The sequence below is a fragment of the Hevea brasiliensis genome, chromosome 17, assembly GCF_030052815.1.
Source record: "Hevea brasiliensis isolate MT/VB/25A 57/8 chromosome 17, ASM3005281v1, whole genome shotgun sequence".
Classification (NCBI taxonomy): Eukaryota; Viridiplantae; Streptophyta; class Magnoliopsida; order Malpighiales; family Euphorbiaceae; genus Hevea; species Hevea brasiliensis.
In genome coordinates, this window is record NC_079509.1 from 11,290,660 (window position 1) to 11,576,821 (window position 286,162).

General features: G+C 33.8%; 23 protein-coding genes, 2 long non-coding RNA genes, 2 other non-coding genes and 6 pseudogenes across 46 annotated transcripts; 12 read left to right on the plus strand and 21 right to left on the minus strand.

The window, feature by feature from the left end:
• The first annotated feature begins 5,507 nt into the window (after positions 1-5,507).
• LOC110647874 (uncharacterized) lies at positions 5,508-13,619 on the plus strand. The gene is made up of 3 exons (XM_058140156.1): positions 5,508-7,252; positions 7,418-7,848; positions 12,725-13,619. The coding sequence occupies exons 1-3, from the start codon at positions 6,436-6,438 to the stop codon at positions 13,511-13,513; spliced, it is 2,037 nt and encodes a 678-aa protein (XP_057996139.1). The 5' UTR covers positions 5,508-6,435; the 3' UTR covers positions 13,514-13,619.
• A 321-nt stretch (positions 13,620-13,940) lies between these two features.
• Positions 13,941-17,858, minus strand: LOC110647877 (glycine-rich RNA-binding protein 2, mitochondrial). Its single transcript, XM_021801902.2, has 5 exons — positions 17,701-17,858; positions 16,794-16,938; positions 16,601-16,669; positions 16,249-16,355; positions 13,941-14,865 (listed from the first exon to the last, which is right to left on the minus strand). Exons 2-5 carry the CDS (start codon positions 16,927-16,929, stop codon positions 14,293-14,295), a joined length of 885 nt encoding a protein of 294 aa, XP_021657594.2. The 5' UTR covers positions 16,930-16,938; positions 17,701-17,858; the 3' UTR covers positions 13,941-14,292.
• A 532-nt stretch (positions 17,859-18,390) lies between these two features.
• Positions 18,391-20,005, plus strand: LOC110647876 (presenilin-like protein At2g29900; annotated as a pseudogene).
• A 2,353-nt stretch (positions 20,006-22,358) lies between these two features.
• Positions 22,359-25,656, minus strand: LOC110647875 (exocyst complex component EXO70E2). Its single transcript, XM_021801901.2, has 2 exons — positions 25,427-25,656; positions 22,359-24,664 (listed from the first exon to the last, which is right to left on the minus strand). Exon 2 carries the CDS (start codon positions 24,487-24,489, stop codon positions 22,579-22,581), a length of 1,911 nt encoding a protein of 636 aa, XP_021657593.2. The 5' UTR covers positions 24,490-24,664; positions 25,427-25,656; the 3' UTR covers positions 22,359-22,578.
• Positions 25,657-27,699: 2,043 nt separating this feature from the next.
• On the plus strand, positions 27,700-31,366 carry LOC110650284 (uncharacterized). Of its 3 annotated transcripts, none has more exons than XM_021805186.2 (4): positions 27,700-28,063; positions 28,261-28,377; positions 29,496-30,367; positions 30,678-31,366. In XM_021805186.2, the coding sequence occupies exons 3-4, from the start codon at positions 29,553-29,555 to the stop codon at positions 30,871-30,873; spliced, it is 1,011 nt and encodes a 336-aa protein (XP_021660878.2). In that variant the 5' UTR covers positions 27,700-28,063; positions 28,261-28,377; positions 29,496-29,552; the 3' UTR covers positions 30,874-31,366. The 3 variants fall into 3 exon arrangements, with proteins under 3 accessions (XP_021660878.2, XP_021660875.2, XP_021660876.2); XM_021805183.2 differs by having other exon boundaries at positions 27,701-28,063; positions 28,261-29,029; XM_021805184.2 differs by having other exon boundaries at positions 27,701-28,063; positions 28,686-30,367.
• A 1,189-nt stretch (positions 31,367-32,555) lies between these two features.
• Positions 32,556-36,612, plus strand: LOC110650282 (replication protein A 70 kDa DNA-binding subunit B). Its single transcript, XM_021805179.2, has 12 exons — positions 32,556-32,818; positions 33,426-33,572; positions 33,770-33,988; positions 34,143-34,320; positions 34,424-34,694; positions 34,775-34,877; positions 34,947-35,071; positions 35,155-35,233; positions 35,324-35,468; positions 35,657-35,817; positions 35,923-36,040; positions 36,141-36,612. Exons 1-12 carry the CDS (start codon positions 32,691-32,693, stop codon positions 36,336-36,338), a joined length of 1,872 nt encoding a protein of 623 aa, XP_021660871.2. The 5' UTR covers positions 32,556-32,690; the 3' UTR covers positions 36,339-36,612.
• Positions 36,613-38,439: 1,827 nt separating this feature from the next.
• On the minus strand, positions 38,440-42,711 carry LOC110650283 (glycerophosphodiester phosphodiesterase GDPD6). The gene is made up of 8 exons (XM_021805182.2): positions 42,497-42,711; positions 41,801-41,979; positions 41,144-41,327; positions 40,919-40,993; positions 40,191-40,300; positions 39,762-39,980; positions 39,110-39,265; positions 38,440-38,845 (listed from the first exon to the last, which is right to left on the minus strand). Exons 1-8 carry the CDS (start codon positions 42,507-42,509, stop codon positions 38,612-38,614), a joined length of 1,170 nt encoding a protein of 389 aa, XP_021660874.2. The 5' UTR covers positions 42,510-42,711; the 3' UTR covers positions 38,440-38,611.
• Positions 42,712-43,753: 1,042 nt separating this feature from the next.
• LOC110650285 (ninja-family protein AFP3) lies at positions 43,754-54,941 on the minus strand. 3 transcript variants are annotated; one of them, XM_058139633.1, is made up of 3 exons: positions 54,835-54,941; positions 53,726-54,373; positions 43,754-44,542 (listed from the first exon to the last, which is right to left on the minus strand). In XM_058139633.1, the coding sequence occupies exons 2-3, from the start codon at positions 54,321-54,323 to the stop codon at positions 44,130-44,132; spliced, it is 1,011 nt and encodes a 336-aa protein (XP_057995616.1). In that variant the 5' UTR covers positions 54,324-54,373; positions 54,835-54,941; the 3' UTR covers positions 43,754-44,129. The 3 variants fall into 3 exon arrangements, with proteins under 3 accessions (XP_057995616.1, XP_021660879.2, XP_057995615.1); XM_021805187.2 differs by lacking the exon at positions 54,835-54,941 and adding an exon at positions 54,616-54,773; XM_058139632.1 differs by lacking the exon at positions 54,835-54,941 and adding an exon at positions 54,597-54,747.
• A 1,606-nt stretch (positions 54,942-56,547) lies between these two features.
• Positions 56,548-66,697, minus strand: LOC110650286 (pyruvate decarboxylase 1-like; annotated as a pseudogene).
• Positions 66,698-69,450: 2,753 nt separating this feature from the next.
• LOC131175539 (pyruvate decarboxylase 2-like) lies at positions 69,451-72,973 on the plus strand. Its single transcript, XM_058140094.1, has 6 exons — positions 69,451-70,026; positions 71,124-71,287; positions 71,366-72,016; positions 72,113-72,230; positions 72,344-72,532; positions 72,631-72,973. Exons 1-6 carry the CDS (start codon positions 69,520-69,522, stop codon positions 72,799-72,801), a joined length of 1,800 nt encoding a protein of 599 aa, XP_057996077.1. The 5' UTR covers positions 69,451-69,519; the 3' UTR covers positions 72,802-72,973.
• Positions 72,974-75,750: 2,777 nt separating this feature from the next.
• LOC131175240 (nuclear transport factor 2-like) lies at positions 75,751-89,922 on the minus strand (annotated as a pseudogene).
• LOC131175614 (small nucleolar RNA R71) lies at positions 84,548-84,654 on the plus strand. Its single transcript, XR_009145810.1, has one exon. It is a non-coding gene; the product is annotated as a small nucleolar RNA R71 (small nucleolar RNA).
• A 15,289-nt stretch (positions 89,923-105,211) lies between the features above and the next one.
• Positions 105,212-126,362, minus strand: LOC131175241 (pyruvate decarboxylase 1-like; annotated as a pseudogene).
• A 4,601-nt stretch (positions 126,363-130,963) lies between these two features.
• On the plus strand, positions 130,964-134,414 carry LOC131175598 (pyruvate decarboxylase 2-like). Its single transcript, XM_058140251.1, has 6 exons — positions 130,964-131,549; positions 132,608-132,771; positions 132,850-133,500; positions 133,596-133,713; positions 133,827-134,015; positions 134,118-134,414. The coding sequence occupies exons 1-6, from the start codon at positions 131,043-131,045 to the stop codon at positions 134,286-134,288; spliced, it is 1,800 nt and encodes a 599-aa protein (XP_057996234.1). The 5' UTR covers positions 130,964-131,042; the 3' UTR covers positions 134,289-134,414.
• Positions 134,415-134,966: 552 nt separating this feature from the next.
• Positions 134,967-136,550, minus strand: LOC131175242 (ninja-family protein AFP3-like). Its single transcript, XM_058138941.1, has 2 exons — positions 135,953-136,550; positions 134,967-135,055 (listed from the first exon to the last, which is right to left on the minus strand). Exons 1-2 carry the CDS (start codon positions 136,548-136,550, stop codon positions 134,967-134,969), a joined length of 687 nt encoding a protein of 228 aa, XP_057994924.1.
• A 118-nt stretch (positions 136,551-136,668) lies between these two features.
• On the minus strand, positions 136,669-146,808 carry LOC131175243 (pyruvate decarboxylase 1-like; annotated as a pseudogene).
• A 12,319-nt stretch (positions 146,809-159,127) lies between these two features.
• Positions 159,128-162,712, plus strand: LOC110653920 (pyruvate decarboxylase 2). Its single transcript, XM_058140248.1, has 6 exons — positions 159,128-159,713; positions 160,834-160,997; positions 161,076-161,726; positions 161,822-161,939; positions 162,053-162,241; positions 162,344-162,712. Exons 1-6 carry the CDS (start codon positions 159,207-159,209, stop codon positions 162,512-162,514), a joined length of 1,800 nt encoding a protein of 599 aa, XP_057996231.1. The 5' UTR covers positions 159,128-159,206; the 3' UTR covers positions 162,515-162,712.
• A 3,646-nt stretch (positions 162,713-166,358) lies between these two features.
• LOC131175599 (uncharacterized) lies at positions 166,359-167,405 on the minus strand. Its single transcript, XR_009145799.1, has 2 exons — positions 167,287-167,405; positions 166,359-167,189 (listed from the first exon to the last, which is right to left on the minus strand). It is a non-coding gene; the product is annotated as an uncharacterized LOC131175599 (long non-coding RNA).
• Positions 167,406-168,022: 617 nt separating this feature from the next.
• Positions 168,023-171,366, minus strand: LOC131175244 (nuclear transport factor 2-like; annotated as a pseudogene).
• A 400-nt stretch (positions 171,367-171,766) lies between these two features.
• LOC131175597 (pyruvate decarboxylase 2-like) lies at positions 171,767-172,445 on the plus strand. 2 transcript variants are annotated; one of them, XM_058140250.1, is made up of 3 exons: positions 171,767-171,776; positions 171,890-172,078; positions 172,181-172,445. In XM_058140250.1, exons 2-3 carry the CDS (start codon positions 171,890-171,892, stop codon positions 172,349-172,351), a joined length of 360 nt encoding a protein of 119 aa, XP_057996233.1. In that variant the 5' UTR covers positions 171,767-171,776; the 3' UTR covers positions 172,352-172,445. The 2 variants fall into 2 exon arrangements, with proteins under 2 accessions (XP_057996233.1, XP_057996232.1); XM_058140249.1 differs by lacking the exon at positions 171,767-171,776 and having other exon boundaries at positions 171,806-172,078.
• A 3,843-nt stretch (positions 172,446-176,288) lies between these two features.
• Positions 176,289-183,594, minus strand: LOC110653918 (nuclear transport factor 2). 4 transcript variants are annotated; one of them, XR_009145545.1, is made up of 11 exons: positions 183,365-183,593; positions 182,526-182,705; positions 180,707-181,034; positions 180,379-180,611; positions 180,105-180,279; positions 179,585-179,706; positions 179,196-179,258; positions 178,257-178,320; positions 177,885-178,115; positions 177,223-177,295; positions 176,289-177,036 (listed from the first exon to the last, which is right to left on the minus strand). XR_009145545.1 is itself a non-coding variant. In XM_058139525.1 (10 exons), exons 2-10 carry the CDS (start codon positions 182,703-182,705, stop codon positions 176,966-176,968), a joined length of 1,467 nt encoding a protein of 488 aa, XP_057995508.1. In that variant the 5' UTR covers positions 183,365-183,594; the 3' UTR covers positions 176,289-176,965. The 4 variants fall into 4 exon arrangements, 2 of the variants coding, with proteins under 2 accessions (XP_057995508.1, XP_057995509.1); XR_009145544.1 differs by having other exon boundaries at positions 177,134-177,295; XM_058139525.1 differs by lacking the exon at positions 177,223-177,295 and having other exon boundaries at positions 183,365-183,594.
• A 10,252-nt stretch (positions 183,595-193,846) lies between these two features.
• Positions 193,847-196,040, plus strand: LOC110653917 (transcription factor TCP5). The gene is made up of 2 exons (XM_021809728.2): positions 193,847-194,059; positions 194,436-196,040. Exon 2 carries the CDS (start codon positions 194,480-194,482, stop codon positions 195,650-195,652), a length of 1,173 nt encoding a protein of 390 aa, XP_021665420.1. The 5' UTR covers positions 193,847-194,059; positions 194,436-194,479; the 3' UTR covers positions 195,653-196,040.
• Positions 196,041-199,770: 3,730 nt separating this feature from the next.
• On the minus strand, positions 199,771-199,842 carry TRNAT-CGU (transfer RNA threonine (anticodon CGU)). The gene has a single exon. It is a non-coding gene; the product is annotated as a tRNA-Thr (tRNA).
• Positions 199,843-200,266: 424 nt separating this feature from the next.
• Positions 200,267-207,265, minus strand: LOC110653916 (protein LONGIFOLIA 2). Of its 4 annotated transcripts, none has more exons than XM_058139231.1 (6): positions 206,892-207,265; positions 205,889-206,688; positions 205,078-205,148; positions 202,207-204,294; positions 201,976-202,123; positions 200,267-201,322 (listed from the first exon to the last, which is right to left on the minus strand). In XM_058139231.1, exons 2-6 carry the CDS (start codon positions 206,031-206,033, stop codon positions 200,487-200,489), a joined length of 3,288 nt encoding a protein of 1,095 aa, XP_057995214.1. In that variant the 5' UTR covers positions 206,034-206,688; positions 206,892-207,265; the 3' UTR covers positions 200,267-200,486. The 4 variants fall into 4 exon arrangements, with proteins under 4 accessions (XP_057995214.1, XP_057995216.1, XP_057995215.1 ...); XM_058139233.1 differs by having other exon boundaries at positions 206,870-207,265; XM_058139232.1 differs by having other exon boundaries at positions 206,761-207,265.
• A 3,183-nt stretch (positions 207,266-210,448) lies between these two features.
• Positions 210,449-216,472, minus strand: LOC110653915 (uncharacterized). Its single transcript, XM_058139630.1, has 7 exons — positions 216,355-216,472; positions 213,302-215,640; positions 213,109-213,190; positions 212,885-212,951; positions 211,861-212,046; positions 211,694-211,754; positions 210,449-211,103 (listed from the first exon to the last, which is right to left on the minus strand). Exons 2-7 carry the CDS (start codon positions 215,385-215,387, stop codon positions 210,943-210,945), a joined length of 2,643 nt encoding a protein of 880 aa, XP_057995613.1. The 5' UTR covers positions 215,388-215,640; positions 216,355-216,472; the 3' UTR covers positions 210,449-210,942.
• A 1,185-nt stretch (positions 216,473-217,657) lies between these two features.
• On the minus strand, positions 217,658-225,821 carry LOC110653914 (uncharacterized). 2 transcript variants are annotated; one of them, XM_058140103.1, is made up of 7 exons: positions 225,606-225,821; positions 223,727-225,129; positions 222,884-223,060; positions 222,486-222,541; positions 221,713-222,455; positions 219,081-221,544; positions 217,658-218,013 (listed from the first exon to the last, which is right to left on the minus strand). In XM_058140103.1, the coding sequence occupies exons 2-7, from the start codon at positions 225,021-225,023 to the stop codon at positions 217,984-217,986; spliced, it is 4,767 nt and encodes a 1,588-aa protein (XP_057996086.1). In that variant the 5' UTR covers positions 225,024-225,129; positions 225,606-225,821; the 3' UTR covers positions 217,658-217,983. The 2 variants fall into 2 exon arrangements, with proteins under 2 accessions (XP_057996086.1, XP_057996085.1); XM_058140102.1 differs by having other exon boundaries at positions 221,713-222,541.
• Positions 225,822-228,965: 3,144 nt separating this feature from the next.
• Positions 228,966-230,779, plus strand: LOC110653913 (protein SPIRAL1-like 3). 3 transcript variants are annotated; one of them, XM_021809719.2, is made up of 3 exons: positions 228,966-229,102; positions 229,483-229,784; positions 230,424-230,779. In XM_021809719.2, exons 2-3 carry the CDS (start codon positions 229,521-229,523, stop codon positions 230,502-230,504), a joined length of 345 nt encoding a protein of 114 aa, XP_021665411.1. In that variant the 5' UTR covers positions 228,966-229,102; positions 229,483-229,520; the 3' UTR covers positions 230,505-230,779. The 3 variants fall into 3 exon arrangements, with proteins under 3 accessions (XP_021665411.1, XP_021665412.1, XP_021665410.2); XM_021809720.2 differs by having other exon boundaries at positions 229,009-229,102; positions 229,500-229,784; XM_021809718.2 differs by lacking the exon at positions 228,966-229,102 and adding an exon at positions 229,346-229,385.
• A 509-nt stretch (positions 230,780-231,288) lies between these two features.
• On the minus strand, positions 231,289-239,814 carry LOC110653912 (uncharacterized). Of its 4 annotated transcripts, none has more exons than XM_021809716.2 (11): positions 239,418-239,812; positions 238,501-238,650; positions 238,134-238,211; positions 237,707-237,859; positions 237,378-237,530; positions 236,713-236,877; positions 236,401-236,571; positions 234,847-235,033; positions 234,525-234,741; positions 233,563-233,698; positions 231,289-231,860 (listed from the first exon to the last, which is right to left on the minus strand). In XM_021809716.2, exons 1-11 carry the CDS (start codon positions 239,605-239,607, stop codon positions 231,790-231,792), a joined length of 1,671 nt encoding a protein of 556 aa, XP_021665408.1. In that variant the 5' UTR covers positions 239,608-239,812; the 3' UTR covers positions 231,289-231,789. The 4 variants fall into 4 exon arrangements, with proteins under 4 accessions (XP_021665408.1, XP_021665406.1, XP_021665409.1 ...); XM_021809714.2 differs by having other exon boundaries at positions 238,044-238,211; XM_021809715.2 differs by having other exon boundaries at positions 231,709-232,201; positions 238,044-238,211; positions 239,418-239,813.
• A 2,118-nt stretch (positions 239,815-241,932) lies between these two features.
• On the minus strand, positions 241,933-249,908 carry LOC110653878 (RHOMBOID-like protein 12, mitochondrial). The gene is made up of 8 exons (XM_058140183.1): positions 249,374-249,908; positions 247,921-248,041; positions 247,252-247,371; positions 246,920-247,033; positions 243,021-243,065; positions 242,553-242,657; positions 242,401-242,442; positions 241,933-242,249 (listed from the first exon to the last, which is right to left on the minus strand). Exons 1-8 carry the CDS (start codon positions 249,787-249,789, stop codon positions 242,160-242,162), a joined length of 1,053 nt encoding a protein of 350 aa, XP_057996166.1. The 5' UTR covers positions 249,790-249,908; the 3' UTR covers positions 241,933-242,159.
• A 1,359-nt stretch (positions 249,909-251,267) lies between these two features.
• On the minus strand, positions 251,268-252,453 carry LOC131175409 (uncharacterized). The gene is made up of 2 exons (XR_009145601.1): positions 251,789-252,453; positions 251,268-251,703 (listed from the first exon to the last, which is right to left on the minus strand). It is a non-coding gene; the product is annotated as an uncharacterized LOC131175409 (long non-coding RNA).
• A 257-nt stretch (positions 252,454-252,710) lies between these two features.
• LOC110653911 (uncharacterized) lies at positions 252,711-256,028 on the minus strand. The gene is made up of 5 exons (XM_058138942.1): positions 256,016-256,028; positions 254,854-254,981; positions 254,424-254,603; positions 253,534-253,632; positions 252,711-253,421 (listed from the first exon to the last, which is right to left on the minus strand). The coding sequence occupies exons 1-5, from the start codon at positions 256,026-256,028 to the stop codon at positions 253,191-253,193; spliced, it is 651 nt and encodes a 216-aa protein (XP_057994925.1). The 3' UTR covers positions 252,711-253,190.
• A 1,767-nt stretch (positions 256,029-257,795) lies between these two features.
• LOC110653910 (RHOMBOID-like protein 12, mitochondrial) lies at positions 257,796-262,519 on the minus strand. Of its 2 annotated transcripts, XM_021809710.2 has the most exons (8): positions 262,061-262,517; positions 261,184-261,304; positions 260,652-260,771; positions 259,412-259,522; positions 259,015-259,059; positions 258,319-258,423; positions 258,193-258,234; positions 257,796-258,046 (listed from the first exon to the last, which is right to left on the minus strand). In XM_021809710.2, exons 1-8 carry the CDS (start codon positions 262,468-262,470, stop codon positions 257,957-257,959), a joined length of 1,044 nt encoding a protein of 347 aa, XP_021665402.2. In that variant the 5' UTR covers positions 262,471-262,517; the 3' UTR covers positions 257,796-257,956. The 2 variants fall into 2 exon arrangements, with proteins under 2 accessions (XP_021665402.2, XP_021665403.2); XM_021809711.2 differs by lacking the exon at positions 259,412-259,522 and having other exon boundaries at positions 262,061-262,519.
• Positions 262,520-269,708: 7,189 nt separating this feature from the next.
• LOC110653909 (glycine cleavage system H protein 2, mitochondrial) lies at positions 269,709-272,731 on the plus strand. 2 transcript variants are annotated; one of them, XM_021809708.2, is made up of 4 exons: positions 269,709-269,858; positions 270,607-270,773; positions 271,427-271,686; positions 272,433-272,731. In XM_021809708.2, exons 2-4 carry the CDS (start codon positions 270,695-270,697, stop codon positions 272,559-272,561), a joined length of 468 nt encoding a protein of 155 aa, XP_021665400.1. In that variant the 5' UTR covers positions 269,709-269,858; positions 270,607-270,694; the 3' UTR covers positions 272,562-272,731. The 2 variants fall into 2 exon arrangements, with proteins under 2 accessions (XP_021665400.1, XP_021665401.1); XM_021809709.2 differs by having other exon boundaries at positions 269,736-269,958.
• The last annotated feature ends 13,431 nt before the right edge of the window (positions 272,732-286,162 follow it).

Sequence of the window (286,162 nt, forward strand, 5' to 3'; positions counted from 1 at the left end):
CGATAGGACTGTTTAGGCAAGAAGACCAATTGATTTGATATTTCAATAGGAAAGGTGCTTATTCAGTTAAATCCGATTATTACATAGCTAGAAACATTTTGAATGCAAGTGATAATTATGGTAGAGCTGGTCCTGGGTCAAATTCCTAAGCTCGGACTGTAGAGGTATGGAAGAGGCTATGGAAAGTATCAATGCCAAGTAAAATCTCCTTCTTCTTTTGGAGTTTATTAAAAGAAAAACTACCCTCCAGCGATATAGTTCATAGGAGATTATCTCATATCTCGCCTGATTGTATGGCGTGTGGAGCTAAGGAAACTCTCAAGCATCTTTTTTTTTTGAATGCCCTAGAGCAGCGGCAATTTGGTTTAACTCTCCCATAATGATTCGCTCTACAATGATTCAGAGCAATTCTATGATAAATTGCTGGGGAGAACTATCTCAAGCTTTGGACAATCATCCATCAAGTGAAGAATTAAACCAATTGGTCATCTTCTTATTATGGAGTATATGGAAATCCAGAAATGCTCTTCTATTCAATGGACAACAAGGTGACATTAATAGAGTGATTATGTGATACCCCTTACCCATTTACAGTGTGACCGAGCAAGACATGTCACACTCGGTGCCGGAGCACCCTATCTTATCTTACTTTATTCTTTTAATAATTTGTTCTCATTATATTTTAATATCAATTATTTTTCTAAGGAGAAACTAGTGAAGTTTTCCCTATTTCTATTACCATTTGGCGTATTTCACTATTCACCTACTTGAAATTTTCAATAATATTTTATAATAAAAATCTCATCACTTAGAATATCATCCATATATTTTAATTCCGTATTCAAATCTATACACTTTCCATTCATACTCAATTCATATGTAAAAATTCTCAAATTACATAAATTTACATGATATATAAATTAATTACATATGAATTAATCAATTTATTAATTTACATCACATAAATATTACTTACAAATTCTTAATTTATATTACAACATACGAAATATTTTAAATATATAAAATACATAAAATGACTTATATGGGCCCTATCTACATGCATTGCTGAGGAAGTGACAACCTTGAACACTCTACAGATCCGATCTCCAAAATCTCAGTTAATATCTACTGGGCTTTACCTTCAGTACCTGAGCGAAGGAAACAATCTATCGCGCTAAGCATTGCTGCTTAATGGTGCAATAATATAATAAAGAAAATAATATACAAAATATATATGGAAATAAAATATAGTTCATTGTAACATTTATTTAAATTATAATTCTATTACTAATCTTTTGTATCGTTTGATTTAATACTTTTTAGGTTATCTTTGATTATTTCATAATAACTAAGGCTCTCAGAGTCATTTCATAATAGATAAATTTTTAACATTAGTCTAGTTCATTTCAATTCTTTCTGTTAAATAACTAATCTAATTTATTTTAGGTCTTCTTACTCATTTATTTAATTTTTAATATTTTTAATTGCTAATATTCTTAACTTATTTCAATAAATTTCACTGCCCAAGTAACCTATGACAGACTGACTAAACTGGATAACGGGTCATTGGCACTGGACACCGCCGTGTTTCGGGCCGTCATACCATGGGACGTGTAAGCTCAGTACGTCAACCACCCATGCAGTCAGTATGGCTAAAAAGTCATGATAACATATCAGTATGGCTAAAAGCCATGATAACATGTAATCGGGCATAAAAGCCATGAATGCGGGCATAAAGCCATGAATACAGGCATAAAGCCTTACGCAGTACTGCTAAAATAATACCCTATTGGCATGCCAATCTATCCAATCTGACACACGTGTCTAGACAATACATGGGCACATTAGTACCATTAAGCATTAATATGTATTATTATGTCATTATTTCATTATAAGGTTCAATTACAATTGATAAAATTTTATTCTATTTCTAATGAAAACATAAATTCCTAAAGCATAATTACACATAATTCATGTATTTCTCGTAATTTATACATTCATTATTCCATTCATGATAATTGCGATTCACATCGATCAATTTTCGTGTACTATTTGTACATAAAAATATTTTCCTAAGGCCTTCCATATGGGTTATTCCTTTATGTTCTAGAGTCACTAAAGTTCAAGAATTTTTAATTCACTAATTATACTATATATATTAGTACTTATAATGGCTTATTTAATTCCTTTTAGTATTCCTTATGTTTTTAGGATTACTATTCACACATTACTATTCACTCAATTTGTTGGCTTTTTCATATATAATAGTTACATGAGATTACCACATTTTGGTTCACAAAAGTGTTGGCATTGATTGCCAATCAATACTTCAAACCAATAGAAATAAATAAAAAATTTCAGTTTTGGGTGCTAGAGTTCACTATTCCATTAGGAAATTCTACAGTGAGAATTTGGCCAAATGTTCTTAGTCAAAGTTGTTTCTTATTGTGTCTAGTTCAATTTTCCTTTTTGAATCACTCCATTTGGAGGTTTTTAACTCAAGTTATGGCCATTTTACCATAACGGGCTGGATTGACCTGTACCCAGAATTCTGGGCAAAACTGGTTCTGGCAGATTGGTTATCCTGATTTTGGCTAGCATTTCAGATGGGTTAAGTTTAGAATCTGAGTTGGTGTTCTTCAAGAAAGTTGTTCTAAATTGTCTAAGCTTTCCATTGATATAAAATTCAGGTCAATTGGACATTTCTACACTGAGTTATGGCCAAATGAACAAATACTGTTCATTTGGTCACTTTTATCAGGTCCAGAATTAGTTACTCAAATTTGTTCAATTTTTAGGTCATCCTAAGTTTGTTTTCTGGGCAATGTTTCTTCATCAAAGTTGTGGAATTATGTGTCTAGTTTTATTTCCAATTAGCCTTGCACAAATTGAACCTACACAACTCAAGTTATAGCTGCCCAAACCTGCTGGACTCACATCCAGCCTTACAGGTCCTATGAGGCAGCATACCCAACCTCAAATCCAAAGCCACAATTCACTTCAATTCCTCATCAAACATAGCCAAATGGTCTCTAATTGACCATTAGGACTTCCATTCACCAACACATGAGTAAAACCCTAATTTTGTCCCAAATCCTAACTCCAAAATTCCAATTCATGGCATACACTACCAAACTCATACCAATCACTTTATGCATCATCTATACTCATCAATAACATAAATAACCACTTAATTTAAATAAAAACCAACAATTCTCAAATTATCTCATGGCTGCCAACATTTAGAGGTTTCATTTACTCATGGTTTTCTTTTGATTTCATGCAATTTCTACTTGATTTACCATTCTTACAAAGATTAAAGAAAGAAGATAACTTGTTTTATGCATTAACTTTGTGTGATCAGAATTTTCTCTTGGTTAATCCTTAATTTTCCTTCACTTTCTTTCCACTTTCCTTGGGTTTAATGGCTGGCTATGGAGGTTTATCAAGGCTGCCAACAATTTTGGTGAAGGAAGGTAGGTGTTTAAAAGCTTCGTGATGGTGCTTTAATGGTGGAAAGAAGGAAAAATAAAGGAAATGGAGAGAAGGTGTTGGGACAGCAGATTATTGCTGGAGAAGAAGATAGCTTTTTTCCATTTTTAACTCATTTATGTCTTATAAATAAGCTTGTCTAATTTTGATTGGCCAAGCACTTTTAATTGCATCATCATTAAGTCATTATTGAATTTAAATTTTGTTTTTCTTTCTTTTCTTTTTCTTTATTTTCTACTCATTTTTAATTAAATTTTTATCACTTTTTTATTCATATTTTATGTCATATAATTTATTTACTTAATTGGATAAGTTGGTCAAAAATCATATCTGAAGGTGAAATGACTAAAATGCCCTCCGTTTGGTTTAAGGAGTCAAAACTGTCTGTATAGATCTTAAAAATTATCCTAACCTTTTCTTGGCATTCTAATGCACCTAGGGCGCCGTAACTCTTCTCTGACATCCCAGAAATTATTTCACAGGATTCCCCTCGGGTTTAGGGTTACTAGCTGTGAAGACAACAACTTCCCGTTAGGGTCACCCATCGCCAGGGCATTGGCTCATTTAACTTTGTTATATTTCATTGCTTAAATTTTTCTAAATTTTTCCTTATCATTATTTGGGTTATTTATGACTCCTCACTCTAGTTTATATATAGTTTCAGACATTTCGACTATCCAGACTGACATTAATCACTGGAACAGTCGAATACATAGACTAGCTAAAGTGAGGGTGTTACATATTAGCTCTGTTATTTCCTACTTGCAGGACTTCAATGAAGCAAGGAGACCTCAAGTCAATGGTCTGGTTTCATAGCATTCAGAGAACAACTTTCATGCATGGATGCCACCTCCGCACAATACATTCAAAGCTAACTTTGATGCTGCTATAAGTAGCAAGAAAGGAAGAGGAGCCTCAGCTGTTATCCTACGAGATTCTAGTGGTGTAGCAAGAGAGTGGAGCTGTTGAATCCAACCTCACATGGTATACCCTTTAATCTTAGAAGGCCTTGCATGTAGAGATGCTCTTCAACTAACAGTCTCCAAAGGTTTTAAGAGAGTGATATTTGAGGGGGACTGTCTCATTTTAATCACAGCTATGCAAGGAGGAGACATTTCTTTAGGCATTCAAAATCTAGTCCATGACATTCATGTGCTGACTAGACACTTGGATTTTTTCTCTTTTGTGCATGTTGGTCGATATTGTAACAAAGCTGCTCATGAGTTAGCGCAACTGAACTTACATGATGTCTCGTTTGCGTCTAATTCTTTGTATCAACAAGAAGTTGTATTGGGCAGGATGCCCCTTCCTTCCCTTCAATGAATTTTCAATCTTTGGAAAAAAAAAAAGAACAAAAACCTCTAATCCATCAACAAATTAACTAAAAATCCATTATATCCGATTAATTAAATGCTTATACTTAAACATAAGTTTTTTTAAAAAAAAATAAATAAAATTTTGCCCTTGAAAATAATTTACATAATGAATCATTTCTTAATAATTTAAATAGAAAATATTTTATTAAAAATGCAATTTCTTTTTAATTTTTTTAAAACTCTTCTGCTTTAAACCTGAGAACGTTTGTAAAAATTTATAATATAAAAAGCATATGAAAATATAAAAAATTATCCACCAAATTTTTGTGGTCATTTCTTCACTTTAATTTCAAGTGTTTCCCACATTGGACATTTCTTTGTTGTCAAATTAAATGTCTTTGGCAACAAAATTAGCCCCACAAATTTTTTTTCCTTTAATTTTTTAAATTTAGAAGATTTTTTATTTTAATATATGATTTTATAATTTTCACAATAAATAAAAGTATACGAACTTTTTTTTTTGTAAAATTTGTTATTTACATGAACAATTGATTTACATAATTTATATATAATCTTAATGAAAGTGTCAACCTTAAAATTTATTTTAAACTAATTTATTTAATATTTTATTTGAAAGTTTTGCCATATTTTTGTTTTTTTAATTATTGAATAATAATTTTTTTTTTCTTAATTTCATCATAAACTGCGGAGATAACGTTACAAGGGGTCTTATTCTTCTAAGGAATCATGCCAACCAGCCACACATGATTCAGCGCCAGCACAAGCAACATCGTCTTCGAAGTTGGGTTCTTCTAGGTTTTTCGCTTCTTAAATATTAGAGACTGTCAAAAGCGGACCTTTTCCTTTTTCCGTTCTTTTCTTCTTCTGAAGATAGAAGCAGTAAGCTACTTTTATCACAGTTTCCTTTGCCTTGGACTTCTTTTATGCTGTTTTGGCGTTTCTGGTAAAATGGGTCATTTCTATTGATGGGTTTTTGCTTCAGAGGCCGCCGTCGAATGGGTATACCTTGTCTTTTGATATCTTGCCCTCTAGTGGGCATTTTTGGGGTTCTTCCTTTTCATTTTGTGGGAAGGAGATTTTCTTGAGAAATGCAGTAGTGTTGTTTTGGAAGTTTATACGATTATTGCAATTGAATCTCTCATGCTGTATTTTTTTTTTTTTTTTTGATTCTTTGGAATGGGATTTTATTTTACTTGAATGAGTTTGGGATATGGACTGAGGAAGGCGGCATTGGGATTGGTTCTCTTCGAGAAGTTCAGTTCTTTAGTGTTTTATTTTGAATTCTTTGTAGCAATCGACTATTTGCTACAGGGAGTTTTATTATTGATGTCAGAAAAGCAAATGCTGGGAACATAGACAAGGAGAAATACTCGTTTCGTTAAATTGTTGAAGTGTTTCCATTCTGTGGAAGTAGTTCCCATTTTTTAACTTACAATTGGACTTTATAGTTTTAGGGCTTTAAATGCTTTAGTTTAGAAATGTCTTTTTGTCTTTGAATTGATGGAAATTGTTGCCCTGGGTGGTTTTTTTGGTCGAAATTGGTAAAAGAGGAAAATTATTGTTGTAGAATTTGGGTAGTATTTTTGTCTTTTCTGGGAAAGCAGAAATGGATTTGTGGGTTTTTGGAGCAGCTGCTGCTGCTGGATACATTGCTAAACATTGGCAATATGTTTCAAGGGTTAGGGATAGTTTATTGGAGCCTGGGCCCTCCAAATGTGAGAAAAATGAAACCCCCAGCTGCCCCTTCCGCAGATTGACTCGGAGAAGGAAATTGGCAGAAAATACTTCTACAGGTGAGAGATTGTCAGATATGTACAAGTTAGATGATGCTTCAGAAGCAGAAGGTTCTACTAGTGGTTATGAGGACAATGTGCTGTCCTTCTCAAGCTTGTCACTTGGATTCTCAACAGATGAAAACCTAAAAGAAAGTGAGGGTGGAAATGTGGTGGGTGGTGATATGGGTGATAATTCTGGTGGGCCTTGTATTAGTGAAGTGAATTTTTTTAATGATTCTACAAGGAAAAGAAGCTCTCTTAGAACCAAACATATATATGGTCATTTTATTAAACCTTTGAGTTCCCTAGAAAGTTGCCTAATGGCTCAGTTATACAAGGAACACACGAAAATGGAAGAGTATGTGCTTAGGGTCTTTCCTTCACCTTCTACAACTAAGAGGCCGCTGCTTGTAATTGATGGAAACCAAACAATTAACAGAGTGAATGGTCATTCTTTCAGTGCACAGATCAGTACTGACAATAATAGGCTGCATAAGGAGGAAAATGTGTGTGGGGTTCCTCCACTGCCAAAAACCAGCGCATTGGATGCTTCCAATAAGATTAAATCTAAGACAGGAAAGGGGCATGATAAAAGATACAGCAATTTCCATAAAGCAGGCAGTGAAAGGCGTTTTGATTCCCAAAATGGTATTCTTCTCACTCCCTCAATGGGTTTGTTGTTTTGTCTGTGCCAGTGTTAGTTTGAAGGAAAGTTCTAAAGCATTTATTGTTCTATTGTTCCTTATGTCTTTAATGATTTGTTATTAGCTAGACGTAGCCTAATGCATGACCTAATTCTTTTCCTCTCATCAGGGTCATTTGATCAAACAATTTTATTTTGTCTGGGCATTTGTGTTGGCATAGCCTCTTCTCTCCTAGCTAATAGAAGAGAAGTAAACAAGTTAAAAAACTTTTTGAAGCAAAAAGAGAACTTGGTTCAAGATCTGCAAGAGGAACTTGAGATGAAAGATTCATTGACAGTGAAAGAGCTAGCTGATGAGAACTATGAATCACAGGGTACATGTGAGAACGCATTTCACTACAGGGCACCAATTCCAGTTGTTTCTGTACACAATATGGATAGTTCAATAAACAATGATGGTAAAGAATCACCCTATGAGAAGGCTGAGGAGACTTCAGAAGACATGAGTAAAATTGAAGCAGAACTTGAAGCTGAACTTGAGAGATTGGGGCTAAACATGAATCTATCTAATTTGGAGAGAAGATTGTCTGATCTTGTTGAGGTAAAGCATGTTATTTTCTTTAGCATTCTTGCCAACCACAAAATTTAATTTCATGCTAATTGGCTAGAATCATGGTTGCTTAAATTTTTTTTTTTTTTTATAAAAATTGATTTAGCATCACGCCTGATCATGCTTTGTACCATTGCAAACCTCAAGAAGCAAGTAGGATTTGTTAATCATATACCTTTCTTCTTTCTTCATATTGCTTTTGTATCAGCATCCTTACAGATTGAAATATCTTTCACTAGTTTGCTGTGCCAAGAATTTTCAACATAAAGGTAGATTGTGTTTGGCATGGTGTGGTTTAGATGGACTGCTTGAGGATTTAAATTTAATGCTATAACTTTTTGCATTCATGCAAGAATGCGTGTGCACATGCATGTTCACTAATACAGGAATATTGGTTGCTTACATGTCTATCTTTTAAGAATTAGCCACCCAGGTCTTAATGATATTATGGAGGGGACTATCAGGAAATATAGAAGCAAGACAATATGTATCTTTTAGACCATTTTGGTCAGGAGAACTCCATAAGATTGGAGCTAGCCAGAATGGAATACTTTGCTAACCTGTCATGCAAAGCAATAGTTCAGATGTTCTCCTCGAAGAAGAATGGGGTGGGCTTAGAATTGTAGTTGATAGGTAATTGGAGATACATATATATATAGAATTTCTTGAATAATATTTTAATTGGATAACATCAGAGGATCTGACTTAAGAAGATCTCCTTAAGTGATAAGTTGGCACTGTTGTTTACTGCTATGAAAATCTCCTCCTTATATTAGAAAATACTAAACTTAACTTAACTAAACTCAACTAAGCCTTTATTCCAAAAATTTAGGGTCGGCTATATGGATTCGTTTTCTCCACTCTAAACGATTTTGAGTTAAATTCTCAGAAATTTGTAATGCTTCTAGGTCATATTGTACTACTCTCCTCCAAGTCAATTTAAGTCCACCCCTTTTTTTCTTTCTATCCTCTAACCTAATGTGCTCTACTTGTCTAATTGGAGTCTCTGTATGTCTACGCTTCACATGACCAAACCACCTCAATCTCCCTTCTCTACTTATCCTCGATTGGTACCACTCCTACCTTTTCTCTAATACTCTCATTACGGACTTTATCTAGTCTAGTATGGCCACTCAACCACCTTAACATTCTCATCTCTGCAACTCTTATCTTAGACGCATACGACTCCTTCAATGCCCAACACTCACTACCATATAACATAGCCGGTCGTATGGCTGCACGGTAAAATTTTTTTTTCAACTTACTGGGAATCATACGATCACATAAAACTCCCGTGGCACGTTTCCACTTCAACCATCCAGCTTTAATCCTATGACTAACATCCTCCTCACATCCCCTATCTACTTGAAGGACTGAGCCGAGATATTTAAAGTGATTACTTTTGGACAGTACCACTCCATCCAAACTAACTCCTTCCCTATCACCAGTTTGGCCTTCACTGAACTTGCAATGCATGTATTCTGTTTTCGTTCTACTTAACTTAAAGCCCTTTGACTCTAGAGTACTTCTTCAAAGCTCTAGCTTTCTATTGACTCATTCTCGCGTCTTATCTATCAGAACAATATCATCCGTAAACATCATGCACCAAGGAATATTCTCTTGTATATGTTTCGTCAATTCATCTAAAACTAATGTAAAAAGGTAAGGGCTTATAGCTGATCCTTGGTGTAATCCAATTGAGATCGGAAAATCTCTTGTGTCTCCTCCCACTGTGTGCACAATAGTAGTTGTTCCTTCATACATATCTTTCAACACTTGTATGTACCTAATAGATACCCTCTTTTGTTCTAACACACTCCATAGGACATTTCTTAGAATACTATCATAAGCCTCCTCTAAATCAATAAAAACCATGTGTAGATCTTTCTTCACATCTCTATATTTCTCCATCAGGCTTCTAACGAGAAAGATCGCGTCAATAGTTGAACGACCGGGCATGAAGCCAAATTGATTGAGAGAGATAGAAGTATCATGACGTAGTCGATGCTCCACAACTCTCTCCCACAACTTCATAGTATGGCTCATGAGTTTAATTCCCCTATAGTTCGAGCAACTTTGTATGTCTCCCTTATTTTTAAAAATAGGTACTAAAATACTCCTCCTCCATTCATCAGGCATTTTCTTTGAGTTTAGAATCTTATTAAATAATTTAGTTAACCATGCCACTCCCATATCTCCCAAACACTTTCACACTTCAATTGGTATTCCATCGGGTTCAGAGGCTTTACCCACTTTCATTCTCTTAAGTGCTTCCTTTACTTCTAAAGATCTAATCCTTCTAGTATAATTCACATTCTTTTCTATCGTTTTATAGTCTATATTCATGCTATTACCATTTTGACTATTATTAAAGAGATCATTAAAATAATTTCTCTATCTTTCTTTAATGTCCTCATCTTTCACCAATACTTTTCCTTCTTTATCCTTAATGCACTTAACTTGATTGAGATCTTGACATTTCCTTTCTCTCCTCCTTGCTAATCTATAAATATTTTTCTTCTCTTCTTTTGTTCTAAGTTTCTCATATAACTTTTCAAAGGCCTGGGCTCTTACTTGACTAACTGTCTTTTTTGCCTCTTTCTTTGCTATCTTGTACTGTTCATATGCCTCATTATTATCACATTTAGGTAATTTCTTATACTATTCTCTTTTTCTCTTCACTGCCTTTTGTACTTCCTCATTCTACCACCATCTCTCTTTTGAGGGTGGTCCATGTCCTTTAGACTCTCCAAGTACTTTTCTAGCTACATCTCTAATCTTTGATGCCATCTTTATCCACATATCATTGGCCTCCATATTCAGCTTCCATGCTTCAGATTCGAGAAGCTCATTTTTGAATTTCACTTGCTTTACTTCTTTGAACTCCCACCACTTTGTTCGAGCTACACTATTTCTTCTGACCTTACTTGAATTGTTCCTAAACTTGACATCCAAGACTACTAACCGATGTTGACTTGTTGCAACCTCTCCTGGAATGACCTTGCAATCCTTGCATAGAGCTCTATTTGTCTTCCTGGTTAAGAGAAAGTCGATTTGGCTTCTATGTTGCCAACTTTTGAAAGTTACTAAATGTGACTCTCTTTTTATAAAGTAGGTATTTACTAGTATTAGGTCGTATGCCATAGCAAAATTCAGGATGCTTTTTCCCTCCTCATTTCGACTGCCAAAACCAAAACCTCCATGAACATTCTCATAGCCTTGCCTATCACTTCGTACATGTCCATTCAAATCTCCACCAATGAAAATAATCTCTTCATTCGGTATACTTTGTATTAAATCATCCATATCTTCCCAAAACTTTTGTTTACTCTCACTATCTAGTCCTATTTGTGGGGCATAAATACTAACTACATTTATTATTTTTCCTTTTAGTACTAGCTTTACTAGTATAATTCTATCTCCTACTCTTTTCACAGCTATTATAGCGTCTTTCAATGTCCTGTCTATGATTATGTCCACTCCGTTCTTATTTCTCTCCTTTCCGGTAAATCACAGTTTATACCCTGAATTACCCACTTCCTTACTTTTCTCTCCTACCCATTTAGTCTCCTGAATGCAAGTAATATTCACCCTTCTCCTTTCCAAGGTATCTACAAGCTCTATTAATTTTTTTGTAAGTGATCCAACATTCCAAGTACCAATTCTGATCCTCCTTCTATCCTGTTCCTTCCTAGTTGGTCTCCTTTTATGATATCTTCTATTGTTTTCTATTTCTATTTTGTGTTCTATTCCACTATCTGTTCTACTATCTATCCTATGGACTAACTTCTTTACCCACACCCGTCCATGATATGGGAACCCTTGCTCACTTAACACCACATTCGGGCGCCGGCATGGCGCGTCGCTTTCGGTGAACGCCCTACACCCTTGCATATTTCTCATTACACTCAAGCTCCGATGTAGCGCGTCGTTAGTAGAGGACGTCTCAACGTTTATATCATTTGAATTTATATCATAAGGTGTGACGAAATTTTTACGCTGGTTGTAACCTACCGCAACCTTCCTCCTTTATCCGGGCTTGAGACTGGCTAAGCGCAAACTACTTAGGCAGAGTTCCTCCTTATATTAGAAAATAAGGCGACTATTTGTGGACATAGGTAGGCACACTTGCTGAACCATGTAAAACTCTGAATTTCATTTTTTTTTCTCTCTTCTCTAATACACGTGTGTGTGTTATTATGGGTTTGCGCTAACATCTTTTATGGTTATGATATTTTCTGTGGTCTTGTACTAGAAGTATTGCATTGTAACTTTCTGTGTTTTGATATTTGTACAATTATAATAAGATTTCCAATAAAAAGAATTGGAGAAAGGGGTAATAAACATATAATGGTACATTTTTTCTATAATGGCCATATTCCTTCTATGACTGGTATAAGCTATAATCACAATGTATGGCACATGTTTGCAAGTCATAAACTGGCTAGTTACATGTGGAATTTCCAGATTTTATTCAACTTCTTTGGTTCTGATGATTTTAACCAAATTGGCAATTGTTGAGCTAATAAACCTCATCTTTTAAACATTTTTCTCATCATCAGTCCTCATGCATTATCTGTTTTTAAACCAGAAGAAAGTAGTTATTTTCAATTTGTGATGTCAATTAAGTTAGAATACTCCAGTATGCAGTTTGAGCTAGCAGGTGATTTTCTTATTTAGGGCTAAGCACACTTCAAAACTTGACTGGTTCTCTACTTATTATATTTGTACATATATAATCCAGCTTGTCTGCTAGATACTTGCAACTTATGCAGCCATGAGCCATTCCTTATGTACTGTTGTTTCAATGATTGTCCATTGAGTCAATTATTTGATTGTCTAATAATAGAGGTTTAATGTTGTGCAGCTTGACTCAGATTTTGTAGCAGACTTTGCTCAAGGTGAACTACGAGAAGACATGGTCAATGGGCGAACTGTTGTCGAACTTGAATCAGATAGAGATGCAAGTGGTACCTCAACAACTCACACTGGAAATTATACAGTTTCACCCCGAGAACTGAGCCTGTGTCTGCATGAAGTTATTCAATCCAGACTCGAAAAGCGTGTGAAGAAGCTTGAAATGGCCCTTCAAAACAGTGAGAGGAAGTTGCAACTCAGAGAATCTGAGCGTAAGAATGTTTCAAGTAAGTTGTCAAACGGTGAACTGAGGTACTCCTCTGGTGAAGAAACCGAAGAAAATTTCAATTCTACGGCCCAGCCTCTAGTTATGAATTTATCGGGGGAAGCTCTTGATGCTTACAATGAAGCATATGAAGAGCTAATGAAGATAAATGAGTCGGAAGAAGACGATTCACCATCTTGGGTTTATGAAAATAACCACGAAGGAGGCATACCTCCATTTAATGAGAGCATTTTGTGGGGCCAAAATGGTGCAGCAAATGATTCCTTGACTCATCTTACTTCCAATAAAGAAAAACCATCTAGAGAATTATACTTCAATCAGTTAAAGGCATCAATGGAGCGAAACCCGGGAATTCAGGAATTGCTTTATGATGGTGCAAGTGAAGATGAAAACAGCGATTGCAGTGATGAGATGGAGAAGCAGCTCATACAGCAAATTGTGGAGAAGACTAGGAATGGTTCTCCTGTAGTACAAAATGCACAGAGGTGGCTGTTTTCCATGGATGATGAATGAACGTTAAAAACAAGAGTGGAAAAAAAAGAAAGTTTTGCAGTGTATAGACACATATAGAATGATATTATATTCGTAACTATAGCATGTTCTATCCCATTCGTTTAGTCATTCTGACCCCTACAACAGTCCTCATGAACTTAATAGTTTTTCTACCATTGCTGATTCTCACCAAATAGAGGGGCTAGGTCACATCTTCGTGCAGAACCATGGGCTGTTAGGGCTTAGGTAGCGATTGAGATTCCCGCTTCTTTTTTTTTTTTTTCTCATTATAGTCGATTATTATCACGAACATTATATTCTTGCGTGAACTTGCTGGTTATGCTCATGTGGAGCATCCCTTCTTAATCCCTATAAAATTAGCAAAATAGCCACAGGCAAAAACTTAGGTGGTTTGGCAAGGACCTCTCCATTGGAAATGGTAAGAATGTGACCAAAAAAAGGCTCCCTTTCCAGAAACAGAAATGCTTGTCACAAATAATTATAATGCTGTCCAATAAGCTAAGTTGTACATGTGATTAGGGACCAGCTGAGCTGACAAATGGACAGGTCAGAGTAACCACAGTACTTGCAACTACAATTATTTCTAGTGAAAGACTTTGTTTACTTGCAAATAAGCACCAACTGAAAGTTTTTTACTTCTTCACAGCGCCGAATTGATAAATGATGCAAACTATCCAGAAACAACTCAGAAGTACGATAACAACTAAACAAAAATGCCTGTCTATTTTAAATATGGAGAAGAAGCAAGTTCAACTGCTTCCAACATAGAAGACAAACGCTCACACCTTTTTGGCCAAGTCACCAGCATCATCATCATCATCCCTGAAATTTCCTTCCAACAGTTTATCTTGATCATATCCTCCAGCTGCATCATCCATGCTGCCACCTTCACGGCCACCAAATTGATCATCACCGCCACCAAATCCCAACCCACCATTTCCATCATACCTGCCACCCATATTGCTGCTACCAAAATTATCACTGCCACCACTGCCACGAGCAAAAGCATAATTCCCAGCACCACTTTCATCAACGTTTCCACCAGCAACGTTACCACCACCACCACTACCATAATCCCAAGCTCCAGTGCTACTACCATCAAAGGCGTTTCCACCAGCATAGCCAACATTTCGACCAGCATGGTTGCTGCCACCACCAGTGTCTTCACCTCCATAGTTCCCACCAGGACCACCATAATTACCTCCATAATTGTTTGTATAGCCTCCTCCTCCTCCACCTGTGCCATATCCTCCTCCTCCAATGCCATAGCCTCCGCCACCAAAGCCACCTCCAAAGCTACCACGGGCTCTATCATTTGCATAATTCACCCTGATACGACGACCATGAAGATCCTGAGAGATAGAAGCATCATTAAAAAAATAAAAAATTAAAAAAAAGAAAACAAATGCTGTCAAGACAGGCGTGCAAGGGGCACAACACCTAGGAGCACTCCAGACAAGTGATCTTCATGAGGCGATGTGAGGTGACGCAAGGCGCAATAAGGCACAAAGCATGCCCAGTCACGCTTCTTGCATGCAAGTACTCAACCATTATAAACCCACAGATAAAAATTGGAAAAAAATAAAAAAGGAAGAAGAAGAAGAAGAAATAAAGAAAGTCACAGGGACCCAGAGTGCCAGAAGAAGAAGAAAATAAAGTCACAGGACCTAGAGAGCTAGAAGAAGAAGAAGCCTGGGATGCTGTGCAGTACTCCATGCCTCCACCTCCACTACTCGTCATCTTCAGTCCAATTACAGGTATTTATGATTTTTTTTTTCTTTCCTTCTTTATCCTCTATCTCCCACCCACTTAGGTTTTCTTTTCTCTATTCACTATTTCAGATTTACGCTTCTATTCTTTGTTTTCCTTCATGCTCTTTCTTTTCCTTCTTTCATGCTGGCTGAGCTCATTCTTCCTTCATTCTGCTTATAAAATCAGCTATTATAGCTTCTTCTTTTTTTTGACACTGTTGCATTACCATTTTGCATAAGTTTTTTTAACCCTATTTTGCATGTTAAAAATTTATTTAAATGTTTACATTGAATTCATAGATTCATTATCAGTTTATAGAATTTAATTCAAATTATTTTAAGTTATGTTTAGTAAAGTATTATTAAATAAAATATGTAGTGAAAATTAAAATTATCATTTTAGTGTTGTGTTTCATTGAAAAATAAAATTAATATAATGTATTACAATGATAACTTTTACTCATATATATAGTCTAACTCACAATGATAGTGATGCAATAAAGAAAAATAAAGAAATGAAATGAATAACATTTTTAAAATAAATATATTTTATTTTTTTATAAATTTTTTGTATTTTTGCGCCTCACCTTGCTTAGGCACCGACAGCTCATAAAGATATCACATCATACTCTTATCTTTCATTGTAGACAAATGTGTACTTATGTATAATATTCCTTAGGTAACATATCTTCTCCTCATAAAATAAGTAATATGCATGTACGTCGAAATCAGCAATCTTTACCATGCACACAGGAATTTAAGCTATGAGATAAGAGAAGATGAATAATAAATGAAGGAAAACACAAAATTAAGATCTTATTTCTCTCAAATTATTTGAATGAGTTGTTTCCTTATTCATAAACCTCTATAGCTATATTTAGAAAATAAAAAAAGTACTACTGTCCATCTCTTTTTTTTAGTAGCAGAATTTCTCTCCAAACCTCAGATCTTAGAGAGAGAGAGAGAGAAAGAGAGCAACATTACCTGTCCATCCAATGCCTGGATGGCGCTAGAGGCCTCCTCACTGGATGTGTAAGTAACAAAGCCAAATCCTCTAGATCTACCAGTTTCTCGATCCAGAATGATTCTTGCTGCAATGAACATCAAGCCAATCAGTAATTCTTTACCCCAAAAGAAATTATGAAATGAAAGCACACATTACACAAGAAGAACCCATGTAAACAAATTAACTAACAACTGCATCCACCCCCAATCAACCCAGACCACAGCACAGGAACACACATACACAAAAAGACCCACAAGTGTTCCCGGTGGAACTTCTGAAATAATATGGCTAGCCCAATTAAATACCTTCAATATGTTGAAATAAAATTACCTTCAATCACCTCGCCATATTTACTAAAAGCTTCCTTCAGGGAAGTGTCATCTGTGGCATAAGAAACACCTGCAATAGCAAATTTGATAAAATCAACACGGACCAAGATATAAAAGGTTAGAAATAACAACACACACACATGCGCAGAGAGAGAGAGAGAGAGAGAGAGAGAGAGAGAGAGAGAGAGAAGCACCTCCAACAAAAAGTTTCGAAGAAGACATCCATCGTATTGCTTGATAGAGGGATGGCCTGGATGCAGAAAGTTCATTATTGATCTGGTTGCTGGTTGTCTGCCTCAGTATACTCCCAACTTTACTAAGAAAAGCCATTGCAATATCCTAAGAAAAACAATGCCTCAGTCAGAAAACTTTGTAAAGTAACAAGAATTAACAGAAATTTACAAGAAACCAATTCTCAATACCAGCACTTTCTGCTAATAAAATAACTTGCTTGTAATTGGCAAAACAGATCTTTCAGTCATCATAAGATACCAAACACGGGCATTACTGTTAAAATCCTTACCAAAACTAGTAAGCAACCGTCAATCGAAATAAAAGTCACTGATGATAACAAATTAATCCCCAAAGTTTTAGAAAAATAATGACAAAAAACCTCCATATATGAGAGTTTAGTTCTGTTTGTTCCAGGTAAGGGCGTAGACTAGAGAACGAAGTAAATGTAAATAGCGTCCATTCCAATTAGTTCTCATTCAGCATTCAAACACAACACATATCTTCGAAGTGAATCAAATTAAGCCTAAAACTTCATGTATCACAAACAGGGGGGGAGGGGGGGTTGGGTTTTGGTGGGGGGAGAGGGGAAGCTGATTAAACACCGCTATTTTGACTCTGGATTCTATTAACTTTTTTCCTCAAAACAACTTAAGACACAAGATCAAATAGAGCTGAAACATAAGACTGAACACTAATTGATTCCCTGAATCAAACCCTAAAAAAAAAAAAAAGAAAAACACCACCTATCAAAGCATCAGAGAGCAGAAAGCAGAAATGCAAACAAAAAGGAATTCAACAAAAATACAACAAGAAGAACCCCAAAAGAAAGATGGATAAGATTGAAGAAAGGTATGATTAGAATCGTACCTTATAATTGCTTCTCTCTCTTTCACCCTGTGCGGAGCGGAGAGACAAAAACCCTATTTTCGAAATGGGGTTTATAGGGGATGAAGTGGAGGAGGGTTATATTAAGTGCAGAAGCTGATATGGGACGTTGGATTGTATCTTGTGCGGGCATCGCCGTCGGATTAGAGTCGTGATGGTAAGGTTGGAGATTTTTGTAGAACTAAGAGTGTTCTGCACGTGTGACCTTATGACTGCATTGTATTTTGCTGTCTGTGACCGCTCTGTCAGTTTGAAGTTTTCTTTTTAATCGGAACGAAAATATCCTGACGTTATACCCTTTTGACATATATCCAAATAAATTATCCAATTTTAAAATTAGATACTTCTTTGAAAATAATTAATTTTTAACTTATATTTTAATTATGAGATTTAACTATTATTATAAATATTAAAAAAATTATTAATTAACTAATTGTAGATAGATTTGTTAATTTTCCTTCACATTTAAATGATAAAAGTGACGTCACATTTGATATGATAAATGTATTAATTTTTTAGTGAACTGAAAAATGATAGATATAATTATATAATTTTTAAAATATAAATTTTAATTAATAATTTTTAAAATATAAAATATAATTCAAAAAATTTGAAAAGTACAGAATTTTTTTTTATTAATTCCTCTAATTATGTATATATCATAATGGACCTTTCTTAGACAATTGCCAATGACCAAATTCACATTTAATAGCTCAGCTCCACCATCCTGCTGGAAGGAGGCCTCACACCCGAAGACTCAAGGCAACCAAACGTCTGCAAGTAAATTCTTCCATTCCATTGCTCGTTAAACTACCAATCAATCAGATATCGAAACACCCCATCAATCCCAAATTGATCCAAAAATTGACCACCCAAATGGCCCAAATCCAAAGACCCAAGAGCATTATTGATTCTATTGGAGAAGAAATAATCAAAATCCTAACACCAGTCTCAATCTGCATGTTCATTGTGGTGATTCTGGTCTCAATTCTCAATGCAGACTCCTCATCAGCATCAACAACAATAAACACCATAGCTACCATGCCTTACACTGGGACAACCTCGGACTCCTTCTGGGATAAGCTCAAAGGTGCCCTTTTGAACTCCTTTTTCTTTGTGGCTATAGTCCCTGTTGTTACTTTTGATCTGGTGCTTCTTTTTTACCTTAGATGCACTCAGTTCTTGAAACTCTACATGGGTCTCTTCCTTTATTCTTTTGGGATTCACTGGTGGTGAAATTGCCTTGTTCTTGATAAGAGATTTTAGTATTCCTATAGATTGTTTCACATTTTTGGTGGCTTTGTTCAAGTTTGCTGTTGTGGGTGTATTGGCGGTGTTTATGCCGAAAATGGCTATATTTGTTAAGCAGGTGTATTTGGTTGTTGTTGGGGTTTTGGTTGCTTATTGGTTTACTCTTTTACCTGAATGGACTACTTGGGTACTATTGGTTGCCATGGCATTATATGACCTTGCTGCTGTTTTATTACCTGTTGGGCCATTAAGGCTCTTATTCGAGCTTGCGATATCTAGGGATGAAGATGTCCCTGCATTAGTTTACGAGGCTCGGCCTGTGACTAATCATGATTCAGGCTCTGGGACAGTGTAGCTAAAAGGAGGTTTTCGAGAGAAAGGAGAAATTTAGGAAATGGTTCCCAAGAGAATTTGAATTTTGCATCTGTTTTGGATTCGAGCTTGACCATTGGTACGGTTGATGTTGGTCATCAGACAACAAGATTAGTCAGAGCTGAAGAGGGGCAGGTTATGGAAAGGAATGCTGAGCTTTCTGCACCATTAATAGATCATAGGGGTGGTGTTCAGTTGCATGGACAGGGAGACACTGTATTGAGTGAAAGTTTGCTGCTAGAGGACATCGGGTTGGGGTCGACTGGTGCCATCAAGCTGGGACTGGGGGACTTTGTCTTCTATAGTGTGTTAGTTGGACGAGCAGCGATGTATGACTTTATGACCGCGTATGCATGTTACCTTGCGATAATTGCTGCTTTGGGCATTACACTGATGTTATTAGCGTTTTATGAGAAAGCTTTGCCAGCTCTTCCAGTTTCAATTGTACTAGGCGTGCTGTTTTATTTCTTGACTAGGTTGTTACTTGAAGCTTTTGTTGTTAAATGTTCTTTGAGCCTTGTGATGTTTTAGGAATGATAAGTCATGCAGTTTTAACACTTTGCCAGCCATAGAAGATGTTGAGTTTGAAATTCATCATTTATTCTTGTAACTTAAATTCTTTTGCAAAGTAATTGCATAGTTCACTGTGAGAATTAGATTAAAATGTTGTAGAAACATGAAGGAGTGATCAACTTGAGTCAGTTGTTGCTTGTCTCGAGTCTTTGCGTTGATCATTTGAGGTTTCTTTTGGCATTAAGGAATGAGTTCTTCAGTCCAAGTTATCTGAAAAAACAGAAATTTCAGACTATTAATAAGCATAAGAAGACCAATTCACAACAAAAAGCAGGGGGAAAAAATGAAGGAAATCAGCTGGTTAAAGTTTGATAAATGGATCCTTGAGATGGTGTCAGAAGGAGTGTGGAGAGGATGCATGTTTGACATGATATTAAAAGTTGGAAGACTGCTGAAACCACAGAACAAACTATATGAGACGAATAGGTTCTTAATACCGTGTGATAAATCTGTGTTATTGGATTTGGGAGCTCACTTCTCAGAAGTCTCTAATGGCTTTGGAAGCCAGAAATGCTGGAAGAAAGACTCAAAAGAAATCTTTATGGTATGAAAAAATTGGTAGGGGCAACCAACTAGTATTGGGTGCAATAACAAGGCCCACTGCTAAAGGGGAGAATTAAGGTTTGATCCTTAGATAATATATTGTTGGGAGGAACAGTCACGAACCCTTAATAATAGACATAGAAGATATCCCAGTGAATCTGAAAAAAAAAATGGTAGAGGCAAGAGCCAGACGCATTGATTCCAGGGGAACCAGGAAGTTCTTATTCATCTGGAAACCAAATGTGTCTATTCATCCAGTGTGCATGAAGCAGCATCTCAAAAATTTGTATCTTCCTCATCATTACTATTGTTATATAGCAGAACCAACGTACAATTCGATGGTTTCCACTTTCCAGAGAGTGATAAGAGGCACTATGGTAAGTGGACAGAAAGTTCATTTGTCCTTTTTGCTTTTAGAGGTTGGCTTTGCCTAAGATCGACTGGCATCAGTCATCAACTTCACCATCCTATTAAGATTCCATTGTGGAGCAGCCATTTACGAGCTATATCTTAATTTACCAGTGAGAAACATATAAAATTATTATTGAAATGAAATTAATTTACAAGTTGAATGATCATTAACATTAGCTTATTCATGAGCAATATGGGGTGTGTTATGCAGATGGGTTGTATCGGTCCCATTAAGATTATATCTAAAACTCTGTTTTTTAAAATAGAAATCATTCACACCTAAAAGTCAGAAGTAGTTCATACACAAAACTTTAAAATAACTTGATCTGTTCATTCCAAATGGCTGGACTAAATCCTATTTCAGTATTTATATTACATTCCACCTATATTCGGGAGATGTGTTTAATCTGCATTATTTGCACCTGTTAAAATATAAGGAACAGCTACAACGCCACCGTGTTGAATTTCTCAAACATCTCCAAGTCTGCCGTCTTATCAGCAAAACCACAAGGCCTCTCGCTCTCAGTGCATTCTTTTAAATTTATACCACATTGAATGTACTAATCCTTTGTTTTTTTTTCAACTGAATGTACCCATCACATTAATCAGCTGTTTTGCTATTTATTATCCCTTGAGGCAGCCATCTGGCACATGAGGTCATGATCCTCCAGAACGCAACTCCCCAACCACAAAACTTCATTTCAAGAGGACAACAACGCGGGACAGCTCTTAGACTCGATCATGGACCGGTTCGTATTGTGAATCAGATTAAAATCAAATCAGATCAATGGTTTAATTTATGAATTAACTCAAAATCAGTGTGAGGGGCGATTTCAGTCCCTCTCTGTCCTTGAATTTAAATCGAAATTAGTGGCTTTGAATAATACCAACCTATTTCAATTAATTTTTTTATAATTATATTGAATTTATATTTAAATCCCTTTATTTTTTCATATTAAAAACTAAATAAATAATATCTATAAATTTCTCATAATTTAATAATACCACAGGCTGAACCAAAACCTATCCTAACCGTGAGGCAGCCCTGCGAAAACCAGTGATTCCGGCCTGGATCTGGATCTGGATCGAAGCTGGCCCTTGACCAGATAGTAACTCTCACTAGATTATTTGTGGCCTCTATCGTCGTCAATATGAGCAAGAAGCCGTTCAAAGCTGACCTTCTCACTGCCTGCAAGGCCGTATGTTGTTGGATCTTGCATACGTACATAGATTTATGTAGATAATAGTGTTCATATTAACTATGCATGTTAGCACTGGCCTGATCAATACTGTAATTTTAATGAGCATTAGGCCCTGCTATATGACAAAGCATTTGATCCTGTCTCACCATTCTATCAGAAGGGTAATATTACAATAACCCTTGTCCAGGATTTGTCACTGCAACTGAAACGGGCACAATGTGTGCATAAAAATGCGTACAAATTCATACAGATACACACGCACACATGCATTCATTTGAGAGAGAGAAGTAATTGCATCCATCCTCCCAATTTTATGTATTACAAAGAATATATGCAAGTTGTACATGATACAAGACTACAATCAAATTTGACTTCAGAAATTTTGACGACAGGCTAATTTTGACAACAGGCTAAGGATAATTCAACATATATTTTGATAATAATTACACAATTTGTGAAACAAGGCAACAAGGAAAAAAATGGGTGAAAAATCAAGACTATTGAGACTTCACCTCCTGCGTGAATTATGCAGTGATCTTGGTGATCCAACAAAAAGATCCAAGAGCAGTTCCTCCAAATCATCTGTAGTGTACTTAACATGCTTGTCACTAACATTTCTGTTGTTAATCCCAACAAAATTTCGATAAGCAGGGATTACTTTCTGTGAAGTTGAAATTTGCAGATCTTCCCGGAGCTGAAGATCTGGAATGCACCAGCGTGTCTGGTTTTTGTATACCTCCTCGAAAGCAATACTGAATCTCCTGTACCTTTCTTTAAGATTTGTATTTCCATCATCTCTAAGCATAGAAACAACTGAACTCCAAGTGGCTCTCACATAGCTTGTAGCATGTTGTTGAAACTTCCCAATATGTTTTCGGATCCACTCATCTCCAAAGAAAAGCCTGAGGTCAGAGTCTTTGACCTTTTTGACCATGTAATGGATGTTGTTCATCAAGAAAATATACTGCAGAGAATCATCCTTGTATAATTTGGATTTATCGATGAGATTGGATTCTAGAGAGGAAGCAATTGACCGAAGGTGGTACGCCATTGGGCAAGAAGTGGAAGAAGAGAAGTCCTGCCCATTATCAATCTCAACAACAGCATTTGATTCATCTATATCTTGGTCCTTAAGAAGCAAATTGAAAGTATCACAATAATCTGGGAGGAGCCTCATGTAATTCATCACATACTTCACGAGGGGATGGATTCCACCTCCAGGGAAAGGGCGTATAGATGCATCAGATGCAATGGCATTCCCAAATCTCATAAAGGTCTCCCTTGCAGAAGCACCCAATCCACTTAAAAGTTTGTGGTACTCTATTCTAATAAAAGAACCATTATCTTCTGAGAACAAACTGTCCATCTCTAGGTGAAGATCTGCCATAATCTCATACATGTCAAGCAGGCGGAATAACTTCTCAGGCTTCTGAGGTCCGGTTGTTATGGCTTGGCCAAAATTCAAAAGGCACAAAACCGAATCCTTTGAGATTTCAATGAAGCAAAACGAATTGAAAGAACCAAAATCCCCCAATATCTGGTCACAAAGTCGTTTCTCACTAGCAAGATACACGCTAATGATAACTTTCATAATCCAAATCCATTTCTTGATCTTCCTGCTCAAGCAATCCCATTCCAGCTTCAGAACGTCCTCAATACTGAGTTTCTCCATTTCAAGAACGGACAAGTATTCATATAATGCTTCTCTCTGGATATCAATGAAAGCCTCACAAAATTCTTGAATGTAGTTAGAAGCAGACATAACATTTGCAATGGACTTTATATTGGGAATTACACATGGATCAACCAAATCTAGATAACATTCAGCAGATTCTCTGTCTTCCCCATCTCTCTGGGATGTTTCATCAACTATTTCATCTTCCACAGAAGCAAATGACTCGTCATAAAACACACCTTCTGCACGTGAATGAAGCAAAACATACTGCGGCTTAAAATATTGCTTATGTTGAAAAAGAATGTGGCACAGCTCTTCCTCAAGTCTTGACATTGCTCTCTGCAGTGCATTCTGAGCTCGTAAAGCAATCTCCTTTGGCTTCCCATTCTCGCTCAAGGACAGACCACCCAGACTTTCTATCACTATTAGAATCTCGTTGACAGCTTGTAAATACTCAGTGGCTTCCATGGGGCCAGAATCCCATATCAGACATGGATCTGACTCCCAACGAATAATCTTTCTCTCAGCATGTTTGAGTTGTTCCTCTATCTCAGAAAATCTCCCTCCCTCGGTTTCAGTTATTATAGTCATTGTGGACAAATGGGAGTCAAGCTCAGTAAGTACTCTTTTAAATTCATCACTCAGATTCTTACTTGCCCCTAATGCCTTCAGAATATGCTGAGTCGCAGCAATGATATGTTGTTCTGCTTCATAGCTTGGCATGATAGTTTGACAGTTGCACATCACCAGAGAAGAAAAGCAGGACAATTGGAAAAATGAATTGATAATAACAATGTAAATCTTGAATAAGCCTCAAATAAAATCCAGCAAAACCACCAACAAATGCGTCCTTGCCAAAGTCACATGAAATATTATATGGACTGTTGCAAAGAAACCATGACTTGGGCCGAACTGAGCTCTGGTCACAAAGGAAAAACCAGAAGAAGAAAATTGGAAAAAGATAAAAAAGAGGACTCTAATCTCAGAAGCAAAATACTCTCTCTCTCTCTCTCTCTCTCTCTCTCTCTCTCTCTCAAATTAAGCACATTCCCAGATATAGAGGAAGAGAAAGAGAGTCAACTATCAATCATATTAACCTAACCCATTCAATCATTCTAGCATGGCATATAGAGATGAAGTCATGAAGATTACTGAGAGACAAAAAATAAATAAATAAATAAAGCAACAGACGCAAAGCCTTGACGATGAGACAAACAGTTAAAACATGGTAAAAGAAAATCTTCAAGTGAACAAAATCACCATTTCGACAAAAGAAATTTACCAAATTCTTGCAAAAGTTTTCCATAATACTGGAAAAAAGGTTTTCCAGTAAACTCAAATTAGACCCTTGACAAATACACAAAATCTAAAACCCAGATAATGGATTAGCTAAAGAAACAAATAAAATGTCAAAAGTACTAAAGCCCCATCACTTATAGTTCTTAAACAGTAATACAACCACTGCTTCAATTAACAATACAAAAAAACAACCCATAAAACTAAAAACCATAGAATCCTCATTCAACTCAACGTTGCAGACAAGATCATGCACAGATCATACGAACAAACAACAAAAGATTATCAAATCATCCAAAAAACGAAACCCCTCGATCTATATCACTTAGTAACAAAATTAGGGAGAAGACAGAAAAATATTTTCTGGGAAATAAGCGAAATTTACTTGGCTTTTTCTCGAGCAGATGATGTCTCCAGGCAGAAAGTAGCCGAGAAAGTTGGAAAAGGAAATCCAAGGCAAAGAAGATGAAGCAAAAGCACGAAGCTGGGGACTTTGGAAATGCGTATTGGAGAAAAACAATGAAATGTTAACAGGCGGCTTCTCTGCAATTTCTATGACAATGAACCAGCTATTCTCTCTTGTACGGAAAAGGAAAGAGTACAAATCAAATAGCCCGGTACTCCCAAAATTAAAATTAGGATAAACAAATATTTAACTTTATAATTAAGAAAAATTATTATTTAATACGTATTATTTATTTAGTTTATATATTTTAATTTTATTAAATTATTTAAATTTTTTTAATTTTTCATTAATTAATACTAATAAAATTATTATTTAATTTTTATGTATTAAAAAAATTAATTAATTAAAATATTATATTTTAAAAATATAATTATTTAAGCTATATAAATTTTAAAAAACGTAATATGTTGAAAATATATATTTTTAAATAAAAATAAAAATTTTACTATGTAGAGATTAAATTTAAATTTATATTTTTTTAATTATTTAATTATTTTTATTTAATTTTTTATATTATTTTTAAGTTTTTACTATTATAAAATAATTTTTTATTACTTAAAAATTTAAAAAAAAATTGATTAACCTTTCTATACAAATAATTTGTATAATTGTTATCAAAAGATAAAAATAAAGAGAATAAAAGATAGAATGGTGTGGATTTAAAAGAGAAAAAATATGAGAAGAGAGAGATAAAAAAAGAATGATTAAAATAATTTAGACATAAAAAATAATTAAAAGATTAAATAGTTAAAAAAAATTAAATTACAGTAATTACTATGTTTTTTAAAATATATAAATTAAGTAATTAATTTCATTAAAATAAAAATATTAAATAATAATTTAACTACTATAATTAATAAAAAAATTAATTGAGGAATGAAATAATTTAATATATATATATATATATATATTAAAATGTAACAACTAAATAATTAATTTTATTAAAATGTGTGAATTAAATATGAATTTTTCTTATAATTATAAATAAATTCAATTGTGAAAATTTTAAAATATTATTTTCTATAGTTTTTAAAAAATAAAATATTAATTTTATATTTTAAAATTTAAATTGAGCTTTTCAATTTTTTTCTTAATTTTATTAAATTAATAGTAATAAATAATTTTAACATTAAAAATAAATATTTTATTATTAAAATTAATATTTTATTACATACAAATAAAATATATTTATAGATAATTTATTTATTAAAAAATATGATATATATATATATAAATTAACTTTATAAGAATTAAATTGTATTTAAATTATAAAATATAATAATATCTATAAAATAATTTAAAGTATAATAAATTAAAAAATAAATTGAGAAATATAACTTACTAAACTCCATCTAAATATATTATTTTATATTTAAAATGTTAATTTGATAATACAGCGTTGATTTGATAATACAAATTAAATAAATATCTTTCCTGCGTTTCCCATAAAAAATTCAATTTTTTTAATCTATTTATACACAACTAAATAAAACGATGCTTATTATCCACATATATGTGACTGTCTTTTGCCAAATTTTCTTCCTTTGTGGTTCAGTTGCAACGAAGTTCGCAAAAGCATAGCCTACGAGTCAGGATTTGGAACAAGGTCTGGAAGTGCTGCTGAAGAGCTTATCTAGTTTGGATTGATGGAGAAAAACTTAACTTAGGGTTCTTAGTTTTGTTGGATTAAATTTTTAGGTTTTTTGTTTTAATTAAAATTTTAACTAATTTTATGTAAAAAAAAAAAGATTTTATTATTAATAAATTAATTGGTCAAAATTAATTGAATAAAAAAACCTAATTGAATGTTGCGAGAAACTTTGATTAGGGAGATTTGACTTTTGAGCGTTGATTCAATAATAATTTTATCTTTTTATTTTTTGAAAAACATACCTACCTTCAGCATATTCTTGGAAACTGACAGTATATGTTGGCCAATTATATTATATTTTTAATGTATTAAAATATAATATATCTCACTTTCATAAAATTTTAATTATTAAAAAAAATTAAATATATAAATTTGTTTTCAATTTTTATAAAAAGAAAAATCTAATAGCAATTTTCTTTACCTATCAGACATTCCCGCTTTAACTGTAAAAAGACCAAATTTTAGGGGCTGTTTTGTAATTTAAGAAACGACATCGTATCAAATATTCTGCGCCGTGCGCACCCATCCCTCCCCGCGCTCCTTTCTCTGTCAGCAAATTGCAACTGTACCATATTGGCCTATCGAAGTTTACTTCCTTCAATGTGCCCCGAACGGACCTTTTCCATATCTACGATTCTGTATCGAGCTCATTTGCCAATCGCCATGTCATTCCGCAAAGCGAGGCTCCTATGCAACTTCGGAAGCGAGCTTACTAATCAATTCGGTGGTCAGCTCACTTACTTTTGGGGCAAGAGCCGGCTCGTCCTCATCGGTCGCTCCGTTACTTTTCTCGAGTTCCAAACCAAGCTCAGTGAACTCAGTTGTATCCCTTCTTGCTCGATCGAGATCAAGTTCCAGCTCCCAAACGAATCCCTTGACCCGCGGCTTTGAAAGAGAAAATATCAGTAAGCATCTTGTCCCCAATGCAATTGGCATATGTTCTTTTCTTTACCATGAGGAGGTTTAATATGAAATATGATTGGCTTTTGATTTAAATTATTGTGAAGGAACTTATGATTAAGGATATCCTCAATACTTATCACATTGGTCATTGCTTCTTCTGTTCTGATTTATTGCTGGGAAAATTATTACCTCACTGCAGAATAAGGGATGATATTCCCCAGACTTCAATGGGCAGCCAAACAAGTCCAGCAACATCTGAATAAGGGACCAAGAGTTCAATTAGTCCTCTAAATCCACTCGAGCATGTACCTCAGAGGTTAGAGTCATCACGTATATCTAGAGTATCCATTCATAGGGTCTTATGCATTTATAGACTTTGACATTACATCTAATGCAAAAGTTTAGGCATGGGTCATTTTCGCCAACAAACAGGAACTGCAGAAGACACACACGTACACGTATATATGCGTACAAAGTAAAAAATTGTATGTTTCGGAGGTTAAGAATAAATCTTGGAAAATGCAGTTGCATGGGGGATTTTTTTTTATTTTTAACTTTTGATGCTATGCATTGTCGTTGTCGTTTATGGGATGTGTAAACTAGAGGACAAGTTGATTTGGATAGGAATGATGGCGCGCAAGCAATGTCCAAATCCAGAGGAGTTCGTTATTTCTATAGTGAGAGAAACAAATGCCTAAAACCATGCCGCACCATTAAATCCTTTCACACCCCTCTTTCGCCACTCAACTTCTTCTCTCTCTCTCTCTCTCTCTCTCTCTCTCTCTCTCTCTCCTTCCCCTTCTGTTTCTGTTTCTGGTTCTCTCTACCCCTTCCGTGTGCTTGTTATACCTTCTTGGTTTTTGCTATCAGTTTCTTTTCCTCTATTGATCGAAGGTGATAGAAACAAGTAGGAGAGGCTGCAGATTACCCTTCATTGGCGATTTCTGAGGGTGTTTTTGCTTTCGCTTGTAAGTAATATCTATAGTTCTTGGATTTCCTCACATTTCTATTCCATAATTGTCTTCTTGTTATATACATCTCTTTCTTTCCTATGAATTTTGTGGAATGACCAAATTTGTTGAATTTAGATTTATTTTTTAAATGAATAACATCATGATTTAGGACAAAAAATTCACTAGTTTTATCAGCTCTTTGACAATAATTGGGGTTGTTTATCATCACAATTTACAAATATCAATTCAAGCTCCTGCAATGGAAAAGTTAATTTAAGGTTGGATCTTCATTTTATGCTAGTCCCAAAGGAAAAAAATGTAAGTTTCAGATGCATGAGAACTCTATTAACATTTTTTTTTTGGAATCAAAATGCAACCCATTTATACATGGAAAACATTTCCAGCATTGTTGAGACTTGCATTGAATGATAAGAAAAGTGGATTGTTGCCATTTGATCTCTGCTTATTCTATGTATTGAAGTTTGAAGTACCTGTCCTCTCTCTTGCTGCTTTATGAGCTCCCGTGATGTGAGATGGTATGGGACCTTCAGAGCTTGAAGCAAAACAGACATCTTTAGCAATTGGATCTGAACATCGCAGTGAAACTAGTGAAGGTTTGAAGATAAATCTTGCCACAAATTCTATAGAAGAAAATCATTTTGCCCATGGAAAGAAGTTGAGCTCCTCATCCTCCTCGTCTTCTTCTTCTTCATTTGAAGATCCCCGCCTCTCCCCACGTGGGACAGCCTCACCTAACGATGAGAAAGGCACACAGTTAGCTTCAGAAGAGAATGTAGATGGAATTTCGGTCAGTTCCAGCCCCATTCCCAGGGATGAGTTACATTCTAGTAACGCATCAAGCTTAAACACAGAATTGGCAACACAATCTCCTACAACGCAGCTGATGGAGCGACCGGCCAACACAACTGCCTCCCCCTCATACAGGATTCCATCTTCTATATTTGCTAGCAAATCTTCAGCCCCAAATGACTGGAGTGTTGCTTCTAGTGAATCTTTGTTCAGTATTCACATGGGGAATATGAGCTTCACTAGAGATGAAGCAAACTGGTTGGGTAAATCTGGAGAGATTGGTTTAATAGGTGATCATGCCCTGTCTGGCTCCTTCTCTCCAATGTTTGATTTTTCAAGTAAACGACATTCGAGTAATCAGTCACCGAATAATATATCTGGCGAAATTGAACAAAGAACTGAGGCAAAAATGAGGAAAAACATAAACGATAATGAAGCTGATGCTGGGAAACAAAAGTCTCCTGTCAATAAATCACATCGTTCTGCTAGCCTTCGCGGCTCAGATGTGAGTGCATCCAGTGTCAAATCGTTTGCATTTCCAATGTAAGTTATGCCCCCATGAATTCTCTAACTAAACTTTGCCAATAAATCTGCATATCATGCATGTTGGAAATCACCATTTATATTATGGCAGCCAGAATATTAACATTCGGGAAAAGGGAGAGAAGCTAACTAAAGTTTGATAAAAATGAGCTTTGGCTCAATCGTAAGTATCCAAGAACTAGAAGGGTACAAATTCGAACTCATTCCAATCAACCAACAACCTAAAAAGAACTTCTAGTGGAGCATGCAATTTAACGTGTTATAGTAGGTAGCATCCAGAAGAAATGACTGAATTGTTCTGTATGTACAGATTGACAGGGGATCATAAAATGGATTTTCCTCAAAAGCGAAATGCATCATCACCCATGACTTCGAATTCACAACCTCCGACTCCCAAAGTAGCCCTAGAGCCAGATTCACAGCAAAAATCACAACCAGAAACCCCTAAAGCGCCTTCAAATGCTGCTCAGGGTAAATGGTACTCCTGCTTACCTTGTTGTTCATAATGTACTTGAGGAGCAATATGTGGTTGATCTAATATGTACTGTTCACATGACAATGCCCTTTCAAAATGGTAGAATAGGAATATACGCAGCTGTGACATCAAATTGCAAAGTTATGTTGAAAGTGCTGCTTCGTTTCATTTTCTTTAGCTTTGAAGTTTTCAGTATCTTCTTAAATAGTTAGGTAAAATACACTCTCTCAATACTGTTTCACATAACAGAGCTTCTCATTTTTAGCATTTACGCTTCTGCTGATATTTGATGATAGTTTGTCAATTTTCATGCTCACCTCCTTGTAATCAGGAAAGTTATAGCAGGAACGATCATAGGTTCATTCAGACACCAGAATGAGAATAGCCGCTGGCTGTTTTATCATTCTGTTTCCTTGAGACACATTCATGTAAATAAATTTAATCAATTGTGTAATAGTTGATAGCTCGTGCATTTGCTCAAAGCTCATGTTAATGCATCTTGAACATGGATTTTACGTGCAGAATGCAGACAAAATATGGTTGAGCTTCGTGTTTTGGCGTTTTTTTACCAAAATTTGTTCAGAAGATTACTTTGGAAACGCCTACAATAAAATGTAATTTTTGATCGGACACATTTTAATTATTGCATAGACTCGATATATAAATCAAAATTCTAAATAGAGCTAGCCATGAGCGGTTTCGGTTCAGAATGTAGATTCGCGGGTCATGTGATTCACCTTGATTACGATTTAATTCCAATTCCGGCTCCAGATATATTAAATTATAATAAATTTTTAGATAACATTTATTTAGTTCTTATAACTTTCAAATATAAAATAATTAAAGGTATTTAAATGTAAACTCAATATAAAAAAAAAAGAAAATAAAATAATTTTTTGAATTGAGCCGGTTTAGATTAAGAAAGAGGGACCATAACCGACTCCTCTATACGCCAATTTCAGACCACTTGATGAACTGAAATAGTTGATATGAGTTGATTTTGATTCGGTTCATAGTTCAACCTGATATATAATCACTAATTAGGTCTAATTCTAAAGATATTATACATTTCTTTGTCTCTTTTTATCTATAAAACTGATTTAGGCTTTATTTATTTTAAAAAATAATTTACATGTGAAAAATGTTATTCATTGAAAATATTTTTTAAAAAATATTTTTAATTAAAATATTTTTTATTATTTAAATAAAATATTAAATTAATAATATATTTATTTCAAATATTTTCATATTTTAATAAGATTATTAAAATTTAAAAAATAAAAAATATATTTTTTTAAAAGACTGACTTAATTTTTTTTATTAAAAAATATTTTTATTAATTTTTTTAATATCGCAAATACTACAAAATATGAAAAATTTTTCCATGTTCTTACATATATTCGGTTCAGACTGGAAAAATTATATTGTAAACAATCAATCTACATACCATATATGACAGTTTTATAATAATTAGGTTCTCACAATTTCAGCAGCTGGCGCTCTGAAAATCTTATATAAAAGTTCTTTAGAGTTGAGCTTGAGGCGGGCCACAACCCTAAATCATGTACAAATCTAGATTATGGGGCCCATCTTTACGAATTGGACCCTGGGGGTTGGGTTTGATGCGTTACTCAACCCTAAAGGAGGGCAGAACAGTAATTTAACAGAATTTAAAGAAATTGGCGCCAATAGAAGCTGAAAAAGCCTCCTAAATCCCAATTCCTATTTACTGCGAAAATTCTAAAAACAAATAAACTCAAAGTCTACTCTCCGCGCCAGACTTTCTCCATACAAATCCAACAATATCCATCTTCCCATACCAAAAAAAATCCCAAATCAAAGAGAGAGATGGGTCACCGGTTGAGCCCAGATGCTATAGCGACTTTGCTTTCAAATCCCAAGCCAGATTCACTCTCTGATATCCCTGAGATCATCGTTCAGATCACCAAGCTTGAGCCTAAAGGAAAGTCTTATGGGTATGTATCTCTTTTCCCTTGTCGTTTGCTTTATTTGTTTATTTAGGTTTGTGTTAGATCTCACTGTTGATTCATATAAATAAGTTCTTGGGGCTCCTTATAGTTTGTATGATTTTGCTAAATGTTGGAATGTTGCGTGTTTATTAATTTTTGCTTCCTTGATAACTGCGCTTGTTATTTTGAACGATTTGCTGTTAGTCTACTCTGCAATCTTTTTCATTATATTCATTTGTTTTTGTTTACAATATATATATTGCTTGTTTTCCTTCACTTTGATCATTACGTCTATTTTGGATTTGATCTAATTCTAAGCTTGTTTACTAATGACGTTGAACTTGGGCAACTATGAGTCTAATCTTTTGTGAACGAAAGATTCTGGATTCAAGTGTTTCAAACCCTTAGGCTTGTTTATCGACTCTTTCAGTATTTCTCTGATTTTGGTTCTCAATTTAATGAGATTCATTGTGCAGTAGTTCTGGATTCAACTTGCTTGGTTTAGTAGTTCTCTGATACTAATATTCATAATGCAAAAAGTAATAAATGTTCAGCCATTCATTATATGTCACAGAAACGTTTTTGAACTTATCTTTTCTACTTGTGCGTGCAGGTTTGATGCTAATGATGGAAAAATGAAGATAAAAGCAATTTTCAACTCCCGTCTGTCTTCTGAGATAACCTCTGGAAACATTCAAAACTTGGGTCTCATTCGTATTCTTGATTATACAGTCAATGAAATTCCTAGTAAATCAGAAAAGTAAGAAACATTGGCTTCCATCTTAAATTGTAGAAACATTAGCTTCCATCTTAAATTGTATTGTTTTTAAGACAAAGTTGTCTCTTTTTTTTTCCCCTTTATTTTTTGGATTTAACTGTTAATTTGAATTCGATTCTTTTCATTTATTTTTTGGATTTAACTGTTAATTTGAATTGGATTCTTTTCATTTGTTCCAGTTACTTGATCATAACAAAATGTGAAGTGGTTTCTCCTGCACCTGAAATGGAGATCAAAGATGAGATAAGAAAGGAAGAAGCAGGAATAATATTCAAGCCAAAGCAAGAACATGAGATCAAGATTGAAGTAAAAAAAGAACCTAGTGGCATTCTTTTGAAACCAAAGCGGGAAATGGCTACAAAATCAGCCGCTCAGATAGTACATGAACAGCATAGAAAGTGAGTTTCCTCAATTGGCTTTGCGGAACTTATAAATTCTCTTGTTTTATTCAACCTTGATAAGGGTTAGTAATTTGCCATTATTTTTGTTCTTGTCTTGTGTATGTTACAATGTGTTTTGTGCATTAATATCTCATTTATATCCAAATTTCAGCATGGCTCCTACAGCTCGAATGGCCATGACAAGAAGAGTTCACCCTCTCGTTTCCCTGAATCCTTACCAAGGCAATTGGACAATCAAAGTCCGAGTCACAAGTAAAGGAAATATGCGTACTTACAAGAATGCAAGAGGAGAAGGGTGTGTTTTCAATGTGGAGTTGACAGATGAAGATGTAAGTTGAAAATTTTGCTATTTAGGCATTTGATTGGGTTTCTCTGCAAGTTCATTTTCTTTGTGAATGGTACTTTTTTGGATAATAAATTTTTTATATGCAGGGTACGCAGATACAAGCAACAATGTTCAATGATGCTGCAAGGAAATTCTATGACAAATTTCAGTTAGGGAAGGTTTATTACATATCAAAGGGAACTCTTAGAGTTGCTAATAAGCAGTTTAGAACAGTACAAAATGATTATGAAATGGCTTTAAATGAGAATTCTGAAGTAGAAGAGGCCAGTAATGAAGCAGCTTTTATCCCTGAAACAAAATTCAATTTTGTTCCAATTGATCAATTGGGTCCATACATTAATTCGAATGAGCTTGTTGGTAAGAACCCACTCCTAGATATCCACTATAGATGCTCATCTTTTTCTTGTTCTCCTAACATCTTTACCATTTTGTTTTAGATGTTATTGGAGTCATTCAAAGTGTTTCTCCAACAATGAGCATCCGAAGAAAGAGCAACAACGAGATTGTTCCAAAGCGTGATATAACTATTGCAGATGAGACGTAAGCATTTTTTTTTCCTCCAATTTATTTTATCATTTTTTGAGCTATACTTGTTTATTTGTCATACAGGAAGAAGACAGTTGTGGTCTCACTTTGGAATGATCTTGCAACTAATGTGGGGCAGGAATTGCTTGACCTTGCTGATAACTCACCTGTCGTTGCAATCAAATCGCTTAAAGTTGGAGATTTTCAAGGTGTGGGTCTGGTCGTTGTGGCTGTTTATGAAGATCAGAAATATAAGCCAATTTTTAATGGTCTCTTTCATATTTTTGTTCAGGTGTATCTTTGTCCACATTGGGTAGAAGCATTGTACAGATCAATCCAGATACTCCCGAATCAAATAAACTAAGATGCTGGTAAATTTTTGTCATCAAGCAAGCATTGCCCAAGATGATTTCATTTTTTCTTACTATTTTTTTCTTCAAATGTGTTCTATCTTTGGTTAGGTATGATTCTGATGGCAAAGAGACTTCAATGGCTTCAGTAGGCTCTGGTTTGAGCCCTTCAACCAAGAGTGGAGCAAGGTCTATGTACTCTGACCGATTCTCCATCTCTCAAATAACAAGCAATCCATCTTTGGGTGGTGACAAGGTACAGGCATCATTGATTTTCATAATAAGATAAAATGTGTTTTAGTTTTGAAATTTTGATGCAAGAATTATAATTCAAGTTCTGCATTGGAGATCCTGATGTTTGATTTGATCAACGGCTATTTATTGCTTTGATAAAATTTTGATTGATTCACTTGGTGAATGGAAATTGAAAATTGTCTAGTGCAGCCTGCATTTTTCAGCATTAGAGCGTATATTAGTTTTATCAAGCCTGACCAGAGTATGTGGTACCGGGCTTGCAAGACTTGCAATAAGAAGGTGACTGAAGCTGTTGGAGATGGATATTGGTGTGAAGGATGCCAGAAGAATGATACAGAGTGTAGTTTAAGGTGAGTGACTAAGTGAAATATGTAGAGAATAACATAATCGTTTCAAGGGAAATTTAATATGTTTCATGTACTCAGCCTCATCTTTCCTTCTATTTCGTTTTCTAGGTATATTCTGGTAGTTAAAGTTTCAGATGCAAGTGGTGAAGGTTGGGTTTCTGTATTCAATGAAGCAGAAAAGATCATTGGTTGCTCTGCTGATGAACTTGATAAACTGAAATCAGAGGTAGAACTACCCAAAGAAATGTAAACTTAAGATTATTGTAGTTGAACTAGTGAAATCTGGAATCAGTTCCTAACTCCAATCATTCCTTTGACATTTTCAGAAAGAAGGGAGTTCATACCAATTGAAATTAAAAGAAGCCACTTGGAATCCTCATCTTTTCAGGGTTAGTGTTGCTCAGAATGAGTACAATAACGAGAAGAGGCAAAGAATAACAGTAAGGGCTGTTGCCCCAGTTGATTTTGCTGCTGAATCTAGATATTTGCTAGAAGAGATCTCAAAGATGAAAGATTCTCCATAGGATGACCTTGGTATCATTTATTCTTAAAGTGGTTTTTGGCTAATATAGAAAAGAGCGCAAGGCTGCTTTAGGCTGTCGGTTCCCCAAACAATTGCTTGCAATATATGGTTTTTAGGCAATTAGTATTACTATTTTGATGAATATGGTATAATGTTCTTGTCCTTAGCTATTGAGTAATATGCTAACACACAATATGTAATGTTGACTAATAGCATTCATTGATTTGGCAGCTTCTTCTGAGATCATTGTGAGAAATTAATTGATGGTTGTGTTCTGCAGATGGCATATATTCTTGATAGCATGCATCTATCAACCAACGAAGGCAAATGACTGTGATTGAACGTAGCCAAAGTGACCTTTAACATTTAGGGCCATAGAATAAATTAAGTTGATTGAGTTCGGCTTGAATTTCACAAGTAAAAAATGCTCGCATAAGTGCATTCATTAGCTACCAAGTCTTTTGATAAAATTATGAATCTTAGGGTGTGTTTGATAGAAGATTAAAAAATTAATAGTTAAATGTTAGGTTTTAATATTTAATGGGAATAATTATTAACTTAGATAAATATTTATAAGGTGAAAAATTAATCTACTTTCTTTAAGAATATAAAAAATATTAATAATAGTTAAAAGTTACAAAGTAACTTATAAGGTTTTATTAAACTTGTTTCAAACACTCCTTGCATAGTATTTTAGTACTTGAAGTTCAAAATTTGATTTTGTATTCTTCACTTAGTATAGTACTTGATTAGTACAAGGTACAAAACAACAAATTTTATATTTATTTCCACTTGCAAAGATATATTTATTTTTCTTTTTTATTTGTCTTAAATTATAAGTCATTTTCCTTTTTAAATAGTAATTATTTATTAATTTACTAATATACTTTTATTTAATATGTATTGAAAAAGTTAAATTTATTAATTTTAAGAATAACTTAATAATGTGAGTTATTTAATTTTTTAATGAAACAATATAAGTAAAAGGTATATTAGGAAAAGATTAAATAAATTTTATTATTTTAATTATATTAATTTTTTTCTTAATTCATATGAAAATAGAAATAAGAGTAAACATATCATTATGAGATGGAGGGTATTACTAATATTTTAAAGAAAATATCAAAGAGTTTTTATAATTAAAGATGATAACGGATAAGATATTTATGAAAATCATCATATTTAAATTTAACGTGATTAACATTATCAAAATTCAATTCAGTTTCAAACTCAATTAAAATTTATTCTTTAACTAGCTGAACCTGTCATAAATTCAATTATTATTATAAAAAAAAATCAAACTCATTTAAATTTATATATTTTAATTAATAATTTATATAAAAAATTATTTTGATTAATAATTTACATTTTAAAATTTTATAATCCTATAAAATATTTAAATTTCATTTTCTATAAAATAAAATATATAAAAATTAGTAAATATTACTAAAAAAATATATAATTTATATTTAATTAAGTATTTATATAATCGAGTTTGAATAACATATATTCAATATATAAAACCTGAATCCAACTCAAATCCATTGTGAGTATTATTTTTTAAACCTAAACTCATTTTAAACCTGATTATATAATACTCAAACCCATCCTATTAAGATTTGGTTGAATTAGATACCGACAAAACTCTGACTATTTCCCATCCCTAATTATAATTAACCCAAAATTGATGAGAGTTGCTTTTCTCTCTCTCTTGTTATTTTATTATTATTATTATTTTTTAATCTCAGGTAGTCAAGCTTGAACAAGTGCAAAATCATTATAAAGAAACAGGCCAATTCAACTCGAGCATGAGCCAAACTTGAATGCCACAGCGCTCGTGTAAAAACTTCATCAGGAGCCTTTCAAGGGCTTTATTTAATTCCCTGAGCTAAATGCCTGAAACTCTTAAGAACTCAACATAATTTCAGTACTTGTTTTCTCAAATGGTATATATAACAGCTGGGGAGAGCAAAATCCGTCAGTTTCAACAGTGCCACCATCATTCAATTGCAAGTGGAATTTCCCAGAATAATTAATTTTAAGGAAAAGAAAAGGTTCTGAGATTAGTAATTAAAATTGTCATCTAATGACTGAGAATACAGTGAAACAAGCAAAATATAACATTTTCTATTGAATAACTCATCAAACGTCATTTATTATTCTCAGCAGGAAATTCAATATACGGAAGCCGGAAACTCTCCTATGAACAAATAAGAAATGTTGCCTGGAGAATCTGAACCTAATGATGACAATTAACTAAATTTGGTTCTCTTATCAATTTTTATATGAAGCGGTCAACAATGCTATCTTATGCAATAGTTTAGATGCACATTCATCTTTAGAGAGAGGTGAAGTCCATTCCTGAAAATTATGGAGGCTGCCTGGGAAGTCTGTAAAGAGTCCATCAACTCCTACTGTGTTAATCCAATAATCATATTCTTCATATGGGTCTTGATGAAAGTTGTAGTGCAAGAATGAATCCTCATTCCGGTAAGTGTATGGGTGCACCTGGCATTTAAATCAACAGCCATGATAATTCAGCTTTTGAAACAATTGCTTTATAATATTTGGCTTGAGAAAGCCGATGGGATTCAAAAGGTTTTATCAACATTTGGCCTACAGCCTACATGCTGCATGATTTAGTGCATTTTATCTGAGAAAAAGGGCAGCCTCTTCAATACAACAATACATTACTGAAGAAATAGTATTGCAATTGTCACCTTATGTTTATTTTTCTGTCAACTATAAAAGCTCTAGAAAAGATAAGTTTACCTGTAGATCATGGGAATGTGCTTTGGCAACAAGATCTGTAGATGCTTGCAAATAATTATTCACCACAGGAACAACTGTATCCTTCCAGGGTCCAATGCCCACCACGTAGTCCTTAATGTAGTCCAGATAAGCATCAGAAGTGATTTCCCAATAAGACTGCAAATTGTCAGTGGCATCATTTTCTATTGGAAGTTTCAGAGTAAAATGTAAATTAAATGTCTTGCATCAATAGGACTTTAGTTTTAATAATCAAACTTTATAAGTTTTATGAACTGGCAACACAAGTCATGACAAGAAGATGGGTCCAGTCTTGTGCATCCACTGTTGTGAAAGCCAATGGATCAAGAAACAAAAAGGACTTGTGAAGTACTCGAGTTAACATGGCAAATATAGAATTTACAATCACATGGTCACATTCTGCAATAGAATTTGTGCTGTCCATAGATATTCTTATGATCTATCCATTGTTTATTAGTATCATCTATCATTATCTAAGTACCAACTCTTGAAACGAAAGACGATATCTGAATTCATTATTTTAGAAAACTATCCAACGCACATTCAAGTTGAATAATGCAAAAATTATAACGCTACTGAAATCAACTACGTATATATATAGAGAGGTTGAGGTTAAACTAAGGGAAACACAAACCTGATTAGTATCTTGAGTTGGAATGGTAACATCATCAATCAAGAAGATTTTGGGCGAGTCTGTCAGATTTGATATATACACGAGTGAAGTTGGAGCAAAGGATTGGATAAAAATAGGTTGTTTCAGCCAATCCTTTGACATATATGAACCGTTATATCCATACTTCTTAAGAGTACCAACAAACTTGTCCTCAAATCGCTTCCCATCTGACCACTTCACCTGTTGGTATGATTCAAACATTGTATAACCAAACACTAAATCTCATGTTTCCACAAAGTTTGGTTCTTATGAAAAATGGAGAAAGGCAACATAGATTGCTACAGTTATCTCATAATGTTTCAGAAAAGTAATGGCTCCCAAACTGCCACTGTTAGCAAAGTTAAACACATTGTGATTCTTCAAGACATCTCATAGAAAGAAATTTCTTACATGCTGGTTGATAAGTACAGGATTTTTGATTTCTGGGTATATTCCAACGACTCTTGGTGCATCCAGTGCAATTGATATGAAGTCTTCAAAACTGATAATAGAAAATTTTCCTGAGGGCCACACAACAGTAGAATATTTTGTTACAACAAAAAGAGTATAAAATGTATATTGTAAAATTTGTTACAAGTTCAGCATATATATGGCAGGTTGCTTACAGTGATCTAAGCAAAACTAAACAAAGATAATCAGAGGGGTGAGCATTTGGTTAACTAAACCTACCCGAACTGAAAATTAATAGATAGCCAAATATACACAAACCAAAAAACTATAATTTATATATTATTTGATATTAATTTATAAAGTATTAACAAAAATAAAAAATATATTTAAAGATTATTACTAAAAATATAAATATAATTATAATCACATTTTAATAATAAAAATAATATATATTATTAATAAATTATAATTAATATTTATCAATTAAAAAAATTCAGCTATTTCTATTCCTATTTCAAAGTTAAAACAGATTTATAACTGAAAACCAAAATTTAACCGAATTACCCCTTACCAAAATAACTGAATTTGATTAGTTTGGTTCGGTTTTTCAGTTATAACCGAATAATGCACGCCCATGCATCAAACAATGATTCTATAAAAGGAAGAAGAATGCGTTGGAAGTCAAAGATATAAGAAAGATAATTCATTTAATTTGAAGTGAAACTAACCATTGTATTGTTGATCCCGGAACAGATATCTCTGCTTCACCCGCAATGTCTTAAGTTCTTCAAAGGTAAAATCAACTACATGTAATGGAAGTAATTTTCAGATTTCTTTTTCCGGGTAAAAGACAACTTTTGGAGATACAGGCAAAACTGAAAGTTTGATTTCTGTCAGTCTTCTACTCAAGGATAATTAAAATATTTAGCAACATATCAACAAGGATTCAGTACCAGTGAAAAAGCCAGTAGTGTTGACCCCTTGCACATCATAGGTCCTTTTACGATTTGCGAACTCCTTGTGCTCTGCAATATCAGTTGTGTCATCAAGGGTAACATCATGGAAGCATATAAGAACACCATCTTTGGAGGATAAGATATCTGCTTCTATGAAGTCTACTCCTTCTTCAATGGCTCTCTGCAAGTAGTGGTGGTCATCAGGAACATTTGTGGGACTCCATATGCATGTAAAGTGAAACAAGAAAAATATATTTGAAACCTGTTCATGGCATCTAATAACTGAAATTATCATGTTTTGGGGGAAAAAATGTTTTTGAGATATTTCTAAATATGGTCCAATTTAATTTGGTTTGGAAAAAAGAAGGAACAATTCTTGATCCAGCTAAAGATGCATTAATTAGAACAGAAAATGATTTCTTGTAACTTTGCATTGATGCACAAGATCCTGTCACTGAATAAATTAAAAGCTTGATTAAGCTGTAACAACAATACAATACATAAAATTTTAATCTATGAATATGTAGCAAACTCAATATATATATATATATATATATATATATATATATATATATATATATATATATATATATATATATATATATATACAAAGCACAAATGGATGTTCTCACAAATGCATACATAGTTACATACCTTGTATGCAGCAGCAGTTTCCTCAGGAATCTCTCCATTTGATCCTCGATGTGCAATATTATATGGACGAGATGTCTGTAAAGGCTGTTTGCTACCATGGCTTATTTTACTTGGTAGAGGATAAATTGGCCTTGCAGTCGACACAAGTATAAGCGATAGAAATATGATGAGAACATAACCTGCATTTGCCGTAGTACCGCAATTCATCAATTATGTACTAATCCAACGATGAGATAACATCCCAGAAAAAAAAAAAGGCTTGTTTATGTTCCACATTATATAGAGGGCAAACTACTTAATCTGATACAGAATTTTAATCTACAATTTGTTATAAGATCTGGGGAACAGACTAATGGAAATATGTTTAATTTGCATGTATTGCATAAGATCAAAAGCATCATAATGTGCAATGGATATGCATGCGAAGCCAAACTATCACAAAACAGTAGCTAAAACATCCTTTGCACGTATAAATGCCTCTATGCACCAATCTCACCGCATTATTCCAAGATCATCATCTGTTTAATTTCAGAATACATACCATTCCCAACAATGGGAATATATAGGGAAAAAGAAACGAAACAGCAATTGAAAAACAAAATAGCACGAAAAGAGAAAAGAATCGTTATCAAACATCAAACCAGCCATAAACTGAAAAAACCCGTAACTCATTGGAGATGTAGCTTGGAAACTTACATGTTAAAGCCATGGAATTCGCACAGCTTCTCTCCAAAGCCCTCTCCTTTTCTCCCCTCCTCTCTTCTGCTCAAAGTCGTAACAACTAGCTGCTTTCCCAGAGATGGGCCCTCTTTACAAGTCAAATATAAATAAAGGCGTCAACTTCTGGTGCGGTGATGATATGCACTAAGGTGGGTTTAGGATTCTTAGCCGTGGACCGTCCGTAGAATCAAGAATATTCCTTTAAGATAAAAATTTTCATTTTTCAATTATAGCTAATTAAGCTACATTAATTTCTCCTGTAATTATCTGGAGTTTTGTAATTATCTGTTATCAAGAAAAAGAAAAAGAAAAATGTAATTATGATGCACAGATTTGTTTAAATTGACCGTTGACTATGGAGAATCTGCTGACGTGTACGGTGATGATTGAGTTGAATCCTTCATCAGTTTTTTGTTAGTTTGACTTGGAATTAGCTGTGGACATGTTCACGTGGGGCTGGTCTATGTGTCAACTAAAAAGCCCAAAGTTGCCCAAGGGTAAAGGAGCCTGCTTGAAACCATAAATTAATAATAAATAAATAAAGAAAAAAATTTAAAACCACATTTTTTTATAAGGTTAAAAAATTTATAAAAAATGTCATGTATAATTTATTTTAAAATTTAAAAATTTCATCAACTTGATTATTTTATGCGGCAAATATAATAAAAAATAAAAAAAATAATTTTTATTTATAAGTTATTTTTATAATTTATTTCTAAACTTCATTCATATTTCACTCTTATCCCTTCAACTTCAATTTGTTGCTATCTCTAACACTCTATCAGGTTTCCACAACTTACAACAAAAAACAAAAGGAAGGAAGATTTACCCTTCAAAAAGTGTAGAAAGATTTTTTATAGGTTACATGTTAAAGGGATTTTTTGTAAAATAAAATTAAAATTTATGAATTTCTTAGTAAGAAATTGAAATAAAAAAGGCAAAGCTTTACATGGGGTATAAAAATTACCATTTATTTGCTGATTCTATCAGTATAAATGCAGAAACATCATTATCATTACAATCGCTATCATCTCAGTGGCTTCCACTATACCTCTTTATCAAGTAGTTGATCAATAATCAATTTTTACATACCGTATTAAGTTTAAAGAAAAACCATTCTAACCAACACATACAAAAACAAATTGCATAAAACATAAAAGCTTCCAATTCAAAAAGGCTACTAAGTAGACTATTTTGCTTTCCAAGTGGGATTTTCAGCTTCTATTTAAAGCATTTCAGAAGAGGTGACAGTCACTATCTACCCTATGTTTATTGAAAAGAATCCAAATTGTGCATTCTACACCATCATCATTTCCAATCAAGAGCTTAATTTATATGACAATGGATGCAATAATGTAAAACAATTTCAGTAAGGAGATGAGCAAAAACAGCTACCCTTCTATTGAAAGCTAGATACAGTCCTTCAAAGAGTTCTCAAAAGAAAGCAAAAAAAAAAAAAAAAAAAAATCCACCATCAGGTGGAAGTTTCTGAACAAAAGCAAAAAACAGACAGAACAGGAAAGAAAGGGTAGCTTACTAGTTTCAGGTGTTACTCATTTCCTACCTTAACCTCTCAGAATGGGCGACGAAGACAAGCCACCGCTACGTTCTAAAAGGAGAAAGAGGAACAGACAGTGATGTGCTTCATTGGGTTTGGGACATCCTTTCCACCAGCATGCTTGACAAATTCTGCTGGAGAGAGAGAGCTGCCATGGCAAACACACACTATGCTCACTTGACCTTTCCTGTACTTGTACAGAAACCCTACTATTTTCTTTCCATTTGGGCCATCTCCAGTAGTTGTCACACTAGGCATCTGTTTCATCACATCCACCCCATTATCTTGAAATCCATTGTTCACAAGTTTAACTTTTTTTGATGGATTCTCAAGCTTGGTTTCTTCTACCTTGACTGGGTTTCCATTTGAAATTGTCCTCAACATCACCTTGGATTCTGCATCGTTCTGCATTGGCAATGATTTTGAATGGCTAGCACCCTTCTCTGCAGCTGAATCTTCTTGTCCTGCATCGAAATTAATTTATTCCATATTGTTTAAAACATCTCTCAGAGCTGAAGTTTAAAAAAAAAATAAAGATCAGGTAAAAGAAAAAAACTAAAAACTTCATTTTCTTCAAGAGCAGAGTAATTTTACTTGGAAAACCCATCTCCAGTGACTAAACTACACAGCTTTCACTATCAAATTGCTTACACAGTGAATTTCTCGGTATTTTAGCTTGTAATGCTGTTACACTTCAGATAAAACCGTGCTTAATATCTTCAAACATCTACTTTTCTTATTATGTTGATACACATTTTTTATGGTAAAAGCATTATTGGAAGATACAGAGAAGTGTTGTGTGATTGGAAAATAAAGCCATTTTCCTTTTAATACAGAACAAAATAAACATTCCTTTCAATACACTTCAATTTGTTCATCTTTCCTGTTTCTAATTAGATAATACAGCAACAAGTTTAAGAAAACATCTAGAGTTAAATTATGTTCAAGCCTGTCATTACCTTTTCTTCATGTGATTTGTCTTGGAAGGCACTGAAAACTACTATGATATTAATCAATAAATGGTTTTAAATTGACATGAAGATTTTGGTTTTATGAATCATCAATAACTCTGTGCCTCACTAAAAAGGCTTTTAAGCTTTCAGACCCTAAACCTAAGTAACAAATTATGCAGTAAATGTGTTAGAATAGGCAGAAATCAAGCACATGAAGATATGGACATCCACTTTTCACTTCAACTTAGAAAAAACTTCAATAAAGATAGTAAATCCAATTCATTTTATTGCCTCAAATTCTACATAAACTTAAATGATCCACCATTCATAAGATGCTTTAAATTGACAATAGGCAAACAAATATGAAAAACATAAAACCATTTGGCAAAACTTCTTATTCTGGACTTCCAAATTATACTAAAGCATATATTGTTGATGTGCACCAGGGATTGAGTTCTATGAAAGGAAAATGCGTATTCATTTTATCTTTTTCATGTTTTTTGTCGATATGCAGAGGCATATGTAGTTAATTACACATTCTTTCTTGTTTTACAAAATCATTTTTTTTTCTGTTTCATTTTCTATTGTCGATACAAGAAGGGTTAATCTTCTTCCTTGTTTTGTCATCTCACCAATGAATTCAAGACCTGATTGCATCATTTTGAAACATTCATAGTTGACAAAATTAAATATTCTCGGATTATCTTTGCATGTGGATTCCCATCCCTAGCCTATTGGCATAACTTTATTTATGTGTTTCCTCTTATTAGTTCCATGACAAGATACCATATAAGCTAGCAATTGGACTAAAATGCATCCTACTTAATGTAGCATTATTCTTCATTTCTATTCAAAGCAAACCGACTGCGACCATTTCACTAATTACAAAGGCAGTCTTCTTTAAATCAGTACAGGTTTCCAGTGCTCTACTATAGTTTTCATGTGTAATGCTAACCAATTGTATAATATAAACTCAACTCAACTCAACTAAGCCTTTATCCCAAAAATTTGGGGTCGGCTATATGGATTCGCTTTTTCCACTCTGAACGATTTTGGATTAAATCCTCAGAAATGTGTAATGCTTCTAAGTCATGCTGTACTACTCTCCTCCAAGTCAATTTAGGTCTACCCCTTTTTTTCTTTCTATCCTCTAGCCTAATGTGTTCTACTTTGTCTAACTGGAGCCTCCGTATGTCTACGCTTCACATGACCAAACCACCTCAATCTCCCTTCTCTCAACTTATCTTCAATTGGCACCACTCCTACCTTTTCTCTAATACTTTCATTACGGACTTTATCTAGTCTAGTATGACCACTCATCCACCTTAACATTCTCATCTCTGCAACTCTTATCTTAGATGCATACGACTCTTTCAGTGCCCAACACTCACTACCATATAGCATAGCCGGTCGTATGGCTGTACGGTAAAATTTCCCTTTTAATTTATTGTGAATCTTACGATCACATAAAACTCCCGTCGCATGTCTCCACTTCAACCATCCGGCTTTAATCCTATGACTAACATCCTCCTCACATCCCCCATCTACTTGAAGGACTGAGCCTAGATATTTAAAGTGATTACTTTGGGACAGTGCCACTCCATTCAAACTAACTCCTTCCCTATCACCAGTTTGGCCTTCACTGAACTTGCAATGCATGTATTCTGTCTTCGTTCTACTTAACTTAAAACCCTTTGACTCTAGAGTACTTCTCCAAAGTTCTAGCTTCCTATTGACTCCTTCTCGTGTCTCATCTATCAGAACAATATCATCCGCAAACATCATGCACCAAGGAATACTCTCTTGTATATGTTTCGTCAGTTCATCTAAAACTAATGTAAAAAGGTAAGGGCTTATGGCTAATCATTGGTGTAATCCAATTGAGATCGGAAAATCTCTTGTGTCCCCTCCCACTGTGCGCACAATAGTAGTTGCTTCTTCATACATATCTTTCAATACTTGTATGTACCTAATAGATACCCTCTTTTGTTCTAACGCATTCCATAAGACCTCTCTTGGAACACTATCATAAGCCTCCTCCAAATCAATAAAAACCATGTGTAGATCTTTCTTCCCATCTCTATATTTCTCCATCAAGCTTCTAATGAGAAAGATCGCTTCCATAGTTGAACGACCAGGCATGAAACCAAATTGATTGAGAGAGATAGAAGTATCATGACGTAGTCGATGCTCCACACCATATATGTCGACACCATATTTTGGCCGACCACCGAAGTCAAGGGACTTTGAAATCGACTTTATCATCCGCTCTCAGCCGATGTCTTTCGATCACAAATGACTTTTCCGAACTCACCGATCGCTCGACCATGGAATAAACTGATCCTATGCTTAGTTAATGGTTTTTCCGATCTCTTATTAGAATGGTTCTAATCAATAAGGGGTCCCCGAACCATCCAGTCTTGCTTCTGATCTCTTTTTACAAATATTGTGAAACTTCATTTGGCTAATGTCATGATCGAGCTTCTCACTTGAATGCCCCAGGTATTCTTTAAAATGAAGTTGAGATTTCTACTTGGTCTAATGACGATCCCAATCTTTAGAATTCAAATCAATGTCAAATCTTTCCAATTCAAATGTTTTAAACTCTTACCTGGTATTTGGTCGTGGCTTAGTCCGATCTCAAGCTTACGTGCAATGTTTTTCCGATCTCTTATACTTAGGTTAATGGTTGCTTTTAAAATAATTAAGTACTTATACAATTTGGACACTTTCCGATCTCATCAAAAAATTGAACAAAAGAGGAATTCATTTCATTTCAAAAAAATTTACAAATCATTCGGCTGTAGGGTCTCCCCCAGCCTGCTCTCCAGATACATCATCTTTCCTCTCATCCCCTCTCTCTCTCTCGGGCTCCTCCTCGCTCTCCTCTTCATCTCTAGGAGCAAAATCCACCATCCAGGAGAAGTCTTCCTCAGAATAGTGCCTTTCAAGCTCAGCCAGAAGATCGCCATGTGCATTCACATAAGCGCCAGCTTCCCTTGTCACGGCCTCCTCTTCTTTCGCTCTGATCTCCTCAGTGAGGCTAGCGACATCGGCAGTTCGGCAGGCCTGAGCTTCTTCTAGTTCACGCTCCAGTTCGGCTAACTTGTACTCATAAGATTTTGTCCGACCCTCAATCTCAGTGATATAGTCTTGACCGGACGAAAGTTGGGCTCGAGCGGAAGCGGAGTCCTAGACCGCCTTCAGAATTTCCTGCCTTAGGAGATGAGCCTTTTCCCTGATTATATGTTAGTTCACTAGGTTCTCTACACTCAAGCTTATCGTCTGAGCCAAGAGATTATCAAGACTATTCGGGGTCAGCCTGTTCCGGTCATCCTAGAGGCATATGGTGGCACCCAGAACTTTGGCCAAGCCCGGATTCCCTCGAACTGAGCGGTTCTTCTCGAGAGAGTGAATGAGGACCTGGGCGCCACAAGAAAAGGTCATTACAGCAGATTGAGAAGATCCTCCCTCAGCACTTAAGGAAACAGGCGGAGGTGGCGGTTCTTCCTGTCGAGGAGGGGAAGGAGCGATCTCCACCTCTGGGATCGGTTGTTTCGAAGGACGGGACGAAGAGCCCAGCACTTCTCCCGAATCTCGCCTTGGCATCTGGAATACCGCGGCGATCTTCATTTCTCGTACCTTCCGGGAGACCTCTCTTTTTCGCTTGCAGCTCTCCTTTGCGCCTTCGCCTCTAGCCATTCCTGCACGGAAAAACAGTTAGTGAGATCACCTAAGTCAGGAGGCTAAAGATTTAGGTTATATCGATCCCGAGTCCGAGGTCAGAGAGCTGCAGTTCATAATCCTCATTAGCGATCATCTGCATTAGCCACCACTTCAGTTCGGCCATAACGGCGTATAAGCATGAATACTTGTGAGTGGCCGCCTGATCCTTTAATTCCTTTACCATGGCGCCCTCGTCCCTATTTAGGGCGATCTTCTTTGGAACTGATGGGATCAGGTACTACCAACTGCGTGGAAACCCCTCGATGCTGTTCGGAATCTTGCTCCTCAATATAAAGCAGTTCTTTCAATTCTTCGGTGAAAAAGGAAGGTCGGTAAAAAACCCACAGTGCGGCTTAACTTAAAAGAACCAGTACTCGTTGTCCTTTCGACGAGTGAGCTTATGCAACTCAGCAAAAACCTTCACTGTAGGTTCGAGCTTCTTGGCTCGACATAAGCCTCTAAAAGCCACCAGAATCTGCCATGAGTTCGGATGCACTTGGGCTACACATACATTGTGGAACTTCATAACAGCCTTAAAGAAGTCGTCAACGGTGAACCGAAGCCCGACTTTTAATTGCTTTTCATACACCATGATCGCGTCATTTTCTTCAAAGAAGTAATCGGCTAGGAGATTGCCGTAGCATCTGATAAGCTCGTAAGAGTTAGTCCGAAAGTTATACTCTTGACTAATGGACTGCAGATCGGTTTCCTGGAGGACCGACGACAACTCATCCACGTGAAGATTTTCTCTCCCTGAAGAAGATGTATGTCTTGATTGGGCGGCTCAATCGTGGGCTGAAGCAGAGGTTGTAGGAGATTCAAGTCGCCCACTCGGCCTGACCACCTCAACTTCGTCCGACGTCCACGAGATATGGACGGAGGGTGGGCTCGCAGCTCTCTGACTCTCGGCGCCGCTCATTCTCAGAAAAAACAAAAGAAATTAACCTAGAAAAAGAATCAAAATCCTTATTGGAATGTGATCGGTGCCGAAAAAACTTGAGAAAATGAGAGAAAACGCTGGGATTGCTAGAGAGGTTCTGAAAATGACATAAGGAAATGACTGACTCACCTCACCCCTATTTATACCCGTCTGAGTATTAAATGCCCACGAAATCCCAAGCGACGCATAGTTTGCGGAACCAGCCGCTTTCTCGACACGTCGCAAGAAGATTCTAGAAACAGAATAAAAAATCAAATAAATGAGATCGGTTAGCAGAGGTCTTCGGATCGGACAAACTTCCTAAATCATGGATCGGCTAATGGCGATTCGTTTAGGGATCAGATCGGACATGCATATTAGAGATCGAAAAAATAACTAATAAAATAAAAAACCTTCAAATAAAATTTCATTTCCTTTCCAAAAGATTGGATTACATCATCTAGGCAATCTCAAGAGATAGGATTACATCATCTGGGCAATCTTTAAAGATCGGATTGCATCATTTGGGCGATCTCTAAAGATCAGCACTACATCTTACCTAATAATGTCAAAGCCTAGTCTTGTGGCTGAATCAAAAGATGTGTTTGATCAGAAAGCCAGCCACAGGCATTGGATAGATGTACAGCTCAAATAGGGCGACTATGACTCTCATGATAGTGAGCGGAGTCATCGTCGATGTCATCGACCAGAACCGAGCTGCAGTCGGGACGCCCGATGTGGTGAGGGGCCAAATGAACTTCAAGAGGCGATCACCGACATTAAGATTGAAATTAACAATCCTCTTGCCCGAGATCGGTCCAGCCACTACATCGGTAGATCGATTCGAGATCGGCACGTTCATCACTTTCGATCTTGATCGGTAAATTAGTCCGGTTCTATCACTGTCATCAGATAACGTCATTGTGACTCTCCGATTGCCGGGGTCATAAACTTTCAGGCAAAGGGCAAAGAAAACGGTCGGGAAAAGATCATAAGCAGCTATAATCAGAATTTTTTTTTAGCGGAGAAGCTTGAATTGGAGAAAAAGAGCATTGAAAAAAAATGAACGAAAAAGTGAAGTGTGAAGAGGATTTCCCCGTTGGTGCATATATATAGGGGCTGGGCATTTATTACATACAGAAACCGAAGCGGACGCATCGGTAACTGAAGAATTAATTGCGTTGACCAAGACAAGTTAGATAAGGAAGAAAGATCTAGAATGGGAGAAATCGGAAAATGAGAAGGGATCGGAAAATGAGAAGGGACTTGATACTAGAGAAATCGGAAAATGAGAAGGGACTTGATACTGGAGAGATCAGAAAATGAGAAGGGACTTGATACTAGAGAGATCGGAAAAGAAGAGGGTCATAATAGGGAGATCGGAAGAAATAGAGATCAGAGAGCACGGAGGGATTGAATAGCTTTCTAATAACTCTCTTCATAATCAGAGCCGAGTTAGTTAAAGCGTTGCAGGCGTGATAAAATCTTCACCGCATGCCTCATTTGCAGAAACGCCTACCTAGCTGACAGATGCCAAAACAGTTATGGCAGTTCTGTACATTTTGATCTCCACCGATGATCACAATTGTAAGGATAGACCCGGAGCCCTTGGATCAAAAAGCAGACGACAGGATCAGAGCTTTTTATTCCCAGCCTTCGGATCCAACTTGTAAGACAAGACCCTGAGCCGTTGGATTAAGAGAAGAAATGACGGAAATTCTGAATAAAATCCCAACCCTCCATTTTGATTCTCTTTAATTCTAAGGCATCGGATTGTGTTCTTTTGAATCTAAACCCTCCGTCTCCCCTGCTAAGATCCTGACCCTCCATGATGATCACCCGTTCCCTATAAATACCTGCATGCAATACTGTAGAAGGGACGGGCAAAAAAAGGTGATGGTGATTATAGTGGAAAGACTCTGAAATTTGATTCAGTCTTGCTACTTTGCCATTCTGAGCTTTTGAGAAACTTTAGAAACCAGTTTTCTTAAGTATCTTCATTGAAGGAGTTCTGGACCCTGAAATTCTTCGTTTTCAGTGTCTGTTCATTACTCTGTGAGACCATTTTTCCTTTTTCGTCCATTTTCGTCTTCGCCGCCCTAACATCAGTATATTACTCTCCAAGCTTAACTGCATTCTGACCCGGTTCCCGTCGCTTCGACTCAACTGCATTCCGACCTGGTTCCCGTTACTCCGAAGTAAGCATTAGTCTTTCGGCCGTCAGCTTTCAGCTCTGCAATACTTGAGGATTCTGGAGTCATTCCATCCGTCTCCTTAACTCCCCACAGGTAAGCATCTAAACTATCATTTTGTCGAATACCCTTGTTTATTTTCTCCAGCTTTCTTTTGAAATTTCTTCTATATCCAGTTGCATTAAAATCTCAAAATAGATTGTCCAGTCAAACAGTTATTTCCTGTGTCTTCGTTTATTTTTCATTTCCTTCAAGAGTAGACGTTCAATTCACAGGCAGCTTGTAAGTACTCAAAAGGACGTAAGCAGGAATGTTTCGATGTGAGAATTTTCAATCAAATAAAAAATGACAAAAAGGATAGGTGTAACAATAGGTCGAATAGTAGGTCAAACAAATAAGTAATGAGGTCGGGCTACGAAACGAGCCCAGGAGATAACATAATAGAGCGGGAACTGAGATAGGATCGGGCCCCGGACTAGTAACTAAAAGAGATCGGATATTGCCAACCAAAGAGTTCTGATAAGGCGATCACATAGGAGATCGATGAGAAGTTCGGTCTTATATTCATCCTCTAGTTATAAGGCTCTGTGGGTTAGGAAAAGCTCTGCACCGATTTCATGCGCCCCCGCTCGGCCAGAATCTTTAGTTCAAAGTCCTTACGATATGCGATCCTAACGAATATTTTAAGAGATCAGGGGAGAGTTCTTACCTGATTCTTATTCCAAATTTAAATGTGTGGAGATCGAAGGAGAGTTCTTACCCGAGATCTTATCCGAGATCCTTCACTTAAAACTTCAAACCAAATACTTTAAGAGATCGGGGGAGAGTTCTTACCCGATTCTCAGTAAAAAATTTTAATAGGCGGAGATCGAAAGAGAATTCTTATCCGAAATCTCCCATTTAAACTTTAAATCAAATACTCTAAGAGATCGGGGGAGAGTTCTTACCTGATTCTCAACCAAAATTTTTAACAAAATATATGGAAATCGAAGAAGAGTTCTTATCCGAGATCCTTCGCTTAAATTTTTTACGAACATACTTTAAGAGATCGGGAGAGAGTTCTTACCCGATTCAGCCAAATTTAATAAAATATGTAGAGATCGGGAGAGAGTTCTTACCTGATTCTCAACCAAAATTTTAATAAAATATGTGGAGATCGGAGGAGAGTTCTTATCCGAAATCCTTCGCTTAAAAACTCTAAACGAAATACATTAAGAAATCGAGAGAAAGTCCTTACCCAAATTCTCTTAACTAAAGCCCGAATTAAGATATCATAATATACAAAGTAACCTCCAAACAAAGATCCGCTACCTGACGCCTACTCACTAAGGGTCATCTCATGCACTCATGTTCTTGGGCAGCCCTGAATAGTTGAAATATCAAACATTTCTTTTATCCATACAAAGGATTAACATTGTCATCCCAACCCCCTAATTATCAATTTATACGGACCTTGAACTTAGAATCTCTGTTTTTGAAGTGATTTCCTTTTTAAATTTTTATTATAAATGGTTTTCTTTAATTTCTCTTAAAATTAAATGGCGAACTCCTCACTTTTCCCACTTCGGTGAATGTTCATCCAGGCGACCGCAAAAACCCTTGCGACAATATAATAAACAATTAAACATAAAAAGTAACTACTGAGAAAGTTATTGAAGCAATGAGAACCACACCAACTATGGAAAAAATGGAATAAGCAAATTAATGCTGCTAAATTTCTGCTGTGATATTTCTAGTGCGCAAAACCTAATGGTTTTATGAACAAATACGTCAGTAACATTGAGCATGTAAGCAAAGAATCAAAACTAGATTCAATTTAATTAAATTAAGCATGGCAGATAAGAGAGAAAATTTTACCTTCAAGTTTTCTGTTGCCATACAAAGCGAACTGCCTCTTGATCTGAACAAGGGCACGACACAAGGCAGGGCTCTTAGCAGCAGAAGCAGCAGCCCAGGCAGCTACTTTAGACGGTGAAGATGGCATTGGTTCTCTAGCTGGAGATTTTTGCTGCTCGGGGTCTTCCTTCTTACTCCTCTCCCCCATGAATCTCTGAGTAGACTCAATTCTCCTCCTTGCCAAAGCCATCAGACTTGCCTTCCTCTGCTCTTGCTCTGCCTCAGTAGGCACGGAGCAAGACCTTGACAATGAACGGAAGGTCTTAGGCAATGGAGAATCAAGCTCCTGATGGTCCTTCTTCGGGGTCAGCACCCCAATGATGGATGATGATCTAGTTAGAGGTTTTCCACTGGATTTTTCACTGTAAATGCCACCCAAAGAGAGTCCAAGATTGATGTCTAGTTTTTCTTGTTTAATTTCTTGAGTGCTCAATTGGGTAGTTTCTTTGGGATTCTCTTGTGGTGAGAATCTCTTCAAAAGGTATTTTGGTTGCCCATTGTTTTGCTTGAGGGAAAGTTCGGTTTCTTCAACCTTCTTTTTCTCAGAAACTTCATCCATTTCAAAAGGAAAGTGAAAAGACTGGACTGAATCTCTTGCAGTAGCTTTTTCTGTCATCACAGAGCACATGAAGTTAGACAACATAAAAAATAGAATCCAAAGCTTAAAAATCAGTATATCATCGCACACACAACTAAAGAATCCACAGTAACAGAGTAAGAATTCAAATCATTGCAGGTTAAAAAAAAAAAAAGCTAAAATATCAGTAAAAAAACCTGGAAAGAGCTGGAAGTTGCAGATAATGATAGAGCAAGAAAATAAAAAGAGAACTACAAAGAAAAAGGTGACAAACCCTGCTGAAGTTGCACAGTTTTCAGGCTGATTCCAGAGAGAAAGAACTTCAAACCGAGGGGAGTTAAGCTATCAGCAGAGAAAATGAATTGGAAAGAAAACCAAAAATAGTTAACTCACGAAATGGAGTAGGAAAGACAGTTTCCTTTTGGTTTTATAGATGACAACACATTTCAAAAATGCCACGTGGCAAGCAGTGGAGAGAGAGAATACATTATACCAATGTCATGTACTGTTTATTACAGCCTCTGTGTGCCGTCTCCGAGTCTTTTTGCAAGTTGCAGCTCTCTCTGCTGACTCATGATACCAGAAAACACCTGTTCCCTGCTCTACCTACCAACCACTCTTCTGTTCTCCTTCCCCTCTTAATCCATTTGGGCTACTTTTGTAATTTCCTCCATCCTTTTCTGCTAATTCAAGTGCCTTAAATAGCTATTGCCAGGCAAATTTTACCTGTTTCCAATTCTTTCTTTCCATTGGCAAAGAGAAGCTGCAAAGGGAATCTGATTAGGTATTAGGGAAAAACTTACCAAGGTTTAATTTATTATAAATTTAAAATATAATATTTAAATTTTTTTATAGATTTATTTAATACATATTCAAAATAAAATATGTGTGATGTAATTTATTTATTAAATAAATATTAAATTTAAATAAAAATATTTTAATATATAAAATGTCAGTTTTCATTTTTTTTTCATTTTTACAGTGCAAAATTATTATCTTTTCTTTTAAATATATTTAGTAATTTAATCGACTTGAGAAGATGGTAATTATTTTCAAATTTATTTTTTTTAATTAATGAATTTTTTTAATTTAATTCTGATTTTAATATTGTGTAAAACAAAAATAAGGATAAAATTTCTTGTCCCAATCTCATAACATGCTCTGCGTGATAATATATTTATTATTTTTATTAAAACATAATTTACATGTATTTATAAATTTAAATTATAATTTTTTTAAAAAATACAGATATGTATTATATTTAAAATTTTAATTTTAATTTAAAATATTTTTTATAAGTAAATTTATATCATCTAATAATAAATTTAAATTAAAAAATATCCATGAGAAAATCTGTCCGCGATGGAGAGCCCTACCCCAACCACAAACTCCGCTAAAGGAAAGACGGAGGAGCGATTGGTTGCCATTCTTACGTCTTGAATCCCATTTTTTATAGGCAGTGATTTATTTTAGAAAATGAGAGTGGAAGAAGTAAAAGTTGGCATGGTAATAGTGAATAAGAGAGTGGGAAACAGGAAGGAAACGAAGGTGGGGGCTTGCAGCTGCAGGCAAGCAATGGCGGCGTTGGCGTAAATAAAAAAAAGTCACTTTTGCTGAGTTTAGGTAGGTGTGTGGTGTCAGTTTAGTGGACACGTCTCGAAATCAGGGGTGTTTTGGCAGCACTGCTTCCGCCAATTTCTAATAGGTGGAATTTGGCAATATGGGCATTATTCCGCTACGACTAGAGGGTTTTTCTTAATTTAAAAGCCGACTATAAACTTTTAAAATAAATTTATTTATTTATTTATAATATTTTTAAATTTATAAAATCAATTTATAAATTAAAAAACAATTCAAAAATAATAATATTTTATTAGATTATTCTCATTTAATTTTAAAAATATCACCTATTTTATGATATAATTTATATCACGTATGCATTTTGCAACGTACTAAGGTAGAGGTCTCTCATGAAAATACAAGAAGGAAAGCGCAGAAGATATAAGCATAAGCATTTCAGGTTTTCAGTACAATGTTATGGTTAGATAAATCGTTATATGAAAATAAATTTATCATAAATTAATCAGTTGTAAAGCAACTATAGTTCACTGAAAGAGAGCTTGTTTTTTCTCCAGTTTGCTCGAGAATATCTGGGAATAAACTTCAAAAACATATCAGTGGTGATTACCCTAATATTGCCATGAGATCACTGTATTTCCGCATCAGAAAAATGGATCTTGAAAACAGTCCACCAGCTCGAAGCAATTTCTGCAATGAGAACAAAAGTGAATTCCTGGACAAAGAAGAAAAGAAAATCTCCACTTGCAATTTATATGGAAGAACAAATGACATATAATGAAAATCTGCTTTTGATGACTCACTTCGTAGTTGAGCAACAATTTATCAAACTATCAATTCTAAAAAATTTTAATTTCCTAAAGAGATGTGAATATCACTAAGTTTATCCAAGACAAGCTCATGAAATGATGGTATAGGAATAGATTTATGAATAAAATCAGCGAAACAGTTTGAGCAACTGTGAGAGATGAACACCAAACCTTGCTTCAAAACAACAAAAGGTAGGGAGATTATTGACGCTATTTATCACACACGTCATATCCCCAAGCATTTTCTTGTCTTGAAAAACAAAACTCAACCAAAAGTTCCATGAGGCATCCATAATTCATCTAAAACTACACAACAAAACAGAATCTGCAATTGAAATTTCCTTGAAACTCAATTCTGGATGAGATTGCATAGGTAAGGAACCTAAGTCTTTTATTAAAGATTTCTCTTTCCCAACAATAGATTGTTGAAATAATTATGCGATCATCTTAACTGATGAATTTTGAGTGAAATCATGAATGAAAGCTATTAAAGATTCAACCATACACATGTCACAAGTATACTCAACTCAACTCAACTCAACTAAGCCTTTATTCTAAAAATTTGGGGTTGGCTATATGGATTCTCTTTCTCCACTCTAAACGATATTAGGTTAAATCTTCAGGAATGTGTAATGCTTCCATGTCATATTGTACACTCCAAGTCAGTTTAGGTCTACCTCTTCTTTTCTTTTTATCCTCTAACCTAATGTGCTCTACTTGTCTAACTGGAGCCTCCGTATGTCTACGCTTCATATGATCAAACCACCTCAATCTCCTCAACTTATCCTCAATTGGCACCACTCCTACATTTTATCTAATATTCTCATTACGGACTTTATTTAGTCAAGTATGGCCACTCATCCACCTTAATATTCTCATTTCTGTAACTCTTATCTTAGATACATACGACTTCTTCAGTGCCCAACACTCACTACCATATAACATGACTGGTCGTATGGCTGTACAATAAAATTTTCCTTTTAACTTATTGAGAATCTTGGGATCACATAAAACTCCAGTGGCACGTCTCTACTTCAACCATCCGGCTTTGATCCTATGACTAACATCCTCCTCACATCCCTCATCTATTTGAAGGATTTAACCGGGATATTTAAAGTGATTACTTTGGGGCAGTACCACTCTATCCAAACTAACTCCTTTCTTATCACTAGTTCGGCCTTCACTGAACTTGCTATGCATGCATTTTGTCTTCGTTCTACTTAACTTAAAGGTCTTTGGCTCTAGAGTACTTATCCAAAGCTCTAGCTTTCTATTGACTCCTTCTCGCGTCTCATCTATCAGAATTATATCATCCGCAAATATCATGCACTAAGGGATACTCTCTTGTATATGTTTCGTTAATTCATCTAAAACTAATGTAAAAATATAAGGGCTTACAGCTGGACCTTGGTGCAATCCAACTGAGATAGGAAAATCTCTTGTGTTCCCTCCCACTGTGTGCAAAATAGTAGTTGCTCCTTCATACATATCTTTCAACACTTGTATATACCTAATAGATATCCTCTTTTATTCTAACACTCTCCATAAGACATATCTTGGAACACTATCATAAGCTTTCTCCAAATCGATAAAAACCATGTGTAGATCTTTCTTTATATATCTATATTTCTCCACCAAACTTCTAATGAGAAAGATCGCTTTCATAGTTGAACGATCGGGCATGAAGAAAAATTGATTGAGAGAGATAGAAGTGTCATGACGTAGTCGATGTTCCACAACTCTCTCCCACAACTTCATAATATGGCTCAAGAGTTTAATTTCCCTATAGTTTGAGTAACTCTCTATATCTCCCTTATTTTTAAAAATAGGTACTAAAATACCCCTCATCTATTCATCAGGCATTTTCTTTGAGTTTAGAATCTTATTAAACAATTTAATTAACCATGCCACTCCAATATCTCTCAAACACTTCTACACTTCAATTGGTATTTCATCGGGTCCACAAGCTTTATCCACTTTCATTCTCTTAAGTGCTTTCTTTACTTCTAAAGATCTAATCCTTCTAGTATAATTCACATTCTTTTCTATTACTCTGTATTCTATATTCATGCTATTACTACTTTGACTATTATTAAAGAGATCATCAAAATAATTTCTCCATCTTTCTTTAATGTCCTTATCTTTCACCAATACTTTTCCTTCTTTATCCTTAATGCACCTAACTTGATTGAGATCTTGACATTTGTTTTCTCTCCTCCTTGCTATTCTATAAATATCTTTTTTTCCTTCTTTAGTCCAAGTTTCTCATATAACTTTTCAAAGGCTTGCGCTCTTGCTCGACTAACTGCCTTTTTTGCCTCTTTCTTTGCTATCTTGTACTGTTCATATGCCTTATTATTATTACAATTATGTAATTTCTTATACTATTCCCTCTTTCTTTTCACTGCGCGTCGTAAGTAGAGGATGCCTCAACGTTTGTATCATTTGAATCCATATCATGAGGTATGACGAAATTTTTATGCTGGTTGTCATCTACCGCAATCCTCCTCCTTTATCCGGGTTTAGGACCGGCTAAGTACAAACTGTTTAGGTAGAGTTACACATGTCACAAGTATGCAAAAAACAAAACTTTTGGTTTTGTATGTGATACTCTTTTACTGCCCTTCTAGGCTTTTATCACAACTTTTGGTTACATTTTATGCTGACTGTCGCTGGCATAGACACCATTATCTTGATGCTAGACGTGAAATAGCTTCTGGATATTTTGAAGTAAAAACTCTATTACATCAATGCTTCTTACATCTATGTAGTATGTTTTAAAACCAAGCTTGGCAAAAAGCTTAAACATTTATTCATTTACCTTAAGAAATGAAAATTAACCTTTCATTTGGATCTTAATTGTGTAGAGGAAATGATGAGAAATTAAAGAGAAGAAATAGAGAGAAAAGAAGTGAAACTAATTTTTTTTCATTATTTGGATACCTTGCTAAAATAGGAGAAAAATAAAATTTTTCTGATAATAGAATTACTTAATTGCCATGAGTTGTGATTTTGTTATTACATAATATTAAGGGTATATAAGTAATTTTAATATAAATAGTATCTAATTTTCTCAATTTCATGTGAAATATTTTGGGTTAGTGAAGAGAAATTAGGAAATGTAATTTACCTCCCTTTCTTCTCATTTCTCCCATCTATTTGCCATTCAAATAAAGGAAATTTCAGGAATCACATTTCTCTTCTTTTCTTTTTCTCTCCGTTTCCCCCAATCCAAACAAAGGGTAATATTTTCAATGTATTTTCATGTTTTAGAAGAGATTTTGCTCTTTCAAAACCTTCCAATTAAAATAAAGCCTTAAATTCCAAGCAACTAGATAAAGAAAGAATATGCAAAACTAAAACATAGCGAGAAACTTTCTTCCTTAAAAGAATTGAATTGAGAATTCAAGTGATAATAGACCTACATGGATTTAGCATTTTATCTTGCTTTTCTAAATAAAAAGTTGTGTGCAGTGCTTACTACCACTTCAAATATATTATAACAAATTCCCTTTCCCGTGAATCTGGTTTACTCCTGTGGGTTCCTGTTAGTTCAGTCATTCCTCCTGCCCCTCCCACTTGTCTCTTCAAAAAATACATCCTATTTCAAAACACCCTTTCACTTATCACATGACCTATCAATACCAATTCTCCATTGGATTTAACTCATACTTCCTCTAACAAAACCACATCAACACTGTCAATCCAATCAAATAGAGATCTAGTTATCGTTGGAAGAATCAATCGCACATTGCAACATCCAAAAACACACATTGAAATCAAGACTCACCTAGACACCACAAGCCCAAAATAGTCAACTCTGGCTCTCACACACCATTCGATTTCCTAACAAAAAGGGGCTAATACGAGCACTCTCATGTTATGCGTGCATATTGAAATCAAAAGAATACAAAATAGAGTTAAAAATAATAATAATAATAATAATAATTTACCTAAATAAATTGCCAAGTTAAGACTAAGAGAATGAACAAAATTGTAGAGAGCGAGATCATACCATGTTGAGGGCCCACTTGTAAAAGGGAGGCGTGAGGCAAAATTTCATCCACTAGAATTATATAAAATGCACCAGGTAATACCCAGGAAAGATGGTGGAGTCACAATGGTCTCACTTAAATACCACTTTCTTAGATAGCATTTCCTAGACATGGACTTCATACAATCCTAATAGAATCAAACCACTAGTAAGTACCGTCTTCCCATAACACTACCACGGTACTAAGGATTTATACCACGAAGGCATAGATAGACAGGAGTCGTCACTCGGGTAATAACCGAGACATATTTAGTATTTCTTCTGAGGGTCATGGATGGTAACTTACTCCTTGCAGAGTTTCCATAACCGTCATTACCATAGCTCAATGTCTAGGTTTAGGATAGTAGGTATGTAAGGAGAAGTTGGTAGGTAACCCTTACGTCTAGTTTAACCTCGTTAATTCAAGTGCCAATCCTCTACTAATATTTTTAGAAGTCTTGTTTATTATTCATCTATTAAACTTTATCCTAAAAATGCAATTATAATCCTACACACACAAGTAATTCACAAAAGAGTTATTGTTTATAAACAATTTTGATATACAAGTAATTTCTATCTATGGGGTTGCTAATTATTAAATAATATTTACTAGATGATTAAAATTAATTTATTATTGAGAATTTAATTTACAAATAAATTCAATTTCAAACAACTATAAGTTTCTATTTAACCTAATTAATTAAATTTTCACCAAGTTACCCTAAGGATAATTAAACTAAATTAATTATGTACATGTGTAATTTATTCTAATATCATATAAGACCCAAACAATCACAACCTAATGAAGATTTCTAACATACAAATTTATTTTACAATTACTAAGTATTAAATTATATTTATTTTACATGTCAATATTAGTTTAATTTACAAACAAGATTAATTTTAATTTATTAAGTATTTATTTAAATTAATTATATATAAAAGTCAGTTAAATTAAAAATAAAGTTAATTTTAATTTACCAAATAAAAATCTTATTATTACTATATTTTCATGTCAACAATTATTTTAGAAATTTAGAGCTACTTCCTTTGTGATAATTGCAGTTGCCATTGGAGTAAGTTACCTTTAAAAAATTAGCTTCTCTTATAGTATGGCAATGATATCTCTGGCTTACTCCCGTTTAGTTCCACGTAAACTCTACGCAAATGCCCTCTTTGGTACTTACCTTAGGGCTTCAAGAAAAATCTTGCAAAAAAATCTTCTTGAAGAAAAAAAAAAGAATCAAAAGAATTTTGAATATATCTCTAAATCTCTTATAGCTCTAAAATATCTCTAAATAGCTATGAATTTTCTGAATCTTTCCTTTTTTTTTCCTCTCTCAATAGGGTATTTATAGGGTTTTGGGAAAGAGATGTGGTAGGATTTAGAGTACTAGGGTGATAAGGTTCAGATAACTTAAACAACTAGGATTAGGGGATTTGAGTGAAACTGGGATATGAATGAGATGTTTCAACCAATAGGAAGAGAGGAAAAGGGGAACGCACCAATAAGGAGTGAGGAAGAGAGTGGGAGAGAGAGAAAAATATATTTTCTTATTTTAATTTTTAAAAAATAAATTAAATGGGTTTTATTTAAAATTTCTAACTAGGCTTTCTTAGACCCATGGGGCCCAATTAAACTTAATTAGGTCCATTTAAGAACTACTCATATTAAATTTAAACAAAATAAAATTGTATTTAAATTTAATTTCCCAAAAAATCGTATTATTATTTTTTTTCAGGATCATACCACAGAATTAATAATTTAGCTCCATGCCTCCAATTATATCTTACAGTCATATAATTTTTCATCATTTGGTTTTCTATAGTCTCAATACACATACTCATCACAAAATAAGGGTCTACACCACTTCTCTTCATTGTGAACTTGAGAGTTCCTGAAAGCTTTCAGCTTATCAAGAGAGAAACCATAGAATCAGCCATTGATACAACAATATTAGGGGTTCACACAGGCAGAAGAGGGTTTTCCGGTTTTTGGGTTGCGTGCGGCCAAAAAAAATTTTAATTTCAGATTCTGGAAAATTGCAAAATAGTCCTCATCTGATTAATCTGATTTTTACCAATGCCTGGGATCATGAAGTCAATAGCCCGTTGTTAAACAATGAAAATTAATTTTATTTTTCACTAATGCCTGGGATAATTAAAAAGTATCATTTTAATTTTTTACTTCTTTTTCTCCTCTGCCAATATCCTCTTTTCTATTGACAAAGGGCATCAATAGCATTGATTGTGAGCTTATAAGCAATGCATGCTAATTCCCCAGTTTATAATGAACTTTAATTTTGACTTAATTTCAGGCAAAAAGCAGTTTTTTACTTAATTTCTTCTATGGAGCAAATGAATCAGAGAGAGTTAATCGTGAAGATATTAATCATATTATATATGTATATCGTGTAATCTATAGAAACCAGGAAGTTTCCATCTCCTATACAAGCTATAACTCGCTTGTCTGGTTCAGCCTGTGCAAGTCCAAGAGTTGCACCTATTGACCAACCAATCGATGCATATGGTAACTGACTCTGCATAGATTCCCAAATTCATATTCTTTTCTCTATAGAGCCTGGCATGTTATTAGATTTTCTTCATATGTATCCATGGTGACAGATTGCTTATCCACAGAACCTGTGGCAATTTCAGTTTCTGGCAATGAAACCATGCATCGCCTGCCTCAGCTAACGGAATCGTGTCACCCAACAACATCTTCTGTATGTGCTTGACCAGAACATTAACCTTCAAGTCCTCATTGAGCTCAGATTGCAGAGGAAGTGCCTCTGGAACACAAATCCGCTGGTAGTTCTCATATGCACTAGTGTTATGATCAAGTCTTTTCGCTGGTTTTTCAAGGAATTTTTTCAACCGTACGCGCCAAAGTACAGGCATGTTCGGAATTGTTACTCGTTCAGGTTCTGCAATAATAGCCTTCTTCTTATTGAATATCAATGAATGGCCAACACAGATCAAATCATAAAAACTTGGTCCTGCAAAGAGCGAAGCATCAGCGGTTTCCACAATCTCAGCACTGTAAAGAGTGCTTGCTGCGCCCCACTAAGTCCCATGAAGCGAGAGAAGTTCTTTGACACAAGGCCTTTTGCAACTAGCATGACTGCAAATGCATAGCCACAAGAACCTGCTAACTCTACAAAGGCATTGCGGGCTTTAGCAACAAGGAGTCTTGGTCTAGCCACTAGAACAGGCTTCTGCCTCAATCAGGATTTCTAGGGTTTTTGACAAAAAATGTGTAATAAAAAATATAAAATACAAAAAAAAGGTGAGTTTGAAACTAATTATGAAAAATGTGTGAATTATGCTGAGTTGAACGAGGTGAGTGCGGGATGCTAACTATAATAGCGTTTTTAAGGTCCGGACGCTATTCAAAATAGCACACGCGTCAAAAATTTGAAATGAGAGATGGACGCTATTTAAAATAGCGTCCAGCACTCCTTACAATAATAAAAAATTAATTAAAAAAAGTTTAAAGGTTGAACGCTACTTATAGCGTCCAACCCTTTTTTTTTTAATTTTTAATAAATTTATTTTATATTTTAAATAAAATATAAATAAAATTATAATATTATATATTATAATATTTTTATTATAAATATTATTTTTTAATTTAAAATTAAATTAAAATTTAATAAAATAAAAAATTAAAAAATAAATAATTAAAAAAATTTAAGAAAAGTTGAATGCTAAGTAGCGTCCAACTTTTCTTTAAATTTTTAATTATTTTACTTTATATTTTAAATAAATTAAAAATATTATTTTAATAAATAAAATTATAATAATTAATATTATATATTATATAATATTTTTAATTATTTTATTTTATATTTTAAATAAATTAAAAAAAATAAAAAATATTAAAAAATTATAATAAAAATATAAAATAAAATAATTAAAAAAATTAGACTATAAGTTGCGTCTAATTTTTTTTAAACCTTTTTAATTATTTATTTTTTTAATTTTAAATTTTTATTTTATTAAATTTTAATTTAATTTTAAATTAAAAAGATAATATTTATAATAAAAATATTATAATATATAATATTAAATATTATAATTTTATTTATTAAAATAATATTTTTAATTTATTTAAAATATAAAATAAAATAATTAAAAATTTAAAGAAAAATTGGACGCTACTCTAAGTAGCGTCCAACTTTTCTTAAATTTTTTTAATTATTTATTTTTTAATTTTAATTTTTTATTTTATTAAATTTTAATTTAATTTTAAATTAAAAAATAATATTTATAATAAAAATATTATAATATATAATATTACATATTATAATTTTATTTATTAAAATAATATTTTTAATTTATTTAAAATATAAAATAAAATAATTAAAAATTTAAAGAAAAGTTGGACACTACTTATAGTATCGTCCAACTTTTCTTAAATTTTTTTAATTATTTATTTTTTAATTTAAATTTTTTATTTTATTAAATTTTAATTTAATTTTAAATTAAAAAATAATATTTATAATAAAAATATTATAATATATAATATTACATATTATAATTTTATTTATTAAAATAATATTTATAATTTATTTAAAATATAAAATAAAATTATTAAAAATTAAAAAAAGGGTTGGACGCTACTTCCAACCTTTAAACTTTTTTTAATTAATTTTTTATTATTGTAGGGAGAGCTGGACGGTATTTTGAATAGCGTCCAGGTCTCCTTTCAAATTTTTAACGTGGACGCTATTTTGAATAGTGTCCGGACCTTAAAAACGCTATTATAGTTAGCGTCCCGCACTCACCTCGTCCAGCTCAGCATAATTCACCCATTTTTGGTAATTAGTTTTAAACTCACCCTTTTTCTGTATTTTGTACTTTTGATTACACCTTTTTTGTCAAAAGCCCGGATTTTTGCAACTGCCTCCACTGCTACTAGGGGTGAGCAATCGGTTCAAATCGAACCGAATCGAATTAAATTATGAAAACTGAATCTTCAATTTTAGAAACTGAACCGAATCGAAATTGGTGAAAAATCGAATCGAACCGAACCACTTTATTTCAGTTCGGTTCGGTTTAAATCGATCGGTTTGATTTTTGATTGATTTTTTAATTTAGACTTGATTTTCAAGTTATTTGGTCTAATTTTAACTTTGGTTTGAACCTACTAATCATGAATCAATGAAATTAAACAATTAATATATATATAATTAAATATAATTCATAAATTTTCCATAAAAATTAATTAATTCAAAAATCAATTCGGTTCGATTTGACTATATAAATCACTATTCGGTTCGGTTCGGTTTAATAGATTTTTTCTCTTCAAAACCGAACCGAACCGAAATAATCAAAATTTTTATAAATTAAAATCGAACCGAACCGATTTAATTTTAAAACCGAACCGATTGAACCGAATTGACTCGATTCGGTTCGATTTTTCGATTTGAACCGAATTCTGCTCAGCCCTAACTACTACTTCCAGGGCCATGTAGTTACTCATCCGGAAAACAAGAAAAGAAGAGGAGTATAAAACAAATTATACATTTAGAGATCAATATTTCTGAATTATAATCTTACATCGAAGAGAAGATGAGTGTAATAGGATCCTGAAAGAAAGTGGGATGAGGCATGGCCACCAAATAACAGCTAATGCTGATATAAACAGGCTTGCTTTCTTCTAAACATATTGTCATTGCTCTATCAATCTGTTCTTGGGCTTGGTCCAAACATCGATAATGGCATGCAATAAAACGAGTACAGAACTTTAGCTTCCAACCATAATGAGATACGCTCTAATTTTTACTGAAACCTGACAAGTAAGATCGTGGAGTGATACAACGCAAGGCACACCGCACACATATCCCACAAGCCCTTTTTTAATCAGATCCCACACGTATCCCACAAACCATTAATAGTGTTGATTTCTTAACTTGCAGTAATTTCCTCATTCTGTGTCTAATTTTATTGTAAGAAGTGAAATCCACCAAGATTTATAACTACAATCTCAATCTTTTTATATGCAGTTGAATTAAATGCCTCAGAGATGAAAGTGGGAGATACTCCAGGCAGTAGCTGGTTTATTCTTTTTTTCTAAGTAGGATCCAAAATATATATCTTATTGAATATAAATGCTTCTTTTTTTTTTATATTTTTTTTGTTTTTTTTTTTTTAAATTTAAATATATAAAATAATATTTTTTTTTTTTTTTTACTACTATAGCAAATTCTTTAATTTTTAAAAATTTTAACTCGATCGTAAATAGTTATTATTTTTAGTAAGCGGCAAATTTTGAAATAAATCGACAATCAAAATTATGATATATATGTTAATTGATTGAAAGAAAGACTAATCATCAAAATGACACTACTTTAGGTTATTCAAATCAATTTTAACTATAAGTTTTAAAAAAAAACCTTTAAAAACATACTAAAATTGTCAAAAAAAAAAGCCATAATTGTAAAAGTTAGAATTTTCTTTTAACATTAAGCTTTTAAATTACATATTATTATTTACTATTAACAAAATTGTTATGATTAGGATTTTTATCTATACAAGTAGTTTTAGGAATAACATTTATAATAAGATTAAGAATTGTATAAAATTTATCAAATCTTAATTCTAATGTGTTTCTCGAATATCCCACAATTTTATTATAAGTGACAGAATATTATAATATTATATATAGATATATTTAATTATTTTTATTATGAAATTCTTATTAAAAAGTTTGAAATATAAAAATAATAAAAATAAAATTCAAAATAATTAATAAAAAAATTAAATATTTCATTATTTTTATATATTAAAATTAAAAAAATATATATATATAAATTAAAATTATTAATAATCAAACACATGATCAATTCCCTAGTCTGTAAAAGATTAATTACACATGGAAGAAAAATGTTTACTCTTTGGATGAAAATAAATCCACCAGTAATGGGCCCTGAAATGACGGTACGATCCTTTTCTTCGATAAATTTTTAAGGTGAACTCGATATTCCACGTGGACATGTGATATAAATTGGTAAACTAATTGTAAATTGACACATACATAAATAATCTTTTTAAAAAATATACATAATTATTGGATAGTTATAAATTCTTGAAAACCATTTTATGTAGGATTGTTTATATACTATCATTGTTTTATTTTAAAATATATAAATATATTATATGAAAATGCGATTCACAAAAAACATGAGTTTAATTAATATTTCGATTTGAAGAAATAATGGACCAATTTAAACAAGTTCTCTCTAATTTTTTATAATTAGGATTTATTTATTATATCAAATTAAATCAAGTTATGGTTCTTAGTTAACTCCATCTATGTGTTTGACAATCATATTCTTTTTTTAATATACACTTCACTCATATTATTTTATTAAAAATTAAATAATTTATATTATTAAATTATTTTTAAAATTAATAGATTTTATTTTTTCAATGAAAGTTAAATAGGGCATCTAGTAAGTTAACAATTATATTTAAATAAAATTAATTTATTAACTAAAGTTTATGACTAGGCCACTAATCTCAGTAAAATCAATGTTTCAACGTCATCGAATCTAAGGATTATATTATGAATTGCGTGTTAATGAATGTCATGATCAACCATGCCACCTTAGACATTGATTTAGACTAGAGGACACATTTTTTCTTTTATCGAAACAGCGATTGATTCAAATTGATTTAGCAATAATTTTTTCATTTTCTGCAACGCCATGTGCCAATGTTTTTTTCCCTGTAAGAAAAAGGCAGAACACGCTAACTTGATATTATCGTGGGATTATTGTTAGGAAAATTATTTTTTTAAATATATTAATTAAAAAATATTAAGAAATAATTTTAAATTATATTTAATAAATTTTAATTATAAAAATATTAAAATAATAAAATAATTTTTTAAAATAATTTTTAAATAATATTTAAAATAATATATAAATAAAATATTTGAATAATTTATACATTGATTAGACTTGGACCAAAATTAAAATTTGACTACACCTGTCATTCAGGTTTGGATCTCTATTTCACCGACGAAAAAAAAAAAGCCAATACCAATTGAGATTGGACAGTGGTTGGACTAATTACACGTAATAAATTCTAAAATACACTTAGAATTTATTTCACATTACTATTAAAATTTATTTCACATTGCTATTAAAATTATCGTTGTTTAAAATATGTTAATAAAAAAGTATTAAAAATAATTTAAAATTAAATTTATAAATTTTAATTATAATAATATTAAAATAATAAAATAATTATTTTTTTAATAATATTTACAATAGTATTTTTTTTAAATAATTTTCATCCTATAATCACAATGCTAAATGAACACTCCAAAAATCAAGAGTTAAATGTTATCTTTATAAGTTTTGATAGGATAATTATTAATTTAATTCTCTAAATTAACATTTAACCTTTAAACAATGTATAATTATAGTTAAGTAAAAGGTTAATTTAATTTTTAAACAATATTAAATTAAATTACTCTTATTAATCTCATATCAAAGGTGAGTTTAGAGTAGTATTTTTTTACTCATAAAATATAAATATAAATTCTTCTGGAAATATAAAAAGTGGAGCCATATAGTAATTATTATAGAAATTACTAAAATTACAAGTAAATGAATAGTCTCCCCAGCTGGTATAAAAATGCAACTTCCCCTCAGGCACCAAACCAAAAATCCAAAGCAAGAATACACGTAGTATTTCCAACTTCATTTTGATATTACTCTATAATAGATAATTTTCTGCAAAAATGGAGAATACCACCACAAATGGGCATCTCAACAATGCATTGCTTATCAACAAAGGGCATCTCAACAATAGCCTGCACAGCATACCAAAACCAAAACCCTCATTAGCACCCACACTAGGCCACCACCTAGCACGCCGACTGGTTCAAGTTGGCGTCTCAGACGTATTCTCAGTTCCCGGAGACTCCAATCTGACCCTTCTGGATTACTTCATCGGAGAACCAGGGCTGAACCTGGTGGGGTGCTGCAGTGAGCTGAATGCAGGGTATGCAGCTGATGGGTACGCGAGGGCAAAGGGTGTGAGTGCATGTGCTGTTACCTTCACAGTTGGTGGTCTCAGCATTCTGAATGCTATAGCTGGTGCTTACAGTCAAGATTTAGCAGTAATTTGTATCGTTGGAGGTCCTAATTCTAATGATTATGGTGCTAAAACAATTCTTCACCACACCATCGGATTGTCGGATTTCTCCCAGGAGCTTCAGTGCTTTCGGGCAGTCACTTGCCATCAAGTAAACCCTTCCAATACTTGTCACTTGTGCACGTTATAGAATCAAAATCCTAATATTTTAAAAATTATATATATATATATATATATATATATATATATATATATATATATATATATATAATCCAATTCTGTTAGTTTATGAATTTTAATGCTAATCAAATTACTATTTAGTCTAGTGAAATTAATTAGTTGGTTCTTTTATTTTAAAAAATATAATATTTTGAAAAATATATTCCTAAATGAAAATGAAAGTTTGCTGTGTGGAAATTAATAAATCTAAATTTTTATTTTTTTTAAAATAGTTCAAGTATTTTCATTTAATTTTTTAGGCATCATTTTTGTGATTTCTATGTTGAAAAATAATTTTATTGAATTATCACCTTTGAGCACTTTGGAGATTTAATAGAACTGTTTAACTTTTTTACATAGATAAATTATATAATTGTCTATCAAATGATGAAAAACAAAGAAAAAATGAGGAGAAGAAGGATGTGAGGGCAAAGAAGAAGAAATAAAGAAAAGAAAATCGAGGCAATTTGGGTGTAATAAAAATTGAAGGGACTAAAGAGTTAATGAAACTAAATTATAGGATTAATTAATGTATTTTTAAAATAAAAAAATTAACTAATTAATTTTATTAAAATAAAATAACTAAATAATAATTTAATTAGTATTGATTGATAAAAAATTTGAAAAGAGATTAAATAGTTTAACATAATAAAATAAGAGAAGTAAATAGTATGTATTTTTTAAAATAAATAGATTAAAAAAATTTTATTAAAATATAGAGATTAGATAGTAATTTTCACTTACCTTAATTAATAAGACATCTTAAAACCAAAATCAATTATCAAATTCCAACCATAATTAAACTACATATAAAAAGATTGAGATTATAGTTATAAACCTTGGTGGATTTCACTTCTTCCAATAAAATTAGACAGAATGAGGAAATTAATACAAGAAATCAAGACTATTAATGGGTTTGTGGGATGTGTGCCTCTTAGTCTGTCAGTCCATGATCTTACTTGTCAGGTTTCAGTAAAAATTAGAGCATATCTCGTTATGGTTGCAAGCTAACTTTCTGTTTTATTGCAGGCCGTGATCAATGATTTGGACAACGCCCAAGAACAGATTGATGGAGCAATTACAGCATGTTTAGAAGAAAAAAAGCCTGTTTATATCAGCATTAGCTGTAATTTGGCGTCCATCCCTCATCCAACTTTCGTTCAGGATCCTATTCCACTCGTCTTCTCTTCCAAGTAAGATTAAAATCTGCAATTTTGCTTTCCAAATGTAGAATTAGTTTTATCTGCATCTCTTTTTTTTCTTGTTTTCAGGATGAGTAACCACATGGCCCTGGAAGTAGCAGTGGAGGCAGCTGCGGAAATCCTGAATAAGGCAGTCAAGCCTGTTCTGGTTGCTGGACCAAAACTCCGAGTTGCTAAAGCCCGCAATGCCTTCATAGAGTTAGCAGATTCTTGTGGCTATGCAATTGCAGTCATGCCAGCTGCAAAAGGCCTTGTGCCAGAGAACTTCCCTTGCTTCATTGGGACTTATTGGGGCGCCGCAAGCACCCTTTACAGTGCTGAGATTGTGGAAACTGCTGATGCTTCACTCTTTGCAGGACCAATTTTTGACGATTTGAGCAGTGTTGGGCATTCATTGGTTTTCAATAAGAGGGCGGCTATTATTGCAGAACCTGAACGAGTAATAATTCCAAACATGCCTGTATTTTGGCGCGTACCATTGAAGATCTTCCTTGAAAAACTAGCGAAAAGACTCGATCATAACACTAGTGCATATGAGAACTACCAGCGGATTTGTGTTCCAGAGGCACTTCCTCTGCAATCTGACCCCAGTGAGGACCTGAAGACTAATATTATGTTCGGGCACATACAGAAGATGTTGTTGGGTGACATGATTCTGTTGGCTGATGCAGGCGATGCATGGTTCCAATGCCAGAAACTGAAACTGCCAGAGGGTTGTGGGTAAGCAAATCTGTCACCTTGATACATATATCAAGAAAATTTATTAATTTACGAGGCTTTATAGAGAGAAGAAAATGAATTTGGGAATCTGTGCAGGTATGAGACTCAGCTGCTATATGCATCAATTGGTTGGTCAATAGGTGCAACTCTTGGGTTTGCACAGGCTGAACCAGACAAGCGAGTTATAGCTGTTATAGGAGATGGAAGCTTCCAGGTCTCCATAGATTACACATATATAATATGATTAAATATCTTCACGGCTAACTCTGATTCATTTAAGGCAAAAATTGTCTTTTTTTCCTAATTAAGCATATGCACGGCTTGCAGATGGCCCCACAAGAAGTGTCCACAATGCTTAGATGGGGACACAACAGCATCATATTCTTGATAAACAATGGTGGATACACAATAGAAGTTGAGATTCACGACGGTCCCTACAACGTGATCAAGAACTGGAGCTACGCTGGGTTAGTTAAAACAATACAGAATGGGGAAGGCAACTGTTGGACTACCAAGGTAATGAAATAATTTTTATTTTTTCGGCGGACATATGCGAGACTTCAGATTCCCACTTTCCACAAAATTACCATGACCAACATGTTTTTTAATTATAGGTTCGTTGCGAGAAGGAACTAATTGCAGCAATTGAAACAGCCATGGGTGATAAGAAGAACTGCTTGTGCTTTATAGAGGTGATAGTTCACAGGGATGATACTAGCAAAGAGCTGCTTCAGTTTGTTTGCAGGCTTGCTGCTGGCAATAGTCGACCTCCCAACTCTCGTTAGCGTCTGCTTATTCTGAAGGAAGAGATGCTAATTCAGTTTGTGTGGACACTACCATAAATGATGTCAGATCCAGACAGTAATTTCCCTCTTAAATATTATTTTTGGCTTATAAAATTATAAATAATGTCCTTTTAATCATAAATTATAATTTAGTGATACGCTATAAAATTAATGCTTCATTTTATCTTACAGAACAAAATATTTTTTTCATTTTCTAATTAAGTGTAGATGCAGACTTAAATTTACAGGGGCCTAAAATTTAAAGGCCCTCTTCCTAAAATGTGAGAGAATAGAAAGTAATAAAAACACTTTTGTTAAAAGTATGAGTAGTTTTATTAGTTTGTCGTCTGACTTAACATTGAGATAAAAATATTTATATTTTAAAATAACTTTTATCAAATTTTGATCGATTTTTCAATATCAATAACATCGCATTAAACACACACTTTCTAGCAATTTTAAACTTTTAGTTCAAATTAACTCAAAACTTTTAATAAGTCGAGAAATAGTAAAACAATATATATTTAATTTTTAAATATTAAAATTATTCATTATTTTTAATAAAAAAAATTCTAGAAGGAATAACAAAAACCAGAAAACCCATGTCATTTCATCTTTATCTCTTGAAGATCAGAGTTGGAAGGGATAACACTGATTAATAAATCATGGACGTTAACAAGCTCATTGGGCCACCCCCAATTTGATTGAAAATTGTCGTTGAGCACAAAGTTACAACAATGGCTTTGTAGTGCAATAGTGAAACAACAATGCCTGCCGTGGATGTGGAATATTAAGCAAACAGTATCATCAAATTACAGACTTGCCATGATTCGAAGCTTCCCTCAAAATTAACCTTTCCCAATTGAATTTAAATCAAAAGTTTTGGGTTGATTTGAAAAAAAAAAACAACTTAAAATTGACTTTATTTGAACCTGTTCAAAAGTTTAAGGGCCTATTTTAACTTTTTCCCAAATTGAAATTGCAAAGCTAATTACATGGGTAGTGGCGTACTTCATGATGCAAGGCATGTTTCGAATGGTGTCTCGCCGTTAATTACGTGGGCAGAGGCATAAAAGAATGTTTTTTTTTTTTTTCTTGTGGCTTTTATGTCCTTTTATTGCTCTCCTCTCCTCTACTGCTCTTTTTCCTTTTTTTTTTTCTTTCTTTTTTAATATTTTGAGTTTGTGTAATGAGATGAGAGGATTGAGACTTGCAATCGAATAACATAAGTAATTCAATATACTCAACACTACACATCAATCAAGATTCAACTGTGAATGGTTTAAATTTCATATGTGAGCACAAGTGGGCCAGGGAGGGATTTGCTGATTATAGAATGATGAGAAAGAGATGCAGCAATTTGGGTTGTTCCTAGCCAGGAATTGTGAATATATGCAGGCTACATTCCAAGTCATTGCATAAAGAATACAAGGATAAAAAAGCATAAGTGGCATTCTTCATGCTAAAATCAACAACAGAGATATCATAATCTGGAACTGAACAAAGAAACAGAACCAGTGAGGCACAAAAATTTACATATGGCCCAAGTTTTGGGGCATCCATCAAGAGTGAAACTGAAGTACTTGGAGAAAGGTACAAGCTATGCAGGGCCACAAGTGTATCTAGGTCCTCGACTGAGCAAGGTGAAGTAAGTCCAACAGTCTTTTTTGAATCACCAGTTAACCTAATGGTAATTTGGAACTGGGAAACAGACCCTTCCACTGGATGATTCTATTTGGAGATCTAGAGCCTTCAATTCACCTCTAGCGCGTTTTCCAGCCAGTGCCTACTACTAACTCCTAGCGGACTTAGCCGTTTTCTGTGAAATAGTTGCTTTGGCTATTTATAAGATTGGTACAAGTCAAAACTAGAAAGCCACTTAGTCACCATTGGTCAAGAAAATTACTGTTTGTCGTTTTGCTCAGTTGTAATTGACATATATTGGCCAATGGGGCCTATATATCACAGCAGGAAAGAGTGAATGGATTCACAGATTGGAGACACGTGGGCCATTCAACTATGGATTTCAGGTGGAGGTCCAATTATTGTCTTGCCTCTTTCAAGGTAACTGCTTGGGAGCGTTGAGCCTTGCTTTTTCTTGCCTAACTCATCAGCAAATGTAAGAAAGAAAGATGGGTTCTAACCTGAAGGTGCTGGTCAACTTACAAGAAATTGTCGTGCCTGTTTTCAAGAAAGAGATGGAGAAATTTAGCAACCAAGAATTTGAACAGTGAAGATTTACATGCCAAAGTCTCTGTGATATTTGTTTGTCCGTAACTTTTGCTAGAACAAACATGCAATATACGCGCCAGAGAATTTGCTAAATATGACTTCTTGTTGGCAGAATAAGGAGAAAGCGAGCTAACATGCTAAAAAGCCAGTCTTGCTACTGTTTCGGTTGTTCCTCTTTGTGCTTTCATGTCTGGACTTCTGATCTTGCTGTAATTTTGAGTAAAATAGATTAGGACATATTTAATGTTAAAATAATAATATTCTTTAAATTGTCATGTTAAAAAAAAAAGATATTTTCACTATATATATATATATATATAGTGAAAATATCTTTTTTTTTTTAACATGACAATTTAAAGAATATTATTATATATATATATATGTGGACTTATGAGGCATAGTGTTATATACATAAATTTTTAATTTAAATTTTTGCGGCGTAGCGTGCGGACAATAAACTAGTTTAACTAAAAGTTTCAAGTAAAATTACGCCAACTTGACAGGGATCATTCAAATGTTGCTGCTAATATATTCGTCTTCCACATGAGCCTACCAGTGGGGCGTTAGGGTTGTGGCAGGCAGGGGGAGGAAGAGAGAGATCGCGTTTACAGAATTAGATAAGCTTGCATGAGAGATCACGTTTACAAAACACATTTCCCATGTCATGTAACTCAACTCAACTCAACTAAGCCTTTATCCCAAAAATTTGGGATCGGCTTCCCATGTCATGTAAGCTTTCATGAAATGCCCCAAGGGGCAGAAAACAAAAAAACAAGGATTCACAATAATATTCTCGTGGAAAGTTGAAAATATAAAAATTGAAAACCTGAACTTCTAGTTCCTTGATACCCCTCATTTGTACTGTCAAAAAATTATCTATGCACCTTCATTGCCCTATGTTCAAGTAGAAACAAAATTACCTCTCACCCCACCCTGGCGCCCTCCCCTTCTGCTTCCATTTGGATTAGTCCGCTGGTAATCATCACCACTGCGCCCAGCTGAACCCTTAGGTCGCAGTGAAAATTCACCCTGGTTTCTGAATTCATTTCTGCCATAACCACGGCTGCTGCCAAAGTTCCCACGGTTCTTGAAACTGTCACTCCTAAAACCACCTCTTCCTGAGGAATACCTACCCCTCCCGCTGCTACCAACTGCAACGACCAGCAGCATTCTATCATAAGATTACAAGCATAAACTAGTATGCTTCTAGGTATTAACATAATAACTTGGTCAAGTAAAAGCAGAAAATGATCAACTAATGAAACAAGTAAAAATAAATAAATTTAAGTTACCTCGGGTGTTGGTTTTCTTTTCCTCAACAGTAGCCTGACAATCCCCAATATTGATAGGTGAAGCCTGAAATTTGTTTTTGCAATAACATTTATTTCACAAGAAACTGAAGTGATACCCACATGCCCACACAAAACAAGCATAATGGCACCCTCAATAAAAGTATCACTCAACCTCCAAGAAACGCTAAATGATAGTAAGGCTGAGGAATGTATTGACCAACAAGAGAGCCTTACAGCCTTTTTTTCTTTATAGAGCATGACTAGAAAAATTTACTCGTTATCATCTAAAAAAATCCAATTAAATTCTTCCAAAAACTAGAAACAATGACCTTGTAGAAACAAAATGAATGCAAGTGATTTTACTAATAAAAATTGAAGTTTAGCTGTCATGCTAAAGTCAGTAATAAACTCAACACTCAGGAGTGAAATTAAGCCACTTTTGGCTTCATGTGGCTTATGAGAGTAGTTCTTTTTCAGCATTGCTGCACAGAGAACCATGCAAATTCAACAGATAGAATTTCAACCCTAAAACTACCTCTAAAGTTTGATTATTTATTCTTCACTTTAAGGGAAAAGAAAAAGAAAGGCTGCATTAGTGCATCTATAAATATATATATATATATATATATATATATATATATATATATATATATATGTAGACAAGTTTTCTAAAAGGTAGTTCCAAAAGAAATCCTGAACCATTTAAATCACAATTACACTTTCTTATAAATGGAAAAGGAAAATCTATCATCCTTCACTCATGCTTATGCTATAAACTCCTTTTTGACAAGGAAAATATCAAATCTGAGCACAAAATCTTGGTAAGCCATTGGATAAACCAAAATGCCACACAACATAAAAGAAGCATGCTTATTCAGCACAGCAAAATAATAGATGTAAAACAAGAGTAAAGATAAACCAGCCTACAACAAGTGAAATAAGATTACGAAGTGATGTGGCCCAACCGTAAGTGCACGGGTCGTACAAGTAATACAGTAAAGATATCGTTCCCACGAGGAGTTGTGTTAATGATTGAATTTTTAATATAAAAAGTTGACTAAATTGAACTAATTCCAAAATTAAAACAATAGATTAAATGGGTATTGGAGTATGAAATCTATATGTGCAAAATTAACAATCTATCCAACAATGTATTAATTAAACTAAAATTGCATCAAATTGAAATAAGCAAGTTCAAATATGGCAAGATTTAAAATGGCAAGCAATTAAATTCAATTGAAAATTAGCAATGATAAAAAGGCGATTCCGGAGTTCGGGATTTCATATTCGAGCTATTTTGGGATTTTAAATCGGTTATCCAATTTTGTGAAACTTGTGGTTTTAAGGAGATTAATTCTTAAATCCTTTGAATACCCTTTCGAGTGAGACAAAGAGTGCCTTAGTCAAACTAATCCTACTTTCGTGGAGTTAGAATTAATTAAGACCCGTTAGGTTCTTTAATTAATCTGTGAATCCTCTTAATCCTTAGTCTATTTCTAGATCTAAGTTAATTAAGTCCAATTCCTTGATTATCTATCACAAGGCCTTCTCCTTTCGGTGCCTCAACCATGGATTAAGAACATTACTTAATGGGATCCTACACTAAGCATGTCATTAAGTACACAAGAAATGAATAAAACTCACTAAGACCATAAAATATGGATTACCCAATCAAATTCCACAAAATATCTCAAATATTACAACCCTTACTCCAGAATCAAAGGTAAACTACTCACTATCCATAATCCTTACAAGATATTATGAATTTAAATGGAAATAAGCTTCAATCTAAGCTAAGAAACAAGAAACTAAACACTAGAAATGTAGGAAAAATATAAGGAAAGAAAGAAATCTGCAAATCTTGGTTGAAAATGGTGTGGAAGGTGAAAGTGACTCTTCAAATTCTGCCTCTCCTCTCCCTTTCCTTTTCTGCTCCTTGTCTCTTTTCTCTAAAATGGGAAATGGGGCTATTTATAGCATTTTCTGATATGGAGCCCTAAAATGGTGTGTTTTAGGAGGAATTTTACGAGGGAATCTTACGCCACTCATTAATGAAACCTTTGTGGGATGCATAAGTGGATGCATAAGTTATGCGATCCCTTATGCGATTTTGCTTCTGGTTCACTTATGCTGATCGCATGACTTGGGGCATAAGTATGCACAATTTCGTGAGATTGCATAAGGGAGGCGTGAATCTGCATAGGCTATGCACTCTCCTTATGCACAATTCGGCAGGTGTTGGACAGTGTTTCTTCTCCTTATGCAGATCTGCATAGCTTATGCGGCAAGTTATGCGCAATTTGGCCCATGCATATTTCAACTTTAAAACTTGTTTTTGACATCTTTGGCTGTAGAAGTTACTCCTCAATGGCAAAATTTCTTTTCAGTCCTTCAAAAACACCATTTTTCCTACAAAACAAAGTAAAAATTACAAATTAATCCAAAATTGACAATTATAAAAAACTAACTAAATAACTAATGAAATTAGCTAAAAATAACTAATAATAAAATAAAATGGCTATGAAATTAGACCTAAATGACTATGCAAAATGTATGCATCAAATACCCCCAAACTCAAGCTTTTGCTTGTCCTCAAGCAAACTTTAAAATGTGATGCAAAATTTTTAGGGGTGCCTTATCCAAAGAGCTATGAAAATCACCTATTAAAGTAACTTAACACACCTTTAGCCATACCAGCAATCCATATACCCATCCTTCAAAATGCAAAGAATCTAATGCTTATCCAAGCTTTCACCGCTTAGCCATCAAGTCAATTATCATTCAAAATCCCCAAACCAACCAATCAAAAGAGAGAGTCATGCTCAAAAGGAATTCTAGAACAATCAATAGTCAAAGTGTCTCTATATAAAATGATGGAATTAAATGAGTGAATGGATAATTTTCCAATCCCATAGGCAAATTCCCTACTCCTATCTCCACTAATGTAGCAAATACTATCAAGAGATCAAAGGTCTTTTTAGGGATGTAATGGGGCCATGGGGTTCAAAAATGAGGCTAAGAAGAAAAATGGGTAAAAAGGATTCAAAGCATGAGAATATTTTCAATCTTGACAACATAGGGTACATTTCTTATTTTATTATACTTTTTTTTTCTTTTTCTCTCTTTTATATATATATATATATATGGAGGAGAGAAATACACAATGAGAATTGTCAAGTGCTAGCATAGTTTATAAAACACATAAAAATGGAGGGACATTTTGATACTTTAAACTTGTATCTCGTATTTTCTTTTTGATGATTGTCCCTAAAATTGACACCCCCAAAATCATTCCTTTTAATACTTTGGGTGGATTTCTTTCAATTTGAATGATAATAGTGAAAAGTACATATACTAGCACTTTTACAAGATGACAAGCATTTCTTCTCCCTTTTATTGTATATATATATATATATATATATATATATTTTAATATCAAAGTATAAAGTGTACCTAATATTCAATTATCCTCATGAAAAGGGTTGGAGTGTTTAGTTCATTGGCTAGGTAGCAATAAGGGTTTCAAGAAAAATTAGGAATAAAAAGGCTCAAAGGGGTTTGCAAGGGTTAATTTTAATTAGGAAAAAGGCCAAAGGTTTAAAATGAGAAGGTTTAAATCAAAGAATGCCTAATCATCTCTCTTTTCAAGTATAAGCTGGTATTTCGCCTTGAAAGGTTTAGAAAATTTGTTCTAGGATTGGTGAGACATCATTTGACTACCTTATATCCAATAACTCCCTCTAAACACTTCCATCTCCAAATGACTAGTTGGGTGGCTTTTTGGCTAAGAAGATATAGGAAAGGGATAACACTTCAAAACTTTGCACCTCTTAGGAAACTTTCAATCCACAAACCCAACTAAAGGTAAGTCAAATCACTCTCATAGGCAACTTTTCAATACTCAAGGGATTTGGCAAAAGAATTTAATGCATGATGCATGATTCCTAAAAATGAGTAATGCATTAACTAAATGGAGGAAGTCTATTTGTATGCATTGTGTACAATTTCTAAGTGATGTATAATGTGTGTGTAAATGTGTTATGTATATGTATGTGTGGATGTATATGTAAAATATTTACAATATATGTAAATGAAATGGGATGAGATGTTCCTATACTCAAAATGTTAAAAATGAAGCAAAAATCAAAATGTGCACCCCCAAACTCAAAATTAGACATTGTCCTCAATGTCTCAAGCAGTGTATTATAAAAACTCAAAGCAAAGGGAATAACCAGGATTAGTGAAATTTAAGAGCAAAAAGAAAGAGTTACCTGGTATAGAGCAGATGAGAATTCAAGATATAATGGGGATGCATAAGAAGCTGCATAGGTTATGCAGAGTAAAGTGCTGTCCAAAACAGGTGCATAAGTAGGGTGCATAAGCCGTGTGGTTCTGCATGAGTGGCAATAAGGATCGCATGTGCTATGCAAAATATTTGCATAAGAGGATTCACAGCCTGTGCAGTATATTCAAAAGGAAAATGGGTGCCGAAAACAAATTTTGATTTGAACAGGACATGTGTAAAACTGCATAAGGGGAGAGTGAGTGTGCATAACTTATGCACTCTCTTATGCATGATTCGGTGGGTGATAAAAAGTGTAAAAAAACTGATTATGCAAGAGTGCATAGCTTATGCACTAACTTATGCAAGTTTCGGCTTGTTTTGGATTTCAGAGAAATAGGTCATGCAAAAGTGCATAAGTCATGCAATCTGCTTATGCACTTTTCGGTGGGTTTTGATTTTCAGGAAGAGTGGTCATGCGGAAGTGCATAAGTCATGCACTCTGCTTATGCACCTCTCGGCAGATTTTGGTGTTTGGAAAATGTGGTCATGCAGTTGTGCATAAGCTATGCACTCTGCTTATGCACCTCTCGGCAGGTTTTTAAATTTTGGGTTGGTGGTTATGCAGTTGTGCACAAGTCATGCACTCTCTTTATGCACCTCTCGGCAAGTTTTGGGTTTTGGAGTTTTCGGTCATGCGGAAGTGCATAAGTTATGCACTCTGCTTATGCACCTCTCGGCAGGTTTTGGGTTTTGGGGAGTGAGGTCATGCGGAAGTGCATAAGTCATGCACTCTGCTTATGCACCTCTCGGCAAGTTTTGAAATTCAGAGTCTTTGGTCATGCGGAAGTGCATAAGTTATGCGCCCTCCTTATGCAGATTTTGGCAGAGAGAGAAAATGCAGGATTTGAAGTCATGCAAATGTGCATAAGTCATGCACACACTTATGCAAGTCTCAGTAGGTATGAAATTTGACAAAAATGTGGCTATGCAGAGTTGCATAAGCTATGCACTCTCCTTATGCAGTTTGCAACAGGGATGAAAATGGCAAGAATTGTGGTTATGTAGGAGTGCATAAGCTATGCAGTTGCTTATGCACAATTCAACAAGATTGAGATTGCAATGGAAAATGATTTGCAAGTGTGAAAAATACCCTAGAATGAAAAAATATAATTTTATGAAGCATCAATCATGAGAAATTGTCATTAAAAACACATCAATATATACAAAGTCCATCAAAATTGCATCACACAAGCTTGTAGAAATGGATTCTGCATAAAAGGCCTTTGTGAACCATGCCATTTTGACTCAAATTCTACAAATCAACATTTAGCACATTAAGACTTAATAAAATCTGCATAAAGTTGCATCTATCCACAAATGAGAAATGACTCCCCAAGTTATGCCAAGAAAATGCAGCATATCTACCTTGAATCCCACAACCCAAATAAGTTCAAAACTGCAAAAATGACTCACTTACCACCATATTAACATTATAAGCACAAATATTAAAAAGTTACACACCCAACCTCACCAAGAACATAAGTAATCTATTGCAGACCCTTCCTTGCTGCAAAATGTCATTTTTCCTCTGCATAAACCAGATAACAGCCCCTGCACAGGTTACGCAGTAAAAATCAATCAATTTGTAGGAGATTTAAACAACATAATTTCAGGTTAAGGGTCACTCCCCAGCAGTTCACCAACCTTCCTCCATTGAAATACATCTACAAGGAACAAGATTCAACAATGTCAAAAATTGAATTTGGGGAGATTTAAGATAAAAACAAAAGCAATGAAAGTAAAAGTAAATCAGCAAAAGCAAAATAAAAGGACTTGGGATGCCTTCCAAGAGGGCTAATTTATGGTCCTTAGCTTGACCCTTTTCATGCTTCATGGTGGTTGGAATTGGAATTTATTGCCTTTGTTCCCAATAGGTGCTTCAATGAATCTATACTTCATTTTCTTTCCATCACATGAGAAGATCCTTGTTGCTTTGTCTAAAAATCCGACCATTTCTTTCTTGACAACCTTTGGTGCATCTTTTTCTTTAAGAGATGGTTGTTTTGCTTTACTTTTCTCCACTTGCTCAACTTGAAAGATTGGTGCCATAGGACAAGGTGGATTACTATTCAAATGTTGTGCAAATGCAGCCTCTTTTGGATTTTCATCATTGATACTCCATTCATGGATAAGACAACTTTCAAGAGAAGCCTTCAGATAGCTCTTTCTAAAGTGCTCTTTTACTAACTCATCAACTATATCAATTCTCAAACAAGAGTCTACATCTTCATGTTGCTTCTTCTTATCATTGCTAATGTTGAAGACTAAATGATCCTCTCCGACTCTGAGAGTAAGCTTTTCACCTTTCACGTCAATCAAAGCACCAGCTGTAGCTAGGAAAGGCCTCCCCAAAATGATTGGGATATTAGAATCCTCTTCCATGTCCAAGATGACAAAGTCAACAGGTATATAGAATTTCCCAACCTTCAGAGGCACATTCTCTAAAATCCCTTCAGGATACTTAATTGATCTATCAGCTAACTGAAGAGAAATGTGGGTTGGCTTAAGATCTCCCATGTTGAGCTTCTCATAGATGGAGAGGGGCATAAGGCTTACACTAGCCCCTAAATCACATAAAGCTTTTATAAAACATGATTTCCCAATGTGGCATGGAATTGAAAAACTCCCAGGATCCTTGAGCTTTGGAGGATGTTTCCTTTGGAGGATAGCACTGCATTCTTCTGTCAAAGCTACAGTTTCATCGTCTTCAAGTTTCCTCTTGTTTGAGAGAATTTCTTTTAGAAACTTAGCATAAGAAGGCATTTGGGAAAGAGCATCAATAAAAGGCACATTTATGTATAGCTTCTTCAAAACCTCTAAGAACTTCCCAAATTGCTTATCAAGCTTGGCTTTTTGAAATCTCTGTGGAAAGGGAAGCTATGGCTTGTAAGGCTCTGGAGATATGTATTTCTCTTCTTTCTCTTTTCTTGCACTCTCTTTCTTTTCACTCTCTTGTTTTTCATTTTCATCAACATCTTCCTCATTTTCTCTCTTCTCACTTTTTTCACTCTTCTCATTATTTACAATTTTCCCACTTCTTAAAGTAATAGCTTGACACTGCTCTCTTGGGTTTTCTGGTTGACTTGGAAGTTTTCCAAAAGACTTGGTACTTGAGGAAGATACTTGTTGTGCAATCTGATTTTCCAGCATTCTGTTATGTGTCTGCATCTGCTCTAGCCTTGCTTTCATCTCTCTCATCTCCTCATCATGCTTGTTTTGGTTAGCAAGAATCTGTTGTAATAAAGCTTCTGTGGTGGAACTTTGTTCTTGCTGTTTTGGTGGAGGATTCATATTTTTCTGCTGAAAATTAGGCAATGGTTGCCTATTTTGCTGAAATGGAATTCCTTGTTGCTGTTGTGGTTGAAAATTCTGATTTGGAACTTGACTTTGCTGATTTCCCCATGAAAAGTTGGGATGATTCCTCCAATTTGGATTATAAGTTTGAGAGTAGGAATTCCCCATTTGCTTGTTTCCATAATTACCAACATATGCTGCTTGTTCTCCATAGTCTACTCCACAGCTGGTAGTTCCCTCTGCATAAGCCACTTGTTGTGAACTTCCAGATGATGATGATGAACTAACCAACATGCTCAAATCTTCCATCTTCTTAACCAAGACATTTGTAAGTGCATCAAACTTTGCATTAATCATGTTGAAAGGATCAAGATCATACATTCCAGCAGCTTGCCTCTTTTGAGTTGGAGCTGGTCCTCTTGGAATACTCCAAAGATGAGTATTGTTTGCAATTTTCTCCAGTAGCTCATAAGCTTCATCTTCATGCTTCATAATAAATTCTCCTCTTGTTTGAGCATCAATAATCCCTCTAATTGCAGGAGTGAAATTTGTGTAAAAATTATGGTTTATCATCCATTTTGGAATGGCATGATGTGGGCATTGTCTCTCTAATTCCTTCCATCTCATCCATGATTCATAAAGAGTTTCATCTTCTCTTGGTCTGAAAGCTGTCATTTGATTCCTCAATTCTTGAGTTTTTCCAGGTGGAAAATATTGTGCAAGAAATGCATCAGTGAGTTCCTCCCAATTTGTGATGGAGTTGTGAGGTAAAGAATCAAGCCAATCCAATGCTCTATCTTTCAAAGAGAATGAGAATAGCTTCAATCTTGCTGCATCATTAGACACTCCAGGTTGTTTTTGCATGTCACAAATCATAGCAAACTTCTTCAGATGTGTGTGTGGATTTTCAGAAGGATGTCCTCCGAATTGAGAATTCTGAATCATTTGAAGAACTCCAAAATCCATCTTGTAACTATTTGCATCAATTCTTGGTCTTGCTATACTTTCTCTCAAGTCATCAAAACGAGGAAAAGCATGATCCATCATACTTCCCCTAGGCACATTAGCATTTATAATCTCTTCACCTTGGGCGAGATTTTCATTGTTTCGATCATTTCCAGCATTACCACCAATTCTCATTCTTTCATCAGCCATGTTTGCTTCTAATTCAGTTTCTCTCAATGCTTCTTTTCTTCTTCTGGTTTCTTTCTTGTTGGCTTTACAAAATTTCTCAATTTCAGGATTGAACAATAAGGATGTATCACTTGTGCTTCTAGCTCTTCTCATAAAAGATTAAAAGTACCTGAAAAAGAACAAACAAAAACAAAAATGAAAAGATAACAAAAATAAAACTATAAACAACTAAAATAATCAAGAATTCAATCTTAAACAAATAACTCCCCGGCAACGGCGCCGAAAACTTGATGTGGCCCAACCGCAAGTGCACGGGTCGTACAAGTAATACAGTAAAGATATCGTTCCCACGAGGAGTTGTGTTAATGATTGAATTTTTGATATAAAAAGTTGACTAAATTGAACTAATTCCAAAATTAAAACAATAGATTGAATGGGTATTGGAGTATGAAATCTATATGTACAAAATTAACAATCTATCCAACAATGTATTAATTAAACTAAAATTGCATCAAATTGAAATAAGCAAGTTCAAATATGGCAAGATTTAAAATGGCAAGCAATTAAATTCAATTGAAAATTAGCAATGATAAAAAGGCGATTCCGGAGTTTGGGATTTCATATTCGAGCTATTTTGGGATTTTAAATCGGTTATCCAATTTTGTGAAACTTGTGGTTTTAAGGAGATTAATTCTTAAATCCTTTGAATACCCTTTCGAGTGAGACAAAGAGTGCCTTAATCAAACTAATCCTACTTTCGTGGAGTTAGAATTAATTAAGACCCGTTAGGTTCTTTAATTAATCTGTGAATCCTCTTAATCCTTAGTCTATTTCTAGATCTAAGTTAATTAAGTCTAATTCCTTGATTATCTATCACAAGGCCTTCTCCTTTCGGTGCCTCAACCATGGATTAAGAACATTACTTAATGGGATCCTACACTAAGCATGTCATTAAGTACACAAGAAATGAATAAAACTCACTAAGACCACAAAATATGGATTACCCAATCAAATTCCACAAAATATCTCAAATATTACAACCCTTACTCCAGAATCAAAGGTAAACTACTCACTATCCATAATCCTTACAAGATATTATGAATTTAAATGGAAATAAGCTTCAATCTAAGCTAAGAAACAAGAAACTAAACACTAGAAATGTAGGAAAAATATAAGGAAAGAAAGAAATCTGCAAATCTTGGTTGAAAATGGTGTGGAAGGTGAAAGTGACTCTTCAAATTCTGCCTCTCCTCTCCCTTTCCTTTTCTGCTCCTTGTCTCTTTTCTCTAAAATGGGAAATGGGGCTATTTATAGCATTTTCTGACATGGAGCCCTAAAATGGTGTGTTTTAGGAGGAATTTTCTGAGGGAATCTTCTGCCAGCTCATTAATGAAACCTTTGTGGGACTGCATAAGTGGACTGCATAAGTTATGCAGTCCCTTATGCAGTTTTCGGCTGTTTCTGGTTCACTTATGCGAAACTGCATGACTTGGCGCATAGGTATGCACAATTTCGTGAGATTGCATAAGGGAGGCGTGAATCTGCATAGGCTATGCACTCTCCTTATGCACAATTCGGCAGGTGTTGGACAGTGTTTCTTCTCCTTATGCAGATCTGCATAGCTTATGCGGCAAGTTATGCGCAATTTGGCCCATGCATATTTCAACTTTAAAACTTGTTTTTGACATCTTTGGCTGTAGAAGTTACTCCTCAATGGCAAAATTTCTTTTCAGTCCTTCAAAAACACCATTTTTCCTACAAAACAAAGTAAAAATTACAAATTAATCCAAAATTGACAATTATAAAAAACTAACTAAATAACTAATGAAATTAGCTAAAAATAACTAATAATAAAATAAAATGGCTATGAAATTAGACCTAAATGACTATGCAAAATGTATGCATCACGAAGTACCTCAAGTGCACTTTGCATGGAATTCCATGTTTCAAATTCAACAAAGCCGAAACAGAATCCTTGCTGCATGCCATTAGAAATAACAATAATAATAGTCTGTTTGGCATTGCTACTAGAGCTATTGTTGGAAAAAGCAACTTTTTTTAAATATATTAGTTAGAGAGTATTAAAAATTGTTTAAAAAATAAATTTGATATGTTTTAGCCACAAGAACAATAAAATAACAAAACTTTTTTCAACATCTAAAATGGCAATTTTCCAGAAAAACACTCTTTTGACGCTGAAACTCAATGCCAAATGGGACCTAAGAACAACAATAATTGCTTAGTTGTATATCAATAATTGCTTATTTAAGGAAATAAGCACAAATTCATATGCAAAACAGACCTTATTACTTCTAACTTGGATGCCACCTCGCTTTATTGGCCCAAATTTTTTAAACACCTCATCAAGTTGTACAGCTGTTGCATTAAAAGGTCAATTCCGTATGTATATGGAATAACCTTCAGCTGTAACAAACACAACAAAGAAGAAAATAAATTATGAAAGTATAACTAATAAGGCAACAGAGCATCTTCCACACAAAATACAACATAAAAAAAAAAAAGAAAAAAAATCCTTATCCTTAGCCTGCCCCATAGGCAGCTCCCATCCCACCCACCACCAAGACCAAGGTTTGACCTAGGTCTTCTCCCTTGTAAAGGGAGGGGTATTGCCATCAGGATATCCCACTGGGGATGATCCTGTCAGGTGAAATGGCCTGCATTCAGACCATTACGTAAAATTTGAATATTTGCAATTTTGCAGTCAAAATGAAATGGATCAACTTAAGCTATACATGTGTATCTTTAACACAACAAAATGTTCTCAAATTTAGAAATCTATCAAGCAGAGTTATACATACCTTCTTCATGAACATCACTACTTTCAGGAGCACCAACACTAGTAGGAGCAACAACCTCTGGGCCATAAGCAGGTTTTGCAGAGTTAAGGGATTGTTTTTCAGAGTTTGCACGTGCCACCTTTGAATTAGTGGCAACATACACTGAACTAAGCACTGTACCTTTCGTTACTTTCACCTATACATTATCCAGGGTAAATAATGTTAAAAAATATATATATGTAAAAAAGGGACTAAACCTTGCAATAGAAAGAACTATGTGAATCATCTTACAATTGAAGCATATGATTTCTTTGGAGCATATTCCAGAGCTGCAGGAGATGCATCAACACTTATGAGAATTTCACCATCAGTTGAACCAGTTTGGTGTTCAACAACCTCTTCTTTGATCACTGAGCCTTCCTCCTTATCAGAAGGATCAAAAACTTCTGCACCATTATTAAGATCTTCCTCCTCCAAGGAGGTAGCAGGGTCCACTGCAAGATAATCAGTATCCTGTGTGGGATCTGGAACAAAGAATAAGCAATTTCAACATTTGTAGATCTCAATGAAATTGCAATAAAAAGGAGAAAGAAGGAAACAATAAAGAAATCATGCCAACCTGCTTCTGAAATATCACCCCAACCTGATTGTGTTGTCATCGCACACACAACTAAAGAATCCACAGTAACAGAGTAAGAATTCAAATCATTGCAGGTTAAAAAAAAAAAAAGCTAAAATATCAGTAAAAAAACCTGGAAAAGAGCTGGAAGTTGCTAAAATATCAGTAAAAAAACCTGGAAAGAGCTGGAAGTTGCAGATAATGATAGAGCAAGAAAATAGAAAGAGAATTACAAAGAAAAAGGTGACAAACCCTGCTGAAGTTGCACAGTTTTCAGGCTGATTCCAAGAGAAAGAACTTCAAACCGAGGGGAGTTAAGCTATCAGCAGAGAAAATGAATTGGAAAGAAAACCAAAAATAGTTAACTCACGAAATGGAGTAGGAAAGACAGTTTCCTTTTGGTTTTATAGATGACAACACATTTCAAAAAGGCCACGTGGCAAGCAGTGGAGAGAGAGAATACATTATACCAATGTCATGTACTGTTTATTACAGCCTCTGTGTGCCGTCTCCGAGTCTTTTTGCAAGTTGCAGCTCTCTCTGCTGACTCATGATACCAGAAAACACCTGTTCCCTGCTCTACCTACCAACTACTCTTCTGTTCTCCTTCCCCTCTTAATCCATTTGGGCTACTTTTGTAATTTCCTCCATCCTTTTCTACTAATTCAAGTGCCTTAAATGGCTATTGCCAGGCAAATTTTACCTGTTTCCAATTCTTTCTTTCCATTGGCAAAGAGAAGCTGCAAAGGGAATCTGATTAGGAATTAAGGGAAAAACTTACCAAGGTTTAATTTATTATAAATTTAAAATATAATATTTAAATTTTTTTATAGATTTATTTATTACACATTCAAAATAAAATATGTGTGATGTAATTTATCTATTAAATAAATACTAAATTTAAATAAAAATATTTTAATATATGAAATGCTCAGTTTTCATTTTTTTTTTCATTTTTACAGTGCAAAATTATTATCTTTTCTTTTAAATATATTTAGTAATTTAATCGACTTGAGAAGATGGTAATTATTTTCAAATTTATTTTTTTTAATTAATGAATTTTTTTAATTTAATTCTGATTTTAATATTATGTAAAACAAAAAATAAGGATAAAATTTCTTGCCCCAATCTCATAACATGCTCTGCATGATAATATATTTATTATTTTTATTAAAACATAATTTACATGTATTTATATATTTAAATTATAATTTTAATAAAAATACAGATATTTATTATATTTAAAATTTTAATTTTAATTTAAAATATTTTTTATAAGTAAATTTGTATTATCTAATAATAAATTTAAATTAAAAAATATCCATGAGACAATCTGTCCGCGATGGAGAGCCCTACCCCAACCACAAACTCCGCTAAAGGGAAGACGGAGCAGCGATTGGTTGCCATTCTTACGTCTTGAATCCCATTTTTGATAGGCAGTGATTTGTTTTAGAAAATGAGAGTGGAAGAAGTAAAAGTTGGCATAGTAATAGTGAATAAGAGAGTGGGAAACAGGAAGGAAACAAAGGTGGGGGCTTGCAGCTTCAGGCAAGCAATGGCGGCGTTGGCGTAAATAAAAAAAGTCACTTTTGGTGAGTTTAGGTAAGTGTGTGGTGTTAGTTCAGTGGACACGTCTCGAAATCAGGGGTGTTTTGGCAGCCAATTTCTAATGGGTGGGATTTGGCAATATGGCATTATTCCGCTACGGCATAGAGGGTTTTCCTTAATTTAAAAGCCGATTATAAACTTTCAAAATAAATTTATTTATTTATTTATAATATTTTTAAATTTATAAAATCAATTTATAAATTAAAAAACAATTCAAAAATAATAATATTTTATTAAATTATTCTCATTTAATTTATTGTTTGTATTTTATGATATAATTTATATCACGCATGCATTTTGCAACATACTAAGGTAGAGGTCTCTCATGAAAATACAAGAAGGAAAGTGCAGAAGATATAAGCATAAGCATTTCAGGTTTTCAGTACAATGTTATGGTTAGATAAATCGTTATATGAAAATAAATTTATCAGAAATTAATCAGTTGCAAAGCAACTACAGTTCTCCGAAAGAGAGCTTGTTTTTTCTCCAGTTTGCTCGAGAATATCTGGGAATAAACTTCAAAAACATATCAGTGGTGATTACCCTTATATTGCCATGAGATCACTGTATTTCCGCATCAGAAAAATGGAACCTGAAAACAGTCCACCAGCTCGAAGCAATTTTTGCAATGAGAAAAAAAGTGAATTCCTGGACAAAGAAGAAAAGAAAATCTCCACTTGCAATTTATATGGAAGAACAAATGACATACAGTGAAAATCTGCTTTTGATGACTCACTTCGTAGTTGAGCAACAATTTATCAAACTATCAATTCTAAAAAATTCTAATTTCCTAAAGAGATGTGAATATCACTAAGTTTATCCAAGACAAGCTCATGAAATGATGTTATAGGAATAGATTTATGAATAAAATCAGCAAAACAATTTGAGCAACTGTGAGAGATGAACACCAAACCTTGCTTCAGAACAACAAAAGGTAGGGAGATTATTGATGCTATTTATCACACATGTCATAAACCCAAGCATTTTCTTATCTTGAAAAACAAAACTCAACCAAAAGTTCCATGAGGCATCCATAATTCATCTAAAACTACACAACAAAACAGAATCTGCAATTGAAATTTCCTTGAAACTCAATTCTGGATGAGATTGCATAGGTGGATGAGATTGCATAAGTAAGGAACCTAAGTCTTTTATTAAAGATTTCTCTTTCCCAACAATAGATTGTTGAAATTATTATGCGATCATCTTAACTGATGAATTTTGAGTGAAGTCATGAATGAAAGCTATTAAAGATTCAACCACACACATGTCACAAGTATACTCAACTCAACTAAGCCTTTATCCTAAAAATTTGGGGTCGGCTATATGGATTCTCTTTCTCCACTCTAAACGATATTAGGTTAAATCCTCGGGAATGTATAATGCTTCTAGGTCATGTTGTACTACTCTCTTCCAAGTCAATTTAGGTCTACCTCTTCTTTTCTTTTTATCCTTTAACATAATGTGCTCTACTTGTCTAACTGGAGCCTCCGTATGTCTACGCTTCATATGATCAAACCACCTCAATCTCCTCAACTTATACTCAATTGGCATCACTCCTACCTTTTTTCTAATATTCTCATTACGGACTTTATTTAGTCTAGTATGGCCACTCATCCACCTTAATATTCTCATTTCTGTAATGCTTATTTTAGATGCATACGACTCCTTCAGTACCCAATACTCACTACCATATAACATGGCCGGTCGTATGGCTGTACAGTAAAATTTTCCTTTCAACTTATTGAGAATCTTGCAATCACATAAAACTCCAGTGGCACGTCTCCACTTCAACCATCCGACTTTAATCCTATGACTAACATCCTCCTCACATCCCTCATCTATTTGAATGATTGAACCGGGATATTTAAAGTGATTACTTTGGGGCAGTATCACTCTATTCAAACTAACTCCTTCCTTATCACTAGTTCGGCCTTCACTGAACTTGCTATGCATGCATTTTGTCTTCGTTCTACTTAACTTAAAGGTCTTTGGCTCTAGAGTACTTCTCCAAAGCTCTAGCTTTCTATTGACTCCTTCTCGCGTCTTATCTATCAGAATTATATCATCCGCAAATATCATGCACTAAGGGATACTCTCTTTTATATGTTTCATTTCTAAAACTAATGTAAAAATATAAGGGCTTACAGCTGAACCTTGGTGCAATCCAACTGAGATAGAAAAATCTCTTGTGTCCCCTCCCACTATGTGCACAATAGTAGTTACTCCTTCATACATATCTTTCAACATTTGTATATACCTAATAGATATCCTCTTTTATTCTAACACTCTCCATAAGACATCTCTTGGAACACTATCATAAGTCTTCTCCAAATCGATAAAAACCATGTGTAGATCTTTCTTTATATATCTATATTTCTCCACCAAACTTCTAATGAGAAAGATCGCTTTCATAGTTGAACTATCAGGCATGAAGAAAAATTGATTCAAAGAGATAGAAGTGTCATGACGTAGTCGATGTTCCCAACTCTCTCCCACAACTTCATAGTATGGCTCATGAGTTTAATTCCTCTATAGTTTGAGTAACTCTATATATCTCCCTTATTTTTAAAAATAGGTAGTAAAATACCCCTCATCTATTCATCAGGCATTTTCTTTGAGTTTAGAATCTTATTAAACAATTTAATTAACTATGTCACTCCCATATCTCTCAAACACTTTTATACTTCAATTGATATTTCATCGGGTTCACAGGTTTTATCCACTTTCATTCTCTTAAGTGCTTTCTTTACTTCTAAAGATCTAATCCTTCTAATATAATTCACATTCTTTTCTATTGCTCTGTAGTCTATATTCACGCTATTACCACTTTGACTATTATTAAAGAGATCATCAAAATAATTTATCCATCTTTCTTTAATGTCCTCATCTTTCACCAACACTTTTCCTTCTTTATCCTTAATGCACCTAACTTGATTGAGATCTTGACATTTCTTTATCTCCTCCTTGTTATTATATAAATATCTTTTTTCTCTTCTTTAGTCCAAGTTTCTCATATAACTTTTCAAAGGCTTGCGCTCTTGCTGGACTAATTGCCTTTTTTGCCTCTTTCTTTGCTATCTTGTACTGTTTATATGCCTCATTATTATTACACTTAGGTAATTTCTTATACTATTCCCTCTTTCTTTTCACTGCGCATTGTAAGTAGAGGATGCCTCAACGTTTATATCATTTGAATCCATATCATGAGGTGTGATGAAATTTTTATGCTGGTTGTCATCTACCGCAACCCTCTTCCTTTATACAGGCTTGGGACCGGCTAAGTACAAACTATTTAGGCGGAGTTACACATGTCACAAGTATGCAAAAAACAAAACTTTTGGTTTTGTATGTGATACTCTTTTGCTGCCCTTCTAGGCTTCTATCACAACTTTTGGTTACATTTTATGCCGACTGTCCCTGGCATAGACACCATTATCTTGATGCCAGACATGAAATAGCTTCTGGATATTTTGAAGTAAAAACTCTATTACATCAATGCTTCTTACATCTATGTAGTATGTTTTAAAACCAAGCTTGGCAAATAGCTTAAACATCTATTCATTTACCTTAAGAAATGAAAATTAACCTTTCATTTGGTTCTTAATTGTGTAGAGGAAATGATGAGAAATTAAAGAGAAGAAATAGAGAGAAAAGAAGTGAAACTAATTTTTTTTCATTATTTGGATACCTTGCTAAAATAGGAGAAAAATAAAATTTTTCTCCTAATAGAATTACTTAATTGCTATGAGTTGTGATTTTGTTATTACATAATGTTAAGGGTATATAAGTAATTTTAATATAAATAGTATATAATTTTCTCAATTTCATGTGAAATATTTTGGGTTAGTGAAGAGAAATTAGGAAATGTAATTTACCTTCCTTTCTTTTCATTTCTCCCATCTATTTGCCATTCAAATAAAGGAAATTTCAAGAATCACATTTCTCTTCTTTTCTTTTTCTCTCCATTTCCCCCAATCCAAACAAAGGGTAATATTTTCACTGTATTTTCATGTTTTAGAAGAGATTTTGCTCTTTCAAAACCTTCCAATTAAAATAAAGCCTTAAATTCCAAGCAACTAGATAAAGAAAGAATACGCAAAACTAAAACATAGCGAGAAACTTTCTTCCTCAAAAGAATTGAATTGAGAATTCAAGTGATAACAGACCTACATGGATTTAGCATCTTATCTTGCTTTTCTAAATAAAAAGTTGTGTGCAGTGCTTACTACCACTTCAAATATATTATAACAAATTCCCTTTCCCATGAATCTGGTTTACTCCTGTGGGTTCCTGTTAGCTCAGTCATTCCTTCTGCCCTTCCCACTTGTCTCTTCAAAAAATACATCCTATTTCAAAACACCCTTTCACTTATCACATGACCTATCAATACCAATTCTTTGACTCATACTTCCTCTAACAAAGCCACATCAACGCTGTCAATCCAATCAAATAGAGATCTAATTATCATTAGAAGAATCAATCGCACATTGCAACATCCAAAGACACACATTGAAATCAAGACTCACCCAGACACCACAAGCCCAAAATAGTCAACTCTGGCTCTCACACACCATTCGATTTCCTAATAAAAAGGGGCTAATACGAGCACTCTCATGTTATGCGTGCATATTGAAATCAAAAGAATACAAAATAGAGTTAAATAATAATAATAATAATAATAATAATAATAATAATAATAATAATAATAATAATAATAATAATAATAATTTACCTAAATAAATTGCCAAGTTAAGACTAAGAGAATGAACAAAATTGTAGAGAGTGAGATCATACCATGTTGAGGGCCCACTTGTAAAAGGGGGTTGTGAGGCAAAATTTCATCCACTAGAATTATATAAAATGCACCAGGTAATACCTAGGAAAGATGGTGGAGTCACAATGGTCTCACTTAAATACCACTACCTTAGATAGCATTTTCTAGACATGCACTTCATACAATCCTAATAGAATCAAACCACTGGTAAGTACCGTCTTCCCATAACACTACCACGGTACTAAGGATTTATGCCACGAAGGCATAGATAGACATGAGTCATCACCTGGGTAATAACCGAGACACATTCAGTATTTCTTCTGAGGGTCATGGATGGCAACTTACTCCTTGCAGAGTTTCCACAACTGTTATTACCATAGCTCAATGTCTAGGTTTGGGATAGTAGGTACATAAGAGGAAGTTGTTAGGCAACCCTTACGTCTGGTCTAACCTTGTTAATTCGAGTGCCAGTCCTCTACTAATATTTTTAGAAGTCTTGTTTATTATTCCTCTATTAAATTTTATCCTAAAAATGCAATTATAATCCTACACACGCAAGTAATTCACAAAAGGGTTGTTGTTTATAAACAATTTTGATGCACAAGTAATTCCTATCTATGGGGTTACTAATTATTTAAATGATATTAACTAGATGATTAAAATTAATTTATTATTGAGAATTTAATTTACAAACAAATTCAATTTCAAACAAGCATAAGTTTCTATTTAAACTAATTAATTAAATTTTCACCAAGTTACCCTAAGGATAATTAAACTAAATTAATTATGTACATGTGTAATTTATTCTAATATCACATAAGGCCTAAACAATCACAACCTAATGAAGATTTCTAACATACAAATTTATTTTACAATTACTAAGTATTAAATTATATTTATTTTACATGCCAATATTAGTTTAATTTACAAATAAGATTAATTTCAATTTATCAAGTATTTATTTAAATTAATTATATATAAAAGTCAGTTAAATTAAAAATAAAGTTAATTTTAATTTACCAAATAAAAATCCTATTATTACTACATTTTCATGCCAACAATTATTTTAGGAATTTAGAGCTACTTTCTTTGTGATAATTGCAGTTGTCATTGGAGCAAGTTACCTTTAAAAAAGTGTCTTCTCTTCTAGTATGGCAATGATATCTCTGGCTTACTCCCGTTTAGTTCCATGTAAACTCCACGCAAATGCCCTCTTTGGTACTTACTTTAGGGCTTCAAGAAAAATCTTGCAAGAAAATCTTATTGAAGAAAAGAAAAGAACCAAAAGAGTTTTGAATATAGCTCTAAAATATCTCTAAATAGCTCTGAATTTTTTGAATCTTTCCTTTTTTTTTCCTCCCTCAGTAGGGTATTTATAGGGTTTTGGGAAAGAGATGTGGTAGGGTTTGGAGTTATAGGGTGATAAGGTTTAGATAACTTAAATAACTAAGATATGATTGGGGAATTTGGGTGAGACTGGTATATGAATGAGATGTTTCAACCAATAGGAAGGGAGGGAAAGGGGAAGGCGCCAATAGGGAGTGAGGAAGAGAGTGGGAAGGCACCAATAGGGAGTGAGTAAGAGAGTGGGAGAGAGAGTTTGTATGGGAGAGAGAGAGAGAAAAATATATTTTCTTATTTTTAGAAAATAAATTAAATGAGTTTTATTTAAAATTCCTAACTAAACTTTCTTAGACCCATGAGCCCAATTAAACTTAATTAGGTCCATTTAAGAACTACTCATATTAAATTTAAATAAAATAAAATTATATTTAAATTTAATTTCTCAAAAAATTATATTATTTTTTTTTTCAGGATCATACCACAGAATTAATAATTTAGCTCTATGCCTCTAATTACATCTTACAATCATATAATTTTTCATCATCAGGTTTTCTATAGTCTCAATACACATACTCATCGCAAAATAAGGGTCTACACCACTTCTCTTCATTGTGAACTTGAGAGTTCTAAAAAGCTTTCAGCTTATCAAGAGAGAAACCATAGAATCAGCCATTGATACCATAGAATCAGTCATTGATACAACAATATTAGGGGTTCACTGATGTGAACCTTCAAGTAATTGGTAACTTGAAAACCCACATTCAAGGATTAAAGGAACAATATGGAAAGCACCAAATCAAGATGTATGAATTTGATTCTTTGAACCAATACAATCAGATTGCTGTGTAATTCAAAGAAAATATCAGAAATGGGATTCTTGACCTAATTCATATGCAGAATGAATAAACCAAGAATATTATGCACATTAAACCTTGCAAGATAGAAATCTCAGCAAGTTAATGAGCTTCACAAGAACAAAGGCAACAGCCAATTTACTCACTAAAGGAGCAGAAATAATCTTTCATTAATATTCAAAGTGTGTCCTCCTCTCTCTCATTACACTTGTATTTATAGCCTCTTGGCTTCAAAGCTAAAGACAAAAATATCCCTACTTTAGTAACAGCTGTAAGGAGCTTTAAGTCCAAACAAAAATTAATCTATCAAAAGACTAAAAACTCCTTACAAAAAGTAAATTTAATACAGCAGCAAGTAAGGGCATTTAAGTCCAAAAGAGAGGTGGTTATAACAGCAAGGAATATTCCTTGAAAAAGATGCCAGCAGATGCATGTACATGGGTTGGATCTGGTGCATGCATGTCCACAGGTTATTCCATGTAACCTAATGCTCCACATGACACCTGGTCACTTCCAAGCTTAATTTTCACCAAATTTAATCCTTTATAATTTTCTTCATGCCATTCTAGCTTATAATCCTTGCTCCTTATGATTTCACAAATTAAATTCTGAAGTGATTTAGCTCTAGCTCTAGTAATTGGACCTTGGATGAAATCCTTTGGCGTGGATGTAGCTTGATTCTCATCATTCCCCTCCGCTTCAAAAGGATTCGTCCTCGAATCTGTTCCTGCATCAACACAAGGAGATAAATCAGCAACATTGAAGGTGGCACTGACATTATACTCACTGAGCAGGTTTATTTTGTAGGCGTTATCATTAATTTTGGTCAGCACTTGGAAAGATCCATCACATCTTGGTTGTAATTTTGATTTCCTTCGAGAGGGAAACCTTTCTTTGAGCAAGTGAACCCATACCCAATCTCCAGGTTGAAATGTGACTTTCTTCCTTCCTTTGTTGGCTTGACTAGCATATTTTTCATTTTTCTTTTCAATTTGAAGCTTGGCTTGTTCATGGATTTTCTTCACCAATTCTGCTTTTCTTTTTCCATCTAAACTAGCAAGCTCGTTCATAGGCAAAGGTAAAAGATCCAAAAGAGTTGAAGGATTGAAACCATACACAATTTCAAATGGAGAATAGCCAGTAGAAGGATGCACATTTCTATTGTATGCAAATTCAACAAGTGGAATGCAATCTTCCCATGACTTCAAATTTTGCTTAACCACAGCACGCAAAAGAGTAGTTAGTGTCATATTTACTACTTCAGTTTGACCATCGGTTTGTGGGTGAAAAGTGGTGGAAAATAACAACTTGGTACCCAATTTTCCCCACAAAACCTTCCAAAAGTGACTAAGGAATTTAACATCCCTATCACTAATTAAACTCTTAGGTATGCCATACAACCTAACAATATCTCTAAAGAATAAATTTGCAACATTTGTAGCATCATCAGTTTTATGGCATGGAATAAAATGTGCCATTTTTGAAAACCTGTCAACAACAACAAAAATTGAATCATGGCCTTATTTAGACCTAGGTAATCCCAACACAAAATCCATAGACAAATGAACCCAAGGATCACTAGGGGTAGGCAAAGGTGTATACAAACCTTGTGGCAAAACTCTAGATTTAGCCTTAGCACACACAACGCACCTAATACATACTCTTTCAACATCTCTTTTCATATTCGGCCAATAAAAATGTTCCTTTAACACATCTAAAGTTTTGGCAACATCAAAATGACCCATTAATTCACCAGCATGAGACTCATTCACAAGTAATTCACGCATGGAACTCTTAGGCACACACAATCTATTTTCTCTAAACAAATATCCATCATGCCTATAAAACTTCTCAAAAGCATTCTTTTCACAAGCTGCATACACTCTAGCAAAGTCATTATCTTCAGCATATAATTCTTTCACATATTCGAATCCCAATAACTTTGCATCAAGAAGGGCAAGAAGGTTATACCTTCGAGATAAGGCATCAGCAACCACATTTTCTTTCCCATGTTTGTATTGAATCACATATGGGAAGGTCTCAAGGAACTCAACCCATTTTGCATGACGCCTACTCAACTTATTTTGCCCCTTGATATGCTTTAATGACTCATGATCTGTGTGGATGACAAATTGCTTTGGCCAAAGGTAATGTTGCCACGTTTCCAAGGCACGTACCAATGCATACAACTCTTTGTCATATGTAGAATAGTTCAAAGCTGCTCCATTAAGCTTCTCACTAAAGTATGCTATTGGTCTCTTATCCTGCATTAAAACGGCTCCAATACCTATTCCTGATGCGTCACACTCAATCTCAAAAGTCCTAGAAAAATCAGGTAAAGCCAACACAGGAGCGGAACATAACATGTCTTTAATTTTGTGAAAAGCATCATCTTGTTTCTGTTCCCAAACAAAATTAACATTCTTTTTGACAAGATCATTCAATGGTGCTGCAATGGTACTGAAATTCTTAATAAATCTTCTATAGAAACTAGCTAGTCCATGGAAACTACGTACTTCAGATGCAGACTTTGGAATGGGCCAGTCCTTAATAGCTCTAATTTTTTCATCATCAACTTCAACACCATTAGCACTAATGACAAATCCTAAAAAGACAACCTTTTCCATGCAAAATGAACATTTCTTCAAGTTAGCATATAATTTTTCCTTTCTTAACACATCGAATACAGCTCTTAAATGATGCATATGTTCATTCATGTCTCTACTGTAAACCAATATATCATCAAAATAAACAACAATAAATCTTCCAATAAAAGCACGCAACACATGATTCATCAATCTCATAAAAGTGCTAGGAGCATTAGTTAGCCCAAAAGGCATCACTAACCACTCATATAGTCCATGCTTTGTTTTAAATACAGTCTTCCATTCATCACCTGCCTTCATGCGAATTTGATGATATCCACTTTTCAAGTCAATTTTGGTAAAAACACACACACCACAAAGTTCATCCAACATATCATCCAATCTAGGTATAGGGTGGCGATACTTTACAATGATTTTGTTGACCGCCCTACAATCCACACACATGTGCCATGTGCCATCTTTCTTTGGTACCAAAAGGACGGGTACAGCACAAGGGCTCATACTTTCTCTTACGTCACCCTTAGCTAGCAATTCCTCAACTTGCCTTTGTAATTCTTTGGTTTCTTCAGGATTAGTTCTATAAGCTGGACGGTTGGGAATAACTTCTCTAGGTACAAAATCAATCTGGTGCTCAATCCCTCGAATAGGTGGTAGTCCAGCTGGCATCTCCTCAGGTAGCACATCCTCATATTCCTGCAAAAGGGAGACAACAACACTAGGCAAATTGGGGTCAAGGTCAGATGTGGATAAACAAGAGTCCTTAAACACAATTAATAACATTGCTTGTTGGCAAACATGGCATTCCTCACATCTCTTCCTTTAGCATACAAGCTTAATTTTCTCTCCCCTCTTTCCGCACAGCTCTCCTTTTGCGCCGAAGTTTCACCTTTTTCAAGAACTCTTGAAATGTTTTCTTTACTCTCTTTTCTTTCCTCACAACCACCCTTGTCTTGCTCACTCACAATATTTTCAGTCAATTTCTTTTCACTCCTTCTTTTCTTCTCTGCTCTCTTTTCAGCCACTCTTGATTTTACCTCACCCATTGCTTGCTTAAGCTTTGTTTAGTCTTCATAAATCTGTTTTGGTGTCATAGGTGCCAAAATGATTTTCCTTCCATTCATTTCAAAAGAATACCTATTTTTATACCCATCGTGGATCACCTTTCTATCAAATTGCCATGGTCGGCCAAGTAATAAATGGCCAGCTTGCATTGGAAACACGTCACACATAACCTCATCTTGATACTTTCCTATTGCAAAGGAAATCAGCACTCGTTTTGTTACTTTCACCTCACCGCATTCATTCAACCACTGCAATTTATAGGGTCTAGGGTGTTTCAAAGTCCTCAACCCTAATCTCTGCACCAAAATAGTACTAGCAACATTGGCATAACTTCCCCCATCAATGATGACGCTACAAGTTTTGTCTTGGATAAGACAACTTGTATGGAATATTGTTTCTCTTTGCAATTCATCACCAACATCCTCCTTTACTTGAGTATTTAATGCTCTCATAATCACTAGAGCACTTCCTTCAGCAGCATATTCTACCTCTGCATCCTCCTTCCCTGAAGATGTGGAATCACTCACAATTTCCTCCTCCGTTTCTAACTCACCATTTTCTCTCATGACCATGACTCTCTTGTTAGGGCATTGAGAAGCTATGTGTCCACTGCCCAAACACCTAAAACACTTCACATCTCTATTTCGGGTAGTAGTTGCAACCTCTTTTCCTTTACTTTCTACAAATTTCTTCTCCACCTTTTTTTCCTTTTCCTCATTTCTCTTATATTTGCTAACAGCATTTTCCCTATCCTCCTTCTTCCAGTTAGACTTCCAAGATGAAGAAGTACCTGCATTTCCTCCAAATTTTAACTTGATTTTAAGTTGCCTTTCTACCTTCATAGCCATGTGGACCATATCCTCCAACTCAACATAGTGATGTAACTCAACAATATGAGCAATCTCCTTGTTTAGCCCATTCAAGAATCTAGCCATGGTGGCTTCTCTATCCTCCTCCACATTTGCTCTAATCATAGCAATTTTCATTTCTTTATGATAATCTTCAACACTTTTAGAACCTTGAGTCAATCTTTGTAACCTCTGATGTAGCTCTCTATAGTAATGACTAGGAACAAATCTCTTCCTCATTATAGTTTTCATCTCACCCAGTTGCAATTGATTGCTCATAATTTCTCCTTCTACTAATCAACACTTGATCCCACCATACCAAAGCATAATCAGAAATTCTCACTTGCTAACTTTACTTTCTTTTCCTCTGAATAGTGATGACAATCAAACACAGCTTCTACCTTCCTTTCCCATTCAAGATACATATCCGGATCATTTTTCCCTTGGAAAGAAGGGATGCTCATTTTAATACTTTTAATATTGTCATCTACCCTATTCCTCTCTCTTTCCTCTCTTCTTATCCTCCTATCCCCATTCCTCCTATCTTCAGCTCTTCTCTCATACCTACCCCTCCTAGGTCTTTCAACCTCAAAATCATAGTTATCAACCTCATTTTCATCAGATTCAACTATGGGAGGTACAAGATCCCTCCTATTTGGCCTTCTCTCATTTTGCCTATCTCTTTGCTCCAATCTTTCCAACCTATCTATGATTCCATTGCACACAACATTCATTCTTTCAAATTGTTGTCCGATGACTGCATGTAGAATGGATTTTCACCTTCCCCCTCACTACCATCACCCCTTCTAGACATGTTTTCAGACCTGCAAGAAAATGGTTAGTGTAAAGAAAACACCTCACTCACTCCCTTACGTGTTTACACTCAATAGGGGACACTCCACTCATGTTTAACTTAACAAGGCTTTTCCCCTCCTATGAACTCACCACTCTGTGCCTTTAACCTTTCTTGGCTATGTCCACAAGTTCTTATCAAACTCAAGTAACTCGAACTAAGACTGTACTCACAAAAATTTAACACACAGTAAAATTCTTGAACGTGATGGATCAAAACGAGTAATAAAAAAAAAACAATAATGTGACTCAAGAAGTCAAGAAAAGAAAAGCTCAAGTATGGAAATGTAATGCAATAAGGAATCAAGAAAGAAGACACCAAAATAAAAGAGTAGTAAGCTGGAAAAGAGACAACCTAAAGAAGAGATATCAAGCTTAAATATCCAAGTTTGCCACCAACTTATCACAATTACTAGCAGTTCACACAATACACCAAGAATTGCATAAATTTAGGATCACCAAGCAAACGAGTGTATTTTGATATGAAATTGAGTAGGCAAATGCAACCCAATACTGACTAATTGCTGCTAGAATTTCAGGCTTTTCTTGGCAGGATTACAGTGTAAACCAAATTTAATTGTGTTTGCCGCAAAATTTTAGTTCCCCATACAAACGGTTAAATTTTTAGCTGAAATTTAATTTGAGAATAGCTCAAATGTGGCACAAATAACTTGTAAATTTTCAGGAATTTCTGGGCTGATTTGCAATGTGAACTTAATTTAATCGGGTCTGCCGCAAAATTTTGGTTCTCCACACAAACGGAAGAATTTTAAGCTGAAATTTAATTTGGAAACTACTGAAATAGGGTATAAGCACTCGGTAAATTTTCAGAAATTTCTAAGTATATTTGCTATGTGAACTTAATTTGATTGATTCTGCCGCAAAATTTTGGTTCCCCACACAAATGGTTGAATTTTAAGCTGAAATTTAATGTGGGAACTACTGAAGTGGAGTATAAACACCCTGTAAATTTTTAGGAATTTCTGGGTCTATTTGCTATGTGAACTTAATTTGATCGGGTCTGCCATAAAATTTTGGTTCAGTAGGCAAACAATATCAAACAACCCCCAAAATTTACACCCAACGTCTTAAACACACGCAAATAATGCTGGTAAAGTTTCAGGCCTAATAGATAAGTCGAACTCAATGACCCAAATAATCTCTCATGCTTGATATCAAAATGAAGGAAGCAAGATGGATAGCTAGAATAATGGCTTTAGCTTGATTAACCCAAAACCCTAAGACAAACTCAACAAAACAAATTTTTAAACAAACAAGTCATACTAAACCTCAAGAGCCAATTTCGGTCAAGCATACAATGAACAAAAATGTGAATAACAGAAACACAATAAGAAGCAAAATAAGGTTTAGTAAGAAAGAACCAAATGCAAGATGAAGAAGAAGAAACAAATATGGAACTAGAGCCAAACAGCAAATATGAAAAAGGTAACAAACAAAAAGAATAAGAAGCAAATAGAGAATCTACCTTGTTTGGACGTCCCTTTGCTCTGATACCAAAACTGATGTGAACATTCAAGTAATTGGTAACTTGAAAACCCACATTCAAGGATTAAAGGAACAATATGGAAAGCACCAAATCAAGATGTATGAATTTGATTCTTTGAACCAACACAATCAGATTGCTGTGTAATTCAAAGAAAATATCAGAAATGGGATTCTTGACCTAATTCATATGGAGAATGAATAAACCAAGAATATTATGCACATTAAACCTTGCAAGATAGAAATCTCAGCAAGTTAATGAGCTTCACAAGAACAAAGGCAATAGCCAATTTACTCACTAAAGGAGCAGAAACAATCTTTCATTAATATTCAAAGAGTGTCCTCCACTCTCTCATTACACTTGTATTTATAGCCTCTTGGCTTCAAAGCTAAAGACAAAAATATCCCTACTTTAGTAACAGCTGTAAGGAGCTTTAAGTCCAAACAAAAATTAATCTATCAAAAGACTAAAAACTCCTTACAAAAAGTAAATTTAATATAGCAGCAAGTAAGGACATTTAAGTCCAAAAGAGAGGTGGTTATAACAGCAAGGAATATTCCTTGAAAAAGGTGCCAGCAGATGCATGTACATGGGTTGGATCTGGTGCATACATGTCTACAGGTTATTCCATGTAACCTAATGCTCCACATGACACCTGGTCACTTCCAAGCTTAATTTTCACCAAAATTAATCCTTTATAATTTTCTTCATGCCATTCCAGCTTATAATCATTGCTCCTTATGATTTCACAAATTAAATTTTGAAGTGATTTAGCTCTAGCTCTAGTAATTGGACCTTGGATGAAATCCTTTGGCGTAGATGTAGCTTGATTCTCATCATTCACACAGCCAGAAGAGGGTTTTCCAGTTTTTGGGTTGCGTGCGGCCAAAATAAAATTTTAATTGCGGATTCTGAAAAATTACAAAATAGTCCTCATCTGACTAATCTGATTTTTACCAATGCTTGGGATCGTGAAGTCAATAGCCCGTTGTTAAACAATGAAAATTAATTTTATTTTTCACTAATGCCTGGGATAATTAAAAAGTATCATTTTAATTTTTTACTTCTTTTTTCTCCTCTGCCAATATCTTCTTTTCTATTGACAAAGGGCATCAATGGAATTGATTGTGAGCTTATAAGCAATGCATGCTAATTCCCCAGTTTATAATGAACTTTAATTTTGACTTAATTTCAAGCAAAAAGACAGTTTTTGACTTAATCTCTTCTATGGAGTAAATGAATCAGAGAGAGTTAATCGTGAAGATATTAATCATATTATATATGTATATCGTGTAATCTATAGAAACCAGGAAGTTTCCATCTCCTATACAAGCTATAACTCGCTTGTCAGTTCAAATGTGCAAGTCCAAGAGTTGCACCTATTGACCAACCAATCGATGCATATGGTAACTTACTCTGCATAGATTCCCAAATTCATACTCTTTTCTCTACACAGCCTGGCATGTTATTAGATTTTCTTCATATGTATCCATGGTGACGGATTGCTTATCCATAGACCCTGTGGCAATTTCAGTTTCTGGCAATGAAACCATGCATCGCCTGCCTCAGCTAACGGAATCGTGTCACCCAACAACATCTTCTGTATATGCTTGACCAGAACATTAACCTTCAAGTCCTCATTGAGCTCAGATTGCAGAGTAAGTGCCTCTGGAACACAAATCCGCTGGTAGTTCTCATATGCACTAGTGTTATGATCAAGTCTTTTCGCTGGTTTTTCAAGGAATTTTTTTGTAACACCCCAAAATTTTAAATTTTATTATTTTATGAGCATTTTTGGTATTTTAATTTTATTTAAATTTTACGATTTTTTTGAGATTTTTCAGATTTTAAAAATCGGGTTCGATTTTCCGAAAATATAAACTTTGATGATTTTTAAAAATTAATTTAAAGACCACGTGGCAAAACTAAAAATATATTTGGAGTCTACGTATTTTTCTGAGTTTTCTGAAATTTTTTTCGAAATTTTTGGACCTCGTTTTCGGTCCTGAGGCAGAGTAAAAATTCAAAATTTTGTATCTTGAATCGGACCGGCCGAATCGAACCGAACCGGATCGGACCGATCGAATCGGACCGGCCTTTTCCTTTTCTTCCTTCTTCCTCCGGCGCGCATCTGACCCCTCTCAATTCTCTCTCTCTTTTCTCTCTCCTCCCTCCTCCCCTTGCCGCGCCGCCACCTCCCCTGCCTCCCCACCTCGCCGGCGCACCACCTCGGCCCTCCCCCATGGCCGGCCGCCGCCTGGAACGCCGAAAAATGGCCTCAGAAAGGACGCGCAGCGCGCGCGCGACGCCTGGACTTCCCGGCCAAAATCCGGCCACCAATCGAACCGGGTCTTGTGTCTAAACTCATCTACTCGTCGAGAGCTTTCCATAGACATCAAGAACACCGAAATCCATTGAGCGGTTTGTCCAATTTTTGCCCGAGAAATTTTAGCCCATTTTGACTTTTGGGCTAGATTTCTCACAAACCGTGAATCTCACGAGAAAACCGAGAGTACCAGAGCGCTCCATTCGTCGAGAGCTTCGCGGCGACATAAATTTCGAATTTTTTCTACACCGTTTTTCGGTGGGTCCCACGGAACTTCGCAGTGTTTTTCCGAGCATTAAATGAGCTTAGAAACTTCTGAAAAATTTATGTACTAACCCCCGTGTTGTGGGCTTCGTGTAGGTATCCTCTATTCGCGGAAATTTAACAATTGACCGGGTCTGTGAATTTTCGGCCAGACAGACCTGTTACCGGAAAAGTCTCCGAATTGGATTGAGGTTTTGGCTACCCCCCCCATTGTCAGACGTCCCGAGCGCGTCCCCGAAGTCGGAATCGGCAAAGGTAAACCCGAACCTTGCTTTTTCGTAATTTTCTAGTGCTTAAATGGGATTAAAAATCCATAAAATATTCGTGGTAGCTCAGAAAATTATGATTCTTTTTGCAATAGCCTAGTAATATTGCTAAGGACCGCGGGGCAAAGTTTTAGAATTTTTAGAGCTTGTTTAGGCAGTTTTTGCAAAAATGATCAATTATAAGGACTAAATTGAAATTTTACATATTGTGATGGATGACGGATTTGATGGGCCCAGGAGGGGCTGTGTGATGTGATTGAGTTGTAGATATATGGATTGTGAGTATAGAAGTGTGTTTCAAGCCCTTTTGCAGGTTGGGTAGGTCCTAGGTATAAGGGAGACTCTGTCGGATTTTCGGCACGACTTAGGACGTATTTGGTCTTTTTCTTTGTTTGTATTGAGTCAAATTTATTAAATGATTGTAATAAAATTGTCAGGTGAGCCGGGATAGCCTTCTTCCTCCGCCCAGCCGCCTCGATGACCAAGTCAGTCTGTGAGTAAAATATTAATTTTAATTGTAATTTCACTATTATTATATGTTCAAGCATGCCCATGCATCACTTATATGCATATATCTATGTAGATAAACTTTAGGCACGATTTATGTTGCATTCATAACTGTGAAAGTGCCATGTATGTTGCTGTGGTAATTTGGAGCAGTGTGCGTGCGTTGGCATGCGTGTGATGTGGTGTGGACTATGGATAGGACAGGTAGTCACGGCTTGAGTTCTTCGTTGGGACCCGATCCTTCGGGGGGTAGTCACGGCTTGAGTTCTTCGCTGGGACCCCCGATTTGGTTTATTAAGCGAAAGTCCGGCTTGAGTTCTTCGTTGGCACCAGGTTGGATTTAAGAGAGCTGTATAGAGGATCAGCTCCCATATATTATGATTGATACTACAGGGTGTGTGAGTGCTCCAAATTACCTTTTTGATGTTATGATGTGAAAATGTTATTGATGTCGCATTTCACTCTACAGGGTGCATTAGTTTTAGATAGTTATAGAGATTATGGTTAAAATTGATATTTTACTCTCTGAGTCGAACGCTCACTCCTGTTCAATATTTTTTTCAGGCCACAGGAGGATATTTTTTTTGAGGTTAACCTGCTTTTCTCCCTCGCAGGTCGTTTATCAATATTTGTGTAATTCTATGAATTTCTAGAATTTCTGCATGTGTTAGAAACCTTCATTTAAATTGGGCTTGTAATATAAGTTCTTATTGTGGACCTGTAAAATTATTATATGCATGTTTGATGGATTGGATGATGGAGCTGAGCTCCTATTTATCTTTATGATGATATGAGTATGTGGAGGGTGAGCTGAGCTCTCCAATGGATTGTATATTGTGTTTACAGGTCGGGTGAGTCAAAAACTCCCCGTTGAAAGGTCCACTTTATGGCCGAACTCTGTCTGGTTGGTTTCTTGAAATTGGGCCCAAATGGGCCTTAGAATTGGGTTAATGAATAGTTAGGCTTACTACGGGCCTCGGGGGCTTTAGGCTGGCCCAGGTCCTAGTGCCGGTCCGGCCCATAGGTTGGGTCGTGACAAATGTGGTATCAGAGCTTAGGCTCCAGATTCTTAGGGAATATCGTCTAAAGTGTTGGGAAGAGTCTACTAGGAGTCACATGCAGAAAATAGGGTTCACATTCGTCTTGCATTGTTATCTTTGCTTCTAGTTTCTGCTTCATATATTGTGTGTAAATATGAGTCTATAGAGCTATGTAACGTGCAGTTTTGAATTTTGTGGGCTAATGCTGCTGAATTTCAGGAAAATGCGTAGAAGCAGGAGAGCTGCCACTGCACCAGAACCAGATATGCCTGACGAGGTGTCAGCACAGGATGAGGCACCTGCCCCAAGGAGGCGGGGTAGGAGGCCTAGAGCTGCTCAAGTAGAAGAGCAGCTGCCACCAGTACAGGATCAGTCTTTTATGGCACAGGGTCCCATGGACCCCATGGCAGCTACTCTAGCTGGGTTGTAGAGAACCATCGATATGATGGCGCAGTATATGGTCCACCCTCCACAGCAGCAGCAGTCCACCGCACCAAGAGGGGAACCTTACAAACAGATAATAAATTTCAAGAAATTGGTGCCTGGTACTTACGATGTGCCAGACGATGCATATTGGTTTTTGGATTCCTACAGATAGGCAGGAACAGAATTGCAGTTGAATGATAGAAGACTAATAGAGTGTATACAGCATGTCATGGGGCCTATGCCTAGACAATGGATGAATGACTATGTGTTACCTCGGATGGAGGGTTTGTCGTGGACTCAGTTTGTGGAACTTTTCATCAATCGGTTTGTGCTAGAAAGCTTCAGAGATCAGAAGCAGTGGGCCTTTGAGGCCTTAAGACAGAATGGCAGGTCTGTAGATGAATATGCTACAGAATTTCTGGAATTGAGCAGATATGCCCCCACAGCAGTATCTACAGAAACTATGAAGGTGAAGAAATTCCTAAAGGGGCTTGACAGGAGGTATGCAAACCTGGCCATGATGTCTGATCAGTCTTTTGATGTGGTGGTTGATCGAGCCAGACAAATTGAGATTAGCTATGCTGTGGATGACAACGGAAGAGCAAAGAAAAACAGAGCAGAGGGTTCTACTGGTGTTCCCCAAATGGGTACTCCGGATAGTGGTGGCCAGAGTAATTACAGAGGAAAGAGTAGGAACAAGAAGAGTGGTTTTAGACACAAACCTCGAGGATTCAGACCAGGGTACGGATCCAGCAGTGGTCACAGTTCGGGGTACAGCAGTTCTGGGTCTGGTTCAGGATCCTCTTTGGCTCCTTGTGTACAGTGTGGAAGAGGACATTCAGGACCTTGTTTGATGGGTTCAAGAGTATGTTTCAAGTGTGGCCAACCAAGTCACTTTGCTAGGGAATGCCCCATGTTCAGTGAGCCACAGATGGGGTCACAGGGTTCTGTTGCAAATGTTCCTCGCCAGTTGTATTCGGATGCTTCCAGCATGGCAGGCAGTCAGTTCAGTGGCCAACAGGGCCGAGGACAAGGGGGACGTGGATTTGGAGGCAGATCAGGAGGTAGAAGTCAGTATCAGGGTTCTGCCACTCAGGGTAGGGGTCAAGCTCGGGTTTTCACCCTGACCCACCAGGATGCTCAAGCTTCAAATGCAGTTGTGGCAGGTATTCTTCTGGTCTGTTCCTATAAGGCTCGTGTTTTAATAGATCCGGGTGCTACGCACTCATTTGTCTCCCCTGTGTTTGCCATGAGGTTGGGTAGAAACCCTACAACCTTAGAATGTCCTTTGTCGGTAGCTACCCCGCTTAGTGACAACATAGATGTAGACATGGTTTTTCCGGGTAGCCCAGTAGTAGTGGATGGAAAGATCCTCCCAGCAGACTTGGTTCCTCTACCAGTGATTGATTTCGATGTAATCTTGGGGATGGATTGGTTGCCAACTCATTATGCCAGCTTAGACTGCAGGAACAAAAAGGTGTATTTCCACATACCTGGTGTGGAAGAGTTTAGCTTTGATGGTGACAGGAGCGTGGCTCCATATAATTTGGTGTCAGCAATTAGTGCTAGAAAAATGTTGAGGCGTGGATGCCAAGGGTATTTGGCATTGGTGAGAGATACATCTGTAGAAGGTGTCAACATGGAAAATGTTTCTGTTGTCAGAGAATTCATGGATGTCTTCCCTGAAGAGCTTCCAGGGTTGCCACCAGAAAGGGGAATAGAGTTCTGCATTGATGTTGTTCCGGGTACAAACCCCATATCAATGCCACCTTACAGGATGGCCCCAGCAGAATTGAAAGAGTTAAAGGAGCAACTACAGGAGCTGTTGGACAAAGGTTTCATACGTCCGAGCACTTCACCCTGGGGTGCTCCTGTTCTATTTGTGAGAAAGAAGGATGGGTCATTGAGGTTGTGCATTGACTATAGACAGCTAAACAAGGTGACTGTGAAGAACAAGTATCCACTTCCTCGGATCGACGATCTGTTTGATCAGCTCCAAGGGGCTAGATTCTTTTCCAAGATAGACCTGTGATCAGGCTACCATCAGTTGAGAATCAGGAATGAGGACGTGTCCAAAACGGCATTCAGGACAAGATATGGTCATTATGAGTTCTTGGTGATGTCTTTTGGACTCACTAATGCACCAACAGCCTTCATGGACTTGATGAACAGGGTGTTTAAGCCATTTTTGGATCGTTTTGTCATCGTATTCATAGATGACATTTTGGTATACTCTCAGACCGAGGAAGAGCACGTGTGGCACTTGAGAATGGTGTTGCAGACTTTGAGGGAGCACCAGCTATATGCCAAATTTTCAAAATGTGAATTTTGGCTAGAAAGCATCTCATTCTTGGGACACGTGGTTTCAAGTGAAGGTATTCAAGTGGATCCCAAGAAAATTGAAGCTGTAACTGATTGGCTTAGGCCTACAACAGTCACTGAGGTGCGAAGTTTTCTGGGTTTAGCTGGCTACTATAGGCGTTTTGTGCAAGATTTTTCTAGGATAGCAGCTCCCTTAACTAAGTTAACTCGGAAGAATGTTCCATTCATTTGGACAGATGACTGTGAGAAGAGCTTCCAGAAGCTTAAGGAGTGTCTAACCACCGCCCCTGTGTTGACACTACCTATGAGTGATGAAGGATACACCATGTATTGTGACGCCTCCAGAGTTGGCCTAGGGTGTGTTTTGATGCAGAATGGAAAAGTAGTGGCTTATGCTTCAAGACAGTTGAAGAAGCATGAGCAGAACTACCCCACCCATGACTTGGAAATGGCGGCTGTAATCTTTGCACTAAAAATCTGGAGACACTACCTGTATGGTGAAGTGTGCGAGATATACACCAACCACAAGAGTTTGAAGTACATCTTCCAATAGAGAGATTTAAACTTGAGACAGAGGAGATGGATGGAGCTTCTGAAAAACTATGATTGCACCATCCAGTACCACCCTGGGAAGGCCAATGTAGTAGCAGATGCTTTGAGCAGAAAATCTTCTGGTAGTTTGGCGCACATTTCAGCAGAGAAGAGACCATTGATTCAGGAGGTACATGAGTTGATGGATCAAGGTTTAATCCTAGATCTTTTAGATGAGGGGGTATTGTTGGCTCATTTTTGGTGAGGCGGACTTGAGGGACAGAGTTAGAGTTTCCCAGCACAGAGACCAACAATTGATGAAGATCATAGAAAGAGTACAGCAAGGTGAAGGTGGTGAGTTTGGATTTGCCAATGATGGCGCCCTAGTGCATGGTTCTAAGATATGTATGCCCGATGTGGACAATCTCAGAAATGAAATCATGCAAGAGGCACACTATACACTGTACAATGTCCACCCAGGCTCCACCAAGATGTACCATGATGTGAAAGATAGTTATTGGTGGAATGGCATGAAGAGAGACATAGCAGACTTTGTGTCCAAGTGCTTGACTTGTCAGAAGGTGAAGTTTGAACACCAGAGACCGTCGGGGAAGCTGCAAGAGCTCCCTATCCCAGAATGGAAGTGGGAAATGATCACTATGGATTTTGTGACTGGGTTGCCTCGTACCACGCGAGGATATGATTCGATATGGGTAATTGTGGACCGTCTAACCAAATCAGCTCACTTCTTGCCTGTGAAGACTACATATTCTGTGGCACAGTACGCCCGACTCTACATTCGAGAGATAGTCAGATTGCATGGGGTTCCAGCTTCCATAATATCGGCGAGAGGGCTGATTCACTTCTCGGTTTTGGAGAAAGTTACAGGAGGCACTTGGCACACAGTTGAACTTTAGTACGGCTTTCCACCCTCAGACAGACGGACAGTCCGAAAGGACAATCCAAACACTAGAAGACATGCTTCGCATGAGTGTTTTGGATTTTGGAGGTCAATGGGATGATCAGCTAGCTTTGGTGGAGTTTGCCTATAATAACAGTTACCATTCCAGCATAGGGTGAAGGAACGGAAGCGTGAAAAACACAAGTTTATACCATTGAATTCAAAAATTTTCACATAGGGTCACATGCATCATGCAAGATTTATTTTTATCTATTTGATTTCAATGATAAACAACATATTAAAACTCTTTTAATATGTTTTTGGATCTGTATTTGCCATTTAAGATTTTAAAATTAATCAGATTAATTTTAGAACCCTAGATTAAATCAAGAACGATTACACTAACCTCTTGATGCAATCGCAAATGTGTTCTGCGCTTTGAGATTCGTCTTCAGGACACCAGATGTTGTCCCTCTAGCTTGTCCCCACCAAGAACACCTATGGCAGCCCTTGAACAGCTTCTAAAGCCTTTTCTATTAATTAGAAATTCAAGTTCTGCCTTCTAAGAGATTAGAGATGTAAACAGGACACTAGAAACAATTCCTAGTGTTCTTAATTCAAGAGATTGATGGCTAATCTCTTTGAATTGATAAGAGATAAAGAAGAAGAGATAAAAACCCTCAAAGTGGCGTGACAAAGGAGTGTGGCTGCTGGTTGTGTTTTATTTTTCTCATAACAACACTTATATAGCTAGGTTAATACATTAAACCCTTGCCACATGTCACCCTTTGATTAGCTCTAGGTTTAAGTGACCCAATCACATTGTGCCAAGTGTCAAACCTATATTTAATCTTGATTTTAATCATCTTACATGATTAAAAAACATTTGGCAAGCTTATGTGTAATCCCATGTGTCACCATCTCATGGTGCCACGTGTCACACTGTGAAATGACCAAAATGCCCCTGTGTCTTAATTTTGAGTTCTCAACCCAAAATAATTATTTTTCTTCTTCTAATTAATTTATATCAAATATAAATTAATTAATTAATCTCTATTAATTAATTTCTCATTAATTAAATTCATATTTAAACACTTTAAATATAAATTTAACTTATATTATACATCCAATAATCTAGATTTGGTTTCAAGTCATGCTAGGGACTTTGCAATTTAATTGCAAACCAAACCTATTTAATTAATCAATTAAACTCTTTAATTAATTAATTAAATCATATTTAAATAGGTGATAACTTGTGTATGTGTGTGACTTACTAGGCTCATCACTAATTGGCAATGAGACATGATATCAACTCTTAATATCATCAGAACTCTTTCTTACCATAAATGATTTCTCTAAATCATTTTATGAACCTCATAGACCATGGTTAATACCTAGCATAGCATGCCATGGCCACCCAATTAGTAATAAGGTTTACCTTAAATGAACCTATAATCATATGTTACCATGCACTAGAATCTCTCTGTTACAAAATCTCAACTCAAGCTGGAGTCATGGTTTATGTCAAACTCCATTTGCTATGAATATTATGTTCTCTTTTAATTCCAGTTCTTGATTAAAAAGATTTTCTCATCAGAAACTCTTTTCTGAATAAACCTATCTGTCCTGGCCAGGAACTTGAAACATCAAGAACAATTAAATGAACATAGGATTTTATCTCTATTTACTTAGAGGAACAGATTCCATCTTGATCAACACCTACCTCCATATATAACTAGTAGGAGCCAACAGATGCCCATATACCCATGCACAGTACAAGTATGAAAGCAGTATCAAACTCAAACTACCTATATACAAGATAATCGTGCTATCTCAGTCTAAAGATTATATGCCTCGATATGATTTATGACAAAACATTGACAAGAGTAAACTCCATGTGCTTGTCATAAGTGTCACCGGTTCGCCTACTTATCATTTATAAGTGCCTATCATGTTTGTTATATGGCATGAGACTCACCATTTCATCTTATTTATATCTCATATAAATAACTTGGGAACAAACATGAATACAATCTTTCTGGATAAGTCATGTCCTTATTATGAAGTATCCTCGATTGTGAACCTATTTATGATACTTTGTGCTAGAAATATTGTCACTCATATTCTTAACAACTTAAGAATAATATTTCTAACAAAATATCAATGGACCTTTTCTATTACACATAAATATATTATGTAAACGAAAAAGTGGAAATGCCTTTTATTAATAAAAATATGTACAAGATACATACTAAATGATATGCTCTAGGGCATACTACTAACAATCTCCCACTAGCACTAGAGCCATTCATTACAATACCTTAGACCCATCTTCTCAAGATGTCGGTCTAACTGAGTCTGTGACATAGGCTTAGTGAATGGATCAGCTGGATTTTTTCATTTGATGTTATTTTTTCTGCATGGCTATATCGCCTTGCCCAACTATATCTCTGATAATGTGGTAGTGCCTTTCTATGTGTTTGGATTTTGGGTGAGACCTTAGTTCCTTAGCTCAGTATGATCGCTCCATTGTTGTCATAGTGTAGTGGAACTGCTTGACTCAATGGAAGGAACTCTTGTAAGTTACATCACGAACTTCTTTATCCAAATAGCTTCCTTTGCAAAGATCTCGATGCAACAATATACTCACCTCTGTAGTGGAATCTGCGATCGTGCTCTGTTTGGAACTCTTCCAACCGATCGCACCTCCATTACAAATGAACACATATCCAGAGGTAGACTTTCTATCATCGATATCGATTGGAAATCGAGAATCGGTATAACCATCCAATTACAAGTCTCCACCTCCATAAATCAAGAATAAATCCTTAGTTCTTCTCAAGTACTTAAGGATATTCTTGTGACTATCGATGTTCCAAACCTGGATTGGATTGATACCGCTAGTCAAACTAACAAAGATATGCGATATCCACCTAGTACACAACATTGCATACATTAAACTTCCAATAGCCAAGCATATGGAATCTGGCCATCTTATCTCTTTCTTCAGGTGTCTTTGGAGACATCTCTTTAGAAAGATGGATACCATGTCTCACTGGTAACAATCCTCTCTTGGAATCAAGCATGTTAAACCTCTTTAACACCTTTTCCAAGTATAGACTTTGGGATAAACAATTATTCTTTTCGCTCTATCTCTATAGATGCGAATCCCAAGAATATAGGTTGCCTCCCCTAAGTCTTTCATGGAGAATGTATTTGACAACCATACCTTTATAGTCGTCAACATACCTGTGTCATTACCCATCAACAGTATGTCATCCACATATAAGATAAGGAAAGTGATAGCACTGTCACTAACCTTCTTATATACACATGGCTCATCCTCATTTTTTGATAAAACCAAAGGATTTAATGGCTTCATCAAAACGAATGTTCCAACTCCTCGAAGCTTGTTTCAACCCATAAATGGATCGCTTTAGCTTGCATACCTTGGAACCATCTTGGGATTCAAATCCCTTAGGTTATTCCATGAAAATGTTTTCTTCAATGTATCCATTGAGAAAAGCTGTTTTGACATCCATCTGCCAAATCTCATAATCATAGTATGCAGCTATTGCTAATAAAATCCAAATTGATTTAAGCATGGCAACAGGCGAGAAAGTCTCCTCATAGTCGATTCCTTGCCTTTGGCGAAACCCTTTCGCTACTAGCCTTGCCTTATAGGTCTCTACCTTTCCATCAGAACCAATTTTCTTCTTGAAAACCCATTTGTTCCCTATAGGTATAATACCTTCAGGTGGGTCAACAAGATCCCAAACTTGATTCTTATACATGGAATCAATCTCGGATTTCATAGCATCAATCCATTTTGAAGAGTCTATATCTGATATAGCTTCTTCATAGGTAAGTGGATCATCTCCATGATCTACTTCTTCATGAGTAGACAACTCTTGTTCTTCTTCATGAAGAAAACCATATCTCACTGGTGGGTGAGATACCCTGGTTGTTCTACGAGGAACAGCTGTAGATGTTTCATTAATGGGTATTGGTTGACTAGATGGATCTATATCCATCTGATCTGTTGGTTGGTCAGAATTCTCCAATTCTAACTCTATTTGCCTTCCTTTGCCTCCTTCTTGAACAAACCGTTGTTCAAGAAATGTGGCATCTCTACTTATAACAACCTTTTGTGAATTAGGCAAATAAAATAATATCCAAAACTATCTTTTGGATATCCAACAAATCGACCTTTTTCTGATCTGGTCTCCAATTTATCAGTGTTCAGCTTTTTGATATAAGCTGGACAACCCCAAATCTTAACATGCTTAAGACTTGGTTTTCTTCCATGCCATATCTCATAAGGTGTGGAAGAAACTGATTTTGATGGAATCCTATTCAGAATATACAAAGCTGATTCTAATGCAAATCTCCAAAAGGAGATTGACATATCAGTATAGCTCATCATACTACGTACCATATCCAATAGGGTACGATTTCTCCTTTCAGATACACCATTCAGCTGTGGTGTTCCTAGAGGAGTCAGCTGAGAAACAATGCCATGCTCTCTCAAGTATTCATCAAATTTAGTACTCAAATATTCACCTCCACGATCTGATCGAAGAGCTTTAATACTCTTTCCTGTTTGATTTTCTACTTCAGATTTAAATTCTTTGAACTTTTCAAAGGATTCATGTTTATATTTCATCAAATACAAATACCCAAATCTTGATTTATCATCAGTAAAGGTAATAAAATAATGAAAACCCCCTCTAGCCATTTCTTTAAATGGATCACATACATCACTATGTATTAGCTCCAAAATATTTTCAGCTCTTAGCCCTTGTCCAACAAAGGGTGATCTAGTCATTTTACCCTGAAGGCAAGATTCACAAGTTGGAGTAGGCTCAGAGCCCAATGAGGATAGAATCCCCATTTTCTCCAGTTTTGCAATCCTATCTTCTGCAACATGACATAACCTTAAGTGGCAAATATATTTTGAACTTGAGTTTGTTTTCACCAAGGCATTGCATTCATTTAGATTGCTATACTCTGGCCAGTGGAAACACTTTCTTACTGACAATGGAAACACTTTCCTGTTGGCTATGGAAACACTTTCCTGTTGGCAGTGGAAACACTTTCCTTTGCCTTTGTCAGCTTTGGTCTTCCTTTTCTGTTTAGCTATTTTCTTAGAAGGACCAGGAATCTGAGGTTTCTTTTTCTTATTGCCCTTCTTCTTGTTGGACTTTCCAGCAGAAGAAGATGCAATCAAAGCTACCTCTTTTCCTTTATTGCCCGGCATATTCTTTTGGGCAATAACCAGCATGTTGAGTAAACCAGCTAAGGTGCATTCCTGTTTAGTCATATGGAAATTTGTCACAAAATTCCCAAAAGACTCAGGAAGGGACTGAAGGATCAAATCCGTCTGTAGTTGGAAATCCATGTTGAAGTCAAGATGTTCCAACTGCTCAATCAGCCGAATCATCTTGTGGACATGATCCCCAACATTCTGTCCCTCAGACATCCTCATACGGAATAGCTGTCTAGATATCTCATACCTAGCATTCCTGCTGTGCTCACCATACAACTCTTGTAGGTGAAGGAGGATCTCACTCGCACTCTGCATGTTCTCATGTTGCTTCTGTAACTCATTACTCATGGAAGCAAGCATGTAACACTTAGCTCTCATATCATGCTCCTTCCACTTGTCCAAAGTTTCATGTTCCTCATGTGTGGCCTCTGGAGGTAAGGGACCAGGAACATTTGAATCTAGAACATATCCTATATGTTCAAGGTTCAGGACAAGTTTCAAATTTCTTAGCCAATCGCATGATTAGGTCCTGTCAACCTATTGTGATCAAGTATGCTTGCAACGATATTGGATGGTGGTGGTTGTTTTGTGCTCATTTTTATCAGAAAATTAACTGCAGAAAATAACCAGATTAATTAGTAAATGTATCATGTAATTAACCAAAATGATTATGGTCTTTTAATCAAATTGGTCCTCCACTAACTTAGCCAATCCTACACTTCCAAAGTAGAAAACGGAAATCCTAGTTGGATGGATTTCTAGTGGGTGATTGAATTCTTATAATTCTATTGATCATCCTCAGGTACATCCATTATTGGAATTACAATAAACTATAAGTGAGCAACTCTTTGCTCATCACATCTCATGTGAGGTTCAATCCTTTACCTAGCCCCTAATGCTCAAAATCTCAGGTACATCCATTATTGACTTATCTTGCATTAGTTAAGTTGATCCCATTGAGCCAGTAATTATGCAAATAATTTTAATGTCCTCAGGTACATCCAATATTGGCCACTAAACCATTTACATATTTACAACATCTCATGCTTAACAATTATTCTTAAGAAAATCTCTTAAATAAATTGCATCTTATGCAACTATTTAAAATTTCTTAAAATAATTGCCCCAATGGAGGGCCTATGTTATAATTACTTTAATTATAGCATTTCCAACTTAATCATTTGTTTGGAAGATTTTATGGTCATTCTATTTACTATTAAGGTCTCACTTTGCACATTATCCATTTAGCATGCATATATCATATAATTGCATACATTCCCGTACATCTCATGCATTCATGGATAAGCAGTAAATATGGTATGATCATGGATTTTCTAAGGGATTCAATTCTGAGCCACCAAGAATTGAATCAGGGCATTCCTAGGTGCATTTCATTCATTCATTTTACAAGAGTTGCTGAAGGAGTACATAATCAACACTTGATCTTGAATTCCTCCCACTGGTCCCACCAATGCTCTTGACCTCCTTGAAATTCTTGCAATCCAATATTACATAGTAATCCTTGGCATACCAAGGCGAATTTACAAGAACTTAAATAAATGAAATTACAACCCAAAAATTATTACAAACTTAATAATACATGCTCAAAATAAATTAAAATAAATTAATTAATTTACAATCCCAAAGAAACATAAAAGAAATAAATCCAATCACATTGGTCTTTTATAGTCCATGATCATCCATCATGCATATCACTATTTAACAATTAAATAAAACATACATACTTAAATTAAATTGAATATCTCATATTCAACTTAAAAATACAGATTTGAATATGATTCAAATAAATTTAAAAATTCAGATTTGAATCTCATTCAAACAAATTTAAAAATTCAGATTTGAATCACATTCAAACAACTTCAAAAATTCAGATTTGAATCACATTCAAACATTTTTAAAAAAATCAGATTTGAATCACATTCAAACATTTTTTAAAAAATCAGATCTGAATTTTATTCAATCAATTTTAAAAAATCAGATTTAAATATGATTCAAACAACTTTAAAAATTCAGATTTGAATCACATTCAAACAACTTTTAAAATTCAGATTTGAATCACATTCAAACAATTTTTAAAATTCTGATTTGAATCATAATTTAATTGTGTGATAAAAACTACTAATTAAACACTTTAATTAGTCAAAGAATAGGCCTTAGATCATACAACAATTGCAGAATTAAAAGCAAAACCTTAAACCACCCATGGAAGCCAAACCATGCGCACCATTGATGGTGTTTTTTTTAAGTATGCCGCCAACTTGCTTTGCAACCAGCAATGAACTTTTGATCTCATGATCAAACACACAATTAAATCATATAATCAACAATCTAAATGGCAAATATAGTGGCTATGATACCAATTGAAGGAACGGAAGCGTGAAAAACACAAGTTTATACCATTGAATTCAAAAATTTTCACCTAGGGTCACATGCATCATGCAAGATTTATTTTTATCTATTTGATTTCAATGATAAACAACATATTAAAACTCTTTTAATATGTTTTTGGATCTGTATTTGCCATTTAAGATTTTTAAATTAATCAGATTAATTTTAGAACCCTAGATTAAATCAAGAACGATTACATTAACCTCTTGATGCACTGCAGCGTGTCTGCGCCTTTGAGATTCGTCTTCAGGACACCAGATGTTGTCCCTCTAGCTTGTCCACACCAAGAACACCTATGGCAGCCCTTGAACAGCTTCTAAAGCCTTTTCTATTAATTAGAAATTCAAGTTCTGCCTTCTAAGAGATTAGAGATGTAAACAGGACACTAGAAACAATTCCTAGTGTTCTTAATTCAAGAGATTGATGGCTAATCTCTTTGAATTGATAAAAGATGAAGAAGAAGAGATAAAAACCTCAAAGTGGCGTGACAAAGGAGTGTGGCTGCTGGTTGTGTTTTATTTTTCTCATAACAACACTTATATAGCTAGGTTAACACATTAAACCCTTGCCACATGTCACCCTTTGATTAGCTCTAGGTTTAAGTGACCCAATCACATTGTGCTAAGTGTCAAACCTATATTTAATCTTGATTTTAATCATCTTACATGATTAAAAAACATTTGGCAAGCTTATGTGTAATCTCATGTGTCACCATCTCATGGTGCCACGTGTCACACTGTGAAATGACCAAAATGCCCCTGTGTCTTAATTTTGAGTTCTCAACCCAAAATAATTATTTTTCTTCTTCTAATTAATTTATATCAAATATAAATTAATTAATTAATCTCTATTAATTAATTTCTCATTAATTAAATTCATATTTAAACACTTTAAATATAAATTTAACTTATATTATACATCCAATAATCTAGATTTGGTTTCAAGTCATGCTAGGGACTTTGCAATTTAATTGCAAACCAAACCTATTTAATTAATCAATTAAACTCTTTGATTAATTAATTAAATCATATTTAAATAGGTGATAACTTGTGTATGTGTGTGACTTACTAGGCTCATCACTAATTGGCAATGAGACATGATATCAACTCTTAATATCATCAGAACTCTTTCTTACCATGAATGATTTCTCTAAATCATTTTATGAACCTCATAGACCATGGTTAATACCTAGCATAGCATGCCATGGCCACCCAATTAGTAATAAGGTTTACCTTAAATGAACCTATAATCATATGTTACCATGCACTAGAATCTCTCTGTTACAAAATCTCAACTCAAGCTGGAGTCATGGTTTATGTCAAACTCCATTTGCTATGAATATTATGTTCTCTTTTGATTCCAGTTCTTGATTAAAAAGATTTTCTCATCAGAAACTCTTTTCTGAATAAACCTATCTGTCTGGCAGGAACTTGAAACATCAAGAACAATTAAATGAACATAGGATTTTATCTCTATTTACTTAGAGGAACAGATTCCATCTTGATCAACACCTACCTCCATATATAACTAGTAGGAGCCAACAGATGCCCATATACCCATACACAGTACAAGTATGAAAGCAGTATCAAACTCAAACTACCTATATACAAGATAACTGTGCTATCTCAGGTCTAAAGATTATATGCACTGATATGATTTATGACAAAACATTGATAAGAGTAAACTCCATGTGCTTGTCATAAGTGTCACTGGTTCGGCCTACTTATCATTTATAAGTGCCTATCATGTTTGTTATATGGCATGAGACTCACCATTCCATCTTATTTATATCTCATATAAATAACTTGGGAACAAACATGAATACAATCTTTCTGGATAAGTCATGTCCTTATTATAAAGTATCCTCGATTGTGAACCTATTTATGATACTTTGTGCTAGAAATATTGTCACTCATATTCTTAACAACTTAAGAATAATATTTCTAACAAAATATCAATGGACCTTTTCTATTACACATAAATATATTATGTAAACGGAAAAGTGGAAATGCCTTTTATTAATAAAAATATGTACAAGATACATACTAAATGATATGCTCTAGGGCATACTACTAACATAGGGATGGCACCCTATGAGGCACTATATGGAAGAAAGTGTAGGTCTCCTCTGTGTTGGACGGAAATGGGGGAAGCGAAGGTGCATGAAGTAGACCTAGTGCAGTACACATCAGAGATGGTTCCTTTAATCAGGGAACGATTGAAAACAGCTTTCAGTAGGCAGAAGAGTTATGCAGACCCCAGACGGAGGGATGTGGAGTTTGCAGTAGGCGACTATGTATTCCTGAAGGTTTCTCCGATGAAGAGAGTCATGAGATTTGGAAAGAAGGGCAAGTTGGCACCTCGGTATATCGGAACTTTTGAGGTTACTGATAGAGTTAGAGCAGTTGCCTACCGGTTGGAGCTACCACCCAACCTTTCTCACGTTCATCTTGTGTTTCACATCTCCATGCTCAGGAAATACATTCCAGATCCTTCTCATGTGCTACAGCCGGATGTAATAGAGCTAAAAGAGAACTTGACGTTTGAGGAGCAACCTGTAGCCATAGTGGACTACCAAGTGAGACAGCTGAGATCAAAACAGATCCCTATGGTTAAGGTTTTGTGGAGGAGCCATTTAGTGGAAGAGTGCACCTGGGAGTCAGAACGGGACATGCGTAGCAAGTACCCTTATCTGTTCAATGTGTAATCCTGTACTTTATTCTGCCTTGTGTAAAATTCGAGAACGAATTTTCTGTAAGGGGAGAAGAATGTAACACCCCAAAATTTTAAATTTTATTATTTTATGAGCATTTTTGGTATTTTAATTTTATTTAAATTTTAGGAAATTTTTTTGAGATTTTTCGGATTTTAAAAATCGGGTTCGATTTTCCGAAAATATAAACTTTGATGATTTTTAAAAATTAATTTAAAGACCACGTGGCAAAACTAAAAATATATTTGGAGTCTACGTATTTTTCTGAGTTTTCTGAAATTTTTTTCGAAATTTTTGGACCTCGTTTTCGGTCCCGATGCAGAGTAAAAATTCAAAATTTTATATCTTGAATCGGACCGGCCGAATCGAACGTGATCGGATCTGACCGGTCGAATCGGACCGGCCTTTTCTTTTTCTTCCTTCTTCCTCCCGCGCGCGTCTGACCCCTCTCCCTTCTCTCTCTCATTTCTCTCTCCTCCCTCCTCCCCTTGCCGCGCCGCCACCTCCCCTGCCTCCCCACCTCGCCGGCGCACCACCTCGGCCCTCCCCCACGGCCGGCCGCCGCCTGGAACGCCGGAAAACGCCCTCAGAAAGGACGCGCAGCGCGCGCACGACGCCTGGACTTCCCGGCCAAAATTCGGCCGATCCGGCCACCAATTGTGTCTAAACTCATCTACTCGTAGAGAGCTTTCCATAGACACCAAGAACACCGAAATTCATCGAGCGGTTTGTCCAATTTTTGCCCGAGAAGTTTTAGCATATTTTGACTTTTGGGCTAGATTTCTCACAAACCGTGAATCTCACGAGAAAACCGAGAGTACCAGAGCGCTCCATTCGTCGAGAGCTTCGCGGCGACATAAATTTTGAATTTTTTCGACACCGTTTTTCGATGGGTCCCACGGAACTTCGTAGTGTTTTTCCGAGCATTAAATGAGCTTAGAAAATTCTAAAAAATTTATGTACTAACTCCCGTGTTGTGGGCTTCGTGTAGGTATCCTCAATTCGCGGAAATTGGCGATTGGGGCCGTGAATTTCCTACGCATGCACTGCAGGAAAAGTCTTCGAATTGGATCGAGGTTTTGGCTATCCCCATTGTCGACGCCCCAGCGCATCCTCAAGTCGAATCGCAAAGGTAAACCCGAACCTTGCTTTTTCGTAATTTTCTAGTGCTTAAATAGGATTAAAAATTCATAAAATATTCGTGGTAGCTCAGAAAATTATGATTCTTTTTGCAATAGCCTAGTAATATTGCTAAGGACCGCGGGGAAAAGTTTTAGAATTTTTAGAGCTTGTTTAGGCAGTTTTTGCAAAAATAATCAATTATAAGGACTAAATTGAAATTTTACATATTGTGATGGATGACGGATTTGATGGGCCCAGGAGGGGCTGTGTGATGTGATTGAGTTGTGGATATATGGATTGTGAGTATAGAAGTGTGTTTTAAGCCCTTTTGCAGGTTGGGTAAGTCCTAGGTATAGGGGAGACTCACGGATTTTCTACGACTTAGACGATTTGGTCTTTTTCTTTATTTGTATTGAGTCAAATTTATTAAATAATTGTAATAAAATTGTCAGGTGAGCTGGGACAGCCTTCTTCCTCCACCCAGCCACCTCAGTGACCACCGTCAAGTCTGTGAGTAAAATATTAATTTTAATTGTAATTTCACTATTATTATATGTTCAAGCATGCCCATGCATCACTTATATGCATATATCTATGTAGATAAACTTTAGGCACAATTTATGTTGCATTCATAACTGTGAAAGTGCAATGTATGTTGTTGTGGTAATTTGGAGCAGTGTGCGTGCGTTGGCGTGCGTGTGATGTGGTGTGGACTATGGATAGGACGGGTAGTCACGGCTTGAGTTCTTCGCTGGGACCCGATCCTTCGGGGGGTAGTCACGGCTTGAGTTCTTCGCTGGGACCCCCGATTTGGTTTATTAAGCGAAAGTCCGGCTTGAGTTCTTCGCTGGCACCAGGTTGGATTTAAGAGAGTCAGATAGGATCACCCCATATATTATGATTGATACTACAGGGTGTGTGAGTACTCCAAATTACCTTTTTGATATTATGATGTGAAAATGTTGTTGATGTCGCATTTCACTTTACAGGGTGCATTAGTTTTAGATAGTTATAGAGATTATGGTTAAAATTGATATTTTACTCTTTGAGTCGAACGCTCACTCCTGTTCAATATTTTTTTCAGGCCACAGGAGGATATTTTTTTTTCTCCCTCGCAGGTCGTTTATCAATATTTGTGTAATTCTATGAATTTCTAGAATTTCCGCATGTGTTAGAAACCTTCATTTAAATTGGGCTTGTAATATAAGTTCTTATTGTGGACCTATAAAATTATTATATGCATGTTTGATGGATTGGATGAGGGAGCTGAGCTCCCATTTATCTTTATGATGATATGAGTATGTGGAGGGTGAGCTGAGCTCCCCAATGGATTGTATATTGTGTTTACAGGTTGGGTGAGTCAAAAACTCCCCGTTGAAAGGTCCACTTTATGGCCGGACTCTGTCTGGTTGGTTTCTTGAAATTGGGCCCAAATGGGCCTTAGAATTGAGTTAATGAATAGTTAGGCTTACTACGGGCCTCGGGGGCTTTAGGCTGGCCCAGGTCATTGTGCCGGTCGTGACATTTTTCAACTGTACGCGCCAAAGTACAGGCATGTTCGGAATTGTTACTCGTTCAGGTTCTGCAATAATAGCCTTCTTCTTATTGAATATCAATGAATGGCCAACACAGATCAAATCATAAAAACTTGGTCCTGGAAAGAGCGAAGCATCAGCGGTTTCCACAATCTCAGCACTGTAAAGAGTGCTTGCTGCTCCCCACTAAGTCCCATGAAGCGAGGGAAGTTCTCTGACACAAGGCCTTTTGCAACTAGCATGACTGCAAATGCATAACCACAAGAACCTGCTAACTCTACAAAGGCATTGCAGGCTTTAGCAACAAGGAGTCTTGGTCTAGCCACTAGAATAGGCTTCTGCCTCAATCAGGATTTCTGCAACTGCCTCCACTGCTACTTCCAAGGCCATGTAGTTACTCATCCTGAAAACAAGAAAAGAAGAGGAGTATAAAACAAATTATACATTTAGAGATCAATATTTCTGAATTATAATCTTACATCGAAGAGAAGATGAGTGTAATAGGATCCTGAACGAAAGTGGGATGAGGCATGGCCACCAAATAACAGCTAATGCTGATATAAACAGGCTTGCTTTCTTCTAAACATATTGTCATTGCTCTATCAATCTGTTCTTGGGCTAGGTCCAAACATTGATAATGGCATGCAATAAAACGAGTACAGAACGTTAGCTTCCAACCATAATGAGATACGCTCTAATTTTTACTGAAACCTGACAAGTAAGATCGTGGAGTGATACAACGCAAGGCACACCGCACACATATCCCACAAACCCTTTTTTTTTTTTTAATCAGATCCCACACGTATCCCACAAACCATGAATAGTGTTGATTTCTTAACTTGTAGTAATTTCCTCATTCTGTGTCTAATTTTATTGTGAGAAGTGAAATCCACCAAGATTTATAACTACAATCTCAATCTTTTTATAGGCAGTTGAATTAAATGCCTCAGAGATGAAAGTGGGAGATACTCCAGACAGTAGCTGGTTTATTCTTTTTTTCTATGTAGGATCCAAAATATCTATCTTATTAGATATGATACTCTATGCTTCCAAATTTTTTTATTATTTGTAATTTTTTTTAATTTAAAATAGTTTTGATAATAAAAAATTTATTTTTTTTAACCTTTTACTACTGTAGCAAATTATTTAATTTTTAAAAATTTTAGCTTGATCGTAAATAGTTATTATTTTTAGTAAGCGGTAAATTTTGAAATAAATCGACAATTAAAATGATGATATATATGCCAATTGATTGGAAGAAAGACCAATCGTCAAAATGACACTACTTTAGGTTATTCAAATCAATTTTGACTATAAGTTAAAAAAAACCTTTAAAAACATACTAAAATCATCAAAAAAATAAAGCCATAATTTTAAAAGTTAGAATTTTCTTTTAACGTTAAGCTTTTAAATTACATATTATTATTTACTATTAACAAAATTGTTATGAGTAGGATTTTTATCTGTAGTTTTAGGAATAATATTTATAATAAGATTAAGATTTATGTAAGAATTATCAAATCTTAATCTTAATGTGTTTCTCAAATATCTCATAATTTTATTATAAATGATAAAATATTACAATATTATATATAGATAGATTTTAATTATTTCTATTATAAAATTCTTATTAAAAAGTTTAAAAGATAAAAGTAATAAAAATAAAATTTAAAATAATTAATAAAACATTTAAATATTATATTATTTTTATATATTAAAATTAAAATATATATATATATATATAATTAAAATTATTAGATCAATTCCCTAGTCTGTAAAAGATTAATTACACATGGAAGAAAAATGTTTACTCTTTAGGTGAAAATAAATCCACCAGTAATGGGCCCTGAAATGACGGTACGATCCTTTTCTTCGATAAATTTTTAAGGTGAACTCGATATTCCACGTGGCATGTGATATAAATTGGTAAACTAATTGTAGATCGACACATACATAAATAATCTTTAAAAGAAATATACATAATTATTGGATAATTATAAATTCTTGATAACCATTTTATATAGAATTGTCTATATACTATCATTGCTTTATTTTAAAATATACAAATATATTATATGAAAATGTGATTCACAAAAAATATGAATTTAATTGATATTTCGAATTGAAGAAATAATGGACCAATTTAAACAAGTTCTCTTTGATTTTTTATAATTAGGATTATTATATCAAATTAAATCAGGTTATTAGTTAACTCGATCTTTGTGTTTGATAATTATGTTCTTTTTTTAATATACACTTCACTCATATTACTTTATTAAAAATTAAATAATTTATATTATTAAATTATTTTTAAAATTAATAGATTTTATTTTTTCAATGAAAGTTAAATAGGGCATCTAGTAAGTTAACAATTATATTTAAATAAAATTAATTTATTAACTAAAGTTTATGACTGCGCCACTAATCTCAGTAAAATCAATGTTTCAACGTCATCGAATCTAAGGATTATATTATGAATTGCGTGTTAATGAATGTCATGATCAACCATGCCACCTTAGACATTGATTTAGACTAGAGCTCACTTTTTTTCTTTTATCGAAACAGCGATTGATTCAAATTCATTTAGCCATAACTTTTTCATTTTCTGCAACGCCATGTGTCAATGTTTTTTTCCCTGTAAGAAAAGGCAGAACACGCTAACTTGATATTACTGTGGAATTATTGTTAGGAAAATTATTTTTTTAAATATATTAATTAAAGAATAATTTAAAATTATATTTAATAAATTTTAATTATAAAAATTTTAAAATAATAAAATTATTTTTTAAAATTATTTTTTAATAATATTTAAAATAATATTTTTACCCAAAAAAAATAATTTCCACACTCAGTACCAAAGAAACACGTCATGTGCCAATTCACTACACGTTTTTTCGTGGATCAGACTACACAGTAGACTTAATATTTTCTAAAGGTGACGCAGTGGACCGTCATGTCAGAACCCACTAAGCGCAAGCATTTTCATTCCACGTGTAATTAATTAAATTTTTTTATTTCAAATCAAATGTCATTTTATTACTAAACGCCACAAACGTCGCCGTGCTAGGGAGGAAGCGACAAAACTAGAGGTCCTCTTTTTATTTTCATTTTTTTTATAAAATTTTTATTTTTTTAAATTATGAAATATCTTAATATTAGTGATTAATTTTATTAATTTATTTTTAAATTTTCTCTAATTTAATATTTAAAATTAATTTTAAATTTTCTCCGTATTTAGTCCTCAGTCAACATGCACGTAAATTACGTGTCAATTTAAACTTCATCGCAAAACCACCCCAAGAACGAACTTGCAAGACTCTGCCCTGCATGTTCTCCTCACAATAATCATGTGTCGTACTGCATGCTTATGAGATATCATGTTACAATATTTAGTTATTCTATTCACCAATAATAATAAAATACATCAATAATTTTATTTTAAAATAAAAAAAATTAAATTATAAATTTAAAATATAAATATATAAAATTTGTAAATTTAATAAGTAAATATATATATTTATTTATTTTATGTTTTAAGGGCATATAATATTACCATTGGTATAAATTTGGACTTTTAATAGCATTCTATGCCAAACTTAGAGTTCTTTGGACACCGACATTATTTTTTTAAAAATTTTATTTAATTTTATTTTTTAATATTTTATAATCAATGGACTAAACTAAAGTTTATTTTTTAAAAATAAAGTTAATTACCATATTATGTTATTCTCAAATCATTTTGTGATAAAACTATTTATAATTTAAAATTAGGCTAAATAATTAAAAAAATCCAAATATTTATAAGTGATTTCTTTTTTAACAAAACGTTTTAATCTTATCAATTTAGTCTAAAATTTTCATATTAATTTTAATTTTAGTAGTTATCTTAGTTAGATGAATTAATTGATAAAATAATTCAAAATTTTTCCAAATTTATTGTTATTAGTTAATTATTTTATTTTTGTTTTATCATTTTAACAATTATTTTTAAATAAATCAAATAAAAATATTATTTTAATAAATCAAATACTAATTATTTTGGAAATTATAATTAGAGTTATTTTAGTTACATTATTTATTAATATTTTATGTTTAAATATTGGATTTTATTTTATTTGTTAGGCCTTAAATTTAGAATAAAATGATGAGAAAGATGTAAAAATATAATAAAGAAAGAAAAAAAATAAAATTAAGATAATAATATTAAATACAATAATCATTTATTATTTTTTTAATCAAAAGGAGGTCCATTTTTTCATTAAAATTATAAAATAAATTAATAAAATTAAATAGATCAACTAAAACTGACAATATATAAATAAAAATATTTGAATAATTTATACATTGGTTAGTCTAATTATTTTTAATTAAATTTATTGCTAAAACCAAAAATGATACAAAAAAATTTATAATTAAATTAATAAAATTCAAAATTTTAATTAAAATTAATATGTTCATCTAAGTGCATCTAATATGATGAACAAAATTTAATCTCTAATATTATCTTATCACAGTAAATAAATACCTGATTTTGTTATGAACATAAATTTAGTAATTATCTAATTCGAGCTGAAAATTAACTTAAATCTGATAAAAAAATTTATCAGGTTGAGCTAATTGAGATTATTTTTCTCCTTTTTAAATTAGATAAAGTCTTGATTTTGATTCGATTCAATTCATGTTTGTGAATTTTAAAAAATAAAAAAAATAATTATTAAATTACTTAAACCAAAATTAAAATTGACGAAACCTGTAATTCAGGTTGGGATGTCTATTTCACTGACCCAAAAAAAAAGCCAATTCCAACTTGAGATTGGACCAATTACACATAATAAATTCTAAAATACACTTAGAATTTATTTCACATTGCTATTAAAATAGCCGTTGTTTAAAATATGTTAATAAAAAAGTATTAAAAATAATTTAAATTAAATTTAATAAATTTTAATTATAATAATATTAAAATAATAAATAATTATTTTTTAAATAATGTTTGTAATAGTATTTTTTTTTAAAATAATTTTCACCCTACGATTATAATGCTAAACGAACACTTCAAAAATCAAGAGTTAAATGTTATATTTATAAGTTTTGATAGGATAATTATTAATTTAATTATCTAAATTAACAGATAATTATAATTAAGTAAAAAGTTAATTTAATTTCTAAACAATATTAATTTAAATTACTCTTATTAATCTTATATCAAGCATGGGTTTAGAGTAGTATTTTTTTACTCATAAAATATAAATATAAAAAGTAGAGCCATATAATAATTATTACAGGAATTACAAAAATTACAAGTAAATGAATAGTCTCCCCAGCTGGTATATAAATGCAACTTCCCCTCAGGCACCAAACCAAAAATCCAAAGCAAGAATACACGTAGTATTTCCAACTTCATTTTGATATTACTCTATAATAGATAATTTTCTGCAAAAATGGAGAATACCACCACAAATGGGCATCTCAACAATGCATTGCTTATCAACAAAGGGCATCTCAACAATGGCCTGCACAGCATACCAAAACCAAAACCCTCATTAGCACCCACACTAGGCCACCACCTAGCACGCCGACTGGTTCAAGTTGGCGTCTCAGACGTATTCTCAGTTCCCGGAGACTCCAATCTGACCCTTCTGGATTACTTCATCGGAGAACCAGGGCTGAACCTGGTGGGGTGCTGCAGTGAGCTGAATGCAGGGTATGCAGCTGATGGGTACGCGAGGGCAAAGGGTGTGAGTGCATGTGCTGTTACCTTCACAGTTGGTGGTCTAAGCATTCTGAATGCTATAGCTGGTGCTTACAGTCAAGATTTAGCAGTAATTTGTATCGTTGGAGGTCCTAATTCTAATGATTATGGCGCTAAAACAATTCTTCACCACACCATCGGATTGTCGGATTTCTCCCAGGAGCTTCAGTGCTTTCGGGCAGTCACTTGCCATCAAGTAAACCCTTCCAATACTTGTCACTTGTGCCCGTTATAGAATCAAAATCCTAATATTTTAAAAATTATATATATATATATATATATATATATATATATATATATATATAAAATCCAATTATGTTAGTTTATGAATTTTGATACTAATCAAATTACTATTTAGTCTAGTGAAATTAATTAGTTGGTTCTTTTATTTTGAAAAATATTCCTGAATGAAAAATAAAAGTTTTGTTGTGTGGAAACTAATTTTGTATCTTTTAAAAAATAGTTCAAGTATTTTCATTTAATTTTTTAGGCATCATTTTTGTGATTTCTCTGTTGAAAAATAATTTTATTGAATTATCACCTTGAGCACTTGGAGATCTAATAGAACTGTTTAACTTTTTTGGGTAGATAAATTATATAATTGTCTATCAAAATGATGAAAAACAAAGAAAAAATGAGGAGAAGAAGGATGTGAGTGCAAAGAAGAAGAAACATGGAGAGAGAAATAAAGAGAAAAGAATCGAGGCAATTTGGGTGTAATAAAAATTGAAGGGACTAAAGAGTTAAGGAAACCAAATTATAGGATTAATTAATGTATTTTTTAAAATTCAAAAACTAACTAATTAATTTTACTAAAATAAAATAACTAAATAATAGTTTGATTAGTATTGAGAGACTAAATAGTTTAACATAATAAAATAGGAGGAGTACATAGTATATATTTTTCAAAATAAATAGACTAAAAAAATTTTATTAAAATATAAAAAATAAATAATAATTTTCACTAACCATAATTAATAAGACATCTTAAAATCAAAATCAATTATCAAATTCCAACCATAATTAAACTGTATATAAAAAGATTGAGATTATAGTTTTAAACCTCGGTGGATTTGACTTCTTCCAATAAAATTAGACAGAATGAGGAAATTAATACAAGAAATCAAGACTATTAATGGGTTTGTGGGATGTGTGCCTCTTAGTCTGTCAGTCCATGATCTTACTTGTCAGGTTTCAGTAAAAATTAGAGCATATCTCATTATGGTTGCAAGCTAACTTTCTGTTTTATTGCAGGCCGTGATCAATGATTTGGACAAGGCCCAAGAACAGATTGATGGAGCAATTACAGCATGTTTAGAAGAAAAAAAGCCTGTTTATATCAGCATTAGCTGTAATTTGGCGTCCATCCCTCATCCCACTTTCGTTCAGGATCCTATTCCACTCGTCTTCTCTTCCAAGTAAGATTAAAATCTGCAATTTTGCTTTCCAAATGTAGAATTAGTTTTATCTGCATCTCTTTTTTTTCTTGTTTTCAGGATGAGTAACCACATGGCCCTGGAAGTAGCAGTGGAGGCAGCTGCAGAAATCCTGAATAAGGCAGTCAAGCCTGTTCTGGTTGCTGGACCAAAACTCCGAGTTGCTAAAGCCCGCAATGCCTTCATAGAGTTAGCAGATTCTTGTGGCTATGCAATTGCAGTCATGCCAGCTGCAAAAGGCCTTGTGCCAGAGAACTTCCCTTGCTTCATTGGGACTTATTGGGGCGCCGCAAGCACCCTTTACAGTGCTGAGATTGTGGAAACTGCTGATGCTTCACTCTTTGCAGGACCAATTTTTGATGATTTGAGCAGTGTTGGGCATTCATTGGTTTTCAATAAGAGGGCGGCTATTATTGCAGAACCTGAACGAGTAATAATTCCAAACATGCCTGTATTTTGGCGCGTACCATTGAAGAACTTCCTTGAAAAACTAGCAAAAAGACTCGATCACAACACTAGTGCATATGAGAACTACCAGCGGATTTGTGTTCCAGAGGCACTTCCTCTGCAATCTGACCCCAGTGAGGACCTGAAGACTAATATTATGTTCGGGCACATGCAGAAGATGTTGTTGGGTGACATGATTCTGTTGGCTGATGCAGGCGATGCATGGTTCCAATGCCAGAAACTGAAACTGCCAGAGGGTTGTGGGTAAGCAATCTATCACCTTGATACATATATCAAGAAAATTTATTAATTTACCAGGCTTTATAGAGAGAAGAAAATGAATTTGGGAATCTGTGCAGGTATGAGACTCAGCTGCTATATGCATCAATTGGTTGGTCAATAGGTGCAACTCTTGGGTTTGCACAGGCTGAACCAGACAAGAGAGTTATAGCTGTTATAGGAGATGGAAGCTTCCAGGTCTCCATAGATTACACATATATAATATGATTAAATATCTTCACGGCTAACTCTGATTCATTTAAGGCAAAAATTGTCTTTTTTTCCTAATTAAGCATATGCACGGCTTGCAGATGGCCCCACAAGAAGTGTCCACAATGCTTAGATGGGGACACAACAGCATCATATTCTTGATAAACAATGGTGGATACACAATAGAAGTTGAGATTCACGACGGTCCCTACAACGTGATCAAGAACTGGAGCTACGCTGGGTTAGTTAATACAATACAGAATGGGGAAGGCAACTGTTGGACTACCAAGGTAATGAAATAATTTTTATTTTTTCGGTGGACATATGAACTCGAGACTTCAGATTCCCACTTTCCACAAAATTACCATGACCAACATGTTTTTTAATTATAGGTTCGTTGCGAGAAGGAACTAATTGCAGCAATTGAAACAGCTATGGGTGATAAGAAGAACTGCTTGTGCTTTATAGAGGTGATAGTTCACAGGGATGATACTAGCAAAGAGCTGCTTCAGTTTGTTTGCAGGCTTGCTGCTGGCAATAGTCGACCTCCCAACTCTCGTTAGCGTCTGCTTATTCTGAAGGAAGAGATGCTAATTCAGTTTGTGTGGACACTACCATAAATGATGTCTACTTAATCAGGTCCAGACAGTAATTTCCTTTGGCTTATAAAATTATAAATAATGTCCTTTTAATCATAAATTATAATTTAGTGATACGCTATAAAATTAATGATCCATTTTATCTTGCAGAACAAAATATTTTTTTCATTTTCTAATTAAGTGTGGATGCAGACTTAAATTTACAGGGGCCTAAAATTCAAAGGCCCTCTTCCTAAAATAAATGTGAGAGAATAGCAAGTAATAAAAACACTTTTATTAAAAGTATGAGTAGTTTTATTAGTTTGTCGTCTGACTTAACATTGAGATAAAAAATATTTATATTTTAAAATAACTTTTATCAAATTTTGATCGATTTTTCAACATCAATAACATCGCATTAAACACACTTTCTAGCAATTTTAAACTTTTAGTTCAAATTAACTCAAAACTTTTAATAAGTCGAGAAATAGTAAAACAATATATATTTAATTTTTAAATATTAAAATTATTCATTATTTTTAATAAAAAAAATTATAGAAGGAAGAACAAAAACCAGAAAACCCATGTCATTTCATCTTATCTCTTGAAGATCAGAGTTGGAAGGGATAACACCGATTAATAAATCATGGACTAGCAACAAGCTCATTGGGCACCCCCAATTTGATTGAAAATTGTCGTTGAGCACAAAGTTACAACAATGGCTTTGTAGTGCAATAGTGAAACCACAATGCCTGCCGTGGATGTGGAACATTAAGCAAACAGTATCATCAAATTACAGACTTGCCATGATTCGAAGCTTCCCTCAAAATTAACCTTTCCCAATTGAATTTAAATCAAAAAAGTTTTGGGTAGATTTGAAAAAAAAAAAAAAAAAAACTTAAAATTGACTTTATTTGAACCTGTTCAAAAGTTTAAGGGCCTATTTTAACTTTTTCCCAAATTGAAATTGCAAAGCTAATTACATTGGTAGTGGCGTACTTCCTGATGCAAGGCTATGTTTCGGAAAGTGTCCCGCCGTTAATTACGTGGGCAGAGGCATGTAGTTATAAGCAGGACATATTTTGAGGAATAAAAGAAAATTTGCCGTAGAGAAACACAACTTGAATAAATTGCGCAAGTTGCTCCATTATCTCCTACATGATTCATACAGCAACAACACTCACTTATTTCGTTTAGCTTGTTGTAGGTATATATGGTCACTCTCTCACCTCTTCAACCTCCTGGACTCTAGTGCTACCAACGCTTAAAACTCTGATACTAATATAATATGCTTAAAAGACAACAAACAAAGAAGATCATTTAGTAGCTTAAACACACTAAGTAGAATTCAGTTAAGGTAGCTCTTTTTAAGCTTTTTTTTTTAATGGAATTAAGTAAGACAAAGAAACAAAACAAGAACTTAACGACAAAAGTAAAATTAAGCTATAATTAATTTTTTTCATTAAACAAAACAGCAAACCAATAAAAGAAAAGGAGAGGACTTGAATTTGGTATCATTTGATAAGTGAAACAACAAGCCATGAGAATCACAAACACAAATACATCAGTAACATTGAGCATGTAAGCAAAGAATCAAAACTAGATTCAATTTAATTAAACTAAGCATGGCAGACGAGAGAAAATTATACCTTCAAGTTTTCTGTTGCCATACAAAGCGAACTGCCTCTTGATCTGAACAAGGGCACGACACAAGGCAGGGCTCTTAGCAGCAGAAGCGGCAGCCCAGGCAGCTACTTTAGACGGTGAAGATGGCATTGGTTCTCTAGCTGGAGATTTTTGCTGCTCGGGGTCTTCCTTCTTACTCCTCTCCCCCATGAATCTCTGAGTAGACTCAATTCCCCTCCTTGCCAAAGCCATCAGACTTGCCTTCCTCTGCTCTTGCTCTGCCTCAGTAGGAACGGAGCAAGACCTTGACAATGAAAGGAAGGAATTAGGCAATGGAGAATCAAACTCCTGATGGTCATTCTTCGGGGTCAGCACCCCAATGATTGATGATGATCTAGTTAGAGGTTTTCCACTGGAGTTTTCACTGTAAATGCCACCCAAAGAGAGTCCAAGATTGATGTCTAGTTTTTCTTGTTTAATTTCTTGAGTGCTCAATTGGGTAGTTTCTTTGGGATTCTCTTGTGGTGAGAATCTCTTCAAAAGGTATTTTGGTTGCCCATTGTTTTGCTTGAGGGAAAGTTCGGTTTCTTCAACCTTCACTTTCTCAGAAACTTCATCCATTTCAAAAGGAAACTGAAAAGACTGGACTGAATCTCTTGCAGTAACTTTTTCTGTCATCACAGAGCAGATGAAGTTAGACAACATAAAAAATAGAATCCAAAGCTTAAAAATCAGTATATCATCGCACACCAACTAAAGAATCCACAGTAACAGAGTAAGAATTCAAATCATTGCAGGCTAAAAAAAAAAAAAGCTAAAATATCAGTAAAAAAACCTGGAAAAGAGCTGGAAGTTGCTAAAATATCAGTAAAAAAACCTGGAAAGAGCTGGAAGTTGCAGATAATGATAGAGCAAGAAAATAGAAAGAGAATTACAAAGAAAAAGGTGACAAACCCTGCTGAAGTTGCACAGTTTTCAGGCTGATTCCAGAGAGAAAGAACTTCAAACCGAGGGGAGTTAAGCTATCAGCAGAGAAAATGAATTGGAAAGAAAACCAAAAATAGTTAACTCACGAAATGGAGTAGGAAAGACAGTTTCCTTTTGGTTTTATAGATGACAACACATTTCAAAAAGGCCACGTGGCAAGCAGTGGAGAGAGAGAATACATTATACCAATGTCATGTACTGTTTATTACAGCCTCTGTGTGCCGTCTCCGAGTCTTTTTGCAAGTTGCAGCTCTCTCTGCTGACTCATGATACCAGAAAACACCTGTTCCCTGCTCTACCTACCAACTACTCTTCTGTTCTCCTTCCCCTCTTAATCCATTTGGGCTACTTTTGTAATTTCCCCCATCCTTTTCTGCTAATTCAAGTGCCTTAAATAGCTATTGCCAGGCAAATTTTACCTGTTTCCAATTCTTTCTTTCCATTGGCAAAGAGAAGCTGTAAAGGGAATCTGATTAGGAATTAAGGGAAAAACTTACCAAGGTTTAATTTATTATAAATTTAAAATATAATATTTAAATTTTTTTATAGATTTATTTATTACACATTCAAAATAAAATATGTGTGATGTAATTTATCTATTAAATAAATACTAAATTTAAATAAAAATATTTTAATATATGAAATGCTCAGTTTTCTTCTTTTTTTTTTTCATTTTTACAGTGCAAAATTATTATCTTTTCTTTTAAATATATTTAGTAATTTAATCGACTTGAGAAGACGGTAATTATTTTCAAATTTATTTTTTTTAATTAATGAATTTTTTTAATTTAATTCTGATTTTAATATTATGTAAAACAAAAAATAAGGATAAAATTTCTTGCCCCAATCTCATAATATTTATTATTTTATTAAAACATAATTTACATGTATTTATATATTTAAATTATAATTTTAATAAAAATACAGATATTTATTATATTTAAAATTTTAATTTTAATTTAAATATTTTTTATAAGTAAATTTATATTATCTAATAATAAATTTAAATTAAAAAATATCCATGAGACAATCTGTCCGCGATGGAGAGCCCTACCCCAATCACAAACTCCGCTAAAGGGAAGACGGAGCAGCGATTGGTTGCCATTCTTACGTCTTGAATCCCATTTTTGATAGGCAGTTATTTGTTTTAGAAAATGAGAGTGGAAGAAGTAAAAGTTGGCGTGGTAATAGTGAATAAGAGAGTGGGAAACAGGAAGGAAATGAGAGTGGGGCTTGCAGCTTCAGGCAAGCAATGGCGGCGTTGGCGTAAATAAAAAAAGTCACTTTTGCTGAGTTTAGGTAAGTTTGTGGTGTCAGTTCAGTGGACACGTCTCGAAATCAGGGGTGTTTTGGCAGCCAATTTCTAATGGGTGGGATTTGGCAATATGGCATTATTCCGCTACGACATAGAGGGTTTTCCTTAATTTAAAAGCCGATTATAAACTTTCAAAATAAATTTATTTATTTATTTATAATATTTTTAAATTTATAAAATCAATTTATAAATTAAAAAACAATTCAAAAATAATAATATTTTATTAAATTATTCTCATTTAATTTATTATTTGTATTTTATGATATAATTTATATCACGCATGCATTTTGCAACGTACTAAGGCAGAGGTCTCTCATGAAAATACAAGAAGGAAAGTGCAGAAGATATAAGCATAAGCATTTCAGGTTTTCAGTACAATGTTATGGTTAGATAAATCGTTATAAGAAAATAAATTTATCAGAAATTAATCAGTTGCAAAGCAACTACAGTTCTCCGAAAGAGAGCTTGTTTTTTCTCCAGTTTGCTCAAGAATATCTGGGAATAAACTTCAAAAACATATCAGTGGTGATTACCCTTATATTGCCATGAGATCACTGCATTTCCGCATCAGAAAAATGGATCTTGAAAACAGTCCACCAGCTCGAAGCAATTTCTGCAATGAGAAAAAAAGTGAATTCTTGGACAAAGAAGAAAAGAAAATCTCCACTTGCAATTTTTATGGAAGAACAAATGACATACAGTGAAAATCTGCTTTTGATGACTCACTTCGTAGTTGAGCAACAATTTATCAAACTATCAATTCTAAAAAATTCTAATTTCCTAAAGAGTTGTGAATATCACTAAGTTTATCCAAGACAAGCTCATGAAATGATGGTATAGGAATAGATTTATGAATAAAATCAGCAAAACAGTTTGAGCAACTGTGAGAGATGAACACCAAACCTTGCTTCAGAACAACAAAAGGTAGGGAGATTATTGACGCTATTTATCACACATGTCATAAACCTAAGCATTTTCTTGTCTTGAAAAACAAAACTCAACCAAAAGTTCCATGAGGCATCCATAATTCATCTAAAACTACACAACAAAACAGAATCTGCAATTGAAATTTCCTTGCAACTCAATTCTGGATGAGATTGCATAGGTGGATGAGATTGCATAGGTAAGGAACCTAAGTCTTTTATTAAAGATTTCTCTTTCCCAACAATAGATTGTTGAAATAATTATGCGATCATCTTAACTGATGAATTTTGAGTGAAGTCATGAATGAAAGCTATTAAAGATTCAACCACACACATGTCACAAGTATATTCAACTCAACTAAGCCTTTATCCTAAAAATTTGGGGTCGCTATATGAATTCTCTTTCTCCACTCTAAACGATATTAGGTTAAATCCTCGGGAATGTATAATGCTTCTAGGTCATGTTGTACTACTCTCCTCCAAGTCAGTTTAGGTCTACCTCTTCTTTTCTTTTTATCCTTTAACATAATGTGCTCTACTTGTCTAACTGGAGCATCCGTATGTCTACGCTTCATATGATCAAACCACCTCAATCTCCTCAACTTATACTCAATTGGTACCACTCCTACCTTTTTTCTAATATTCTCATTACGGACTTTATTTAGTCTAGTATGGCCACTCATCCACCTTAATATTCTCATTTCTGTAACTCTTATCTTAGATACATATGACTTCTTCAGTACCCAATACTCACTACCATATAACATGGCCGGTCGTATGGCTGTACAGTAAAATTTTCCTTTCAACTTATTGAGAATCTTGCAATCACATAAAACTCCAGTGGCACGTCTCCACTTCAACCATCCGGCTTTAATCCTATGACTAACATCCTCCTCACATCCCTCATCTATTTGAATGATTGAACCGGGATATTTAAAGTGATTACTTTGGGGCAGTATCACTCTATTCAAACTAACTCCTTCCTTATCACTAGTTCGGCCTTCACTGAACTTGCTATGCATGCATTTTGTCTTCGTTCTACTTAACTTAAAGGTCTTTGGCTCTAGAGTACTTCTCCAAAGCTCTAGCTTTCTATTGACTCCTTCTCGCGTCTCATCTATCAGAATTATATCATTTCGCAAATATCATGCACTAAGGGATACTCTCTTGTATATGTTTCATTTCTAAAACTAATGTAAAAATATAAGGGCTTATAGCTGAACTTTGGTGCAATCCAACTGAGATAGAAAAATCTCTTGTGTCCCCTTCCACTATGTGCACAATAATAGTTGCTCCTTCATACATATCTTTCAACATTTGTATATACCTAATAGATATCCTCTTTTATTCTAACACTCTCCATAAGACATCTCTTGGAACACTATCATAAGTCTTCTCCAAATCGATAAAAACCATGTGTAGATCTTTCTTTATATATCTATATTTCTCCACCAAACTTCTAATGAGAAAGATCGCTTTCATAGTTGAACTATCAGGCATGAAGAAAAATTGATTGAAAGAGATAAAAGTGTTATGATGTAGTCGATGTTCCACAACTCTCTCCCACAACTTCATAGTATGGCTCATGAGTTTAATTCCTCTATAGTTTGAGTAACTCTATATATCTCCCTTATTTTTAAAAATAGGTAGTAAAATACCCCTCATCTATTCATCAGGCATTTTCTTTGAGTTTAGAATCTTATTAAACAATTTAATTAACTATGCCACTCCCATATCTCTCAAACACTTTTATACTTCAATTGATATTTCATCGGGTTCACAGGTTTTATCCACTTTCATTCTCTTAAGTGCTTTCTTTACTTCTAAAGATCTAATCCTTCTAATATAATTCACATTCTTTTCTATTGCTTTGTAGTCTATATTCACGCTATTACCACTTTAACTATTATTAAAGAGATCATCAAAATAATTTCTCCATCTTTCTTTAACGTCCTCATCTTTCACCAATATTTTTCCTTCTTTATCCTTAATGCACCTAACTTGATTGAGATCTTGACATTTCTTTATCTCCTCCTTGTTATTCTATAAATATCTTTTTTCTCTTCTTTAGTCCAAGTTTCTCATATAACTTTTCAAAGGCTTGCGCTCTTGCTGGACTAACTGCCTTTTTTGCCTCTTTCTTTGCTATCTTGTACTGTTTATATGCCTCATTATTATTACACTTAGGTAATTTTTTATACTAGTCCCTCTTTCTTTTCACTACGCGTTGTAAGTAGAGGATGCCCCAACGTTTATATCATTTGAATCCATATCATGAGGTGTGATGAAATTTTTATGTTGGTTGTCATCTACCGCAACCCTCTTCCTTTATACAGGCTTGGGACCGGCTAAGTACAAACTATTTAGGCGGGGTTACACATGTCATAAGTATGCAAAAAACAAAACTTTTAGTTTTGTATGTGATACTCTTTTGCTGCCCTTCTAGGCTTCTATCACAACTTTTGGTTACATTTTATGCCGACTGTCCCTGGCATAGACACCATTATCTTGATGCCAGACGTGAAATAGCTTCTGGATATTTTGAAGTAAAAACTCTATTACATCAATGCTTCTTACATCTATGTAGTATGTTTTAAAACCAAGCTTGGCAAAAAGCTTAAACATCTATTCATTTACCTTAAGAAATGAAAATTAACCTTTCATTTGGTTCTTAATTGTGTGGAGGAAATGATGAGAAATTAAAGAGAAGAAATAGAGAGAAAAGAAGTGAAACTAATTTTTTTTCATTCTTTGGATACCTCGCTAAAATAGAAAAAAAATAAAATTTTTCTCCTAATAGAATTACTTAATTGCTATGAGTTGTGATTTTGTTATTACATAATGTTAAGGGTATATAAGTAATTTTAATATAAATAGTATCTAATTTTCTCAATTTCATGTGAAATATTTTGGGTTAGTGAAGAGAAATTAGGAAATGTAATTTACCTCCCTTTCTTCTCATTTCTCCCATCTATTTGCCATTCAAATAAAGGAAATTTCAAGAATCACATTTCTCTTCTTTTCTTTTTCTCTCCATTTCCCCTAATCCAAAAAAGAGTAATATTTTCACTGTATTTTCATGTTTTAGAAGAGATTTTGCTCTTTCAAAACCTTCCAATTAAAATAAAGCCTTAAATTCCAAGCAACTAGATAAAGAAAGAATACGCAAAACTAAAACATAGCGAGAAACTTTCTTCCTCAAAAGAATTGAATTGAGAATTCAAGTGATAACAGACCTACATGGATTTAGCATCTTATCTTGCTTTTCTAAATAAAAAGTTGTGTGCAGTGCTTACTACCACTTCAAATATATTATAACAAATTCCCTTTCCCATGAATCTGGTTTACTCCTGTGGGTTCCTGTTAGCTTAGTCATTCATCCTGCCCCTCCCACTTGTCTCTTCAAAAAATACATCCTATTTCAAAACACCCTTTCACTTATCACATGACCTATCAATACCAATTCTCCATTGGATTTAACTCATACTTCCTCTAACAAAGCCACATCAACACTGTCAATCCAATCAAATAGAGATCTAATTATCATTAGAAGAATCAATCGCACATTGCAACATCCAAAGATACACATTGAAATCAAGACTCGCCCAAACACCACAAGCCCAAAATAGTCAACTCTGGCTCTCACACACCATTCGATTTCCTAATAAAAAGGGGCTAATACGAGCACTCTCATGTTATGCGTGCATATTGAAATCAAAAGAATACAAAATAGAGTTAAATAATAATAATAATAATAATAATAATAATAATAATAATAATAATAATAATAATAATAATAATAATAATACAAAATAGAGTTTAATAATAATAATAATAATTTACCTAAATAAATTGCCAAGTTCAGACTAAGAGAATGAACAAAATTGTAGAGACTGAGATCATACCATGTTGAGGGCCCACTTGTAAAAGGGGGCTGTGAGGCAAAATTTCATCTACTAGAATTATATAAAATGCACTAGGTAATGCCTAGGAAAGATGGTGGAGTCACAATGGTCTCACTTAAATACCACTACCTTAGATAGCATTTTCTAGACATGCACTTCATACAATCCTAATAGAATCAAACCACTGGTAAGTACCGTCTTCCCATAACACTACCACGGTACTAAGGATTTATGTCACGAAGGCATAGATAGACATGAGTCATCACCTGGGTAATAACCGAGACATATTCAGTATTTCTTCTGAGGGTCATGGATGGCAACTTACTCCTTGCAGAGTTTCCACAACTGTCATTACCATAGCTCAATGTCTAGGTTTGGGAAACTAGGTACGTAAGAGGAAGTTGTTAGGCAACCCTTACGTCTGGTCTAACCTTGTTGATTCGAGTGTTAGTCCTCTACTAATGTTTTTAGAAGTCTTGTTTATTATTTCTCTATTAAATTTTATCCTAAAAATGCAATTATAATCCTACACACGCAAGTAATTCACAAAAGGGTTGTTGTTTATAAACAATTTTGATGCACAAGTAATTCCTATCTATGGGGTTACTAATTATTTAAATGATATTAACTAGATGATTAAAATTAATTTATTATTGAGAATTTAATTTACAAACAAATTCAATTTCAAACAATCATAAGTTTCTATTTAAACTAATGAATTAAATTTTCACCAAGTTACTCTAAGGATAATTAAACTAAATTAATTATGTACATGTGTAATTTATTCTAATATCACATAAGGCCTAAACAATTACAACCTAATGAAGATTTCTAACATACAAATTTATTTTACAATTACTAAGTATTAAATTATATTTATTTTACATGCCAATGTTAGTTTAATTTACAAATAAGATTAATTTCAATTTATCAAGTATTTATTTAAATTAATTATATATAAAAGTCAGTTAAATTAAAAATAAAGTTAATTTTAATTTACCAAATAAAAATCCTATTATTACTACATTTTCATGCCAACAATTATTTTAGGAATTTAGAGCTACTTCCTTTGTGATAATTGCAGTTGTCATTGGAGCAAGCTACCTTTAAAAAAGTGTCTTCTTTTCTAGTATGGCAATGATATCTATGGCTTACTCCCGTTTAGTTCCATGTAAATTCCACGCAAATGCCCTCTTTGGTACTTACCTTAGGGCTTCAAGAAAAATCTTGCAAGAAAATCTTATTGAAGAAAAGAAAAGAACCAAAAGAGTTTTGAATATAGCTCTAAATCTCTTATAGCTCTAAAATATCTTTAAATAGCTCTGAATTTTCTGAATCTTTCCTTTTTTTTTCCTCCCTCAGTAGGGTATTTATAGGGTTTTGGGAAAGAGATGTGGTAGGGTTTGGAGTTCTAGGATGATAAGGTTTAGATAACTTAAATAACTAAGATATGATTGGGGAATTTGGGTGAGACTGGTATATGAATAAGATGTTTCAACCAATAGGAAAAGAGGGAAAGGGGAAGACACCAATAGAGAGTGAGGAAGAGAGTGGGAAGGCACCAATAGGGAATGAGTAAGAGAGTGGGAGAGAGAGTTTGTATGGGAGAGAGAGAAAAATATATATTTTCTTATTTTTAGAAAATAAATTAAATGAGTTTTATTTAAAATTCCTAACTAAACTTTCTTAGACCCATAGGCTCAATTAAACTTAATTAGGTCCATTTAAGAACTACTCATATTAAATTTAAATAAAACAAATTATATTTAAATTTAATTTCTCAAAAAATTATATTATTTTTTTTTTCAGGATCATACCACAGAATTAATAATTTAGCTCTATGCCTCTAATTACATCTTACAATCATATAATTTTTCATCATCAGGTTTTTTATAGTCTCAATACACATACTCATTGCAAAATAAGGGTCTACACCACTTCTCTTCATTGTGAACTTGAGAGTTCTATAAAGCTTTCAGCTTATCAAGAGAGAAACCATAGAATCAGCCATTGATACCATAGAATCAGTCATTGATACCATAGAATCAGTCATTGATACAACAATATTAGGGGTTCACACAGGCAGAAGAGGGTTTTCCGGTTTTTGGGTTGCGCGCGGCCAAAAAAAATTTTAATTGCAGATTCTGAAAAATTACAAAATAGTCCTCATCTGACTAATCTGATTTTTACCAATGCCTGGGATTGTGAAGTCAATAGCCCGTTGTTAAATAATGAAAATTAATTTTATTTTTCACTAATGCCTGGGATAATTAAAAAGTATCATTTTAATTTTTTACTTCTTTTTTCTCCTCTGCCAATATCTTCTTTTCTATTGACAAAGGGCATCAATAGCATTGATTGTGAGCTTATAAGCAATGCATGCTAATTCCCCAGTTTATGAACTTTAATTTTGACTTAATTTCAGGCAAAAAGACAGTTTTTGACTTAATTTCTTCTATGGAGTAAATGAATCAGAGAGAGTTAACCGTGAAGATATTAATCATATTATATATGTATATCGTGTAATCTATAGAAACCAGGAAGTTTCCATCTCCTATACAAGCTATAACTCGCTTGTCTGGTTCAGCCTGTGCAAGTCCAAGAGTTGCACCTATTGACCAACCAATCGATGCATATGGTAACTGACTCTGCATAGATTCCCAAATTCATACTCTTTTCTCTACACAGCCTGGCATGTTATTAGATTTTCTTCATATGTATCCATGGTGACAGATTGCTTATCCACAGACCCTTTGGCAATTTCAGTTTCTGGCAATGAAACCATGCATCACCTGCCTCAGCTAACGGAGTCGTGTCACCCAACAACATCTTCTGTATGTGCTTGACCAGAACATTAACCTTCAAGTCCTCATTGAGCTCAGATTGCAGAGTAAGTGCCTCTGGAACACAAATCCGCTGGTAGTTCTCATATGCACTAGTGTTATGATCAAGTCTTTTCGCTGGTTTTTCAAGGAATTTTTTCAACCGTACGCGCCAAAGTACAGGCATGTTCGGAATTGTTACTCTTTCAGGTTCTGCAATAATAGCCTTCTTCTTATTGAATATCAATGAATGGCCAACACAGATCAAATCATAAAAACTTGGTCCTGCAAAGAGCGAAGCATCAGCGGTTTCCACAATCTCAGCACTGTAAAGAGTGCTTGCTGCGCCCCACTAAGTCCCATGAAGCGAGGGAAGTTCTCTGACACAAGGCCTTTTGCAACTAGCATGACTGCAAATGCATAACCACAAGAACCTGCTAACTCTACAAAGGCATTGCAGGCTTTAGCAACAAGGAATCTTGGTCTAGCCACTAGAACAGGCTTCTGCCTCAATCAGGATTTCTGCAACTGCCTCCACTGCTACTTCCAGGGCCATGTAGTTACTCATCCTGAAAACAAGAAAAGAAGAGGAGTATAAAACAAATTATACATTTAGAGATCAATATTTCTGAATTATAATCTTACATCGAAGAGAAGATGAGTGTAATAGGATCCTGAACGAAAGTGGGAGGAGGCATGGCCACCAAATAACAGCTAATGCTGATATAAACAGGCTTGCTTTCTTCTAAACATATTGTCATTGCTCTATCAATCTGTTCTTGGGCTTGGTCCAAACATTGATGATGGCATGCAATAAAACGAGTACAGAACGTTAGCTTCCAACCATAATGAGATGCGCTCTAATTTTTACTGAAACTTGACAAGTAAGATCGTGGAGTGATACAACGCAAGGCACACCGCGCACATATCCCACAAACCCTTTTTTTTTTAATCAGATCCCACACGTATCCCACAAACCATGAATAGTGTTGATTTCTTAACTTGTTGTAATTTCCTCATTCTGTGTCTAATTTTATTGTAAGAAGTGAAATCCACCGAGATTTATAACTACAATCTCAATCTTTTTATAGGCAGTTGAATTAAATGCCTCAGAGATGAAAGTAGGAGATACTCCAGGCAGTAGCTGGTTTATTCTTTTTTTTCTAAGTAGGATCCAAAATATCTATCTTATTAGATATGATACTCTATGCTTCCAAATTTTTTTATTATTTGTAATTTTTTTTTAATTTAAAATAGTTTTGATAATAAAAATTTTATTTTTTTTTAACTTTCACTACTATAGCAAATTCTTTAATTTTTAAAAATTTTAGCTTAATTGTAAATAGTTATTATTTTTAGTAAACGGTAAATTTTGAAATAAATTGACAATTAAAATTATGATATATATGCCAATTGATTGGAAGAAAGACCAATCGTCAAAATGACACTACTTTAGGTTATTCAAATCAATTTTAACTATAAGTTAAAAAAAAAAACCTTTAAAAACATACTAAATGTGAAAACCCATATACATTTATTATTTATTATTATTTTATTTTAATTAGCTAACAATAATTTAATATATTTATAAAAATATATATATATATATTATTAGATGGTCTACTTATTTATTTTTTTTTATTTTTGAAATTAAATATATATCTGCAATCTGAACAACCCAGTTCAATAATAACTCTTATCCCATTCTACACCTAATAGAACTCTTGAAATATATATATACCCTAATCATCTCTTCTGCTAAACTTTGCTCTCAAAACCTATTTGTCACCTCTTTTTTTTTTTTTTTCTTCTATCAAATACTCTCAACAGAGAATCCCTAAATTTTTACTTCTCTATGTACCATGTTCGATTCTGTTTTCAAGGTAAAAATTCTCATTCCTTATTTAATAATGGGTGAATTTGATTTTATTTTTTTTCCTCGATTTGTTACCACTACTCTAGAAATTTATTATTTTTTTTTTCCTTTGATCATTGGTATTGAATTGGGTTGATCATGATTACTGCGAGATAATAACCTTCAATTTAGATTTTATATATATATATATATATATATATATATATATATATATATATTTTTTTTTTTTTTTTTTTTTTGGTTGACGTGCGTCCTGCGTCCCTGCGTTTATATATATATTTTGGTTGACGTGCGTCCTGCGTCCCTGCGTTACTGTGCGTGTGTATATATATATATTAAAATTTCTTTTATTTTACTATTATTTAATATTTCTCTTTAATACTTTGGGTGTGTAGGAGATTCGAATATTCAATCAGCCAATTGAAATTGTCTCACTTCCATTGAAAATAACTATTGTCTTGGAGGTTCCAAGTGAGTGATAATTATAGTACATGGCACTGTTTTTGTCCCTTTAAAAATTTCTTAGCATTAAGTTTATTATTAAATGAAATTTTAAATCAATATTTTAACAATGATTTTATATGTGATTTTCTAGAATTTTATTTTATTATTGAATTTTATTTCGATTTTGATTAAATAATTGATTTTGTCAACTATCTCTGCATTAGACCCATTAGGATTCCGGGAACAGGCCTTTAATGTATTATTATTGATTGATATTTGACTATAAAATTTACCGATGTGTTACTGAATTGATTTGATATTGATTTGATTTTATTGAAGTGATTTGAGATTGATTTGATTTTATTGAATTGATTTGAGATTGATTTGATTTTATTGACTCTCTGAAACTATTGAAATACACTATTGGAATTGCACTATCAGTTATTATTTGATATCTGAAATTTTTTATTGATTTTGATTGATATGTACAAAATTGGTTTTCTGTTTTGAGTTGGTACCTGTGCCCAGTATCTGTTTCTGTTATCTGGCCCCGCCGTGGGGACTATCACGGTATTAGGTTGCATTGTTGAGTCATGCATCATTGCAGTTTATGGTTTGCATTAGTATCATATGCATTGATATCTGTGAAGGAGGAGGAAAGTATCTGATATCTGGTTGCGCGCTTACCATCTGGCCTTTGGTGATGTGGGGTATCATCACCCTGGTGTATTGTACCATAAAATTTTTATTGAATGAATTTATTTTATATATATGTTATATGAAATTATTTTATTAATGATTTTGACAGCATGAGCATGATTTTATTGAATAGAAAATTTATTGTGAAATTAATCAAGCGTCTGCCTGCTCCTATTCCGTTGTGTGCTATAATTATCATTCACTGAGCATCTAGCTCAAACCACGTTTTTTCTGTCTGTTATCTGTTTCAGATCAGTAGAATTCTGCAGCTGATCCAAGTATTCAGTCCATTTTCTGGAGAGGGACAACTTTGATTTGTTCTCATGGTATGCCCGAATTCATGTTTTCTCGGGCTAATAATTAATTTAGTTTATTGAACAGTTTGAGTTTTTATTGAAATCTGTAGAGACTCCGCAGTTTACCTATGGGATAATTATGATATTTATTCAGCATTTTGTTTATTTGGATTTTGTCTATTTTTGGGATTAGTAAGTGACAATATATTCATTTAAGATACTCTGATAAGGCTTGCATGATTTAAGAATACTTAAATTATGCGCTGGTCACGGTTTAGAATTTTGGGTCGTGACAAAGTTGGTATCAGAGCTGCTCCGCGTGCAACCTTGAACGATGGTGGGGCAAACCTCAGCGAGGACGCTGAGTCCCATAAGGGGGGTGGATTGTAACACCCTAGGCAAATCACACATCGACAAAATACGGGAGAGATGCTGGGTTTATAAGATGGAGGTTCCTAACCCCTATTGACGCTAGGCAAATCCCACATCGACAAAACACGGGAGAGATGCTGGGTTTATAAGATGGAGGTTCCTAACCCCTATTGACGCGTTTTAAAACCGTGAGGGCTTCAACCCAGAGCGGACAATATCACTAGTGGGCCGGGCCATTACATTTGTGGTATCAGAGCTCGGTTGAGGTCTAGTAAACTTGCGGAGCATAGGATCCTTAACGTCTTTTCAGTTTATCATTGCTTCAGATATCCAAGGCCCTTCAGACTTTTTTTCACCTGTCTTAATTTGGCTCACATTTTCAAATTTAATGCTTGTTTATTAAAATGAATAGGTGCCTGGGTCTATTAGACGTAAGAGGAGAACTAAGGCCAAGGTTCTTAATGGTGCAAACCTTGATCCAACAGGGGAGGTACCACCTCCAACTATTAATCAGACATCTGAACAGATGCCTATGGCTAAGACTGGGGCACAACCATTCTTTTGTTTCTCCATACTTTTCCATGATATTTAGTACACCACCTACTTTGTAAGAGTATCCTTCATCTGTATCAACACCTATGAGGAACGCAATAGACACTAATATGGTGTATAGGGGATGTATAGTTCACATTGGAGATAGGGAATTAGTTGCAGATCTTGTTTCTTTGGATACGTTTGAGTTTGATGTGATTTTAGGCATGGATTGGTTTGCCACTTATCACGTTTCATTGGATTATCATAATAAAGTTGTACTCTTTAAATTCCTGGGGAGGCAGAATTTCAATTTCAGGGAGATCGCAGTATAGCCTCTATTAATCTTATGTCTGTAGTGAGTGCTAGACGATTATTGCGAAAGAGGTGTAAAGGCTATCTAGCTTATGTTAGAGATGTTCAGGTAGAAGGTGCAGGTTTGGAGAATGTTACAGTGGTTAAGGAGTTTCCTAATGTGTTTCCAGAAGATTTATCAGGTTTACCCCCGGAGCGAGAGGTAGAGTTTGGTATAGACTAAGTTCCTGGAACTGAGCCCATATCTATGCCACCTTATCGTATGGCACCCACAGAACTTAAGGAGTTGAAGGAGCAGCTACAGGATCTACTAGATAACGAGTTTATTCACCCTGGTGTTTCTCCATGGGGTGCTCCTATGTTATTTGTACGGAATAAGGATGGGTTTTTGAGAATGTGCATTGATTATAGGCAATTGAATAAGGTAACTGTGCGTAATAAGTATCCTCTTTCACGCATAGATTACCTGTTTGACTAACTTCAAGGTACAAAATATTTTTCCAAGATTGATCTTCGATCTGGGTATCATCAATTGAGGGTCAAGAAAGAAGACATACTCAAGACGGCCTTTAGGACTAGGTATGGACACTATGAATTTCTTGTAATGTCTTTTGGTCTTACCAATGCTCCGGCCGCTTTTATGGATCTCATGAATTGAGTTTTCAAGCCTTTCTTAGATCAATTTGTTATAGTGTTCATCGATGACATTCTAGTGTACTCAAAAAGTAAGGAGGAGCATGAGCAGCATTTGAGAATTGTCCTTCAGACCTTACGAGAACATAAGCTATATGCCAAGTTCTCAAAATGTGAGTTCTGGTTAGATAGTGTGGCTTTCCTAGGCCATACAATATCGAAGGATGGGGTGTGCGTTGATAAGAAGAAAGTTGAGGCAGTGCTTCATTGGCCTAGACCCACAACTGTGTCAGAGATTTGTAGTTTCTTGGGTTTAGCAGGGTATTATAGACAGTTTGTTCAAGACTTCTCTCGTATTACATCACCTTTAACTAAGTTGACACAAAAGAATGTGAAATTTCAGTGGTCTGAGGCTTGTGAAAAAGTTTTCAAGAGCTTAAGACTCGTTTAACTACAGCACCAGTGTTAGCCCTTCCATCCGGATCAGGGGGTTATGTTGTGATGCTTCTAGGATTGGTTTAGGATGTGTTTTGATGCAACATGGACGGGTTATTGCATATGCTTCTCGTCAGTTGAAAAGGCACGACCAGAATTATCCAACTCATGATTTGGAAATGGCTGCAGTAATTTTTGCTTTGAAAATCTAGAGGCACTATCTGTATGGTGAGACTTGTGAAATGTTCACTGACCACAAAAGTCTCAAATACATCTTTGACCAACGTGATCTTAATCTTAGGCAAAGAAGATGGGTAAAATTGCTGAAGGATTATGATTGCACCATACAGTATCATCCTGGAAAAGCTAATGTAGTGGCTGATGCTCTAAGCAGGAAGTCTTCTGGTAGTTTAGCCCATATATCTACCAAGATGAGGCCTTTGATTGGTGAATTACATGAGTTGCTAGATCAGGGAGTAGAGTTTGAAATCATAGCTAGATCACTCTTAGCACATTTTCGAGTTAGGCCTATCTTGATTGATCGAATTAAGGCTGCTCAAAAGAGGGATTCTCAGCTGTGTGAGATTATAGATAATATTCATCAAGGCCAAGCTCAATGATTCATGTTGAATGATGATGGAGTTCTTCGTTATGGCACTAGACTTTGTGTCCCCAATGTTGATGAGTTGAGAAGAGAAATCATGGAGGAGGCACACCATTCTGCTTACACAGTACACCCAGGTTCAACTAAGATGTACCGTGATTTAAGAAAGCATTATTGGTGGGGTGGCATGAAGAGGGATGTTGCAGACTTTGTTGCTAAATGTTTGACTTGTCAGCAGGTTAAGGCAGAACATCAGAGACCATCTGGGTTACTTCAGCCATTGCCTATTCCCGAGTGGAAGTGGGAGCATATTGCCATGGACTTTGTTGTGGGTTTACCTAGTACACGAGGTGGTTACAATGCAATTTGGGTGATAGTGGATAGATTGACAAAATCTGCTCATTTCCTTCCTGTGAAGACTACATATGACTTTGCTAAACTTGCACAGTTGTATATAAACAAGATTGTTAGTCTTCATGGAGTTCTAGTTTCCATTGTCTCTGATCGTGGTACTCCCATTTACTTCGATTTTGGAATAAATTACAAGAAGATTTAGGAACACGAGAAGACTTTAGTATCGCTTTTCACCTCGCACGGATGGACAAATGTAAAGGACCATAAAGACATTAGAGGACATGCTTCGTGCATGCGTTATGGAGTTTGGTGGCTGTTGGGATCATCATTTGCCTTTAGTGGAGTTTGCTTATAATAACAGTTATCAGGCAAGTATAGAGATGGCTCCATATGAGGCATTATATGGTCGAAAGTGTAGATCACCGGTTTGTTGGGATGAAGTTGGAGAAAGAAGGCTTACTAGACCAGAGTTGATACAATTAACTTCAGAGAAGGTTCGACTAATTCGTGATCGACTTTTGACTGCTCAAAGTCGACAAAGAAGTTATGCTGACCCTAAGCGTAAAGATGTAGAATTTATGATTGGTGATCATGTATTTCTGAGAGTTTCCCCTATGAAAGGAATCATGAGGTTTGGGAAGAAAGGGAAGCTTAGCCCTCGTTTTGTTGGTCCATTTGAAATTTTGGAGAGAATTGGAGCAGTTGCTTACCGTTTAGCCCTTCCACCTGGTTTTGCACATGTACATCCAGTTTTCCATATTTCTATGCTTAGGAAGTATGTACCAGATCCATCTCATGTTTTACAACCTCAAACCATGCAAATTAGGGATGATATGTCATATGAGGAACAACCAGTAAAGATTTTAGATCGACAAATTAGGAAACTCCGGTCTAAGGAAGTGGCTTTGATTAAAGTCTTGTGGCATAATCACTCAAGTAGTGAGGCCACATGGGAGGCAGAATCTGAAATGCGAGCCAAATATCCTCACTTATTTGATTCTTCAGGTTAGAATTTTGTCTATTCAAATTCGGGGACCGAATTTTTTTTAAGGGGGGAAGTATGTGAAAACCCATATACATTTATTATTTATTATTATTTTATTTTAATTAGCTAACAATAATTTAATATATTTATAAAAATATATATATATATATTATTAGATGGTCTACTTATTTTTTTTTTTTTGAAATTAAATATATATCTGCAATCTGAACAACCCAGTTCAATAATAACTCTTATCCCATTCTACACCTAATAGAACTCTTGAAATATATATATACCCTAATCATCTCTTCTGCTAAACTTTGCTCTCAAAACCTATTTGTCACATCTTTTTTTTTCTTCTTCTATCAAATACTCTCAACAGAGAATCCCTAAATTTTTACTTCTCTATGCACCACGTTCGATTCTGTTTTCAAGGTAAAAATTCTCATTCCTTATTTAATAATGGGTGAATTTGATTTTATTTTCTTTCCTCGATTTGTTACCACTACTCTAGAAATTTATTTTTTTTTTCCTTTGATCATTGGTATTGAATTGGGTTGATCATGATTACTGCGAGATAATAACCTTCAATTTAGATTTTATATATATATATAAACCTTCGTCCCCTGTTGGCTTCTATGCGTGCGTCCCTGTGCATTCTTGTGCATTCTTGTGCGTGTATACATATATATATATATTTTTTGGTTGACGTGCGTCCTGCGTCCCTGCGTTACTGTGCGTGTATATATATATATATATATATATATATATATATATATATATATATATATATATATATTAAAAATTCTTTTATTTTACTATTATTTAATATTTCTCTTTAATACTTTGGGTGTGTAGGAGATTTGAATATTCAATCAGCCAATTGAAATTGTCTCTCTTCCATTGAAAATAACTATTGTCTTGGAGGTTCCAGGTGAGTGATAATTATAGTACATGTCACTGTTTTTGTCCCTTTAAAAATTTCTTAGCATTAAGTTTGTTATTAAATGAAATTTTAAATCAATATTTTAACAATGATTTTATATGTGATTTTCTAGAATTTTATTTTATTATTGAATTTTATTTCGATTTTGATTAAATAATTGATTTTGTCAACTATCTCTGCATTAGACCCATTAGGATTCCGGGAACAGGCCTTTAATGTATTATTATTGATTGATATTTGACTATAAAATTTACCGATGTGTTACTGAATTGATTTGAGATTGATTTGATTTTATTGAAGTGATTTGAGATTGATTTGATTTTATTGAATTGATTTGAGATTGATTTGATTTTATTGACTCTCTGAAACTATTGAAATACACTATTGGAATTGCACTATCAGTTATTATTTGATATTTGAAATTTTTTATTGATTTTGATTGATTTGTACAAAATTGGTTTTCTGTTTTGAGTTGGTACCTGTGCCCAATATCTGTTTCTGTTATCTGGCCCCGCCGTGTGGACTATCACGGTATTAGATTGCATTGTTGAGTCATGCATCATTGCAGTTTATGGTTTGCATTAGTATCATATGCATTGATATCTGTGAAGGAGGAGGAAAGTATCTGATATCTGGTAGCGCGCTTACCATCCGCCTTTGGTGATGTGGTATCATCACCCCGTGCAATCGTATCATAAAATTTTTATTGAATGAATTTATTTTATATATATGTTATATAAAATTATTTTATTAATGATTTTGACAGCATGAGCATGATTTTATTGAATAGAAAATTTATTGTGAAATTAATCAAGTGTCTGCCTGTTCCTATTCCGTTGTGTGCTATAATTATCATTCACTGAGCATCTAGCTCAAACCACATTTTTTCTCGTCATATCTGCTTTGCATCAGAGAATTCGCAAATGATCCAAGTATTCAGTCCATTTTCTGGAGAGGGACAACTTTGATTTGTTCTCATGGTATGCCCGAATTCATGTTTTATCGGGCTAATAATTAGTTTAGTTTATTGAACAGTTTAAGTTTTTATTGAAATCTGTAGAGACTCCGCAGTTTACCTATGGGATATTTATGATGTTTATTCAACATTTTGTTTATTTGGAGTTTGTCTATTTTTGGGATTAGTAAGTGACAATATATTCATTCAAGATACTCTAATAAGGCTTACATGATTTAAGAATACTTAAATTATGCGCCGGTCACGGTTCAGAATTTTGAGTCGTGACACTAAAATTGTCAAAAAAAAAAGCCATAATTGTAAAAGTTAGAAATTTCTTTTAACATTAAGCTTTTAAATTACACATTATTATTTACTATTAACAAAATTGTTATGAGTAGGATTTTTATCTGTATAAAGAGTTTTAGGAATAACATTTATAATAAGATTAAGATTTATATAAGAATTATCAAATCTCCTAATGTGTTTCTCGAATATCTCACAATTCTATTATAAATGATAGAATATTATAATATTATATATAGATAAATTTTAATTATTTCTATTGTGAAATTCTTATTAAAAAGTTTGAAAGATAAAAGTAATAAAATAAAATTTAAAATAATTAATAAAAAATTTAAATATTATATTATTTTTATATATTAAAATTAAAAAATATATATGTAAATTAAAATTATTAATAATTACACGCACAACCAATTCCCTAGTCTGTAAAAGATTAATTACACATAGAAGAAAAATGTTTACTCTTTGGATGAAAATAAATCCACTAGTAATGGGCCCTGAAATGACGGTACGATCATTTTCTTCGATAAATTTTTAAGGTGAACTCGATATTCCACGTGGACATGTGATATAAATTGGTAAACTAATTATAGATCGACACATACATAAATAATCTTTAAAAAAAATATACATAATTATTGGATAATTATAAATTCTTGATAACCATTTTATATAGAATTGTCTATATACTATCATTGTTTTATTTTAAAATATACAAATATATTATATGAAAATGCGATTCACAAAAAATATGAATTTAATTGATATTTCGATTTGAAGAAATAATGGATCAATTTAAACAAGTTCTCTCTGATTTTTTATAATTAGGGTTTATTTATTATATCAAATTAAATTAAGTTATGATTCTTAATTAACTCAATCTCAGTGTTTGATAATCATATTCTTTTTTTAATATACACTTCACTCATGTTACTTTATTAAAATCTAAATAATTTATATTATTAAATTATTTTTAAAATTAATAGATTTTATTTTTTCAATGAAAGTTAAATAGGGCATCTAGTAAGTTAACAATTATATTTAAATAAAATTAATTTATTAACTAAAGTTTATGACTGCGCCACTAATCTCAGTAAAATCAATGTTTCAACGTCATCGAATCTAAGGATCATATTATGAATTGCATGTTAATGAATGTCATGATCAGCCATGCCACCTTAGACATTGATTTAGACTAGAGCTCACATTTTTTCTTTTATCGAAATAGCGATTGATTCAAATTCATTTAGCCATAACTTTTTCATTTTCTGCAACGCCATGCGCCAATGTTTTTTTCCCTGTAAGAAAAGGCGGAACACGCCAACTTGATATCACCTAGAATTATTTGGAAAAATTATTTTTTTAAATGTATTAATTAAAAAATAATTTAAAATTATATTTAATATATTTTAATTATAAAAATATTAAAATAATAAAATTATTTTTTAAAAATATTTTTTAATAATATTTAAAATAATATTTTTACCCAAAAAAAATAATTTCGACATTCAATGCCAAAGAAACACGCCATGTGCCAATTCACTACACGTTTTTTCGTGGATCAGACTACACAGTAGACTTAATATTTTCTAAAGGTGACGGAGTGGACCGTCATGTCAGAACCCACTAAGGGCAAGCATTTTCATTCCACGTGTAATTAATTAAATTTTTTTTATTTTAAATCAAATGTCATTTTATTACTAAACGCCACAAACGTCGCCGTGTTAGGGAGGAAGCGACAAAACTAGAGGTCCTCTTTTTATTTTCATTTTTTTTATAAAATTTTTATTTATTTAAATTATGAAATATCTTAATATTAGTGATTAATTTTATTAATTTATTTATAATTTAAAATTAGGCTAAATAATTAAAAAAATCCAAATATTTATAAGTGATTTCTTTTTTAACAAAACGTTTTAATCTTATCAATTTAGTCTAAAATTTTCACATTAATTTTAATTTTAGTAGTTATCTTAGTTTGATGAATTAATTGATAAAATAATTCAAAAATTTTCCAAAATTGTTGTTATTAGTTAATTATTTTATTTTTGTTTTATCATTTTAACAATTATTTTTAAATAAATCAAATAAAAATATTATTTTAATAAATCAAATACTAATTATTTTGGAAGTTTTAATTAGAGTTATTTTAGTTACATTATTTATTAATATTTTATGTTTAAACATTGGATTTTTTTTATTTGTTAGGCCTTAAATTTAGAATAAAATGATGAGAAAGATGTAAAAATATAATAAAGAAAGAGAAAAAAAATAAAATTAAGATAATAATATTAAATACAATAATTATTTATTATTTTTTTAATCAAAAGGAGGTCCATTTTTTCATTAAAATTATAAAATAAATTAATAAAATTAAATAGATCAACTAAAACTGACAATATATAAATAAAAATATTTGAATAATTTATACATTGGTTAGTCTAATTATTTTTAATTAAATTTATTGCTAAAACTAAAAATGATATAAAAAAATTTATAATTAAATTAATAAAATTCAAAATTTTAATTAAAATTAATATGTTCATCTAAGTGCATCTAATATGATGAACAAAATTTAATCTCTAATATTATCTTATCACAATAAATAAATACCTATTTGGTTATACACATAAATTTGGTAATTATCTAATTCGAGCTGAAAATTAGCTTAAATCTGATAAAAAAATTTATCAGGTTGAGCTAATTGAGATTATTTTTCTCCTTTTTAAATTAGATAAAGTCTTGATTTTGATCCGATTCAATTGATGTTTGTGAATTTTAAAAAATAAAAAAAATAATTATTAAATTACTTAAACCAAAATTAAAATTGACTAAACCTGTAATTCAGGTTGGGATGTCTATTTCACTGACCCAAAAAAAAGCCAATTCCAACTTGAGATTGGACCGTGGTTGGACCAATTACACATAATAAATTCTAAAATACACTTAGAATTTATTTCACATTGCTATTAAAATAGCCGTTGTTTAAAATATGTTAATAAAAAAGTATTAAAAATAATTTAAATTAAATTTAATAAATTTTAATTATAATAATATTAAAATAATAAATAATTATTTTTTAAATAATGTTTGTAATAGTATTTTTTTTACAAATAATTTTTACTCTGCGATTATAATGCTAAACGAACACTTAAAAAATTAAGAGTTAAATGTTATCTTCATAAGTTTTGATAGGATAATTATTAATTTAATTATCTAAATTAACATTTAACCTTTAAACAAGATATAATTATAATTAAGTAAAAAGTTAATTTAATTTCTAAACAATATTAATTTAAATTACTCTTATTAATCTTATATCAAGCGTGGGTTTAGAGTAGTATTTTTTTACTCATAAAATATAAATATAAATTATTCTGGAAATATAAAAAGTAGAGCCATATAATAATTATTACAGAAATTACAAAAATTACAAGTAAATGAATAGTCTCCCCAGCTGGTATATAAATGCAACTTCCCCTCAGGCACCAAACCAAAAATCCAAAGCAAGAATACACGTAGTATTTCCAACTTCATTTTGATATTACTCTATAATAGATAATTTTCTGCAAAAATGGAGAATACCACCACAAATGGGCATCTCAACAATGCATTGCTTATCAACAAAGGGCATCTCAACAATGGCCTGCACAGCATACCAAAACCAAAACCCTCATTAGCACCCACACTAGGCCACCACCTAGCACGCCGACTGGTTCAAGTTGGCGTCTCAGACGTATTCTCAGTTCCCGGAGACTCCAATCTGACCCTTCTGGATTACTTCATCGGAGAACCAGGGCTGAACCTGGTGGGGTGCTGCAGTGAGCTGAATGCAGGGTATGCAGCTGATGGGTACGCGAGGGCAAAGGGTGTGAGTGCATGTGCTGTTACCTTCACAGTTGGTGGTCTCAGCATTCTGAATGCTATAGCTGGTGCTTACAGTCAAGATTTAGCAGTAATTTGTATCGTTGGAGGTCCTAATTCTAATGATTATGGTGCTAAAACAATTCTTCACCACACCATCGGATTGTCGGATTTCTCCCAGGAGCTTCAGTGCTTTCGGGCAGTCACTTGCCATCAAGTAAACCCTTCCAATACTTGTCACTTGTGCCCGTTATAGAATCAAAATCCTGATATTTTAAAAATTATATATATATATATATATATATATATATATATATATATATATATATATATATATATATATATATATATATAATCCAATTATGTTAGTTTATGAATTTTGATACTAATCAAATTACTATTTAGTCTAGTGAAATTAATTAGTTGGTTCTTTTATTTTGAAAAATATAATATTTTGAAAAATATTCCTGAATGAAAATAAAAGTTTTGTTGTGTGGAAACTAATTTTGTATCTTTTAAAAAATAGTTCAAGTATTTTCATTTAATTTTTTAGGCATCATTTTTGTGATTTCTCTGTTGAAAAATAATTTTATTGAATTATCACCTTGAGCACTTGGAGATCTAACAGAACTGTTTAACTTTTTTGGGTAGATAAATTATATAATTGTCTATCAAAATGATGAAAAACAAAGAAAAAATGAGGAGAAGAAGGATGTGAGTGCAAAGAAGAAGAAACATGGAGAGAGAAATAAAGAGAAGAGAATCGAGGCAATTTGGGTGTAATAAAAATTGAAGGGACTAAAGAGTTAACGAAACCAAATTATAGGATTAATTAATGTATTTTTCAAAATTCAAAAACTAACTAATTAATTTTACTAAAATAAAATAACTAAATAATAATTTGATTAGTATTGACTAATAGAAAAATTAAAAAAGAGACTAAATAGTTTAACATAATAAAATAGGAGGAGTAAATAGTATATATTTTTCAAAATAAATAAATTAAAAAAATTTTATTAAAATATAAAAAATAAATAATAATTTTCACTTACCATAATTAATAAGACATCTTAAAATCAAAATCAATTATCAAATTTTAACCATAATTAAACTGCATATAAAAAGATTGAGTTTATATTTATAAACCTTCGTGGATTTGACTTCTTCCAATAAAATTAGACAGAATGAGGAAATTAATACAAGAAATCAAGACTATTAATGGGTTTGTGGGATGTGTGCCTCTTAGTCTGTCAGTCCATGATCTTACTTGTCAGGTTTCAGTAAAAATTAGAGCATATGTCATTATGGTTGCAAGCTAACTTTCTGTTTTATTGCAGGCCGTAATCAATGATTTGGACAACGCCCAAGAACAGATTGATAGAGCAATTACAGCATGTTTAGAAGAAAAAAAGCCTGTTTATATCAGCATTAGCTGTAATTTGGCGTCCATCCCTCATCCCACTTTCGTTCAGGATCCTATTCCACTCGTCTTCTCTTCCAAGTAAGATTAAAATCTGCAATTTTGCTTTCCAAATGTAGAATTAGTTTTATCTGCATCTCTTTTTTTTCTTGTTTTCAGGATGAGTAACCACATGGCCCTGGAAGTAGCAGTGGAGGCAGCTGCAGAAATCCTGAATAAGGCAGTCAAGCCTGTTCTGGTTGCTGGACCAAAACTCCGAGTTGCTAAAGCCCGCAATGCCTTCATAGAGTTAGCAGATTCTTGTGGCTATGCAATTGCAGTCATGCCAGCTGCAAAAGGCCTTGTGCCAGAGAACTTTCCTTGCTTCATTGGGACTTATTGGGGCGCCGCAAGCACCCTTTACAGTGCTGAGATTGTGGAAACTGCTGATGCTTCACTCTTTGCAGGACCAATTTTTGATGATTTGAGCAGTGTTGGCCATTCATTGGTTTTCAATAAGAGGGCGGCTATTATTGCAGAACCTGAACGAGTAATAATTCCAAACATGCCTGTATTTTGGCGCGTACCATTGAAGAACTTCCTTGAAAAACTAGCAAAAAGACTCGATCACAACACTAGTGCATATGAGAACTACCAGCGGATTTGTGTTCCAGAGGCACTTCCTCTGCAATCTGAGCCCAGTGAGGACCTGAAGACTAATATTATGTTCGGGCACATGCAGAAGATGTTGTTGGGTGACATGGTTCTGTTGGCTGATGCAGGCGATGCATGGTTCCAATGCCAGAAACTGAAACTGCCAGAGGGTTGTGGGTAAGCAATCTATCACCTTGATACATATATCAAGAAAATTTATTAATTTACCAGGCTTTATAGAGAGAAGAAAATGAATTTGGGAATCTGTGCAGGTATGAGACACAGCTGCTGTATGCATCAATTGGTTGGTCAATAGGTGCAACTCTTGGGTTTGCACAGGCTGAACCAGACAAGAGAGTTATAGCTGTTATAGGAGATGGAAGCTTCCAGGTCTCCATAGATTACACATATATAATATGATTAAATATCTTCACGGCTAACTCTGATTCATTTAAGGCAAAAATTGTCTTTTTTTCCTAATTAAGCATATGCACGGCTTGCAGATGGCCCCACAAGAAGTGTCCACAATGCTTAGATGGGGACACAACAGCATCATATTCTTGATAAACAATGGTGGATACACAATAGAAGTTGAGATTCACGACGGTCCCTACAACGTGATCAAGAACTGGAGCTACGCTGGGTTAGTTAATACAATACAGAATGGGGAAGGCAACTGTTGGACTACCAAGGTAATGAAATAATTTTTATTTTTTCGGTGGACATATGAACTCGAGACTTCAGATTCCCACTTTCCACAAAATTACCATGACCAACATGTTTTTTAATTATAGGTTCGTTGCGAGAAGGAACTAATTGCAGCAATTGAAACAGCTATGGGTGATAAGAAGAACTGCTTGTGCTTTATAGAGGTGATAGTTCACAGGGATGATACTAGCAAAGAGCTGCTTCAGTTTGTTTGCAGGCTTGCTGCTGGCAATAGTCGACCTCCCAACTCTCGTTAGCGTCTGCTTATTCTGAAGGAAGAGATGCTAATTCAGTTTGTGTGGACACTACCATAAATGATGTCTACTTAATCAGTAATTTCCCTTTTAAATATTATTTTTGGCTTATAAAATTATAAATAATGTCCTTTTAATCATAAATTATAATTTAGTGATACGCTATAAAATTAATGCTCCATTTTATCTTGCAGAATAAAATATTTTTTTCATTTTCTAATTAAGTGTAGATGCAGACTTAAATTTACAGGGACCTAAAATTCAAAGGCCCTCTTCCTAAAATGTGAGAGAATAGCAAGTAATAAAAACACTTTTGTTAAAAGTATGAGTAGTTTTATTAGTTTGTCGTCTGACTTAACATTGAGATAAAAAATATTTATATTTTAAAATAAATTTTATCAAATTTTCATCGATTTTTCAATATCAATAACATACCATTAAACACACACTTTCTAGCAATTTTAAACTTTTAGTTCAAATTAATTCAAAACTTTTAATAAGTCGAGAAATAGTAAAACAATATATATTTAATTTTTAAATATTAAAATTATTCATTATTTTTAATAATAAAAAAAAAATTCTAGAAGGAAGAACAAAAGCCAGAAAGCCCATGTCATTTCATCTTTATCTCTTGAAGATCAGAGTTGGAAGGGATAACACTGATTAATAAATCATGGACTAACAACAAGCTCATTGGGCACCCCCAATTTGATTGAAAATTGTCGTTGAGCACAAAGTTACAACAATGGCTTTGTAGTGCAATAGTGAAACAACAATGCCTGCCGTGGATGTGGAATATTAAGCAAACAGTATCATCAAATTACAGACTTGCCATGATTCGAAGCTTCCCTCAAAATTAACCTTTCCCAATTGAATTTAAATCAAAAGTTTTGGGTTGATTTGAAAAAAAAAAAACAACTTAAAATTGACTTTATTTGAACCTGTTCAAAAGTTTAAGGGCCTATTTTAACTTTTTCCCAAATTGAAATTGCAAAGCTAATTACATTGGTAGTGGCGTACTTCATGATGCAAGGCATGTTTCGGATGGTGTCTCGCCGTTAATTACGTGGGCAGAGGCATGTAGTTGTAAGCAGGCCATATTTTGACATTTCCACACGCAATTCACACCCACTACACGCCCCACATGCCACACGCCCAAGCTTCACCAAGCCTCATCCATTTCCACTTGTTCTTCCACCCATGCATTCAAATGTATAATCTAACATTTGTAAAGCTGGGAGAATATTCAAATGTTTGGATGGAAGGTGATTCGTTATCTGTCATCAGGCTGTCAAAGGCCCAAAGTCTCCATTAGCTATCCATAATGTTTTTCACGACATTTCTTTGGCTTTGAATTTGGACTTTGTTTCTCTCTTTTATCAGGGGGAAGGGAATGGCACTGCTCACATTTTAGCAGCAAAATTCCTTAGGGACTTATCTTTTGCTGCGTACATTTTCCTCCAATGAATCATCTGAAATTCCATTTTCAAAAATTTTGGCTTCATTAGTTCTAAATATACTGATAAATTGCTTGAGAGGTGATAAAGGTTGCCAGAACCCCTGCGGAGCCTCTCAATGCACAATCTCGAGAGTTCTTCATTCACCACTATGCAAATTGTTAAAAGGAAGGCAAAATTTCAGAAGAAAAGCTAGAATAAAAAATGCCCAAGCCAGATTTACACAGGCATTAAACCAAATAAATACACAAAAATAGCAAAACTAGTAGTAGCAAAAATTCCAGAAACAATAAAGGAAAGAAAAATTCACTTGCCATATACTCTCAACAAATTCAAGCAATCCATTAAGAGAGTTAAAAACATCCAGCAGAAAAATTAGAAGAAAGAAATGAAAATTGTAAATGGGAATCCGCATGATTTGATCTTGGTTGGGCAAGAAATACAAATTTTCAATAAATATAAATAAAAAAACTATCTAAAATGAATTTCAATCTTCTTCAACACAATGCAAGGGAAGAGAAAGTGATTTTTGTTTGTAAGTGTGAAATTAGAAGATAATAGCATGAGTAGGCACTCAATTGCAGGTGCTTCTCACACTCCGAACACTTCACTTTTCAAAGGATAGAGGTTTGCTTTTTTTCTTGATTATTGATTTTTCATGATTTCTTGATCAAAATCAACTAATCAATAATTTTGTCGTTGTTGCAATTTGCATGCCTCAATCTATCTTCTCCTGACTTCATAAAAAAAAAAAAAAGAGAAATTCATTATCAAACAAGAGGATGCCTCATGGGTTTCAGTTAGCGGAAGAAAAATCTGGCCATGATATGGAAGACGATCATGTCGCTAAGTATCAGAAATCCAGAATCACAAGCTTGGATTATTCGTTATCTTTCATGAGGCGAGGAGGCCGACGAGGTGCGATTTGGAAGACTGTGAGGAGGAGAGGTGGGGAAGGAAGGCTGCCTCAGGTTGACGAGAGAGAATGAAGGCATAGATGAGGAAGATGGGTTTATATTAAAGGGTATTTAAGTATAATGTCTCTCTTTATCTGAGCAAGGAAGATGGGTTTCTGAGCAAAGCTGAGAAAGATTGGTAGCTATCTGCAGCAGAGAAGTTTGGTCTCTCTTTATCAACCATTAAGAAACAAGGTCTCCTAATCGAAGGCAAAGGAATTGGGTGTCCTCTCTGTAGCCACAGACCCTGGGACTCCGATCCTGTGGCTTTGTTAAGCCTCAGCTTGGGATTGCTGCTTTTACGTCTCACTTGTGTTTATCTTGTACCTGAGGATTACCCTTGGGACGCTGTATTGCAGGCTCTGCTTTCTGTGGTTGGAGGTTCTGCGTCCTTTGCTGCCTCAAATTTTTTATCCAAATTGCAGAAATCAAACTAAATTTCACAAGCCCTTTTCTGCGCGTACAACATGAGTTAGCAGCTGTTTGTTCTCCTTTTTTTTTTTTTTTTCCTTTCAAGTTTGTGCTGAGAATTCAATGAAGTCTCTGCTATTCATTCTATACTTCATCATTGCATTGAAGGCAACAGCAGAAGCAAAGATGCCAATTGCGAAACCCGACACAAAGTATGGATTGCACCGATGTTTCCATCTGATACAATACATTAAAACTCATGGCGATGGGGCACTGTTTTTTGTACAGTGATGAACAGTAACCTTAGCTCACAGTGTTTTTCCCTTTATGTTGCATGTACAGTATCATTCCTTCTATGCCCCGGCCTGGTGCTGGAGTGGCTGGTTTAATTTATTGCTCAGTCTTGGAAAGACATCAGTTGGTACTATGCATTAAAAGGCCTGCTTCCTTTTCCCAGCAATCTATAAAAGAGATGCATCAAGTACTATGAGGTATAACTAGATTTTTGCATCCCATTTTTCCATTACATTGCTTTGCGTTTTTTCACTTTCTGCAATACATGAAAGATAAGAATTAAATGCTGATAGATTTCAGTTGATTTTTGCTTTATCATCTATACAAAATCTGCATTCAATAATTGGTAGTTAGCTTTTAATTGCTTGCCCATAAATACACCAATAAGCCAGATTAGTTTATGAGGATGAAAACATTATTGCTGTAAAATTAGAAACAACACAGCTTACTCATGTACAAAATTGAAGTTTTTTTTTTTTTTTTTTTTTTCTTTATGTCCTTTATTCCTCTCCTCTACTCCTCTTTTCCTCTTTTTTTTTTTTTTTTTTTCTTAATATTTTGAGTTTGTGTAATGAGATGAGAGGATTGAGACTTGCAATCGAATAACATAAGTAATTCAATATACTCAACACTACACATCAATCAAGATTCAACTGTGAATGGTTTAAATTTCATATGTGAGCACAAGTGGGCCAGGGATTTACTGATTATAGAATGATGAGAAAGAGATGCAGCAATTTGGGTTGTTCCTAGCCAGGAATTGTGAATATATGCAGGCTACATTCCAAGTCATTGCATAAAGAATACAAGGATAAAAAAGCATAAGTGGCATTCTTCATGCTAAAATCAACAACAGAGATATCATAATCTGGAACTGAACAAAGAAACAGAACCAGTGAGGCACAAAAATTTACATATGGCCCAAGTTTTGGGGCATCCATCATGAGTGAAACTGAAATACTTGGAGAAAGGTACAAGCTTTGCAGGGCTACAAGTGAATCTAGGTCCTCGACTGAGCAAGGTGAAGTAAGTCCAACAGTCTTATTTGAATCACCAGTTAACCTAATGGTAATTTGGAACTGGGAAACAGACCCTTCCACTGGATGATTCTATTTGGAGATCTAGAGCCTTCAATTCACCTCTAGCGCGTTTTCCAGCCAATGCCTCACTACTAACTCCTAGCGGACTTAGCCGTTTTCTGTGAAATAGTTGCTTTGGCTATTTATAAGATTGGTACAAGTCAAAACCAGAAAGCCACTTAGTCACCATTGGTCAAGAAAATTACTGTTTGTCGTTTTGCTCAGTTATAATTGACATATATTGGCCAATGGAGCCTATATATCACAGCAGGAAAGAGTGAATGGATTCACAGATTGGAGACACGTGGGCCATTCAACTATGGATTTCAGGTGGAGGTCCAATTATTGTCTTGCCCCTTTCAAAGTAACTGCTTGGGAGTGTTGACCCTTGCTTTTTCTTGCCTAACTCATCAGCAAATGCAAGAAAGAAAGATGGGTTCTAACCTGAAGGTGCTGGTCAACTTACAAGAAATTGTCGTGCCTGTTTTCAAGAAAGAGATGGAGAAATTTAGCAACCAAGAATTTGAACAGTGAAGATTTACATGCCAAAGTCTCTGTGATATTTGTTTGTCCGTAACTTTTGCTAGAACAAACATTGCAATACACACGCCAGAGAATTTGCTAAATATGACTGATTGTTGGCAGAATAAGGAGAAAGCGAGCAAACATGCTAAAAAGCCAGTCTTGCTACTGTTTCAGTTGTTCTTTGTGCTTTCATGTCTTGATTTCTGATCTTGCTGTAATTTTGAGTAAAATAGATTAGGACATATTTAATGTTAAAAAAATAATATTCTTTAAATTGTCATGTTAAAAAAAAAAGATATTTTCACTATATATATATATATATATATATATATATGTGGACTTATGAGGCATAGTGTTATATACATAAATTTTTAATTTAAATTTTTGCGGCGTAGCGTGCGGACAATTAACTAGTTTAACTAAAAGTTTCAAGTAAAATTACGCCTACTTGACAGGGATCATTCAAATGTTGCTGCTAATATATTCGTCTTCCACATGAGCCTACCAGTGGGGGGTTAGGGTTGTGGCAGGCAGGGGGAGGAAGAGAGAGATCGCGTTTACGGAATTAGATAAGCTTGCATGAGAGATCACGTTTACAAAACACATTTCCCATGTTATGTAAGCTTTCATGAAATGCCCCAGGGGGCAGAAAACAAAAAAACAAGGATTCCCAATAATATTGTCGTGGAAAGTTGAAAATATAAAAATTGAAAACCTGAACTTCTAGTTCCTTGATACCCCTCATTTGTACTGTCAAAAAATTATCTATGCACCTTCATTGCCCTATGTTCAAGTAGAAACAAAATTACCTCTCACCCCCCCCTGGCGCCTCCCTTCTGCTTCCATTTGGATTAGTCCGCTGGTAATCATCACCACTGCGCCCAGCTGAACCCTTAGGTCGCAGTGAAAATTCACCCTGGTTTCTGAATTCATTTCTGCCATAACCACGGCTACTGCCAAAGTTCCCACGGTTCTTGAAACTGTCACTCCTAAAACCACCTCTTCCTGAGGAATACCTCCCCCTCCCGCTGCTACCAACTGCAACGACCAGCAGCATTCTATCATAAGATTACAAGCATAAACTAGTATGCTTCCAGGTATCAACATAATAACTTGGTCAAGTAAAAGCAGAAAATGATCAACTAATGAAACAAGTAAAAATAAATAAATTTAAGTTACCTCGGTGTTGGTTTTCTTTTCCTCAACAGTAGCCTGACAATCCCCAATATTGATAGGTGAAGCCTGAAATTTGTTTTGCAATAACATTTATTTCACAAGAAACTGAAGTGATACCCACATGCCCACACAAAACAAGCATAATGGCACCCTCAATAAAAGTATCACTCAACCTCCAAGAAACGCTAAATGATAGTAAGGCTGAGGAATGTATTGACCAACAAGAGAGTCTTACAGCCTTTTTTTCTTTATAGAGAATGACTAGAAAAATTTACTCGTTATCATCTAAAAAAATTAAATTCTTTCAAAAAGAAACAATGACCTTGTAGAAACAAAATGAATGCAAGTGATTTTACTAATAAAAATTGAAGTTTAGCTGTCATGCTAAAGTCAGTAATAAACTCAACACTCAGGAGTGAAATTAAGCCACTGTTTGGCTTCATGTGGCTTATGAGAGTAGTTCTTTTTCAGCATTGCTGCACAGAGAACCATACAAATTCAACAGATAGAATTTCAACCCTAAAACTACCTCTAAAGTTTGATTATTTATTCTTCACTTTAAGGGAAAAGAAAAAGAAAGGCTACATTAGTGCATCTATATATATATATATATATATATATATATATATATATATATATGTAGACAAGTTTTCTAAAAGGTAGTTGCAAAAGAAATCCTGAACCATTTAAATCACAATTACACTTTCTTATAAATGGAAAAGGAAAATCTATCATCCTTCACTCATGCTTATGCTATAAACTCCTTTTTGACAAGGAAAATATCAAATCTGAGCACAAAATCTTGGTAAGCCATTGGATAAACCAAAATGCCACACAACATAAAAGAAGCATGCTTATTCAGCACAGCAAAATAATAGATGTAAAACAAGAGTAAGGATAAACCAGCCTACAACAAGTGAAATGAGATTACGAAGTACCTCAAGTGCACTTTGCATGGAATTCCACGTTTCAAATTCAACAAAGCCGAAACAGAATCCTTGCTGCATGCCATTAGAAATAACAATAATAAGAGTCTGTTTGGCATTGCTACTAGAGCTATTGTTGGAAAAAGCAACTTTTTTTTAAATATATTAGTTAGAGAGTATTAAAAATTGTTTAAAAAATAAATTTGATATGTTTTAGCCACAAGAACAATAAAATAACAAAACTTTTTTCAACATCTAAAATGGCAATTTTCCAGAAAAACACTCTTTTGACGCTGAAACTCAATGCCAAATGGGACCTAAGAACAACAATAATTGCTTAGTTGTATATCAATAATTGCTTATTTAAGGAAAAAGCACAAATTCATATGCAAAACAGACCTTATTACTTCTAACTTGGATGCCACCTGGCTTTAATTTTTTTAAACACCTCATCAAGTTGTACAGCTGTTGCATTAAAAGGTAAATTCCGTATGTATATGGAATAACCTTCAGCTGTAACAAAACACAAAATACAAATTATGAAAGTATAACTAATAAGGCAACAAAGCATCTTCCACACAAAATACAACATTAAAAAAAAAAAGAAAAAATCCTTATCCTTAGCCTGCCATAGGCAGCTCCCATCCCACCCACCACCAAGACCAAGGTTTGACCTAGGTCTTCTCCTTGTAAAGGGATGGGTATTGCCATCACGATATCCCACTGGGGATGATCCTGTCAGGTGAAATGGCCTGCATTCAGACCATTACGTAAAATTTGAATATTTGCAATTTTGCAGTCAAAATGAAATGGATCAACTTAAGCTATACATGTGTATCTTTAACACAACAAAATGTTCTCAAATTTAGAAATCTATCAAGCAGAGTTATACATACCTTCTTCATGAACATCACTACTTTCAGGAGCACCAACACTAGTAGGAGCAACAACCTCTGGGCCATAAGCAGGTTTTGCAGAGTTAAGGGATTGTTTTTCAGAGTTTGCAGGTGCCACCTGTGAATTAGTGGCAACATACACTGAACTAAGCACTGTACCTTTCACATTTTCACCTATACATTATCCAGGGTAAATAATGTTAAAAAATATATTTATGTAAAAAAGGGACTAAACCTTGCAATAGAAAGAACTATGTGAATCATCTTACAATTGAAGCATATGATTTCTTTGGAGCATATTCCAGAGCTGCAGGAGATGCATCAACACTTATGAGAATTTCACCATCAGTTGAACCAGTTTGGTGTTCAACAACCTCTTCTTTGATCACTGAGCCTTCCTCCTTATCAGAAGGATCAAAAACTTCGGCGCCATTATTAAGATCTTCCTCCTCCAAGGAGGTAGCAGGGTCCACTGCAAGATAATCAGTATCCTGTGTGGGATCTGGAACAAAGAATAAGCAATTTCAACATTTGTAGATCTCAATGAAATTGCAATAAAAAGGAGAAAGAAGGAAACAATAAAGAAATCATGCCAACCTGCTTCTGAAATATCACCCCAACCTGATTGTGTTGTCGAGGTTATAGGCACAGCATTTTCATTGACACCGTTAATCAAGAAAGAATCATTCGGCAATGATTCATTCTCCCCAACAAACCTAAATACATCATTCAACACAAAGTAGCCTTTGTCTTGAGGAGCAAGGAAAAATGTTTGAGAGAATTTCTTCTTCACATTGTCCTTTCCAGTTAAGCAACCAGTAACAAGAACAATCACCCCTTTCTCATAAGACTCCTGTGCATCTGCATTTTTTATCTCAGCTGTAGTCTTCTTCATAATTCAAGGAAAGAATCTTGTCATTGATTGCCTGCTCCAAGATAGCAGTGTGAAATACCACCCATCTAAACAAGAGCCATATTTTAAAAATGCCAAGAACATCCTCTCACAATTTAATCACTGATGGAACAGTCTATCAGTAACAACAGGTTTACAGGGCAAGTTCCTTATGGAGATCATAGAATCTCCATCCAAACTTACAATGCTAAGTACATCACTATCAGCCATTGAAATCCCCATAAACATAAAAAATTCTTGCTCAAATTTCATAATGCTAAGCACATTACCATGCATATTTCAGATTTTAAAATCAATGAGATTTTAAAATTTTACTCAAGGCAAAAGTAAGGTCACAATTTTGGGAGCGATTCAACAAATAACAGTCATTCACATACTCTTTTACAATGTTTTTGAATGGATGAGCAGACAAACAATAAGAGTGAATGATACAAATGCAATGATACCCGCAGCTACATTCTCTCATGTGAAAGTGGATAGACATAATTATTATACAGATACATAACAAGACAAAATTAAAGCCACCAATGAATTATATTTTCAGGACAAAAAAAACAACTATTATTAATGAGATGCATACACTCTTTTAATCAACACAATTGCTCTTCTTCACATCAGATGGAAGCTTCCAGGTCTCCATAGATTACACATATATAATATGATTAAATATCTTCACGGCTAACTCTGATTCATTTAAGGCAAAAATTGTCTTTTTTTCCTAATTAAGCATATGCACGGCTTGCAGATGGCCCCACAAGAAGTGTCCACAATGCTTAGATGGGGACACAACAGCATCATATTCTTGATAAACAATGGTGGATACACAATAGAAGTTGAGATTCACGACGGTCCCTACAACGTGATCAAGAACTGGAGCTACGCTGGGTTAGTTAATACAATACAGAATGGGGAAGGCAACTGTTGGACTACCAAGGTAATGAAATAATTTTTATTTTTTCGGTGGACATATGAACTCGAGACTTCAGATTCCCACTTTCCACAAAATTACCATGACCAACATGTTTTTTAATTATAGGTTCGTTGCGAGAAGGAACTAGTTGCAGCAATTGAAACAGCTATGGGTGATAAGAAGAACTGCTTGTGCTTTATAGAGGTGATAGTTCACAGGGATGATACTAGCAAAGAGCTGCTTCAGTTTGTTTGCAGGCTTGCTGCTGGCAATAGTCGACCTCCCAACTCTCGTTAGCGTCTGCTTATTCTGAAGGAAGAGATGCTAATTCAGTTTGTGTGGACACTACCATAAATGATGTCTACTTAATCAGTAATTTCCCTTTTAAATATTATTTTTGTCTTATAAAATTATAAATAATGTCCTTTTAATCATAAATTATAATTTAGTGATACGCTATAAAATTAATGCTCCATTTTATCTTGCAGAATAAAATATTTTTTTCATTTTCTAATTAAGTGTAGATGCAGACTTAAATTTACAGGGACCTAAAATTCAAAGGCCCTCTTCCTAAAATGTGAGAGAATAGCAAGTAATAAAAACACTTTTGTTAAAAGTATGAGTAGTTTTATTAGTTTGTCGTCTGACTTAACATTGAGATAAAAAATATTTATATTTTAAAATAACTTTTATCAAATTTTCATCGATTTTTCAACATCAATAACATCCCATTAAACACACACTTTCTAGTAATTTTAAACTTTTAGTTCAAATTAATTCAAAACTTTTAATAAGTCGAGAAATAGTAAAACAATATATATTTAATTTTTAAATATTAAAATTATTCATTATTTTTAATAATAAAAAAAATTCTAGAAGGAAGAACAAAAGCCAGAAAGCCCATGTCATTTCATCTTATCTCTTGAAGATCAGAGTTGGAAGGGATAACACTGATTAATAAATCATGGACTAACAACAAGCTCATTGGCCACCCCCAATTTGATTGAAAATTGTCGTTGAGCACAAAGTTACAACAATGGCTTTGTAGTGCAATAGTGAAACAACAATGCCTGCCGTGGATGTGGAACATTAAGCAAACAGTATCATCAAATTACAGTCTTGCCATGATTCGAAGCTTCCCTCAAAATTAACCTTTCCCAATTGAATTTAAATCAAAAGTTTTGGGTTGATTTGAAGAAAAAAAAAAACTTAAAATTGACTTTATTTGAACCTGTTCAAAAGTTTAAGGGCCTATTTTAACTTTTTCCCAAATTGAAATTGCAAAGCTAATTACATGGGTAGTGGCGTACTTCATGATGCAAGGCTATGTTTCGGATGGTGTCTCGCCGTTAATTACGTGGGCAGAGGCATGTAGTTGTGAGCAGGACATATTTTGACATTTCCACACACAATTCACACCCACTACACGCCCCACATGCCACCCGCCCAAGCTTCACCAAGCCTCGTCCATTTCCACTTGTTCTTCCACCCATGCATTCAAATGTATAATCTAACATTTGTAAAGCTGGGAGAATATTCAAATGTTTGGATGGAAGGTGATTCGTTATCTGTCATCAGGCTGTCAAAGGCGCAAAGTCTCCATTAGCTATCCATAATGTTTTTCACGACATTTCTTTGGCTTTGAATTTGGACTTTGTTTCTCTCTTTTATCAGGGGGAAGGGAATGGCACTGCTCACATTTTAGCAGCAAAATTCCTTAGGGACTTATCTTTTGCTGCGTACATTTTCCTCCAATGAATCATCTGAAATTCCATTTTCAAAAATTTTGGCTTCATTAGTTCTAAATATACTGATAAATTGCTTGAGAGGTGATAAAGGTTGCCAGAACCCTTGCGGAGCCTCTCAATGCACAATCTCGAGAGTTCTTCATTCACCACTATGCAAATTGTTAAAAGGAAGGCAAAATTTCAGAAGAAAAGCTAGAATAAAAAATGCCCAAACCAGATTTACACAGGCATTAAACCAAATAAATACACAAAAATAGCAAAACTAGTAGTAGCAACAATTCCAGAAACAATAAAGGAAAGAAAAATTCACTTGCCATATACTCTCAACAAATTCAAGCAATCCATTAAGAGAGTTAAAAACATCCAGCAGAAAAATTAGAAGAAAGAAATGAAAATTTTAAATGGGAATCCGCATGATTAGATCTTGGTTGGGCAAGAAATACAAATTTTCAATAAATATGAATAAAAAAACTATCTAAAATGAATTTCAATCTTCTTCAACACAATGCAAGGGAAGAGAAAGTGATTTTTGTTTGTAAGTGTGAAATTAGAAGATAATAGCATGAGTAGGCACTCAATTGCAGGTGCTTCTCACACTCCGAACACTTCACTTTTCAAAGGATAGAGGTTTGCTTTTTTTCTTGATTATTGATTTTTCATGATTTCTTGATCAAAATCAACTAATCAATAATTTTGTCGTTGTTGCAATTTGCATGCCTCAATCTATCTTCTCCTGACTTCATAAAAAAAAAAAAAAGAGAAATTCATTATCAAACAAGAGGATGCCTCATGGGTTTCAGTTAGCGGAAGAAAAATCTGGCCATGATATGGAAGACGATCATGTCGCTAAGTATCAGAAATCCAGAATCACAAGCTTGGATTATTCGTTATCTTTCATGAGGCGAGGAGGCCGACGAGGTGCGATTTGGAAGACTGTGAGGAGGAGAGGTGGGGAAGGAAGGCTGCCTCAGGTTGACGAGAGAGAATGAAGGCATAGATGAGGAAGATGGGTTTATATTAAAGGGTATTTAAGTATAATGTCTCTCTTTATCTGAGCAAGGAAGATGGGTTTCTGAGCAAAGCTGAGAAAGATTGGTAGCTATCTGCAGCAGAGAAGTTTGGTCTCTCTTTATCAACCATTAAGAAACAAGGTCTCCTAATCGAAGGCAAAGGAATTGGGTGTCCTCTCTGTAGCCACAGGCCCTGGGACTCCGATCCTGTGGCTTTGTTAAGCCTAAGCTTGGGATTGCTGCTTTTACGTCTCACTTGTGTTTATCTTGTACCTGAGGATTACCCTTGGGACGCTGTATTGCAGGCTCTGCTTTCTGTGGTTGGAGGTTCTGCGTCCTTTGCTGCCTCAAATTTTTTATCCAAATTGCAGAAATCAAACTAAATTTCACAAGCCCTTTTCTGCGCGTACAACATGAGTTAGCAGCTGTTTGTTCTCCTTTTTTTTTTTTTTTTCCTTTCAAGTTTGTGCTGAGAATTCAATGAAGTCTCTGCTATTCATTCTATACTTCATCATTGCATTGAAGGCAACAGCAGAAGCAAAGATGCCAATTGCGAAACCCGACACAAAGTATGGATTGCACCGATGTTTCCATCTGATACAATACATTAAAACTCATGGCGATGGGGCACTGTTTTTTGTACAGTGATGAACAGTAACCTTAGCTCACAGTGTTTTTCCCTTTATGTTGCATGTACAGTATCATTCCTTCTATGCCCCGGCCTGGTGCTGGAGTGGCTGGTTTAATTTATTGCTCAGTCTTGGAAAGACATCAGTTGGTACTATGCATTAAAAGGCCTGCTTCCTTTTCCCAGCAATCTATAAAAGAGATGCATCAAGTACTATGAGGTATAACTAGATTTTTGCATCCCATTTTTCCATTACATTGCTTTGCGTTTTTTCACTTTCTGCAATACATGAAAGATAAGAATTAAATGCTGATAGATTTCAGTTGATTTTTGCTTTATCATCTATACAAAATCTGCATTCAATAATTGGTAGTTAGCTTTTAATTGCTTGCCCATAAATACACCAATAAGCCAGATTAGTTTATGAGGATGAAAACATTATTGCTGTAAAATTAGAAACAACACAGCTTACTCATGTACAAAATTGAAGTTTTTTTTTTTTTTTTTTCTTGTGGCTTTTATGTCCTTTTATTGCTCTCCTCTCCTCTACTGCTCTTTTTCCTTTTTTTTTTTCTTTCTTTTTTAATATTTTGAGTTTGTGTAATGAGATGAGAGGATTGAGACTTGCAATCGAATAACATAAGTAATTCAATATACTCAACACTACACATCAATCAAGATTCAACTGTGAATGGTTTAAATTTCATATGTGAGCACAAGTGGGCCAGGGAGGGATTTACTGATTATAGAATGATGAGAAAGAGATGCAGCAATTTGGGTTGTTCCTAGCCAGGAATTGTGAATATATGCAGGCTACATTCCAAGTCATTGCATAAAGAATACAAGGATAAAAAAGCATAAGTGGCATTCTTCATGCTAAAATCAACAACAGAGATATCATAATCTGGAACTGAACAAAGAAACAGAACCAGTGAGGCACAAAAATTTACATATGGCCCAAGTTTTGGGGCATCCATCATGAGTGAAACTGAAATACTTGGAGAAAGGTACAAGCTTTGCAGGGCTACAAGTGAATCTAGGTCCTCGACTGAGCAAGGTGAAGTAAGTCCAACAGTCTTATTTGAATCACCAGTTAACCTAATGGTAATTTGGAACTGGGAAACAGACCCTTCCACTGGATGATTCTATTTGGAGATCTAGAGCCTTCAATTCACCTCTAGCGCGTTTTCCAGCCAATGCCTCACTACTAACTCCTAGCGGACTTAGCCGTTTTCTGTGAAATAGTTGCTTTGGCTATTTATAAGATTGGTACAAGTCAAAACCAGAAAGCCACTTAGTCACCATTGGTCAAGAAAATTACTGTTTGTCGTTTTGCTCAGTTATAATTGACATATATTGGCCAATGGAGCCTATATATCACAGCAGGAAAGAGTGAATGGATTCACAGATTGGAGACACGTGGGCCATTCAACTATGGATTTCAGGTGGAGGTCCAATTATTGTCTTGCCTCTTTCAAAGTAACTGCTTGGGAGTGTTGACCCTTGCTTTTTCTTGCCTAACTCATCAGCAAATGCAAGAAAGAAAGATGGGTTCTAACCTGAAGGTGCTGGTCAACTTACAAGAAATTGTCGTGCCTGTTTTCAAGAAAGAGATGGAGAAATTTAGCAACCAAGAATTTGAACAGTGAAGATTTACATGCCAAAGTCTCTGTGATATTTGTTTGTCCGTAACTTTTGCTAGAACAAACATTGCAATACACACGCCAGAGAATTTGCTAAATATGACTGATTGTTGGCAGAATAAGGAGAAAGCGAGCAAACATGCTAAAAAGCCAGTCTTGCTACTGTTTCGGTTGTTCCCCTTTGTGCTTTCATGTCTGGACTTCTGATCTTGCTGTAATTTTGAGTAAAATAGATTAGGACATATTTAATGTTAAAAAAATAATATTCTTTAAATTGTCATGTTAAAAAAAAAAGATATTTTCACTATATATATATATATATATATGTGGACTTATGAGGCATAGTGTTATATACATAAATTTTTAATTTAAATTTTTGCGGCGTAGCGTGCGGACAATTAACTAGTTTAACTAAAAGTTTCAAGTAAAATTACGCCTACTTGACAGGGATCATTCAAATGTTGCTGCTAATATATTCGTCTTCCACATGAGCCTACCAGTGGGGGGTTAGGGTTGTGGCAGGCAGGGGGAGGAAGAGAGAGATCGCGTTTACGGAATTAGATAAGCTTGCATGAGAGATCACGTTTACAAAACACATTTCCCATGTTATGTAAGCTTTCATGAAATGCCCCAGGGGGCAGAAAACAAAAAAACAAGGATTCCCAATAATATTGTCGTGGAAAGTTGAAAATATAAAAATTGAAAACCTGAACTTCTAGTTCCTTGATACCCCTCATTTGTACTGTCAAAAAATTATCTATGCACCTTCATTGCCCTATGTTCAAGTAGAAACAAAATTACCTCTCACCCCACCCTGGCGCCCTCCCCTTCTGCTTCCATTTGGATTAGTCCGCTGGTAATCATCACCACTGCGCCCAGCTGAACCCTTAGGTCGCAGTGAAAATTCACCCTGGTTTCTGAATTCATTTCTGCCATAACCACGGCTACTGCCAAAGTTCCCACGGTTCTTGAAACTGTCACTCCTAAAACCACCTCTTCCTGAGGAATACCTCCCCCTCCCGCTGCTACCAACTGCAACGACCAGCAGCATTCTATCATAAGATTACAAGCATAAACTAGTATGCTTCCAGGTATCAACATAATAACTTGGTCAAGTAAAAGCAGAAAATGATCAACTAATGAAACAAGTAAAAATAAATAAATTTAAGTTACCTCGGGTGTTGGTTTTCTTTTCCTCAACAGTAGCCTGACAATCCCCAATATTGATAGGTGAAGCCTGAAATTTGTTTTTGCAATAACATTTATTTCACAAGAAACTGAAGTGATACCCACATGCCCACACAAAACAAGCATAATGGCACCCTCAATAAAAGTATCACTCAACCTCCAAGAAACGCTAAATGATAGTAAGGCTGAGGAATGTATTGACCAACAAGAGAGTCTTACAGCCTTTTTTTCTTTATAGAGAATGACTAGAAAAATTTACTCGTTATCATCTAAAAAAATCCAATTAAATTCTTTCAAAAACTAGAAACAATGACCTTGTAGAAACAAAATGAATGCAAGTGATTTTACTAATAAAAATTGAAGTTTAGCTGTCATGCTAAAGTCAGTAATAAACTCAACACTCAGGAGTGAAATTAAGCCACTGTTTGGCTTCATGTGGCTTATGAGAGTAGTTCTTTTTCAGCATTGCTGCACAGAGAACCATACAAATTCAACAGATAGAATTTCAACCCTAAAACTACCTCTAAAGTTTGATTATTTATTCTTCACTTTAAGGGAAAAGAAAAAGAAAGGCTACATTAGTGCATCTATATATATATATATATATATATATATATATATATATGTAGACAAGTTTTCTAAAAGGTAGTTGCAAAAGAAATCCTGAACCATTTAAATCACAATTACACTTTCTTATAAATGGAAAAGGAAAATCTATCATCCTTCACTCATGCTTATGCTATAAACTCCTTTTTGACAAGGAAAATATCAAATCTGAGCACAAAATCTTGGTAAGCCATTGGATAAACCAAAATGCCACACAACATAAAAGAAGCATGCTTATTCAGCACAGCAAAATAATAGATGTAAAACAAGAGTAAGGATAAACCAGCCTACAACAAGTGAAATGAGATTACGAAGTACCTCAAGTGCACTTTGCATGGAATTCCACGTTTCAAATTCAACAAAGCCGAAACAGAATCCTTGCTGCATGCCATTAGAAATAACAATAATAAGAGTCTGTTTGGCATTGCTACTAGAGCTATTGTTGGAAAAAGCAACTTTTTTTTAAATATATTAGTTAGAGAGTATTAAAAATTGTTTAAAAAATAAATTTGATATGTTTTAGCCACAAGAACAATAAAATAACAAAACTTTTTTCAACATCTAAAATGGCAATTTTCCAGAAAAAACACTCTTTTGATGCTGAAACTCAATGCCAAATGGGACCTAAGAACAACAATAATTGCTTAGTTGTATATCAATAATTGCTTATTTAAGGAAAAAAGCACAAATTCATATGCAAAACAGACCTTATTACTTCTAACTTGGATGCCACCTCGCTTTATTGGCCCAAATTTTTTAAACACCTCATCAAGTTGTACAGCTGTTGCATTAAAAGGTAAATTCCGTATGTATATGGAATAACCTTCAGCTGTAACAAACACAACAAAGAAGAAAATACAAATTATGAAAGTATAACTAATAAGGCAACAGAGCATCTTCCACACAAAATACAACATTAAAAAAAAAAAAGAAAAAAAATCCTTATCCTTAGCCTGCCCCATAGGCAGCTCCCATCCCACCCACCACCAAGACCAAGGTTTGACCTAGGTCTTCTCCCTTGTAAAGGGAGGGGTATTGCCATCAGGATATCCCACTGGGGATGATCCTGTCAGGTGAAATGGCCTGCATTCAGACCATTACGTAAAATTTGAATATTTGCAATTTTGCAGTCAAAATGAAATGGATCAACTTAAGCTATACATGTGTATCTTTAACACAACAAAATGTTCTCAAATTTAGAAATCTATCAAGCAGAGTTATACATACCTTCTTCATGAACATCACTACTTTCAGGAGCACCAACACTAGTAGGAGCAACAACCTCTGGGCCATAAGCAGGTTTTGCAGAGTTAAGGGATTGTTTTTCAGAGTTTGCAGGTGCCACCTGTGAATTAGTGGCAACATACACTGAACTAAGCACTGTACCTTTCGTTACTTTCACCTATACATTATCCAGGGTAAATAATGTTAAAAAATATATATATATATGTAAAAAAGGGACTAAACCTTGCAATAGAAAGAACTATGTGAATCATCTTACAATTGAAGCATATGATTTCTTTGGAGCATATTCCAGAGCTGCAGGAGATGCATCAACACTTATGAGAATTTCACCATCAGTTGAACCAGTTTGGTGTTCAACAACCTCTTCTTTGATCACTGAGCCTTCCTCCTTATCAGAAGGATCAAAAACTTCGGCGCCATTATTAAGATCTTCCTCCTCCAAGGAGGTAGCAGGGTCCACTGCAAGATAATCAGTATCCTGTGTGGGATCTGGAACAAAGAATAAGCAATTTCAACATTTGTAGATCTCAATGAAATTGCAATAAAAAGGAGAAAGAAGGAAACAATAAAGAAATCATGCCAACCTGCTTCTGAAATATCACCCCAACCTGATTGTGTTGTCGAGGTTATAGGCACAGCATTTTCATTGACACCGTTAATCAAGAAAGAATCATTCGGCAATGATTCATTCTCCCCAACAAACCTAAATACATCATTCAACACAAAGTAGCCTTTGTCTTGAGGAGCAAGGAAAAATGTTTGAGAGAATTTCTTCTTCACATTGTCCTTTCCAGTTAAGCAACCAGTAACAAGAACAATCACCCCTTTCTCATAAGACTCCTGTGCATCTGCATTTTTTATCTCAGCTGTGTAGTCTTCATAATTCAAGGAAAGAATCTTGTCATTGATTGCCTGCTCCAAGATAAGCAGTGTGAAATACCACCCATCTAAACAAGAGCCATATTTTAAAAATGCCAAGAACATCCTCTCACAATTTAATCACTGATGGAACAGTCTATCAGTAACAACAGGTTTACAGGGCAAGTTCCTTATGGAGATCATAGAATCTCCATCCAAACTTACAATGCTAAGTACATCACTATCAGCCATTGAAATCCCCATAAACATAAAAAATTCTTGCTCAAATTTCATAATGCTAAGCACATTACCATGCATATTTCAGATTTTAAAATCAATGAGATTTTAAAATTTTACTCAAGGCAAAAGTAAGGTCACAATTTTGGGAGCGATTCAACAAATAACAGTCATTCACATACTCTTTTACAATGTTTTTGAATGGATGAGCAGACAAACAATAAGAGTGAATGATACAAATGCAATGATACCCGCAGCTACATTCTCTCATGTGAAAGTGGATAGACATAATTATTATACAGATACATAACAAGACAAAATTAAAGCCACCAATGAATTATATTTTCAGGACAAAAAAAACAACTATTATTAATGAGATGCATACACTCTTTTAATCAACACAATTGCTCTTCTTCACATCTTTTTTTTTTTTTTGGTTTTGGTTTTTTTTTTGGGGGGGGGGAGGGGGGGGGGGGTGGTGGTTGTGGGGGCGAAGAAAAACAAATGCATTTGTACATGGCTAAATGGTGTTTCATTTTTACAATAGTGTTGCATGAGCTAGCGTCTAGCCATGCCAATTACCATTTGCCATTAAGGAAACATTTCCTTGCAATTGATAGTTGGATGACATGCTATGCAGCTTAACTTGTTTTATAATACTTGTGAGCAAATCTAAATGTCATCATAGAAACTCACAAAGCATCACAAGTAGGTAAAACTTCTCCTCATAAATTAGTCATTTCCACAAAGGGACAGTGAAAAAAGGATAAAAGGAAAACAATCAATCATTTTCTTAAAAGTTTTCGACTAGTCTAGCCATTAAGCTTTTTATCTCCATCTTACAAATCATTCATCAAAATGTCACAGCTTACTGTCCATCACATATTAGACAGACTCCTATACATAGTAATTGAATGACCAAAACCTGGTTAGCTGTCAAAAGGCATCAGCAAAAGGCTGCAGGAATCCAAAACATGCTCAATCTAGTGAAAGATATGGGATTCATACAAAAGTACAACACAAGAATTGATGCGTAAGAAAAGTTGCCACAATTTCATGATATCAATGTGAATTTGTGTCCTAGCCTAGTTGCCCTCAGCTATCCCCAATCCATGAAAACCAAGGGGTCTTAGGTTTCAGTCCCTCCATCCACTAAATATTGATGAAATTATAGAGCTGTTAGGATTAGGAAAACAGGGAAGGGCTAAACTCATTTAGCATACCAAGCCCATTAGGCCTTCCATTTTAGACCCCCCAAAGAAATGTGATTTTGTGATTGAGATATTAAAAAGTTTTTAATAAACTCACTTGCATGGTTGTCACTGTTGTCATAGTGCCATCAGCATCTGGCCGGCTTAGCAAACTTGAATCCTGATAAAATTTATGAACTAGTCCAGGGGATTGGTGTAAAATGTGGTAATACTGCTCCACAAAGGCATTGCCAACAACTTCGGCACTTGGAGCAGGAGTTGTTTCCTGCATTGCCATCTACACATAAAATCCAGTGCAAACATTCGGTAAGTGAAGTGTACAAATGAAATAATCAGATAAATCAAAAAGATATAAGCATAACCCACAAGGAAAAAACAAATGCAATAAAGAATTTGAATTTACTTACTTGACGAAGCAAAATAACCCAATTAGCAATCAGGAGGTACATCAAAAAAGAGCCTCAACCAAAAAAAATTTAAAAAAGAAAGACAATGATAAACTAGTTGGGAAAAGATCCCAGATATCCAAATTAAGTTCAAAATTCAGGCACATAATTTTCTATTACCATGGCCGAGCTATCATATAAAACACATAATTTAGACTATTCAAAGCCAGATACCTTAGAAATAAAAGTTTGCTTATCCTTAAGTTTATGAAGCAAAAAGACAACAGTATTATCACAAAATTCAGAAACAGCTCGGCACATGCACTAGAGAGCGCTATAAAAAGAGAGACATGAAGATTGAACCCAGTAAAGGCAAAGTCTCAAATCCAAAGAACAATAAAACATTAATAACAAAAAAAAAAAAAAGAACACTAGTAGAACGCAAAATTATAGAAAGCAATTGACCTAGAAAAACAGAGATATAAAACATGGATCGATCAGATCAAAAAGAAAGAAAGTTATGTAATAAGACAAAACATATTAAAGGTACCTGATTTGTTGGTGTTTGATTTGGGTTTTTGGAGATAGAGATTAGGGAGATCTACTACGAGGATGAATAAGAAGAAGAAGATGAAAGAAGATAGAAAGTATGCGTACGAATCAAGGGAAGAGAAAGGAAAGGACGGAGCAAAGATACACTTTGTATGTGTGTGTGTGTGAGAGAGAGAGAGAGAGAGAGAGAGAGAGAGAGAGGGAGAGAGAGTTGCGTGATGTAATGTAATGTAACAAAATCCATTTTTCCTGGTTAGTTGAGATCATAAGCTGTCTGTTAGCTATGTTGTTTTTTATTTTTAAAAATAATAAAAAAAAAGTTTGCTAAATATATCCAATAAATGATTGTGTAGCTAAGCAACAATAAAAAAAATATTAACTAAGATTTAAAAATCATATGATTATAAAAATAATAATATCAAAACCCTAAAATTATATTATATATGTGACTACAGATGCGGTTAATTTTTTATTATTAATAAATTAAATATTAATTAACTTACAATTTATTTACTTACAAATAGATTTGATTAATTTATAATTAAATATTTTATTAATTATATATTTATAATATTTAATAAATATAATATTTATTTGATTGAACGATCACTATTAATTATTGGTCACTAAATTAAACAATACAATATAAAAAATATTAAACTGATTTTTTTAATCTAAATCTTAACTTATTTTCACTTTGTTTTCCTAACTATTGAAATTAATTTGCATCAGATAAGTTCATATGATTGAGATTTGTATATAGAAACAATTTAAAAAAAAAATCAAATAATATTATATTTTTGGAAATATTGATAATGATTTATTATAAGCCCTTTGTATGAACATGTAAATATTTATATTTAAAAATTAAATATTATATATTTTTATATTTTTTGTCTAATAAAAAATTATATCATCTGTTATTAAAAAAATTATATGTTAATATTTAATATAACACTATAATTAATTAAAAAATTTTATTAATAAATTTTTATAAAATAATTATGAAAATATAAAATATATTAAATTATATTATTAAAATAAAATAATAAATAATCTGTGAAATATGTAAATAAAATAAATAGTTAAATCTTAAAGTATAAGGAAAACATTTATATTTTGAATAAATTTCATCCATTGTCTAAAATGTAATATCATAAATTTTTTTTAATTCAAAATTGTTAAATTTTTATTTTTATTTCAATAATCTTTTTGACGCTAGAACCTAATGAAAGTCCGGATAAAATCTTGGTTGGATTTTGATCCAATTGATGACGTACTCGTTAATATTTTTATTCGGAAATACACCTACATAAAAACAAATGCGAGAGAGGACGTCAGTAAAAAAAAAAAAAAAAAAATATATATATATATATATATATATATATATATATATATATATTTAATTCATTATTTTTTTATTATTAAATTTTATTTTTTAAAAATTATATTATTTAAATTCCTATAATTTATTTTCAGCAAATACTTTAATTTTTTATTCATTATAAATGAAATATTCTATTAATTAAAACCCTTTGATTTGATTTAATGAGAGTCCCATTGATTCTCTCTCTCTCTCTCTCTCTCTCTCTCTCTCTCTCTCTCCATTTTTATCTTATAATCACCACTGATGGTGATTATAAAGAAAGAGCTCTGATTTGCCAACTAGGCTAGTAGCAATGAAAGCAATCCAATGGGCTCCTTCTGTATTTGAAATACACACCCGTGTTGATGATCGATGGGCTTGAGTTGAGCTCAATCTGAATCCGGCCCAGCCCATGAAGTGAGCAGGCTGAATTATTCCAAGCTAATAAGGCATGATTTTTTAAAAAAAAAAAAGGGAGAAGCCAGAAGCTTTAACCAGGCCTCAAGCCAGCATGAAAAAGCTGAGTCTGATATTTAGCCATAAATGTGAACCACTAATTAAAGAGAGAGATGATTAGCAATTAAGTCATGTTTCAGATTGAGGAGCTGGTAAAAGTAAATCCTCGACCGTCTGGGTAAAAATTAATTAAAGCATTCTGAAAACAGAGATGAGCCATGCCTCCTTAATTTTCTTATTTTTCAGAATTCACTTGCTCTCTATCTGGACCACAAATTCATGTCCTAATTAAGATCATAACTACATATTCTCTACTTTCAAATCAATGGTTGAGATTTCATTTTTCAACAATTTTTACAAAAATCTAAGTCATCTATTTAATTTGAAAGATGAAATAGGTGAATTTTTTTTTTTTTAATATGAAAATGAGAGAATATTCAACATGATATTTATTAGTTTAAGTTTTACTTGGAAAGACAATAATTAAAGTTGGGTGATTTTGGAGACATCAAGATTGGTGGCAGTAGCTGAGCAGTGAATGCAGAGGTTAATTAGCTCAATCTTTCCTCCCCCATTGGGCGATTTATACATATAATTGGACCACAAGAGGCAAAGAGAAACACCTCCCTCCTGAATCTGATCAATACCAGCTGCCGCCCAGCGTACGTACGCCAAGGCCTTGAATGCTCATTTGTTAACTTCGGCATGAACTACTTTTAGCCATATATCTTCAATTAATATCGTTTTATTCCTTATTTTCATAAATTATATTTTCTTTTTCCGCCAGTGAACTACATCCATCACATCATTTAATTTCCTTACATATGGTTAATTACTAAATAATCATTGATAAGTTTGTTGGGATGATTGCCTTCCAAACATATATGTTGAATATTATCAACAAGTATTGGATGCAGTGATAAGATTCACAGTGATAAAACTCAAGTTCGATTCTTAAAGAGTGTATTATTAGGAAAAAAAAAATCATAAATCTCAGAAATTAATTTTTTATGAACCATAAAGTGATATATCCAAATGTATATTTTGAACACTAATCATATAAAACCAATTGCTGCATAACTCAGCAAAGCCTAAGATCCTAAATCGAGGTTGAATTTTTTTTTTTTAAAAAAATTCTATTTTAAATGTTATTTAAATTTCATGGACACTATATGTCGGCAGGTGCATGCATTCTTTTTTGTTTTCTATCCCTTATTTTTTTTTTTAAGAAATTCTATCCCTTAAATTTATATTAGCCAAAGTAAACTATATAGACTTTGCAATTGGTTTGGTTAAATTGGTTCCGAGACGATGTTTCAGTTCTTGGGGAGGGAGTGAATAGATATTGGATTGGACTAGTTTGATTTCATCAGATTCCTGTTTCTAGCTAGTTTTGGTCTGATTTTAGTCCTATTGAATTTCAATTTTGGTTAATTTTGATGGTTTTGATTTCGATTTGGAAACAGTTTAGTCCACATGACATCCTCTAAGATCACTATATATATATATATATATATGATTTGAATTGGGCTGAAACCAGTGGCTAGAGTTCCAATTCAAGACTTGGGAAGAAGACCAAACATGACACCCTATATTCAAGTCAATTCTAAATTTAATCTAAATTGGTTTTGGTTTGATTCAGAGAGAAAACTGACTCTTAATTAGGTCTATATCTACATAACAATTAGTGCCTTATAACTCAATAAAATATAATTAATAAGTTTTATTTTGATAGTGTTAAAATTATCTTTTAAAATGAGAAATTATAAAATAAAATGATAATTTTATATAGGATGCTCTGCATAAAATGACAAGCTAATAAAATATAGACAAATATATATAAATATATAAATAGATCCCATCAAATAATAACTACTTAATCATTTAAAATATTTATTTATGTCTAATTAATTTACCATTTTATAAAAATTATCTATATAAAATCACGAATTCACTAATTATTGAAATAATTTTTTTTACATTTACTTTTTGAAGATAAAATGAGAAAAAAAAAAACAATAGATTAGGCTAGCACGTGCACACATTTTTATGCATGTTGCTGTGAGTATCGTTGAGTGTTAGATTGAAAGAGAGAGGGAGGGGAGGGAGGAAGAGAAAGGAGGGTTGGCCATTATAGTCACGAGGAGAGGTGAAATTCACTTTCTCTGCTACATGTACGTTTTTCATTATTGAAATAGCACAGCATTTACCTTTGGTTTGATCAATATCTACATTTCTAGGGTTTGGCGTTGTCACTTTCATGGCATAATAGAGTAACAACTGCATGATCAGAGAAAGAGACAAAAAGGAGTAGGAAAATTACAAAATTATATAAAAGAAAAGAAAGGAAAGGAAAGGATATTTAAGATGCTTCTTGATTTGGCAATCTCTTCTCAGTTCAGTTCTTGATGCTATTCATAATAATATGATTCTTTCTTCATGACTTTTTCTTAACCCATATTCTTCTCCCAAGAGACAATGAGAATGTGAATCTCTTCTCTCTTTCTCTCTCTCCCTCTGATACAATTGATAAACTGGTCATGATGATGATAGCAGATCGAGATCATTTATTTGTATCTGTGATTGTGATAGTAATTTACTTACGGCTTTCAAGGCCATCTCTATTGCATTGCTGGCGAAATTTGTCCTTGCTCAATGCTTTCATTTGCAACATTGATTGTACATTTGTACTAAAAGAATTAAGTTAATTATTGGTTTAGCAAAATGGGAGAGGTTGGTAATTATGTTCATCACATCCATATAGAAGAGTGATCCAACCACATCTTCTTTGAAAAATCTCATATGTTAATGTTTCAATTGGATATAAATATTCTCCAAGAAAAATAATTAATTCATGTATAGATAATTTCACCTTAGAGAGAATATAATTAGCCAGCCTTAGTTAAAAAACTTAAAATATAAACAGAAACTTTAATAATTATACTCAAGAGTCAAATGCCTTGAAAGAGGTGTTAAGAGGAATTTTAGTTTTTCTTTTTCTTTTTCTTTTTTTTTCTTTAATAGAAAATATTATCTTTACATTGTTCAGTCACTTTCATCACTAATATAGACTGGCAGTTTGCGAATTAATGTAGACAATCACTCCTGGAGATAAAAACGGATGTAAAGTTCATATGCAAGCCAGAGTTGAGAAATATGTCTTCACTTAGATGGATTTTCCATATATGACGTGGTTAAAAACCAGTAGGTCCTGAGAGCTTATCACGTGGAATTTGTAAGATATAGCGAGGTGGTGGGTTCCTCATCGGAGACCCTCGACGATTAATTTAGTCTAATGATTATGAATATCTGAGAAGAGAGAAAAGGAAAGAAAGAGTGTAAAGAATAATGCTCTATTAGTAAATAGTGAATCAAGTATTCCATAATGTACTTAGTGAGAGTAAAACGTCCCTTGATGGGTTTAGATCTCTCTATTTATACCTACTTTAAGGTGTTGTGCTGGAGACAAATGGAGATTCCTCTTCGATGGTAGGTACGCCAAGAACTTGGCAAGTAATCTACTGCTTAAGCTATTTGGAGACTTGCTTGAGTCTAGGGCTATTTTTGCAGTATTTGAGATGACAGACGCAGAATGATGATTAGTAGTTGGACAACTCATTGCAGAAGGTTTTTTGCAAAAATCTCTTGAAATATGTTATGTCATATTAGAGGTTGATATATTTTTTTAAACCTATATCCAAATGAGAGTAGGATATAATATTCCTTTCAATACTCTGGAGATTAGGGGTCATTTCTTGGAGTATTTTCCTCGGGTGGGATTTGATTAGATTAGTCTTTAAAAAGAGGTCTCTCAAATCGGACCTTTAAGTGTTCCAACGAGACAATGGAAAAGTGACACGTGTCAACATACCAAGGACATCATTCTATTTTCCATCATATCAATAGAGATATGTAATTTAGGTACCATGTTTAATTTAATTAATTATTTCTAAATATTGTATACAAGTATATATAATATTTCATGTACAGACGTAGACTTCTTTCTTTTTAACTTATATGACAAAGAGTGTTGTAGTTCCTTAAAAGTATAGATTTGCAAAATAAAGAATAATTGGCGTGACGAAACGCGCCGAAATGGGGCTCATGACATCAAATGAATGGGAGGAAATGGCGGCCATAATGGGCCCAACTCGCGCGTCAACAAGGCTCGCTGGGGAGGACAAACTCGGTCCCTCCCAAGCGGGTCGCCCCCCCCAAAGCGGTCTGGACAGTGGCTGTTGGGGGGTATAAGGACTGTCTATCCGTCTCGACTCTGACGGTGCGAGGCGGCGTGCGAGGGAGCCCGGTGGGTGGTTGTGGGGTGGGACGGATCGACACGTCGTGCCGCCCGGCCGCCCGCCCGCCCCAGGAATGAGAAGAAGGGAATAGGCCATATATTGGTGGGTAAAGCGCGCTTTTTGCTTTTTGAAACCTCCTCAGGGGGGACAACAAGTGAGGTCCACGGGCCAAAGCGACAATACCGATCCAATGAGTGAGTCGTTACAATAATGAGTCAGAGATTCATCAAGAAATCTCAATAAAAACCTTTCAATGATCAAATTAGAGCTGATATAAGAGAAGTGTGTAAATTAATTAGTAAAAATGATGTATCTAACTATGAAGGTTTAGAATCTTTATATAGGTATTAGATATAATTCTATTGGCAAATAATTTTGTTAATTTACCATCTTCTTTGTATTTGCTAATTAAGAGATGGCCCCTAAAAGAAAATGGGTAGACACAGAATATTATATATGGTGTTCATTTGATTTGTCAATAAAATATATAAAAAGAGGAAAATTTCAGAGTTTGACATTCAATAATAATGAATCATTGAAAACTAATGAACAAGTTTGTGTCACAAATCGGTTTATTGTGTGTAGAATGAGAAGGAATTTCGAGTGTTAAAACCCCAATATGAGATTATCTTAAGCATAACATAAACTTAATTTTCAATGCCACATTTAGGCAGAGTTGTAGGGATGATTAGTCTAACTCATAATCAAATTTTGTTTTAATGGGCAAGTGGCGGAAGCTACTTGGAAAATTTCTTGCTTAGATTCAATTTATTATAAACTCAAAACACAACATATATATAATAGATATATATATAAAATAAGTGAGAGTCATATATTTATATTTTGAATTTACAATGATCGGATCTAAATAAGTTTTTTCAATATAGTATCATAGGTAAATAAAAACCAACACATTAAGTCAATCTAATATGCTAATTAACTTTGTTATTATTTTTATTATTGAGGAATCTAATCTAAACAACTTTAATACGTAGGGTTAGTCGGTTAGATGTGTTTTAAACTCTAGCAATACAATTTTATGGTAAGCAGCTAGGTGCTGGGTTGGGTTACATAGGCATTGGGTGGGTGATCCCAGCACAGTGTAATAGTCAACTGCATGAGTGTTAATTGTGTTTTGAAATTTAGATTACTTTAAATTACCTTTTCAATTATTTTTTAGCCATTGTTTAATATAGTGTGGTACCACTTGTTCTCCTTTTCTTAACAAATTAATTTTTTTTTCTTTTTGTTAGTGTATGATTTCTTCTATTATTTTTTTTTTCTGTATTCATATACATTAACTTTATGTTCTAATAATTTAGTTTATTCTCATATATTGGCATTCGAAATATCATAATTAATTTTTTTATCAATTATAAAATAAATATTAGTACTATTTGAAATATAAATATAAATTGGAAATACAAAATTTCATATATTATTATAATTTTACATAAAAAAATTTAAGATAAATTACTCATACAAAATATTTAAATTATCAATTTTATTAGAAAATTAAAAAATTTTATTTTTTATTTATTTTATTTATCTTTTATTGCTTTATTATTATTCAATGAATTATTACTAATTCATCCTATAACAATAATTTACTACTTAGACTTTATTTTGTTAAAAAGTTATCTTAAAATTTCTCCTATTTTTCTGATGTAAAAAAGGAATATATATTTTTTTTTATTTGAAGTGCTCTAAATATTAATTAATGAAATTAACATTTTGTGCTAAAAACTCAATACCATTCTGCCAAAAAAAAAAAAAAACCAATACCACGAATCTCAAGTGAAAAAGTGCAAAACAATGGGATATGGGAAGCATTTAGATTACTCAAAAGGACCAGGCTACAAAAACAGTCCTCAATCCGTACTGAAATTTCAGAAATTCATCTAAAGAATCGATTTGCCAAAGTGGGTTTCTTCTAAACTCGAAAAGGGGTTCTCTTCTTCTTCTTCTTCCTCTTCTTCTCCTTCTTTACCCTTTTGTTTCTTGGAAAAAAAGAATACTGGTCCAGATTCCAGCAGATTGATAAGAACCCTAGCTTAAAAACCTTTAGTTTCTTATTTATTTATTTGTTTAATTATCTTTTGAATCGGATATATTCCCTTTGTGTGCGAAGAAGCAGCTCCTCATCAACTCTTAGTGAGGAGATTAATTGCTACCTGTAGAAAGAAGAACAGTGTCCGTCTTGGATCTGGGGACCATTTTTTTTTCAATTTACTGTGGGAATCAGAACAATGTGTAAAGCCCTTTCTCGTGATCCCCACCAGTTTCTTCTGCTTGCTCGCAGAAAGCAAGAGATAACTGGATTTTCCCCTTCTGTCATATAACTAAAAAAAGCCCTAAAAGCAAGAAAAATAAAAACTTTAAACGGGAGAAGCCTTGATTTGGTGCAGGTATATGTATTAATTTACAACATCAACTGTAAAATAGAGGGATAGAAGAAGAGTCTTAGGGTTTTCAATTGCCCTGAAAAGCTGAAGATTGAAAATAGGTTTAATTTCGAGGGGGGTTAAAAGGGCTCAGACACTGCTAGGGTTTTTAACTTGTTTCGATGAGATGGAGATATAAAGTAGAGATCAGCTTTTGACTGCAAATTAACTGCAACTGCAGTACTCTATTAGACCTCAATTATTCTGGGATTATTATCCCAAAAGAAAATCAGTGTTTTCTCTCGCAAGTTCTACTTCTGATTGTTTTCTTTATTAGTTAGGGTTTTATTTTCCTCTTATTTTTCAGCATCCATGAACATTACCACAGGGAGTAGTTGCATACTTATAACGGGGAATTTGTTCCAGTTGTGCAAATTAAACCAGCAAATTAGATATAAAATGGCATATAATTGATCTAATAAAAAATTATAATGAAAGAACTGCTATAATGTCTAGTGATCGGACTCGATCAAAAAGCAAAAGACCTGCTGCTAAGAATCTTTTTGATCATATGAAGAAGAAGAAACATTCATTAATCAAGCATGTATATATAGATTTGTTAATTTTTGGAAGTAATTAAGAAAATCAGGTTCTGTGGCAATTTAGGTTGAACTTCTGCTGTGCAAATCTCACTGCCATATGTGTATGTGGTCCTCCATTCTACTGTGTGTAGATGCTTTAAAGAACCTACATTGGTCCCTCATCTATAAGGGTATGCAGCTATTGCTATATCTATCATCTAGTACGGTTGATCAAACTACAGTTGCATACACCTCAACTTTCTAAGCCACAAGTGACTATGACTTATCTAACTGAATTTCTCATAAACTAATTCAAATTCTCTTTTAGTAATTTAATTTGCTTGTGAATTACTTTCTGTCATAAATATATCGATTAATATAGATCATTTTACAGTAATTACCTAAGAATTTGCACTACATTTTACTATTATTTCAAGATTTTGTTTGAACTTACCCTTTTTTTTTTTATGAATGCAGATATTTTGAGCTTATCTTGTAATCCAAAATTGGATACACATTCATCTTAGCCAGTAATTTACCTGAGAAATAAGAAGATATGTTGTCAAAGCGGATGTTAGGGTGTTTCTATATCTCGTACTTACTTTGATGATTCAGTGATAACGGGTAAAAATTAAGAGAGTTAAACCAGCTAAAAAAAAATAGCCTTTCATCAATAAGTGGTTGGATTAATGGCGTGGAGTTGATCACCAAGCAAATTTTACCTGCAAGGTTTTTGCACTTATTGAAAGGACTTTATTACCTAAATACCACTCTTAACCTAAGTGTAAATTAGTAGTTAATTCAAAAAGGAAAAACAAATCTATTATTACATTTTCTCTTTTTAGAAATATAATATATTTTTCATATTATTCATGATTCTCTATAGTTATAAATATTTTATTAGTTAAGACTATCCAAAATAGATTTATAAGTAATATAGTCCAAGAATTACAAATATAAGTATATACACGGTAGAAAGATACACATTGTCCAACACAAGCGCAAAAGGTAGAATTACAAACTTAGCTTTTTATCCATGGAGGCATGCATTATAAAGCTACTCTGTAGATGTCGATAAAGCATAAGCCCTCTTTTTCTAATATGTGTTGGATGGTCCCCTGTGGAAAATTAACCATGCATCCACCTAGTGTAGCATTGAAAATTTTAGATGTAAACTACAAGGAAGACCGACCATACTTCATTATTAGGCAGGTGATTGTTCAGTCTGTGGTATAAACAATTTGATCAATTCTTTTGCTGTTAACTCCGAGTTGACGTGTCAACATGGCCTGCCAACACATGGTCTCCAATGCACCATACCTTTATTCTTTTTCATCATTTCTTGCTGTTAAATTCTGGCATCCATAACTAAATTTCTTTCCCAAAATTATGAATATCTTTAAATAGATATTCTTTTCAAATAAATTTGATGTAAACTTTAGACCTTCTCTATACAGGGTCATTTAAATTGAAAACACTAGACATGATTAGGACTTTCTTGATGTTATTGCCTTTTCTGCCTTCTACTTCAACTACTGTTCCTCCTTCAGATCAGCCAAGTTAAGCAAAATCTTTCAGTTGCAAGAAGCCTAAAATTTTCTGCCTGATGTAAGTTAAAGCTTGCATATGCTAACCATTCCATGTGTGTTTGATATTTACAACTTATTATTCTTGTTTATTTCTTGAACTTTTATCTTCTTGAATCAGATTAGCTAATTTTAGATAATTTAGATTAACCCTAACAGTCACTTGATGCTTCTCTCTCAAGTTGGAATTTAAGTAGCACATGCAACAAACAAAAAAAAAAGAAATCTGATTTTATGGTTTGTCTTTTTTATTGATTATTATGAGTAAAGTTCTCACAAAGAATTGCATGAAATGTTGTTTTAATTTATATAAATCCGATTCGAGGTGAGCTATAGAGAAGAGAAGAGAAGAGAAGAGAAGAATTGCTGATGGAATCTTTATATACGTGCAATTACAGGTTCAGTTTAGACCTTGAAACTCAATAATGAGAGCTGTAATAAGATGACGACTAGAAGTTCAAGAGAAAAAGGTTTTCAAGCAAAGCAAGAGGGGGATGCAGCCTATGACAACAAACTCGCCAAGGCAGTACCATCTACTTCTTCAAGGCAATGGTCAGCATTTAGGAATCCAAGAATTGTGCGAGTTTCGCGTTCTTTTGGAGGAAAAGATAGGCATAGCAAGGTCTGCACTGTAAGGGGATTGAGGGACAGGCGAATCAGGCTTTCTGTACCCACAGCCATTCAGTTATATGAACTTCAAGATAGGCTTGGGCTGACTCAGCCTAGCAAGGTAATAGATTGGTTGCTTGATGCCACTAAAAATGATATTGATAAGCTTCCACCTCTCGTGATGCCCCATGGATTTGGCCAATTCCATCCTCATCAGATGCTACTTTCTCATGAGCCAAATTCATCTCTTGTTCCTAATTTATTTGATGTGAACTCGGCATTCAATAAAGATGGGGGATTTTACTCCCTAGGGATAAATATCAATAGTAGTCTTGATGGAGAGGATCACCAAGAAACAGTGGCAAAATCTAAGTATTGGGAGGCAGCTGAAGCTTCATTGAGATCAGGTAGAAGTAATGAAGTTGAAAGAATTGCTGGGAAAGGAAAGTGGATTAAAACAAATGAACAAGAAAATCAAGATGGGTTTTGCAATTACATTGCTACTGAACAAGTCTCAGCTCAAAAGTTCTTTCCTCTAACCAGTAGTAGTCATTCTTCTTTACCTGGCTTGCCAAACAATCCCTTGCCCTTCAACCCCTACTACCATTGGGATGCTTCAAATTTATCCTTATCTCATCAATTTCCATCCCATGGATTTCTACCACAGACAGAAAGTTCCCTCAACGGCAACAATACTGGTTCATTGCCATCATCATCATCATTACCTTTCTCCTCTGCTTCTCAATTCTTTTTCTGTCCACCAGCGACAATGTCATCACTCTTCCCGCAATATCCTCCTTATGCAACCACCCCCTTGGAGAATGAGTCGAGGGAAATCAACCATGTTCAGTTGTTGAGCTCAGGTTCACAACATATCCTGCCAAGTTCTCGTGCAACAAGCCTGCCAATGAAGAATCTCTCATTGAATGTAAATCCTTGGTTTGGTCATTCTCATCAAAGTAGCAACGCAAGGCAGCCTGATGAAGAAGAAAATCCAGATTCATAGTGTCTCTCCATGGCTATAGTTTAATAATTTCAAGCAGCCTATCTATATACTCAGCCAGCATGGTCTAGGGACAATTATTGCGCTGATATACTTTAAATTCTCGGATTTGGGATCTATATCTTTATCTCTATCTTGCTACACTAAAATTGAAAATGGTGTCTCATTTCATCGCATTAAGGCCTCATCATTGAGGCAATATCAGCTGGGGGGTCAATGCTGGTCTTCGTGATCAACTGTTTCCTTCTGATACAAGTAAGACACAAGATACTTTCTCCAGTGTTAGTTTTATTTATATATACAGACTTGATTTGCAGACAGTGATGTAGACAAGCTATAAAGTTTGTAATATGGCATTCTCATACATTTTGCATTTTTGGGTTTTAATTCAGTTCTTGGAGTTCCTGAATGGATTTATTTATACCACTTGCTATTAGCACGTTGATAAGTGTCATAATTTGGAGTGTATGAATGAGAATATTAATTGTTGATTTGCTGATATAGTTGATCTTAATTATAAATGGGCTTAATTTTACCATGAACTTTAAATTATTAAATTTTAGGTTGTATTTTGTTTCAGTAAGGTTGCTATTATTAGTGTTAGGTACAAATTTCACATGATAACCGAATACAAAATTTCTAATCTAGTTTTAGAATTTAAAGTAGGTCATAGGACTTTTTATACTTAGTTAGCAAACAAAATATTTAGCTATAAGTTGCTAAAAATTTTAGTAGAAGGATTTCTTAGGGAAATAAAATAAAAATTAAAGTGATAATATTGTTTAGTTTAAGGACTTCTTAATGAAACAAAATCAAATTTTATAGTTATAATTAAGTGATAATGTTGAGTATTTTGGGAAGATCTGATAACCGGGTTTTAGATGAATAAATCATGTTAAGTTTTTTTGGAAATTTTAATTTTTGCTTATAAAAAAAAGTGATAATATTGTTAACATTGACAAATTAAAATTATGTGATTGTGTTAAAATTAGACTATAAGTTAAATGACTATAGTAAATTTTTTATTATAAAAAAAAAATAAAACTCTCTTAGTACATAGTCATAGCCCCTTTAGTATGAGATTTAGAGTTACTGGTTGACATACTCTATTTAACTCAGTACTATAGGAAGGGACCTATGCCATTGAGCTCAAAATAACACCCCATGAGATGCACCATTAAACAACTCAAACTCATTTACACTTCTAAGTAGAAAGAATATTTAGTTATCAATATTAAATACTGGTGTGGAGAGTCGAACTAAATAGGACAAGACTATCTCACAGGTTAATCATACTATAGGGCCTGTTTCTATTTTATGTCCTAGGGCATCTGTATATTTAGAATGGTGCTTAACCTAATATATATATATATATATATCTTGTAACTTTTCTAATTCATCCAATGCATGCCATTAGGAGTCAGAAACCTAGAATTCACTGTGAAAAAATTCAAAAAAAAAATAAAATGTTCATATATAAATGTGAAAGAGAAACTGACGAAAAATCAGTAGATAGATTCTACGCTATTTCTAATTCCAACTATACACATGTTAATTAGTTTCAGAGAAAAGAATTAATTTCAGGGACACCTTCTAATTAATAAGCAATTAATTTGTTGCCAATAAGATTTTTAGAAACAAAAAAATGACTATTTGAAATTGAGAGAAACTAATTAACTCAAAATTAAATAATTCTAAAAAAAAAATCCATGAATACAAACAAGGATTTCACATATCATATTGGAATAAAAAAGAAAAAAAATGTATATATGAATGACAAAAGAAATATATATATTGAAATGGCCTGTTTCTGTACTCACGTGAAGTGAAAATTTTGTATAATAATTAAGTATATTTTTCTTATTATTGGGTATGATTTTGATTTCTAGCAAAATTAAAATTAATAGAAAATAACTTTGAAAATAAAATTAAAACAAAATGAACCTACTGGTATTCATATGCTAAATTTAATGAAATGGAAAGTAATGTATATATAACAGGAAGTCCCTTGCTAGTTATCTAGAAATGTTACTTAATTTCGAGATTCTTGAGCTAATATTTCTATGCCAGAGGCTACTCAATTCATTTTATGCTTTTCTTTCCCTCTCTGCTGGGTTATATATATAACTTTCATGCGGATATAGCAATTCAAAACCATACTTCAGTTGGATCTGATAGCCTATAACACTATAACTAGTATAATTTGATGATCATGTCCATTAATTATAGTATTTATAAATGAAAGATATGATAATATATAGGGCTAATCCTCCACATGCCTTGTGCATGGCAGCATGGGACTGTAGATTTCCCTAGTTCTTTTACATTTGTTGCTGAACTTTGTAGTTCTCTCTCTCTCTCTCTCTCTCTCTCTATCTCTCTCTCTCTCTCTCTCTCTCTCTCTCTCATGCACAGAGTGCACTTTCATGCAAAAAGAAGCTAGAACTCATGCCATATTTACTTTTCCTGCAAAAATATTCCGAAGTTCTTTAGGACAATATACATACGACCCACCTTCAAGCTATAGTTATAGACAGTAATTACACTGTAATCCCTGTGCAAGAAAGCATGGAAGAATCAATACCCAGAAAATGGTTAACACACACGGATGAGATCGAATATGCAATTCTGTTGTGATATAATATATGTGTGTATGAAAAGGAAAGGAAGATAAGTTACAGCAAGAAAAAGACTGAAATGAAGCAGCAGTAGTCTGTCACCACTCATCAACATGTACCAGTAGTCACTAGATCCAAGAAAAAAAAATACTAAAGGACAAATTGCAATTTGGATTAAAGGCGGCAGGCATCAAGCAAAAGGTTGATACATAAAAATATATTTAATATGGTGGTCCTCTATATACATATATATGTAAAACTTGCGGGATAAAACTGCACAGGATAAGGAAGAAAAGGAAGAAATTATTATTCATATGGTCCTGTCCATGCACACTAGGAAGCCAGAAATTAAAGCAAAGCTGTCATCTTCCATGGCTGCCCCAGGCGCGCTTATGGATAGTTAATACTGAAATTTGTAGAATATGTGGTCCTGTGCTGCGTGCTTATTATTCATTTACAAAGGGACCATTTTTTAATTTTATTTCTCAAGTGTGAACCTTTAATCACTACAATGGAGTCACCGTGATAGTATATAATTTCTGCTGATCACTGACTTTGTTTTTATTTTTTAATTTGTGGTTATAAAAAAATTAATATTTATATTTTGGTTAATTATATATATACCTATAACTAAAAAAAATATTTTATTAAAGAATATCATTAGAATTTAATTCATTAATTTACCTAAGCTTTGATTGGGGGCATAATTAAAGGGTTTTAATTAATTTATCTTCGAAATACTATATAAAAATTAGAAAATGATGATGATTTATTTATATGATTGAGGAAAAATTCTTATGTAAACCTGGTCTATCGTAGATTTAAGACATAAATATATTTCTTGAGTCCGTGTTAAATTAGGTCTATATAAGAAAAATTCATGATGAAGACTAATTTTTAATTTTTTTTTTTTTAAGGTTGGTCCAATCTATTACTTTTTTTAATCCAACTATTTTTAAAAAAAGTAAAAAAAAAAATTGTTAAAAAAAAATTGGCCTTATATTAATTGCAATGCTTACATGCATGGATAGATTTTGAATACTTTTCAGCAGATAGACATATCTTCTTCTCAGCTTGTTCTTCTTGCTTCTTGCCAAGTTTAAATCTCCTAATAATAATAATATATTAATTACACCATTATTGTGAACGATAATAATGGAATTATTAATTCCTTCATACTCAGCCCATGGGAATAATATTTTAGGTAGATGAGAAACTATTTTTCATGAAGATAAAAATTAAAATTGATGGTTAATTATCTCTAATTAGGTATAATGACAAAAGAATTATTTTTGAATTTTAATATTTAAAAATTATATTATACAAATTTAAAAATATATCAATTTTACATTATTTAATTCTAAATTATTAGTTTTTCAGTTTTTTTTTATTTTAATACTGAGTTTTGAAAATAAAAAATGCATAATGTGTTCCTGCTGGAGAACAGAAGGCCCAAGAAGCCCACATCTGAGGCCCAGTAAAATAGGGTGACAAAATATAGATAGCCCCCGGCGAGGATCGAACTCGCGACCTTTCGCTTACGAAGCGAACGCACTACCACTATGCTACGGAGGCTGACACTAAAATCCGCTACAATTAATCTATCTCATGGCTTCATGTGGGGACATGCACGCATGAATTTCCTTTTTGGACCCGGGCAACGCCTATTCTACATGTGGAAAATCTATATGAAATAAATCAAATATGAGGGTTTCTGATATTATCAGTTGAGTAAATAGACTTTAGAAATTAGACTTGTACGGGCGAGACTCATGTTCTCTGTGAATATTCTTACACCGGAAAGGTTACTCTATGTTGGTTTGCAGTTTGCACAATGCACAAACAGATTTAGCAACTTCACTAGGAGTATCTGCATTTGAGAGCACCATTCAAATGAATTTGCTTTTTGCTTCTTCATGTAGCAATGATGGATTATTGTGAATGGGAAATTTGTAAATTCTAAGAACATATACTCAACAAAGAAACTTAACAATCCAAATTTCAAAAAATGCATATATGTGTATTCATTCTTTTGAGTATGTAAAATGTCAAAATGTGAGAAATTAATTTCTTTACAATCCAACCCATGATTCCAGTTCTTACTCACTTATTGTGCTTTAATATATATATATATATATATATATATATATATATATATATATATATATATATATAATAAGAAAGAAAAGACAAAAGGTAAAATCAAGAATTACAGGATGCTATTTTGCAGACAGCTGCCTGCGCCTACTTGGTTTGGTGCGCAAACCAGCAGCCTCGCCCATCACAATTTCGTCAACTAAATCCTTAAAGATAGAACGCTCAACATCTAACACTATACCAGAAACCTCACTATGAAAATCTATCCAACTCTCTGATCGATGCATCACATCATTCCACAAAATGCCTTTTAGACCATCCTCCTCTTCCTCTAAGCGGCATTCTGATTTCTTCGATTGAAGCTGTTCTATGTCTGAACACAACTCTTTGAGAAGCTTTTGAGCACTGAGGGCCTTCTTTGCCAATTTATCAGATTTCAACCGTGGCTCGGGAGAGGGTACAGCTAATGCTAACTTCTTGACAATCATCTCATTAACAGCATCAAATATGAGCTTCCGGTGAAACCTTTCAGGGTGTGGCTTTGAATGGGAGCTCTTTCCAAGGCTGCTTTCCTTTTTTGAAAGCAAAGTGCTGGCCTTGGTTTGCTCCAATACAAAGAATAGCTCGGGGTTAAGGGGGTGACCTGAAGAGTGAAGCTGAAATGTCGTCATACCAGAGCCAAGGTCCCTGAGTAGAAGACCCGAAGCTAACAAGATCTCAGAGATGTATCTGTGGTCTGGATTTGTGTTCTCACAGAGTGATGCAATATAATCTGTGCTGGCTTCATCATGAGTGGAGTTCAGTCGTCTAAGTTTCTGTACCAAACTCTCTATGTTTTGTAATTTCTTGCGACTGATTTCTGATGAAAGACCAGACCCCACATTTTTAGATAAGAAATTATCTGCTAGGTTCCACTGATTCTCACTCTGTTGATCCTTGGAATCTTCAGCCCCATCACCTGACACGTGAGAGAATATTCAAGTGAGATTTGGCAGATGAAACAGGCCATTATATATATTCCGATAATGGAAGTGCTGTTGAATAGAGCAATATGATAACAATGAGTGCAATCACGATGATAGACAATGATGATAATAGCTTTTTCTTCTCTTTCATTTCCTTTTATTATAGATGCCTTGACAAATAATATGTCCAATAAAATTTAACTAATATCAAGTGTGACAGCAAGTGCATTGTTTTGCAATGTCAGGATTCCTGATTCCATGTTTAAGTTGCCTCCATTTTCTGAATGACTTGCATAGAATAACAAAATACATGCATTGTGGACAAAGTTTAGGTCCCTTAGGAGCTATTGACAAAACACAGAATATTCAGCAGCCAAATGTGAACTATGTCAAAGGCACAAGGATAAGCAATAACATGTTATATAAGTTCTGGAATTCCCACCAGAGCTGAATATATAGTTAAAATAGTCTTCCTAGTTGCTATATAACCCTCATGCTGAAGGATTCCTTAGCCCTTGTCATGTAGGTCAAATAATTGTTATCAAAGCCTATATATGATGCAGTCATTGTAATGCTTCAATAATTGATTCTGTGTAGTCCAATTGAGCCTCATGCAACAGAGAGTTTTCTGGACAGGGAGCATTACCTTTAGCCACATTTGGTATCTGCTTTACTGGAGACAGTGTATCATCTCTATACACTGAAGCATCAAGAACAGAGATGGGGCTAGGATGCTCTGGGGTATCAACTGCAAATTCTGCCAATGTTCCATCTTCCAACCTTGAATTTGGTTTCTGAAATAAGAAGAACAAAACATAAACATTTCTACTATATGCACAGAAGAACAGAGTGATCAAAGAAGCTCAAAATCACTAACTTTCTGCTTGAAGCCAAAAACCAAGTGATTGCCAGCCTTCGTGGATGGACTCTGGCTGCCATTGATCTCAGTAGATTGTTCAGCGCTGGTGACTTCCACATCTGTCTCTGAGTCAAAGATAACAGTGCTGTCAGACTGCAGAGATACATCATCACCTTGCTGACTGGATTCATTACTTATCTGACTCAGTTGATCATCACTCTGTGGCAATTTGTGAGCTTTCAGTCTGTTTTTCCTACCAAGGGAACCAGATTCAGTTGACATCCTGCTAGATTGCCTTCTAGACCTGTTTGAATCAGATGGAGGGGTAGGTGGACGAGATTGCTTCTCTAACTCCAGCTTTTTCTGTTGCAATCTTGGGCTCACAGATCCTGAGCTTTTTACTGAACTTGTGGTATTTTCTTTTGGCAATTGTTGAGGTCTTGTTCCAGATTGAGTTGATCTATTCCTCACACTGGCTTTCTTGTCACTGCATTTGGCAGCAGAGTCCCGGTGACTGATTTCAGGAGATTGATCTTTAGCTGTACGGTTATTAGCTGATCTATTTTTACCATCTGCATGTCCACTGTTTGGAATTTTATGAAGACCAGAAAGGCTATCTATTGGAATTACTGAGGAAGCATGAATGCAAGATTTTTCAACCAGCTTGGCTGGTTTCATGATCACGATAGGGGATTCATAAGTTCTCAAAGAACCAAAGCCCGTAGTTGTGGAAGTACTAAGATGGCTGCTCTGTTGGTTGCGTTGGCCTAACAATCTTGGCCTTTGACTAGGACTACTACAGTTTGGTCCATACTCCCTTTGGATTCCAAAGTTTGTTCCTCGTTCTTCTTTTCTGGTCTTCAATAACCCCTTGGTCTGCATTGCTTCCAGAATCTGTCTGAGAGCTCTGAGATCCTTTCCAGATTGATTGAACTCCATATCTTTCAATCTCTTTTCGATCTCACTGTAAACTGTCAAAAAGGGATTTGGTATCTCAGCTGAAATTTTTGCAAGTTTCTGAGAAGCTTGACTTCCTTTTGGTTGCTTCCATGGTGCTGATTCAATTGGCAACCTTGAAATGGGTTTCATGATCAAATCAGGATTTTTCTGCCTTGGTGAAATTAGCTCTTTTGAAGAGCATCTTGGGGACTTTGGAATCCGAATTTCCATCTTCAGATCATTTCCTTTCGATGATGTTGAGAAGGAATCGTTATGGTCAACAGGGAAGCTCTTGATTAAATCTGACTGACTAGAACTAGTAGATGCAGAATCTGGCAATGCTTCCAAACCCATCAACTTAGCTACCACATTAGGAGGGCGCTTCTTTGTTCCCAGTGATTGTTTTATGTTATAGACCTTGTCATTTGAATTTACACCATTTTGTAGATCTTTTGAAGTGAAACTTGATTTTGAATCAGATTTGGAACCTCGCATTGAAAATTCTCTGCTGTCCAGTGAAAGTCTAGGCAGCTCTTTTAGCTTTAGGTTGGACTTGATGGTGTCTCGAGATTCAAAAGAAAAACGATTCATCTCCCTCTCATCAAAAGAAAACCGAGGAGCGCCTTTTGAAATTTTATTTGAAGACCCATCTTTCAGTTCATGCAATGATCTTGGCCTTTCTCTAGTTTCATTGTAATACCATGGTGCTTCTTGAAGTTTAGCAAGAACTCTAAGGGACTCCTTGAGATCAACAGGAGAATTTTGCTTCCCCTTGTTTCCAATTCCATAAGATCTATCTACATATTTGGAAAGTTGTAATGGCCTGGGAGAGTCTTTATGCTTCACTGCATGAGCCACTGCTTCCTCTTTAGTTGAAGTTTTGACTGATAGCCCTCTGGCTTCCCTGTACATTGAATCCGTGACAACATCTTGAAGATCAAGGGATTGCTGCCCCAAATGTGGAGAGGTACATGGCTGGGTTAGAACAGCATCCCTTGAAGGAATTTCTGGGAAAATAATTCTGTCAAAGGAAGACTCTTCTGGTTGAGCTGTTTTGTTACAATCCAAAGAGGACAAGGAGGATGAACAAGAGGATGAGAAAGATGGTCTTGATGATTCTGTAGAAATCCTTTGCTTCTCGTTCAAACTCTTGTTTAAATTCATTTCCTGTGATCACAAGTTTACAAGCTCAGAGACAGCGTATAAACAAGTCTAGATACAAAAGCAACAATCTGTCAAGACTCAACTCAACTCAACTCAACTCAACTAAACTTTTATCTCAAAAATTTGAGTTTTGCCATATAGATTCTCTTTCTCCACTCTAAACGATTTTGGGTTCAATCCTTAGAAATGTGTAATGCTTCTAGGTCACATTGTACTACTCTCCTCCAAGTTAGTTTAGGTCTACCCCTTCTTTTCTTTCTATCCTCTAACCCAATGTGTTCTACTTGTCTAACTGGAGCCTCCGTATGTCTACGCTTCACATGACCGAACTACCTCAATCTCCCTTCTCTCAACTTATCCTCAATTGGCACTACTCACACCTTTTTCTCTAATACTCTCATTACGGATATTATCTAGTCTAGTATGGCTACTCATCCACTTTAACATTCTCATTTCCGCAACTCTTATCTTAGACACACATGACTCCTTCAATACCCAACATTCACTACCATATAACAATCTGTCAAGACAAAATCAGTAAAAAGAAAAAACCTAGGAATGAGTCTTTTAGTTGAGAAGCAAGAGACTATTTTACAGATGATAACTGATTAATAATGGATTGTCAATTATACACAAATCAGGATTGTTGATTGACAAAAAACTATAATGAGACAAGGTCTACTCTACTAAGCCTTGTGTCTATTGTTTAGCAAATTTAGTTTAATGAAGTTCTGAGACTTTTCTAGGAAAGAAGAAGGGGCGAAACCCATAATTGAGAGTGCTTACAGCTGCCATAGCACGATGATAAACATTAAAAGATTCCCTTTCAGAGCTGCCATTATTCAAGTGGGAATCACCTGCATTTACAAAAGCATTAGGATTCCAATAATCATAGCACGTTTTAGCTCACAAATTAGCCAAAATAATAGCAATGAAAAAGTCTTCATGATTAGAACTTGACATTATAAAAATGGAAAACAAGTGAAGGATAAATGAGGGAAATGATTACACAAAATTGAACAGGAGCCTGCAGCTACACTTTAGGTAGGCAGAAATAAATAATCAAGAAAATCATCAAGAAGCTAGAACTAGTCTACATATACAGCTATGAACAGTTACGTGAAATCATCAATGAACAGTTAAAATACGGTTGAAATATAAGACAACTAATTGAAGCATTGGCCGTATCTCAAGGATCTTTATACACATACTTGCGTACATCCTTAAACACTCACATTCACATAGAGCATAAGCACAAAATGCATAACTGATGCATGTTAATATAACATTGCACATAAGAATCAAAGAATTTGGGGGACAAGACTTTTTCTTTCTTATCAGAAGTATAAATCACCCAGATGCTCGCATCCTTTTATTATTCATGGCTTAAAAGGGCATTAATAATGCCTTTCTTTTAGGAGGGTATTGATAATACTTTTTAACTCCTGAATAAATGAAAATATCAGTTTTGAATATATTCAATTTCATCAGGAACAAGACAAGCAGTATATATTAACAGAGTGATATAAAGGACAAGTAATTCAAGAAATGGCTAACATAGCTTGGAAACTACGCAAAACCCACTTATGAAAATCACCTGGAGGCAGCTTCCTCTGGCTGAGACGCCTGTTAGTGATGACATGGTGGCGATCAAAAAGCTGAAAAATCCCAGTCATGCATCCTATTTGCTTCTGCAAATCTGGATTATCATCTGCTAAAGAATGTAAAAGTTTTGCAGCCATCTCTTCCTCACCTCAGCCAATTTAATTTAGTAGTTACCCTTCCTAATATTCCATTATCCTTTATCCAAAACCAGACAAGCACAAATTTTTAATCTCGATCTCCGTAAGCTGACAATGTTTGACCCGTTGTATGTGAACTACAATCTAAGATGTCTAAGCAATTCTCTGGTAACCTAATTAAGAAATAATGTTTTCAGATCCTCCACATAGGTTGCTTCAATCTGAGTCAAACTCCAACGTTGAACTTTATCATCTCCGGTTTCTTTTTTTTCTTTCTTTCTTTTTTCTTTTTTTTTTTTCCTTCACAAAACCGTTACATTTAATGGAGAAATATCACTTTCACTAATTCCATGAAACAAGACAGAATGAAGCACTTTCCATGTACCTGGAACTCTTACAGCATTTCCAAAACAGAATTTACCAACAAATCAGAAGGGGGAAAGGAAAATCCTCCTGAATTCCAGCTAATTTCCAGCTCCAAACATGAGCATTTGGCATTCATCAACACCCATAACATCAAGAATTTTCCTTTAGCTATCAAATTCAAAATCCCAATCTCACAAGCTCTCCTCCTAAAACATAAATGCCCATTTTAGGATTTCCATGATTTCCTCCAGAGTCTCAAACTTTAGCAAGTAGCAACAATCAAGGAAACCTACAAAGAAACGGAATAAACACAGAAGAAACTGAAATCAAATTTTAATCTGTACATGAAACTGAAAGATACCTTAATGGGCTCTCACAGGAGAAACCATTGCTTTGTAATACAACCAAAAGAAAAGGGAGGGGACCCAATACGCAACACACTCATTACAATATAAACATAGAGAATGTACCCAGAATCATCAGCAACATTACCTCCAGTTACCTATAAGAAACTAATACCAAAAACAAAACAGTAAAAGAATCTCTCCAGATCCAAGAATAGATGTTTTCATAGAATATGGTTCTGGTGTTTCTTCAGATAACAGATGGAAATACAGCCAGAAGTTATAGGAAGGATTGTCAAGTGATGAACACGTATAAACTAATCTGATGAAAGCACAAAGAGCTGGCATACAATTTTTTTTTTTTTTTTTTTTTAAAGACACAGCAGAGAGTGAGAGGGAGGGTGGGGCAGATGTCCTCTAGGCTCTATCTCACACATCCATGAGGGATGAGTATGTGAGTGGGTCTGGTCATGCCTGCATGGATATATGGTCTTGTCAGGAGAGTGAGAGAGAAGGAATTTATAGAAGAGAAGTAAAAACTGCAAAACAATAAAAAGGAAGAGAAATTCTCAAATATATAATTTAATTTTTTTAATTATTTTTATATTTATAGAATTATAAATAATATAAAATAATCTAATTTATAAATAATGTGATACACCTAATATAATCCATAAATAATTTAATTTATAAATAATATATTTATAGGCTCTTCCAACTGCCATGCCAGTTGTTTGTCACTTAAAAAAACTCTTTATTGTCTAATAACAATATTATTATTTCTTTTAAAAAAAAAAAACAAAAGCAATGTATAACAATATTATTATTAGAAAATAAAGAAAAGTGAGTTTCTTAATGGATTGTTGCTTTGATCTTTACTTTTAGCAAATACCAACTTGCACAAGTTGGAGTAATTATAATTAAAACTTGAAAAGGAAATTCAAGAAAATTGGACCTTCTATTATATTTTGACATTTTTTAGTAGAGCATATGAGAAAATTTTAATGAGATATAGATGGAATTGAACTAGAATCATGCTTCCTATTCATAGAGCAGAAGATCCAATTCTATTTTATTTTATTTTTTTATCCCCTTAATTGTTAATTGTTATAAACTCATAAAAATTAGCTTATAGAGCTATTAGCTGAGGTATTGATCAATAATTATTATTATTAATTTGTATGTATATCAGCAGGTTTTACTTATTTGTGTTTTAGAATCAATAATTCTTCCATATTGGAAAGCACATGTGGTTGGTGAATGTTATCAGGCTATTAGCGTTGATTAGAAAGCCAATCTGTAGTGTTAATTATGCCACCATTATTGAATGAAAAAAGGCAACCCAAATAACCCAAAGCTTATAAATGAATTCATTATAATGATATCATGTTAATTATCATAATTGGGAAAATGGTTTTTGTTTTTTTTAGGCTGATTTGATATTCTTTTGATTGAAAGCCATGACACTAATTGAAACATAAGTATGCCATTTAGGGCGTTAAACACATAGCATTATAGTATAATTTACATTAAAGGGATGAAATCCCTGTATTGGTGATCCACAAAAATTAAAATTTGTAATATATCTTTGATGCTACTGAAAGTGACTTGTGTAATTGATGGCTACTATGTGTAAATTAGGCGCCTTGTACCTATGCAAATTGTCAGCAAGTCCATATCTATGATGGTATATATATAGTAATAGTCCCCTATGGTATTTAATATGTAGATGCATGAGCTTTGCATATGCATGTGTGTTTTGAAAGGTAGCCTAACCAGTACCATACATGTATAGGGCATTCATCCTTCCATCTACAGCCAATTAAAAAGGAGATAATCTAAAAATCAAATAAACTAAAATTCAATAATTTAAAAAAAAATATACAAACCCATCCAAAATTAAAAACCACAAATCTTCAAAATCTGAAAAAATCAAACAAAATCAATGATCTCACCACCAAAATTACCAACTTCATGATAAGAACAAAAGAATTTCAGGAAGATATATATATATATATATATATTGAGATCACAAGGGGATAATTGGGTGGAAAGGTGTATCACCTATCAACCCCACTTGCATAAAGTGAAAAATCATGCATGTGGTGTGCCTCAACTCCATTAGGCAACATCAACTAACATTTCTCAGTCATCCTTACTCATGTTTCAAGGAACATTACTCATTCTTGCTCCTGATTGGCACATTATGCCTCACTATATATATCAAAAAAATTATGCACATATGATCCCCACCAAAATCATTATTTGGGCATTGACACATCAAATATATTATATAAGAGAGGAGAGAATTGCAAGGGACAAGGTAGGATCAAAGCATTCAAGTTCTGTTTATCCAACCAATAATATAGAATCATGATGAGAGAGAGAGAGAGAGAGAGAACAAGTACATTGTTCCCAAAAGGTGTGTTAGATATTGAATAAAAATGAAACAAATGAGATTTTTATGTTGGAGGCAAGCAAATTAAGAGTAATGCGTCCTGCAAGAAATTGTAGTTTGTTATACCTCTTTAAGAGGGTAAAGTAGTAATTATGTATGTCAAAAATGTGTTGGTGATGAAAAGATTTAGGGCAAGATAAGTCATAGCAAGTAAGAATCCAGGTCATTCGAATCAAGTGACATCCATTGCACATGCCAAGATTATAATCACTTAATTAGAGAGACACCAACCTTTTAATTAGAGTGAGTTGGGTTGGTTGAGGAACTTAAATAAGATAATTAGCACAGAAACATACACCCATATCTTGGATCATCTTCCTTTTGGATTTTATGGGCTTGTCCTAGCTGGCTACTGGGCCCAAATCCGAGGCAGGGTCCCCATTTTGATAGTAAATGTTGTGGACCCAAATAGAGCCTTGGTGGACCCAAGAGATGCGTGCTTCAAACAGCAAGGCAAGTTCATAATTGCCCTCTGAGATAGGTTAGGGGCATGGGACCTTCAATTATTTGTATCTGCTCCCCGCTATACATTTCATCCAAGTAAGGGGAAAGCACATGAGATCATACACTCATACAAGGCTCTAAAGGATTCCTAGAAATGGCGGTTGGTTCAGTCACTGAAATGAATAGTCAACTATCAACTACCTGCATTAAAAAGAAGATTGTGATATTGAAGAGGATTACAAGAAATATATTTAGTTTTGGATATCATGATCTCCTTTGCTGCCATGTCTCAACTTCATCCTAGAATATAAAATCAACTGAGGATTACTGCCCTTATTGTCTACAGCTGAATGGCTAATCAACACACTCAACACCGAATCATAATAAAATTTTATTCCCCTCCACCTAGCACAAGTGCACAAAATTCTGAATCAAGATCAGCACTGAAGGGTAGGTCATACATTTTTATATATATAAATGGGACTACTTCGAACTTCCTAGTTTCCTCAACTACCAAAATTAAGCAACAAAGCTTAATCACAGATATGACTTCTAATTAACAAAATTTACTGGCCCTAGACTCACAGAAGGAATTGCATCGCATCAGGAAGACATTTCTGAATACATCAACTGGTCCAATATCCCAAAGTAAAATCTCATATTAAAGCATGTATTAGCAGCACTCCGCAGCTAAACAGCCCTTAACTTTCAGCCATTAATCTTAACTGAATTTTTTTTTTTTTTGCCTCATTAATAACCAAGATTCGTGTGCCAGCAAAACAAATAATCAGATAACCAATGACTTGCAGAACAGAAATTTATTCAAGACTCCATCTTGTTATTGTCTTTGTGCCTTTTCTCAATAAAATGGTCTCGTCTCTATTCAGAGTTGTTTGCTTAGCAGTACATCATGCCGTAAGACCTAATAATTGCCAATGAAGATACATAAATCTTGAGTAAAAAATTAGGCCAAAAAAAAAACAGCCTAAAGCACAAGAAACAAAAATGTTGCTCATCTTAAGGTTGACGAAAACCAGATCACTATTCTGCATGGTTATCAAAATAACAGCAGTCACAATAGCAATCTTCCATAATTCAGCCGGAAACATGTTTCTGGTTTTCCACGCAACTGAACTGACTTGAGAAAAAATGCACCGCATTCTGCAACATCAATCCAGCCCTTAGAAGCAAATTGAATTACATCACTCAGGGCCAAAAGACGCAAGTGTTTTGCAGGTCATTCAAAATCGATCACTATTGCCCAGTGTCATAACTACTGTCTACTAGCAACATCTTGTCATTGGTACAAGTCAGCACTTAAAATCTTCTGATAGAAACCCCAGGAAGGATTTGATTCTGTAATGGCTCGCTGACCAAATGGATTTTGTGCAACATATTCTTGAACATTTCGAGCCTCAGCTAATCGTTCGAGATATACCCTAAGGTCACCTCCGGGTCCTGTTCAGAACATAAATACAAAAAGAGAAGTAGTATCATCAAAAACTTATGAAGATCTTAAAAAAACAAAAGTGGAACATTTGGAAAGAATTCAAACAGCAAAATGGTAATTTGAACAAGGGAGCCCCTAGATAACCAAAACAACATTCACATTGGAATTAATCACAAGCAAAAACAGGAAACTTGGAACTAATAGCAAAAACAGAACAAAAAAACACTGGCTAGAAGTTGCTAATTTTGGAAATAATTTGTCTGGACAGATGGGATTGGTGAATATGCTTTGACTTAAACATGTTTTAAGTAATTAAGATATCTGAAGAAACAAAAAGGATATTGATTTGCTTGATTATAGTGGTAAAAGCTGGGGATTTGACACCCAAATGAGTCACAGTTAATCTAGCTAATGAATGCATAATATAGCAGCAAAAAAAGGATTATTCATGGACTAAGACTTTGACCGAGAACACTTAGGTGAAATGAACTTCTCACAGCCCTTCATAAATGTTCCCTGTCGAAGTGGCTTATCAGTTATCATGCATGTTAAATTTGCCAAAACAGAAAAGCCTGCATCTACATTGAAAGTGTCTCACCTAAAGAGGAATCTCCAGTATTCTTGTACTGGTATGAATGGGGAAATACAGCAGTGTGCGCCTAAACAATAAAAAGATGATATAAAATAAAACAAAGAATGGCATCAGATTAGAATCCTAAGAGTGAACTCAGTTGATACAGCCCATATGAGAAAGAAGAAACATACTGGATTGCGCAAGGCCTTGTATGGTGAATCATCCAACAATAATGTGTTAGATTCATTATAATCCCCCATATTCCATGGAAGACCGGGCTCAAGTTTGTCCCATAGTTTTCTTAATTCCTTCAAAACTAGGGGTTTGCTCTTATTCTCAACAGTGGTGAATCCGGTTTTAGTACAGTGGGATTGATGCTGCATGAAAACAATCATCATAAATTAGAATGGTATTGCACAAAATGACTACAGAACAGCAATTCAGCAGCTAAGAGATATTATGGCCTTGAAGCACCTAACACTAACAGTGGTTGAAATGTTCCAACCAAACACATAAAATACAAGCACCTAGAGTTATAGTTTTTAACACCTAACCTGATACCATTTTTAACTCTTAACTTCCTTAAGAGTTCAGATGCTCAGTCAAATATTAGACCAGCTTCCAAAAGGGAAAAATAACTGTTTGGGTATTTTGAGACAAAAAGTTCAGACTGGACAAAAGATGTCATCTTTTGAGCATAAAATCATTGACAATGCTACAGAACAATAGCTTACAATGATCAGGACCAGAAACCAACACCCAAATTAGGCATTGATGTTGCAATACTGTAGTATCCGTAGGATTTACAGCCAAATTTCCTTGTGAAGAGTATTCACAAACTTGGCACAGCATTAAACAATCTTCTATCTCCAAAATGATTCAGAAACTCGAGTCATCTTTCGCATATTAACAGTGCAATGTTCATAACTTAGACAGCAAAATGAACTTCGAACATATTGGATAATATTTAGTTTCAGGCTCTCATATGATGTTTACCCAATTATGTGGCCCAAACTAAATTACAAACCAAACCATTATTTTCAGTTTTATTTTGTTTAGCTTAAGTTTGGTAATTATTTCTCCAAACAGGACCAAACCAAACTGTGCACAACCGGACAACCCTAATGCCAAAGTTTTTCCCCTTGACAAAATGAAGATCTTAAAAAATGGCATACACAAAAAACAGAGCATGTTTCACTTCCAACAAATACCTACCCAACAAAAAAGCAACTTATGTCTAGAATCTTTCATGAGAAAATCAATTGCCTTGTCCAAATTTTTCCTGCATTTGGCATTAGATATGGTCAGGGTGTAATTAGGATCATAAAGGAATCCTAATTTGTGAATGAATATGGAGAACAATATTTGGTAAAAATGAAAATTTTTTTTTCAAAAAAAAAAAAGAGTAAAAGAACGATCACTTGTAGGTAGAAAAATACTTGGTTCTAGAGGACCATACACCAACATTAAATTTGTCAAAGCAAAACTGCAGAAAATCATCACAGAAGGGCCTCTTGAAAACTGAAAAAGACAGCAACAGCAGGGAGTTAGACCTAAGCTATTAAATAGGAAACGGAAACATTAATAATTTAGAATCTTAGATATAAGACAAACTTATATATCAATTTTCACCTGATTTCCTGGATATTATCACATCAGCCGTATATGCATTAGAACAATATGGAACAAAATCAGCTAGAAGTCCATTAATATCAAGGATAAGAAGCTTTTTATCAGAACATCCAACAAGAGGTCCTTCTAGTGAAGGGAATGACACTTTAGGAAGATTTCCCTGCTTGACAGAAACATCTAAATCAGCATCCTTCTCTGCCCCAGTTACATTCTTGCTTTCCACACATGCAAAGCCACCATTTGAACAATTGGAAGAGGTCTTCTCTCTTAAAACATTTTCCACAACCTTGATAGAAGTATCATTTTCCTTAGGCTGTACTCTTTCAATCTCATTCTTTGATAGCTCAAATGAATGCACCTCATGTGAATTTGTTGAAGTTTGCCTAGCCACCATGATGAGCTCTGCATTTTCTTCATAGTCAGGGGACCGCCTTTTCTTCCTTCGATAGGTTCTTAATTTTCCCTTCATCTGATAAGTTTTAATATTTTCCTTCTCGACCAAATCAAGGCCAGTGCCACCATTAGTATCATGTTTCTTTACCAAACTAGCAGTTGGACTTCTTGGGGAATCATTTCGGTTTTCAGATATCAAAGCATTTCCCCCCACCTTTGTCAAGTCCAACTCTGCAAGAGGACCATGAGCTTTGTTATTAATCCCAGTGGCGTTAAGCTTCTGCTTCTCTCTCATCCTCTTCTTCAGTGATCGACTCAATTCTGAAAGTAGGGCTGCCTTTTTATTAATATCAACAACGGACTCAACAAGGCCAGGCTTGCCATCATTATCATTTTTCTTCTTCAAATCAGTACTAGGATTTCTTGGGAAATCACTTAGCTTTTCAGTATTTTCCCCCACCTTTATCGAGTCCAACTCGGCAATAGCACCATGAGCTTTATTATTAATCACAGTGGCGTTAAGCTTCTGCTTCTTTCTCATTCTCTTCTTCTGTGATCGACTCAATTCTGAAAGGGGGGCTGCCTTTTTATTAATATCAACAACAGATTCAACAAGGCCAGGCTTGCCATCATTATCATGTTTCTTCTTCAAATCAGCACTTGGATTTCTTGAGGAGTCACTTAGCTTTTCAGCATTTTCCCCCACCTTTATCGAGTCCAACTCTGCAAGAGAACCATGAGCTTTATTATTAATCACAGTGGTGTTAAGCTTCAGCTTCTTTCTTGTTCTCTTCTTCTGCGATCGACTCAATTCTGAAAATGGGGCTGCCCTTTTATTAATATCAACAATGGACTCAACAAGGACAGGCTTGCCATCATTATCATGTTTCTTCTTCAAATCGGCACTCGGATTTGTTGGGGAATCACTTAGCTTTTCGGCATTTTCCCATTCTGCAAGAGAATCACGTGCTTTATCATCAATCACAGTGGCATTAAGCTTCTGCTTCTTTCTCATTCTCTTCTTCTGTGATCGACTCAATTCTGAAAATGGGGCAGCCCTTTCATTAATATCAACAACGGACTCAACAAGGCCAGGCTTTCCATCATTATCATGTTTCTTCTTCAAATCAGTACTTGGATTTCTTGGGGAATCACTTAGCTTTTCAGCATTTTCCCCTCCCTTTACCGAGTCCAACTCTGCACAAGGACCATGAGCTTCATTACTAATCACAGTGGCATTAAGCTTCTGCTTCTTTCTCATTCTCTTCTTCTGTGACCGACTCAATTTTGGAAGTTGTTGCAAATCTGTCTTTATATTAGTATCAACTCCACACTCATTGCATGAATTTGTTCCAATAGAATCATCCTTTATTGAAGAACCATCCCCTTGACAGTCCATCAGGCCATTCTGCTTAATTTGTCGCCTTTTCTTTCTCTTCTTTCCTTTCTTTGTTTGTGAACAATTTGATTTTAAATTACATTGCAATTCCGTGACATCTGACCCTAAACTATTGTTGACTGGAGGATCTACACTTATATCTCCATCCAAGGATGCATTTCTCATTAAACTAAATTTATCTGCATAATTACAATCTATAACATTAACCTGGCTCAAAGGACCATGCTTATTGCTTGAGCTTTTTCTTTCCTCCTCATCCTTGCATGATCTTGTTTCTGCATTACATGATGCCATCTCTCACTGATATAACCAGGGGCCAAGACTATAATTCTCTTTGCTGTAATTTCTGTTTATTATTGAGCAAGATTTGCATATCCCAGATACCTCATGACCTCACTCAGGACACTTCCTCTCATTCTTCAATTCTTATCAGAACTGATCTCCAGGTCATCCACAATACTAAGATTAGCCTTCGTACCCTCTTCCAAGCAGGTTTAACTGTTTAAGTTGTATAAATATTATCAATTTTTGACCCTTATGTAATGGCCTGCAATCATCCACAAAAACTCGCAATAAACTTCATACATCTCTAAATAACACGGCAAATATAACTACCTGCACAATGCAATATCTGCATACTGCTTGGTAATTCATAAAAAGATTAAAATAAAATGATCGCTAGCAGAATCTTTTGAATATTTTTCAAAGCAAGATTACATCTTCCACTTTGAATTAAGTGTTGAGGCCAAAGCACTAAAATAGACAAAATGAATTGCATTAAGGGCTACTGTTTCATCGATTACATCTCCAAGAACATCTCGGAGCAAGCAAGTTATTATAATTCAGCATTGCAAGGGATAAACACCCGATGAATAATGAAATAAATGAACAAGTTCAGGCACATAAGATGCAAGACACAACTACAGCTAAATTATAAGCAAATCATCATTACACAAATCAATAAAAACCTAATTCTCTCAAATTCTCAGACGCTAGAAACATAAATAAAGCTAATTGGCCTTGGTTATCCCAAAAATAAATCAAAACTAAAAAAGAATGAGATTGAAAACAGCAATCGAGCAGAGTATCCACAAAGAAGATTATTAAAATCGAACAAGCACAAGCAGATCACATTTCATAGAAAAGGAACAGAACAAGAGAGGGGGGGGGGGGGGGTGGGTTGTGTTGTGGGGGGCAGATAAGAAAAAAAACAGCAGGTTCCAGGTTCTATCCAATACAGAAGCAATAAAGGAAACCTTACCGGTTGAGGAACCAGTGGAGCGCCAGAGAAAGAGAGACGACCTGAGAGAAGTTTGAAGAGAAGGGAGGAGCAGCGAGAAAGCAGCGGTAGGGGAAGTTGGAACTTTGGAAGAGCTTCGAGCTCTAGGTCCAGCCTTCTAATCAGCAGCGCGTGCTCGTGATTTATATTGATCATTAACGGACTCGGTTTGGGCCCTGTTTAAATGGGCCAGATGCATGGATTAGCTTTGAAGATAAGGTTTGTTTGAGACAAAGCCCAACCGGTTTTTTTTTTTTAAATAAATTTATTAATAACATCAAACCTTCTAAAACTTACTGTCATAATCAATAGAACTCGCTGATCTTTTGACAAATAAAAATAAGAATTGTCTTATATAATAATGCTAACATAGATGATTTTAAATTTTTATATTTAAAAATAACTTTGACATATGATATAAATTTTACAAGTAGTTGTTAATCATTTTGTTTGATTTAGATGATAAAATAAATAATAAATAAAAAGATTTGAATTATTTTTATTGATTGATAAATTCAATTATTTTTAATTAATTTATTAATAAAATTGAACACAATATAAAAATTTTTAGAATTAAATTAATAAAATTAAAAATGATTACTAAAGTTTTTATTTTTTTTATCATTTAGTTTTTTATTTATCAAGTTTTGAAAAAAAAAACTTAGTTTGATAATATTTTTAAAAGATAATGTTTAGTATTTTTATTAAAATAAAAAAAGATAATATCACTATTTTTATATTTAACTGACATCTACCCAAAATTAATTAAGTATTAAAAATTATAAATTATTTAATAAGTTATATTGCAATGCAGAAAAAGAGAATATGTAATTAACTAAGTAATGAAAACTTAGGATATCCTAATTTCATATCAACGATAATTAAATATTATTTCTTTCTGTCAACACTAGGAATGACTATAATTATATAAATATATAAATTATTTAAATGAAAAATATTCCTAAAATTAATAACAAGCATGAACAGTTGAATCAGAGAACTGATCACACATCTGCACATTTCGATTAGCAACATTACCCAAGATGTTGAAGATGAAAATTATAAACATCCCATAGCAGGGAGAGTGGAAACATAAAATATACATCTGTATCATCCCAGAAGATTATATATTTTATTCCTCTTTGTTTCTCAATTTAATTGTTCAACATGTGCTTCCCAATTTGGCATAATTTTTCCAAACAATGATTATATAGTTAGTAAATTAAAAATCAAATATCCACTCTGTGGTGAGACGTGCCATAAACATCAGGAGAATAGCTACAGATAAATAAAAGGCAAACATTTATATTTAAGGATGCACATTACAAACACATTTTGGAGCTCCCTCAGAACTTTTGCTGAGGTTGGGAAATACTCCATTAAATTCATACTGTCATGGGCTTTCATATATTCCTGTGCTAGCAGGTAAAAGTTTCATCAAATACCAGCAATCTACTAATGCCACCTGAAAATTTTCCATCTATCCTTACGGCTCTGCGTTTGCAATTAGATCAATCAAGCTCTGCAGCTCCAATGGCATAGAATTCCCAAACATGAGGGGAAGTACATCCAGTCAAAATCATCAACAAAAACTATAGGTAATGTGTATTTTTACCCTTTGGCATACTTATCCACATAACCCTGCAAATATAATTAAATAATCATATTTTTCAAAAAAAAATCACAAAGAAGCAAAATTATATACAAATCAAGCTTTTCTAGAAAAAGAAATGAAAATTATACTTCTTCCATCTGCAAATATATTTGATGTTTTCCATTCTGGCTGCACTAAGATTTATTTATTACATACACGTGTTCATTCATTTTCTGAAAGTAGTTTTCATAGTCTCAATCTTAAAATACAACCCTTATTTATTTTATCATCTAAAGAGGCTATAGTTTCAGATTAATGAACACCAGCAGAGAATCCATGCATTTGATACAACTCCAAAAAACATGTGTCCTTTTGGTGGGTCATTCTTTTGTGGAGGAAAGGAGTTGGTGCAGCCGCTTTAAATCTTTTCATAAAATGCACTAGCATTCAATAGATGATAACACCTCATAAGACAAATTTCAGTGCCATGAATGAAGTAAAATTTACTGCGGCAAAACTAAAATCTATTGTGTATAACAAGCCAAATCCCAAGTCCCACTTAAAACTTTTACTAAGAAAAAATGGCCTCTTGTAACAGTAAATCTTTTCTGATTTTTCTTATTTAGGGGACTGGCAAGCATGCACATGAACAAGGTGACTGCGCAACAGTGGTGGTCAAGCCGCTTTGAACGCGTATGGGACTGATGCATGTTATTTTATCTAGAAATTGCTTAAACAAAGTTTTAGCATGAACAAAATCAAAATATGATCACACTTCTCTAGTGGACAGTCATTGACAATATTAAATTGACTTATAAGTGATGCTCAAAAGAGACCCCTATCGTTCAGCAAGTCGTACATAGTAAGTCATATCATGAACAAGCATTGGGTATGAAACTCATAAATATCCCCTTCCAGTTATTTCTAGTGACATTGACTCATAATCCAGAGCATTATGTATACCCATTCACCCTTTTTTTTATCTTTTGAAAGATTTATTAAGAAAAAGCTTGGTTAGCATGCATTTGCCCATTACGTCGTGTAAGAGGAAAGCTCTTTCCAACTTCAGAATTGCATTCCCATATGAAAGCAGAAGACTAAAATGAGGATTTACCATCACAAGTTTTGTTAATTTCCGTTGTGATGAGTCAATGTATCGATTTATCTTTGCCTTAGACTTCGGTATCTGGTGGCTCTTCATTGCTTCTGACACTTTATCAACGGTCTTCTTCACAACAGTCTTAAATGTTTCCTTGCTCATGCTACCCTGTCTCCATGATGGCTTCAAAACCTCCTTTACAAAATCTGCAAGGCAAGCCTTGAAAAGCTTCTTTGATCTGGACTGCTTGCCCTTCTTGCTCTTCCCCGAGGACTTGATCTGTTCAATCTCCACCTCACCCATATTTGTGTTTGTTAAAGCATTGGGATTACTCTGGCTGCCATTTTCAACAACACCAACTCCTAAATCTGCTGTCTCACCAAATTCCTCATTATCAATAGATGTAGCAAGCACAATGCCACCAACCTCTTTCTTCTTGTTGTTCTCTTCCACATCCAATAGTTGGTTTGAGCCTTTGAGCCTCAAAATGATATTAGCGTCAGCAGAGGGTTTCCACTTCTGAGTATGATCTGATTTCTTATGTGATTTTGAAGATGGCTCAATGCTGTCAAAGAGTGGATCATACTGGTCACCACCTGACGTAGGAATAATTTTCCCAACACCAATAGCAGAAGTTGGTGAAGTTGCCTCTCTTGATCCAACACCCTGTTCATCAACTGAGGAATGGCTCAAACCTAAAGGATAATCATGATTGCCACCATACATTGTGTGTTTTTCTTGCCTGAAGACACCAGAACTGAATCTGGAGCTGAGTGGCTTCTCAAAAGTAGATGCATAAGGATTAAAGTGAGTTGAATTTCTTGATACTCCAAAATCAAGAGGATGTGATGGCTGATTTCTGTCTTGAAGTTCTGGTGGATATCTAGATGAACAACCAACTTTCCCTGGCAGACTATAGACACCATCAGGCACAGAATGATGCAAATTGTAGGGTGCCTGTCGCTGTTGTAAGTATGGATCAATATCAGAAAAAGACTTCAAAATCTCTCCTGGAGTTAAATTGTCACCAGAAAAAGATTGTTTGGTTGCAGATCCTTCCTGTAAAAAGGGCATAGGTTGAAAGTAATTGTTGCTCCGAAAGGAGGAATCTGAAACACTTGTAGCTTGCATTGGAAGCTGTTTTAAATGATCTTCTCCAAAAAGAACAGAATCTCCAAATTGTTGACTGGATGGATTGCATCCAAGTGGAGGCTTCAACCCAAAATCTTCCAAATGTGAGAAAGGTTGATGTGGCTCTTGCAATGGAGGGTAGGCTCGATGCTGGAACTCACCAACCTGAGAATTACTAGACAATTCAGTTGAGTAGGGTTTCGAGAATATTTGGGAACCAAAGCAACTCTGCTGAAATAGCAAACCAGCATTTCCAGATGGATCATGTGGCGGCAATAGTGGTGGTGGTGTTGGCAATGTGGCAGATGACGTATTTAATGGTAGAGAAAAAAGAGAATTTTGATTGGGCAACATTATAGAAGGAAAATTTCCCAAAGGAGCAGTTTGAGATTGAAATGCCGCAGTCCGTCGCATCAAGTTGTAATCCCTTGATAGCTGTGTCATATGTGGGGCATTATTAGCATCTGAATTTGGAGCAGAAAAATGAAAAGTGGGTATCTGGGAAGGATTATGTACAGAATCTGCAGAATTTGGAAGAGTTTCCCTACAATGAAGGTTCTTTGGAGAAGTTCTAGATGTTTTATCAGGTGATGTATCAGATATAGAAGAATCATCAGTTCGTTGGGCTTGATAATCAGCATCTTCAAGCACTCGATCTGACTGAACAGATTGAGATTGTTGAATCACAGAATCCTTCAAAGAAGAAATTACATCCTGAGAAGCTTCAACATGTGACTTCAGGATGTTAGAATCACTTGCTGGTTTAGAGGAAAAAATATCAACCACCACTGGTTGGTCAGATTCCATTGCTTCCCGAAAATTTTCATCCGTACAATTTTTACCATCTTCAGATCTTTCTTCAACTAAGCTAGTTTTTGGCACTTCAGCAACAAAGTCTCTAATACTATCGAATTTTATTATTTCGGAATCAACTAACGCATCACAAACAGAATCTTTTCTGTTATGGAAAATGGTGTTATCTTTTGTAGCACAAATGCTGCTAGCAGATGTATCATGATTGTTCCGCCCTTCCTGGTTCATGATTTCCTGCCCATGATCTGATACCTTTAGTGAGAGTTTCTTGTTACCTTCATGAGTATTACAATTCATTGAACTGGGAGGAAGTTGCACTTCTTGTTGCTTGCTCCTCTGACGCTTTGATCCATCACTTTTCTCAGAATCATGGTGCATATAACGACAGGATGCTCCACGGTAGCACCTGCCTCGACGAAAGTTAAAACAGACTGCCAACTGACCCTTTTCCCTTCTCCTATTTCCACTGCTAAATTCACCAGCATGCCTAGAAGAGGGAGACCTGCTCCCACTTCTTTGATTCCTGGGAGACCAGCTAAAACAAGGCAACAAACACCAAGAAATTCAGTCTCTTCCACAGATAATGAAAATTATACCACAAATAAAATTACAAGCTATCAGTGCAGCCAATAGTGTAGGATTTTCTAAAGCACTAAAAATAGGACACAATATAAACTACACAAACACAAACACAGCTGCATACCTGCGAGATCTACTTCTCTTTTCTCTTCTTCTTCGAGGACGATTCCTCCTCCTCCTATCAAGGGGTGACTGGCTCCGGCTTCTCCCTCTTTTATTTTGCCTACGAGCATGGTGCGAATCATCAGAATCACTGTCAGTAACACCCTCTCTGACCAGTCTTCCAAACCTATCTATTTTCTGCGCATTTGAAGTAGATTTTTCATTTTTATCTTTGTTGTACTCATATTTACCACTAAAAGCAGCATTTTCCCCTCCACCTCCCAAGACATCTTCTTTTGGGAAAGCATTGTGAGAAGCAGCATTGTTAACAGATGTTTGGTTGTCATACTTAGCATCAATAAGTTTGGTGCTCAACCCACTATCAATGGATATTGGGACAGTCTCCTTAACCTCTCTTTGTGAATATGAGGAAAAGTCTGGAGCTTTATATGACATGCCAGATTCAGGAAGCAGCCCAAACCCCCTTTCAGTCTTGTAGAGACTCTTAGATCCAGTATGCCCCTTCAAATCAAGTCTGGTGTCTCTATGCAAATTTTCCGTGCCAACTGCAACCAATGGTGAAACTGTTTCGGGATTGGCATCTTTCAAACATGGATCCTCATCATCATCTGAGTTGTCATTAGAAGCATAGTCTTGCAGGAGACTGAATGGGCTCCTGCCTTTCATAACTTGACCCGAATAGCTGTCAGAATATATGCATTCAGCAGCTGCTGCAGCCTTAGATGAACTATTATCATCAGCTAAGAATGTAGAAGATTTGACTGGGCTTTGAACTCCGAAAACTGACCTCCCAAATGTTAATTCATCACGACTGGAGACTAGCTTTGACCCTGTGTATTTCCAAAATTAACTCATTGCCCCATTGGAAAAGCAACAGATCTAAACATCATCCTAATATATTTAATATAAATATCCTCAATACAAAGTCCAGGAAACATTCTCAATTCACTGAAGCGTAAATATTAACATGAACATGAAATATACAATAAAATAACAATGAAATTAATAAAGCAAGTTTTATCAACAAACAAACTAAAAGCCCCACAACATGTATTTCTCTAATTGAAGCAAATGATTACGTATCAAAACATGCTGTAGAAAAGATGAAAATAGAGCAGAAACTGCTTAATTTATTCAGTAAGGAAAAACCAATGCATGGGGTCAACTTTTACCTTCTTCACCCTGTCTTTCAGATAAAACCATTGTGGCTGCTTGAGATCCTGCTGAACTTGATAGTGTGTGCAACTGCTTTTTTGCATCAAACTTGCTGCTTACAGGATCAGTAGCTTGAGATGCACTTTCAACAGGCTGATTCATTGCCTGGTCAACTTCAGACCTGGTTATATCATCTAAAAGCACCAACCAGAAGAGAAAACAAACAACTGAAGAGATCAAGAACTTCAGCAATGTATTAAACTTATAAATTTAAATACTGTCCCTTTTTATTGTTGAGATTATAAATCTCACATTGGGAAAATAAAAACATATATAAACAAAAAAGGGTAAATATAAGTGGTTAGATTGCAACATTGACTTAGCTAGTCATTTTGATGTATAAAATAATCTAATCACTCATATAAGCCCGAATTAAAATGAATTAATACGTAATTTGACCAACACTCTCCAAATTTAACATGGTATTAGAGTCCAGACTAGGTTGTGGGTTTCAACCATCCATAAAGGTTGTATAATTGGGCCCGTATTGGGTTAAAAATGTAAATTAATTGCCAAGTAATAATCATGTGATTGCACTTGAAGGGAGAGTGTTGAGATTATAAATCTCATATTGGGAAAATATAAACATAAAAGAGTAAATATAAGTGGTTAGATTGCAATATTGACTTGACCGGTTATTTTGATGTGTAAAGCAATCTAATCACTTATATAAGCCCGAATTAAAATAATTAATACATAATTTGACCAACATTCTCCAAATTTAACATTTATGAACCCTAAATTACAACAGATGATAAACTATAGGGCTTAAAAAATATGATATAACCAGTTACACTAACCTTCCATCTCCATATCAGAATCAGCGGGTGAATGGGGTTCAGTTGTGACCATCAAATGATTGGTTGACATTGCAGGCTGGATTTTGTCTGATTTACATGCCAAAAGACACTGCTTCTTCATCCACAAAAAATACTCATGTGCAATTGCAGCTTCACTTCCTGGCTCACCACCAAACAAAAACTTGAACTCTGGATTCCCAGATTCCTTTAGACGAGCCATATCTTCATAAGAAGAACCATTCTTAGCAATGAGTTGGCATAAATCTTCAATCTTCTGAACAATTTTTTCTTCTGCTGGCTTAGGTGGACAAGGAACATCAGATGCCACAATTCTATTCAATGAGAAAACATCTCCCCCAGGATAATTTAACTTGCTGCCACTTCTAACTTCCAGAAATAGACTTCCATCATCCTCAGAAAAATCGTGTACAGGAATATTATGCTGACCCCCATTGAGAGGTTTGACTACGGCAACAGAACCAAGAGTACCTGATTTATAACCAGAAAGTGTTCTAGAATGTGGATTAGAGCCACAGGGTACGTTGGAACCAGCAAAAAGAGGCATAGATACTGAAGCTGGGGAAAAGACAGGTGGTGAAGATGGTGGAATTGGTGGTGGAGAAGAAGATGGCAGTGGCAGAGGAGGCGGCGGTGGGGTGGTAACCATGGAAGACATTCCCGGGTTTCCAACTGTTGCCTCTAAAGTATTCCCAGATAAAGCAAAACTTGAAAAAGTAGGAGGAAGAGGAGGGGGTGGTGGAATTTGCTGTAGACCCTGCACAGCAACTGGCTGGTGAGGCAGCTGATGCATTGGAGCTCTATATAACGTTTGGCCATGGGAAGGTGTAGGAGGTAAACTTCCAGGAGGCAATGGGACCTGTAACATTTCCATATTATGTGAACCAGGAGGAGGAGGAGGAGGAGGAGGGAGTCCAGGTGCTAAATAAGAAGAATGCTGTAATCCTTGTGGATTTGGTGGTGCAGTTGTATATACATGTGGCAACCAGGCACTTCCGTGAACTGTTGGCGGTGGAGGCAAATAAGGTTGACCTGTGTTGGGCAACCCAGGTGGAACTTGCCTAACTGCAAGATGTGGGACCATTGGACCATGCTGATATAAAGGCAGGCCAGGTTGACCAGGGCGAGGTAGAACTTGAGGTGATGGCAGCAGTGGACCTTGCTGGAAATTGTGGGGTAAAGGAGGCAGCGCCGCCGGTGGGTGCTGTAAAAATGGAGGTGTCCTAGGCGTCTGAGGACCTTGTCCGGATTGAGGATTATAACTCCCTTGACTAGACATCTCAGATTCTGCAACTTGATTAGTACCCACCAAACTTTCCCACTCCCAGTGTATTCTTTACTTACAAACCGCCAATGGAAATCAATGAAGAGATCAAGTATGCTATCTGAAACACACAAATAAGAAGCTTAAACAAGAATGATGAAATAGTTGCGCTAAGATGATAACGGTGCACAAGTAAGTAATTGTCCTGATAACCCAAGAAGCAACTTCATCACGCAAACCGCAGCAACCCAATAATCAACAGAACAATCAAAATATACAAAATAAGAAACAAAATAAAAGAAATCAATTTCCAATGCCAGCTTCAGTTGCGTAGAAAACCCAGGAAAATAACTATTAAAACGTTAAACTCCTCTCTCGCACTATATAAAATAGAAACTGAGGTATATCATGCATCTATCAAAGAGCAGAACTTCAAAACTCGTAGCTTTTTTCTATCTTGCTCAACTTTCTTTGGAGCGAAACAGATGGATAAGGATGGAGATGCAATAACTAGAGTATATATGCGTAAATTTAATTAGCAAGTATGAGATAATGAATGATCGATAATAAAAAAAAAAGGTGAGAAATAATACTTACCCTATACCATAAATTATGAAAAAACAAACCCCAGAGGCTGAGAATTGAGAAAATTGGATTATAAATTCTAGGGTTTCATGGAGGATTGACTGAGATTCAGGTGATGCCTGGTTTTTAATCTATACACCCTAACAAGGAAGGTGTTAATGGTGTGTGTTTGTGTCTATCCATGTATGGTACAATTTGAATCTGTTCTGTTTAACTGGGCGTGAGAATAAAGGAAGACGAATTTGGCAATTTTAATTAAAAAACCATATCATTTTTAATTTAATAATATTTCTAACTTAATAATTGATATAAAATAAGAACTTAGTAATTTATTTTCTTTAATTATATTTTCCCAGACTTTAATTTCATATTTTACTAATTCAAATTTTATACTTTATTTGCATTTTAAATTTAAATATAATAAAATAATAAGTATTTAATTTGTAAAATATTTTGTTTTTTCTTATATTAATATAACAATTAAAAATTTGAGCGAGAGCAATAAAATTAAATTTTTTAAAAAAATCTTTAAAAGTTTTCATAATAATAATAATAAAATTTTTGAATTTAATTTAATTCAAAAATTCGTAATCAGAACAAATTAATTTAAGTTTAATTTTTTAAAATTTAACACAAGTTTATAATATATTTTAGTTGTTAATAAGAAAATATTTATATATGTATATACACACACTATAATTTTCTAACCTATATTACACATTGTCTATATTTATTGTATTTATTCATAATTTAATTTTTTTTATGTAATTTTAAAATTTTTTTATACTAATTAATTAATAAATCTTAAAATTAATAAAATTTTTCTTTCAAAGCAAGTGCAATAATATAATAAAATTGAGAAAAATAAATTAAAATCTAAATTAAAACTATGGAAACATCTAAAATACCATTTATATTATATTCTAGTTATATATATTTAAGTAAATAATACGCATTCATATCAATCAATAATATTTTTTATTTTGCCTAAGAATGATTTGTATTATTCATCTAATATGTATAATACTTTTTGCCCTCAATCTTTTTTATTATTCATAATTTTTTAAAAATTTAAATTAGTTAGTCTTCATAATAAATTTATTTTTTCAATTTTTTTTTTATAATCAATTCTTAAATTTTTAAAAATTTTAACTTGATTTTAAATATTTATTATTTTTAATCAATAATGAAAATTAAAATAAATTAACAATAAAAATTATGATACGTTAATTACTAATAAAAGAGATTAACAGCTAAAATTATGTTATATTAGTTCATTTATGTCAATTTAAGCTATCGTTGAAAATTTTTTTTTTTTAAATCATGGTAATATATATATATATATATATTTCAAAAAAGAAAATTTTAACGTTAGGCCTTTTAATTATATGTTATTATTTATTATTAATAAAATTATTTATGAGTTATAATTTTTATTTATATAAATATATTTTTTTTAAAAATATAATAAAAATAAAATTTTAATATATTAATTATTATTTATTATAAGAATTTAATACTATAAGCAAACTTGTTTACATATATAATTCAATATAATATAAACTAAAAATTATAAAATATTGTAATATTTATAAAATATATATATTATAAATATATTGATAAAAAATTAAATTATATAATCTAAAATACTGTGTTATAATTAGATATTAATTATATTTTTTAATATAATTTTAAATATTTATGTATTTACATAATTAAATAATAAGATAAAATAAAATAAATTATATAAAAATTTGAATTGAATAAACATTGGTATTGTAATTTTTATTTTATTTTAATATAAAATCAGAATTTATTTTATTTTATATGATTAATTATAAAAATAAAGTCGAGTAATTTTTTTTAATTTTTAACAAATTTGTAAATTAGAATATTATATTAATATAAAAAATAGAATTTACTTAAAAATATGTCTAATTAATAAAAAGATTATAACCATTTTTTATTTTTATTTAAAATTATAATTAGTTAATTTTATAAAGATTGTAAAATTAGTATTAATATTATTCTATTTACCTAGTCAAAACCCAAATATAATCATAATAATTTTATTAATATTAAAAAAAAACTTTTTTATTTATTATATTGATAAATAATTTAAGAGTATAAGAATATTATTTTTTATTTTCAATAAAAATAAAATAAATAAAAAAAATTCTACATATAAAAAAAAATAAAATCTGAGTTTAGTTAAACTTTTATTTTTATATTTAGTTGAAGGTTATTAATATATATATAAAATAAGGTGATTGTCGTTAAATATTATTAGAATTTTATATTTATTGATATATACATATTTATTTATTTATTTTTTAATAATAATTATCTAATTATGTTAATTAAATAATTATTTTTAATAATAATTTTATAATTATGTTAAAAATATTTTTATTTATCCTATTATTTGTCCTTTTTCCACTTATATATATATATATATATATATATTTCAAAATTAAATAGAATTTTATATTATAAATTTATAAATTTTTAAAATAATTTAAAAAATAAATTAAAAAAGTAAGATTTAATGTTTAAAGTTATTTTATTAATTTTTTATAATAAATTAAATAATTTTTAATGAATTACTATTAGTTATAGAATTAAAATTATACTATATTAAGAAAAAATAATAAAATTTTTAATATAAATAAAATAATTATTAAAATAATATTAAAATTTTACTTTCTATTAATTGTTGTAATATTAAAATTAAAATTATTTAAAAACTTAACAATGGAATATTCGTCTCTAAAAATTATTAGTGATGATCATATTATATTTATTGTTATAAATTTTGTCGTAAAAGATATTAGCAACTATATAATTTAAATTAACAATAATTTTGTCATTAATATATATTGAATGAGACAACTCTTTGCAGTATAAATACATTTTTTTATTTTTTTTAAATAATAAAAGTAGTTAAGGATGTTTTGAAAATTTTCCATGCTGTTCATTCCCCATGCCCAATATATATATATATATATATATATATATATATATATATATATATATATATATATATATATATATATATTAAAATTTTCTACTTTCAAAAATGAATTAATATTTTTTTTAGATATTGAAATATTAAAAGAATATTTTTTTGAATTTGTAATATTAAGACTAAACTATAATTTATTATTCTTTAAATTTTTTAAAATATTTATGTATTTAATAATAATTAAATTTAATATTTATTTTTATATGAAAGTAATTAAAGTTTATAAACAATTAAAATAATAAAAATTTTATTAGATTACTTTTATATAAAAAATTATATTTATATTAAAGACATCAGTATATAAATTCACAGTTCGCCTCATTTTTTTAATGTTTAAAATAAAATTATTGAAATAAAAAATAAAAAATTATTAAGTGTACTCACTTTTTTTACTGCAGCAAAAATATTTTACCTTAATTTTAAAGTGCTCTATCTTTCGTGTGCTTGCCTTCAGATCTGATCCAAAGACCCATTTGCATTGCAGGTTAGTGAGACTCTCTCTTTCCCCCCCTTCCTTACCGTTTCGATTTCTGTTTGTTTCGCTAGAAAATTTGGCTAAACAAATGATAAAATTTGCACTCTTTCATCCTTAATACTTTGTTGGTTGTATGTGACGTTCTCTGTATCTCTTTCTATTTCTTTTTGTTCAGCCACATTTTGCTTGGATCTGTCAGATTTTTATCAATTAGGGTAGATGTTCATAAAAAGAGCTTAGATTGTGCGGATATGGTTTGTTTGTCTAATGTGGGAATTAATATTATTTTATGGTAATTATGTTGTTAAATTAAGGTGGTTCTTCTTTGAAATGAATGATTTTTGCAATGTTGAGTTTCTCTTTTCTTTTTTGACGGATGCTATTTGCAGAACCTAGGCTTTCTGAGATAAAAGTTCTAATTGAGATAATGGGTCGTGGAGTAAGCAGTGGCGGAGGAGAGAGTTCTCTGGGCTACCTTTTTGGAAATGGAGAGGCTCCAAAACCCGCTAATAATAGCGTTGAAGCGCCTCCTCAAAACTTGGGACAGGCTGCAAGCAGTGGACCTGGTCAGAAACCCACTCGAGCTGCCTCACCTGTAGAGCCCCTCACGCAGATTCCAGCTGGTGTCCCAGAGTACACTACAAACAACTATTTCCGTGCTGATGGCCAGAACTGTGGCAACTTCCTCACTGTAATGTTTTTGGTTACAATTAAATTCTCCTGCTATTTAAACATGATTTTACCTTTCTGGGGTTATCATTTTAGATGTAGAAAAAAGCTGAATGAAAAATGTTATTTAGCTGTCTTGGAATTTTTATGACACATATTAAATTTAATTTTAAATCAATTTTTAACACTATTTGACTAACATATTCAAAGAGGATTTTTCTCCACAACAATTCCAATAGAAATGCCATTAAATATTTATAATTGATAAAGAAAAGAAAAATTAGTATTATAGTGCCAGTGTTGCAGACAAGATATTAGACTTTTGGAGCAACATGTTATCTTGCTTTTGTGTTAAGCTGGATCTAATTTTTGAATGAAAACTGAACGCAGTTGATCATGTGCTTGTAGATTGCCAATGGATTTTATGGACATCTTGACATTCTCATTCTTCACTTTAGATATCAGTTTTGATTTCATCATATAAATAAAATGCTTAGGGATAGGTTGCACAAAATTAGTTTCTGGCGTCAGCATAATATCATCACTTCAAGTGGATATTGGTGCATAAAAATAATTCATACATTTTCAATTTGTTTAAATGGAAATTATTTTGATAGATATACTACACTAGCTGATTTTATGGAAATTGCTGTATGTATAGGATCGGCCAACAACAAAGGTTCATGCAGCTCCTGGCGGTGGCTCTTCACTGGACTACCTTTTTGGTGGTGGCAGTAAATGAGAAATGAGATATCATGGAAAAGGGGCTGGAGCCATTGCTCACTATTGTTGTGGAGCTATTTGAATTTCAGGACAAACAATTTCTTAATGTGTTAAAAGACGGGAAACAATTATATGCCTTGCGTTGGCTCAAGGCATATAGTGTTGTAAGTGGGCTTCTTTTCGCATTGTGTAGGGTACAGCTAAATTACATTAGGTCTGAATGCTTCGAGTGAACTTCCTCTTTAGTCATTAATGAGAGGCAGAACTGCTTGCCATCAATTAACGAATTTCATTGACCCTTTCATGCCCCTAGATCGATAATCAGTTGCTCTCAAATCAAATTCTGTAGTTGGGTATTAGTTTTTTTTTTTTTTATAATTAACACTTGATTTATTTTTTTTTTACAATATTTATCTCTTAAACAAATTTAATGAAGGTATATTAGAAAATAATAACAAACTGAATTCAATTTGAAATTTCAAACACTAGTTAATGGAGATTTCAGTGAATTTTATATTTTTAAGTAATCTATATGAATAAAATAATTAAGTACGAATGGATTAAAAAAGAGTTATAAGATTTTTCACATTTCTTACCATTTGAAAGAAAAATCAGAAATGGGAGAATTGAAATGGACAGACCATTTTCAAAGTTAATAAATTCACATGGTTAATTTAGTGCGAAGTCTATTTAAAAGTGCCACTACACGTATACACAGCCAACTTCATCTGGAGACTCATCATCTCCCTGTCAAAACTCAACTGAGTAATCCATATGAAAGAAGAATATGAAGAAAAGAAACATCTGTAAAAATGGTATCCCATTAGTTAATTCCTTCCAAAGAGAATTACCAAAAATATTAAACATAAAAAGGCAAATATTCGTGCACTTTCTGTGAAACTATAACCTAAGGAGACAATAAAATTTCCTGAAGCTCAAAGGCAACCTACTTGAGCTACTTTGAGGACAAAATTCTGCCACAAACAAAGCAAGAAAAAAAAAAAACAACTACCCATTACAGTCACTGATTTCTGATAAGCAACCTCTTCTCCTCTTTTTTTCCTTCTTGAGCGGTCAGATCTGGAGCAATAACTAATCAAAGACGTTGCAAGTTTTATAGACAAAAAGGGCCACATATTAGAACAGACTATTAGTTGGCGGAGAAGAAAAAAGGCAAGATCTAGCAGGACGTAGATCACCAGTTAGCAGAATCTGTGCATCACCAGTCAAGCGCATCTATGATCACCTTTCAAGTCACTAATGTACAAAAGCAGGCGATTTTGTGTCATGCCATTCTGAAATGTTCATTGTTCACCAATGAAATTAATTTTCCCTGGATCACCATCTACTTCTTCGACGGTTGGTGTTCTGCCATCTGTCAATAGCAATCAGTTCACACAAAAAGATTTGACAAAGCAGATGATAAATTGTTATACCATCGATCAATCCCTCCGTCAAATGCATAATGTACACAATACTAAACCACAAAATGTTATTAAAAAAAAAAAAATCCATTTGATCCTTGTTGCATTCTTTTTTGCCCATGGACCAGATGCAAAAAAAGGGGTGCATTCTCTCCTTCTCATTAGAAACCCCATCTCTAGCTGAGTGGGATTTTGCCCCGTCTTCGGTATAACCCTATGAGAAATTACCATCAGGCCAAGCTGCCCCCACCTCTTACAGCACTTGAGGAAAAAAGGGCTGCCAACTATCAATCTTAAACATTCGGTTGCAGATTTTGCATTAGCAGGACAGCAAAGAAATCAGTCCAAAGTCCAAACAATGAACTGAGAACGTATTAACAAGATTATACCAGATTAAAATAATACACGATTGAATTTGAAGGCAACTGTCTATAGCGGCATTACATTAAATAGGTTGCCTGTGCTGAAAAGTAAATAAGAGAGAGAGAGAGAGAGAGGGAAAAAAAAAAAAAAAAGGGTGCATTTTGTGCTTGTGAAATAAGCAATTTTTTGCTGCGTTACATGGTCAGAATGATGAGTAACACCTTTTCAACAAGCCCAAACACGAGGTTAACAAGGAGTAATTATTACCCTTGTAACTTTTACCCCCTTATTAATGTTGGTTGGATATTTAAAGAGATTAGGTTAATTTTTCATCTCATTAAAGGAGTTAAATGTTAACCTTGGAGGGTCTAGATTAATAATTACCTTCTTTAAAGGTTAAAACTTACAAGGTTAATATTTAATCCTTAATTTTTTAATCTTCTACCAAATACATTCTAAGTTGCAAAATCAAAACCTAAATTCAACCCCAAAATAATAAAATGAACAATCAATTTTTGACTTAATTACACTAAAAAAAATCCAAAGTTTGCACACAATTTCGTTTTAATCCTACGCTTTCAATTTTGACAATTTTGGCCTAAACGTTCTAACTTGCCATGTGGGTCCTACCCATAACGAATAAAATATTCCATGTGGCGTGCCATATCAACAATAACACGCTTCCCCCAATCAATTTGGTACTTGGATAAAATTGCACTCAATTTGAAAATTTTGGCCAAAATTGCCAAAATTGAAAACATTAGATTAAAACACAATTGCACATAAATGATTGTTTTTTTGTAACCAAGCCTTAATTTTTTTAAATAGATTCTCGATATAACAATGAACAATAGTTGAAGATCATGAACAAATCATAAATTTCTAGTTTGCACTACATAACAAGAATTTTGATTGCTAAAATAAAATAGGTAAGAAATGGAGACTATAAATTCAATCCCAATCCAGTACAACACTCCATCACTCGATTTTGTGTTCTTAAAAATCATTTTCCTTGGAATAGTCATATGATGTCATCTTTTCAAAAAAAAAAAAACCTATTTACGTTTTTATATTTACCAAATATTTGCAGAATATGCATCAGTCATCACAACTTGTTGGCTCCCATAGCCAACACACCAAAAAGCCCAATTATAAATGTTTCTAACGTTCTGATCGAACCTAACACAACATTATCAAAATTTGGTTCAGGTTCCAGTAAACAAAGCTTCGTTGGATTTTGCCACCCTAATTGTCTACAGATTTAAATGCTTCCAGAACCTGGATTCATACCTTGATTTAGGGACAAAGTGATAGAGACAGAGTCCTTGGCTGTGTTTGGAAATTCAGTATCAGAATTTGGTGCATCAGTTATCATATCATCATTTAAATTCAGAGGAGCTACAGATGGTTCTGGGTTTGCAGGGACCTGCAGGAAATTCAAAAGATAGTAATCAATAGATCAATTCATATCACACTAATAAAAAATGCAATCGGTTATTCATTCCAGGTTTGAACAAAATGTTGATAATGTCACCCAGAAAATTGGCATTTAAGAGAAAAAGATGTTGCATTCATCAAAAAAAGAAAAAAAGAAGAGGAAATAAATTATAGAAGTTTCTAGAACACAAGGCATTAACCAATCATCGTGTAAAGTGTGGCAGAAAGGGTTGTAATGTGGGAGTCAAAATGTTTGCAATCATCTTGTTGAGTTGTCATATGAACTAGAAAGAGCTAATTTCAATAAATGTTCGAGAATTTTTATAATCACCTTTTCATTTAAACTTATATCTTCCCCTAACTTTTTACAGAGCGAAATGGAAAATAAACAGCTGAATTTACTTTTGCTTTTAAATATTTTCTTTCCAATTCCAGTTGCATTAGCATTAAACAATCTGAACCATGATAGGAAACCTTTAGCAAAAACAAATGTGAAAGATTCTCCATTGTTCTATTGATGAGCTGAGATCAATATTAAGAAAATATTGGAAGCTAGTCATGCCAAACTTTGTCCATGATAGTTTCTATGATACCATGCATTTTCGATCACAAATAAAGAAAGATCACATAAATGCGAAACTGGGTAATTTGCAGCTCCTATCATCAAAACCCCCATCATTTTCGCAAAGTGCACCAAACAGTAACCTATATAGAGTTGTGAACATAATATTTGAAGAGAATTTCCATTTAAAAGCAACTAGCAATACTCTGAAAACCTGAAGGTATGACTGGGAAAAAAGGGAAGAGGCTTAGACCTCATGGAGCTGAGAAACATCAGAAGATGCAAGGTTCTTTAAACCAGGCGCAACAGCAGCTTCTGTCTTGGGTTCATGTGATGCAGTCTCCTTCCCATGAGCATTTTCTGGTTGTATGTGATCAACTGTATCCTGCTTGAGGATTCTAGAGACTTTTGCTTTGTTGTTGTGATCACCATTCAACATACCAGTGCCAATTTCCCCACCAGCCCTTTTCCTAATTTGGGCATATAGAAGCTTAGGAAACCATAAGTCAAAGGAAATGCATTCACAATATTTCATCACTGGTGAACAAAGAAAATAAAAATAACCATTTTCTCACCTTGTATTATTATGATTAGACGTCTGGGGAGTGATTGGCTTGTTGGCAAATAATATTCCACGTAGAGGCTTTCCATCTATGATGGTTTCAATGGTATATCCATGGGGGAAGCTTTCAGTAACTTTGGCTTGAAATGTCTTCTTCCCTTGATGAAGCTGCACTTGATTCAGTCGAAAACTCTCTCTACCTGTGAACAAAGCACTAAATTTTTGGGAACATAATTCACATCCCTTTTAATATGTATTTCACAACATTATTAACACTACTCTCAGTTTATGTTGATGAAACCAAACTTGTAAGCCCCATATAAACCAAATCCCTGTAACCATCAATGGCTCAGTTTTTAGCTAATAAAAACAGATAATTAAAGTCTGCGATACAGTATAAGTGACTGGAAAGGTTTCCAGCTACTTGATTTTTAGCATACTAAAAAAATTTTATCATTAATGGTCCCAGTGGAAAACATTTTCTCTACATTGATCATCAACATAGTTGAGTAAAGTATGGAAAGGAAGGAATGTGTGTTTGCCAAGTTTTCATCACATAAAATTCTTTTAATCACTGGTCTATTATTCCAAGTTAATAAGATAGTTGTGATTTGGAAATTCTGCAAAGATGTGATTTCTATCATTACTTCTTACTGCATTTAAAGAGCAAACACCCTTTTTGTGATTAAAGAGACAAAAATGCATTAAAACAGCAGCAACAGGAAAAAAAATCAGGAGTCCTAGAACTTCCTCCGCATCTGTAAAGGCATATCCACTATATATAAATATAGAGAGAGGTATCACACCATCCATCTCTAGTTTTGGAAAAGGCAATTCCTTCCAATAAAAAAATTTCTTCTAACAGCTCACCCAAATTATAGAACATCAAGCTATTGTACTGGAGAGAACAATGGAGAAGATTCCAGAGGCTACAAAGCCTTCAATGTGAGAAACAAATATTATCTCTTTTCCTATGAAAAATGCCTCTAGAACATATGCTAGATGAGCATCCAACCCAAAAGATTTAGCTAATAGATAAAGAGCTCCACCCTTAAAATATTTATACTTGATCTATGAAGGAGTACCCAATCACCCCATCCCCTTCGCCCAACCTCCTGGTGCAGGCCTAACATAACTACACCAGACATAACAACATTAACACAATGCATTTGACAACAACAATAACAATAACAATAACAGCCCAGCACCTGAGTCAACAGCAACAAAATCTAATACCATGTTAGGTAAGTGTCCAACCTAAAAGCTTTCTAGATACATTTAAATTTAGATACAAATTCAAAACTTTGAGGACACGTAAACATCTCGAAGGAACAAATACTAGAAGGTTGATTAGTACCAATTAACTTGATAAAATGAAATGACTGAGAGCAGCAAGAGAGACATAATACTACCACACGCTCTCAAGCAATTTTTCCTCACCATAATGGTGTGAGACCACCTTTTGTGATCCCCAGTTCAGAAAGTTGCACATGAAGAATTACCAACTTCAATTTTATGCTAGAAAACTACAACAGATCATTAAAAAAGACAGTAACTCATATCATACTTGGTTGGGCATAAGTTGGCACAGTGTGGTGGAAGTCAGTACTTGTATCAATTCTAAGCATAGCTTTATCATGTACAGGAGAGTTAATATTTTGTTCTTGGCATCTCAACTTCAATTGCTTCCTCAAGGACAATTTTTCTACCCGCCGTTCATCTTGCATGCTTGTAAGTCCTAAAATTAGACAGTTTATCAAGCTATCCAAATAAAGCAAAATCATAAGCTCTTTAAAGGATTCGTGGAATCACATAATCAAATCCCAATAGAAGGTAAGAAACTTCAATTCAAGGGAAAATTGAAAAGACTGCACTAAACCTGTGTACAAGTAAAACATATCATCCAGTGCCTCAAGACTCCTATTGCAACCACCTATGAAAACTAGTACACCACCCATCTGTGGATCTAAACAGTCCCCTGCCACAGAAAATCTAGCAGAAGGTCCAATTCCTGTAGTCATCACCTTTGTCCATACACCGGTGTCTGCAACAATAAAGGAATTGGATGATTAGGTTGGGAAGGGACCTTCAAATATACCAACAAATCAAATGCAATATCAGCTCATATCTAATAGCCACTCAGAATGAAATTAAGTAGTTTATAAACTCAAATTAAACAATCATTTAGGCATTTCAGGCTTCAAACTAGCCACATATACATGTTTTAAGCAGGCCTTGCAATTTGCAAACCTCACAAAAAAAATCTAGCAACTCAAACACTCAATCTTTCCTACTATTTTTCTAAAATGCTTATCTCAGCAGTGACTGTCAATCTAACAATTGTATATTGTACTCAAAGGAATTCAATGGCCCATGATGATGGTTTGTGTCCAAATGAAACATCTACCAACCAACAGAACCAATTTTCTAAATGAAAGATTCTTCAACAATGTTATTAAAACTTTCTTAGAAAGGCAGGGAATGTTACAGAAATGGAATTTTGATAGCCACTAAAAATTTTATAGACAGCAGCGTTATACATACCAACATCAAGCATATACAGGTCATCATACAGATTTTGAGCATCTGTAAATCCCCCAAAAACAAATAAATTCTTGCCAAAAGCAACAGTAGAATGACCAGCTCGAGGTGTCAACTTCTGGCCTGTAGTGTGGAGCTCCTTCCATACAAGAGTTTCTAATAAAACACAAGAATGCCAAACAATGAATAGAAGCAAGCATAATGTTAGTCAGCGTCACTCCAGCCCAGCTAAAACAAATACATTAATTTAGACACTCATAACACTGGAAATTAACCCCTTGCATGCATGTGTGTTCTATGTACATATATAGGTATATCAAGAATAAGTAAACCTGCATCTAGGATGTGTACGTCAGACAAATAATAATCATGTCCATCTTCACCACCAATCACAATGATTTTGTTCTTCCAAGATGAGCATGTATGGCTATCACGTGCAGAAGGAGGAGCGCCAGATGCTGCTGCTTGTTTCCATACATATGTCTCTGTTACAGTAGAGGGAAAAGGAATAAAATAATAAGTTCATTATCCGTATATACAACTCATTAACATGCAGAAATGCTGCATAAATGGAAATTAGGGTCCATAATAGGTGAAAAATTTAGTAAACTCAATTTAACCCTTCTACTCGCCAGGGTCTTTAGCAAACTAAAAATACATGAAAATTACCTGTATTTAATATATAAAGATCATTGAAATACACTTCATCATTATTATTTGAAGATTTTCCGCAGCCACCAAATATAAAGAGACGTTTACCAACAAGAGCAGCACTATGACCCTCACGTGCATCTGGTCCCTCTCCTCTCACTGTTGGAGAAATCCATGTATGCGATGCTATAATAAAAACACATGAGACATATTAAGCAGATGAATCAACCAAACTCAACATGATTACCAGCATCAAACAGATAATGAACAGAAAATTCAAATCTCATCTCTTACACATACTAATATGGACTGGGAAAGCAACACAACTGGCTTTCTTTTAAAAAAACTTTTCATAGTTGTCCAAGTTAGTGGAAAAGGAAAATTTTACTCCATGACACTGAATATGTGGCTAAAATGCCAATTGCCAAGAAAGGCATGATATATTAGAAAAATCATTGAGAAAGGTGTTACTCACAAGTATCTAAAATATGCAGATCCTTAAGAGGGTTCATCCCATCAGTGCCCCCAAACACATAGAGGTTGTCACCAATAGCAGTACAACTGTGGCTGTCCCTTGGAGTGGGCGGTGTGCCTTTTATCTCTGGTTGGCTCCAAGTCTGCATGGCTGCAAGTCAGCCACAGAGAGTAAACAATGTTTATGCGGGGGGAATCTCCATAAGAAAATTCAATAACACAAAAGGTAAGCACAAATGATTTAAAAGCAAAGAAAAAACAATGTTGTAAAAAGAAACCATGAACAACCCAGAAAGAGAAGATAAATGCCTCTTGAGTAGTAAATACCATAAACACTAGTATTACATACTATTCTCTACTACATTAATAGATATTCCAGCCATACCAGTTTGCACGCAAAGGGGAAAAAGGTATGAAATTAGTGTCAGTCAACAAAACTCACAGATAATAATAACAATAACAACAAAAGCAACTTAACAAGCACCTCAACACTATTTATAAAACAAACACCCAACGAAGTATTAATGCCTCACAACAAGAACGCTACAAAATTCCTATTATAACCCCCCACTGAACCCTTTAGTCAATCAAGAGGTTATACACACCCACACCATCCCCTAACCCCAAATAAAAAAAATTAAAAAAAAAAAACCATTACCTTAGCCAAACATAACCCACCATAAAAATTAATGTCAAACAAGAAGGACCCCATAAAATAAATCCACAGAAACCCTAAAAAAAAACAATGTCAGCTGTTCTCCATCATAACAAACAGAAAAGGCATAGCAGATAAAAACAGAAAAAAAAAAAAAAAAAAAAACTTTATCATAAAATTGCAGAGATTATGCATGATGAAAATGGAAAGGGAAAAAAAAAAAAAGATAAACCAAAAATGGAAGAAATCAAGTGAATACACACCAGTGTCAAAGACATGAACTTGGTTGGTCTGGCAGTTATCTTTACCATATCCACCGAAAACATAAAAAAACCTCCCTCCTTTAATGGAATTGCAGGTATGCCCCCACCTCTTCCCTGGCCCATTACTCTCCTGTGGTCGAGCTCCTTGTTCTTGGTGGGTTTGTTGCAGCTGGAGCCTTTCCCACCTCATTCTCCGAGAAAATTTTTAGTGGATAAAACGGAGGCAGTGAGATGGAATCAAAAAGAAAGAGGTGGGATTGCTGGGGAACAGAGTGGATTTTGGTTTTGAGTTCTCATGCAAAAGAGAAAGCACAGGCCTAAATAAATTTTAATTAAATGGAGTTCCGGAGGGGCTTAAAGCAATGGGAGTAATCTCTCGATGAGAGAGAGAGAATTCTGTGCCTGATGGGCTCAAAAAAGAGAGGGCTGATTGTACACGTGGCATATGTAAATGTCCTGGTGTAGGGTCCACATCGGAGTCTCATGTTAGGATTGCCTCATAGGTGCCTGGGCATGGCCCATCAAAGGATGGGCCCTATTCATATTATCTTACCAGGTCATCACTGTCTTCAGCTTTGAAATTTTGATAATTAATTAAACATTAATCATCACAAGACCCCACCAAGAGGCCAGAGAGATCTTCTACGTTAAAGTGCAATTGGACTGAGTAATGGGTCCCAAAGCTTTGCTGCTCTAATTAGATCATGCTTTCAACATTTAAATGCATTTCAGGATCATGATCAGATCACCAGCAGGCAACTTTGTAAATTGAGTAATGTGAAACTTGGATTTAAAAACAAGAGTTGAATTTTCTCATAGGATGGAACAAAGTACTAGGCAACAAATTAGAGTAATTAATGATCAGACATGACGAAAAGTTGGGGGGAAATTGTACTTTCCTGTTTAGTTGGTTCAACTTTAAAGTTGGGGTTTCAAAGCGTTTGCTGACAAAATTAAAGGAAGGGTTCATTAGGTTGGGTTGCATCATATGTCTCTCAAAGATTCAATGCCTTGAGTAATCTGTAGATGTTGACAGAGGTTGGCAGATTTGTTACTGCGGAAAAAAATATTATAGGAAAAGAAATTTCACAGTTGGTAATTAAATTTTATTTCGATGTCCAATCAACTATAAACAAAAGTGCTCCTCCTTTTTACACAATCTTCAGCAAGTTTTTTTTTTAGGGAGGTTCGGCCGTCTATGGCCATCCACCCTCCTTCTTCCTCATTTTTCAGTTATGTAGTTTTTCATTTGTTTTCTTTTAGTCTTTTTTATGGAGTTTTTAGTGCCTCTTTTAGGATGGGGCTTTTGTTGGATATAAAAGGAGGCTTTGTATATTGAAATTGATCCCTTTATAAATTGTTGTGTAGCTCTTCGAAGCAAGTATGGACTGGTAGTTGGATGTTGGTACCATTCCTAGGCAACTTTGCCATGCTTTTATCAGTTTCATCTGGCATGGCCTTAGTTCTATTTGCTCTCTGGTTTGCTGCTCTTCCCTGATTTCCCTTGGGCTTGCATGTGTTGAGTAGGGTGATTTTGCTCCCTTTTATGGTTGAAACAACAGTTGCCTTACCGATCTCCATGAAAGCTAATGGAGAATCTTCTGGAGAAGATGATGTTGAGATTGGGAGCTGATGAAGGATGGATAATCGAGTCTGACCCATTTAGCCTTAGGTTTTTAGAAATTGGATCTTTTTGTTTCCAGAGTTGGGTTTAATGTAACAGTTCTTTTTATGTATCTTGTAACTCATTTTCATCTAGTGAAATATATTTTCTATTTAAAAAAATCATTTTACTATTTACCTCGCATTTAAATATATATTTGTATCAGAGAAAATTATTGAATACATTTAAAATGACAAATTTTGAAATTTCTTGCACTTATATAAATTTGAATCTTTTCATAATTATGGAAAATGAATCTTGGGACTATCTTATATATAATTTGCGATTATGTTGTGTTGTCAAATATTTTTACACTTGAACTGTGATATTAAGCCACATGTAAATCCATGTCATTTTTCCAATGACATAATGCTTTTGACAAATAAATTGTATCCAAAAGTTGAGTAGTCTATTGATAGTGATGGCTTTTCCCATGCAATCATGCAGATTTTCCATCCCAACTTGTGGGTAGCTGCATTGCATGGATCATCTAAGCATAATAAAATCATGACCAGTAAGGATAGCAGATATGACATTTTCTATTACTTTGTCTATATTCCAAACCAAAAATCCATGATAATAACAGCAAAAAGATTCCCCTTCACATTCTTCAAATCATTCTCTCATACCCCTAAGTCATGTATACTATTCAATTTTCTTTTCTTTTTGGAAAAAAAAAAAAAGGCCCATCCTCTTTAAAGATCTTCTCATAGAAGTTTTTTTTCCAGTGTTTTTCCAATTTCATTTGTTGGAATATTCATATTGAAGGTATGATTTTTGGTTTTTCCATCATTATTTACAATTTAATGTCTAAATATTATACTACAACCTATAGGCTTGAACTCCCTAAAATTAAAAAATTTATTTTGCACATTGCAAATGTTTAATTACTAAATAAAATAATTTAAGTATGAAATGGGTCGTTAGATAAGATAATATCGTCGCTCACTCTCTTGCTAGAGCTGCCATATCTGATGCTAGTCCTTCTATTTACAGAGATCCTCCTAGTTTCATTTATAATGTTCTTTGAATGATGTTCCTCATTTAAGTTTTTTCACTTGATATTATGTATCAAGAATTCAAAAACGTCCCTTCTTAATCCGAGCATAGGCTATAGCCGCAACTGTAACGCCCCCCAAGTGTGCTGAAACTGAAATATTGCTATTTCCCTGCAAAACAAATTGGCACAAATCAATAGTGAAATAACGTTTTAGATTGGTTAGATTTAGCTGTTTCCATAAATACACACAAATACGTAGAAGAAAAAAAAAGGTTTGTTGGAAAGATGATGACACAGCTGAAGGAAGAACACCAACGTACCTCCAATATCTTCAATACATCTTTCCCAATTAAAAAGATACCCTAAAATGATGATCAAAGGAATATCATAAGCATTTGAGATATAGACTCAAACAAGTGTTTTTTTTTTTATTATTATTATTATTTTTTTTTTTTATAGAAGCGAGCTTTACCAATAAGACAGCAGGAACTGGTATAATAAAATCCAAGTAAATAGTGGATCTTGGATTCAAGAATATATCCAGCAGCATTATAGCATTGATGGCCCCACTGGCTCCCTGAAGAAGAATACAAAAGCATACTCATGAGTCAACAAAACTTCAAGTTAAACTAATGATATAAATCCTAAGAACAGATATAAAAGACGGATCACATTGGAATTGGGGTTGACATTTGTCCTTATTCATGATCATTTCTTTGATTTCAGATATCAAATTGTTGATGAGTTTATTTGCTCATCAGTTTCAAAGTCAAGGTTCCAGGTATCAGATTCAGAGGATACATTCCTTACAAACGGTACTCTTCTTCAAATACTGATAGCAGATCATGAATTCGCGATAAGGACTTCAACATTCATTGACTCAAATAGTTTTAGTAGAAAAAGAAAATGAACTTGACATAAACAGTTTCCAAAAGCATACCAGTCCTGGAGTTCCTGAAGGGTCCTTCACCGACATTCCTTGTCCCTGTAGTTAGCAAAAGGCTGAGATCAGAGTCAGGTTTATAGGCCATCAAAAGGTCCAGGATCAGGAATCACTGTAATATTTTAACTAGAAGTCCAACAGGAATATTCAAACCGAAAAATCTTACATGGAATTTTCATGTCCACATCAACATACAGGCATTGCTTCATTAATTTGAATTACAACTAAAATATCGTGTGAAAGTTCAAATACATCAATCAATCAAATCTGCGTAACATGTTATCAAACAAACATTTGGATGTATCAATCAATTATTCTTATGACTTGCTTCCTCATAAGAGTACAGAAGAATGGTTGTTGGAGAGCAGTTTTGTAACACCCCTATATGCATAGTTCTATATATTTTACTATTCTGGTGACCAGTGTCGGTCCGAACAGTCAAGAGGCTTAGAACCAGAATTAAGTCATCTAGAAAAGCTAGAAACAAAAATTAATAGCCATTACATGAAGTTAAAATAGAAAACAAGAAAACTAGGTATAATGGGTTAAATGAGCCAAGGCCACAGTAATGGGTGACCAAAATGGGAAGTGACTGCGATGTCAGTTGCTGTCCCATTTTTGAGTGGGACATTGTGGAGCCTCAGGCCTAAGAATTATTGTGAAGCTAGGGGAAATGTGAAAATCATAGAAAAGAACCAAGAACCAGCTCAAACAATTGAACTAGGATTCCAGAAGTAATTAATTGCTATTGGAAAAACGGATCAGACCAGTAATGGGCAATTTGATCAATTAACCCTTAGAGGTGACTTTTGGCCTAAATGTCTAATAAAATGTAGGAAATTAAAATATTGAAAATTTAATTGAAAGAGAAGAGGTGAGGGAAAGAAAAAGAAAAAATTCAAAATGAAAAGTTTTATGACATCATGCATGACATAAGCATGATGCAATAAATATTAATATTTAAAATTAGAAATTTATGGATAAATTCTACAAATTAAAAGACAAAAATAAAAAGAAAAAAATTTGTGGTCTTCACTTCATCTCTTTGCCGTCTCCTATCTCTCTTATCTCTCATTTTTCTCACAAAAACCTCCATTAAAACATACTTAAAACCTTCTTAAACCCCAAATTCAACCATTAATCCCTTAGTTTCCCAAATTAAAACTTAGTTTTGAGTTTTGAAAAGAAGATTTGGAGCAAAAGAATTTAGAGAAATTTGAAGATTTGAAAGATTGAAGAGAACACCATTAAAGGTAAGTTGATTTACGTTTTCTTGTTATATATTGATTGAAATTGAGTTCAAATATGTAGAAATAATTTAAGAAAGCATGAAAAATCATACCTATATGGAACCCATGAAATTTGGCCACCTTGAGTATATGTAGGGTTTGAGGGATTTTGATGAAATTAAAAGTGTATTCAAGCTTAATTTAGTATGTAAATGCAATTGATATACTTTGATTTCATGATTTGAAGCTATTGAGGAATTAGGGTTCTTGAACCATGGGAAATTGGAGAAAAATTTGGGGGAAATGGTAAATTGATGTAATTTGACCTAATTGAGGCTTGAAATGGTCAATTGGCATGAAATGGAGTGTGTTTGAATAGTTAGAAGTGAAATGGGATGGTGAATGTGTAAGGGTCAATGCTGGCAGCTTGACCCTTGCCCATTCAAATGAGTATAATTGCAATTCTGTTGCTCCAATTGGTATGAGGCTAATTGCAGATAAAAACTAAGACCCCAAAGCTACAATTTTTATGTAGAAACCCAACCTTGAAACTAAACACAAATTGGTGTAAAATTAGGTCAAATCCGGGTAATGCACACTGCTACTGTTCAAAAATGATCATATGAACAGTACTTGTTCAAATGGTCATAACTTGGTCTAGGAAGGTCCAAATGACCTGAATTTTATACCATTGAAAATCTATGACAATATACTACAACTTTCATGAAGAACATAATCCCAAATTCTCCCTATAACTAAGTCAAATTGTCAACCAAAGTTGGTTGCTTAAAATTGCCAGAACCAAATTGATACCTAAAATTTTGGGTTTAAACTAATCTGACCAGCCACTTTAGAAATAGCATAACTTGAGCTACGAAACTCCAAATTGAGTGATTTAAAAAGGGAATTAAAGCTAAGATATTAAGAAACAATTTTGATGAAGGAAAGTTGGCCAAATTCCTACTGTAGAAAGACCAATGGAATAGTATAAGTAAGTGACCCAAAACTGAATTTTTAAAGTTTCACTTAGGGAGATTAGAAATTTAATTGGCAATCAATGCCCACATAATTGTGACCCAAAATGTAGTATGTGGGTGCAATTAGAGTTAACAAACCTATTTAGTATGGAAAAATTAATATTTTGACCAATTAGTCAAATGAATAGTAATCATCAACATACCACATACAAAGAGTTCAAAACTTAGGAGAAAAATTATAAGAGAAATTTAGTATGCATATAATTCGTGTTGAATTAATTGTGGGAAATGGTTTAGATGAGTATTGAGACGTTTCTAATTTTGTGCTTCAGTAGAAGAAGAGACCAGAAAAGATAAGGAAAAAATGAGTTAAGGCCTAGAGGCGACTCATACGAGGCTTGTGCACAATAAATTTTAATTTATTGTTTTCTACTTGAAAACTTGTTTAGATGTGCATTGTGAACTATTTGTATTAATTATGGGTTTCAAGAAATGCTGTGTTGCCTAATTGTGAATTGAAATTTAAAATGAAAATTTGCTTAATGTTTGAATGAAATGTTTGAATAACTTGATTTGAATTGATTTTGGATTCACACTTAGCATGACAGTATCATTGTATTCCTCCTCCATTTATGGGGTTGAGATAGACTATTTTCCTCTCTCTCTGGTTTACCAATTGAGGTTGAGATCGGATGAGTACTCATATAGCTAGTTAGCCACCTCTCTCATTGATTTCGATTAGTGGGGTTGAGATTGCTTTGTCGTGGTGTACACGGCATTGATCGGAAATTTTGTGTCATGACCTAAGTTGTGTATTGATTGGCAATACTATGATTTATAAATTATTTTAATGAAATGGTATTGTAAAAGTTGATACTAATTTCATGAAATGTGATTACAAAAGGATTTAAAGATGTGTTTCTCAATGTATGCTTTTATGTTCAGTTACTTTAAATTTTTATTGTGCACCACTGAGTAAAAATTACTCAGCGATGGTTTTTATTTGCTGTCGCAGATAGAGGAAAGGATAAAGCAGCAGAGTGAGCTGCTCTAGTGGTAGGAGGACATTTTGAGAATTTTTGTACAAGTATATTGTTTATACTCTTATAATCAATTTTGATGTAAATATTTTTATTCATATGTATCTTTTGTATTAGTTGAGCAGTTGTATAGTAAAATTTGTAATAATATTATTTCCAGTTTTCTTTCCTTTGAACTGAGACTTTTGTATGTAAATTAAATTAAATGAAATCAATTTGATGTTTATTCCAAATGTGTTGAATTAAGAATTGATGAGTATTGAAAACGTATTAAGTTGTATTGATTGAAATGAATTTGTGTTAAATTGAGGATTTTTTTGGAGTTGGGGTTGTGAAATGAATATTGAAAGTGATTTCTTTTCAGGTTTTGAATAACTGTTTTATCTAATTACAGCCGGCACTCTGTCGAAATTTTTATAAAATTTGCGGAAAATCATAATTACCAAAATATTTGTCTATGACATAAACTCCAACTAAAGGCTTTTAAATAATGCTTTAACATTACTTTATAATTTTAAAATGAATTGAATTTGTTTAAAATCTATTGTAGTATATTTAATGAGTTATCGGTAGATGAAGTTCAGTAATTCATTAGGTACTACGGAATCATGTTGTGCCTTACGAAGGGGGTAAGGTATGACAAGTTTTACCTTTGTTGATGATAAGGCTATGAAGGCATGGTATACCAAGTGAAACAGTGAACCGCCAACTGCCCCAGCAAGGTACAACTTTAACAAGTACTCTGATCCAAAAGTTCTTCCAATCTGAACAGTGGGAAAAGAAAAGGAGGAAGAAGAAACAGCAAAGACACACATCAGTCTTTCCAAGCAAAAATTGTTCTTTTTCAAGTCATCATTTAGTGTACATATCAGAATGCATCTTTTAACAAAAGCCATAACAAAATCAATAACCAATTGAACAGAAGCAGTTTATAAGAGCAAATGGTTGTAATGAAGAAAAGGTTATAGTTTTCCAATCATACTTTCGTCCCAAAGAAGTAAAGTACAATCATGTTGGATACGATGTGCCTAGCATCAACATGACTGAATGCAGAAGTAATCAGCGTGTGAACACGTCCACTTATGAAATTTTCCAATGAAACCTGCCGAGGCACATCAAGATAGTTAGGGTGATATGGAGATTGAAATAAATTACGGTGTCAGATTAAAAGAAAATGTCATTATGTAAGTATCCAGTCTTCACCAGCATAGTGGATCCTCTATTCTTTAATCCGAGCATAATCTAAAACTAGGAAATATGCCTGCAGCGTTTGTGTACATCTATAAAAATTCTCCTACAGAAGTACTCATTTGTCAACATAATACAAAACTATGTTCATCCAATAATCGTACTACTAAGGATTCTCAAAGGTTGAGTCCTTGCATTGCTGCACCCACCAGATAACCAATCCAAGGGCATGAAACAACCAATCCAAGGGCATGAAGCAACGAAGACTGCATCCTAGAACGAAGGGAACCAGAGAATAAAGTTTCTTTGTGGCATCAGTATAAATGGAAGATTATGCTTCATCTCTCATAGAAATGGTGGTCCTCTTATACTCAAAGTGAGTCCCATATGATTGTGAGAGATGATATATGTATACCACCTAATAATCTCCAAGTATAAATTAGTTCATTAACTGATGGCTCACCATAAAGTTATTCACCATAAAGTTTTTATCAACAATCTGCCATAGCATAAAGACAGCAACATTGGCACAGACCAAGCCAAAAACCATGTTATCAGCTGATACCCGATTGAACCATAATCTCCTGCAAACAATAGAAACACATTATTGACAAATAAATAAATAAATATATATATGTGTGTGTGTGTGATTCTAAGTTATAAGATAAGCCTTCCAGTGAAATATTATTCTCATGAAACCCATTTGCTTCCTATGCATTTGATATGAAACTCACTTTGAAGCCAAGAAATGTTTCAGATAGACCAAACCAACACTTGCTCTATCTTGTGCCAGCAAGCATGATTGTTAAAGAATGAAGATGCAAAAATCACAGAAAATGAATGGATTATGATACAAAAATCTTGAACTATTTTACCATAGATATAAAATACAAATGAAATCATATATTTAATAGATAGATGAGTCCCACCAACACCTTGTGCCTTAGGCGGGTCTAGAAAAAAAAAAATCCAAACCACTAATATATCAGTGTTATTTTCTCAGAAAAAGTTATTTAAAGAGTTAGAATTTATTTAGATATAAATTTTATATTTGGCATGATACAATTTAAGATGCAAAAATTTTTTTTTAATAATTTTATAAATAATGTTCATTTATTTTTATTTTCTAATATATTAATAACAAAAAATTCTTGCTTCCTAATCTAATTAAACACCGTAGTGGGTAAACTTTATTTTTATTATATAATTTCAAATTAAATTAATTTTGTTTTTAAATATTTTAAGGAATAAATTTATTTAATTATATTTAATTTTAAAATATTTATTTTAAATGTTATGCATGTAAAATATAAAAAAAATGTGAGAAAAACAAAATGAGATAGTTAAGAGAGTGAGAAGGAAAAACGCAAGGATGGAGAAAGATAGCTAGAGAAAGAGAAATATGTAAGGGAAACATAATAAAAATATAGATTTTTTTTTCCTTTACGTTTAATTCATGATCAACTTAAAATATAAATTATATAGTAGAATTCTTTAATTAAATAAATAAATTTTATATATTTATATCTTAAATTTATAATAAATTGAATCTAATAAAAATTTTCTTAAAAATATAAAAATACTTTAAGCTTACGCAATTTATTTGAAATTTTAGTAAATTTACTTCTATTTAAATTTATAAAATTAAATTTAAGAAATTAAAATTAATATTTTTTAAAAAATAAAAATAATGAAATTTAAAAAAATTGTGAAATTTATTGCGAACTTTGAGAAAAAAATTTGTGCTTTTGGAGCATAATGGAGCTCATGAGTCATGACAAAATGGGCCGGCACTGTTCAACACAGAAAACGCAAAGTATCAAGAAATCTATTCTTCAAGAAAAATTATAAGCATCAAGAAATCTGTGTTCATACGAAATAGCATGCTGTTGTAAACCAAATATAACACCAATTACCGGTTACGTCCATATGAACCAGAACCTTGATTGAACTCTGAATATCCTCTTGCAAACCGAGCAGTAAAGATGCCAAATTTGTATTCAGCTCGCCCTTTGCTTGAGAACTTGAAATGGGTATTTGATAAATTTGACATAAGCTGCTTTGATATCAATGGGTTTGACAGAAAGCCATGAACTTTCTGTGAAAGAGTATGATGGGTTTGACGTGAATGGAAATGGTGGGTTGGGTTTAACTTAGAAAAGCCAAAGATGTAATTTTGTTGCTGGTAGCCATGGTGGGTTGTTTTGGCAAGAGAAGTGAATGCATTGTAGCAAGGATGAGAAAGTGAAAGTGAAGAACTTGTATTGACGGCGAGTTTCTTGGAGGAATTTGATGAGACAAGTTTGTGTTTGAGAGAGACGAGCCTCTGCATTTTTTTTTTCCTGGAGCAATGTGGTTTCAGCTTTTGATAGGTTAAAAATGAATTCTTTGCTTTTATAGAACATGCAGCTTGAGCCTTGAATCGAGCACAGAGTACGGATTTCAATTTTGCAGTTTTTGAGAAAAAAACAACTTGCACTATGTTGGAAAATTTGTTGTCTTTTCAAAATTTTCTTTCTTTCTCTATTTTTTTTCTCAATTAAATTTAAATGGAAAGGAAAATAAAGTTATTTTCTCTTTATAATTTTCTTTTTCTCTTATTTTTCCTCGATCTTCCTCAATCTGAACACAACTTTAAAAAATTATTTTAAAATACCATAATTAAAACATATTAAATTAGAAATAAAAGCTTTTAATAAATATTTTCAATAATAATATAAAAATCAAAATCAAATAAGGTTTTTTTTTTTTTTTGGTAATATTCTTGCTTAAGGATTTTGTTAAAATATCTAATGTATCAATGTAGTATAGATTATGTTAATCTTGAGTGGCTCTTTCCCTTAGTTTAGCACCATTTTAGCACTATGAAATCTTGGCATACTATCTGGTTCATTCTCTTTTGTATATATACAGGTTGTAATTAATTTTTATGTTCATCATTCCAAATTTACAAAGTATTTTATTCTTAATAGCGTAAATCAAGAGACCTGCTATATCTTTATTATGTCGTACAATGCAAATCAGTTTTTAGAATCTGCTGTGTGTCAAGCGTTGGAAGTATCAAGAATCACCTTCAAAAAAATCCATGGTCTGATTTTGGTTTTCTCAGTGGAGAGCTAAGCATGTTGATATGCTCTCAATATCCTTCCTTCTTTGCTTTTATTATAAACAAATTCAAAGAATAATATAAATGACAGAAAGATGTTATGTCAAGAAAAATTCTTTCCTGATAAGTTCACGACAATCCAAAACTACAGAAGCTAAAAGGTGACGGGTAATGGATCCTAAAACCGCCAACCGATTGAATAGTTGATTCCAAAATAACAAAGCAGAACCATCAACAAAGACCATGACAGATAGCAAATAACTCGGCCTAAAGAGAACAGAGCAATAACTAATTTGAAAGAAAACCCTGAACACGCCCCTTGTTACAAAAATACAACAATCACACAGAGAACGGATAGTTGATTCAATAAAGGCTTGCAAATATCACAAGAACTCATGTTGCGATAGTTGGAAGACCATCCTGAATAGCAAGCCAAAGAAATTAAGAATCAAATATAGGAAGGGCAACAAGATTGCACGAAATTTAATATAATCCTGCAGGTGGGGTCGCCAGAAACTGCAACAATGATAGATGATATAGGCACAACCTCTACTTCACCAGCATATTCTTACATTTATCAGTGCTTTTGTTAACACTTCAAATAGCTTTCAATAGATTATAACAATTAGTCCTGGAAAAATCTCTGTTCTAGAAAATGCAGCCCTGGAAAATATTAGAACACTTCACAATAAGCATAGATGCAGTACTGGATCTAAGTTTGTATGTTGATGAATGACGTTTAAAGGCCTCAAGGATACAATGTAATCAAATATATCTTCAGAGCACAACTGACACTCAGTCCCTTGCAAATGGGAATTTGGCCCCAAGGAAATATATAAAACGTAACTGAATAATCAAACATAAGTTGAAATCCCTTCCTAATTTGAGCATATGCTATAGCTGCAACTGCAGCACCCCCCAAGTGTGCTGAACCTGCAATGTGACTATTCCTCTGAGAAAACAAATTGCACCAATCAATAGTGAATTAACTTTTTAGATTGGTTAGATTAGTTGTTTCCATTAGCATGCACAAACATACGAAAAGAAAAGGTTTGTTGGAAAGATGATAACACAGCCAAAGGAGGAAAAGCAACAAACCTCCAATGTTATCAATACATCTTTCCTGATTAAAAAGATTTCCTAAAACCATGATCAAAGGAATGTCACAGGCACTTGCGAAATAGACTGAAACAATTATTATTTCTTTTATAGAGGTGAGCTTTACCATTAAGATGGCAGGAACCGGTATAATAAAATCCAAGTAAATAGTGGATCTTGGATTCAAGAATATATCCAGCAGAATTGTAGCAGTGACGGCCCACTAGCCCCCTAAAAGATACAAGCATGCTTACGAGTCAATATACTTCAAGTTAAATAATGATCTATTTGCATGTTCCAGCAGATGAGAAAGGCAACAACTTTCTGGAAATGAAAAACTCATCTAAGACTTCCATCCATCTTCAGGATACATGGAGAAGAGTTTGGATCAACATATCGCCCCAAGCAATTGAGCTGATGATTTGACAAATCTTTTATAGGATAATTTAAGCCGTGTTCAGAAAACAAATTAAAGCTGCTCTACATTTTTAGGGTGAGAAACTAAATTTTACTAATTTCAAAATCTGTAAGAACATATGTAAAAGACAGTTGCACAAAAAGCTATCACATTGGAATTGGGGTTGACATAGTCCTTATCTCAAGATCATTTTCTTTTGATTTCAGATATCAATTTGTTGAATAGTTTATTTGTTCATAAGTTTCAGATTCAAAGTTCAAGGTATCAAAGGATACATTCTGTACAAATGGTAATCTTTCTCAAATACTGATAACAGATCATGAATTCGTGATAAGGACTTCAACATTCTTTGGCTGAAATAGTTTTAGTAGAAAATGAAATTGACGTAAACAGTTTCCAAAAGCATACCAATGCAGGAGTTCTTGAAGGGTCCTCCACACACGTTCCTTGTCCCTGTAGTTAGCAAAAAGCTGAGATCAGAGTCAGGGTTATGGGCCACCGAAAGATCCAGGAATCACAGTAATGTTTGAACTGGAATTCCAACAGGAATATTTATGTAAAACTAGGAAGAATTAGACCAAGAGAAACACATTTCCGAGAATCAAATAGGGTAGAGAAACTCATTGGAGAAGCTAAATCTCTATAAAAATCATAAAAATCAAACTTCTAATTTAAAAACCCCCAGTCCTATTTATAGAGTTTAAAATTCCAATCACATTAGGATTTAGAATCCTAATTCAAATCTAAATAGGAATACTAAATAAGATAAATTAGAAAATAATAAACCTAAGAAAATAAAACTCTTAAATAATAGAAACTCGAAATAAAACTTTGTAATTTTACAATAACTCTCATTCCGAAGTAATCTAATCCAATATTGCATCAAATATTCAGACTGATGCTGTAGTAAACGAATTACTATCACTTAAAAAATATCTTAAATAGAATTTTCATGTCCATATACATATCAGCTTACAGGCATTGCTTCTTTAATTTGAATTCTAACTAAAACATCATGTGAAAGTTCAAATATCAATCAAGCAAATCTGCATAACATATTATCGAACAAACATTTGGATGTATCAATAAATTATTCTTATGACTTGCTCCCTCATAAGAGCACAACAGAATGATTGTTGGATAGCAGTTGTACCTTCGTTAATAAGACCATAAAGGCTTTGTGTACCAGGTAGAACAGTGAACTGCCAATTGCCCTAGCGAGATACAATTTAAACAAGTACTCAGGACCAGAAGTTCTTCCGATCTGACCAGTGGGAAAATAAAAGGAGAAAGAAGACACAGCACAGACACAGACAGGTTTTAGGAACTGATTGAAGAAACAAATTTATCAAGAAAAAGATAGAGACTCAAAATATATTGGGCAATAATATGAAGTTTATGTTTTACAAGAAACGAAAATTTAATTTCTGAAAGAAACCAAAAGAATGGTAAACATTAATTGCAGTTATCTTTGCATCCTCTATATTCGAAGTCCCAACAACCAGTTTTGAAACAGATCCATCATCTAAATTCTCATAACGTATATCTTGATCCTTTGTCCACATAACCCAAACATAAATAAACTTCTGCCTTAAAAGTGATGGCAACCATACTTAGATGTCCAGAGGAAATCAAATTAGTTAATTGTGTTTTTCATGGAAAAACACACAAGTTAACGTAGTAAAAAGAGATCACCAAAAATAAAGGAACTAAAATAACATCATTTAAGTATTATCTTCAAATGGTGAAATGGCCTCATCTAAACAGGTTTTGGTTAATTCAATCTGCATCTAAACAAAACCATTGAATCTTATAGATTAGATAAAATGACTGCATAATAAGCGAAAAGTGGCCAAATAATCATAATTATCCAAGTTGTTCCAAACAAAAGTTTTTCATGATCATAATCTCCTTTGAGCATAAATATGGTTTTACGTGTAAACAAAAAAAGAGAATCTCATCTGGCCATCATATTTGCAATTTGTGTGTGCCATTCATCTAGTAATACAGAAAAAGGAAAATTCATGGAACTTAATTCCGATATAGCAAGCTATAATATGGCTACTGATATTTATAACCAGTGACTAGGCAAAATTTTGAAACAACCCACCAAGATATTTAGACTATTTAAATCTAGAATTTTAAATCCATTTATAAGAATGAATGCAAGGAAATTAATCAGTCTTTCCAGGAAAAAATTGTTTTTTTTTTCAGGTTATCATTTAGTATACGTACAAGGATGCATCTTTGAACAAAAGCCATAATGAAATCAATAACAGAACTGAAGCAGTTTATAAGAGCAAATGGTTATAATGAAGAACAGGTTCTAGTTTTGCAATTATACATTCATCCCAAAGATGTAAAGTCCAATCATGTTGGATACAAAGTGCGTATCATGAAAATGACTGAATCCAGAAGTAATCAGCGTGTGAACACTTCCACTTATGAAATTGTGCAATGGAGTCTGCCCAGGCACATCACGATAATTAGGGTGATATGGGGATTGAATTAAACTACTGTCAGATTAAAAAAAAAAAACATGTCATTATATAAGGATACATTCATCACCAGTATAGTGGATCCTCTATTCCATAATCCTAACATAATCTGAAACCAGAAAATGTGCCTGCAGTGTTTGCGTACAAATGTAAAAATTCTCCCACTAGATCACCAGAGCAAGAAGACTGCATCCTTCAATGAAGGGGTCCCATTGAATAAAACTTTCTTTGTGGCATCGATTAGTAAAAATTAGTTCATAAACTGGGGGGACTCACCGTAAAGTTGTTCACCATAAATTGTATGTCAGCAATCTTCCATAGCATAAAGACAGCTGCATTGACAAATATCAAGCTTAAAACCATGTCATCAGCTGATACCCCATTGAACCATGATCTCCTCCAAACTATAATAGAAGCACATTATTGACGAATAAAAAATATGTCTAAGTTATAAGATACGCCTTCCAATGAAATATTATTCTCATGAAACACATTTGCTTCCTATGCATAGCAGCATACTACATTGAAACAGGAAATGAATCAGAAATATAAAATTTATTTAAGAGTTAAAATTGATTTAGAAATAAATTTTATGTTCGGTCTAACACAACTTACGAGGAAAATTTTAAATATATTATAATTTTATAATTAATGTTCATTTACTTTTATTTTCTAAAATATTCTCAATAATAAAAAAAAATTCTTACTTCTTAAACTAAACACCATATTGGATAAAATTTATCTTTATTATATAATTTAAAATTAAATTATTTTTTAGAAATTTCTTTAATGTAATATTTTTTTTTATAAGGAATCCAATTATTTAAATTATACTTAATATTTAATTTTCTTAAAAAAATACTTAATTTTAAAATATAGGCATAAAAAAAGACAGAGAAAGAGAGCTAGAGAATGATAAAAAGTATAGGGGAAAGAAAATTATACAAGGAAAACGTTATATGATCTAGAATTCATGTGCTTTGATACTCGAATTAGAGTTTCAATCAAGTCAATTGTATTAAAAAGAAAAATCATACGATGATTTGGATATTTTAATAAAAATGTAATTTTCTTAAATTTATGAAATTTATTTGGAATTTTAGTAAGAATTAAATTTGGTTATATTTAAATTTATAAAATTAAATTTGTGAAATTGAAGTTAATTATTTTTAAAAAAATTAAATATAAAAAATAAAATTAATGTATTTCAAAAAATTTTGTGAAATTAATTTCAGTCGGCCGAGGGAAAGATTTTGGTTAAGAATAAAGAAGCATTTGGAACTCATGGCTCATGACAAAGTGGGCCGCAACAGTTCAACACAATAAACGCAATTGAGTATCAAGAAAACTATTCTTCAAAAATTATAAAAATAAATAAATAAATCTATGTTCATACGAAAAAGCAAGATTTTGTAAACCAAATATAAATACCAATCACCAGCTACGTCCATATGAACCAAAACTTTGATTGAGAATATCCTCTAGCAAACCGAGCAGTGAATATGCCAAATTTGCATTCAGCTCGCCTCATGCTTGAGAACCTGGAATGGGTATTTGATAAATTTGACATAAACTGCTTTGAAAACAATGGTTTTGAGAGAAAGCCATGAACTTTCCGTGAAAGAGTATGGTGGGATTGACGTGAATGGAAATGGTGGGTTGGGTTTAACTGAGAAATGCGAAAGATGTAATTTTGTTGGTGGTAGCCATGGTGGTTTGGTTTGGCATTGTAATAAGGAAGTGAAACTGAAAGTAAAGAATTTGTGTTGATGGTGAGTTTTTAAGAGGAATTTGATGAGACAAGTTTGTGTTTGAGAGAGAGGATACCCTGCATTTTGTTTTGGTAGGTTTAAAATGAATTCTTTGCTTTTAGAACAAGGCACAGCTTAGCCTTGGATCGAGTACCCAAGTACGGAATTAAAATTAAAAAAATTATTATTATTATTTTAAAATTATTACAATTAAAATATTGTAGTTACCCTTCTCCTGTTTGCATAAGCTCAAACTCATGGCGCTGTAAACAAAACAACATTGGGATCAGAAGAATTCTTATGGAGCGCTGATGCATGTTCATGTGAATTAGAGTATGCACATCACCCCAGCAGCAAAAGAGGCCAATGAATACACCCGGCAGAAGAGAAGTTCAAGTAGCACGACAATTACAACTATCACGGAGAGAACGCAGAGTTGATTCGGAAAATAAATTGCAACTCTTGCAAAAGAACTAGATCATATTGCGATATTGCCTTGCACAAGTGATCGTGAATAACAAGGCAAAGAAAGAATCAAATACAGGAAGGAAGGGCAACAAGATTTTCATATTCAATTTTGTAGCACTGTTGTGCTGGTCAAAGAAATGACCGTAAGAAAATTAATAATTTATACTGCTTTACAGTTGTGTTAATTCACCCTTCTTGATGCACTAGCGAGTACCGATGCAAGAGGAATGGTGGCGGATTGTGAATTATATTTCCACTCATCAGGAAACAGGAAGTTCCAAGGGTCTTATACCAAAACCGATTGCATAGACCTGCCGATGGAACTAATTCTTTGCGGCTGCAGGAATATCCTCTGCATTTGCCAGCAAAACTTTCATAGAAAAACCATAAAATTTACTCTCAGCTAATTGAGCCATCAGCAAGGCTTTGCTCTGAGAATTTTTGCGCATAATTTAGTATAATCCTTCAGGTGGGGTTGCCAGAAACTGCAACAACTGTACATGATATAAGCTCAATCTCCACTTCACCAGCATATTGCACTAAAAAACTCAAGGTCGTGTCAGAATGATACAATCAAAGAAGGTAAATTACGAAGTTTTAAATTCTTATTATTTAGAAAAATTAATTAAGAAGTAATATTTTAATTATTTAAAAAATTTATTATTTAGAATTGTTGGTTTTTTATGATTAAATTAATTCAGTTATTAGTCTACAAATATCAATATAATTTAGATTTTTTCTAGAATGCTTATTATGAACAATTGATAATTAATATAATTTGAGAGTTTATTTCCTTTTCTCCTTCGAGTGTTTCGCATCGATTTGGCATTTCTTAATCTCTCCCTTAACTTTGTGGCTATTTTACATCCACAAACACATTCAGATTATTACGATTAAAACCCATGAAAAACATTTTTCATACATAAATTATTTTCCACAAAACAGAGACTTAGATAACTTTTGGAGAGCTGATTATGATTATTATTGACAATGGAGAACTAATCAAACTAAAGAGCATTTCCATTTCCCCTTTTGAGTGTTCTTTGTTTTCTACATCACATCCACAGTTGGGAATTGAAGCCAAGGAAATATTCTGTACTAAACATAAATGAACAATTAAACATAAGTTAGAATCAGATGTCACTATATCTATCAAGAATTCAGAAACGTCCCTTCCTAATTCGAGCATATGCTATAGCTGCAACTGCAGCACCCCCCAAATGTGCTGAACCTGAAATATTACTATTTCCCTGGAAAAACAATTTGACACCAATCAATAGTGAAGTCACGTTTTAGATTGGTTGGATTTAGTTGTTTCCATAAATACACGATCACACAAAAAGAAAAGGTTAGTTGCAAAGATGATAACAAAGCCAAAGGAAGAAAAGTAACACACCTCTAATATCCTCAATACATCTTTCCCCATTAAAAAGATTCCCTAAATCGATGTTCAAAGGAATATCATAAGCTTTTGCAAAACAGACCGAAACAATCATTAATATTTTATAGAAGTAGGCTTTACCAGTAAGATGGCAGGAACTGGTATGATAAAATCCAAGTAAAGAGTGGATCTTGGATTCAAGAATATATCCAGCAGCATTATAGCATTGACAGCCCCACTAGCCCCCTAAAAAATAGAAGCATATTCACGAGAGTTAAATTAATGATCTATTTGCATGTTTCAGCAGAAGAGAAAGGCAACAACATTTTGGAAACGAAGAACTAATCTAACACTTCCATCACAAAGAGAACAGTGCGGATCAACATATCACCCAAGCAATTAAGTAGATGATTTGACAAATCATTTATAGGATAATTTAAGAGGTGTTCAGAAAACAAATTAAAGCTGCTTTAACTTTTTAAGGTGAGAAACTATATTTTACAAATTTCAACATCCATAAGAACAGATATAAAAGACGGTTACGCAAAAAGATATCACATTGGAATTGGGGTTGACAATAGTCCTTATTTCTCATGATCATTTTCTTTCATTTCAGATATCAATTTGTTGAATAGTTTACGTGTTCATCAGTTTCAAAGTCAAAGTTCAAGGTATCAAAGGATACATTCCATAGAGATAGTATTCTTCCTCAAATACTGACAGCAGATCCTGAATTTGTGATAAGGATCTCAACATTCGCTGGCTCAAATAGTTTGATTTTAGCAGAAAATAAAAAAGAAAAGAAAACTTGACATAAGCAGTTTCCAAAATGCATACCAATCCTGGAGTTCTTGAAGGGTCCGTCACCCACATTCCTTGTCCCTGTAGTCAGAAAAAAGCTGAGATCAGAATCAGGTTTATGGGCCATCAAAAGGTCCAGGAATCACTGTAATGTTTTAACTAGAATTCCAACAGGAATATTCAGGCTTATGCTGTTGTAAATGTCTTGCTATCACTTTAAAAATATCTTAAATGGAATTTTCATGTCCATGTCAGCATGCAGGCATTGCTTTGTTAATTTGAATTCCAACTAAAATATCATGTGAAAGTTCAAATATCAGTAAATCAAATCTGCATAACATGTTATCCAGCAAATATTTGGATGTATCGATCATCCTTATGACTTGCTCCCTCGTAAAAACACGGCAGAATGGTTGTTGGAGAGCAGTTGTACCTTTGTTGATAAGGCCATAAAGGCATGGTGTCCCAAGTAGAACAGTGAACCGCCAATTGCCCCAGCTAGATACAACTTTAACAAGTACTCAGGTCCAAAAGTTCTTCCAATCTGACCAGTGGGAAAACAAAAAAAGAAAAAAGACACAGTGCAGACACATTCAGGCTTTAGGAACTGAACGAAGAAACAACTTTATCGGCCGTGGCGCCAGGGGGGGGGGGGGGGCGCCGCGTGCGGGGCGGGGAAGATTGGGTGGTTGGTGGTGAGGCTGCTAGGTGTCAACATACTTTTCATAACACATTGGGAAATAATATGAGGTTTATGATTCACAAGAAATGAAATTTTAATCGCTAAAAGAAACAAAAAGAAGAGTAGACATTAATTGCTGTTATTCTATGAATTCTCTATATTCCAAGTCCTAACAACCAGTTCTGAAACAGAACCCTTTCTCACAATTCCAACATCTAACTTCTCATAACTTACAGCTTAACTTCTGCCCTATTGAAGGTGATGGCAACCATATTTAAATGTCCAAAGGAAATCAAATTAGTTAATTGTGTTTTCATGGAAAAACACACAAGTAAATAGTAAAAAAGAGATCACCAAAAAAAGGAACAAAAATATCATTATTAACTATTATCTTGAAACGGATTTTGGATTAAGTAAATATCCATCCAAACAAAACAACTGAATCTTAGATTGACTGCATAATGAGTGAAAAATCATGACCATCCAAATTTTTCATATTTTACATAGCTGATTTCCTTTGAGCATAAATCTGGTTTTACATGTAAACAAAAGAGAGAGAGAGAGAGAGAGAGAGAGAGAGAGAATTTCACTGGCCATCATATTTGCAATTTGTGTTAGTTATTCATCTAGTAATACAGACAAAGGAAAATTCATAGAACTTACATTTGATATAACAAGATATAATATCGCCACTTATATTTATAACCAACAACTAATTCTGAAACCATACTAGGAAAAATTTTGAAACCACCCACCAGGATATTTAGACTGCTCAAATATAGAATTTTAAGTCCATTTAAAGAATGAATCCAAGGAAATTAAATCAGTCTTTCCCAGAAAAAATTGTTCTTTTTTCATGTTATCATTTAGTATACATACCAGAATGCATCTTTGAACAAAGCTATAATGAAATCAATAACCAACTGAACAGAAGCAATTTATAAGAGCAAATGGTTATAATGACGAAGAATTTACAGTTTGGCAATCATACATTCATCCCAAAGAAGTAAAGTCCAATCATGTTGGATAGGATGTGTTCAGTATCAATATGACTGAATGCAGAAGTAATCAACGTATGAACACGTCCACTTTTGAAATTGTCCAATGAAATCTGCCCAGGCACATCAAGATAATTAGGGTGACATGGAAATTGAATTAAATTACTGTCAGATGAAAAAACCATGTCATCATATAAGGATTTATACAAGGATCCATTCTACGCCAGTGTAACGGATCCTCTATTCCATAATCATAGCATAATCTAAGACCAGAAAATGTGCCTGCAGTGTTTGTGTGCAACTATAAAAATTCTCCCACAGAAGTACTCATTTGTCAACATAATACAAAGCTATGTTCATGTAATAACACTACTAGGAAGGATTCTCAAGTGTTGGGTCCTTGCACCCACTAGATCACCAGTCCAAGGGCAAAAAGAGAGCTTCCTACAGTGAAGGGGTCCCAGTGAATAAAAGTTTCTTTGTGGCATCAGTTAGTAAAAGTTAGTTCATAAACTGGGAACTCACCATAAAGTTGTTCACCATAAATTTTTTATCAGCAATTCGCCATAACATAAAGACACCAACATTGGCTAAGATCAAACCTAAAACCATGTCATTAGCTGATATCTGATAGAACCATGATCCCCTGCAAACAATAGAAATGTTGACCAATAAAAAATATGAGTCTAAGTTATAAGATAAACCTTCCAATGAAATATTATTCTCATGAAACCCATTTACTTTCTATGCATTTAATGTGGAACTCACACATTGAAACCATGAAATATTTCAGATAAACCAAACCAACACTTGTTCCATCTAGTGCCAGCAAGTATAATTGTTAAAGAGGAAAGATGCAAAATGGTACTAAGATGAAAAAAATTATTGGAAATGATTTAAGTGTCAAAGAAGTTGTAATGCTAGTTTCAAGAATGAAAAGAGAACTCTTGCTTGCGACAAAGTAAAACACTAAGCCCGCCCTCCATTAAAAGCTCACACCCAAAAGTTTATGTTTTTGTCATTCAACGAGCTTTATTGCCCTTCATGTAGGAGATAAGCAAGTTAAAAGCAACATGCTTAAGTCATTACGAACTAAAAATATCGTCAATAGTGTTCATAGATTAAGGTGATTACTAATAATCAAGGTCTCAACATAAAAAGACTAATCTATCAGTATTGTTTTATCCAAATGAAATTAAATTCAGGAAGCAGGTTTAATTAAATTCAGAAACCTAAGGCTTGAAGAATAATTAGAGTTTTTGGTTAAGAATAAAGGAGCATTTGGAACTCATGACAAAGCGGCCCGGAAAAAAATTCAACACAATAAACACAATTAAGTATCAAGAAATCTATATTCATGCGAGATAGCAAGTTTTTGTAAACCAAATATAACACCAATTACCTGCTACGCCCATATGAACCAAAACCTTGATTGAACCCAGAATATCCTCTGGCAAACCGTGCACTGAAAATGCCAAATTTGTAATCAGCAAGCCCTTTGCTTGAGAACTTGAAATGGGTATTTGATAAATTTGACATAAATTTCTTTGAAAGCAATGGGTTTGACAGAAAGCCATGAACTTTCGGAGAAAGAGTATGATGATATTGGCATGAATGGGAGCTGTGGGTTCGGCTCAATTGAGAAAAGCCGAAGATGTAATTTTGTTGCTGGTAGCTATGGTGGGTTGGTTTGGCAAGAAAAGTGAAGGCATTGTAATAAGGATGAGAAAGTGAAGGTGAAGAATTTGTGCTGATGGCGAGCTTTTTAGAGAATTTTGATGAAGCAAGCTTGAGAGAGATGAGTCTCTGCATTTTGTTTTTCCCTTGTGCTTTGAGCGCTTTGTGCACTTGGTAGGTTTAAAAGAAAATCTTTGGTTTAAAAAAAAAAAAAAATTCTTTGCTTGCAGAGCATGGGAAATTATTAATGATCGTACGATTATCATTTTTGTTAAAATTATAATGCATCTCATATAAAAATATGTGTGTAATTTTTTAATTTTTGGTCAGAATGATAATAGATCAGATTTTTTAAAATATTTAATTCGATCGAATTTTAATAAAATATATTTAAAATATATATAATTGAAATTATAAATGATTTGTATTTTATATATTAAATATTTATTGTTTAAATATATTTATATAAATATTTAATTAAATATAAAATATATTTTTTATTATAATAATATTTATAAATTTTATATTTTTATTTTAAATAAAATATAATTAAAATATTTATAAAATTATTAAATTTTAAAATATAAATTATTAATTAAAATATATAAAATTAAATAAATTCAATCTTATTTTAAATAATAATCAAATTTAAAACAAATAATTTTATGAATATTTTACTTGTTATTATCACTATTTATGAAATGTTTTTTTACATATTGATGTATGTAATAAATTTCTATTAAACCTGTGCATGTGAATATTCACACCATTATAAGTCTTGATAATTCATACAATATTTATTTTTTTATGAAAATTATGGCTTTAATACAACAAGCACATGCTATTATTTGCCTTAGAACATGACATTGGCACCCCAATTCGACTACATGAATATGGATTATAAATTAACGTAGTTGCCAGAATTAATTATCATAAATAAATTAGACTGATCAATCATATTAGTTGTTAATTCGATTCAAACGTATATATATATAATTTATAAGAATTGAAGTAAATACAATATTATAAGTTTTACTCTCTTTGATTTATAAAATAATTATTTTTATAAAAATGTGATACATTATATTTTAATATACTAAGTGCTTTAATTTGCCCTAAAACATGTCATTGGCACCTCCTATCAACTACGCCTAGGGATGGCAATGGACAGAGTACTCGCTTAAATTACTCTATCCGAATTTAAACCCGATTAATATTATCAAAACTCGAATCCGTCCTAAACTCGTTTAAAATTTGTTCTCAACTATCTGAATCCGTCCCAAACTCGATTATTATTATCTAAAAAAAAAACCCGAACCCGTTTAATTTTATATATTTTAATTAATATTTTGTATAAAAAATTATTTTAATTAATAATTTATATTTTAAAATTTTAATAATTTTATAAATATTTAAATTCTATTTTATATAAAATAAAACATATAAAAATTTATAAATATTATTATAAAAATATATATTTTATATTTAATTAAGTGTTTATATAAACGGGTTCGGGTAACGGATACTCAACATATAAAATCCGAAACCGACCCAAATCCGCCACGGCTATTATTTTTCAAATCCGAACCCTCTTCAAACTCGATTATATAATACTCAAACCCGTCCTATTAGAATTCGGTCGGATCGAATACCAGTAAAAACTCGATCCATTGCCATCCCTAACTATGCAAGTAAGGATTGAAAATTACTCATTTAAACATAGTTATTATAAAATTTATATCAGTTATTATAAAATTTATATAAAAATAAACTTATAATTTTTTAAATTAAATACTTATATTTAAAATACATGTAAATATAAATATTTAATTTATCAAATATTAAATTCATTTTCATAAAAAAAATAAATTTATATTAAATAAAATTAATATATTTTATTTTTTTCTCTCTTATAGGTCGAATATAAACACTGCTTTTAAATATCAAATCATTAGCTTAGCCGAATATAGTTTAGTGATTAAAAGCATATTCACTTGACAGATATAAATTTGAATCACCGCTCATCTAATTCTTACTAAAAAAAATAAATCATATTGTTCTTTATTATATTTTATAAAAATAAAATTAAAAATATGAAACTTTTATTTTTATTTCTATATTATTAATTAATATTAAAAAAATAAAATATATAAAATTAATTAATTATAATTATTTAAATAATATTAAAAAAATTAATGAAGTAATATTAAAAATATTAAAAAAATAATATTAAAAATATTAAAAAAATAAGAGATTCGCGCACTAACTGATGAATGAGTTATAAATTCGTTAATTTTAAGTTAATTTAAATATAAATTGAAAATTTTAAACTAAATTTGATCGAAAATTAAAAATAAAATAAGTTAAATATTATGAACAAATTGAATTTTATTTCACTTAATTTACAATGATTCTCTAATCAAATTTATTAATGATAAATTATTTTAATATATTAAATTGATTTGTGATTATTAGTATTGTTAGATTTATTAATACTAATTAATGGTTTAAGGCCTGTTTGGTTTAACTGTTGAATACAGCTGATAACTGTTAGCTGATAGTTGATAACTGGTAGCTAATGATAGCTGATTTATATTAAGTGTTTGATAAAACTGTATTTAGCTGTTGCTATTTATATGTGAAATGACTAATAAGAGTATATATTATATAATTTATTTTGTTATTAAAATAAATATAAAATTATAAATTTATTATATTATATCATTTATTTTATTATTAAATTAAATATATAATTATTAAATTAATATATTATATTATTTATTATATTATTGAAATAAATATATAATTATTAATCTATTATATTTTATTATTTATTTTATTATTAAAATAAGAAAATAATTAAATTTTTTGAAAAAATAATTAAATAACTTTAAAAATATAGATAAAATAATAAAGTAATTATTATTGTTGATAAAGAAAAAACTTATAATTAATTTTAAGTTTTTAGATATAAATAAATATTTTATATTTTATGTTATTAATAAAAAAATATTTTAACAAAGTTGAAAGATATTAATTAAAATATTAAAATTACAAATAAAAAAGATAAAAGTATTAATAATATTAATTTTTTAGGTAAATAAAAAATGATAATATAATCAAAATAAAAAATAAAATTAAATCAACTATTAGCTGATGTGAAACGGCTCTAAAAATATAGTTAATACAATTTGCAGCTGATAGATACCATATCAGTTACTTGCCAGCTATCAATTTTATTTTTTAAAACTTATTGAGCACTCTAGTTCACTTATTTTGGTGTCTATTAATGTCACGACCCAACCTATGGCGGGACCGGCACTAGGACCTGGGCCAGCCTAAAGCCCCCGAGGCCCGTAGTAAGCCTAACTATTCATTAACCAACTTTAAGGCCCATTTGGGCCCAATTTCAAGAAATCAACCGGACAGAGTCCGGCCATAAAGTGGACCTTTCAACGGGGAGTTTTTGACTCACCCGACCTGTAAACAAAATGTATCATCAATTGGGGAGCTCAGCTCACCCTCCACATATTCATATCAACATAAAGATAAATGGGAGCTCAGCTCCCTCATCCAGTCCATCAAACATGCATATAAAAATTTTACAGGTCCACATAACAATTTATATTACAGACCCGAATCATTTAAACATTTCTAACACATGCGGAAATTCTAGGAGTTAATAAAATTACACAAACATTGATAAACAACCTGCGAGGGAAGAAAGCAGGTTAACCTCAAAAATATCCTCTTGTGGCCTGGAAAAATATTGAACAGGAGTGAGCGTTCAACTCAGAGAGTAAAATATCAATTTTAACCATAATTTCTATAACTATCTAAAACTAATGCACCCTGTGGAGTGAAATGCAGCATCAGTAATAAATTCACATCATAACAGCAATAAGGTAATTTGGAGCACTCACACACCCAATAATATCAATCATAATATATGGGAGCTGATCCCCTATACAGCTCTCTTAAATCCAACCTGGTGCCAGCGAAGAACTCAAGCCGGACTTTCGCTTAATAAATCAAATCGGGGTCCCAGCGAAGAACTCAAGCCGTGACTACCCCGAAGGATCGGGTCCCAGCGAAGAACTCAAGCCGTGACTACCTGTCCTATCCATAGTCCACACCACATCACACGCATGCCAACGCATGCACACTGCTCCAAATTACCACAACAACATACATGGCACTTTCACAGTTATGAATGCAACATAAATCGTGCCTAAGATTTATCTACATAGATATATGCATATAAGTGATGCATGGGCATGCTTAAACATATAATAATATCAAAATTACAATTAAAATTAATATTTTACTCACAGACTTGACAACGGTCATTGTGGTGGCTGGGCAGAGGAAGAAGGCTGTCCTGGCTCACCTGATAATTACATTACAATTATTTAATACAAATGACTCAATACAAATCATGAAAAGACCAAATACGTCCTAAGTCGTATTGAAAATCCGGCAGAGTCTCCCATATACCTAGGACCTACCTAACATGCAAAAGGAATCAAAACACACTTCTATATTCACAATCCATATATCCACAATTCAATCACATCACACAGCCCCTCCTGAGCCCATCAAATCAGTCATCCATCACAATATATAAAATTTCAATTTAGTCCTTATAATTAATCATTTTTGCAAAAACTACCCAAACAAGCTCTAAAAATTCTAAAACTTTGCCCCGCGGTCCTTAGCAATATTAATAGGCTATTGCAAAAAGAATCATAATTTTCTGAGCTACCACGAATATTTTATGAATTTTTAATCCTATTTAAGCACTAGAAAATTACGAAAAAACAAGGTTCAGGTTTACCTTTGCCGATTCCGACTTCAGGGACGCACTCGGGACGTCTGACAATGAGGGGGTAGCCAAAACCTCGATCCAATTCGGAGACTTTTCCGTGCAGTGCATGCGTAGGAAATTCACAGACCTGGTCAACTGTCGAATTTTCCGCGAATTGAGGATACCTACACGAAGCCCACAACACGGGGGTTAGTACATAAATTTTTTCAGAATTTTCTAAGCTCATTTAATGCTTGGAAAGACACTGCGAAGTTCCGTGGGACCCACCGAAAAATGGTGTCGGAAAAATTCGAAATTTATGTCGCCGCGAAGCTCTCGACGAGTGGAGCGCTCTGGTACTCTCGGTTTTTTCGTGGGATTCACGGTTTGCGAGAAATCTAGCCCGAAAATCAAAATAGGCTAAAACTTACCGGGCAAAAATTGGACAAACCACTCGATGGATTTTAGTGTTCTTGGTGTCTATGGAAAGCTCTCGACGAGTAGATGAGTTTAGACACAAGACCGGTCGATTGGTGGTTTGGATCGACGGATTTTGGCGGGAAGACGAAGCGGTCCAGCTGGTCGCTCTACCGGAGCCGTTTCGGCGTTCCAAGCGTGGCCGTGGGGAGGGGTGGCGGCGCATGGTGAGGTGGTAGGGGAGGTGACGGCGCGGCAAGGGGAGGATGGAGGAGAGAGAAAAAGAGAGAAAAGGGGAGAGGGGTCGGACGCGCGTGGGGAGGAGGAAGAAAAAGAAGAAGACCGGTCCGATTCGATCGGTCCGATCCGGTCCAATTCGATTCGGCTGGTTCGATTCAGGATACAAAATTTTAAATTTTTACTTTGCCTTGGGATCGAAAATGAGGTCCAAAAATTCTGAAAAAATTCCAGAAAACTCAGAAAAATTCATAGACTCCAAATATATTTTTAGTTTTGCCACGTGGTCTTTAAATTAATTTTTAAAAATCATCAAAGTTTATATTTTCGAAAAATCGAACCCTATTTTTTAAAATCTGAAAAATCTCAAATAATTTCTTAAAATTTAAATAAAATTAAAATATCAATAATACTCATAAAATAATAAAATTTAAAATTTTGGGGTGTTACAATTAACTATTAATTATATCTAATAAGTGAATCAAATACTCCCTTAAATTGTTTGGATGGATACATGGCCAATTCTCAAAAGTACTGTCGCATTAATTCATGTCCAATTGTTATTAATAATAACAATAAATTTGATGCATGAAAATTTGTTCAATCGTATGATCACGTAATTAAATTTCATGACCAATTACGTATGCTTATTATGTTCAAATTGATTCTTGAACTTTTGTTCTTAATACGTTCAAGATTGTTATATGAAAGTTGGTCAATTTTATGATCACATAAATTAATTTTAATAACAATATAAAAAATAAGAAATAAAATAAAGTATATGCGAGGAGCTCAAATAATAAAAAAAGATAACATCGTTAATAATTAGCCGTGAAACGTGGCTGTTTGGTTTTATCTAAATAATATAAGCTTTCATCATTTAACATATAGTTCTCATTTGGTACCTAATATTTTGAAGTATAAATAATCAAATTGCTTTGAAACTTAGCTTAATAAAAATTTAACTTGATTTATCATGTTTTTTAAATGAATAAAATTTAAATTTAAAATGATTTTTTATATTTATTTAATAAATAAACTGAGTTCAAGTTTATCAATTAAACAAATTCATAAATTATATTAGAATAAAACTCATTTATTGACTTCTTTATAGATTTATGATAAAGGCCCGTTTGAATAATTGTGAACTGACTTGTTTATAAAAGTATTTATATTAGTTATTGTATTTTATAGTATTGATAATATGTTTATAATATTTCTAATTATTCTAAAAAAATAATACAATATTTAAAATCATGATATAACTAATATGTAAAATATATTTATAAAATATGGTTATTTTTCACTTTAAATTTATTTTTTTTATACAAATCAAGTTAATTTTATATGAAAGATAAAACTAGATTATTAGATAATACATATATGCTCTCAATATAAAAAATACACTATTAAATATTATATTATTATAAAATTATGATATACTAAAGTAAAATTTTCATTTATAAAATGTAATTTAAATTTATTTTTTCTTATGAAAAATGAAGTTAATTTTATATGAGAAATATATTTAAAATATTAAATAATAAATAAATAAAAATTATTTTAAACTGTTTTATTATAAGATTTTATTAGTGAAAATTTAATGAAACGTGAATAGTTAATTAATTTATTAAGAAAATTATTCACAACAATGATGAAATATCTTATATTTTTTTTTATATAAAAAGGAATTATATGAATCACATTATAAAGGGACAATTTAATATAATAATTAAAACAATGTTTAAGAAGTTATAATATTAATTATTTTAATTGTCGAGATGGGCCATTTTATATCTTATTAAAATAAAATTATCAAAACGAAAATAATAAATTTTAGTTTTATTTTAATTACAATAAATTTTAATTATAATTACATAAATCATTATTGTAATATCAAAACTACGTAGTTTTGACTTGAAAGAAAAGGTAACCTAAAGTCGAATAACACAGCCAACTCTTTTTTCCCTCTCTCATTCTAACTTTCGGTGGCCAACTCTGTTCCCTTCCCTCGTTCCATCGGTTCTCTCAATCTCTGCTAGGCCATTTCTCTTCGGACAAGGTCAGCGTTTCCTTCGGTCGTTTCTTTCGTTCCATCGGTCTCAACAGCTGATCGGGCTCATTTTCAGTAGATTTGGCTTGTTCTCCAGCAGCTCATTTGGGTCTTTAAATTTTTTTTTTTTTCAAATTCTTGATTTGAATGTCATAGATTTACCTCTCAAGTCCCCGACTTGCTGATTTGATTTTCGTTTCACTAAGAGATTTGTTTCTTATTTGTCATATTTTTGCTTGTGTGGTTTCGAGTTTGATTATTTGTGGCGCAACAGTGGAATTTATGGCATTTTTGGGATTGTTGGGTTTTGTTATTTCTTATGCTTGAATCAAAGGATCTAGTTCCTGTTTCTTGTTTTTATGAATCGCTTCTTGTTGCTGTTGTTAGTTTTTTTTTTTTTGGACTGTTTATGGCTTGCTTGATGGTGCTATTTCCCCCCTGCTGTCTATTTCATCTTTTTAGCTATTTAAGTTTCTAAGGAAAGCAATTGGTTTTGTTGCCTATTTGAGTGTCTATAGACTTTAAAGTAAAAGAATTACGCACTTTTTGTCGTGTTTCAAATGGCTGTTTTTGGTTTACTTTGCTGTGGAAAATGATAGTTTGGGAACACCGTAGTGTAATAGAAATTACGTTACCTATTTAATTACTATGTTTGGTGGAGCGAAAACTTTTATCACAATGTAATGTGTATTACAGTTGTTGTGTACCTAATATCTATATTATTTATATTTTTTTTTCCTATTAATTATATATGCAGGACACCTACCAACCCTCCCATTGAATATAAAATTAAGAGTGACCGTGAAAGGGAATCTTTAGAAGAGTTTGTTGGTCTCTTTCTCTCTATGGCTACACGGTTGTTGTGGGCTTCAAAGGCTGCATCTTACCTAAGGATATCAGTTTTTCACAGAGCGTTTTCTTCTGGTAAATGATACTACAGTTTTTCTTCACGGTTTCTTGACTTCCTTTCCATTTTTTCTTTTTTTATTCCTCTTGTCTTGTGTCTTTGTTATTCATCATGTGGTGACATGCATATGTGATCCATGGGTTGTTCATGTGGATTTAGATCTTATACGTGACCTCTAATTCTCTATTGGTAAAAAGATTTGGTTTTTGCATTTGGGTTTTGTTTGGTTTTAGTATTGGTTTGAGTGTATCATTCAAGTTTTTATTCTTTATTTTTTATGTGATCTCTAGTGACTTTGCCTTTACTGATGCTGTTTTACTCAGTTTAATTACTGTTGTAAAACACTGATGTCTGATCTAGTATTTCTATTGATTCATTTTTTGTTTATTTGTTAAATTGATTTTAAAAGAACTGGAAATCTTAAGTTTCTTAGAATTCAAACATCAATTATTTTTTGTTGGAAATCTATATCTTTTCCATTGAGCTAAACAAAGCTTCTTGCTATACTCCATTGAATTGATCTCATATTCAGCTGCCATTTTCATTTGTTTGTGGAGGCTTTGTTACATTTTCTGATTTTCAGTTTTGTGGGATTCTGAGGTTCATTGTTTGATTTCTTACAACTTGGGCCGTTGTTGATTTTGCTTATACTTTTTGAATCCATTCACAGTCGTAAAGGATCTGAAGTATGCTGACAGTCATGAGTGGGTGAAAGTTGATGGTAATTCTGCTACTGTTGGTATAACTGATCATGCACAAGATCATTTAGGTGATGTTGTGTATGTTGAATTACCGGAAGTGGGTACTGCTGTAAAACAGGGCGATAGTTTTGGTGCAGTTGAAAGCGTTAAGGCTACTAGTGATATCAATTCTCCTGTTTCAGGGAAAGTTGTTGAAGTCAATGAAGAGCTGAACAACTCCCCTGCTTTGGTTAGTCCTCTTGTATGGTCCTATATATATTATTTTTGCCACATTAATTTATATATGAAATCATTTGTAGGTTGCATTTTACCATTATTTGAGCTATTTTTTTTTTAAATGATTTGTTATGTGCAGTTGTTAAAGAAATAGTGATTATGACAAAATTAAGCAGGTTTTGTTCAATTTTACACGTCTATTTGAGAATGTACAACTCAACAAAACTAAAACTTATCTCTCCTACTCTAAAAGGTTTGTGTTTGAGATATATTCACGGTGCATGTCAGTTTGGGTGCCTGGCATTTGTTCTTCCTGTAATGTGTCCTGTCCTTGATGGCATTCTTGTCAATTGCTGTTGGTATCATTTTTCTGTTTTTTCTCATATTGTTATTTCTTTCCTCTGACCAATTATTAACAATCTAATTCCTCCAACTTTAGGGTATAATTGTTTTGCTATAGGAATGAGGTTTACTTGCAGAAAGATATAGCAAGGAAATAATTATAATAATAATCTGCTTAACAATTTAAGCAGATTAACATTTGAGTTATTATGCGTAAAGTATTTAATTATTTAGTTTTCTTTTTTCTTTTTTTTTCCCCTAGTCCAAGTTTGTGATCATATGAAAGATCATAGCTTTTCCAATTTCCTTGCTTCATGGTGATGTTTGATTTCTCGGCATTAACACTTCCCCTGTAGAGTTATGATCTTCTTTGTGCTCGCTTGTGTAGTTATGTTTGTTTCATTTGTCAATTTGCAGGTAAACTCAAGCCCATATGAGAAGGGATGGATTATAAAGGTCGACATTAGTAATGTTGGTGAACTCAAGAACTTGAAGGACTCAGATGAGTACAAGAAGTTCTGTGAAGAAGAAGATGCAAAGCATTGAGTGGAAATTGTGGGTTACTTCCTCCTTTTGCTTAACTAAATAATGCACTTTTGCCTTGATATTTTATTGAGTTGTGTTTTTCTCATTTCTCTTTGCTACTAATAATAAAACTAATAAACAGTGTTAATGTCTATTCTCTTAACATTAAAAAAATATTTAGTTGTGTTTTATTTTTTTTAAGTGATTTCATTGTACTAATATGCCTGAAAATTGCCCTTTTTTAATGCACTGAATTATATTGGAAAAACGGGAGATTATGCAATAACTTGTCGGCAACAATTTATTTATTTTTTTCTTAATTTTTATTTAACTTAAATTAAGTTAATTTCAATTGATTAAATTATTTTTTTAATTTGATAGAAAAAATTAATTATTATATTGATTTATATATTTAATATATATTGATCTAATAGTATTTAATTTAAATTAAAATAATTGACTGAATTAAAATAAAAATATGAGAAATTTTGGAAACAAATATACTTAAAAGATTTCGGGTGTAATTTGGAAAGTGTTGCTAGTATCAATATTATTATATATGATCAAATTGAAACTTGATGTATGATGACATTGATTCGCGATCGTTTGTTATTAATGCTTGAAGGAGTTCGTGCGTTGCTGCAGAATCAGAATTGTCATGTGCTTGCTCCGACACTATCCCATATGATATTATATACTTAATATTGTATTAATATGTGTTTTATACGTATTTATATATATCAAAAAAGATAAAAATTTAAAATCTTTTAAAATATTTAATAAATAAGTTTTTATTTATATTAGTTATATATTATACGTATTATCTAAAAAATAAATTATTAATTTCTTTTTATATATATAAATTGAAATTATGTTTATATTAAATATATTATACATTTTAAGGTAAATTTGTTAACTTAAGTATTATCTAATGTTAAATTAAAATGAAATTTTAAATATTTTAAAATTTATAAATTTTAAATATTTTATATTTATGAAATAAGATTATTATTTCTAATTATGTCATGTGTCAATTAATTAAGAATACAAGTATCAACTCGAAACTCAAAACTCAGTTTAATTCAATTCAGTTTGTTTTTTAAACAAGTCAATTTCGAATTTGATATTTAAGTTTGTTTAACAAATGAGCTAAACTTGGGCTTGGCAATATTTGATTTGTTGAAATTCACAAGTTAGCTTATTAATCAAGCTTGTGAGCTGACTCACGAATAAACTTGTGAGAAGCTTATTTATTGATATGTAAGTTGACTCATTTATAAAAATATTTATATTAATTATTATATCTTATAATATTTAAAAAATATTATGTAAAACTCCTTACCCGATCTACAGTGTAGTCGGACAATGAATGCTATATTTAGTGCCGGAATACATTCTTTTATCTTACTTTATTTATAATTTATTTTGATGCCATTTTTATTTTAAAACTCAATTGTCATACTTTATTCATTATTACTTTATTTTCCTTTATTATTTATATCTGAATATTTAAATGGAGAAACCAACGTGGTTTCTCTTATTTTATTAATATTTGCCGTTTACACTAATCACCTATTTTAAAATTCCATCAGTAATATCATGTCTCCAATTCATAATCTCATCATAATTCTCAAATCCAAATCATCAAACCATTCAAATTCTCATTCATTCCTATTCAATTCATACATAAAATTTTCAAATTTACTAATTTACATCATATGCAAATTTAATTACATAAATTCATAGTTTACATTACAAAACTTAATAAAGTTTTACAATATACAAAATACACTACTGTGGTCTGGTGGACCTAACCAAAATGCATTGCGTGAGGAGGTGACACTATCCAACACTTATGCAGATCTGAACTCCAAAAAATCCCAATCTGATGTCTACTGGGCTTTATCTCCAAAACCTACGCGGTGAGAAATCCAACGCGCTAAGCATTTCTGCTTAGTGGTGTAATAATACAATGGAAATATAATATACAAATACAAGCAATAATTTCATGGTTGTAGTACTTATAAGGAAAATGCATAATTAATGAATTATGGATTAGTTGAAAGCTAATTACGATTTATAATACCAATTATTTCTAGCACCCCATTAGTCGATCTTATAATAATCTTAAACATCATTTTTTTTCCCTCATTATACTGATCTTTTAGAACATCTATTCTATTGAGATCTTCCTTTTTCTTTATCTTATTATTCCATTTCTTTACCTTATTTCAATACATATTTAATCTAATTAATACTTTTCGATGCCCAAGTAACCTACAACAGACTGACTGGACTGGATACATGGGTTTTTGAGCACTGGATACCAGAGTGCCTCGGGCCGTCATACCATGGGACACATAATGTCAACCATGTATGCAGAATGGCTAGAAGCCATAATATCAACAGAATGACTTCAAAGTTATAAACGAGCATAAAGCCATATATCGGGCATAAAGCCGAATGTAACAGAATGGCACACAAGCCATATATAACAGAATGACATAAAAGCCATAAGCAGTACTGCTAAATATATTGGTCCCTTCTTGGCATGCCAAACCTATCCAAACCATATATACATGTCTAGGCTTACATGGGCACTTAGTGTTCTTAAGCATCCATACGTCACATATTCTCATCAAATTTTATATTCATGTTTTGTCACACCTTACCCCTCTGTAAGGCGTAACATAATTCCGTAGTATACCTGATAAATTACCGACTTCGTCTACCGATAACCCATTAAATACACTACAAAGGATTTTAAAATAATTTTATTACTTTTTTAAAGTGGTGAGCATTTTTGTTAGGAATTAAAAATATTTAATTAAGGTTTAAAAGTCATGTAAAATTTTTTGTCTATTTTCATTTTTCCACAAATTTTAGAAAATTTCAGCAGAGTGCCGGCTGTATTTCAGAAAACCGAAAAATTTTACCTGTGGAAAACACTCCCAATATAACACTTCAACCAAATCAACCACCAGTTCAACTCAATAACACAAATTTACCCCAAACTCCACATTTCAATTAAATAGATCATAACTCAAAATTTCAATTCGTTTATTTCAAAAATTAGTAATAATTAATTTCATACACATTGTATTTCGGGGTTACTATTCACGATACTATTCAAGTCAATTTGTTGACTTTCTTATGCTTAATAGATATAGAGATTTCAATTTAACCCACATACCATATTTTGGTTATCAATTTTGTAGGTTTTAGTTGCTCCTTAGATTTTTAGGTTTCCTAGGCACAATTTCAAATTTTCCAGATTTGGTATCCTGTTTTGTACTGTTTCATTGGTCATGTTGTGTTAGAATTTGACAAAGTGTTCTTCATAAAACTTGTTCCTTATTGTCTTGACTTTAATTCCCTTTTTGAATCACTCCATTTGGAGTTTTGTAGCCCAAGTTATGACCATTTGAACAGGGCTAGCCGGATTGGTCTACCCAGAATTTCTGGGCACCTAACTTTGACAGTTTTGAACCACTAACTTTGGGTGGCAAAATGACTGGGTTATAAATAGAATTTGGGTTGGTGTTCTCCATGAAAGTTGTAGTGCTATGTCATACCTTTCCAATGCCACATGAATCAGATCATTTGGACCTGTATAGCCCAAGTTATGGCCAAATGAACAAACATTGTTCATTTAGTCATTTTGGTACAGTGGTAGTGCACTACACCCGAGTTTGATCTAATTGTTCACTAGGCTATGGTTATTTTCTGGGCATGCTTCCTAACGAAAAAATGGTCCATTATGTGTCTAGTTTCATTCTCAATTGGCCTAACACCAATTGGGTTGGTAAATTTTTAGTTTTGGTCCCTGAAAGGGACCTAGATCAAGCTGCTAGAATCTGATCACTAACCAATCCGAATTTTAACTTGATTCTAGCAATTCACACACACCAAAAATGGTCTCAATTGACCATTTTTCAACTCAAGTAAGGTCAATTACATCAATTGACCAATTCTCAAAATTTTTCCCAATTTTTCCCATGCTCAAGAACCCTAATTACACAAATTTAAAATCCAATGCAATCAAAGTATATTTCCATGGTCTACATACATAACTTAACCTAAATAACCATTCAAATACATCAAAATCATTCAATCTAAACCCTACCATGAGCTGGCCAAAAATCCTCTTTGATCCCCCATAATAATTTTCTTTTGTTTTTAAGTTAATTTCTAGGTTCATTGAGCTAAGAACACAAGAATTAAACTAAAAGTTTCAATTTAACTCACTAACCTTAAACTTTGAAGTTCAATCTTCAATTCTACTCCTCTTTTCTTCTTTCTTTCTTGCTCAATCACCTTCTCTAGTATAGATTAAAAGCTTTTTAAGGTTTAGGGTTGGAATTTATGGGACACAATCAAGAAATTCAAGCTTTAAAAGCTTGTTAATGGAGATTGGCTATAGAGATCTTCAAGAGGGAGAGGGGCTGTCGATTTCATGAAGGAAGAAGAATGACTTTTTTTTTTTATGTATTTGTCTTCTTTAAACAATTTTTTACTTGGTCAATATTGGTGGGTGATAAAAAAAATCAATTATGATGTCATAAAGGTGAGATAAGCATGATGTAATAACTTTTTACATTTTCATTTTCTTTTGCATTTATTTTTTCATTAATTATTTAATTTAATTCTCGATTCCAAAATTTTTGTTTTTCCGATTTCATTGAACAGTTAGGTCAGGAGTCAGCTCTAGGGGTGAATTGACCAATTTGCCCCTCACCGGCTCAATCCCGTTTGCAAGTTATTCGATATTTCTTTCGAATCCCTAACCTAATTATTTGACCTGCTTAACAATTCTTTTCTATGATTTTTTCTTTTCCACTGTGTTCGCAATAATTCTAAGGACTGCGGCATCACATTTTCCTGTTCAGAATTAAGGTTACAATGACCTTCGCAATCACTTCCCGGGAAAGTCACCCATCGCTGTGACTCCGGGCTCATTTAACCTTTTATGTTATGTTTTTCTTCTTTATACTTAACTATTTGGCAATTACTAATTATTTATATTCAGGGCTTATCTAGGTGTCTTAGATGTGGTCCTAATCCCCTTAATTGTTCGAATCGATACCGGTCACCGGAACAGTGAAATATACCAGGCTATACATATAAGAGTGTTACATGTTTCATAGCATTTTTGGACTTCAATCATGTTGGGAACATGGGTCCCAAATACATATTCATCTCACATTTAAGTTCAGTGAGCTAATGGTATTGAATACCAACTACATTTCAAGTCATTTATGTGATATTATATAAATTTCAGAATTTCAAATTTGACTTCATTCTCATATTAGGCCAAGCTACAGTAGTAATTTGGTCATACTTTCTTCATGGAAGTTGTTCCTTATTGTCTTGGCTTTTTAATTTCCTTTTCGAATCATTCAATTTGGAGTTTTTTAGCTTTAGTTATGGATAATTTACCAAGTGCTGGTCCAATAACCAATACTGTTCTAGAATGGGGCAGATTCTGGAACTTAATTTTGTCAAACTATTTGGACAAGTTACAATCAAAATTTAGCTTAGTATTCTTCATATGAGTTGTTCTCCTATGTATCATGGTTATACAGGTTCAAGAATTACTAAATTTAGAATTGTGTAGGGCAAGTTATAGCTAATTTACCAATCTGGTCTAATGAATCCTGAAGTTCCAGGATTTCAGGTTTCAGGTCAATTTTCCTAAATTAATAATTAAGGATCTTACACTCAAAATTTGAGTAAGGTTCCTAAACCAAAGTTGTAGTTCTATTTCTTAAGTTTTCATATCAGTTTGGCTCATCCCAATTGAAGTTTTCTAATGGAAGTTATGATCTATTTACCATTTGGGTGTCAAATGGCACATCTATCCAGGTGTAGGAATTCCAGATTGGGAATTCCTGAATTTTCCTAGTAATTTTCCTAAATTGCATTTGGTTCTGGGTTCTAGTCAAAACATCAAAATTGTAGCTCTAGGTCTTATGAAAATTTTCGCTTTTGAATCACTGCATTTGCAATTTTATAGACTGAGTTGTGGCTTTTTTACCACAACTGGTCGGGTACCTAAGTTCAGGATTTTCTAGGTTCAGGTTTTGTCCAGGCATATTTGATGGACTAATTTAGTCTAGCAATTTGATTGGGTTTGGTTCTTAACTGGGCTCTGAGTTCTTCATAAGAAATGTTCTCCTATGTTTCAGGAGTTCATGGATTCAAGAATCAGGTCATTTGGAGTTTTCTAGTGCAAGTTATGCTCAAATTACTGAGCATTGTTCAAATGGTCTTTCTGTCCAGGTCCAGAATGCCATATCCAGATTCAAGTCAATTTTAGGGCAGGCTATGGTCAGTTTTTGGGCAAGCTTTCTTCATACCATTTCTAGGATTATGTCTAAGGTTTAATCTCCAATTGACCTCACACCAATTGGAGCTATGTAGCTCTACTTATGGCCACATAAGCACACTGGGCTTAGAGGTCCAGAATTTCTACACAGAAATTACACTTCCAATTCCATAATTCAACTTCACAACCAACTTCAAAACTCAACCAATTCTCATCAAATGGTCAATATTTGACCTCAACAACATTGATCACACAACATAGCACAAAATCCCTAATTTTTCTTAAACCCTAATTAGTCATTTTCTCAATCTCATACAACTCATACAATTCAACTTAAAATTCATATATATACATATCAATTAACACTACTAAACAAATTTAATTCCATCAAATCCTTCAAATTTTAATTCTCTCTATGTCAGCCGAAGTTCCATACCCCTTAATCATGCATCATCTTTTCCATTTCTCATGAAATTCCATCTCAATTCAACTAAATTTCAAGATTTAAAGAAGGAAGAAGATAGGATTAGGCACTAACCTCACTTGAGAGATTTCCAAGCTTTCCAATTCCTCACTTTCCCTTCTTCTTTTTGCTACTAGTCTCTTAATCAAGGTCTATAATCAAGTTTTTGTATTTGGTGTTATAAAAAATAAGGAAGAAATTCAAGGGAAATTGAGCTTGAAAAACCAAAAATGGAGGAAGAGAGGTGAGGGAGTGGTTTCGGCCAAGAGAGGGATTTGAAGAAGATGACTAATTTTTTTTTTCTTTTTAATGAATTTTTGTCACTTATATTCTATGTGTCTAATTATAATTAGTAGAAATTTTCAATGAGGTCATCATATAATCATGCTTAGGTCATACTTAATATTTAATTTTCATTTCTTTCTTTTCTTCTTTCAATTGCTCTTCTCTAGTTGTATTTTTATCAAAATTTCATCATATTTTATTACATTAATTTCACTTAATTTAATTGATATTTTGGTCAAAAGTCAACTATGGGTGTCAAATGACCAAAATGCCATTTCATTAGGTTCATCAAACTATAATTGCCTTTACCGATTGGTATTAAATTTTCTTACATTTCTTTGACATTTTCATTGTCATTAATCCTTCAATTTAGTCTCAAATAAATGTCCCATAGGGTTTTCCATAAGTGTGGGGTTGGCAATTGAACTTTCAGTTATTTCCTCGGAAGGTCACCCATCATCGGGACCTTCTGCTCATTTAACCGATTTGCACTTCGCTTCTTTCTTTTTCCTTTAACTTTACTTGATCCTTATTCAATCAATTTATGACTCCTCACTCTAATTTAAGTGTGATTACAGACATCCTGGCTGTCTGAACAGACTTTAGTCATAGGAACAGTAGAATATACGGAACTACCTAAAGAGAGGGCGTTACAATTATTTTATTTGTAATTGTTCTAAAAATAATTTATTATTTTTTGTATTTATAAAATATTATTATTTGTACTTTAAAATTATTTATTTATAAAAATCAAATTAATTTTTATATAAGAAATAAAATTAAAATATAGATAATAAATATATGCTAGCAATAAAGAATAATATATTATTATGCAAAATTGTAATATAATAAAATAAAAATTTTATTTATTAAATATTATTATCCTACTCAATATTTTTCACTTACTCATATAAATTAAATTTTAAATCACAATCATAATTTTGAGTTTAGTTAAAATTTATGAAACTACATGAAGTACGAGTGTATACATAATCATGTAATTGAGTTGATTATAATTATATTAATATACTTATATCATATAATTTATTGTTTGTGTTATATAATAAATTATAAATATAAAATTTTAATAACTAATTTGTTTCAAATTTTATATTTGTGTCGCAAGAGTTTTGCGGTTGTTGGACGATTCTCACTAAAGTGAGAAAGTGAGGAATCGCCACTTTAATTTTGAGCGAAATTAAAAAAAAAAACCATTTTTATTTTGAAAAAAATTTTTATGCCACTTTTAGAGCAGAGATTCTAGGTTCGGGGTCCGTATACGTGTGGGGAAGGTGTTAGGCACCCCACATTCTCCCTCAACCAGGATAAGTAAATTTAATGATGTGCTCTTTATAATTTAAAACCGATAATTTTGGGATTTACATTGCAATGTTGGTTCATTTAGTTTAATAAATGAACGCATAATTTTTCACTATTTTGGATTTTACATAAACACGAGTAAATGGAATGATTCCAAAGTGAGTTGAGATTGAGTTTTTTTAATTTATTATGTATTTATTAGATTCCTCCCTCCCCGAATTAGGACTCTAATTCCAAAGAGGCATTATTTGATTCCTAGAGATTTACAATGAGTGAGGAGGACTCTCAGCTCATTCATTATTCACCTCCTCACTAGTATCCAAATAATTGAGGGTGTGATGTGTGTAGTGAATATGTATGAACCGATATGGGTATAGATTTTTATTCCTCTTAATTAGGACTCTAATTCAAGAGGAATGGGCTAATTGGAACTTAGAGAGTTCCCTTCATTAATGAGGACTCTCACTTAACGAAGAAAGGTCTCATCATTGGCAAAACTAGCTGTAAAACCTTTACCCACATCATTTTATTTTTAACCTATTTAATGTTTTTTTGCCATTATGATGTTTCATTTTATTAAATTGAACTGAAAGTGAGGGAGGGGGACTTCCTTAATAACATTAACACATGGATTCTAAGAGAAACTCTCCATTGGTTTCAAATATAAAGTTCAGAGTTCTTGGAAGGATTCTCTTGTGAATCGAACATTGAAATATGTTCGATAAATTTGTTGAAGGATTCATAGAATTTTGTAAAAGATGAGCGTAGGGATTTTAGGGAAAGGACTCTCTCTCGATCTCCCCTATTTTGTGCCAAACGAGCTTTATAGAATGTATAACCGCGGGAATTCAAGGAAAGAACTCTCTCCAGGATTCTCGTATTTACAAAAGAATGACTTTCATAAGGATGTAAGGTTGCAAGAGTTCAAGGAAAGAACTCTCTCCCGAACTCCCATATTCGCAAAGGACGAGTTTTATAATGGAGGCATTAAAATTGCAGGGGTTTAAGGTAAGGATTGTCTCTCGAACTCTCATATTTATAAGGAATGAGTTTTGTAATGAAATATAAAGCTACAAGGGTTTGAGGGAAGGACTTTCTCTAGAACTACCGTATTTATAAAAGATGAACTTTATAATAGATGCGTAAAACTACGGGGATCCAAGGAAAGGACTCTCTCCTGAACTCCCCCTAAAAGACAGGAATGATATAAAGGATTAAGATTGTGTGAAATGGTAAATTGTACACGCTACTTCTCAATCTCTTTATTACTGTCTGAGCTCTTTTCTTGTCCTCCTGATTTTCGATCCTTTTTCTTACTGTCTGAAATCTTCTCGTCTCCTTGATTTCTGATCTCTTATTAGTTACCCAAACTTACATCTACTTGCCCTTATTATTTCCCCCTCTTTAATCAAATCTAAACTCTCCATATCATCACTTTCGTATTTATCTGATTCCTATCCTAACTATTTACTACCCTTCCGAAACTCCATTAATATTTATATCATCCGAACTCTTATTCTTGCACTAACAAAAATAAAAATCTTTTGAAATGACGTACGCATTGCTATAGCATGCAAAATGTAACATTTGTGAGATAAGTCAATCTAACACTAGTCTATTCTAAAAGTTCAGTATGATTCGATGTCCTAAAAGTTCTTACGTAACAAATACAGCCTAGTTGCATTCAATCAGTAGAGGGACTATTAAGATGTTTACCTGTAATGAGCTACCAAGGTGACGGGAGAGCCAATGCTAATGTCTCACTTCAAGATGGAGTCGCTAAGGCTGAGTCAACTAAGGGCACCTTTTGATATGATGGTGACGGGAACAAGATCCTGATGACGAACCAAAGCTGGACCATCGAGCTTCTAAGCAAATCTACTAAAGAATGGGACCGAAATATTGGGACTTCTGGAGGAGATTCTTTAGAAAACACGTTTATAAAGCCCCTTTCGCACCAATAACTTTATATTCCAGGAGATGGATGAAAAAACAGAGATTGAAACTTGAGACAGAAGATCAAAGCGCCAAGGGAAACTACAAGATTTCAAGATCAAAAGCCAATGACTAATACTCGAAATCTCAAAACTTAGACCAAAGACCCCTTCTACAGTGAAACATTCAGGTATTTATAGGGAACGAGGGTCTCCAAATGAACGACTGGGATTTCAGATGGCAAGATTGAAGGGTGCGGATCTAGAAGGACTGAATCTAAGGGTCAGGAATTAAAGAGACCAATAATTGAAGGATGAGATTTAACTCAGGACTCTTTTGTCCCTTTTTCTCTAATCCAACGGTTGGGCATTTTGCCTTACAGAATGGATCTAAGGGTTGGGAATGAAAGGTGCTGAATCTGTTATTTACTTTAATCCCATGGTCCAAAATCTATCCTTACAGGTGAAATCAAAGGTGTGGATTGGGACGTACCAAAATGCTTTAACTGCCTCAGATCCGATGGTTCGGGCCCTTATTTTGAAATGAAGTGGATGGTGGAGATCGGATTGTACCCGAAATGCATTAACAACTCAAATCCGATGGCAGGGAAAGCTGACTATGTAGATCAAGGGTCATGGACTGAAGTAACTTCCATTGATTTTCGAACCTCCCGATCTATCCAATCTGTCAATCTTTAACCCATCCTATCTCTATATCTTCTACCTTCACGTCTAATCTCCTGTTACATTTTCGATCTCTTCATCCATTCTCTTCATCTGGTCTCCATTGGTGCCCTTTGAAAATTCGAAAGGCATTAAATTCTTCACTTCCCAATGTATCAGTTAAGGTTTTAGGAGTATTAAATACTGAGGCCTATATATACCAGGGGGAAAACTCTGTTATTTTCACCTTCACACTTTTCCTCTCCGGTTTATTTTCGACCTGTTCTTCCCCATGCCTTACCTTTCCGGCATTAATTTTCAACTTGACAGCCGTTTTGATCTTTTTTTGATAACTTTATTTATCTATCACCTGAAAATGAACAACGCCGACAATCAGAGAATTATAACGTCATCTGATGATGGTGAGAAAACCGGACTAAACGGCCGATCAGGGTCCAAAATGACTACCATGCCAATCTTTAATCGGGTTTTGGATTTGAGCCACAAATTGACCTCGAGCAAGGGGACTGCTAATTTTAATCTTTATATCTGTGACCGCCTCTTGAAGTTCATTTAGCTCCTAACCATCTTAGGGGTCTCGATTATAGCTCGGTTATGGTCGATGCATCGACGATAACACCGAGCTTTCCGTGGTCTTTACTATAGTTGATAAGAGCTACCCTCCTGATCTCCATGTACCTCTTGAACGACATCCTGAGATCGGGAGGTGTCGAACTGCGGATACAAGGGTAGAGCGCAGGGTATAGTAGGTAGGAATATCTGTAATTAATGATCGGGCTGGATAGATCGCCCAAATGATGAATTTGATCTTTTGGAAAATGAAATGGACTTTTATTTAAGCTTAATTTCATTTTATTTTTTTATTCTTTTTTTATTTTATTCATTATGTTTTTATTGTTTGCATTATATTGATTGTCTTTCCAATCTCTTTTAACTAATACCTTCTTCAACCAATCCGATCTCATCATAATCTTATCCGATCTGATCTTTAGTTATACCTTTATTCAACCGATCTCTTCCATCTAGACCCTATTACTATCCTATTTCTAGTCAATCCTCACAACCGACCTCACTTATCCGATCTCTTCTCCCTCTGGAATCTTCTCTTGATGTAGAAGTGGGATACGACTAGATTTCTAACTTATTAATGCGTCGCCTAAGGCCTCGCAAACATTTAATGCTCAGACGAGTATAAACAGGAGGGGGGTTTGAGTCATTCGCACATTTTGCTCTCTCCATTTCTTCAAGCCCCTCGATGCTCTCTCTCGATTTCCTCCACTTTTCTGGCACTGATTTCCAATCTAGTAAGAGTTTGATCATTTTCTGGTCAAATTTAACTTCATTTCTTGAAAATAAGCAGTACCGACAGTCAGAGAGTTGTAAGCCCGCCCTTCGTTCACTTTTCGTGGACATCCGAGGAAGGTGATGAGGTTGGACCAGATGGGCGATCCAAACCTAGTACAGCTATCATTCCGATCACTAATTAGCCTGCTGGGCCAAAGCAAAAATAGGCTTCAGTTACGAGGAAGGAGAATCTACTTGTGGATGAACTCCTACCAGTCCTTGGGTTAGTTGATCTCAAATCAATTAGCCAAGAATTCAATCTCTAAACCAACTCTTTTGAGCTCATTAGATGTCATGGGGATTTCTGAGCTGACCACTTCTTCAACGAAGCGAATCTGATTGTAGTGTACGAAGAACAACTGAAGGCCGGACTACGATTCCCTCTGGAGCAATTTTATAAAAACGTCCTGAAGTATCATTGAGTCATTGTAGCTCAAGTGCATCCGAACTCTTGGTGGACTCTGGTGGCCTTCAGAGGTCTTTGCCGAGCTAAGGGACTTCAGCCCATAGTGAAGGTCTTCGCTGAAATACATCAACTTGCTCGGCGAAAGGATGATGAATTCTGATTCTTTCAAGCGAAGCCGAACTGCGGACTCTTCATCGATCTCCCTTTCTCACTAAAAAATTAGAAAAATCGATTCTTTATCCTTAGGAGTAAAGATTCCAATGGTTTCGCCGGCATTCCACGTAGTTGGAATTACTTGGTCCCAGTGCCGGAAAAGAAGATCACTTTGAACGAAGTCGAGGATGTTATGGTGAAGGAATTGAAAAACCAGGCGATCACGCATAGATACTCATGTTCAGATGTGATCATGGTTGAACTGAAATAGTGGATAATGAGTGTGATCGCCCATGAGAACATCGAACCACAACTCTCTGATCTTGGGCGAGGGACCGGTAAAACCTGAATCTGAAGTCTTTTAGTCCTAGTAAACTCACTAACTTATTTTTTGTGCAGGTATGGCGGGAAGTGAGACCACGAAGGAAAGTCATAAACGGAAGAGGGAGCTCGCCTGGAAGGTGTTAGAGATGAAGGAAGCTGCTGCCGCTGCCAAGGCACAGAGACGGGTTCTGGTGTGAGTGCCGAGCTCTCTGGTCCGAACTCAAGAATAGCCGACCTTGGAGGTAGAGATCTTCACTCCAGAGCCTCCCATTCAACTCGCTGAACCTCCTCCCCAACCTCTGGTCTCTTCGGGTGTAGAGGGCGAATCTTTGGGACTGGCAATCCCAGTCAAGCAACCGCTCTCCTGAGGTGCTCAAGTTC

What these genes read in the sequence shown, in the direction of transcription:
- LOC110650283 (XM_021805182.2), bottom strand. An exon ending in CACTACTGGCTTTTTCACTG is followed by an intron (nt 40,994 to 41,143) that starts GTACTGAATCCT and finishes CATTACATGTAG; the next exon opens with TTGATTTTACCTTTGAAGAA. An exon ending in CACATTCCCATGATCTACAG is followed by an intron (nt 38,846 to 39,109) that starts GTAAACTTATCT and finishes TTTAAATGCCAG; the next exon opens with GTGCACCCATACACTTACCG.
- LOC110653912 (XM_021809714.2), bottom strand. Translation starts at nt 239,607, where the DNA reads ATGAGGTGGGAAAGGCTCCAGCTGCAACAAACCCACCAAGAACAAGGA. An exon ending in TCTTTATATATTAAATACAG is followed by an intron (nt 237,860 to 238,043) that starts GTAATTTTCATG and finishes CTACTGTAACAG; the next exon opens with AGACATATGTATGGAAACAA. An exon ending in CGTACACATCCTAGATGCAG is followed by an intron (nt 237,531 to 237,706) that starts GTTTACTTATTC and finishes GTGTTTTATTAG; the next exon opens with AAACTCTTGTATGGAAGGAG.
- LOC131175539 (XM_058140094.1), top strand. Translation starts at nt 69,520, where the DNA reads ATGGAGAATACCACCACAAATGGGCATCTCAACAATGCATTGCTTATC. An exon ending in TAGGAGATGGAAGCTTCCAG is followed by an intron (nt 72,231 to 72,343) that starts GTCTCCATAGAT and finishes CACGGCTTGCAG; the next exon opens with ATGGCCCCACAAGAAGTGTC. An exon ending in GCAACTGTTGGACTACCAAG is followed by an intron (nt 72,533 to 72,630) that starts GTAATGAAATAA and finishes TTTTAATTATAG; the next exon opens with GTTCGTTGCGAGAAGGAACT.
- LOC110653914 (XM_058140102.1), bottom strand. Translation starts at nt 225,023, where the DNA reads ATGTCTAGTCAAGGGAGTTATAATCCTCAATCCGGACAAGGTCCTCAG. An exon ending in TTCTGATATGGAGATGGAAG is followed by an intron (nt 223,061 to 223,726) that starts GTTAGTGTAACT and finishes TGGTGCTTTTAG; the next exon opens with ATGATATAACCAGGTCTGAA. An exon ending in AATTAACAAAACTTGTGATG is followed by an intron (nt 218,014 to 219,080) that starts GTAAATCCTCAT and finishes TTATATTTGCAG; the next exon opens with GGTTATGTGGATAAGTATGC.
- LOC110650282 (XM_021805179.2), top strand. Translation starts at nt 32,691, where the DNA reads ATGGGTCACCGGTTGAGCCCAGATGCTATAGCGACTTTGCTTTCAAAT. An exon ending in TGGAGTTGACAGATGAAGAT is followed by an intron (nt 34,321 to 34,423) that starts GTAAGTTGAAAA and finishes TTTTATATGCAG; the next exon opens with GGTACGCAGATACAAGCAAC. An exon ending in TTGATAAACTGAAATCAGAG is followed by an intron (nt 36,041 to 36,140) that starts GTAGAACTACCC and finishes TGACATTTTCAG; the next exon opens with AAAGAAGGGAGTTCATACCA.
- LOC110653920 (XM_058140248.1), top strand. Translation starts at nt 159,207, where the DNA reads ATGGAGAATACCACCACAAATGGGCATCTCAACAATGCATTGCTTATC. An exon ending in CCACTCGTCTTCTCTTCCAA is followed by an intron (nt 160,998 to 161,075) that starts GTAAGATTAAAA and finishes TCTTGTTTTCAG; the next exon opens with GATGAGTAACCACATGGCCC. An exon ending in AAACTGCCAGAGGGTTGTGG is followed by an intron (nt 161,727 to 161,821) that starts GTAAGCAATCTA and finishes GAATCTGTGCAG; the next exon opens with GTATGAGACACAGCTGCTGT.
- LOC110653918 (XM_058139525.1), bottom strand. Translation starts at nt 182,705, where the DNA reads ATGGCAATGCAGGAAACAACTCCTGCTCCAAGTGCCGAAGTTGTTGGC. An exon ending in CAACAGTGACAACCATGCAA is followed by an intron (nt 181,035 to 182,525) that starts GTGAGTTTATTA and finishes ATCTTGGAGCAG; the next exon opens with GCAATCAATGACAAGATTCT. An exon ending in GGGTGATATTTCAGAAGCAG is followed by an intron (nt 180,612 to 180,706) that starts GTTGGCATGATT and finishes TCTTTGTTCCAG; the next exon opens with ATCCCACACAGGATACTGAT.
- LOC110653916 (XM_058139231.1), bottom strand. Translation starts at nt 206,033, where the DNA reads ATGGCTGCAAAACTTTTACATTCTTTAGCAGATGATAATCCAGATTTG. An exon ending in CCAGAGGAAGCTGCCTCCAG is followed by an intron (nt 205,149 to 205,888) that starts GTGATTTTCATA and finishes TTGTAAATGCAG; the next exon opens with GTGATTCCCACTTGAATAAT. An exon ending in TTTTTGGCTTCAAGCAGAAA is followed by an intron (nt 202,124 to 202,206) that starts GTTAGTGATTTT and finishes TTCTTATTTCAG; the next exon opens with AAACCAAATTCAAGGTTGGA.
- LOC110653917 (XM_021809728.2), top strand. Translation starts at nt 194,480, where the DNA reads ATGACGACTAGAAGTTCAAGAGAAAAAGGTTTTCAAGCAAAGCAAGAG.
- LOC110650285 (XM_058139633.1), bottom strand. Translation starts at nt 54,323, where the DNA reads ATGGATGAAGTTTCTGAGAAAAAGAAGGTTGAAGAAACCGAACTTTCC. An exon ending in TGGCAACAGAAAACTTGAAG is followed by an intron (nt 44,543 to 53,725) that starts GTAAAATTTTCT and finishes ATTTCGATGCAG; the next exon opens with GACAAGAAGATTCAGCTGCA.
- LOC110653878 (XM_058140183.1), bottom strand. Translation starts at nt 249,789, where the DNA reads ATGCAGAGGCTCGTCTCTCTCAAACACAAACTTGTCTCATCAAATTCC. An exon ending in GGTTCATATGGACGTAACCG is followed by an intron (nt 248,042 to 249,373) that starts GTAATTGGTGTT and finishes TATTGTTTGCAG; the next exon opens with GAGATTATGGTTCAATCGGG. An exon ending in TTTACTTCTTTGGGACGAAA is followed by an intron (nt 247,034 to 247,251) that starts GTATGATTGGAA and finishes CCCACTGTTCAG; the next exon opens with ATTGGAAGAACTTTTGGATC.
- LOC110653909 (XM_021809708.2), top strand. Translation starts at nt 270,695, where the DNA reads ATGGCTACACGGTTGTTGTGGGCTTCAAAGGCTGCATCTTACCTAAGG. An exon ending in TCACAGAGCGTTTTCTTCTG is followed by an intron (nt 270,774 to 271,426) that starts GTAAATGATACT and finishes ATCCATTCACAG; the next exon opens with TCGTAAAGGATCTGAAGTAT. An exon ending in TGAACAACTCCCCTGCTTTG is followed by an intron (nt 271,687 to 272,432) that starts GTTAGTCCTCTT and finishes GTCAATTTGCAG; the next exon opens with GTAAACTCAAGCCCATATGA.
- LOC131175242 (XM_058138941.1), bottom strand. Translation starts at nt 136,550, where the DNA reads ATGGATGAAGTTTCTGAGAAAGTGAAGGTTGAAGAAACCGAACTTTCC. An exon ending in TGGCAACAGAAAACTTGAAG is followed by an intron (nt 135,056 to 135,952) that starts GTATAATTTTCT and finishes CATCCACGGCAG; the next exon opens with GCATTGTGGTTTCACTATTG.
- LOC110647874 (XM_058140156.1), top strand. Translation starts at nt 6,436, where the DNA reads ATGGATTTGTGGGTTTTTGGAGCAGCTGCTGCTGCTGGATACATTGCT. An exon ending in GCGTTTTGATTCCCAAAATG is followed by an intron (nt 7,253 to 7,417) that starts GTATTCTTCTCA and finishes TCCTCTCATCAG; the next exon opens with GGTCATTTGATCAAACAATT. An exon ending in GATTGTCTGATCTTGTTGAG is followed by an intron (nt 7,849 to 12,724) that starts GTAAAGCATGTT and finishes AATGTTGTGCAG; the next exon opens with CTTGACTCAGATTTTGTAGC.
- LOC110653910 (XM_021809710.2), bottom strand. Translation starts at nt 262,470, where the DNA reads ATGCAGAGACTCATCTCTCTCAAGCTTGCTTCATCAAAATTCTCTAAA. An exon ending in GGTTCATATGGGCGTAGCAG is followed by an intron (nt 261,305 to 262,060) that starts GTAATTGGTGTT and finishes TATTGTTTGCAG; the next exon opens with GGGATCATGGTTCTATCAGA. An exon ending in TTATGGCCTTATCAACAAAG is followed by an intron (nt 259,060 to 259,411) that starts GTACAACTGCTC and finishes TTCTGACTACAG; the next exon opens with GGACAAGGAATGTGGGTGAC.
- LOC110650284 (XM_021805186.2), top strand. Translation starts at nt 29,553, where the DNA reads ATGGGACCTTCAGAGCTTGAAGCAAAACAGACATCTTTAGCAATTGGA. An exon ending in AAATCGTTTGCATTTCCAAT is followed by an intron (nt 30,368 to 30,677) that starts GTAAGTTATGCC and finishes CTGTATGTACAG; the next exon opens with ATTGACAGGGGATCATAAAA.
- LOC110647877 (XM_021801902.2), bottom strand. Translation starts at nt 16,929, where the DNA reads ATGGCTTTTCTTAGTAAAGTTGGGAGTATACTGAGGCAGACAACCAGC. An exon ending in TTCGAAACTTTTTGTTGGAG is followed by an intron (nt 16,670 to 16,793) that starts GTGCTTCTCTCT and finishes TTGCTATTGCAG; the next exon opens with GTGTTTCTTATGCCACAGAT. An exon ending in TCCAGGCATTGGATGGACAG is followed by an intron (nt 14,866 to 16,248) that starts GTAATGTTGCTC and finishes TCTATCTCTCAG; the next exon opens with GATCTTCATGGTCGTCGTAT.
- LOC110653911 (XM_058138942.1), bottom strand. An exon ending in TTATGGTGAACAACTTTACG is followed by an intron (nt 254,604 to 254,853) that starts GTGAGTCCCCCC and finishes TTTTTTTTTTAA; the next exon opens with TCTGACAGTAGTTTAATTCA. An exon ending in TTTACATCTTTGGGATGAAT is followed by an intron (nt 253,633 to 254,423) that starts GTATAATTGCAA and finishes ATGTGGACAAAG; the next exon opens with GATCAAGATATACGTTATGA.
- LOC131175597 (XM_058140249.1), top strand. Translation starts at nt 171,875, where the DNA reads ATGCACGGCTTGCAGATGGCCCCACAAGAAGTGTCCACAATGCTTAGA. An exon ending in GCAACTGTTGGACTACCAAG is followed by an intron (nt 172,079 to 172,180) that starts GTAATGAAATAA and finishes TTTTAATTATAG; the next exon opens with GTTCGTTGCGAGAAGGAACT.
- LOC110653915 (XM_058139630.1), bottom strand. Translation starts at nt 215,387, where the DNA reads ATGGCATCATGTAATGCAGAAACAAGATCATGCAAGGATGAGGAGGAA. An exon ending in ACAAGGCCTTGCGCAATCCA is followed by an intron (nt 211,755 to 211,860) that starts GTATGTTTCTTC and finishes TTTATTGTTTAG; the next exon opens with GCGCACACTGCTGTATTTCC. An exon ending in TACTGGAGATTCCTCTTTAG is followed by an intron (nt 211,104 to 211,693) that starts GTGAGACACTTT and finishes TGTTCTGAACAG; the next exon opens with GACCCGGAGGTGACCTTAGG.
- LOC110647875 (XM_021801901.2), bottom strand. Translation starts at nt 24,489, where the DNA reads ATGTGCAACTGTCAAACTATCATGCCAAGCTATGAAGCAGAACAACAT.
- LOC110653913 (XM_021809718.2), top strand. Translation starts at nt 229,361, where the DNA reads ATGTGGGAATTAATATTATTTTATG. An exon ending in GGAATTAATATTATTTTATG is followed by an intron (nt 229,386 to 229,482) that starts GTAATTATGTTG and finishes TGCTATTTGCAG; the next exon opens with AACCTAGGCTTTCTGAGATA. An exon ending in ACTGTGGCAACTTCCTCACT is followed by an intron (nt 229,785 to 230,423) that starts GTAATGTTTTTG and finishes CTGTATGTATAG; the next exon opens with GATCGGCCAACAACAAAGGT.
- LOC131175598 (XM_058140251.1), top strand. Translation starts at nt 131,043, where the DNA reads ATGGAGAATACCACCACAAATGGGCATCTCAACAATGCATTGCTTATC. An exon ending in GGGCAGTCACTTGCCATCAA is followed by an intron (nt 131,550 to 132,607) that starts GTAAACCCTTCC and finishes GTTTTATTGCAG; the next exon opens with GCCGTGATCAATGATTTGGA. An exon ending in GCAACTGTTGGACTACCAAG is followed by an intron (nt 134,016 to 134,117) that starts GTAATGAAATAA and finishes TTTTAATTATAG; the next exon opens with GTTCGTTGCGAGAAGGAACT.